The sequence below is a fragment of the Carcharhinus amblyrhynchos genome, chromosome 9 (assembly GCF_965287045.1).
Source record: "Carcharhinus amblyrhynchos chromosome 9, sCarAmb.v2.hapA, whole genome shotgun sequence".
In the NCBI taxonomy this organism is placed as follows: domain Eukaryota; kingdom Metazoa; phylum Chordata; class Chondrichthyes; order Carcharhiniformes; family Carcharhinidae; genus Carcharhinus; species Carcharhinus amblyrhynchos.
In genome coordinates, this window is record NC_137332.1 from 101,727,354 (window position 1) to 102,015,711 (window position 288,358).

At 47.2% G+C, this 288,358-nt stretch overlaps 2 protein-coding genes and 1 long non-coding RNA gene across 9 annotated transcripts; 2 read left to right on the forward strand and 1 right to left on the reverse strand.

The window, feature by feature from the left end:
* The first annotated feature begins 27,391 nt into the window (after positions 1-27,391).
* Positions 27,392-50,476, forward strand: LOC145348504 (zinc-binding protein A33-like). The gene is made up of 6 exons (XM_080196692.1): positions 27,392-27,814; positions 31,430-31,525; positions 39,484-39,717; positions 41,948-41,970; positions 43,150-43,268; positions 49,998-50,476. Exons 1-6 carry the CDS (start codon positions 27,392-27,394, stop codon positions 50,474-50,476), a joined length of 1,374 nt encoding a protein of 457 aa, XP_080052818.1.
* Positions 50,477-64,274: 13,798 nt separating this feature from the next.
* Positions 64,275-206,642, reverse strand: LOC145348149 (ral guanine nucleotide dissociation stimulator-like). 7 transcript variants are annotated; one of them, XM_080196317.1, is made up of 19 exons: positions 206,622-206,642; positions 204,142-205,130; positions 115,218-115,325; positions 109,112-109,305; positions 106,776-106,850; positions 101,101-101,297; positions 95,328-95,449; positions 85,397-85,612; positions 84,272-84,375; positions 82,845-82,929; positions 78,937-79,005; positions 77,529-77,615; positions 76,019-76,051; positions 75,746-75,867; positions 73,503-73,595; positions 72,772-72,934; positions 71,380-71,622; positions 69,071-69,185; positions 64,275-67,236 (listed from the first exon to the last, which is right to left on the reverse strand). In XM_080196317.1, the coding sequence occupies exons 2-19, from the start codon at positions 204,256-204,258 to the stop codon at positions 67,067-67,069; spliced, it is 2,313 nt and encodes a 770-aa protein (XP_080052443.1). In that variant the 5' UTR covers positions 204,259-205,130; positions 206,622-206,642; the 3' UTR covers positions 64,275-67,066. The 7 variants fall into 7 exon arrangements, with proteins under 7 accessions (XP_080052443.1, XP_080052444.1, XP_080052441.1 ...); XM_080196318.1 differs by lacking the exon at positions 206,622-206,642 and adding an exon at positions 206,316-206,334; XM_080196315.1 differs by lacking the exon at positions 206,622-206,642 and adding an exon at positions 206,215-206,305.
* A 69,319-nt stretch (positions 206,643-275,961) lies between these two features.
* Positions 275,962-284,428, forward strand: LOC145347541 (uncharacterized). Its single transcript, XR_013887823.1, has 3 exons — positions 275,962-276,003; positions 279,119-279,156; positions 284,392-284,428. It is a non-coding gene; the product is annotated as an uncharacterized LOC145347541 (long non-coding RNA).
* Positions 284,429-288,358: the final 3,930 nt, after the last annotated feature.

Consider the following 288,358-nt stretch of genomic DNA (forward strand, 5'->3'; position numbering starts at 1 on the left):
GGAAACTGGAGCACCCGGAGGAAACCCGCACAGACAGAGGGAGAACATGCAGACTCCACACAGACAGGGATCCAAGCCGGGAATCGAACCTGGGTCTCTTGCACTATGAGACAGCAGTGCTTACCACTGTGCCACCGTGCCGCTCCATGTTCCTGAGTGAAGGAAGGAAAGCCAATTGCCTGTTGGTGTGGCGCGATTATTTACCAGGTTCACGAGGATGATATATCGGTTTATCAGTCATGATGGAAATGAAATAGGGTCTTGTTGAGAGACGGATCCATGCCTTTCTGATCACTTTCTTCGAGATTTCAGCTATAAGTGTTACATACTGCTCTGAACTGGTGAAGTCCAAATGCATTGTATTTTCTGGAATTACCTGCGGAATTAAAGTTTCACGGGTCATTATTGAGAACTATTGACCGTCAAGAGACATATAGCTGTTCACAACCACACAGAGCATTTCCTTCAAGGAATAAAAGTGACACACAGCCTAATAAAGTAGGGCCTTAGAAAGTGACGTGTCGAACCTATCTCAAAGGAGGAGGGAGAGACAGAGAGACAGAGAGAGGGTGTCAGGAAGGAATAGGGAAGAAACTCTTCAGGCCCAAGTTGCCTGGGTAGAAATGTCAATTTCTAGGGGACAAAGGTTTGCAATAAAAGGGGGAAAGTTTACAGGAGATGGATGGTGTGTGCCTGGAATGTGTTGGCGGTAGAAGCAGATAAAACAGCAACATTCAAGAGGCATCTTGACATGAACAGGCAGGGAATAGGGGGATATGGACCACACAGGGGCAAATCACCTGATGTAGGAGCAGCGCTCTGAAAGCTCATGATTCCAAACAAACCTATTGGACTTTAACCTGGTGTTGTGAGACTTCTTACTGTGCCCACCCCAATTCAATGCCGGCACCTCCACATCATTAATAGAATCTGTTTTTCCTTATAATTCTGAGGACAGAAATATCAAGGAAATATAAAGAGGGCCACTCTATTAGAATGAGCAGTTACATCTTTATTCCATTCCCCACACTCTATCAAGGGGAGATTTGATCTTCTTAACACAATACCCCTAACCGACTTACACCAATGATATCAGAGTGGTCACGCGTGACTATAATCAGTGTTAGGAAAATATTCTCAATTAGGTGAAACCACAAGGCCACCAGGCAACCAGATATTTGCTGAAGAGATCTGCTATTGAATCCTGCCACTTGGCTAAATGGTGAATGAGTGTTAACAAAGAACAAAGAAAAGTACAGCACAGAACAGGCAACATCCTTGTAAATCTCCTCTCCAAAGAATGTGGAAGCCATAGGAAGGGTGCAGAGGAGATTTACAAGGATGTTGCCTGGATTGGGTGGCATGCCTTATGAGGCTAGGTTGAGCGAGCTCGGCCTTTTCTCCTTGGAGAGACGAAGGATGAAGGGTGACCTGATAGAGGTGTATCAGACGTTGAGAGGTATTGATCGAGTGGATACTCAGAGGCTATTTCCCAGGGTTGAAATGGTTGCCACAAGAGGACACAGGTTTGGGTACACTGAGGGCGAATTTAGCATGGTCAATGCACTCAACCAGCATGTTTTTGGAGTGTAGGAGGAAACTGGACCATCCAGAAAAAAAAACATGCAGACACAGGGAGAACATACAAACTCCATACCGTGGCTTGAGGCCAGAATTGAACCCAGGTCCCTAGCACTCCAAGGCAGCAGCGCTAACCACTATGCCACCGTGCCATGTTTTGTGTTCCTTCAAAGATAGGATCCCAAACATCACTCCCTGAAATGTTGGGTGTGTCGATTATGTAGCTTCCAGTGGGCATACCAACAAATGGTGTAAGGATAGAGGAGGTCAGTCAGCCACTCATTCTGAATGACAAGCAGATCAATGATGGACGGTAGGATTTGATTTGATTTGATTTCTTACTGTCAGATGTATTAACATACAGTGAAAAGTATTGTTTCTTGTGCACTACACAGACAAAGCGTACCGTTCATAGAGAAGGAAACGAGAGAGTGCAGAGGAGAGAGCTAAGGGCATTGACGAGTTAATGTAAGAACAAAGGCAACCTTTTCTCTTAAAATAGCTCACAGTTTGTTTTGTTTAATCAGTTTTGAAAGTTGTGTACTTAATCAGATAAAAACAAGATTCTGCAAAGAATTCTGCTGCTAAAAAGGATGGAGTTGAGAGGGCTGGATGCGTAGTCTGAGCTCACCATTTTGTGAATATGAAGATTAAGTGGTGATGTGCTTAAGGTGTTGAAAGGGTGGTACGGTGGCACAGTGGTTAGCACTGCCACCTCACAGCTCCAGGGACCCCGGTTCAATTCCAGCCTCAGGTCACCGTCTGTGTGGAGTTTGCACGTTCTCCCTGTGTCTGTTTGAGTTTCCTCTGGGTGCTCTGGTTTCCTCCCACAGTCCAAAGATGTGTGGGTTAGGTTGATTGGCTATGCTAAGTTAACCCTAGTGTCCAAGGTATTAGCTGGGTAAGTATGAGGGATTATGGGAATAGGTTCTGGGTGGGATTGTGTTCGGTGCAGTCTCGATGGGCTGAATGGTGATCTTCTGCATTGTAAGGATTCTATAACTCGATGAAATGATTAACAGGCTTTACAGAGGGATATTTGTCTTCAAGTTCGGAACAATAAGGGGGGAAAGAAGTTGATAATGTGAGCTAGGCCACTCAGGGGTGATGTAGGGTCTCTGGATTATGAGTCCAATCACAATGCCACTGCCAAGTTCATGGAATTATAGAATCCCTACCATACAGAAGGAATCCATTCAGCCAAATCTAGAACTCTCCCTCCCAAAATATTGTGGAGGCTGGAGGTCAATTGTGAAATGAGCTTGAATGGGTTAGATGGAATTCAAGGCACAGATCAGCCGTGGTACTAATTGGCTGTTGGAACAAGCTGGAGGGGCTGAATGGACCTCTTCCTTTCCCTCTGTAATTCTAGCCAACACTCTCAGCAATTGAGTTTACCTGTGCAAAGATGACTTGGGTGAAGTTGTTCATCGGGTTCAGTTTGACTGAATATTTCTGCGATACTATTATACCAAGTGATTCCCCGCTTGGTCTCGTAATGTAGATGGTGATGTCAACACTTGTGAAGGCGTCAAATGCTTGGACAGTGATGGTCTCATTCATGCCCACGTGAAGAACATTGGGAGCGGTGATCAAGTACCTGAGGAAACACACAAGGCTTGGACTTCAGGAAGTCTGCATTTCAGTGCACCTGCCAGGTCCTAACTCCAGCCCCACCTATCTCCAAATTGTCTGATTGGCAGCGCGGTCGCTCAACAGTTAGCACTGTTGTCTCACTGTGCCAGGAAGCCGGGTTCAAAATCGGCCTCGGGTCACTGTCTGTGTGCACATTCTCTCTGTGTCTGCGTGGGTTTCCTCCAGGCACTCTGGTTTTTCCCACGTACCAAAAATGTATGGGTTATGTACATTGACCATGCTAAAATGACCCTTAGTGTCAGGAGAATGAACAGGGTTATGTGCCTGGTGGGATTGTTGTCAGTGCAAGCTCAATGGGCTGAATGGTCTCATTTTGCACTGTAGAACAAAGAACAAAGAACAACACAGCATGGGAAACAGGCCCTTCGGCCCAACGAGCCCGCACAGCCATCTTAACAATGTGTTTTTCCTCTTCCACCCTTGACCCATGTCTATGCTTATGGTACCCCCATTGGAAACCAGGTTAAGGGGAGGATAATTTAGGGACAATTTGTTACACCAGTCAGCCTAAGAGCACATCTTTGGGGTGTGGGAGGAAACCGGAGCACCCGGAGGAAACCCACGCAACCACAGGGAGAATGCGCAAACTCCCACAGACACAGGCCCAAATCCATGTATCTGCACAGCAAACAGTGATAGTCACTGAGCTGTTGTGGTGCCCATCTGCTGGTCCAGGCTACTCTCGAAACATCCAAGAGCAGCCCACGCACGACCCATCGTGTGCATGCCCCTCGTTAGACAACAAGGTGGACCGACACACCTGTGGAGTAAAAGAGAAAAACATCAACACATGTAACAATTGATTTCCAGGAACATCCTGAGGCTCTGATACTTATTTAAAACAGTCTCCCATAACCCTCCATCCCTATTTCGCTCATGTGTCTATCTAAGTAAACCTTAAACAAGTCCAGCGTGCCTGCCTCCACCACCTTACTTGGTAGTGCATTCCATACCCCCACGACCCTCTGAGTGAAAAACCTCCCTCTTGCATCCAAATTATACCTCTCCCCCCTCACCTTAAGCCCGTGGCCCCTCGTGATATTTGTCTCCAATCTAGGAAGAAGCCTGCCTCTGTTTACTCTATCTATACCCTTCACTATCTTATACACCTCTATTAAATCCCCCCTTAATCTCCGTCTTTCTAAGGAAAACAGCCCCAATTTACCCAATCTTTCTTCATAACTCAGTCCTTCCATACCAGGCAGCATCCTGGTAAACCTCCTCTGCACTCTCTCCAGGGTCTCCACGTCCTTCCGGTAGTAAGGTGACCAGAACTGGACGCAGTACTCCAAATGCGGTCTAACCAACATTCTGTACGACTGCAGCATTAGACGCCAGCTCTTGCACTCTATACTCCTTCCTATAAAGGCTAGCATAACATAAGCTTTCTTCGCAACCTTCTCCATCTGTGTTGCCACCTTCAAAGACTTGTGCACTTGCACTCCCAGGTCCCTCTGCATTTCTATACTCTTAACAGGTCTACCCTTTATCATGTAACTCCCCTCTACATTATTTCTTCCAAAATGCATCACCTCGCATTTATTAGGATTAAATTCCATCTGCCATCTATCTGCCCAATATACCAGCCTATCTATATCCTGCTGTGTTGCCTGACACTCCTCCTCACTGCCTGCCAATCCTGCCATCCTTGTGTCATCTGCAAACTTGCTGATCACACCACGTACGCCCTCTTCCAAGTTATTTATATATACTACGAGTAGAAGAGGTCCCAGTACTGAGCCCTGCGGCACACCACTGGTGACAGACCTCCAGCTAGAAAAGGACCCTTCCACTACTACTCTCTGTCTCCTGTTGCCTAGCCAGTTTTCAATCCATCTAGATACCTGTCCCTGTACCCCATGAGCCTTAACTTTTTCAACCAACCTACCATGAGGGACTTTGTCAAACGCCTTACTGAAATCCATATAGACGACATCAATGGCTCGTCCTTCGTCAACCGTTTTTGTCACCTCCTCAAAAAATTCTTCCAGATTCATAAGGCAAGACCTCCCCTTAACAAAGCCATGCTGCGTATCCTTAATCAGATCCAAATGCGTATACATCCTATCCCTAAGAAATTTTTCCAACAACTTTCCTACCACTGACGTCAAACTCACCAGTCTATAATTACCAGGGTTATCCCTACTACCCTTTTTAAACAGCGGTACCACATTCGCTATCCTCCAGTCCTCTGAGACCTCACCTGTGTCCAAAGAAGAGACAAAGATTTGCGTCAGAGGCCCAGCAATTTCATCTTTCACCTCCCTAAGCAGCCTGGGATAAATGCCATCAGGCCCTGGAGCTTTACCAGTTTTTATGCTGCCTAAAAACCCTAACACTTCCTCCCTCGAAATGGATATTTCCTTCAACTGGTCTATAGCTCCCTCCAAGACAGTACAAGACACCAAGCTCCTCTCCTTCGTGAATACTGACTGCAGTACTGCAAAGTATTCATTCAGGATCTCCCCCATTCCCTCAGACTCTAAGCATAGTTCCCCTCCTCTCTCCCTAAGAGGACCGATTTTCCCTCTAGCCACCCTTTTGTTCCTGATATAAGAGTAAAATGCCTTTGGATTTTCCTTAATCCTATCCGCCAAAGCCATTTCATGCCCCCTTTTCGCCCTTCTAACTCCCCTTTTGAGCTCCCTCCTATTCTCTCTATATTCCTCCAGTGCTCTCTCCGTTCCCAGTTGCTTAGACCTAACATAGGCCTCCCTCTTCTTCCTGGCCAAGTCCTCAATATCCCCTGTAATCCATGGCTCTCTAATCCTGCCTTTCCCATCCTTCCTCTTAACCGGCACATGTCTTTCCTGCAACCTTTTCAGTTTTCCCTTGAAAGCCTCCCACTTTCCGAACGATAACTTACCCTCAAACAACCTCTCCCAATCAGTATCCATCAGCTCTTGCCTAATCCGGCTATAGCTCGCCTTCCCCCAGTTTAGCACCCTCCCCTTCGGACGGCACTCATATTTTTCCATTATTATCCTAAAGTAGACAGACTTGTGGTCACTGTTAGCTTCATGTTCACCCACTGCAACCTCAACCACCTGACCCGGCTCATTACCCAAAACTAAACCCAGTATAGCCCCCTCCCTAGTCGGGCTAGTTATGTACTGCTCTAGGGACCCTTCCAACACACATTTTACAAATTCCTCCCCATCCGTACCCCCAGCTCTAGGCACCTTCCAATCCACTCCAGGAAGATTAAAATCTCCCACTATCCTTTCTGCACCTATCCAAAATGTCTCTACATATACCCTCTTCAACTGACCTCGGGCTGTTGGGTGGTCTATAGTACACCCCTAGCATAGTAACCGCTCCCTTCCTATTCCTCAACTCCACCCACAGCGACTCAATCCCTCACTCCTCCATATTATCCTCCCTCTGCACTGCTGTGATGTGCTCCTTTACTAACAACGCCACCCCACCACCTCTCTTCAACCCTGCTCTGTCACGCCTAAAACACTTATACCCAGGAACATTCAGCTGCCAGTCCTGCCTTTCCTTTAACCACGTCTCCGTTACTGCCACCACATCTAAATTCCTCACGAATATTAAGGCCTTAAGCTCATCCGTTTTACCTGTTACACTCCTTGCATTAAAACAGATGCAATCCAAACCTCCAGGCCCACTCGGATCCTCCTTCCCCCGGATAATTTTCCTCTCAACCAAACCTACCCGGTCCCCCAACTCGCTCCCAATCCCAGTGCCTACTGAGCTATCAGTCTCATCCCCACCACCGCACCCCCCCCCCCCATATTAGTTTAAACCCTGCCGAAACACTCCAACTAACCTCCCAGCTAAGATGTTTGTCCCCCTCCCATTCAAATGTTCCCCACCCCTCCTGTACAGGTGCCCTTCTCTCACAAATACTTCCCAGTGGTCTACAAAAGTAAAGCCCTCTGCCTTGCACTGTAGGAGTTCAATGACTCATCAGATCCTGAAGGAAGCAACTGGAAGGAACCAAACCCAATCCCTATTGGCCCTCTCAGCCGGATACCAAAAAATGCCATGACACAATTTTGGTCATTTACACATCCCCAATTTCAGCCGCTGTGCTATTGGTAGCACAATGGGTAGTATCCTTGCCTCTAAACCAGAAGTTGCTGCTTCAAGTCCCACCTCAGCTCTTGATGACCAAGGAAGGTGCATTCATAATGTGGCCAAACACATTGAGTGTATCAACCTGCAAAATCCTTTGAATCATTGTGGCACAGTTGTTAGCACTGCTGCCCCATAGTGCCAGGGCCCCGGGTTCAATTCTGGCCTCGGGTCACTGTCTCTGTGGAGTTTGCACATTCTTCTGGTGTCTGCATGGGTTTTCTCTGGGTGCTTTTGTTTTCTTCCACACTCTTAAAAATGTAGGTTGATTGGCTAAATTGCCTCTAAGATGTCTAACTTAGGGGGATGAGCAGGCAAATACTTGAGGTTGCGGGGATAAGACCTGGGTAAGATGACCTGTTGGTGAGTGAGTGCAGACTCGATGGACCAAATGGCCTCCTTCTGTACTACAGAGGTTCTAATCTCAAAGCCATTTTGACTAAAACATGCAAGAGTTCATTCCATGTCACAAAACCATTGACTCATACACCACAGATGGAGGCCTTTTGGCCCATCTTTCCCTGGCCATCCCTTTGGAATAAATGTTCCTTTTCAAGTATATATCCAATTCCCTTCTGAAAGTTATCATTGAATCTGCTTCTGTCTCCCTTTCAGACAGAGGGTCTGAACACCTCAATGGGTGAGATTCCCTAGCTTCCCAGTCGCGTGTTTCCTGCCAGCGGAAGGTGGTATGTTGTTTGCCAGTGGCAGAATTCTCCAGCCCCGCCGCTGTCAATAGGAATTCCATTGATGTCATCCCACACTGGCGGGAAATCCCGGGTGTGTGTGCTCTGCTGGCGGGACTGGAGAATCCTGCCGGTGTGCACAGCCGAAGAATTCCAGCCAATATGTTCAAATCATTCACATCGCCCACTCCTTTCCTTTGACCGGTATAGTGGATATGAAGTTACCTACCCTCTAGGTATACAAGTGCAGTCGTTTTTGCAAAAAAGGGCATTGTTTTAAATTCATTCACAGGACATAGCTGGGCCAATATTTATTGCCCATCCCTAATTGCCCTTGAACTGAGGGTCTTGCTTGGTCAGTTCAGAGGGCAGTTAAGAGTCAACCACATTGCCGTGGCTCTGGATTCACACGTAGATCAGACTGAGAAACGAGGGCAGATTTCCATCCCTAAAAAGACATTAGTGAACCAGATGGGGTTTTTTTTGACAATCGGCAATGGTTTCATGGTCACCCTTAGTTCTTAATTTGAGTTTATTTAGTGAATTCAGATTACACCATCTGTCGTGATGGGATTCGAACCAGATCCCAAGAATATTTCCCTAGGTCTCTGGATTACTCGTCCAGTGAAAATATCACAAGGCCACCGCCAAGGTTATGGAATCTTGGCATGCCCACAGTACAGAAGGAGGCCATTCTGCCAATCAAGTCTGTACTGATCACAATCCCACCTAGGCTGTATTCCCACAACCCCACATATTCAGCCTGCTAATCCCCCTGTCACTAGGGTCAATTTAACATGGTCAATCTACCTAACCCGCACATCTTTGGACTGTGAGAGGAAACTGGAGCACCTGAAGGGAACCTACGCAGATACGAGGAGAAAGTACAAACTCTGCGCAGACAGTGACCTGAGGCTGGAATTGAACCTGGGTCCCTATCGCTGTGAGTCAGCAGTGCTAACCACTGTGCCACAGTGCTGCCCCAGTTCAGATCTGATTTTTTTACACAGCAGTATCCCAACAATTGTAATGTGATAAGGACCAAATAATCTGTTTTTTTGTGATTGTTTGTAATGTTGGCCAGGGCTCCTGTTAGAATTCACTTGCTTATCTTCAAAATAGCGATGAGGCGTTGTTTTTTTAATATCCATGTTTGAGGGCAGCAGCTCCAAAAAACATAGTAACAGAGGGAGACTTGAGAGTACATAAGAGTATTCGATCCCTCAGCACTACCCCATCATCCCATTGGCTTCCATGTTAGAAAATATGATGGAGAGGCACTTAATGAAGTGGGCAAAAAAAAATACTCCCAATGATGCCAAAACTGAGAGTCTACACTCTTGCGAAAGATTGAATTGGCGGGAGTACCTTGCTCTAGAAGAGAGAAGGTCGGAGGTGGGCGGAGGTGGGGGATGGTGTGGGTAAGGGCACAGGGTGGCGTTGAGGCCTTCACGATTATGAAAGGGGTTGATAAGTTATCCATTGAGGTGGCATGGCCATTTGTGAGGTAAGATCCAAAATGCAAGAAAGTGTGACCACAAATTCAATCGGGAATTTGGTCTGGAATTCACTGCTGTAAATGCTGGCAGAGGCAGTTTCAGTTCGGCCATTCGCAAGGGAATGAGACTGTTACTTGGAAAAGGCCCAATGTGCTGGGTCACAGGAAGAACAGAACTGAATAAAATACTCGTTCGGAGAGCCAGTGCAGACTTGATGGGCCAAAATGGCCTCAATCTGTGCTGTATGATTAATTCAAAACTCATTTGTTCGTCCACACCTCGGAACTCAACTCCGAAGAACTCCGGGAAGCTTCGTAAACACGTGTAGGAGGAAGGAATGGAACGGTGTGCTGACAGAGTGAGCTGAAGGGGAGTGAGAGGAGGCTGGCACAGAGCATAGATGGCCAGAATAGACCAGCTGGGTCGAATGGCCTGCTTCTCTGCCATACATTCCATATAGCATTCTTCCAGTTGCGTTTTCTCCCTATTAAATGGAGCGATCAGTGAGGAAACTGAGTGTCACTTTCCTTCTCCTAAATGATGATGTTTAAAATGTTTAAACAAATGACTCCATGAGTGGAAGGCCGACTTGCTGTGGGGAAAACACCATCCCTTCACCCTTTCCCTGCTGTGAAGCAGATTGAGTGGCCTGGGCAGCACCGTGGCTGGCACTGCTGCCTCACAGCTCCAGGGACTTGGGTTCGAATCCCGGCTCAGGTCACTGCCCATATGCAGATTGCACATTCTCCCCATATCTGTGTGGGTTTCCTCCGGGTGCTCCGGTTTCCTCCCACAGTGCGCAGATTAGTTTGATTGGTCATGCTAAATTCCCCCTGGGGGTCCCGGGATGCGTAGGTTAGAGGGGTTAGCCGGGTAAATGTGTGGGGTTGTGGGGATAGGGCCTGGGGTGGGATTCGATGGGCCAGATGGCCTCCTGCACTCTAGACTTTCTATGTTACTCTGAGAATGGAGGCTGTCTGACCACATCACAAAAGAGGCGTCAGACCGCATTGCAACAGAGGACTGACTTAGCTCGAGTGACAAAAGGGAGATACTCACGAAGGTTTCTGCTCAGTCAGGGGCAGATTCAAACAGGCAAGGAACAATATCACCAGCGGCTCCATGGCTGAACAGTCGTCCGGTTTTAATGGAAGTGAGCCCCACACACTGACTGTGGGCTTTGCACGGTCAATATTGACGGCCAATTACTCATTAACTGGAGGCCAGTCTCGCTGGTCATCGGCCTTTTCAACTGTATTGTCGCTGCAGATCCTGATGATTTTGGCACTTGCTTATTTGGAGACTGGGATGTTTTGTGTTTGTTGCTGTACAGTAAAGCGCATAGTGGGGGGGCGGGGGGGGGGGGCGGGGGGGCGGTGGTGCGGGGTCAGTTTAACCTCATTCACCAGGCCAGATTAAGGATAACATCGGACATCTAGGAACCCTTTGGAATTCTTAAAAATCCATTCATGGGACATGGACATTGCTGGCTGGCCAGCATTTTACTGTCCATCTCTTGGAGGATATTTGAGTCAACCACATTGCTGTGGCTCTGGAGTCATACGTAGGCCAGACCAGGTAAGGATGGTAGATTTCCTTTGCTAAAGGACATCAGTGAACCAGATGGGATTTTGCGACAATCGACAATGCTTTCATGGTCATCAGTAGATTCTTAATTCCAGATTTTTTTTTATTGAATTCAAATTCTACCATCTGTCGTGATGGGATTCGAACCCTGATCCCAAGAAGTTTAGCTAAGTTTTTGGATGAATAGTCTGGCAATAATACCACAAGGTCATCACGTCCCCTGGAGATCACCTCTCCAGGGATGACCAGCAGCTTATATACCCTGTGCCTATATTGCAAAATGCCCCAAGGCTCTACATCAACACAAGTCTACAGGAGGACTATCAGACTAAAACTTGGTGCCAAGCCACAAGGGTCAAGTTTTTAAGTTTATTTATTAATCCTCCTGTCCTCTAACCTATCTCCCTTTCTGTTCTTCCTCCCCCTCCTCTCTGGACAATGTGAAACATCATTCAAATTATTTCTGGTCTCTTTGGTTTTGAATTTTATTTACTGGTGTCACAAGTAGGCTTACATTAACACTGCAGTGAAGTTACTGTGAAAATCCTCTAGTCACCCCACCACAGTCTGGATACACTGAGTGAGAATTTAGCATGGCCAATCCGCCTAACCGGCATGCCCCTTAGATTATAGGAGGAAACAGGAGCACCTGGAGGAAACCCACGCAGACACGGGGAGAATGTGCAGACTCTGCACAGATGGTGATCCAAGCCAGGAATTGAATCGGGGTCCCTGGCGCTGTAAGGCCACCCCTGTACCTAAAGAAAATGATTGATCTGTTAATATCTAATAATTCTCCCACTGAAAGCAGGGAATCGCGCTGAGGATCGAGTTCATTGCTGAATGTAGCACAGAGCATACAAACGTAGGCCTACATTGTAGTCAGAATGGTCTGTCACTGTGGGTATTATTGGTATTCATTAATGGCAAAATGGTTACAACAGACTGATAGGTGTATGTTCACTGATTCAGTAACGTCAAAGCCAGGCTAGTCCAGTGATAATACCATAAACTGATTCCCCTGACCCAGACAGGATCTCACTGCAGCAGGTTGGAGAGAACCTCCAACAATGTGTCACTCTAGAACGATGGGGGATTGAGCTCTGCTGCAATGAAAGCACCACCAACTCAACCAACACTGACTATAGGATAAACTCACAGTCTAACAGGGTCCCGTCCTTTACAAACAGAATATGTTCACCATTTTTCAATGAATTAAAAGTTTGGAGCAGTCATTTTCTGGTTCATTTCCCATGGTAACATGTTTACCGATCAGAGTTGACCTGGTTGGTTTGAATTTCAGCAAAGCTTGGCAGTTAACTGCTGCTGGTGTATTCTCTATGGCAATGTCTCTGCCAATCCATGAAGTTACTGTGAAAATTCCCTAGTCACCACACTCTGTTTGGGTTCACTGAGGGAGAATTTAACATGGTCAATGCAGCTAACCAGTACGTCTATCGGACTGTGGGAGGAAGTCGGAGGAAACCCATGCAGACATGGGGAGAGCGTGCAGACTCTGTACAGACAGTCAGCCAAGCTGGGAATCGAACCCGGGTCCCTGGTGGTGTGAGGGCTAACCATAAATGTAGCTGCCTCCCCAGCGAGGAACTGAACCCCGATTTCCCGCATGATAGGCAGGGATACTAACAACTAACCTACCGAGAAGAAAAAATGTGTGGGCCAATTAACAACTCTGCAAACAGCACTGTGGCGCATGCCAACCCCAGCTCTGGAAAATCCCTGGAATATCTGGAAAAGCCTCCATTCCCTGCTTGGTTAATATGCAACAAGGTCTTGCCGAATGAGGGATAACAAACCACTGGAAACAAGTTTGTTTTGGCATTCAGATTGTCAGATAAGCCAGAAGGAGTCACGTGATTTCCCTCCTCTGAACATATCCACAGATCGATACCAACCCAGGCCTGGTTTGTCATGTTTCATAATAAGTATGTCAAATTGTGATGTGAGGAGAGGGGGAAGATCAGATGAGGATTATAAGTGGCACAGTGGTTAGCACTGCTGCCTCACAATATCAGGGACCCGGGTTCGAATCCAGCCTTGGGTGACTGTCTGTACAGAGTTTGCACGTTCTCCCTTTGTCTGCATGGTTTTCCTCCAGGTGCTCCAGTTTTGGCCAAAGGGCCTGTTCCTGTGCCAGTTAGATACATTGGCCATGCTGAATTCTCCCTCAGTGTACCCGAACAGGCGCCAGAGTGTGGCAACTAAGGGATTTTCACAGAAACTTCTTTGCAGTGTTAACGGAAGCCTACTGTGACACTGATACATAAACTCAAACTTAACACTAGTTAGCACTGCTGCCTCACAGCATCTGGAAGCTGGGTTTGATTCAGCCTTGGGTCACTGTCTGTTCATACATTCTCCCATGTCTGTTTCAGTTTCCTCCGGGTGCTCCAGTTCACTCCCACAGTCCAAAGGTGTGCAGGCTCAGTGGATTGCCCATGCTAAATTGCCCCTTTGTGTCCCAGGATGTGTGGGCTAGGGGGATTAGTGACATTAATAACGTCTTAAAATTTATTTATGAGTGTCACAAGTAAGGTTTACATTAACAATACAATGAGGTTACTGTGAAATTCCCCTAGTCGCCACATTCTGGTGCCTGTTCGGGTCAATGGACCTAACAAAGAACAAAGAACAAAGAACAACCCAGCACGGGAAACAGGCCCTTCGGCCCAACAAGCCCACGCCACCGCATCACCCTACACTTATTCTACCCTGCATGTCTACGAATGGAACCCTATTCAGTCAGATTCAGGGAAGAAATAGTGTCAATTTGGTAAAAATCGATTAGCCTAAGAGCACGACTTTAGATTGTGGGAGGAAACCGGAGCACCCTGAGGAAACCCACGCAGACATGGGGAGAATATGCAAACTGCTCATAGACAGTAACCAAAGCCAGGAATTGAACCCAGCACTGTGAGGCAGGTAGAATGCCCCGTAAGAGAGCCAGTGCAGACTCGATGGGCTGAATGGCCTCCTTCTGCCCTGTATGAATTCTATGATGGTAACGTAGTGGTAAGGTTAGTGGACTAGTAATCCCAAGGTCTAGGCTAATCCTTTGGGTGGCATGGGCTCAAACCCTATATTGTCAACTGGCGTTGTTCTAGAGTATGAAGTTAGCTTTAGTACTGATGACCATTGGTTGTTGTAAAGAACCATCTAATTCACTAACCACAGGGGAGGTGGTGGCATGACATTATTGGCTCTGGATTCATAATACAGAGAGCCAGGGTGATGGAGTGAGGATGCAGGTTCAAATCCCACCGCGGCAGGTGGTAAAATTTGAATTCAATAAAAATCTGGGATTAAGAATCTACTGATGACCATGAAACCATTGCTGATTGTTGTAAAACTCCATCTGGTTCACTAATATCCTTCAGAGAAGGAAATCTGCCTGTCCTTACAAGGCCTGGCCTACATGTGACTCCAGAGCCACAGCAATGGGGTTGACCCGAAATTGAGATGTTCAATTCAGGGGGTAATTAGGGAGGGCGGCAAATGCTGACCTTGCCAGCGATGCCCACATTCTACAAAAGAGTCAAGAAGAAAAAACAAAGGCAGCGTTGGAAATGGTAAGCTCAGGCTGCTGAGCTGTGTAATGGCGGAAAGACCATCTTAAGAGTTGATAGAGAAGGGAAAGATGGTTTGACATTATTCCCAGGGTGGAAGAGCCAATTATTGGGGGCATAAGTTTAAGGTACGAGGGGCAAAGTTTAAGGGAGATGTACGAGGCAAGTTGTTTACACAGAGGGGGGTGAGTGCCTGGAACTCGCTGTCGGGGAGATAGTGGTAGCAGATAAGATAGTGACATTTAAGGGCAAATACATGAATAGGACGGGAATAGAGGGATATGGTCCCCAGAAGGGTTTTAGTTCAGTTCAGGGCAGCATGGTCGGTGCAGGTTTGGAGGGCCAAAGGTCTGTTCCTGTGCTGTAATTTACTTTGTTCTTTGTTCTATTTCTGTGAATCATGCTTTTCACACCGAGATGTAGACTTTGTGATACTGTAAAAGAACCGAGGAAGACCAGTGTGGGCTTTATTTGCACATTATCACCAATGCACAGAAGCATCACCTAGGGTTGTTATGTGACGAGTAACATTTATGTCACACAAGTGCTAAGGAATGAACATCTCCAAGAATCGAGAGTTAAAGCACCTTGCCTTGAGATTCAATCGTATTTCAATCACTGAGTTCTCTAACTTCAACATCTAGGGGTGGGATGGTGTTACCATTGACAAGAAACGGAACTGAACCAGCCATATAAATAACAGTGGCTACAAGAGCAGGTCAGAGGCTAGATATTCTACAGAGAGTAACTCACCTCCTGACTCCCCAAAGCCTGCCCACCATCTGCAAGGCACAAGTCAGGAGTGTGATGGGCTACTCTCCACTTGCCTGGATGCATGAAGCTCAAATAACACTTAAGAAGATTGACACCGCCTTGAATAAAACAGCCAAAGGAAGGCGATGGCCTAGTGGTACTATTGCGAGGCTAATCCAGAAACTCAGCTAATATTCTGGGGACCCATGTTCAAATCCCACAATGGCAGATGGTGGAATTTGAATTCAATTAAAAAATATCTCGCAAGTGCGAGGTGGCCCACTTTGGTAGGAATAATGGTAGGAAGGATTATAACTTACGTGGAGAAAAACTGCAGTAGGCAATGGTGCAGAGGGACCTCGGGGTCCTTGTGCATGAGTCGCAAAAACCCAGCTTGCAGGTGCAGCAGGTGGTCAGGAAGGCAAATGGGATGCTGGCCTTCATAGCGAGGGGGATTGAATATAAAAGTAGGGAGGTCTTGCTGCGGCTGTATAGGGCATTGGTGAGGCCGCAGCTGGAGTACTGTGTGCAGTTTTGGGCGCCGTACTTACGCAAGGATATTTTGGCCTTGGAGGGAGTGCGGAGGAGGTTTACTAGGCTGATGCCGGAGTTGAGGGGGTTGAGCTATGAGGAGAGGCTGAATAAACTAGGCTTGTACTCGTTAGAGTTTAGAAGAATGAGGGGAGATCTCATTGAGACGTATAAGATGATGAATGGGATGGATAGGATAGAGGTGGAGAGACTCTTCCCGCTCAGAAAGGACAGTAGGACTAGGGGGCACAGCCTCAAGATAAAGGGGAGGCGGTTTAGAATGGAGTTGAGGAAGAACTTCTTCACTCAAAGGGTGGTGAATCTCTGGAATTCTCTGCCCGTTGAAGTGGTGGAGGCTGCCTCGCTAAATATTTTTAAGAAGCGGGTTGATGGGTTTTTGATAAGAGAGGGGATTAAGGGTTATGGGGAACTGAGCCATGACAGATCAGCCATGATCTTATTGAATGGCGGGGCAGGCTCGAGGGGCCAGATGGCCTACTCCTGCTCCTATTTCTTATGTTCTTATGTTCTTATCTGGAATTAAGAATTTACTGATGACTATGAAACCATTGCCTATTTTCAGGAAAAACCCATCTGGTTCACAAATGTCCTTTAGGGAAAGAAATCTACTGCCATAATCTGGTCTGGCCTACATGTTTATTTATTAGTCACAAGTAAGGCTTATATTAACATTTCAATGAAGTTACTGTGAAATTCCTCTAGTTGCCATACTCTGTTGCCTGTTCGGGTCAATGCACCTAACCAGCATGTCTTTCAAACTCTGGGAGGGAAACCGGAGCACACGGAGGAAGCCCATGCAGACATGGGGAGAATGTGCTGACACTACACAGGTAGAGACACAAGCCAGGAATCCAACCCGGGTCCCTGGCACTGGGAGGCAGCAGTGCTAACTACTGTGCCACTGTCCTGCCCACGTGAGTCCGGAGCTACAGCAATGTGGTTGACTCTCAACTGCAGTCCAAGGACAACTAGGGAAGGACAATAAGTGCTAGGCAGCCAGCGATGCCCATGTCCCATAAATAAAAAGAAACCCGCTTGAGGCACACTGCCTCCCAGCTAAAACATTCACTCCCTCCACCACTGATGCCCAGTTTCAGCAAGATGCACCATGTACATGATGCGCTGCAGCAATTTACTAGAACTTTCTAAATGTGTGACCTCTGCCACCTAACAGCAACAGACACATGGGGAGATCATTACTTGCAGCGCTCCCCTCTGAGTCATGCAGCATTCTGAGTGGGACGTGTGCTGCCGTTCAGTCAAGGCCTCTGATTTCAAATGCTGGAGCTCCCTCCCCTCAGGATGGGTGCACCGACAGAGGGACCGCAGTGATTCACAAAGGTGCCCTATCACCGACTCCTCAAAGGCCAGTAGGGGGCGTGTAATAAATGGCAGCCGCTGAAGCTTTGTGAATGAGTCAAATACAAACTACAACATTGCCCAAAATCTGGACTTGTGGTACCACAGATGGCCACTGGGTGTCAGTCAGCTGCTTTGTTGCATCTTGTCAGGAAAGCAACTAAAACAACAACTTGCATTTATAAAGCGCCTTCAAAAATGCCCCAGCATCCCTCCCAGAAGAGTGAGCAAATTGAAATTAACACGATGTCAAGAAAGAGGGAATGGGAATGATGAAGGGGTGGGGGTGGGAGGGTGGTTAGGCCATTGGGAAGGGTAACTATGGACTAACACAAAGCACAAGGTCACATGGAGGGTCTGAAAAGAGGAGGCTGGGATAGCTGGAGAAACAGAGGGAGGGAATTCCAGAGCTGAAGACAGAATTGTCCAGGAATTTTGATTTGATTTGATTTATTGTTATAAGAACATAAGAAATAGGAGCAGGAGTAGGCCATCTAGCCCCTCGAGCCTGCCCCGCCATTCAATAAGATCATGGCTGATCTGTCGTGGCTCAGTTCCACATTCCCGCTCTCTCCCCATAACCCTTAATCCCCTCTCTTATCAAAAACCCATCAACCCACGTCTTAAAAATATTTAGCGAGGCAGCCTCCACCACTTCAACGGGCAGAGAATTCCAGAGATTCACCACCCTTTGAGTGAAGAAGTTCCTCCTCAACTCCGTTCTAAACTGCCCCCCCTTTATCTTGAGGCTGTGCCCCCTAGTCCTACTGTCTTTTTTGAGCGGGAAGAGTCTCTCCACCTCTATCCTATCCATCCCATTCATCATCTTATACGTCTCAATGAGATCTCCCCTCATTCTTCTAAACTCTAACGAGTACAAGCCTAGTTTATTCAGCCTCTCCTCATAGCTCAACCCCCTCAAGTCTGGTATCAGCCTAGTAAACCTCCTCTGCACTCCCTCCAAGGCCAAAATATCTTTGCGCAGGTGCGGCTCCCAAAACTGCACACAGTACTCCAGCTGCGGCCTCACCAATGCCCTATACAGCTGCAGCAAGACCTCCCTACTTTTATATTCAATCCCCCTCGCTATGAAGGCCAGCATCCCATTCGCCTTCCTGACCACCTGCTGCACCTGCAAGCTGGGTTTTTGCGACTCATGCACAAGGACCCCGAGGTCCCTCTGCACCGTCGCCTGCTGCAGTTTTTCGCCCCGTAAGTAATAGTCCTTCCTACCATTATTCCTACCAAAGTGGACCACCTCACACTTGCCAACATTAAATTCCATTTGCCATTTCCTGGCCCATTCGCCCAGCCTATCTAGATCCTTCTGCAGACTCTCCACACCCTCCGCACAATTTGCCGTTCCCCCAATCTTGGTGTCATCAGCAAATTTCAACACCCTACACTCAGTTCCCTCCTCCAGATCATCTATATAAATGGTAAAAAGCTGAGGCCCCAGCACCGACCCCTGGGGCACTCCACTAGTCACCAACCGCCAATCCGAATAGCACCCATTGACCCCCACTCTCTGCCTCCTATTTGACAACCAATCCTCTATCCACGCTAACACCCTACCCCCAACTCCATGTCCCTCGACCTTCTGCAATAACCTCTTGCGAGGTACTTTGTCAAATGCCTTCTGAAAATCCAGAAAGACCACATCCACCGGCTCTCCTCTATCCACCGCCCTAGACACATCCTCATAGAACTCCAGTAAATTTGTCAGACACGACTTCCCTTTAATGAAACCGTGCTGCGTCTGCTCTATCAAGCAATTCCCTTCAAGATGCCTCGCTATTTCCTCCTTAATGATGGATTCTAACATTTTACCTACCACAGACGTTAAACTAACTGGCCTATAATTCCCCGCCTTTTGCCTGGCACCCTTCTTAAACAACGGCGTAACATTAGCCGTTTTCCAATCTTCCGGCACTTCCCCAGAATCCAGCGACGTCTGGTGAGAAGTATACACACTATACAGCCAAAGCATACTTTTCATAGAGTGCATAGGGTAGAAGGAACGGAGAGTGTGCAGAATGTACAATCATAGCCAGTGTATAGAGAAAGATCAACTTAATATGAGGTAGGTCCACTCAAACGTCTGATGGCAGCAGGGAAGAAGCTGGTCTTGAATCGGTTGGTAAGGACCTTTGTATATTTTTCCCAAGGAAAGAAGGTGAAAGAGAAAATGCCCGGGGTGTGTGGAATCCTTTATTATGCTCGCTGCTTTTCCGAAACAGCGGGAAGTGTGGACAGAGTCAATGGATGGGAGGCTGGTTTGTGTGATGGACTGGGCTTTGTTCACAACCCTGTGTAGTTTCTTGTGGTCTTGGGCACAGCAGGAGCCATACCAAGCTGTGATACAATCAGAAAGAATGCTTTCTATGGTATATCTGTAAAAATTGGTGAGAAACATGGTAGGCATGCCAAATTTCCTTAGCCTCCTGAGAAAATAGAAGTGTTGGAATGCCACAGGAACACAGAATTCCAGGAGGAGTGTGGCTGAGCTTAGAGAGACAGGGTGGGCCAAATCCACAGTGAGTCTTTAACACGAATATGAGAACTTTAGATTTAAGTCTTTGCCAGACTAAGTGCCAATGTAGCTCAGGGATCACAGGGGGTGAAAGGTTAGGGTTGGGATGAAGAAGGAATAGTGGCCATACTAACAATTATACTCACAGAAAGAGTTAAAAGATTCAATCTAATGGGGGAAAAAAATCATACGCACTATTATCTGCAAGGAAACATTCAAGGACCTAAAAATTCTCAGTCAGAAAATCTGGAGGATGCCAACCCTGACAGACTATAAAACAATGAGTGCCAGTCCAGGCAACTTAATGGCCTACCAAAAACATAGGGAGGTAACTACACAGTATATTGTTTATCTATTGAACACTCCTAGTCTACGAAAATTATTAAATCAGACATCTGGGCAGCACAGTGGCACAGTGGTTAGCACTGCTGCCTCACAGCGCCAGGGACCCAGGTTCAATTCCGGTCTCAGGTCACTGCCTGTGTGGAGTCTGCACGTTCTCCCCGAGCCTGCGTGAGTTTCCTCCCGATGCTCCAATTTTGTCCCACACTCCAAAGATGTGCAGGTTAGGTTGATTGGCTTTGCTAAATAAACCCCAGTGTCAGGGGATTAACAGGGTAAATATGTGGGATGATAGGAAGAGGGCCTAGGTGGGGTTGTGGTAAGTGCAGACTCGATGGGTCGAATGGCCTCCTTCTGCATTATAGGAATTCTATGATTCTATCTGGATGTGGGGGGATGGAGAAGAATAATTAATATCTCCAAACCTAGAAACAAGCTGGACGTTAAGGACAATGCGTAATAATGACAAATTAGATCCATGAGCCTATTCAAACCTTTACACTGATTGGATATTATAAATAAGTAGATGTACATGTATTGTGATTGGTTTTTATCATTTGTATCCTATGCATAATGTAATCCTAATCAATAGTTGTCAGTGGACATAGCTAACTTTGATACAAAGGTATCCTTGTGATTGGTGCATGTTAATTACTTATAATCAAATCTGGAATTATATGTGTCTGTGTAAACATGTATTCAGGGATGTGGCTCACCACTAGCTGGTGTGCTAGGACCCTTAGAGTCATAGAGTCATAGAGGTTTATAACATGAAACAGGCCCTTCAGCCCAACTTGTCCATGCCGCCCTTATTTTTTTAAAACCCCTAGGCTAATCCGAAGTGCCTGCATTTGGCCCATATCCCTCTATACCCATCATATCCACGTAACTATCTAAATGCTTTTTAAAAGATAAAATTGTACCGACCTCTAGTACTACCTCTGGCAGCTTGTTCCAGACACTCACCACCCTCTGTGTGAAAAACTTGCCCCTCTGGACAGTTTTGTATCTCTCTCCTATCACCTTAAATGTTTGCCCTCTAGTTTTAGACTCCCCTATCTTTGGGAAAATATATTGACTATCTAGCTGATCCCCGCCCCTCATTATTTTATAGACCTCTATAAGGTCGTCTCTCAGCCTCCGACGCTCCAGAGAAAAAAAATCCCAGTCTATTCAGCCTTTCCGTGTAACTCAATCCCTCAAGTCCAGGTAGCATCCTAGTAAATCTTTTCTGCACTCTGATAATATTCTTTCTATAATGGGGTGAACAGAATTGCAGACAGTATTCCAAGTGCAGCCTTACCAATGTCTTGTACAACTTCAACAAGACGTCCCAAGGTATCCAATGACAGCTTGCTGGATCTGGTAATACATAACTTCTAAAGTCTGAAACTTGGCTTGGCTACTTGAGACAAACTAAAAGGCTAATCACAAACTTCCCTTTATGTAGGGATGGGAGGTAGCGATCTGGTAATCTGGAGTTGCCTGGAAGTTAAGAAACAGCCAGTAATGTTTCAGACATGCTGAACACAAGAGGCGGGTCAGGATTGTAATGGGGCAGTCAAGTGTGGAGGTAACAAGAGCCTGGAGAGCGTATGAGCAGCAGATATGCAGAGGAGGGCAGGGGAGGGGATGGAGTCAGGTGGGAGCATAGATGTGGAAGTGGGCGATCTTGGTTATGGAGGGGGCATGTTATCAGAAGCTCAGCTTGGGGAGGTGGGGGGTCAAACAGCACGCCAAGGCCGCTGATAGTCTGGCTCTACGTCTGACAACAGCCAAGGAAGAGAACAGAATTGGTGGCAAGCGAACACAGTTTGTCACGGGAGTCAAAGAGAGGAGGAACACAGACAATAGGAGCAGGAGTGGGGGTGGCATAGTGGTTAGCACTGCTGCCTCAGAGCTTCAGAGACCCGGGTTCGATATCCGGCTTGGGGTCACTGTCTGTGTGGAGTTTGCACATTCTCCCCGTGCCTGCGCGGGTTTCCTCCGGGTGCTCCGGTTTCCTCCCACAGTCCAAAGATGTATGGGTTTGGTCAATTGGCCATGCTAAATTGCCCCTTAGTGCCCCAGGATGCATACGTTAGAAGGATTGGCAGAGTAAATATATGGGGATATGGCCTGGATGGGATTGTTGTCAGTGCAGACTCGATGGGCTGAATGGCCTCCTTCTGCACCGTAGGGATGCTATGAGGAGGCCATTCAGCCCTTCCAGCTTGCTCCACCATTCAATATGATCATGATTGAGCCTCTATCGTAACATCACACTCCAGCACTCTCCCCAAACCCTAGAGTCTAGAAACCTTCCTATTTCCTGCTTAAATATATTCAGTGACTTGGCCTCCACAACTTCACGTGATAGAGAATTCTACAGGTTCACCCCCCTCTGAGTGAAACCTCCTCATCTCAGTCCTAAATGGCCACCCCTGTATTCCGACACTGGAGTGCAAGGAGAGAAAACTAAGGCTCAAAACAGCCTTGGATGTCGGACACAAGCAGTCAGACAGCTAACTGACAGTGGAGAGCTCGAGAGAGGTCAAAGTGCAACTGTGGGAGAATATCAAAGCGACAGCACTGATCAGTAGGTAGCATTTCGCAACAGCTACTGCAGAGGCTCAACGGGGAAGATCACTGCCTCAGACTTTTCAACTACAGTGAACTGAGGGGAGGGGAATTGTATAGAACCCCCCTCACGGTGTAGAAGCAGCTCAGAGTAAATCTTGATACATTTAGAAGACTTAACTGCATCTATCTAACCAAGACTAATCTCCCTAACCTACACATCTTGGGACACTAAAGGTCAATTTTAGCATGGCCGATCCACCTAACCTGCACATCTTTGGACTGTGGGAGAAAGCCGGAGCACCCGGAGGAAACCCACGCAGTCACGGGGAGAATGTGCAAACTCCACACAGACAGTGACCCGAGCCAGGAATTGAACCCAGGAACCCTGGTGCTGCGAGGCTGCAGTGCTAACCACTGTGCCACTGTGAAGTGGTGACTTGTCATTAAACCAAGCTGTAAGACATTGGAAGTTTCAATCACTGGGTGCGACACTGTGGCACAGTGGTTGGCACTGCCACCTCACAGTGCCAGGGGCCTGGGTTCGATTCCTGGCGTGGGTTACTGTTTGTGTGGAGGTTGCACATTCTCCCTGTGTCTGTGTGGGTTTCCTCCGGGTGCTCCGGTTTCCTTCCACAGTCTGAAAGACATGCTGGTTAGATACACTGGCCATGCTAAATCCTTCCTCAATATCCCCGAATAGGCCAGAGTCTGGGGCAACTAGGGGAATTTCACAGTAACTTCACTGCAGTGTTAATGTGACTAATAAATAAATGTATAAGTCTGTGTAGCATTTAAAGGGACTGAGTTAATTGTTTCTGTACTTATGGCTAAAGCCAGTGGCTTGGGTGCCGCCCCTTTAAGTGATTCTGATATACATTAATGTTCTTTTTTACTCGCTCGGTGAGTCCCTCCCCTTGGGTCCGCTCTGCACCAGTCAAATCATTTTGCAGTAAATTCAAACCCAGGTGACAGAAACCTCCCTCTCGACACAACGCCCTCAGGGGTCAGAAAGCGAAATCAAGCGCTGCCGTTCCTTGTTAGCCTGAGACCCAGAGACGTCGCTGCTTTGAGTCATCACTGTAGTGAGTGCACTCATTCCTCCAGGGGTGAGATATCTTTGTGTTATGAGTATGTACAGTCGGAGCATTCATGTGTAGGCAATTTCTCATCAACCAGTGTAGTACTGATTTGTGTCTTCTGTGTATGTGTGTGCGTGTGTGTGTGTGTGTGTGTGTATTTTAGTCCGCTCATTCACTCTCTAATCGGCGCACGTTGGTTTATTTTCAAATGAAAGTTTGACACCGATACACCCACGACATTTCTCGGTCTCACTCACTCTTCTCTGACTAGCCCTAACTTCCTCGCCTCAGTGAGGTGGCACGATAGCACAGTGGTTAGCACTGCTGCCTCACAGTGCCAGGGACCCGGGTTCGATTCCCGGCTTGGGTCACTGTACGTGCGGAGCCTGCACATTCTCCCCGTGTCTGCATGGGTTTCCTCCGAGATCTCCGGATTCCTCCCATGTTCCAAAGATGTGCAGGTTAGGCAGACTGGCTGTGGTAAATTCTCCCTCAGTGTAGCACTGCCCCCTCACAGCGCCAGGGACCCGGGTTCGAATTCCGGCTGGGGTCACTGCCTGTGCGGAGTCTGCACATTCTCCCCGTGTCGGTGCGGGTTTCTTCTAGGTGCTCCAGTTTCCTCTCACGCTCCAAAGACATGGTGGTTAGGTGCGTTGGCCGTGCTAAATTCTCCCTCAGTGTACCCGAACAGGCACCGGAGTGTGACGACTAGGGAATTTTCACAGTAGCTTCATTGCAGTGTTAATGCAAGCCTACTTGTGACTCGTAAATAAATAAATAAAATGTTTGAGAGGCAACATCAACTGCACTGCTTCTGATTCTAACCCTTTCACCCTGCAGAGTGTAGAACCCAAGCTCCCCTGTTTCAAGCTTTCCTCCAATGACCTGGTAGCACAGTGGTTAGCACTGCTGCCTTGCAGCACCAAGAAGCCTGGTTCATATTCTGGCCTCAGGTCACTGTCTGTGTGGAGTTTGTACATTCTTCCCATGTCTGTGTGGGCTTCCTCCGGGTGCTCCCGTTTCCTCCCAAGCGCTGGTTAGGTTGATTAGCCATGCTAAATTGACCCTTAGCATCAGGGGTACAAAGAACAAAGAACAACCCAGCACGGGAAACAGGCCCTTCGGCCCAACGAGTCCGCGCCACCATTTTAACAAAGCATTTGCCTAAACCTACCTTGCCCCGTGTGTATGCGAGTGGTACCCCTATTGTAACCAGATTCAGGGGAGAATAGTGTAGGGTCAATTTGGTACACCAATCAGCCTAAGAGCATATCTTTGGGGGGTGGGAGGAAACCGGAGCACCCGGAGGAAACCCACGCAACCACAGGGAGAATGCGCAAACTCCCACAGACACTGGCCCAAATCCATGTATCTGCACAGCTAGCAGTGATAGTCACTGAGCTGTTGCGGCGCCCATCTGCTGGTCTAGGATTAAGCACACACAACGACACGAAGTACTAGGCTACTCTCAAAACCTCCAAGAGCAGCCCACGCACGACCCACCGTGTGCATGCCCCTCGTTTGACAACAAGGTGGACCGACACCTGTGGATTAAAAGAGACAAAACATTAACATATACTTTTACATTTCCAGCGTTGTCCCGAGCTCTGACCCTTTTTAAAACCGTATCCTATAACCTTCCATCCCTGTTTCACTCATGTGCCTATCTAAGTAAACCTTAAACAAGTCCAGCGTGCCTGCCTCCACCACCTTACTTGGTAGTGCATTCCCTACCCCCACGACCCTCTGTGTGAAAAATCTCCCTCTAGTATCCAAATTATACTTCTCCCCCCTCACCCTTAGCTCGTGACCCCTCGTGATATTTGTCTCCAATCTAGGAAAAAGCCTGCCACTGTTGACTTTATCTATACCCTTCATTATTTTATACACCTCTATCAGATCCCCCCTTAATCTCCATCTTTCTAGGGAGAAGAGCCCCAGTTTACCCAATCTTTCCTCATAACCCTGTCCTTCCATACCAGGCAGCATCCTGGTAAACCTCCTCTGCACTCTCTCCAGGGTCTCCACGTCCTTCCGGTAGTAAGGTGACCAGAACTGGACGCAGTACTCCAAATGCGGTCTAAGCAACATTCTGTACAACTGAAGCATTAGACGACAGCTCTTATACTCTGTACCCCTTCCTATAAAGGCTAGTATTCCGTAAGCTTTCTTCGCAACCTTCTCCACCTGGGTTGACACCTTCAGAGACTTGTGCACTTGCACTCCCAGGTCCCTCTGCATTTCTATACTCTTAATTGGTCTACCTTTTATCACGTAGCTCCTCCCTGCATTATTCCTTCCAAAATGCATCTCCTTGCATTTGTCAGGTATTAGAAGGGTAAATATGTGAGGTGACAGGGATAGGATCTGGGTGGGATTGTATACAGTGCAGGCTCGATGGGCCAAATGGCCTCCTTCTGCACAGAGGGATTCTACAGTAACCCACAGCCTTTCACACCAATCTCAACCCTACTAAGCATTCCCTTCCATGCTTCAACTTGACTTCTCTTCTGGGCTTTTCATCCCTCAGAACAGTGGGCCTTGACTCTGATAGATTGGCTTTTGGAAGTTGAGGGAATTATTGGATATGGAATGCGATTGGGTCGGTTTAAAATACTGGAGAGCCAGGATTTAAAGGAATGGTCCAATAGCCTCGAGGGGCTGAGTGGCTTCCTCCTATCCCTCCTCTCTGCTCATCTGCATCATGACCGGTGCAGACTTGGAGGGCCAGAGAGTCTGTTCCTGTGCCGGATCAAACCAAATTACTGGAATCTGAAACCAAAAGAGAAAATGCTGGAAAATCTCAGCAAGTCTGGCAGGAGAGAAAAGAGCTGATGTTTCGAGTCCAGATAACCCTTTCACAAAAGCTTTGACAAACGCGGTGGCACAGTGGTTAGCACTGCTGTCTCTCAGCGCCAGGGACCTGGGTTCAAATCCTGGCTTGGATCCTCGTCTACACGGAAACTATACGTTCTCCCCCTGCCTGCATGGGTTCCCGCTGGGTGCTCCAGTTTCCTCCCACAGTCTGAAAGATGTGCTGGTTAGGTGTGTTGGCCATGCTAAATTCTCCCTCTATGTACCTGAACAGGCGCTGGAGTGTGGCGACTTGGGGATTTTCACAGTAACTTCATTTCAGTGTTAATGTAAGCCTACTTGTGACACTAATAAATCAACTTTCCCTTTCATTTTCATCTGGACTCGAAACATCACCTCTTTTCTCTCCTTACAGATGCTGCCAGACCTGCTGAGATCTTCCAGCATTTTCTGTTTCTATTTTTTTTTGTTATTGTTTGTTGTTTGTTAATTACATTGAGATAATTCAGGGAATGGTTGTCACCTCTTTGATTTTGCTTCTGTCCTTTTCTCTATACTCTGCGTCCAAATGATGTTACAGTGAATGAAATGTTGGAATTTACACTTTCTGGTTTAAACTCTGCGCGACTCACATTCATGAATTCACTTGGTGCCTTGTGTGCTGCAAACAGGTCAAAGTCTGCCGAGCGCCAGGGTCACCATGTCCTCCTGGATCTTGGCCGAGGGCTTGACCAGCGAGGTGACCTGTCCCATCTGCCTCAACCTGTACCGGGACCCAGTGCGGCTGGAGTGCGAACACAACTTCTGCCGCTGCTGTATCGCCGACTTCTGGGGCGAGCTGGAGTCGGGCTTCAGCTGCCCCCAGTGCCAGGAGACCTTCCCCCAGCTCCGTTTCAAGAGCAACCGGCTGCTGGCCAACATTGTGGAGAGGGTGAGGCAGCTGCGGCTGGACACCCCCGCCCCCGGCGGGGAAGCCGGGCCGGTGCTGTGTCCCAGGCACGAGGAGAAGCTCAAGCTGTACTGCCAGGACGACCAGGAGGCGATCTGCGTGGTGTGTGGCGTCTCCAAGGAGCACAAAGATCACCAAATCGTCCCCATCCACGAGACAGTGCAGTTCTGCCAGGTAAGGAGCGTAGCTTTCATAGAATCCCTACAGCGTCGATGGGGGCCATTCGGCCCATCGAGTCTGCGCCGACCACAATCCCACCTAGGCCCTATCCCCATAACCCCACATCTTTACCCGGTTAATCCCCCTGACATTAAAGGACAATTTAGCACAGCCAATGCATCTAACCCACACGTCTTTGGAGTGTGGGAGGAAACCCACCCAGACATGGTGAGAATGTGCAAACTTCACACAGAAGTGACCCGGGGCTGGAATTGAACCCTGGTCTCTGGAGTGATGAGGCAGCAGTGCTAACCACCGTGCCATCCCTAAAGGAACGGTCGTGAATCACACGAGGATTTTATATCAATCAACAATGGCCTCCTGGTCATTATTAGACTTATAATAATATAAGTTTTATATTATTATATGTGTATACGTATATATTACTATATATATAGGGTTAACAAGCCCTATCCTCGTAACCTCATGCATTTATCCTGCTTGTCTCCCTGACACTAGGGTCAATTTACCATGGCCAATCCACATGTCTTTGGAGTATTGGAGGAAACCAGAGCACCCGGAGGAAACCCAACCAGACACAGGGAGAAAGTGCAGTCTACGCACAGATCCAAGCTGGGAATCGAACCCAGGTCTCTGGCGCTATGAGACAGCAGTGCTAACCATTGTGCCACACTGGTGTTGGGTGTCTCGGGTTTTGTCCCAGCTATCAATTTTGATCTGATTGATTTTGATTTGATTTATTACTGTCACATTTATTAGTATACAGTGGAAAGTTTTGTTTCTTGCGCAAAATATTCAAACAAAGCATACCACATATAGAGAAGGAAAGGAGAGGGTGCAGAATAAGACCATAACACATTGGAGCAGAATTAGGCCACTCGGCCCATTGAGTTTGCCCTGCCATTCAATCATGGTTGATACTTTTCTCATCCCCATTCTCCTGCCATTTCCCCATTACCCCTAATCCCCTTATTAATCAAGAACGTATCTATCTCTGTCTGAAAGACACTCAATGACCTGACCCCTATACCCTTCTGTGGCAAAGAATTCCACAGATTCACCACTCTATGGCTGAAGAAATTCCTCCTCTTCTTCGTTTTACAGGGTTGTCCCTTTAGCCTGATGTTGGGCCCTCTGGTTCTAGTTTTTCAGACTGGTGGAAACACCCTCTCTACGTGCACTCTATCAAGGCCTCGCAATATCCTGTAAGTTTCAATAATATCCCCCCCCTTATCCTTCTAAACTCCAACAAGTACAGACCCACAGTCTGCAATTGTTCCTCATACAACAAGCTCTTCATTCCAGGGATCACTCTTGTGAACCTCCTCTGGACCCTTTCCAAGGCCAGCACATCCTTCCTTTGATATGGGACCCAAAACTGCTCACAATACTCCAAATGGGGGCTGACCGAAGCCTTATACAGCCTCAGGAGTACATCCCTGTTCTTGTAATCTAGTGCTCTTGACATGAATGCTAACATTGAATGTAATGTTCATGTTATCTAGGGATAGATAAAGATCATCTTATTGAGAAGTAGGTCCATTCAAAAGTCTAATGGCAGGGAAGAAGCTGTTCTTGAGTTGGTTGGTACGTGACCTCAGGCTTTTGTATCTTTTTCCTGATGGAAAAAGATGGAAGAGAGAATGTCCGGGCCAGATGGACAGTGAGCGGTCATGAAAGGAAACCAGAAAGAGCATTCGCAGTGGCTACGTTCCAGAGTTCACACTGATAGTTTGAATGAGACCAAATAATGACAACTCTCACCAGCTGCACAGGAAACGCTTTAAACCACAATACCTGTAGTAAACTAGAGAGGGGGTGGGGGATAGGAGAGTGTGGTGGGGTGAGGGGGGGGGGTGGGGAGTACTCGGCATGATTTAGAAACAGACCTGCAGCTAGAGCAACATGAGCTGATCTTAAATCATTGTGAAAGCCAACACACAGTGATAACTGGAGACAAGACCACGCCCCCCCATAGGAACAGAGAATTTAGGAGCAGAAGTCAGCAAGTTAGCTCTTCGAGCCTGCTCCGCCGTTCAATCAGATCATGGCTGATCTCTTCCTGGTCTCAAATCCACCTCCCCACCTGTTCCCTGTATCCCTTTATCCCATTTTTAAAATCAGAAGTATCTCTATCTAAAGTAAAGTTTATTTATTAGTCACAAACAAAGTTTACATTAACATTGCAATGAAGTTATTGTGAAAATCCCCTCATCCATTCAGACTCCACTGTGCTACAGTTAAGAAAGCCCACCACTGCCTCTACTTTCTCAGTAGACTAAGGAAATTTGGTATGTCCATCTCGACTTTTACAGATGCACCATAGAGAGCATTCTTTCTGGTTATATCACAGTTTGGTATGGCTCCTGCTCTGCCCAAGACTGCAAGAAACTACAAAAGGTTGTGAATGTAGCCCAATCCATCATGAAAACAAGCCTCCCATCCATTGACTCTGTCTACACTTCCCGCTGCCTTGGCAAAGCAGACAGCATAATTTAGACCCCACTCACCCCGTACATCCTCTCTTCCACCTTCTTCCTTTGGGAAAAAGATACAAAAGTCTGAGGTCACATACCAACTGACTCAAGAACATCTTCTTCCCTGCTGCTGTCAGACCTTTGAATGGACTTACCTTGCATTAAGTTGATCTTTCTCTACACCCTAGCTATGACTGCAACACAACATTCTGCACTCTCTCGTTTCCTTCTCTATGAATGGTATGCTTTGTCTGTATAGGGTGCAAGAAACAGTACTTTTCACTGCATATTAATAATAAATCAAGTAGAATCATAGAATCCCTACAGTGCAGAAGGAGGCCATTCAGCCCATCAAGTCAGCACTCAACCACAATCCCACCCAGACCACATTCCCGTAATCCCAAGTGTTTACCCGAGCCAGTCCCCCTGACACTAAGGGTCAATTTATCACGGCCAATCCATCTAACCTGCACATCTTTGGACTGTGGGAGGAAACTGGAGCACCTGGAGGAAACCCAGACAGACATGGTGTACAGACTCCACACAGACTGTGACCTGAGGCTGGAATTGAACCCGGGTCACTGCCGCTGTGAGGCAGCAGTGTTAAGCACTGTGCCGCCCCATGGAGCAGCTAGTTCCGTAAATTTACCACCCTCTGCGAGAAGTAGTTCCTCCTTATCGCGGTTTTAAATCTACCGCTTCTATACCTGTGACTTCTTGTTCCAGAAACATTTGGTCTACATTTCCTTTATCGATCCCTCTCATCCCTCTAAAACCCAGTCCAAAGATGTGCAGGTTAGGTTGATTGGACACGCTAAAAATTGCCCCTTAGTGTTCTGAAATGCATAGGTTAGAGGGATTAGCGGGTAAATATGTAGAGATATGGGGGTAGGGCCTGGTCGGTACAGACTCGATCAGCCAAATGGCTTCTTTCTGCACTGCAGGGTTTCTATAATTCTATGAATATAAACCCAAACTGTTTAATCTCTCCTCATACTTCAACACCCATCATCCCCAGAAGCAATCTGGTGAACCTTCTCTGAACTGCCTCCTGTGCCTTCCTTAAATAAGGAGGCCAAAATTGAACCTGGTAAAAAAACAGGGCACCCATTGACTAGAATTTCTGTTCCAGGAGAAGCTGAAGGAATCTTCAGCTCAACTAGCGAAGCGAGTGGAAGCGTTAAGCGAGATCGAGGCCAGCCAGGAAAAGAAAGTTTTGGAACTCAAGGTAATTCTTCTGATTTCTTTTTGCATGTAGGGTACACTGGTTAGCTCTGCTGCCTCACAGTGTCAGGGACTCAGGTTCACGTTCCGGTTTGGGTCACTGTCTGTGTGGGGTTTGCACGTTCTCCCTGTGTCTGCATGGGTTTCCTCCGGGTGCTCCAGTTTCCTCCCACAGTGTGAAAGACTTGCTGGTTAGGGTGCATTGGCCGTGCTAAATTCTCCCTCAATGTACCCAGACATGAACCAGGGTGTGACAACTAGGGGATTTTCACAGTAACTTCATTGCAGTGTTAATGTCAGCCTACTTGTGGTGCTAATAAATAAACTTAAAACTTAACATTGCTACACACATGGCAAACCAGTCTGGTTGGACTGAGAGTGGACCAGTGTCAAGTTTTTTGTGCTTTTATCTTGCTGCAGGTTCACGGTGACAAAGCATTGTGGAGTCAGTATGGCACAGAATGTGGCCATTCAGCCCAGCAGGCCCATACTGTCCCTCTGTCAGTCCCATTCTCCCACTCTATCCCTGATTTCCTACCAGTTTATTTACTTCAAGTGTCCGTCTAATTTCCTTTTGGCATCATCTCCATTTCCATTTGCAGTGTACAAAATCCTCTTCCTCATGTTCCCCTCCGCCCACCAGCATCTTTTTCCCAAAACATTGGCCTGAATTTTCAGGAAGGTGAGCGCTCGGTCCCCATCATCCCCCACAGAGCGGACGAGGGATGTATCGTCCCAGCCAACTCCAACTGTCCCACCACCATTACACACTCAAATGAGCATTGACTGGCCACAAGCGAGACCTCAGCCTACACTTGAATTTGGATTTGGAGCCACATCTCCAAGATCATGTGGGGCGGCACGGTGTCCACAGTGGTTAGAGCTGCTGCCTCATAGTGCCAGGGAACAGGGTTCAATGCCCACATCGGGTCACTGTCTGTGTGGAGTTTGCACATTCTCCCCGTGTCTGCATGGATTTTCTCTGGGTGCTCCAGTTTCCCCCCATTGTTCAAAGATGCGCAGGTTAGATGCATTGGCTGCGCTAAATTCTCCCTCAGTGTAACTCAAACAGGCGCCGGAGTGTGACGGCTGGGGGATTTTCACAGTAGCTTCATTGCAGTGTTAACGCAAGCTTATTTGTGACAATAATAAATTATCTTTAAAAATGAACTTTAAACTGAAGGAGTTTGCACATTCTCCCCATCTCTTCATGGGTTTCTTCTGGGTGTTCTCGTTTCCTCCCACACTCCAAAGATGTGCGGGTTAGGTGGATTGGCCATGCTAAATTACGCCTCCGTTTCAGGGGGACCGGAGGATAAATATGTGGGGTTACGGGGATAGGGCCTGGGTGGGATTGTTGTTGGTGCAGACTCGATGGGCTGAATGACCTCCTTTTACACTGTAGGGATTCTATGTCTACCTGCTGTGTAAGCCACATACCCATTCTCACCCAAGGGCTATGCCCTTTCCAATGGAGCTGTTAGTTGATTGGAGAAGGAACTCTGACAGACACCTAGAGCAGAGATACTGAGTCCAGTTACATTGTCTCCTGTTGTCTCTTGTTGGGAGACTGACAACAAAGACCGAATATTGACCACAGAATTTATATATTCCAGGTCTCTGTCCAGCGTTGGGTTCGTGTCACAAGGAAAGCTCTGGCAGCACATTTGTCACGGGATGCTGGTTATTGGGACACATTCCCACCTTTCTGACTCCACAGTAATGATATACTGGTGGTGGTGGTGGTGCCAATAACTGGAGGCCTTCAGTGCCCACAGATGGAGAGAGGAAAGGGGATCTGAGACTGCAACTAGTCTCGAGGGACATCACCGGCCTAACATAGTGCAGAGGGCAGGCCAGATTTAACTCTCTCAGGTGGCTGGCAGTAGAAACGTCACTCAGTACGTCAGCGACCCTGTGCCCCACAAGGTCTGGTTCCGAATCTGTGTTGTACAGAGATAGGAAACAGAAGCAGAAGTAGGCCGTTCAGCCCCTTGAGCCTGCTTTGCCATTCAACAAGATCATCGCTGATCTGTTTGTGTTTCCCACTGATCTCAGTAACCTTTGACCGCCCCCCCTTGCCTGGCAAGAATCTATCTACCTCCACCTTAAAAATATTCAGTGACCCCGCCCCACCGCTTTCTGAGGCAAAAAGTTCCAAAATCACGCAACTTTCTGAGAGAGAAAAACATTCCCCTCATCTCTGTCCTAAAAGAGCGCCCCCTCACTTTAAAATGGTGCCCCCTAGTTCGGGGCTCACCCATAAGAGGAAACATCTTTCCCATGTCCACCTTGTCATAGAAACATAGAAACTAGAAGCAGGAGGAGGCCATTCTGCCCTTTGCGTTTGCCCCATCATTCATTTTGATCATGGGTAATCATCAAATTCAATATCCTGATCCCTGCTTCCCCCATATCCCTTGATCCCTTTAGCCCCAAGAGCTGTATCTCATCTTGAAATCAGACAACGTTTTGGTCTCAGCTACTTTCTGTGGCAGTGAATTCCAAACATTCATCACCCTCTAGGTGAAGAAATTTCTCCTCACCTCAATTCTAAAAGGTTTGTCACGATCAGTCGGGATCTTATATACTTAATCAAGTCACCGCCTCACTCTTCTAAACTCCAGTGGAAACAAGCCCAGTCTTTCCTACCTTTTCTGATAAGACAACTCACTCATCCCAGGTATCATGGCGCAATGGTTAGCACTGCTGCCTCACCATGCCAAGGACCTGGGTTCAATTCCAGCGCTGGGTTACTGTCTGTGCAGAGTCTGCATGTTCTCATTGTGTCTGCGTGCATTCCTTCTGAGTGCTCCAGTTTCCTTCCATAATCCCAAGAGATGCGGGTTCGATGGATTGGCCATGCTAAAGTGCCCCTGAGTGTCCCAAGGTGCGTAAATTAGCTGGATTAGCCTTGGTAAATGGATGGGGTTGTGAAGATAGGGTGGGGTAGAGGGCCTGGGTAAAATACTCTGTCAGAGTATTCGATGGGACAAATGGCCTCCTTCTGCACTGGAGGAACTCTATGATTTGATTTGATTTATTCTTGTTACATGTATTAGCACACTGTGAAAAGAATTATCGCTTGTGCACTATACAGGCAAAGTATACCATTCATACAGAAGGAAAGGAGAGAGTGCAGAATGTAATATTACAGTCATAGCTAGGGTACATAAGAACATAAGAAATAGGAGCAGGAGTAGGCCATCTAGCCCTTCGAGCCTGCCCCGCCATTCAATAAGATCATGGCTGATCTGTCGTGACTCAGTTCCACATTCCCGCCCTCTCCCCATAACCCTTAATCCCCTTGCCTATCAAAAACCTATCAACCCGCATCTTAAATATATTTAGCAAGGCAGCCTCCACCACTTCAACGGGCAGAGAATTCCAGAGATTCACCACCCTTTGAGTGAAGAAGTTCCTCCTCAACTCCGTTCTAAACCGCCCCCCCTTTATCTTGAGGCTGTGCCCTCTAGTCCTACTATCCTTTCTGAGCGGGAAGAGCCTCTCCACCTCTATCCTATCCATCCCATTCATCATCTTATATGTCTCAATGTGATCTCCCCTCATTCTTCTAAACTCTAATGAGTACAAGCCTAGTTTATTCAGCCTCTCCTCATAGTTCAACCCCCTCAACTCCGGTATCAGCCTAGTAAACCTCCTCTGCACTCCCTCCAAGGCCAAAGTATCCTTGCGTAAGTGCAGCGACCAAAACTGCACACAGTACTGCGGCCTCACCAGTGCCCTGTACAGTTGCAGCAAGACCTCCCTACTTTTATATTCAATCCCCCTCGCTATGAAGGCCAGCATCCCATTTGCCTTCCTGACCACCTGCTGCACCTGCAGGCTGGGTTTTTGCGACTCATGCACAAGGACCCCGAGGTCCCTCTGCACCGTCGCATGCTGCAGTTTTTCGCCATGTAAGTAATAGTCCTTCCTACCATTATTCCTACCAAAGTGGACAACTTCACACTTGCCAACATTAAATTCCATTTGCCAGTTTCTGGCCCATTCGCCCAGCCTATCTAGATCCTCCTGCAGACTCTCCACACCCTCCGCACAATTTGCCGTTCCACCAATCTTGGTGTCATCAGCAAATTTCGACACCATACACTCAGTTCCCTCCTCCAGATCAGCTATATAAATGGTAAATAGCTGAGGCCCCAGCACCGACCCCTGGGGCACTCCACTAGTCACCAATCGCCAATTCGAATAGCACCCATTGACCCCCACTCTCTGCCTCCTATTTGACAGCCAATCCCCTATCCACGCTAACACCCTACCCCCAACTCCATGCCCCCTGACCTTCTGCAATAACCTGTGAGGTACCTTATCAAATGCCTTCTGAAAATCAAGAAACACCACATCCACCGGCTCTCCTCTATCCACCGCCCTAGACACATCCTCATAGAACTCCAATAAATTCGTCAGACACGACTTCCCCTTAACGAAACCGTGCTGCGTCTGCTCTATCAAGCAATTCCCCTCAAGATGCCTCGCTATTTTCTCCTCGAGAAAGTGTAGAGAAAGATCAACTTAGTATGAGGTAGGTCCATTTAAAGATCTGGTGACAGCAGGGAAGAAGCTGTTCTTGAGTCAGTTGGTGTGTGATCCCAGACTTTTGTATCTTTTTCCCGACAGAAGAAGGTGGAAGAGAGAATGTTCAGGGTGCGTGGGGTCCTTGATTCTGCTGGCTGCTTTTCTGAAGCAGTGGGAAGTCTAGAACGAGTCAATGGATGGGAAGTTGGTTTGAGTGATGGACTGGGCTTCATTCACCACCCTTCGATCAATCAATCTGGTCAATCTCTGAACCACCTCCAATGCATTTACAGGAAACCAAATCTGCACACAGTATACGAGATGTGCTCTCACCAATGCCCTATATAACTTGTTTTATAATTCATTGATGGGATGTGGGCATTTATTGCCCATCCCCAGTTACCCTGGAAAAGGTGGTGGTGTGCAGTCTTTATGAACCACTCAGTGTGTAGGTACATCCACAGTGCTGTTAAGGAGGGAACTGACCAATTAAACAATCTCTATTACATTTGAAAATTTACCTGAGGTTCCTGAGCAACCAGCGGAAATCGTCAAGGCCTCCCCCCTCCTGCTTGCTAAACAGTCATCACTAAATAGGACAGAGGAAGTTAATAGAGGTGTTCAAAACCATTAAGGGTCTGGACAGTATGAATAATGAGAAACTGTCACGATAACAATGGGACAGAGATTACAGATAATTAACAACTGAGTCAGGCAAAGAGAATGTTCAAAACACCGAGTATAGCCCCCACCCTGCCACAGTGCTGTGTTTAACCCTGGGCACCACACCCCAGGAAGAACATAAGAACATAAGAACATAAGAAATAGGAGCAGGAGTAGGCCATCCAGCCCTTCGAGCCTGCCCCGCCATTCCATAAGATCATGGCTGATCTGTCGCTGCTCAGTTCCACTTTCCCGCCCTCTCCCCATAACCCTTAATCCCCTCTCCTATCAAAAACCCATCAACCCGCGTCTTAAAAATATTTAGCGAGGTAGCCTCCACCACTTCAACGGGCAGAGAATTCCAGAGATTTGAGTGAAGAAGTTCCTCCTCAACTCCGTTCTAAACCGCCCCCCTTTTATCTTGAGGCTGTGCCCCCTAGTCCTATTGTCTTTTTTGAGCGGGGAGAGTCTTTCCACCTCTATCCTACCCATCCCATTCATCATCTTAAAGCAATTAAAACACAACGGCATTACTATTATGCCCGAGGTAGGAGCACATAACTACTCTCTGGTTGTGCCCCAAGTTAGTTTCGTTGGCTAGATATCTTGTGGATGGTTCAGAATAATGCCTACAGCACAGGTTCAATTTCCATTCCGGCTGAGGTATTGACTTGGGACCAGCCTCCTCATCTTGACCCTGAGAATGGATGGTAATGGTAAAGCACCCCTGACAAAAATGGCTCAGGATAAAGCATTAGAGGACATTGAGCGAAGGGCATGCCTCAGGGAGAGCACGCATGATAACATAACCTCTTTGCTCTCACTCCCAGCAAAACTAAATCAGACAGACAGTTTAATGTGTATAGGAAGCTTAGTTCTTCATCATCACTGCAAGTTTACAATTGGAGGCTTAAAAAGAATCCCCACAACAATGCATCAACACAGACCCTAAACAGCACAACACTGCCTCCTTAATGTTTACCTGCACCACATTAAAGCAATCAATTTTACAACTTTATTCCCAAAGTAAGTGGTATCAGTTTGCACTGTAACCCTAATATTTAAAACAGTGGATGGTAATAGTATAATGCTAAAGCCACTACTTTGGTATAATTCAACAAGCATGCAAGGCAGAACAGTAGAAAACATTCAAAGAAAGAAAAAGATTTGAGTCACTTAGAACTTTTCATAACCACTGGATGTCTCAAAGTACTTTATAGCCAATGAAGTACTTTTTGAAGCATAGTCACTGTTGCAATGCAGGAAACACAGCAGCAGACAACTTGTGCACAAACAGCAATGTGATAATAAACATATGAGGAACAAGCATTTGTTCTTCAAAATGGTACCATCACCCATGGAATCTTTTGCACCCACTCAAGCGAGCATATGCAGCCTCATCAAAAAGACAGCATCTCTGGCAGAGCAACGTTCCCTTCTCTGCACTGGAGTGTCAGCCTTGATTTCTGTGCTCAAGCTCCGAGTAGTGGAGCTTGAACCTGATGACTCAGAGACTTGTGCCAGTGTTTAAGATTAATTTATAACACCTCTGTCAGAATAAACTGTCATGATGTGGATGTGCCAGCGTGGGACTGGGGTAAACACAATAAAAAGTCTGACAACACCAGGTTTTAGTCCAACCGATCTACCCGATAGCAAACCCACAAGCTCTCGAGGGGACCCCCTCCCCGCCAGGTGAATGGAGAGCTCCGGCCCCGGACAGAGCACACAAAGCACAGACAGTCTAGAGATCACTGATCAGAATGTGAATCCCCACACCCAACCTACTGTTCAAGTCCCAAAGTGGCCGACAATGTGCGTGGAAGGAGCACCGACCACAGGCCAAAGAGATGCGCACCGCCTCCAGACAGCACAGCGAGCGAGGCCCCGCAAACCCAGGCAAGCCACAGGGGCCACAGACAGCGCGACACGAACCCAAGATCCCCGCCGAGACCGTCCTCACGTGTGTAGAACCTGGCCACCAATCTCCGCCCAGCGGCCCCGCGCCGCCGCGCGCCATGAAGGCCGCCCCGGAGAAGGCTCAGGCCTTGAAGAGGCATGGACGAGATTGGCACTGGGGATCAGGGGGGATTCAATGCTGGTCTTTGGTGACTGTGCGGAGTTTGGATGGTCTTCATGTGTCTGTGTGGGTTTCCTCTGGGTGCTCCGGTTTCCACCCACACCCCAAAGATGTGCAGGTTAGGCGGATTGGCTAAATTGCCCCTGAGTGTCTGTCCCAAGCTGTCTAGGTTCAGGGGATTGGCCATGGTGAAATGTACAGGATTACAGAAATCGGGTGGAGAGGGCCTGGATGAGATGCTCTGTCAGAGAGTTAGTGCAGACTGGATGGGTTGAATGGAATTGCGCTGCAGGGATTCTATAATTCCATGAAATGTTTGAGAAGGGAAATATTTACAGGGCTTTGTATAAAGAACAATGGAGTGGGGCAAATTGGATAGCACATAAAAAGGGCCAGTATGGGCACAATGGGCTGAAGAGCCTCCTTTTGTGGTGAAACAGAAGCAGATATCAGTTGAAAACAGAACGGGTCCATTAAGGTCAGAGAATTCTCAATTCCTACAAGGTGCAGCCACTGGGATTGGTGGTCAGAGAGCGTCTAACTCAAGGGGAGATTCAGACAGGGGTGCGGTGGCAGGGGTGGGGAGGGTGCAGGGGTGGCAGTGGTGAACTGGGAAGGCAAGAGGGGGGAGAAAAACAGTGACTTGTGACCCATTGTCACCTTGCCATCTTCTAAAACAGGACAAGACTGAGGGTATAAAGAGGCGCGTCATCTCGGAGTTCGAGGTACTGCACACTTTTCTTCAGGAGGAGCAGGAAGCGGTCATGGGGAGGCTCCGAGACGAGGAACAGAGACTCCTGCAAGAGATGGAAGAGAACCTCAGGAAGCTACACGAGGAGAAGTCCGCCCTGGAAACAATGATCACCAACATCCAGCAAAGAATGAGCGAGGAAGATCCGGTTTGCTTACTCCAGGTGAGATTGACCGAAGTGCCGTAGTCCGGTATTCCGGAATAGGAGGGAAGCCTCGGGCCGAAGGGTGGAGTCATTTGTACAACAACAACTTGTCCCTGATGTCATTAAATTGAATAAAGAATAAAGAACAGTATGGCACAGGAACAGGCCGTTCTGCCCTCCAAGCCTGTGCTGATCATGATACCTGCCTAAACTAAAACCGTATCACTCACACAGTCCATATCCTTCCATTCCCGTCCTATTCATGTATTCATCAAGATGCCCCTTAAGTGCTGCTATCGTACCTACTCCTACCACCTCCCCAGGCAGCATGTTCCAGACATTCACCACCCTCTGTGTAAAAAAACGTGCCTCGCACAAAAAGGCTGACATTAACACTGCAATGAAGTTACTGTGAAAATCCCCTAGTCGCCACACTCCGGCGCCTGTTCAGGTACACTGAGGGAGAATTTAGCGTGGCCAATGCACCTAACCAGCACGTCTTCGGACTGTGGGAGGAAAACCAGAGCACCTGGAGGAAACCCAGGCAGACACGGGGAGAATGTGCAGATTCCGCACAGACAGTGACCCGAGCCAGGAATTGAACCCAGGTCCTAACCACTGCTTCACCGTGCTACCTGTGTTATTTAATTCCATCAATATTGGGGTGCATCATGTGTTGATAGATCGCTTAAACTACAGTTATACCCACATTTCTACTGGGGAAGTTTCGGGTGGATGTTGGGAGACATTTCTTGCACGGAAAGTGGGGGACATAGAGATAGTGGGGAAGAATTATGTTGGAAGGATGTATCTGAGGGCTGTGTTAGGGGCCTGCACTGAAGCTACTTAAAGAGGTAGACTTTAAACAGTGTCCCAAAATGTTCTCCATCCATCTATGATTGAATATGAAGACCTAGTGCAACATTGCACCAATACCCTGTATCATTGGGACAAAACTTACTCTTGTACTCTAATTCCTAGGCATTAAAAACCAACACAACATTTGCCTTCCCATTTATTGGCTGCACTAATATGTGGTGAAATGGTGGTGCAGTGGCTAGCACAGCTGTCTCACAGCGCCAGGGAGCCGGGTTCGATTTCAGCCTTAACTGATAGAACCAAAGAATGCCTAGAGTGCAGAGGGAGGCCACTGGGTCTGCACCCACTCTCCAAAAGAGCATCTTACCCAGACCCACCCCATTTTCTACCCCCATAGCCCACACATTTACCTATCCTATACACCTTGGGACACAAAAAGGCAATTTAACCAGGCTATTACAGCTAACCCACGAGTCTTTGGACTGTGGGAGGAAACTGGCACACCCGAAGGAAACCCGCACAATCAGGGGGGAACGTATAGAGTCCACAGTCAAGGCTGGAATCAAACCCAGGTCCCTGCCGCTGTGAGGCAGCAGTGCTAACCACCGTGCCATCATGCCAGCACGTTAGTGTAACAAATGGGAAGGCAAATGTTATGTTGGTTTTTAATACCCAGGGGTTAGAGTACAAGAGTAAGTCTTGTTCTATTGACACAGGGAATTGGTGAAGAAACTGGAAATCCAGGACAGGTACAGCATGGCGTTAGATACAGAGTAAAGCTCCCTCTGCACTGTCCCCATCAAACACTCCCAGGACAGGTACAGCACGGGGTTAGATACAGAGTAAAGCTCTCTCTACCCTGTCCCCATCAAACACTCCCAGGACAGGTACAGCACGGTGTTAGATACAGAGTAAAGCTCCCTCTACACTGTCTCCATCGAACACTTCCAGGACAGGTACAGCACAGGGTTAGATATAGAGTAAAGCTCCCTCTACACTGTTCCCATCAAACACTCCCAGGACAGGTACAGCACGGTGTTAGATACAGAGTAAAGCTCCCTCTGCACTGTCCCATCAAACACTCCCAGGACAGGTACAGCACGGTGTTAGATACAGAGTAAAGCTCCCTCTACACTGTTCCCATCAAACACTCCCGAGAATAGGTACAGCACGGGGTTAGATGGAGAGATAATGTTTTGTTCATCGTTTCCCATTGGGGATCTCCCCCATCCCTGGATTGTTTCCTCTCCCTCAGCATCCACTGTCACTTGTTGCTGCAGCAAAATGGCTGTTGCGTTTGTCTAAACACGAGAGTTTCTGAACTTGAAACTTGTAATTTAGTGAATGAAGCATCTCTGACATGTTGGAATGTGGCACTGTCATTTATTATAATGAGTTTTGTTATATTTCCTTTATCCCGATCTCACAGGATGTCAAAGACCTAACCGAAAGGTAAGATTGAAAGATTCACACCTTCAAATTGCTTTTCAATTTCCTTTTATGCACACGCATAGTTATGAACAATCACATGTATTGAAATACACATGCATCCACACACACTGACACACACACTGTCACACAAGAACATACTCTCACACATACACACAAAATCTACATGCACACACACACAAACACTGACATGCATGCACATGCACATGCGTGCACACACACATGCATGCACACACACACATGCACACAGACACACATGCACCAGCACGTGCACATGCATACATATGTGCCAACACTCTCATACACACGCGCCAACGTTCACACACACAAGCACAGACACACGCACAGGCACTCACACATGTGCACACACACACATGCATAAACGCAATCGCACGTACACGGACACACACATGCACACTCACACACGCATGTGCACTCGCACAAACACATACATACAAAATCTCTTGTTGCATAAGTGTAGTGTAGTGAAATCCCTCACCTTAGGACTGGGTCAGACACCATCGGGGAACCTCAGGAGTTGGGACATTTCCATAGCCGGGAACAGCAATGGATTCTCATTCTACTCCCCTGACACCCCTCCTTGCCTGAGCCTAAATCCAGGCAATTAGAGATATGGCAGCAGGATGCCAACCAGCCCAGGATTCAAAGCTGAGCTGAAGGAAGGTGCTTGTTGCCCTGTTATTGACCATCAGCGGAGCCCTATGTGCTCAGGTCAAGATAATTAATCCCTTCCTGGAGAGGTTGGCGTGTGGTCACGTGTCTTGTCCTGGTGAAGGTCTCGGGCCTACAAGAGGCTTCAATGGAATTCACAGAAGTCAGAGTAGCTTTCGCTGTAAATCTTGCCCCCAATGTTGCCGCAAAACATGAGGGAGGAGAGAGGGAGGGTCCACGCATAATTGGAGTTTGAAGACAATTCTAAATCAATTCTAAATGCATCAGAGCCAGCATCACAGTCGGCACAGAGTAGCAGTCAGGCTTCGGGCCTTTCCAGGCCCCAAGAATCCTGCAGCTGGCGGTCACTGAATCCAAAAGTGTCCACTGAAATCTGATGAGGGAATGGGCTGAGGGATGACGTAGGAGGGGTGGAGGGGGGAGGGAATGAGTGGGCTACAAACAGCAAAACAAAATAACCAGAGTCCCGCCCTCCGTACCTCACGGCAGGTTGAAACAAGGCATGGCGAATTGCCAGGTGGTGCCGGTCAGCCGGTTGAATATTGGCGCCTTCCAGGGACCCTTGCAGTACGCGGCATGGAAAAAGATGAGGAAGCTGATCAGTCCAGGTGAGGAATACCGCGGAGATCCGCAAACTCTGAGCGCTGCACCTCTCCGGGGTGGCACACAGGCTAGAAAATAAACAGGAATAAGAGGTGGTATAGAGTCCTTCCCAAACTTAAAACATTCTGAAACACTTTACAGCCAACTGTGTACGGTCCTGAAGTGTGGTCATTACCGCATTGGAGGATACACAGCAAGATCCCTCAAATTGTAATGAGCTACAAATGTCATTTAATGGTGCCAGTTGGGCGATGCACTTCAGTCAGGATGCCCTGGTTAACGTCCCCTGCTCTCCCTTGGCATAGTGCCAAGGGAATCTCTGACTTCCAACTGAGATAGGAGACAACTCCTTCATCCAACATCTCCTCTGGGAGACCCTCGTCACAACGGCGCCCCCTCACAGATTGAGGGCTCAAGCCCCCCGGGAGCGGGAATTCGAACCTGCCACTTTACACAAATTTTTTGTTTAAATCCATGGTTGACAAGCCCACAACCGCATTGAGGAAGTAACGCAACACCATCAGCGATGCTCATCTCCAAGATGGGATACGAAACTGTTTCTCTCCCAATGTGGACACCACAAATCTTGTGGCAAGCTGGTTGTTTTTTACTATTCCGCACTTGAGGCAGCATGGCAGCACTGTGGTTAGCACTGCTACCTCACAGCGCTGGGGACCCAGGTTCAGTTCCGGCCTCAGGTCACTGTTTGTGTGGAATTTGCACATTCTACCCATATCTGCGTGGGTTTCCTCCAGGTGCTCCGGTTTCCTTCCACAGTCCAAAAGATGGGCGGGTTAGGTTGATTGGCCATGCTAAATTGTCCCTAGTGTCAGGGATTAGCAGGATAAATTGTAGGGTGCGGAAATGGGGCCTGGATGGGATTCTGGTTGGTACAGACTTGATGGGCCAAATAGCCTCCTTCTTTATTGTATGGATTCTATGATTCATGGGACATGGGCATCGGTAGCTGGCCAGCATATATTGCCATCTCTCGTTATCCATGGTATGGTGGTGGTGATACAACTGACTGGTTTGCTCGGACATTTCAGAGGGTCGGTTGAGAGTCAACCACATTGCTGTGGTTCTGAGTCACATGTAGGCCAGACCAGGTAAGGACAGCAGATTTCCTTCCCTGAAGGGACATTAGTGAATCAGATAGGTTTCTCCGCCAACCGGCAAGGGTTTCTTAATCACCAGCAGATTCTTAATTCCAGATTTTCTTAAATTGAACTGAAATTCTGCCATTTGCTGTGCTGGGAGTCAGATCTGGGAAATCCGCAATATTAGCCGAGTTTCTGGATTAATAGTCCAACAATAATACCAATAGGCCATCAGCTCCCCTGGTGCAGGATGATGCACTTTGGAACAAGAATTAAGATGGGGAAATAGTCAATGAATAGCAGGACACCGGGAAGCTCAGAGGGACAGAGGGATCTTGGGGGAATTATTCACAGATTCCTGAAGGCAACAAAGCAGGGGATTAGAATGGTTGAGAAGGCATATGGGACACTTATTTTCATCAGTTGTGGCATAGAATATAAGAGCAAGGAGGTTATGATGGAGTTGTACAGAATGTTGGTGAGGCCACAACTGGAATACTGTCCATAGTTCTGGTCATCACCCAATAGGATGGATGTGAATCCACGAGAGGGGGTACAGAGGTTCGCCAGAATGTTGACTGAGATGGAGCATTTGAGCTATAAGGAGAGAGTGGATAAGCTTGGATTGTCTTCTCCAGAGCAGAGAAGGCTAAGGGGGGGACATTATTGAGGTGTATAAGATTATGACAGGGGTAAATAGAAAGTTCTCCTTGATTGAGGGGTCAATCATGAGGGGGGCATAGTTTTAGGTTAAGGGGCAGTAGCGGCTTTGAGACAAAGCTTTTTCACTCAGAGTGTTGTAGGAATCTCAAATGCACTGCTTGGGAAGGCAGTGGAGGCAGGAAACCTTACAACCTTTAAAACATATTTGGACAAACACTTGAAATATCACAACATTCAAGTGATTTGACACATTAGCGAAGGCACCATATCAATGCAAAATCATCCTTTATTTAGCAATTGGATTTTACACTTCCTGCATCATCCAGGGTCATTGAATCCCGACAGTGTAGAAGAGGCCATTCAGCCCATCAAGTCTGCACCAGCTGTCTGACACAGAATTTTACCTAGGCCCTCCCCTGGACCCTAACCCTTTAATCCCACATATTACTCATGGGTAAACCCCCGAACCTACACATCTTTGGACATTAAGGGTCAATTTAGCATGGCCCATCCACCTAACCTGCCCGTCTTTGGACACTAAGTGGCAATTTAGCATGGCCAACACATCTAACCTGCACATCGTTCGACTGTGAAAGGAAACCAGAGCATCTGGAAGAAACACAAACAGGAGAATGTGCAAGCTCCACATAGACAGTGACCTAAGGCCGGAAGAGAGCTTGAGTCCCTGTCGCGCTGTCATGCAGCAATGCTAACCACTGTGCCACCATGCCACTCTTCAGCCCCAATCATTGAAATGTACCAAAAGCAAACATGGGTCCAGCCTTTATTCCTGGACGTACACCTGAGCTGGAATTCTATCACCTCGCCTGTCGCAGAATGGGAAGGGACAATGGGAATGGACAATGGAAATGTCCATTGACCTTGGGCAGAAATTTCCAGTCTCGCCTGAGCAGGGCTGTAAAATCCCGCCCCATGTCTGTTCCCTCCAGTCCAAGTCACACCCCCCCCCCCCCCCCCCACCCCCAGCCCCTAACCTCACCACTTTTACCCTCAGTCTCCACTTCCTGTTTGCTCACCAGCTGCTGCTTTGCCATTCATCTGTAAGGGCAGGTGCGCGTGTTTACATGAGAGCAGCCTTGGATAGAGAGTTCGCGGTCTGCCTGCAGCGCTGCGCTGTGCCTGTGACATGGGGCTTTCCTACGCCCACCTCTCCCAAGGTGTTGACTCATTGCACAGAGTGTGGTCGCGCATGGGCTAATATCGCTCTTAAGTCTCGGCCTGGAGGCGTGACAGATGGCGAGAGATAAAGTCGTCACTGAGAGAAGCAGAGAGATGGTCAGTGTGAGTTTCGACAGTGCAAGTGCTTTGACTGGCTGTTTGCTTTTCTGCAGCCACACTATTGCTCTGGAAACCACACAGCGTGTCCGGTACACAATGTGAAATCATCCACTTTTAGACATGAGCAAGGCAAAAATACAATCATTTGTTAAAATAGAAATTAAGCACATTTATCAAGCCTTCTATGTGCTAAAGCGATTTGCAGGCAATTAAGTATTTTTGAGTGTGGCACCATGGTTAGCACTGCTGCCTCACAGCGCCAGGGTTCTGGGTTCAATTCCCGGCTTGGGTCACTGTCTGTGTGGAGTGTGTACGTTCAGGTACACTGAGGGAGAATTTAGCATGGCCAGAGCACCTAACCAGCATATCTTTCAGTCTGTGGGAGGAAGCTGGAGCACCCAAAGGAAACCCACGCAGGCACGGGAGGAACATGCAGACCCTGCACAGACAGTGAGCCGAGGCCAGGAATCAAACCCAGCTCCATTGGCGCTGTGAGGCAGCAATGAAGGTGCCTGCATCCCCTGAAAACAGGCCACGGTTCCCTGACTAGTTAATTGACTGAACGCGTGGCAGATCTCTTCAGAAACAGAGTCGGCTCAATGCACTGTATCCCACAGGAGGCCATTCGCCCCATCATGTCTGTGCCGGCTGTATGGAAGAGCTACCCAATAAGTCCTGCTCCCTTCCACCCCTTCTCCTCGCCCCCGCCCCACCCACACTGTGACTTTTCCCTGAGCATTCTCTAAGTGATGCCCTTTATAAGGTGTCGAGTCTTGAATCAGTCTGCTTTCTCATCAGGAGCTGACTGTGCAGCGGGGCGGAGCAGTTAGGGGAGGTGGAACAAAAGGAAATGCAGTACAGTTCACTGTTACAGTCTGTGGTTAACCACTGCTTCTGTACCTTGCCTTGATAGCCTGGCTTGGGTTTAATTCAGTCTGCCTTTCCCCCTCTCTCCTCCAACCCACAGTCTCGGGTGCTGTAGGTATCGAGTCGCTGGTGCAGAGGTTGTCGCGAGTGAAAGCATTGTCTGACTGGCCACAAACCACTGACACCACCCGCTCCCTACTCCCCCGCCAGCCTGGGCAAATAGGTCAATCTGAGTTAAAATCATAAAACTGTTCTAGCCTGGCCAAGCAAAAACTTCGAGAGTCAGCATCGGGTAGCGTTTCTGTCTCTGGAGTCACAAGGTTCCTATTTCAGGACTCACTTCCAGGGAGTTGAGCGAAACACTCGATTGAAACTGTGCTGTGCTGTCCTTCCGCTAAATGGTTACGAGCTTCACTGTTTCGAAGAAAAGTGGTGGTGCGGGGGGCGGGGGGAAGGGGAAGTTATCCCAGTTGCTCTGGTGAGTATTTGTTCCTCGTTCAGAGAGCTGCAGAGGCTGTGTTGCCAGGTATGGTCAAGGCTGAGATAGGCAGATTTTTAATCTTGGGTTATGGGGGTAAAGCAGGAAAGCGTTCAGGATTATCAGATCATTCCTGATATCACTCAGTGGTGGAGCGCACTCGATGGGCCAAATGGCCCTACTTCTGCCCCTAAGTCTTAATCAGCTTCACATACAGTAGGTGAAACACAGATTATCACATTGTGGGAGCTTGCTCTGAGTAAATTGTCTGCTAGCACTCCTGTATTACAGAGGTATTTGATTGACCGTAAAGCACTTTGTTCTTCAGTGTGGTTGCTGCAGGCGCTGTATAAATGCAAATAGAATCATAGAATCCCTACAGTGCAGAAAGAGGCCATTCAGCCCATCGAGCCTGCATCGACCACAATCCCACCCAGTCCCCATTCCCATTTCTCCACATACTTACCCTGCTAACATCCTCCCACTAAGGGGCAATTTGACACGACCAATCCACCTAACCCACACATCTTTAGAGTGAGGGAAAAAACCAGAGCACGCAGAGGAAACCCACACAGACACGGGGAGAACGTGCAAGCTCCACACAGTTACCAGAAGCCAAAATTGAACCCAGGCCCCTGGCGCTGTGAGGCAGCAGCACTAACCACTGTGCCTCTCTTTCTCAAAATGTAATGAAGAGCTCACAATGTGGGAAAGTGAATCAAACTATAACTCATAACCCATAGCATCACAGAAACCTTACAGCACTGAAGGAGGCCATTTGGCCCATTGAATTTGCACTGACAACAGTCCCACTTAGGCCTTATCCCATAACCCTGCTAATATTTACCCTGCTAATCCCTTTAAGTAGGCATCCTGGGACACTGGACGGCAATTTAGGATGGCCAATCCATCTAACTTGCACATCTTTCAGACTGTGGGAGGAAGCTGGAGCACACGGAGGTAGTCCACGCAAACACGGGAGAATATGCAAACTCCACACAGACAGTGACCCAAGCTGGGAATTGAACTCGGTCCCTGGAGCTGCGAGACAGCAGTGCTAACCATCTTTCAACACCAGGGAAATTTCACGTGGCCTGTCTACCTAACTTGCACATCGTTGGACTGTGATGAAACTGTAGCACCCAGAGGGAACCCAAGCAGACTTGGGAAGAATGGCAGATTCCACACAGACAGTGACCCAAGACCAGAATCGAATCCGTTCCCTGGTGCTGTGGGGCAGCAGTGCTATGCACTGTGCCACTATGCTGCCAAATAACATGGCCCCCTGTAAGAATTCTGCAATTCATTTGACAAAATCTTCATGAAATATTTCCCTCTCTCCTCAAACAACTTGTTTGCAATGATTACGCAGTCAGCTTACCCACTGAACTGTCCGGTAGATATCTCCTGATCTGCCGGTGTTTGTGATGTAATTAAATAAGTACGTACACACAAACATCAATCAAGATAAGAGTAGGCCACTCGGCCCCTTGTCTGCTCTGACTCTGGCCTCAACTCCATGTTCCCATCTACCCCCAATAACCTTTAACCCCCTTGAGCCCAGAATCTATCCACCGCGGCCTTAACAATAGTCAGTGATGTTGCCTCCACTGCTGTGGGAATGAGATTTCCAAAAGTCCATGACCCTCTGAGAGAAAACATTTCTTTTCATCTCCGGGGTGGATATGGTTCTACAGTCGGGCCCAGCTGTCTTATAGTGCCAGGGACCTGGGTACAATCCCTGATTCGATCATGGTCTTGGATGACTGTGTGGAGTTTGCACGTTCTCCCCATGTCTGCGTGGGTTTCCTCCGAGTGCTCCAATTTCCTTCCACACTCCAAAGATGTGCAGGTTATGTCGATTGGCCATGCCGAAATTCCCCTTAGTGTCCCAAGATGTGCAAATTAGGTGGATTGACCATGGTAAATTGCCCCTTAGTGTCCCAAGATGTGCAAATTAGGTGGATTGGCCATGGTAAATTGCCCCTTAGTGTCCCAAGATTTGCAAATTAGGTGGATTGGCCATGGTAAATTGCCCCTTAGTGTCCCAAGATGTGCAAATTAGGTGGATTGGCCATGGTAAATTGTTCCTTAGTGTCCCAAGATGTGCAAATTATTGGCTATGGCAAATACGCAAGCTTACGGAGATAGGGCAGATGGGGAAAGGTGTCAGGGCAGGCTTGATGGACCGACTGGCCTCTTTCTGCACCATAATGATTCTTAAATGGAAGGCCCTTTATTGTTAAAATGTGCAAATTTGGTGAATAGTGATTGTGACTCAACCAGTAATCAAATTCTTTTTCCTTTCCCCGCTTCTGACCTTCCAGTGCCGGCTCCACTGACCCTTGACCCCAGTTCAGCCAACCCCTACCTGGTCCTCTCCGAGGACTTGACCGCCGTCAAGTACTCCTACACCTCGCAGCAGCTCCCCGAGAACCTGGAGCGCTTTGACTTCTGCGCCTGCGTGCTGGGCTCGCTGGGATTCTCGTCGGGGAGGCACTACTGGGAGGTGGACGTGGGCAGCCGGCCGGACTGGGACGTGGGCGTGGCGGCCGAGTCCATCGACCGGGAGGGTTGGGTCATTCTCACCCCGGAGAACGGCTTCTGGACCTTCGGGCACGTGGAGCATTCGCGGATTGGGGTCTACCTGGATCATGAAGGAGGGCAGGTCTCCTTCTACAATGCCGACGATATGAGCCACCTCCACACCTTCGCGGACACCTTCTCTGAGAAGCTATTCCCCTTCTTCTACCCCAGCGCTGACACCAACACCCAACCTCTCAAAATCTGCCACCAATTCATTTAAGAGATCCGAAACTGGGAATACTGCAGGGACTGACTCATCCCCTGACTCCCCAAAGCCTGTCCACAAGGCCCAAGTCAGGAGTGTCGTAGAATAATCCACACTTGCCTGGATGGGTGCAGCTCCGACAACACTCAAGAAGCTCAACGCCATCGAGGGCAAAGCAGCCCTGCTTGACTGGCACCACATCTACAGATAAGCACCCCCTCCACCACCGACGCTCAGTAGCAGCAGGTTGTACCATCTACAAGATGCACTGCAGCAATTCGCCAAAGATCCCGAGACAGCACATCCCAAACTCATGACCACTTCCATCTAGAAGGACAAGGGCAGCAGATACATGGGATACCGCCACCTGCAAGTTCCCCTCCAAGACACTCACTCACTTGGAAACATGTCGGCCGTTCCTTCGCAGTCACTGGGTCAAAATCTTGGAACTCCCTCCCTAAGAGCACTGTGGGTGCGCCTACATCAAAGGGACTGCAGCGGTTCGAGAAGGCAGCTCACCACCGCCTTCTCGAGGGCAATTAAGAATGGACAATAAATGCTGGCCCAGCCAACGATGCCCACATCCCGTGAATAAAAAAAACTCGGCTATGAGCTTTGCAAAACCGGCTCATCACCCAAATGGAATGAATGAATTGCATGAAATTGTGTGGTAGATACAAACTAAAATCGCCAAGAAATTTAATCCGTGCCTGTCTCTGTTTAACTATCAGTAGTGGTGTAATATATGTTATCCCACAGACAACCTCTCTAGCACTGGTGATAAACTGTTTTGTTTGGATTCTCATTCCTTCAGGTTTTAATTGTTGTTGGAGATTTTAAAAAGGTCAATTTTGAAATGTAAAGATGCTTTTTCTATCCATGTCTATTTTTCCTCTCTCTCTTGATCCAATCTTTCTTTCCTCCCCTTTATTTCTTTTTGCATCTCAATTCTAATTTACACTTCCCAGGCCGTAACGCTATCAGTTGCACAATCCTGCAATCTGCTCATTTACGGAGATGCACACTCAGTTGCCGTTTACTCAGGTCCCGGTTGCCCAGTTTTCCTTCACTGAACCATCATCCACAGGCCCTTTCAGAAACTTGTGACACAAAGTACCCCAGAGCTGAAACCTAACTAACGACTATTATAGAGGCAAAATGCTGAGGATGCTGGAATCTGAAACAAAGACAGAAAATGCTGGAGAATCTCAGCACGTCTGACAGCATCTGTGGAGAAAGAATAGAATTAATGTTTCAAGTCGGGATGACCCTTCTTCAGAGCAGAAGAGAAGAAAAATAGGACAAGATTTAAACTAAGAAGCTGGGACTGGGGGGGTGGGGGGGCTGTAATTGGACAAAGGGAATGTAAATGGTGATGATAAAGGCTGAGAAAGGTGCTAAAAGCATCCATTAAATGATTGCAATGCATAACTGGTGAAACAGAGGTACAAATTGTTCAGGGACAAACTTGAGGAATCTGGCGGTCGCCCTGGGGGGTTGGGAAGGGGTTAGAGACAAGATAGGGTGGCACGGTGGCACAGTGGTTAGCACTGCTGCTTCACAGTGCCACACAACACCAGGTTAAAGTCCACCAGGTTTATTTGGTAGCACAAGCCACTGGCTTTCAGAGAACTACCCCTTTATCAGGTAAGCAGCCTACCCACCTGATGAAGGAGCAGCACTCCGAAAGCTAGTGGCTTGTGCTACCAAATAAACCTATTGGATTTTAACCTGGTGTTGTAAGACTTCTTACTATATTTACCCCAGTCCAACGCAGGCATCTCCACATCACAGTGCCAGGGACAGGGGTTCGATTCTGGCCTCGGGTCAGTGTCTATATGGAGTTTGTACATTCTCCCCGTATCTGTGTGGGCTTCCTCCGGGTGCTCCGGTTTCCCCCCATAGTCCAAAGCTGTGCGGGTTAGGTGGATTGGCCACACTAGATTGCCCGTTAGTGTTAGGGGGACAGGCAGGGTAAATGTGTGGGGTTTAGAGGGTTAGGGCCTGGATGGGACTTATCGGTGTAGGATCGATGGGCTGAATGGCCTCCTTCTGCACTTCAGGGATTCTATGATTCTAAGATTCGAAAAGTGAAAAAACAATAAACAAAAAAGTGATAAAAATGAATGAATGGGATCAAAAGAAGAAACAAAACAAAATAAATGGAAATGGGGTGAAGGAGGAGAGGAGAGTTCAAGCTCTGAGCTTGTGGAATGCTATTGTATGCTCCATTCGCTCTTTCCCATATTCTCCTAACACGACTGGCCAATTAAACCCTGGTCAATGGTCTATATCGCAGCGGACAGTGTATGCGTTATATTGAATAGTTTTTGTCCTTTAATGATTTCTATTGAAAGGGCATCTCTCTGACCTTGACTGTCTTTTCATCACCCTCTAACGTTCTTCTTTGTTATATATCATTCATATATCTCTCTCCTGCTCAACATTTTAGCAAATGCTTCAATCAATTGATGTTCCTAATTAACATTAACGAGTTAATACCTGCTTAGGTTATGGTAATTGTGACACTACTGTGCCTTTAAGAAGTGTATTTTTAATTATGTTTTCTGTAGTTTGTAAGCAACCCTGTTTCTTTTTTGTTATGGGCCCAAGCTGTCTGAGCCAGTGTCCTTTTACTGTTGCTGGTGTCACATAATAGGCCTTTTGTTTATTTTCAATCTGGGCCTAATGCAGTGTCCTGGAGTTTTGCGGATTTTACGACCCTTTTGAATTGTTGGGGGAAGATTGCTTTTGGGCAGTTTTTGTCATGGAGAAATCCAAACTTGTTACTTTCAGTTTTAGTTAGAAGCTGTTAGGACTGCAGACTTCAAGTAGTATTTCTTGTCTCTCCTTGGGAATGGAAACTTAGCTCTTGGTGGCTGGCTAGCTCGTAACCAGAGGCAAGGTGTGCCTCTATCTTTTGAAGTGTGCCGCAAGTGCCAGGGTTGGAAAACCTCAGCCTTTTCAACTCACCATCCAAAGGACTAATTCGCAGCAGGTGTTGCAAAGCTGCAAAGTCCAGCATCATGGGAGCATACTTACTTTCTGAACTAAATCAAAAGAATGTTGGTAAGAATGTTGTGTTGGGACGATATTCATAGCTGTTAAGGTTTATACAATATCATGTGTTTTTTTCTTGATTGTAATTGGTAGAAGTTATTGCTAATTGTCTTATTATGTGTTAACTGTATTCTGAAATAAACTTTGTTAAAATCTCCCTAGTGGGTCATTTGAATCATAACTGGAGTGAAAGATCTTATGCTTACCCATGCCAAAATTCAAAGTGCAAAAGACTTACGATCTAGGCTGACTTCGTAAAACACCTTGGAGTTTCTGGATCTGGATTATAAGATAATGAAACATGTAGCACAATGGAAATCTTCCTGGAACACCAATCCAGAGGCCTGAACTGCTGGAGATTCTCAAGACACATGAGTTCACCTCCCACTGAGGCTTTTAAATTCGGTCAAATAAAAAGTTTATTGTCTGTAACATTGTTTGTGAATTATTGGGGTGTTGCAAAATCCCATCTGCTGCACTAATTATCCTTTGGGAAGGGTTTTGGGTATCCTTGGCCACTCTGGGCTATATGTGGCTTCTCCCCAAAATCCCTACAGTGCAGAAAGAGCACATTTGGTCCATTGAACCTGTACCCACAGTCCCACCCAGAAGCAGAGCACTGGGGCTATAACAACACTGGGTGGAATGTGTAGTTCAGAGGAATTAGCAGGTAAATGTGTAGGGATATGGGGGTAGGGTCTGAGCAGGATTGTGGTCGGTGCAGACTTGATGGGCCAGACGTCTCTTTCTGCACAGTAGGGGTTCTATGATTCGAACAGGTGCTAAAGTGTGGTGACTAGGGGATTTTCATAGTAACTTCATTGCTGTGTTAGTGAAGCCTACTTGTGACACTAGTAAATAAACTTTAAACTTTAAAATAATACAGTGCCAATCAAAGCATAAACTATGGGGGAGAAAGGCTGACATGTATTTTTACGAGGGCACCTACTCAGAAAAAAACACTTGTGAACCAAATGGCAACCTTCAAAAAGCTTCCAATTTGTTTTGAGGGAAGCCTCACTATAACGTCTGCGGTGGTGTAGTCTGCTCAGGTTACATGCCTCTTACTAGTCCTAAATAGCTGTACTGGACCCACGTTGACTAACTACCTCTTGTGTTAGCCTGCTTTGAATTTTTTAAAATTTAATTCATTCTTGGATCATAAAATCCCTACAGTGCAGAAAGAAGCCATTTAGCCCATCGAGCCTGTGCTGACAACAATCCAACCCAGGCCCTATTCCCCATACCTCCATGTATTTAGCCCCCCTGACACTAAGGGGCAATTTTAGCATGGCCCATCAACCTAACCCGCACATCTTTGGACTGTGGGAGGAAACCAGAGCACCCGGAGGAAACCCACACAGATACGGGAGAATGTGCAAACTCCACACAGACACTGACCCAAGGAAAGAATTGGACCCAGGTCCCTGGGGCTGTGAAGCAGCAGTGCTAACCACTGTGCTACTGTGCTGCCCAGTTCAGGTACACTAAGGGGGAATTTAGCACAGCCAATGCATCTAACCAGTACATCTTTCGGACTGTGGGAGGAAATCGGAGCACCCGGAGGAAACCCACATGGACATGGGGAGAACATACAAACTCCATACAGACTGTGACCCAAGCCAGGAATCGAACCCAGGCACTGTGAGGCAGCAGTGCCTACTGTTCTGTCGCTGTGCCAAGGGTTAAAAGAAAAACCATTAGTGCAGACTGTGGTGCAGGGAGCACCCAGAAAGGATAAGGTGTGAGGGAAGAGAGGGGGCTTAGAAGGGAAAGTCATTGTCACAAAGATTATGCAAAGGAGGCAAGTTGGAACTAGGGTATTGAGGATAAAACGGATGAGACAGCGAGAAATTTGGTGCTGACCCGGAAGGTGTTCATGTTCCTGCCATTGGTTGCACATGTGAAGCATTCAGGGCTTTTCCAGTGAGCTGAGATCTTAATAAAAGCAAATTACTGCAGATGCTGGAATGTGAAACCAAAAGAGAAAAAGCTGGAAAATCTCAGCAGGTCTGGCAGCAATTGTAAGAAGAGAAAAGAGCTGATGTTTCGAGTCCAGATGACCTTTTGTCAAAGCTAAAACGTGTAGAAAGTGGAAGATATTTATTCTACAGGGTGAGGGAATGAAAGATGAGCTCTAACCTTTAGGCTGGGATCTTAACCCTGTCAGGAGAACTGTTGGATAAATCAGAAGCAGACGATATTAGGCAAAGGGTGGCAAAACGGCATAATTGTTAGCACTGCTGCCTCGTGGTGCCAGGGACTTGGGTTCAATTCCAGCTTCGGGTCAGTGCCTGTGTGGAATTTGCACATTCTCTCCGTGTCTGTGTGGGTTTCCTCCGGGTGCTCCAGTTTCCTCCCACAGTCCAAAGGTGTGCAAGTTAGGTGGATTGGCCATGATAAATTGCACCTTAGTGTTAGTGGGATTAGCAGGATAATATGTTGGGTTATAGGAATAGGGCCTGGGTGGGATTGTTGTCGGGGCAGACTCGATGGGCCAAATGGCCTCCTTCTGCACTGTAGGAATTCTATGATTCTAAGGGGGTGTGGCTGGGGGGGGAGGTTGGTGGTGTTGCCCTGGAGGGAAGGGTTAGTCTCTCAGCACCATCTAGTGAGTGGGTCAGAAAGATGCTTAGTGGAGAACAGGAAATGATTCTGATGGCTGGTCAGCTGTGCGGAGAGAGAAGTGGGATGCAGTTGCTAGAGTCAGGGTCACGTGTTATGACAGGGTGACCACAAGGCAACATGTACAGCCAGAGATGGAGTTGTAGCCCGAGGAGACCATCAGGCCCTTTCAGAAACTGATCACTGCAACTCGCCATGGCTCCTTCAACAGCTCTTGGCAAACCCCGTGAGTTCCACCAGCTAGGAGGGCAGCAGATACATATAAACAACCACTTACAATTCTCCCTCCAAGCCACTCGCCATCCTGACTTGGAAATATATCGCCTGTCCCTTCACTGTCACTGGGTCGAAATCCGGGTACATCCTCCTTGGCAAACATTGCAGGTGTACCTACACCACAGGGGCTGCATCATTTCAAGAGGGCACTTCACCACTACCACCTTCTAAAAGGGCAATAAGGGATGGGCAATACATAATGGGACTCATCATCGGTGTCCACATCCCGAGAATGGGGTCGATTCAGGTCACACAACACATTCTGACTGGTTTTATGCTCCAATTAAAGCAATGGATTGGGGTCGCATAGTTGCACAGTGGTTATCACGGCTGCCTCACAGCCGCCAGGGACCCAGTTTCAATTTCAGCCTCCAGTCACTGTCTGTGTGGAGTTTGCACGTTCTCCCCGTTTCTGCGTGGGTTTCCTCCAGGTGCTCCAGTTTCCTCCTACACTCCAAAGATGTGCGGGTTAGGCTGATACGCCATGCTAAATTAACCCTAATGTCAGTGGGATTAGAAGGGTAAATATGTGGGGTTACAGGAATGGGCCTGGGTAGGATTGTGGTGGGTGCTGACTCGATGGGCTGAATGGTCTCCTTCTGCCCTAGTACAAAATCAACAAAACTAACTTCTAAATCTAATCCAACCTGTTCCCACTGGTAGGTTTCGAATCGGAGTGATAATGTTAGGTTCCTGGATATTTCTTGGTTAGTTCCCTGTCTTTCAGTCATGGGGCTGTTAATTTGCTACAGTTGAGTTGCAAAGGCATTGGCCCACCCTCAGACTTCACTCCCCAGATGGGCTGAATGGCCTGATTCCGTTCTTATATCTTATGGCCTTGTGGATGCATCACTACTGATTGTGGTCTTTGGTGAGAACTGAGATAAGTGGCTGAATGTGACTCAGTTGATTCCCCTTGATTAGAAAGCAGTGTGTGAGTCTTCCTCCAAACCTAGGCTGGCATGCCCAGGCTGGCACTGAGGAACAGTGGCATCAGTGGAGGTGTGGTAAGAGACTTGTGAAACCCCAATGCTCCATCAGGATGAAAATCCAGTGTCCTGGCCAATATTCAATCCTCAAGTTAACACATCAAACCCAAATGATCTGGCCACTATTGTAATGATGCTTGTTATGCGTAAATTGGCTTCTACGCTCGCTGCAACACAACAGTGCTAATCACTCAAACTCTCAAAGAACAAAGAAAATTACAGCACAGGAACAGGCCATTCAGCCCTCCAAATCTGCATCCACCATGCTGTCCAACTTAAATAAAACCCCCTACCAATTCCGGGGATCATACCCCTCTATTCCCATCCTACTCATGTACTTGTGAAGACTCGCCTTAAAAGTCACTATCGTATCTGCTTCCATTACCTCCCCTGGTAGTGACTTCCAGGCACCCGCCACCTTTTGTGTAAAAAACTTGCCTTGTATATCTCCTTTAAACTTTGTCCTTTGCACCTTAAACCTATGCTCCCTCATAATTGACTCTTCCAATCTGGGAAAAAGATCCACTCTGTCCCTGCCCCTCATAATCTTGTAGACTTCTAGCAGGTCACTCCTCAACCTCTGTCCCTCCAATGAAAACAAACCAAGTTTCTCCAACCTCTCCTCATGCCTAATGCCCTCCATACCAGGCAACATCCTGGTAAATCTTTTCTGTACCCTCTCCAAAGCCTCCACATCCTTCTGTTGTGTGGCGACCAGAATTGAACATGATATTCCAAGTGCGGCCTAACTAAGGTTCTATAAAGCTGCAACATGACATGCTAATTTTTAAACTCAATGCAGTATGCCTTCTTGGCTACCTTCTGCACCTGCATCGCCACTTCCAGTGACCTGTGTCCTGTACACCCAGACGATCTGCCTATCAATATTCTTAAGGGTTCTGCCATCTACTATGGACTTTCCACTGCATGAGAGCTTGGAAAGCCTGGAGAGAGATGAACTAGTTTTCGTGGAAGTTCAATCTGAACATCTCTGACGCAGGATTCTGTGCTCTACGGGCTGTTCCCAAGGATGGGGACTCTGTGCTCTATGGGCTGTTCCCAAGGATGGGGATTCTGTGTTCTATGGGCTATTCCCAAAGTTGGGGAGTCTGTGCTGTATGGGTATTCCCAGGGACGGGGACTCTGTGCCCCACGGGCTGTTCCCAGGGATGCACACCAAGATAAACATCTGATGTTGCTGGAGGGTCATCAACTTGGGGAAAGAGGCGCTGTAGTCTGCCTGAAACCCATTGGTCCTCCAGTACAAGGAGTTGATCCCGGCTGAGTGTTGCAGACTGACACATTCCAAAGCCCAGGACTATGTGCTGAAGGACGCACTAAAGCTTGGGGCAATTGCCGTGGAAGCGCAGTGGGGAAGGTCGCTGCCTAGGACCTATCAACCACCATGAACTGAGGGAAGCAGAACCTGCTCGGACCAAATGACTCACTGAATGCACACAAGTGAATATTTCACCCATCTCAATTGTGCAGAAGCAGCTCAGAATGAAACTTGATTAATATAGACAGCTTAAATACCTTTGCAACATTTGTAGTGACAATTTTGAAATGTCTTCAATGTTTCTTTAACTGGATTGAAGAACTTCAGAGAGTGCAACATGGTGTATGTAGAGAACCGGAATATGATTGCACTATGTGTGATGACCTTGGGTGTGGAATGATGGCACAGTGGTTAGCACTGCTGCCTTACACTGCCAGGGACCCGGTTTGATTCCTGGCTTGAGTTACTGTCTGTGTGGAGTCTGCACATTCTCCCTGTGTGTGCGTGAGTTTCCTCCGGGTGTTCTGATTTCCTCTCACAGTTGGAAAGACGTGCTGGTTAGGTGCTTTGGCCATGCTAAATTCTCCCTCAGTGTACCCGAACAAATGCCAGAATGTAGCAACTAGGGGATTTCCACAGTAACTTCACTGCAGTGTTAACGGAAGCCTACTTGTGGCACGAATACATAAACTTTATTTTGGAACATTTGCAATGTTCAAAATGTACCAACCAACTCAAGAACAGCTTCTTCCCTGCTGCCATCAGACTTCTGAATGGACCTATCTTGCATTAAGTTGATCTTTCTCTACACCCTAGCTATGACTGTAACACTACATTCTGCACTCTCGGCTTTCCTTCTCCTCTGTGCTCTGTGAATGGTAGGCTTTGTCTGTATAGCGCACTAGAAACAATAATTTTCACTTCATTCAATACATGCGGCAATAATAAATCAACTCGAAGCAAGTATATTTTTGTATCAGAGAAAAGATGAATCTGCTCCAGGCAGATTGAGGTCTGGAGTGAATCATTGATTGTGTCTTTATTTTTCATCGGTTCTGTGGTGGGTGATGATTAATCTGAACAAATGTCTGTCAGGTACGCAGATTGCAGGTATTTGCTCCCATTCACCTCAATGTCTAGAACAAGGGCTTGAAGGAACATTACTTTTGAGGTCAGGAGATTATGGTTCAAGATCAAATGGCTGGCTCTGCTGCCTCACAGTGCTGGGGACCTGTGTTTGATTCCCGGCTCAGGTCACTGTCTGTGTGGAGTTTGCACATTCTCCCCGTGTCTGTGAGGGTTTCGTCCGAGTGCACTGGTTTCCTCCCACAGTCCAAAGATGTGCAGGTTAGGTGCATTGACCCGAACAGGAGTGTAGTGACTAGGAGAATATCACTATAACTTCATTGCAGTGTTGATGTAAGCCTTATTTGTAACGAATAAATTTTACTTCTACTCTTCTAAGATTCAGTCCACAGGCATGAGCACGTTATCGCTGCTGACCCTCCGAGTGCAGTGCTGAGGAAGTGCCACACTATCAAAGGGTAAGTACTGAGGGAGTGCTGCACTGTCAGAGGGTCAGTACTGAGGGAGTGCTGCACTGTCACAGGGTCAGTACTGAGGGAGTGCTGCACTGTCAGAGGGTCAGTACTGAGGGAGTGCTGCACTGTCAGAGGGTCAGTACTGAGGGAGTGCTGCACTGTCAGAGGGTCAGTACTGAGGGAGTGCTGCACTGTCAGAGGGTCAGTACTGAGGGAGTGCTGCACAGTCAGAGGGTCAGTACTGAGGGAGTGCTGCACTGTCAGAGGGTCAGTACTGAGGGAGTGCTGCACTGTCAGAGGGTCAGTACTGAGGGAGTGCCGCACTGTCAGAGGGTCAGTACTGAGGGAGTGCCGCACTGTTAGAGGGTCAGTACTGAGGGAGTGCTGCACTGTCAGAGGGTCAGTACTGAGGGAGTGCCGCACTGTTAGAGGGTCAGTACTGAGGGAGTGCTGCACTGTCAGAGGGTCAGTACTGAGGGAGTGCCGCACTGTCAGAGGGTCAGTACTGAGGGGGTGCAGAACTGTTACACAAGGAATATTGAGGAAATATTTCTTTGTTTGAGAGGCAGTATTTAAGGAATGCTACAATATCAGAAGTCAGTATTCAGGGAGTGCCACACTGTCATAAAAATCCTTCTCGTATCCTTACATTGCGGATGAAGGCCGTTCAGCCCATTGAGTCTGCATTGACTCTCTCTCAGAGTATTTTACCCAGGCCCTCTCCTGCATCCTATCACCATAACCCCACCCATTTACCACGGCGAGCCTATGCATCTTGGGACACTAAGGAGAAATTTCCATGGCCAACCCACTAACACGCATATTTTTGGACTGTGGGAGGAAACCGGAGCACCTGGAGGAAACCCACACAGACATGGGGAGAATGTGCAAACCCTGCGCCGACAGTGACACAAACCGGGAATCAAACCCAGGTTCTTAGTGCTGTGAGGCAGCAGTTCTATGCACTGTGCCACCACGCCATCCCAAAGTCAGGAGATGGTTCAGTTCACTTTCTGGTAACCCTCCAGGATGTTGACTGTGTCGGGGGTGAGGTATGGAGCGACGGTAAATGCCGTTGAAGGACGTTGCCTGACACAACACCATTAATGCCTGACACAGCACCATTAATTTATATAACACCTTTAATGTATTGAAACGTGCCGACGTGCTTTACAAGAGTAATATAAAACAAAGCCACGGAGAGGTATCAGGTCAGACGAACAAAAGCCTGGGTGGAAGAGCTGTGGCAAGGAACATCGTTGAGAGGGGGAAAGCGAGGGAGGAGGGCTGAGAGACGGTAGAGACATTATTTTTCAGGCAACTGAAGGCACGGTCCCCAGTTAGGAAGAGAATATAATTTGCAATGAACTGGGGAAGAGGGGTGGGGAACCAGAGTTAAGAGGACTTGCAGATTCCTTTGGAGGTTGTGGGTTGGCGCTAGTTTTTGAAGGGATTTGAAAACAAGAATGAAAATCTTGAAAATTAGGTCGTTGTTTGAGCAGGAGCGAAGGTAAGCCAGTGAGTGCAGGGCTGAAGATTTGCTTCAAGTTAAGACGGGGACAGTTGAGTTTTCGATGACACTGAAGGACTGAATTTTACGTTGGTGGAGGGGGTGGGTGGGGTTATTGCTCTGTGGTAACAGCTGTTGACGGCCCTATTGAGCAGAGGGTGTGACCTCTGACCCTCAATGGGAAGCAGAGGGGAAGGTCCCGCCCTCGAGAGCTGCTGGCCTCCCTGATTGGCCAGCCGCTCTAGAATTGCCAACAGTGCCACGTCACATTAATGGATGCTGCTGGAACTGCAGGCAGGCCCTTGGGAAGAAGAACAGCAATGGAGTTTGGATGTCCTGCACCTTTTTTGGATAGGGAAGGGGTGGGGGAGGGGTGCGAGTAAGCGAGGGTTCAGGGAAATGGCTTTTATCAGGGAGGGAGGCCGTCTGGGTGACCTCTCAATACATGGTGCTCAGGCCTCCTTGGCCCCCATGAGGTAAGGCTCCTTCCCAAGAGTCCAAAGATGTGTGGATTAGATTTATTGGCCATGCTAAATTGCCCTTTAATGTCAGCGAGATGAGTTGGGTAAATATGTGGGCAAACAGGGATAGGACTTGGGTGGGATTGCTGTCAGTGCAGGCTCGATGGGCCGAATGACCTTCTTCTGCACTGTAGGGTTTCTAGGATTCTATTCTAGGTGTGGATCAATAATGGGTGAGGGGGGGGGTGGGATTGGAGGTTCGGGGAAGGAAACTGACATTCATTCTGCACCCCCCCCATCCCCCTCGTCACACCCAATACAATGTACCCAGCTCCGCATAGATGTATAAATAATGAGTGGAGTTTGTGTGAGGAAAACCGCAGCAGAAGAAAGTTCCAATCTCTGCCAACGAACAAAATGGAAGATTCCACCCCAGGAACAATTTAATTCAGGAACATCACAACCCGGAGTCAAATCCGGCCGCTGGAGTTATTGAAACCCTGGATTAAAATGATTCCGCGGATGACCAGGCAATTGCCGGATAGTTGTTGGAAAAGCAGAACTTTTTCCCGCATGTCTTTTGGATGTTGAGAGGTTGTTTTACCCCTTGTGGGAAAGTGTAGGACCGCACGGCATCATCTTAGAGTAAGGGTGTGGCCCACAGAAGACAGAGATGAGGAGGAATTTCTTCTCTCTGAGGGTGGTGAATGTGTGGCATCCTTTAGTGTTAGAGGGCTGTGAAGGCTGGGTCTGTAAGTGTGTTAAAGACCGAGATTTTTAATCAGTAAGGGGATCGAAGGTCATGGGGATGAGGCGGGAAAGTGGAGTTGAGGGTTATCACAGAAGAGCAGTCGTGGTCTCTTTAAATGGCGGAGCAGACTCGATGGCCCGAATGGCCTACATCTTTGGGAGTTCTGTCCCTCACGGCCATACTCGGCCTGTACCTGACTCCAGGCTCACAGCAATGTGGTTAGCCCTCGACCCCCTTCTGAAATGGCCTCCAACAAGCCACTCAGCTCCATCTAAGGAGCCACTGAGGCTGAACAAGTCTCTTCATCCGGCCAAAGGGGGTTCAAGGTGGCGGAGGCCCGCCAACACCTTCTCAAGAGTATTCAGGGGTTGTAAAAGCTGAGCTTGCCACACCTTGGATGTTCCAAGAAAATAGGATCAAGAGAATAGAATACAAAAGCAAGAATGTACTGCTGAGGTTTGAAGGTTCTGGTCAGACCACATTTGGAATATTGCGAGCAATTTTGGGCCCTGTATCTCAGGAAGGATGTCCTAGACTCGGAGAGGGTCCAGAGGAGGTTCACGAGAATGATACTGGGAATGAAAGGCTTGATGTATGAGGAGTGTTTGAGGACTCTGGGTCTGGACTTGGTGGAGTTCAGAAGGATGAGGGGGGAGGATCTCATTGAAACTTACAGAATACTGAAAAGCCTGGATAGAGTGGACCTGGGGAAGATGCTCCCATTAGTAAGGGAGACTAAAGTCCAAGGGCCCAGCCTCAGAGTACTAAAGGACAACCTTTTAGAACCGAGATGAGGAGTTTCTTCAGTCAGAGGGTGGTCTGTAGAATTCATTGCCACAGAATGCTGTGGAGGCCAGGTCGTTGGAGTGTATTTAAGTCAGAGATAGATAGGTGCTTGATTGGTAAGGGTATCAAAGGTGACAGGGAAAAGGTTGGAGAATGGGGTTGAGAAACTTGACAGCCATGATTGAATAGCGGAGCAGAATAGATGGGCTGAATGGCCTAATTCTGCTCTTATGTCTTATGGTTTAAGAGGCCTGAATGGCCTGTTCAAGCTCCATCACGACCCACAAAGGTCTACCCTGAGCATCAGTAGGCGACAGCGAAATCCACACAATTCCACCCTGCTTCATTTTGGGCTTTTTACACAAACAAAAAAGAAATAAAATTATATAAATACAATGCTGCACAGGCTCTGGTCACCAGGCTCTTCAGAAATGGCCCCAGTCAGAACATGACAAGGGAACGCTGATGGCAATGAATTCATACTGCAAAACAGGTGGGACTGGGAGGGAGGGCAGGGGGTTTTGGGGTTGGGGGGGGGGGGTGGTTATTTTAGTTTAACCGGCCTGGTGAGGATCTTACCGGATAGGTAGAAAGCCGGTTTTAGGTTCCGCCCAGTTCTGGCTTCAAGAGAGAGTCAAACCTGGGTCATGTTTATACCCAGCATGGCACGCCCATGACACAAAGGTTACCCACCCATGCCCCCGCAGCCCACCACCTCCCTCCTCATAACTATTAAAGTGCCTGCGGGCATCTCCGTTCTCGGCTGTTTTCCCAAATTCCAGGAAGTCTGTAATCCCGCCCCTGGCCTCTCCGTTCCAATCGCGAACAATCAGTTGGATAGGGAGTTGGCTCCCGAGAGGGCGAGAGAGTCCGCCAGGGGCCTTGCCAGGGAACGCCCTCAGCTCCTCTGGAGACCATCGCCGGCAAAGGAAAAATAAAAAATATACAAATTTCTTCAGAAAAAGCAACAGCGTAAATTCTGATGAACCTTGTCCACAATTCTCCCCAGTATTCCCAACAAATTTCTGTATCTCAGGTGTTGTCCGGTTTGATCCATCGAGGCCTTCCAGAGCTGGTTGGAGCATCGATGGGATGGGAGTCCATTATTGACCCCTTTAATCTCATTTCAGTTTAATGTTTTAAGTTTCCTTTCCACTTCATTTTTTTATTGTTTCGGGCAGCTCCCCCCTCTCCTTTTTTTCTGTGGGGGCTGCCCTTCCTGCTTTGTCTCTCAGGATGTACAATTGCTTTACCAAAAAGAACGGTGTCGTTTGGCCTGAGGATTTCCTTGCAGCCGGGCTCTGGAGTGGGGGGGGAAGAACAGGCGTCGTGACGGTGGGGAGAGGTAGGTTGCTGTCGGCCACCCTCCAAATGGCCGCAGCGAGGGAGCAGCAATCGTTGCCGACAGCAGAGGGCGCTCCTGAGGTCCTGGCGACGTCCTTGTCCGCTTAGTGTTATCACAGGCCCACTTGCGCAGTAGGCCTCAAGTCTGTGTAGTGTTAATCCAGGCCCGTCACTGGAGGAGTGGAAGGGGAGGCTGCGTTTTTAAGTCGGATCAGCATCCCTGGAGTGGGGAGGGGTTTGCAGAATTGCTCTCTCCCTCCTTTCCCCATCACTCTCAAGGGTCAAACAGTATCCTTCATGTCGTTCGCGATAATGTTTAGAGGTTTGGGAGTAACGCTATGAGATGTCGATGTGTAGGTGAGCCGGCCAGCAGAGACAGCTGTGGGCGAGGTGGAAAGGGAAGGCACTTTTTAAAGTTTTGTTGCTGGTGATGGATTTGAATTTGGCTTTGTTGGTTCTCGGGACAACGGTCCGTGACCCCTTGTCATTCCTGCGTCCGTGAGGAAGAGCCGGGGCCTATCGGTCAGACCGCGAGCCGTAAAACATTCAGCTGGTCCGATCACTGAGTTGTTCCCCCTTCCCCCACCCTCCCAGCAAAGAGCAGCGAGGCAGCTCACCTCCGACCTGTGAACCCCGACCCCGAAGAGCTGACCCCTGGACGAACCCTTGCTTGGCACTGTGCCGTCAGGGGCAGTTCCCTTTGCTGCCGCTGCAATGGTAAACCCTCCACGGCAGCTCCGGGGTGCCCCGTCGGGAATTCGAACTGACAACGCGGTGGGAGAGGTTCAGGGTGGGCGTTGCGGAGAAGGGAACTGTTGCCTCGGTGGTGGAGGAGGAGGGGGGTGTTCGGGAGAATGCTTGTAATGGGAGCTGACGGGCAGAAGGGTGGTCTGATCTTGACTGGGTACGTGACTGTCCAAAGTTCCCCGCCTGCCCGCCCAGGGAAGGGGAATGCCAAGCTGGGGAGGGGCAGGAAAGAGTGCAAATAACTTTGGCCGATGTCGCAGTGAATGGCCAAGCCCATTCGCAGGGCATTGCTTACCAACTGGTCAAACATTTTGGCCAGCTGATGGAAGCCTAAAAAAGAAGTATTGCAGTCGGCTCTGGCCCTTTGTAGAGTGGTGGGAAAGAAGAGGGTTTGCAGGGTGAGGCGGTGGCGGATTTGTCCTTTCTGCCATTCCGGATTAAGCAGGGAAAGCTTTCGTGTTGCAGGAGAGCGCTTTTCAGATCCCCCAGCGTTGCGTAGGGAAAGGCCACAGCCCCACCATGGCCGCCTGTAGAGACAGAGATGCACTCGGGCAAAGTCAGTACATATCCTCGTGTTGTCACTCCCACCGCTGTAGATTCCTCTGCACCCACACGGCCCCGAATACTGCGATCAAATCTCCGACAGGAAGGCCGTAGATTCTCACTGAAGTCAAAGAACTCTCTCTTCACTTCAGAGAGGTCCGTCCATGCGCACTCAACTTCCAAGGAACCTCTGACAGCCTCCACAGACAGGCTTCCTCCAGAGAAAAGTTCGGCCATTTCTTAGGGTGTGTGTTGAACTGAATTCACCTTCGTCCAAACCCCGAGTCACATCCGCACACCGGTTCCAGGATAGGGGGGGCCTGACCCCTGAACTTTCAGATCTCTGTCTCTCCTCTGATTGGGGGACCGCAAAGTCCGATATCGAAGACTCGATCCGATGCTTAGTGAACCAGCTTCCGTGGGAAATAAGGGTGACCCGCAAGCCAGCCAACCTCATTTCTCTCACCTGTCGTAAAATAAGGAGGAAAGGGCCCTGGGATTTAGTGCTTCTGTCTGGTTTCGATCGGAGAATGCCCCAGCGCCCTCCGTAACCAGGGCAACCCACGTTCATTAGCCGCACAGCCCACTCTGCTGAAGCCTCGGTGGGCCGCCCCCTCCCGGGGCTATTGTAACGGGGCAATCCCACTTCGACTGTCAGGAGTCTTCGGTTTCCTTCCCCCCCCGAAAGGGCCTTTAAAACAAGGCCTTGGCAATCTTCATCCCCTTGGACTTGATCTTCGGGAAGGGCGAGCCGTGCTCTATCCGCAGCTTGGGTGAAGGGTAGCCCTTCTTGCGCAGGATGAAGTCAATGCTGGTGGAGCTCATGGCGTAGAAGACATTGGCATTGTGTGGGATGGTGAACTCTGTAAAAGGGGGTGGGGGAGAGAATATGGAATACTGGCATTAGCTCAACATGCCAAGTCTCTATTATAAAATCCTCGTGCCCTCTTTTTCAAAGCCCATTGCGGTCTCATAGAATCCCCTCAGTGCAGAAGGAGGCCATTTGGCCCATTGATTCTGTCCTGGCTACAATCCCATCCAGGCTCTATCCCTGAAACCCCACCCATTTACCCTGCCAATCTCCCTAACACTAAGGGGCAATTTAGCACGGCCAATCAACCTAACCTGCACATCTTTGGAGCGTGGGAAGAAACCGGAGTACCCGGGGGAAACCCACGCAGACATGGGGAGAACGTGCAGACTCCACACTGACAAGTTACCTGAGGCCAGATTTGAACCAGGATTCCTGGCATTGGGAGACAGCAGTGCTGAGCAATTTGCCACCATGCCACCCATCTCCATGATCTCTTGCCATCCTCGGGCTTCCTGCGTTCTCTGCCTATTCCGGCTCCCTGGCCGTCCCACATCTTAATGACTCCACCATTGCTATCCAAGCCTTACTTCTGGAATTCCCTCCCTAAAACACTCTCCTTCCCTCTCCTCCTTTAAGACACAACGTAGAACCCATCTCTTTGATCAAGCTTTTGGTCATGTGACCCAACATCAGCTCATGCTCTGTGTCAAATGTCATCCATGAACCTTATAGGCATGATATAACTGCGATTGGCATGGGATCACATGGGACATGTGGTTGACATGGAATTGACATGTTATTGCACATTAATAACCAAGCCCAGTCAATTCACTGACACTGATGTCAAATAAACCACTTGAGAAACAGCATCTTAGAGGAGATAAGGGAAGGAGAGAGATAGTTGGCTTGAGTTCAGACTGACAAGCAGGAGAAAAGTTCGAGGGGATGGATTCAGAAGATGGATGAAGCTACCTCACTTGTAGGATTTGGGTGGCACAGTGCCACAGTGGTTAGCACTGCTGTCTCACACTGCCAGGGACCCAGGTTCGATTCCGGCTTGGATCACTGTATGGAGTTTGCATGTGCTCCCCGTGTCTGCCTGGGTTTCCTCTGGGTGCTCCAGTTTCCTCCCACACTCCAGAGATGTGCAGGTTGGGTGGATTGGTGATGCTAAATTACCCCATATTGTCAGGGGGACTAACTAGGGTAAATGCATGAGGTTATGGGGATAGGATCTGGGTGGGATTGTGGTCGGTGCAGACTCGATGGGCTGAATGGCCTCCTTCTGCACTGTAGGATTTTGCGAGTCTCTGATATAGAAGCTAGAGTTGGCCATTTTGCCCTTTGCGCCTGCTCCGCCGCTCAAAGAGATCATGGCTGACCGTTGACTTCAATTCCTCCTTCGAGTCGACATCTCTTAATTCCATCAGTATCCAAACATTTAGCAAACCCAACCCTGAACAAGCCCAATGACTGAGCATCCAGAGCATTTAGAGGAGAGAATTCCCAAGCCTTCAGCTGAAGGAGTTTAGAATCATAAAATCCCTACAGTGCAGAAGGAGGCCATTCGGCCCATCAAGCCTGCACTGACAACAATCCCCACCCAGGTCCTATCCCTACAACCACACATATTTACCCAGTTAATCCCCCTGACACTAAGATGCAATGGACAATCCTCCTATGTTACTTTTACTAGGAGCCCTAAATCCTTCTATCCAGCAATCATAAACATCTCACCACACCAGCTCCCACCACCCCCCCGCCGCCACCACCCCCCCACTCCCCTTCCCCCCCCCACTCCCCTTCCCCTAAGCTCTGAACTCTCCAGCCTGGAGAACCATCCCTCTGCCAATGACCCTGTCGAGCCCATCGTGACCCTTTACCTTTGTCCTCCGTGATGAGCTGCACCAGTTCGTAAGATGGAGCAGCGTTGGCATCTTGGTTGTGCTTCTCCAGGGCTTTCCCGATGACCGCAGGGGTCTTGTCCTGGCTGGAGACCTGTGGAAAGAGGGTGGAGTGTGATTCATTCATACTGGACTGGAGTTAAAGCAAGAGACAAAGAAGATAGGAGCAGGAGAAGGCCATTCGGCCCTTCGAGCCTGCTCCACCATTCATTTTGATCATAGTAAGAAGTCTCACAACACCAGGTTAAAGTCCAACAGGACGTTAGAATCACGAGCTTTTGGAGCGCTGCTCCTTCATCAGGTAACAGATTCACCATAAAAATCATCCTTTCTGATGTTTCACTTGACGAAGGAGCAGCACTGTGAAAGCTCGTGATTCCAAATAAACCTGTTGGACTTTAACCTGGTGTTGTGAGACTTCTCACTGTGTTTACCCCAGTCCAACACCGGCATCTCCACATCATTTTGATCACTGCTGATTATCATAAACCATGATGAAAGTGAATGGTGGAGCAGGCTCGAACAACTTCTTTCCTGCTGCCGTCAGACTTTTGGATGGACCTCCCCTACATTAAGCTGATCTTTCTCTACACCCTAGCTTATGGCTGTAACACAGCATTCTGCAGCCTCTCCTTTCCTGCTCCCCTATGTACTTCATGAACGGTATGCTCTGTCTGTATAGCACTCAAGTAACAACACTTTCTATTGTATGCCAATTGTGAGAAGAATACATCAGATCAAAACCCTGCTCCGCAATGTCCAATAGTGATCTCTTGTAGACGTTAACTGGGGTGGGCTTCGGTGGTGGTGGAGATCTTTAATCTGGTAAAACATGCAACTTTGGTTTAGCTGCACATTTCACCAAACCACCCCGCTTTAATCCCAATGAAAATTCCGATTGAAATCCCTATAGAAGGGAGATTGGATGTGAGATGTAGTGGAGGTGGGATAATCCAGCCTGATGTTCATTATCATTCACTCTCACCCATAATTAAAATGAATCCCTTATTTGCATGTGCGTGGAACTTCATGGGCAGGATTTCCATGTCATGCCAGCAGCAGAACAACTGGAAAATTGGCATCGGAAGGTGGCATTCTCTGCCCCAGCCCAATTTGATAGTGGCAGGTTTGGTAGTGAGGGTATGTGGGTATGGGGGGATATGCACGACCCTAAGTGGTTGGTGCTGTATCAAGACAATTAAAGGGCCTATTAAAACCAATATTAAAACCGTCTGCTATTTCCCACAACACTGATGAAGACGTTAATACCACCCAGGGTAACGATATCCCCACTCCATCAGCAACCCCATCCCACTACCTAAAACATTCAACCTCTCCTCCTCAGTGACAGCAATGCACGCCACACCCTGGATGGGCAGACTAACAAGTCTCACAACGCCAAATTAAAATCCAATAGATTTATTTGGAATCACGAGCTTTCAGAGCACTGCTCCTTCATCTGAAGGAGTAGCACTCTGAAAGCTCGTGATTCCAAATAAACCTGTTGGACTTTAACCTAGTGTTTTAAGATTTCTTACTGAGCCCACCCCAGTCCAACACTGGCATCTCCACATCACACTCAAGGTGCACTGCAGCAATTCACCAAGGCTCCTTAGGCAGCATCTTCCAAACTCACAACTGCTAACATCTGGAAAGACAAAGGCAGCAGATACCTGGGAGCACCAACACCCGGACAGTCACCACTGAGTCACTCACCATTCTGACTTGGAAATATCTCGCTGTTCCTTCACTGTTGCTGGTTCAAAATCCTGGAATGTCCTCCCTAACTGCACCCTGGGTGAACTTACACCTCTGGGGCCACAATGGTTCAAGAAGGCAGCTCACTCACCACCTTCTGTTGTTGGTGCAGGCTTGATGGGCCGACAGTGGCACAGTGGTTGGCACTGCTGCCCCACAGCGCTGGGGACCTGGGTTCGACTGGGTCACTGTCTGTGTGGAGTCTGCATGTTCTCCCCGTGTCTGGGTGGGTTTCCTCCGGGTGCTCCGATTTCCTCCCACAGTCCAGAAGACTTGCTGGTTGGGTGCATTGGCCATGCTAAATTGCCCCTTAGTGTACTCAGACAGGTGGCAGAGTGTGGCGACTGGGGGATTTTCACAGTAGCTTCATTGCAGTGTTAACGACACTAGTAAATAAAGTTAAACTTAAACTGCACTATGGGGATTCTATGCTTCTCAAGGGCGTTTGGGGATGGGCAATAGAGGCTAACCTTACAATACCACGAGAGTGAATTTGAACGAAATTTGCCCCCTGGGCTGCAGCCGCTTACCAAGATGCTCTTGTACAAGTTTCCATTGGCGACGTCGAGCCGGACCCGGATGATCCGGCAGTCGGACTGCGGAGAGCCGATGGGTGCCGACGGGGGAACATATGTGGCGCCGCAGGACGCGGAGCGCCTGTGCCCTTTGACGAAGCTGGTGGTGGGGGACAAAGTGGAGGGGGAAGGAGGGCAAGTCGGGCTGGAGTCAATCCCAGCAGAGTCCAGGGAGGAGACCGAGGGGAATTTGGTGTGCTGCAAAAGAGAGAGAGAGAGAGATTGGTATCACATTAAACCACTTCATCTGGCTCAGTGGAAACATCTGGATGTCAATAAGACCGGAAAAGAAATTGAACATTTATTTCCCCGCTGCTGTTTTAAAATGGATTTTCGCTGCACTAAACGATGGCTGCTACATGTCACATGATTCACCATCTTTTTTTTAAAACATCTTTTCGTAGGATGGGGGTGTGACTGGGCCAGCATTTATTGTCCATCCCCAGTTGCCCTTGAACTGCATGGCTTGCTAGGCCATAGAGGTTATTTACCAATCAATCACATTACTGTGGATCTGGAATCACATATAGGCCAGACCGGCTGAGGGCAGCAGATTGTCTTGTTGGAAGGTCACCAGTGAACCAGATGTGTTTCTGCGCCAGTTTTAGAGTCATCACTGGACTTTTAATGAATGCAGATTTCACCATCTGCGGTGCTGAGACTTGAACCCGGGTCCCCGGAGCATTGTGCTAGGTCTCCGGTTTACTAGTCTAGTGGCAAAAACATTATGCCTTCAGCCCTCCGAGGTGGCTAGCAACTTCCAACAGGTTTAATGGATTAGCAGTGCTCAGGGCCTCATCAAAAATGAAGCATCCCCCCTAAACGCCCCCACCCCGTTCGACAACTTTCTCTCCCACAAGACCACAAGATAGGGGCAGAATTAGGCCGTTCGGTCCCTCGAGTCTGCTCCACCATTCAATCATGGCTGATAAGTTTCTCAACCCCATTCTCCCACCTTTTCCCGATAGCCTTCGATTCCCTTACTGATCAAGAACCTGTCTATCTCTGTCTCAAAGGCACTCAACGACCTGGCCTCCACAGCCTCGTGTGGCAAAGAGTTCCACAGATTCATCACTCTCTGGCTCAAGAAATTCCCCCACATCTCGACTCTAAAGGGTTGTCTTTTTACTCTAAGGCTGAGTCCTCGGATCCTAGACTCTCCTACTAACGGACTACGTGACTTCCCCGCGTCCCAACTTCACACCCTGAGTCATTGAGAAATGGAATCACACGGGAAAAAGTGTCAGGAAGCACTGCGACTTCCCAAGAGTGTGAAACATGCCATTAAAATGCAGCATCTTTCTTTTCTCAAAGTGTTCTGGAGAGGGAAGGCGTGGTGACCATTACCCGGGCAACCTTGCACAGCAACGCATTAATCGGCTTGAACGAGTGGTCCTTGAGCCCAGCAAATTCAGAAGCGCAGTCCAGATCCGGGGTCGGTGAGCCAGGTACATCCCAGGGTGCTAAGCCGCCAGGAGTCATTGTGGGACTGCTCTGGTCAGAGGGAGGGCTGAAACAACAAGAGGCCTTGCATTAGAGATTCAGCATTTACGACCATTCTATTGCTGAGTTTTTAAAAAAAGACATGGTGTCGAAACGGTTCGTCTTGGGTTCATCAGGACAGATTTGCAAGAATACCAAATCTATTGGGAAAATGAATTTATGCTGCACGAAGCAGTGTCCAAGCATTGTGCCTTCTCCAACTGAACAAAGACTTGGGGAACAGCCATTATCCGACGCATTCCTCATGCCAATCAGCGTTGACCTGCCCGGTTTGAATCTAAACCAAACCTTGCCAGTTAACTGTCCCCTGGTGCATTTGTCAGGCCACTTCGCAAGCACGCAATGATTCACACCGCATGGGAAGAGAGTGACGATTGTTGGGCAAATAGATTCTGAATGGGAGAGGGGTAACCATGGAGATGGCACCAGTTGATGGTAACTGACAGTTAATGACGGGCATTGTTTGAAACTTAAAACCAGACTGCTTGACCCCGCGACATTGCCCTGAGGAATGGGTCAGTGAACGTCCGTCGGCTCGGATCCAAAACTGTGCCAACAATGTCGAGAAAACTTACTCATTGCAGTGCGTGATGACGAGTGTCGGCCGAGGTTTTGATGGAGTGCTGGGCATTTCAGCAGGTGGCTCAACCTCGCAAGACAACTTGTAGCTGCAAAAGACACAACTGAAATCAATAAATACGACGCTCAGGCCGAATCTTTCTGCCTGGCTTGAAGTCCCGCCTCCAGGACTGGATTTGACATCCAACTCCACTCTGGTGAGACTGGGGGCGGGGCATTGCTGGCGGCAACCAATGAAGACTCTGCTACCGGGGCCATCGTCCAATAAGGGACATTGTCCCTCCCCTCACCGCCCTCCATCAGCACCAGTTGTGTCACTGCTACAAATGAACATCACTGAGGCCACGAAGGCCAGACAGGACATTCAGTTTAGAGTTTATTTATTAGTGTCACAAGTCGGCTTACATTAACACTGCAATGAAGTTATTGTGAAAATCCCTGAGTCGCCACACTCTGGCGTCTGTTCGGGTACACTGAGGAGAATTTAGCATGGCCAATGCACCTAACCTGCACATCTTTGGACTGTGGGAGGAAACCAGGGGCACCCAGGGGAAACCCACGCAGACACGGGGAGAATGTGCAGACTCCACACAGTGACCCAAGCTGGGAATCGAAGCGGGTACCTGCCACTGCGAGGTAGCAGTGCTAACCACTGTGCCATTGTGTCGTCAGGGAGAACTATCGAGGGCAGGCATGAGCTCGGTTTCGAAAGCTCTCTTCCGAAGCATGGTGTCTCTGACAGCGCAGCGCAACCCCAGTCTGTGTACAGGGCTTTTCAGAGAGGATGATGCCACCCCACCCCTCTCCCTGGGTCTCAGGATCAACACGAGTCCATGGTCCTTTGACACAAAAGTGAAAATTCTACTGTCTGAGCTGACAGCTGGAGTGGGTGGGAGGTTTCATTGCACTGTTAACGTAAGCCGACTTGTGAGACCAATAAATATAAACATAAAACAGTACGTATACCCCAGCTAACGTCATGTGGAAAACAGATTTCCAGCAGGGTTGTCAGGTTGCTGTTTGTGGGATCTTACTGTGCGCAGGTTGGCTAGCACGCTTCCTACATTATAACAGTGAGCGCACACACACACACACACATGGGGTTGGCGAAGTACTCTGGGACACGCTGAGGCCAGTGAAAGGCGCTATACAAATGCAAGCGTAACCACTTTTGGGAGAGAGCAATATTTCTACAAAACTCTCTCTCCTTCGGGAAGGTAAGTAAGAGGGGTGTGGGGTGGGGTGAGGTGATTGATGGCACAGGTACTGAGGGGCTGGTGGGTTTCCTCTGGGCGCTCCGGTTTCCTCCCAGTCTGAATGACACGCTGGTTAGGTATATGGGCCATGCTAAGTTCTCCCTCAGTGTACCTGAACAGGCGCTGGAGTGTGGCGACTCGGGGATTTTCACAGTAACTTCATTGCACTGTTAACGTCAGGGCTGAAAACAGCCAAAATACCTCTGCATTACTTTTGCGGAGGCTGGTTAGGGGTGGGGTTAGACTGGGGGAGGGATGGCAGTTGATAGGGGAACCCCCTCACAAGTAATGGGTAGCTGCTTAGGCTTTACAATGTGTCTTGGCATCAGCCCATGGTGTCTGCCCTCTGGCTTAAAATAAAAGTCGTACGTTTCCCACTTAACCGAGCTGGCTCGCGGATTCTGAATTTTAGACTATGGTGACACGGTGGGGATCGCGGATTCTGCTACCATCATTCTAAAATTAATCCAGCCCCGCCGTGTGAAAAGGTGCAGCAATCCGGACAGGAAGAGAAATCGCACGGGACCTGAAAACAAGGGAGAAGAGAGGGCTGGAATACCCGGTCCCCACCTCGATCCCCGCCGTGTTACCATAGTCGAAAATTCATTTATTAGTGTCGCGAGTAGGCTTACATTAACACTGCAATGAAGCTACTGTGAAAAATCCTCTAGGCGTTACACTCTGGCACCTGTTCCGATACACAGGGAGAATTTGGCGCCTAACCAGCATGTCTTTCGGAGTGCGGGAAGAAACCGGAGTACCCTGAGGAAACTCACGCAGATGCAGGGGGAGAACGTGCAGACTCCACGCAGACATTGCTCCAGGCTGGCAATCGAACCTGGGTCTCTGGCACTGTGAGGCAGCAGCGCTAACCACTGCGCCACCGTGCCACCCCTAAGGGCAGGCTGGGCTGAAACGGCCCCCGTGCTGGACAAGGCGGCTGCCAAAGCCCCCTTGTTGGCGATGGCGCGTGACTGTCTCACCTGTCGGCCTCACTGAGCGTCTCCAGTCCGTAGAACCAATGCAGGAAGTCCTGTTGCTTCTCGAAGCTGTAATTCTTGCAGGCTTTCTGGAGGAGTTTAATCTGGGCGATGATTTCAAATTCCTGTCGTGTGCCCCGTGAAACAACAACCCCCCACCCCCGACAAAAAAAATAATGATTGAACAGAAAAAAAAACAGAATAACAACGCACCAAGTCGGTGAACAGAAAAGAGCAATGAAGGAAATAAATCAAATTTGCCGCAGCAACCTTTACCTTTCTCCGCTTCTCAAAGTTAATTAAGTCATTCTGGAAGAAACAGAGGAGAAGAGAGAAAAAAAAAATGGTCACAGTTTGAAGCATTCTCCCCTTTCCATCTCCTTCGGAGACAACTGAAAGGCTCCCTTCCTCTTGCTCCCTGGAATTGTACCTTCAGGGAGGAGCTGAGCCCATTCTTCATCCAGACAGATGTGTGGAAGCAAAATGGCTTTCCAAGCAAAGCAAAATATCAGTGATGGTAATGCAATCGAGGGGAGATAGAACAAAGAAAATTGTAGCACAGGAACAGGCCCTTCAGCCCTCCAAGCCTGCACTTACTATGCTGCACGACTGAACTAAAACCCCCTACCCTTCCAGAGACCCTATCCCTCTATTCTCATCCTATTCATGTATTTGTCCAGAAGCCCCTTAAAAGTCATATCATATCTGCTTCCATTACCTAACTGGCAGCGAGTTCCAGGCACTCACCACCTTCTAAGTAAAAAAAACTTGCTTCGCACGTCTCCTTTAAACTTTGCCCCTCACACCTTAAACTTATACCCTTTAGTAATTGACTTTTCCACCCTTGGAAAAAGCTTCTGACTATCCACTCTGTTCATGCCCCTCATAATCTTGTAGATTTCTATCAGGTCTCCCCTCAACCTCTGTTGTTCCAGTGAGAACAAACCAAGTTTCTCCAACCTCCCATCATAGCTAATACCCTCCGTACCAGGCAATATCCTGGTAAATCTTTTCTGTACCCTCTCCAAAGCCTCCACATCCTTCTGGTAACGTGGCGACCAGAATTGAACACTATGTTCCAAGTGTGGCCTAACTAAGGTTCTAAAATGATTAGATTACCTCTTGTTGGAGATTGTCATCATCTAGCACATTAACTAGACATTCTTAGAATCACTGAATTCTTACAGTGCAGAAGGAGGCCATTCAGCCCACTGTATCTGCACCAATAACAATCCCACTATTTACCCTGCTAATCCCCCTGACACTAAGGGACAATCTAGCATGGTCAATCAACCTGAGCTACACAACTATGGAGTGTGGGAGGAAACCCACACAGACATGGGGAGAATGTGCAAACTCCACACAGACAGTGACCCGAGGGCAGAATCGAACCTGGGTCCCCGGTGCTGCGAGGCAGCAGTGCTAACCATTGTGCCACTGTGCTGCCAGGCATGACCATGAAAACAATGGAATTTCTAGAGGAACAATGATCCAGATCTAGTTCTTCTTCTACCATCCTGGTCATCAGAGAATGCAATAATAATGGAGTTTTGTCTCATCAAACCTATCAATTTCCTACAAAGTAGTCGACAACAGAGGGAGGCACAAGGTGAGGAACGGTTCCCGTGTTGGAAGGCTTTTACAACCGCAGACATGGCATCAGCTGCATCCACCCAAGCGTTGCATCACTCTCTCCACACTCTAACCCGATCACATCTCAAATTATCCACAAGCATAATTTCAAAGTGGGAACGTTCTGAAAGTGATCGCTTAAGTGCACACTCACCTCAACATAGTCCTTCACCGCTGTGTCCAGCATAACCAAGTCGGTTAGGAATGTCCCAAGGTACGGCACTGTGCCCTGAACAACATTCTGTTGAGATTGAAAGACGGTTAGATACGCTCCATGTTTTTCACAGAGAAATCAGAAGCAGGAGTAGGCCATTTGGCCCTTCAAGCCTGCTCCGCCATTCATTACAATCATAGCTGATCATCAAATTTCAATGTCCTGGTCCTGATCCCGCCTCCCCCACCCCCCACCCCCCATATCCCTCAGTCCCTTTAACCCTCAGAGCGATATCGAATTCCTTCTTGAAATCACACAAGGTTTTGGCCTCAAATACCTTCAGCCGGAAATTGAAGCTAATGTTCTGGGGACATGAGTTCGAATCCCACCACAGCAGATGGTGGAATTTGAATTCAATTAAAAAAAACTGGAATTAAGAATCTACTGATGACCATGAAACGATTGTCGATTGTCAGAAAAACCCATCTGGTTCACTAATATCCTTGAGGAAAGGAAATCTGCCATCCTTACATGGTCTCGTCTACCTCTGACTCCAGAGCCACAGCGATGTGGTTGATTCTCAACTGCCCTCTGAAACGGCCTAGCAAGCCACTCAGTTGTATCAGCGGTTCAAGAAGCCTTTGTCTCAAGGACAACTAGGGATGGGCAATGAATTTTGGCCAACCAGCGACGCCTGTGTCCCATGAATGAAACTTTAAAAAAGCCTTTACAGAGAACAGTACAGCACAGGAAAGGCCCTTCAGCCCATCAAGTACAGCACAGGACAGGCCCTTCAGCCCATCAAGCCTGTGCCGGCACATGACGCCTTTCTAAACAGAACATCTTTTGCCTCTATGCACTCCTATCCATCTATTCCCTATCTATTCATGTATCTGTCAAGATACCTTTTAAATGTTGCTATTGTACCTACTTTGGCCACCTCCTCTGGCAGCGCATTCCAGGCACTTACCACCCTCTGTGTAAAAAACTTGATTCCCACAAGTCCTTTAAACTTTCCCCCTTTTACCTTAGATCTCCGTGCCCTATTAATGACAATTCTACCCTGGGGAAAAGCCACCATCCATTCTACTCATGCCCCTCATAACTTTGTTAGCTTCTCTCAGGTCGCCCCTTTAGTGCACAGTGCTTCCTGACATCACCCCTGAACAACTGAGCTGTAATTTGAACGTTGCGTCTTCTTGTTCTGGACTCTCCCCACTAGGGGGAACAGTTTCTCTCTCTATCCCATTGAGTCCTTTAAGCCAGAGTCATGTTATAGATAACCATTGTAAAAGCTACTGGAGATTCAGGGCCACTCTTACCATGGCTGTAATACAATGCCTTTCCGCTACCCCCACCCCCCCCACAGCAACCCACCCTCTTCAAACAAGATTAAACCCATACTTACAGGAACTTTGTGGTCCTTGGGCTTTTTCGGATGTTTCTTGTCCAGCGTGGCAAACTTTGAAGTTCCTTCCTACGAATTCAGAAAGAACAGGATTCAGAGGTTTTATTTCGGAACCACAGAGCCCGGGGAAGCGTCACACTCGGCCGTGGGGGTGGCACGGTGGTTAGTGCTGCTGCCTCACAGCGCGAGGGACCCGGGTTCAATTCCTGGCTTGGGTCACTGTCGGTGTGGAGTTTGCACATGCTCCCCGTGCCCGCGTGGGTTTCCTCCGGGTGCTCCGGTTTCCTCCCACACTTCAAAGATGTGCAGGTTAGGCGGATTGGCCATGCTAAATTTATCCAAACGTCAGGGGACTGGCAGGGTAAACATGTGGGGCTACGGGAATAGGGTCTGGGTGGGGCTTGATGGGCCGAGTGGCCTCCTTCTGCACTATGGGGATTCTGTGGCAAAGTCCCGGTGACTGGGATGCTAAGAAAGACATTAGCTATCCCCCCCTCCCCCTGGGCATCGGGGGTGTGCCCCTCGCCATTGGAGAAACGGAAGAACACCCCTGAGCCCGACCACACAACTCTATTCCCACGTGTCTCTCCCCTCCCTACCTCTCAACAGCATGGCTTCCTGAGCCAACCTCCCATCGTTCACCCTTCGCAAACTAAAGCCTGTCAAAACCTCTGCTGTCTGAATCTTAACTCAATCCAAGTCCCGGCCAACCACCAACTCTGATCTGGTGAGAAACACTGGCTCCTGAGTTAAGCAGCGCTTTGACTTAAAAAAAAACTGTCATCCTTGTTTTCAAATCCCTCTGCGTACTCACTCCACCCCCAACTCTGCAATCTCCTCTAGTCCTGCAACCCTCCGAGATACCCACTCTCCTCTCATTCCAGCCACTGATTTCAACCATTCCACCACTGCTGGCCATGTCTTCAGTTGCTTGGGACACAGGCTCTAAAATTCCCTCTTTAAATCTCTCAGTGTTAACTCATCTCTTTGCCCCTTTAAGAATCTGACCAGTTTCCATTGATCACAAACCGTTCCGAATCAGCCATGGGCAGCACGATGCTGTGGTTAGCACTGCTGCCTCGCAGCTCTGCAGACCTGGATTTGATTCCCGGTTTGGGTGAATGTCTGCGCGGACTCTGCACGTTCTCCCCATGTCTGAGTGGGTTTCCTCAGGGTGCTCCGGTTTCCTTCCACAGGCCGAAAGAATGCTGGTTAGGTGGATTGGCTGTGCTAAATTCTCCCTCACTAAACCCTAACAGGCGCCGGAATGTGGCGACCAGGGGATTTGCACAGTAACTTCATTGCAGTGTTAATATAAGCCTACTTGTGACACTAATAAATAAATATGGTGGCTGCCAAAGCAGATGAGGGATAAGGAATCCTGTGGTGAGTAAGACCATAAGACATAGGAGCAGAATTAGGCCACTCGGCCCATCAATTTTTTTCTCATCCCCATTCCCCTTTTCCCCATAACCCCTGATCTCCTTATTAATCAAGAACCTTAAACACAATGTAGCTGACACTCTGACTCCTCAAAGTCTGTCCACCACCTCGAAGGCACAAATCAGGAGTGTGAGGGAACATTCCCCACTTGTATGGATGTCTGCAGCTCAGGAAGCTCCAGACCATCCAGAACAAAGTCCTGCTTACTGCTACCCCTTCCACAAACATTCATTCCCTCCACCACCGATGCACAGTGGCAGTGCGTCTACCATCTACAAGATGCACTGCAGTAACTCACCAAGGTTCATCAGCAGCACCTCTAAACCCACAACAACTGCCATTTAGAAGGGCAAGACCAGCAGATTCCTGGGAACATCACGACCTGAAAGCTCCCCTCCAAGTCTTGCCCCATCCTGCCTTGTTTTCCGGTGGCCTGGCATTGGCTGTCAGTGGAATCTTCCAGTGCTGCAAACATGAATGGGATTTTCTGGGGCTTGCAACCTTTGCTACCGGGGACCCCATCAGGGGCTGGGGGAGGTTACCATCGGCAGGAATGGAAAATTCCACAGGCAGAAAGGGATGGAAAATTCAGCCCAGTCTGTTTTGTGAAATTTACCTGGCTTAGTCATTACTAATTATAAATATAATCGTAGAAATTATAGCCTATTATAGTCATAGAATCCCCACAGTGCAGAAGAGACAATTCAAACCATCTAATCTGCACCAACTCTCTGATGGCGTATCTTACCCAGGCCCTCTACCACACCCTATCCCTGTAATCCATATATTTACCAAGGCTAATCAATCTAACCTAAGACACTATGGAGCAACTTACCATGGCTAATCCATCTAACCTAGACAGTAAGGGACAATTTACCATGGCTAATCCATCTAACCAAGACACTAAGAGGTAATTTACCATGGCTAATCCATCTAACCAAGACGGTAAGGGACAATTTACCATGGCTAATCCATCTAACCTAGACAGTAAGGGACAATTTACCATGGCTAATCCATCTAACCAAGACACTAAGAGGTAATTTACCATGGCTAATCCATCTAACCAAGACACTGAGGGGTAATTTACCATGGCTAATCCATCTAACCAAGACAGAGGGGTAATTTACCATGGCTAATCCATCTAACCAAGACACTGAGGGGTAATTTACCATAGCTAATCCATCTAACCTAGACAGTAAGGGACAATTTACCATGGCTAATCCATCTAACCTAAACACAATAGGGCAACTTTCCATTGCTAATACATCTAACCTAAATAATACAGGGTAATTTATCATGGCTAATCCATCTAACCTAGACACTAAGAGGTAATTTATCATGGCTAATCCATCTAACCTGGACAGTAAGGGACAATTTACCACAGCTAATCCATCTAACCAAGACACTGAGGGGTCCATCTAACCTCGACACTAAGGGGCAATTTACCATGGCTCATCGATCTAACCTGGACACTATAGGGCAACTTTCCATGGCTAATCCATCTAACCTAAACACTAAGGAGCAATTTACCATGGCTAATCCATCCATCCTAAATAATACAGGGCAACTTTCCATGGCTAATCCATCTAACCTAGACACTAAGGAGCAATTTAACATGGCTAATCCATCTAACCTGGACACTGAGGAGCAATTTACCATGGCTAATCCATCTAACCTAGACACTGAGTGGTAATTTAGCATGGCCAATTTTTTTTTAAACTTTATTCCAATCCAATCAAGTCAAATTAAACCCAATTCAGAGTCCCAACAAGTTGGGACATTCCCGATCCAAGCTGACAAGACAGGGCTCTCACCTCCTGTCTTGGGCTTGACCTACATGATCCAAGCTGATTGGAGTAGGTGTAGCTCCTCCTCCAGGGCTTGATCTTATTTGCATCTTAGCCAAATGGCCGAGATGCCACTTTAAAAAATTGCTTCAAATGAAGCTGAAATGTAACCCAATGACTTCAACCAAGTGCAGCATGTCGATACTACACTTGATCTTAGCCAAAAGGCATGGCCAATTTGCCTAATCTGCACATTTCTGGATTCTGGGAGGAAACTGGAGCACCTGAGGAAGCCCACACAGACACAGGGAGAATGTGTAAACTTCATACTGATGGTGACCCGAGGCTGGAATTGAACCTGGTTCCCTGGCACTGTGGGGCAGCAGTGCTAACCACTGTGCCATTGTACTGCCTCTTGCGTAGTCTCTGCAGTGCAATCGGTTAGCATATTTGGCTGTTGACTGAAAAGATGGTGGTTCGATCTCACCCAGAGGCGAAGTGTATATAATGAAATATATAATTATGTAACTATAGTTTCATAATGACTATAATAATCGTATAATGACTGCATATTATGTCTGGCAATACTTAATATTTGAAATTTTTACAATGAATCTTCACATGTGTTATTACTGAACAGAGTAATGTGCCAATTAAAGCTAAAATCAGGGCTCTTACTTTAATCAGCAGCTCCCGGCTCTGGGAATAATTGTTCTTCTCAGAAAAGATTTCCGACAGCTCATTGTAGCTTCGAAAGACATCCCTGGAAATGAAGGCAATGCAAAAAAAAAATTAGCTCACCGAGCCCTGAGAGTGAGGACTCAGATCGCGTTACAGAATCTATCAGAGAAAAGTAGGCTGCTTGAATCTACTGTGACACTGCCTGACTGGGGCATGCCTCTTAGGAAATCTTAGCTGTGTAGCGCCAGTCAGATACTGCAGGAGCATACCCTATCCAAGCCTGTATCTGGGAATAGGGAAAGCTCCTCCAGCACTGAGATTCTGGGCAGCATGGTGGCACAGTGGTTAGCACTGCTGCCTCACAGCGCCAGGGACCAGGGTTCGATTCCGGCCTCTGTCTCTGTAGAGTTTGCACGTTTATCCCATTCTCTGTGCAGGTTTCCTCTGGGTGCTCCCGTTTCCTCCCAAACTCAAAGATGCACAGGTTAGGTGGATTGACTTTGCTAAATTGCCCCTTAGTGTCCCAAGGTGTGTAGGTTAGTGGGATTGGTGGGGTAAATATGTGGAGTTACGGGGATAAGCGGAGGATGGGCCTGATAAGGTGCTCTGTCAGAGAGTTGGTGCAGACTAAATGGGCCGAATGGCCTCCTTCTGCGCTGTAGGGATTCTATGACTTCACACTGCACGTCCGAATGTGGGAGCATTTCTTGAACATCAATTCCAATTTCTGGGAATGTATCAGGAATGCCACAACAATGTCACTGATCCCAACTCCACATTGTACCCGAGAATCTGGGAGTGCTGCAGGAATATTAGATTACTGATCCTGATTTCACATGATTCCGAGGAATCTGGGGTCCTGATTCCGGGAGATATGGGAGCTACTTTCCAATGCTGAGGTACTGATCGGAATTCTGTACCATCTGAGGGAATCCGGGAGCATTACTCCAATATTGAGACACTGATAACCTCCCCTCCACATTATCCCTGGGATTTCAGCTCCATTACTGAAATACCGATCACAATTCCGCACTACACTTGGGAATCCGGGAGCACTGATCCAATATTGAGGGTGGAAATCATCCAGCCCTCCGCACAAAGTGGGATCTTCCAGTCCTGCTGAAATCGACCCCCCATTACCGCGGGTTCCCCTATGATGGCACAGGCAAGGAATGTTGATTGCCATCGACTTCAGCGAGACTGGACGATCCCACAAAAGTGGATGATAAGCCACCTCCGACATAGAAAAACCCACAGCGGGAAGCCTGGAGAATTCTGCTTGAGGAGCAGGGTTTTTCCCACCCCTCAGCCATTGAGACCCCTCACCACCACCACCATCCCACACACTGTTCCTGAGATTCCCAGGAACGTGGCTCCAATACCGAGGCACTCATTCCCCCTCCCCCTGCCCCTCCACACAATACCTGGGAATCTCCTCCCACGTTTTCTTCAGTCTGTGGACGGAATTGGACTGGAGGGCAGAAATGATGGCGTAGAGCGAGGAAAAGTTCTTCAAAGCTCTGCATTCCTGGAAGCAAAGAGAGTCAGAGTAACAGAGGAAGGCTGAGATGGCTACTCCTCCAATAAGATTTCCATTTGACCGACATGCAAGCAAGTTTGAACGGTGCGGACTGTTGCACCTACGTGCAGACTAGAATGTACCTCCAACCTAAACCTACCTGAGGGCAACTTAAACGTGGGCTAGAATTCTCTGACCCGGTCCGCAGCTGGGATTCTCCAACCCGGTCCGCAGCTGGGATTCTCCAGTCCCGCTGCAGTGAATGAAGATTTGGCTGAGCGCCAAATTCTCCATCCTCGCAAGCAACAGTGGCAGGACATACAACATTGGATATGTCTGGCAAGTGTTTAATCCCAACCTCCCAACGGCACGGTGCTCCAGGAAACCGAGGCAAGGAACAATGGAATAGGCAAGCGACACTGCGAGCCAGCACCATTCCATCGGGAAGTGCAAGCGCGGACTCCGGGGAAAATCCCAGTGGTCGGGATATTTTGCCCGATTTTTGGGTGCCCTCAATGGCAAGAAGAATGCATGCACCTGGAAGCTCGTCCATTGGTGGCATGGGGGGGGGGGTCACAGTGGTTAGCACTGCGGCCTCAAGGCGCCAGGGACCCAGGTTCAGTTCTGGCCTTGGGTGACCATGCAAACTCCACACATTCTCCCTGTGTCTGCATGGGTTTCCTCCAGGTGCTCCGGTTTCCTCTCACAGTCCAAAGTTGTGCAGGTTCGGTGGACTGGCCGTGCTAAATTACTCTTTAGTGTCCCAAAATGTGTAGGCTGGGTGGATTAGCGAGGGTAAACGCATTGAGTGGGATTGTGGTCGGTGCAGACTCAATGGGCCAAATGGCGTCCTTCTGCTCCTATCTTCTACGTTTCGATGGGTGCGGACATGGAAACTCCTGCCCGTTGAATTTAAATTCCACCAGCTGCTGGAGTGGGATTTAATCCCAGGAGCCTCTGGATTGCTGGTTCACCGCGAGCCCCCCCCTGCCCACCCTGGTGATTCCAACGTCCCCCCCGCCGCACCTACCTCCGCAACCCGGATCCACTTCTCCAGGATCCTTGCCCGCTGCTGTGGCCGCAGCTTGGTGTTGCTCAGGCAGGAGCTGATGACGCAGTTGGTCAGCTTGTTGAACTGTCGGACGGTGGCCCAGATGGTGGGGGCCAGGTTCTCCTTCCCTTTCTTGTCCCGCTGCGACCAGATGGACCCCAGGCAGTGATAAGGGACCACTTTCATGAACAGCTCCTGGGAGGAAAACAAGGAGACAGGGGCTTTTATTGCCCTCTGGGAAAAAAAAAATCGCTTTGCAGAACCATAGAATCCCTACACCACAGGAGGAGGCCATTCAGCCCTTCAAGCAGGCACCAGCAACAATCACATCCTATCCTATGAACCCACGTACTTACCCTGCTATCCCCCTTGCACTATGGGGCAATTTAGCATGGTCAATCCGCCTAAGCTACATATCTTTGGAGTGTCAATCATAGAATTCGTTCAGCACAGAAGGAGGCCATTCAGCCCATCAAACCTCCATTGATAACAATCCCACTTAGCTCCTAACCCCTGCTAGTCCCCCTGACACTAAGGATCAATGTTGCATGGCCAATCCACCTAACCAACATATCTTTGGACTGTGGGGGGAAACCGGAGGAAACCCACACAGACACGGGGAGAACGTGCAAACTCCACGCAGACAGTGACCGACCCAAGACAGGAATCGACCCTGGGTCCCTGGCGCTGTGAGGTAGCGGTGCTAACCACTGTGCCACCGTGCCGCCCATTTGCCAGCTGCAAGGTGTTCGGGTACATCCTGAGGGACTGAGAGGTAAATGTTTAGTCCTTCTATTTTAAAAGCTTAGTCAGAGCACTGAACAAAAGCAGCCCCGGTTAGTCTGGCAGGAAACCAGGGGTCACATCGGCGGGACTGGGATATCCCACCACCTGCCTGAAAATCCTGCCCAGAGAGATCGACAGCACAGCAAGTGGCCCTTCGGCCCATTATGTCTGCACCAGCCATTAAGCATCTATCTATTCTATCCCCATTTTCCAGCCCCTGCTCCATCGCTCTGAATGCTACAGTATTTCACGTGTTCGTCTAAATGCTTCGTAAGTGTTGTGAGGATATCAGTGGGCAACACAGTGGCACAGTGATTAGCATGTCTGCCTCACAGCGCCAGGGATCTGGGTCCAATTTCGGCCTTGGGTCACTATGTGGAGCTTGTGTGTTCTCTGTCGCTGTGGGTTTCCTCCCACAGAGTAAAGATGTGCAGGTTAGATGGATCGGCCATGCTAAATTGCCCCTTAGTGTAGGTTAGGGGGATTAGCGTAATAAACACAGGGGGTCACGGAGATAGAGCCTGGGGGATAGGCTCTGCCAGAGAGTCGGTGCAGACTGAACGGGGCAAATGGCCTCCTTCTGCGCTGTAGGGATTGCACGAACCTGCCAAACAATGCATTCACTGAGGTTAAATTTGGATGATGTATAAAATGGGCATCTGATTCCTCACTCCTTCCGCACCTCCTCCCCATCCCTGCTCCCGCTGGATGGCTCAGGCTAACATCGAGGCTTCCGACTGCAGTGAATACATCTCGTTTGACCCATATTTGTTTTAAAGGCCTGTTCAGTTGTGTTTGGACAGTAAACACAGTTTAAACAAGGTTTCAGTGGCTGCTGACTGACATCTCTGCAAATACACACTCCACCCTCGAGCAGTTGTTGAGCTGTATTGTTTTACACTGTGATTCACTTCACCCTCCAGGCAGCTAGACTCCAGCAACATCCAGCTGGAGGTTTCTATCATCACCTACTAGTGATCATTCTCATCAACTTCCTCCCCCATCACACCTCATTCCCATTCCATTAACAGGGCAGCTATTTATATCTATTGTGTAAGACTGAACTGCACAGAACTCTTGGACTGGACTGGACTGGATGGGGCTCTCGTTCTGGACCGGATGGGGCTCTCGCTCTGGACCGGATGGGGCTCTCGTTCTGGACCGGATGGGGCTCTCGCTCTGGACCGGATGGGCCTCTCGCTCTGGACCGGATGGGGCTCTCGCTCTGGACCGGACGGGTCTCTCGCTCTGGACCGGACGGGGCTCTCGCTCTGGACCGGACGGGCCTCTCGCTCTGGACCGGACGGGCCTCTCGCTCTGGACCGGACGGGCCTCTCGCTCTGGACCGGACGGGCCTCTCGCTCTGGACCGGACGGGGCTCTCGCTCTGGACCGGACGGGCCTCTCGCTCTGGGCCGGACGGGCCTCTCGCTCTGGACCGGACGGGCCTCTCGCTCTGGACCGGACGGGGCTCTCGCTCTGGACCGGACGGGGCTCTCGCTCTGGGCCGGATGGGGCTCTCGCTCTGGACCGGATGGGGCTCTCGTTCTGGACCGGATGGGGCTCTCGCTCTGGACCGGATGGGCCTCTCGCTCTGGACCGGATGGGGCTCTCGCTCTGGACCGGACGGGTCTCTCGCTCTGGACCGGACGGGGCTCTCGCTCTGGACCGGACGGGCCTCTCGCTCTGGACCGGACGGGCCTCTCGCTCTGGACCGGACGGGCCTCTCGCTCTGGACCGGACGGGCCTCTCGCTCTGGACCGGACGGGCCTCTCGCTCTGGACCGGACGGGCCTCTCGCTCTGGACCGGACGGGGCTCTCGCTCTGGACCGGACGGGCCTCTCGCTCTGGACCGGACGGGGCTCTCGCTCTGGACCGGACGGGCCTCTCGCTCTGGACCGGACGGGCCTCTCGCTCTGGACCGGACGGGCCTCTCGCTGGGGACCGGATGGGGCTCTCGCTCTGGACCGGACGGGGCTCTCGCTCTGGAGCGGATGGGGCTCTCGTTCTGGACCGGATGGGCCTCTCGCTCTGGACCGGACAGGGCTCTCGCTCTGGACCGGACGGGGCTCTCGCTCTGGACCAGACGGGGCTCTCGCTCTGGACCGGACGGGGCTCTCGCTCTGGACCGGATGGGGCTCTCGCTCTGGACCGGACGGGGCTCTCGCTCTGGACCGGACGGGGCCCTCACTCTGGACCGGACGGGGCTCTCGCTCTGGACCGGATGGGGCTCTCGCTCTGGGCCGGATGGGGCTCTCGCTCTGGACCGGATGGGGCCCTCGCTCTGGACTAGATGGAGCTCTCACTCGGGACTGGTCTGGATAGGGCTTTTGAACAGGAAGTCAAAGGGTGACCTGATCCTGACAATGATAACTTGATTTAGGAGGATAGATTTAGGAGGCTAGACATAGAGGATGAACGCAAAATATTGCGGATGCTGGAAATTTGAAACAAAAAACAGAACATGCTGGAAAATCTCAGCAGGTCTGACAGCATAAATGGAGAGAAAATAGAGCCAACACTTTGAGTCAGGATGTCCCTTTGTCAGACATAGAGGAGGTGTTTCCACTTGTGGTGGTGGGTGAGGGGGAGCGAGTGTTGGGGTTTCAGAATTTGAGAGGCAATAAATAAGATATTCTGATTGGAGGAGATGTTACCATGGAGAATGTGGCAAGGAACAGTTAACTGCCTAGCTTTGTTCAAATGCAAACCAAGCAGGCCATTGGCCAAGTCATTAACTGAGGGAATGGCTGCCTCCACCAATCAAAGCCCATTTCCCATCCAATCTCTCTCCCCTCATCCTGTAAGAATTGTTGTTTCCCTGGTACTGTTGGCAATTTCTTGCAATGCTGTCCTGTTGTGCCCAAGATTTTTTTTTAATTCTTTCATGGGGTGTGGGCTTCACTAACTGGGCCAACATTTATTGCCAATCCCTAAGTGCCCTTGGGGAAGCAGTTAAGAGTCAACCACATTGCTGTGGATCTGGAATGACTTGTAGACCCAGAGCAGGTCAGGATGGCGGATTGCCTCCTCCAGCCATTGAACGATGGGCAGAGATTTCATGATTTCATTAGGCTTTTAATTCCAAACTTTTACGGAATTCCATTTTCACCATCTGCCACGGTGGGATTCGAACCCAGGTCCCCAAAACATTACTCTGGGGCTTTGGATTACTAGTCCAGTGACAATACCGCTAGGCCACTGCCTAGTGAAAAGCTTTGATCGCGTTTCCCTCTTTTCAGCAATGCTCAGGCTTTGTGCTACCAAATTACTATATATAAGATAGGGAGTAATAAATCCAATAAGAAATTCAGGGGAGGCTTCTTTACCCAGAGACTGGAGCGAGTTGCCAAAGGTAGTAGTAGAGGCGAGTACAATTTTGTCTTTTAAAAAGCATTTGGATAGTTACATGGGTAAGATGGGTATAGAGGAATATGGGCCAGAAGTGGGGAATTAGGATTATCTTAGTGGTTAAAAACTGGACAGCATGAGCAAGTTGGGCCAAAGGGCCTGTTTCCATGCTGTGAACCTCTATCATTCTCTGTGATGAGAATGTTGTACTCGCTACCAGAGAAGTGGTATCAATTGAAGTGAATAGAATAGATGCATAAAAGGGAAAATTAAATAAAAATATGAGGGAGAAAGCAACAGAAGGAGATGTAGATGGGTTTGGATAAGGAGGAGCAGCAGGAGGCTCACACCACTCCATAGAATCCTTACAGTGTGGAAGGAGGCTGTTCAGTCATTGAATCTGCACCAAGTCTCCAACTGAGAATCTTACCCAGGCCCACCCCTTGCCCTATCTTCTGTGAATTTAGCATGGCTAATCCACCTAGCCTACGTATCTTTGGACACTAAGGGGCAATTTAGCATGGCCATAACCTGCACATGTTTGGACACTAATTTCACATGGCCAATCCACTGAACCTGCTCATCTTTGGACTGTGGGAGGAAAGTAGACCATCCAGAGGAAACCCACGCAGACATGGGGAGAATGTGCAGACTCCGCACAGACAGTGACCCGAGGCCGGAATTGAACCCAGGTCCCTGGCGCTGTGAGGCAGCAGTGCTAACCACTGTGCCACTCGGTGGAACATCAACACCAGAACAGCTGGGCTAAATGCCCTGTAAATATTTTGTGACTCACTTTACCAGATTACCAAACCCAGGCATTGATAACACAGACCACCCTACTGTATATAGAGCTATGGTAATAATGGATTCGAGAGGCCGTGGTGCTGTCTTTACACCGAGTGTTCACACCAGCAAGCCGAGAGCTCAAAGACAATTCCCGCAGTCCGTGTCTCAACCAAAGACCCCGAAGAAAGGGACTGGAGTAATTTTATCCGGAAATAAAGGAAAAAAAATACTGTGGATGCTGGAAATCTGAAATAAGGAGCAGAACATGCCAGAATAACTCAGCAGGTCTGGCAGTGTCCGTGGAGAGAGAAACAGAGGGCCCCCCACAAACGCAGCCTGGTTTCCAGCAGTGGAGGCAATTTGGCATCGGCTGCCGACGCTATCTTCCAGTCCCGCTGAAGTCTGTGACATTTTGTGCGGCTCGTCCGTCCCGCCGTCTACAAAACCCACTGCGGGAGGTGGGGAGTTTATTTATTATGTATTCGTGTCATAAGTAGGCGTACATTAACACTGCAATGAAGTTACTTTGAAAATCCCCTTGTCGCCACAGTCCGGGTACACTGAGCGAGACCACCTTCGGCAGGGCCAGAAGGTCCCACCTGTGGGAAGGACCGGAGAAGTCCTGGCAGAGTCGGCATTTTGAAGTCCGTATGGTTTTTATTTTAACTTCACTCTAACCGGTCTGGGCCAGGGTGGAAGGCAGGTGTGGAAAAGTGTTGTCAGCATTCTTTCCCCCACAGGAGGATTTGTCAAAATCCTTTAATCACATTGTGGCCTTTTGAAACGATGCACATTCTCTCTGTGAAAGTAAATATTCCGACGTCTTTGACCTGTTCCCACAATGTGAGATTCCCCTGCAGCCAAATAGATGGAAAGTGGCAGGAGCATTGTATGTAAATCCCAGTGTGCACTGTATCACAAAGACATTTCTCATCAACCTCAAAGACCTAAAGAGCTTTTCATGATATCTGGAGCACTCAACAGCTAATTATTTCTGATGGAAGGTCACAGGCCTGAAACATTAACTCTGTTTTCTCTCTCTTATAGGAAACATGGGTCGGCCATTCGGCCCCTCAAGCCTGCTCTGCCTGCTGCTCAGTAAGATCTCGCTGGTCTGTTGGTATTTCGAGTTCCATAGTCGCTGCAATAAGCTTTAATTCCCCTGCCTAACACGAATCTACCTAGCCCATCGCAGAGTCACAGAGTTGTTACAGCACTGATGAAAGCCATTCGCTCCATCAAGACTGCACCAGCTGCCCTGCACTCAACCCTGGTACACCTAGATAACATAAGAACATAAGAACATAAGAAATAGGAGCAGGAGTAGGCCATCTAGCCCTTCGAGCCTGCCCCGCCATTCAATAAGATCATGGCTGATCTGTCGTGGCTCAGTTCCACATTCCCGCCCTCTCCCCATAACCCTTAATCCCCTCTCTTACCAAAAACCCATCAACCCGCGTCTTAAAAATATTTAGCGAGGTAGCCTCCACCACTTCAACGGGTAGAGAATTCCAGAGATTCACCACCCTTTGAGTGAAGAAGTTCCTCCTCAACTCCGTTCTAAACCGCCCCCCTTTTATCTTGAGGCTGTGCCCCCTAGTCCTACTGTCTTTTTTGAGCGGGAAGAGTCTCTCCACCTCTATCCTATCCATCCCATTCATCATCTTATACGTCTCAATGAGATCTCCCCTCATTCTTCTAAACTCTAACGAGTACAAGCCCAGTTTGTTCAGCCTCTCCTCATAGCTCAACCCCCTCAACTCCGGTATCAGCCTAGTAAACCTCCTCTGCACTCCCTCCAAGGCCAAAATATCTTTGCGCAGGTGCGGCGCCCAAAACTGCACACAGTACTCCAGCTGCGGCCTCACCAATGCCCTATACAGCTGCAGCAAGACCTCCCTACTTTTATATTCAATCCCCCTCGCTATGAAGGCCAGCATCCCATTCGCCTTCCTGACCACCTGCTGCACCTGCAAGCTGGGTTTTTGCGACTCTGCACCGTCGCCTGCTGCAGTTTTTCGCCCCGTAAGTAATAGTCCTTCCTACCATTCTTCCTACTAAAGTGGACCACCTCACACTTGCCAACATTAAATTCCATTTGCCATTTCCTGGCCCATTCGCCCAGCCTATCTAGATCCTTCTGCAGACTCTCCACACCCTCCGCACAATTTGCCGTTCCCCCAATCTTGGTGTCATCAGCAAATTTCGACACCCTACACTCGGTTCCCTCCTCCAGATCATCTATATAAATGGTAAAAAGCTGAGGCCCCAGCACCGACCCCTGGGGCACTCCACTAGTCACCATCCGCCAATCCGAATAGCACCCGTTGACCCCCACTCTCTGCCTCCTATTTGACAACCAATCCTCTATCCACGCTAACACCCTACCCCCAACTCCATGTCCCTCGACCTTCTGCAATAACCTCGTGAGGTACTTTGTCAAACGCCTTCTGAAAATCTAGAAAGACCACATCCACCGGCTCTCCTCTATCCACCGCCCTAGACACATCCTCATAGAACTCCAGTAAATTTGTCAGACACGACTTCCCTTTAATGAAACCGCGCTGCGTCTGCTCTATCAAGCAATTCCCAACACCATCATTCCTACCCAACTCAGCTCCAAACTCCATTGCCTGGGCCTTGGCACCTCCCTCTGCAATTGTATCCTGAACTTCGTAACCCAGAGACCATGACTAGTAAGGACAGGCAACAACACCCCCTCCACAATCATCCTCAACACTGGTGTCCCACAAGGCTGTGTCCTCAGCCCCTTACTATGCTCCCTTATACACCTATGACTGTGTGGCCTAATTCCCCTGTGACTCAATTTTCAAGTTTGCTGATGACACCACCGTAGTGGGTCGAATCTCAAACAATGGCAAGACACAGTACAGGAAAAAGACGTGGAATCTGGTGAACTGACGCGGCAACAAAAATCTCTCCCTCGATGTCAACAAAACGAAGGAGATTGTCATCGACTTCAGGAAGTGTAGTGGGGGACATGACCCTGTCTACGTCAACAGGGACAAAGTGGAAAAGTTCAACAGCTTCAAGTGTTTAGGTGTCCAAATCACCAACAACCTGTTCTAGTCCCTCCAAGCTGATGCTACAGTTAAGAAAGCCCACCAATGCCTCCACTTCCTCAGAAGACCAAGAAAATTTGGCATGTCCATTACAACTCTCACCAACTTTTATAGATCCACCATAGAAAGCATTTTTTCTGATTGTATCTCAGCTTGGTATAACACCTGCTCTGTCCAAAACTGCAAGAAACTCCAAAGGGTCATGAACTAAGTCAGTCCATCACTCAAACCAGCTTCCACCCACTGACTCCATTACTGCTGCCTCCGAAAAACAGCCAGCATAATTAACAACCCCACACACCTCAGGCATTCTCTTGTTCACCTTCTTCCATCAGGAAAAACATACAGAAGTCCGAGGTCACGTACCGACCGACTCAAGAACAGCTTCTTCCCTCCTGCCATCAGACTTTTGAATGGACCTACCTCGCATTAAATTGATCTTTTATACATTTCTTCTCTTTCTCTAGGTCTGACTGTGACACTACATTCTGCACTCTCTCCTTTCTTTCCCTATGTGTGGTATGCTTGTCTGTATGTGTGCAAGAAACAATACTTTTCACTGCATACTAATATATGTGACAATAATCAAATCAAATCACAAGCAGCTGAAGATAGTTGGAGTTAGATGACCGCAAAAGCTAACGGATTTTATAAAGAAAATACAACACACTGATTGAAGATCTTAACCAGTGTGATCTACAAGTGGCTACAGGCCCTTAGCAATGTAGCCAATCCTCCCAGTGTCTGCATGGGTTTCCTCTGGGTGCTCTGGTTTCATCTCACAATCCAAGGTAGTGCAGGTTAGGTGGAATGGCTATGCTAAATTGCCCCTCTGTCCCAAGATGTGTAGATTGGGAGATTAGTGGATAAATACATGGTTACGGGGATAGAGCCTGGGTAAGGTGCTCTGTTGGAGAGTCGGTGCAGACTCAATGGGCTGAATGGCCTCCTTCTGCACTGTCGGGGTTCTATAATTCTGACCAGCGTTGAGAATCAGTCTTTTGCTATCAAATCAGTACAATAGAAAAATTACCACATGGTCTGTGTGAAGGCCACTCAATGTTATCTGCCCAAGGGCAATTCCAGGCAGTCAGACACGATGGGCTGAACAGCCTTCGTCAGTAGCAATCCACTGATTCTATCAGTAAATGTGAGCAATGCCCACCTCACAGGAATGAATTTTAAAATAATCTCCCCAAACCGTCCAGTTCTCACAAAATGTCTTCAAGCTGAAACACTCTCTCTACCTCTGCTCTCTCCCACTCCCTACTTCTTTGTCTCCCCCCTGTCTCTCTCTCCCCTCCTCTGTCTCTCTCTGTCTCAGTAAGAAGGCTCACAACACCAGCTTAAAGTCCAACCAGTTTAATTGGTAGCACAAGCCACAATCTTTCAGAGCGCTGCTCCTTCATTAGGTGAGTGGGAGTCGTGTTCACAAACAGGGCATGAACATGACTCCCACTCGCTTGATGAAGGAGCAGCGCTCTGAAAGCTTGTGGCTGTTGGACTTTAACCTGATGTTGTGAGACTTCTTATTGTGCTTACCCCAGTCCAACGCCAGCAACTCCACATCTCTCTGTCTCCCCCTCCCTCTCTGTCTCCCCCTCCCTCTCTGTCTCCCCCTCCCTCTCTGTCTCTCTTTGTCTCCCCCTCCCTCTCTGTCTTCCTCTCTCTCTCTGTCTCCCCTTCCCTCTCTGTCTCCCCCTCCCTCTCTGTCTTCTCTTCCCTCTCTGTCTCTCTTTGTCTCCCCTTCCATTTCTGTCTCTCTCTCTCTGTCTCCCCTTCCCTCTCTGCCTCCCTCTCCCTCACTGCCTCACTCTCTGCCTCTCCCTCTCTCTCCATTTGCCGGCATTTACTGTTCACTGCCAGATCGGTGTGCCAGAGAGACTAGCGAAGGGTGCTCACCGCATCGATCATGGTAAGCTGCGAGGCCGCCACATCCGCCATGAAGGTCAGGATATCAGCTGCTTCCGGCTTGATCCCATTCTCCTCACTCCGGCTCAGCTCATCACACTCCGGGTCTTGACCTGTCAATCAGAAACATCACTGGGACACAGATAAACACCAAAACAACACACACAGCGCACAGAGGGAGAATCAAAGGCACCAGGTACAGGCAGTGTATACAGAAGGAACTGTTTCACTGAACTGGGGGAAGAGGGCTGAGGCCCTGGATTTTCCAACTTTTCCAGATGCACCACAGAAAGCGTCCTTTCTGGATGTATCACAGTTTGGTATGGCTCCTGCTCCAACCATGACAGCAAGAAACTACAAAGGGTCATGAAAGTATCCCAGTCCATTACACAAACAAGCCTCCCATCCATTAACTCCATCTACATTTCCCACTGCCTCAGAGAAGCAGCCAGCATAATCGCAAACCCCACGCACCCCAGACATACTCTCTGCCACTTTCTCCCATCGGGCAAAAAATATAAAAGTCTGAGGGCACATACCGACTCACTCAGAAACAGCTTCTTCCTGGCTGCCATCAGACTTTTGAATGGATCTACCTTGCATGAAGTTGATCTTTCTCTATATTCTAGCTATGACTGTAACACTATGGGTGAGATTCTCTGGCCTCCCAGCCACGTGTTTGTTGCCAGTAGGAGGTGACGTGTTGTTTGCCAGCGGTGGGATTCCCACTGACGTCACCCCACACAGGTGGGAAACCTGTGGGTGGGGGACCAGAGAATCCCACTGGCATGAGGTGGTCCACTTTGGTAGGAAGAATGGTAGGAAGGACTATTACTTACAGGGCGAAAAACTGCAGCAGGCGACGGTGCAGAGGGACCTCGGGGTCCTTGTGCATGAGTCGCAAAAACCCAGCTTGCAGGTGCAGCAGGTGGTCAGGAAGGCTAATGGGATGCTGGCCTTCATAGCGAGGGGGATTGAATATAAAAGTAGGGAGGTCTTGCTGCAGCTGTATAGGGCATTGGTGAGGCCGCAGCTGGAGTACTGTGTGCAGTTTTGGGCGCCGCACCTGCGCAAAGATATTTTGGCCTTGGAGGGAGTGCAGAGGAGGTTTAGTAGGCTGATACCGGAGTTGAGGGGGTTGAGCTATGAGGAGAGGCTGAATAAACTGGGCTTGTACTCGTTAGAGTTTAGAAGAATGAGAGGAGATCTCATTGAGACGTATAAGATGATGAATGGGATGGATAGGATAGAGGTGGAAAGACTCTTCCCGCTCAAAAAAGACAATAGGACTAGGGGGCACAGCCTCAAGATAAAAGGGGGGCGGTTTAGAACGGAGTTGAGGAGGAACTTCTTCACTCAAAGGGTGGTGAATCTCTGGAATTCTCTGCCCGTTGAAGTGGTGGAGGCTGCCTCGCTAAATATTTTTAAGACGCGGGTTGATGGGTTTTTGATAAGAGAGGGGATTAAGGGTTATGGGGAGAGGGCGGGAAAGTGGAACTGAGCAGCGACAGATCAGCCATGATCTTATTGAATGGTGGGGCAGGCTCGAAGGGCTGGATGGCCTACTCCTGCTCCTATTTCTTATGTTCTTATGTTCTTATGAATGGCTGAAGAATTCCAGCCTACATTCTGCACTCCCTCTTTTCTTTCTCCCCTATGTATTCAGTGAACGGTATGCTTTGTCTGTATAGTGCACAAGAAACAACACTTTTCGTTATATCCCAATACACGTGACAATAATAAATCAAATCAAATCCTCGAGGGTCTAAAGAAGAACACCAAACTTTTCAGGTGTGAAGTCTGGAAACACTTCTTCACATCACAGAAGTTTGGAACTCACATCTGAGTGCCGGGTCACTTTAACTTTTGTTCAGGGAAATGGGGCAGAGGCTGGCCTTATAGCATTACGGCACAGAGCAGCCACTCTCTTGTCAAGTGGTATAACAGGTTTCAGAGGGTAAATAGCCTCCTCTGCTTGCTATGTGCCCACGCTCTGATTTAACAGTGTTACTACCAAGGGCAATTTGGATCGATACTTGAAGGGGACAAGATTGCCAAGCTTTGAGGGGTGAGACTAAGGAGATAACTCTCTCAAAGAGCTGGCACACATATGATGGGCCTAGTGGCCTCCTTCTGCGTCTGTATTATTCTGATTTTATTCAAAAATCATAGACATAACTGGGAGCACACAACACGGAAACACCACTGAACACACACACACACACACACACACACACACACACACACACACACTCAAATATACAAACACACACACACAATGTGCACACACACATAACAGATACACACACAGACTGACATTCACACAGATACACACACACACACTCTCACAGACATAGACACAGACACACACACACATACATACACACTCAAAGACATACTCACAGACATACATGCTCACACATGCACTTGCCGCACACACACACACACACATACGACACAGACATATACACACACACAGACATACAAGCTCATACATGCACTTGCGCGCGCGCACACACACACACACACACACACACACACACACACACACACACACACACACACACACTGAGACATTAAAATGCAGGGTGGGGTGGTCACATTGGGAAAAATGATTGGGAAGCACTGCTCTAAAGGGCACCTGCACAGCTTCTCCAGTCTCCCTACACAGCTAAACCTCATGGAACTATTGAAGTAGATCTCCTCTCTCTCCAAAGCCTGAATATCCCTAGAACCACAGAATCCCTACAGTGAAGAAGAGACCATTCAGCCCACTGAGTCTGCACCAACTCTCTAAAAGAGCATCTTAACCAGGCCCACCCCCGCTTCAGAGTCTAATCCCACACATTTCCCATGGCTAATCCATCTAACCTACACATCTTGGGGCATTTAGCATCTACCTAATCACATCTTTGGAGTGCGAGAGGAAACTGGAGCACCCAGAAGAAAACCACACAGACATGGGGAGAACATGCAAACTCCACACAGTCATCCAAGACCAAAATCAAACCCGGGTCCTTGATGCTGTAAGTGGACACTTTGGCTGAATTCTCCAACGTCATACATCTTCCCACCACTATCAGCGAGAACGGGGAATGTGGAGCGCAGCTAAATTTACAGCAGCGGGACTGGAGAATCCCAGTCCCGGAGGAGGGCAGAGAATCCCAGCCCCGGAGGGGGGCGGAGAATCCCAGCCCCGGAGGAGGGGCAGAGAATCCCAGCCCCGGAGGAGGGCGGAGAATCCCAGCCCCGGAGGAGGGGCAGAGAATCCCAGCCCCGGAGGAGGGGCAGAGAATCCCACCCCGGAGGAGGGGCAGAGAATCCCAGCCCCGGAGGAGGGGCAGAGAATCCCACCCCGGAGGAGGGGCAGAGAATCCCACCCCGGAGGAGGGGCAGAGAATCCCACCCCGGAGGAGGGGCAGAGAATCCCAGCCCTGGAGGGGGGCAGAGAATCCCACCCCGGAGGAGGGGCAGAGAATCCCACCCCGGAGGAGGGGCAGAGAATCCCAGCCCTGGAGGAGGGGCAGAGAATCCCACTCCGGAGGAGGGGCAGAGAATCCCAGCCCCGGAGGGGGGGCAGAGAATCCCAGCCCCGGAGGGGGGCAGAGAATCCCAGCCCCGGAGGGGGGCAGAGAATCCCAGCCCCGGAGGAGGGGCAGAGAATCCCAGCCCCGGAGGAGGGGCAGAGAATCCCAGCCCGGGAGGAGGGCGGAGAATCCCAGCCCCGGAGGAGGGGCAGAGAATCCCAGCCCCGGAGGGGGGGCATAAAATCCCAGCCCTGGAGGGGGTCGGAGAATCCCAGCCCCGGAGGGGGTTGGAGAATCCCAGCCCCGGAGGGGGTCGGAGAATCCCAGCCCCGGAGGAGGGGCGGAGAATCCCAGTCAGCAATCCAGCTGAGTTCTAACCATTGGCTTATTACATTTTAGCATATATTCCTTACTTCTGTAGTCTATGGCTTTATTTAGAACACCAAAGATCCAATTTGCTTCTAACAGCTTTTGTCAACTTGTCCTGCCAGAGATATCAAATAGAAGCAGGAGTAGGCCATTGAGCCTGCTTCGCTATTGAATAAGATCATGGTTTGTGTTTCGGGTTACACGTTTCCCATCAAACCACGATAACCTTTGATCTCCTTGCGCATCAAGAATCTTATCTAACTCCATATTAAAAATATTCAGTGACCCCGTCGCCACCGCTTTCTGAGGCAGAGAGTTCCAAAGCCCCACAGCTTTCTGAGAGAAAACACATTCTCCTCATCTCTGTCCTAAAAGGGTGACCCCAATTTCAAAACAATGCCCCCGAGTTCCAGACTCACTCATAAGAGGAAACATCCTTCACCTTGTCAAAACCATTCAAGATTTGATACTTCAAGTCAAGTCGCTCTCTCACTCTCCTAAGCTCCATGGAAACAAGCCCAAACTGTGCAACCTTTCCCCATAAAACAACTCGCTCATTCCAGGTATCAATCTAGGAAATCTCCTCTGAGCCCTCTCCAACACATTTATACCCTTCCTTAAATAAGGAGCCCAATGCTCCATATAGTATTTGACTGGCCTCACCAATGCCCTGTGTTACTGAAACATGACATATTTATTTTCATTGAATCATAGTGAATCATAGAAGCCCTGCAGTGCAGAGGAGGCCATCAAGTCTACAACAAACAATCCCACCCAGGCTTACCATATCCCCACAACCCCATGCATTTACTCTAGATAGTCCCCCAAAAATTAGGGGCAATTTAACATGGCTAATCCACCTAACTAAACCCACACACCTTTGGACTATGGGAAGAAACCGGAGCACCCAAAGGAAACCCATGCAGACATACAAACATACAAACTCCTCACAGACAGTGACATAATACGGGAATCGAATGCAGGTCCCTGGTCCTGTGAGGCAGCAGTCCTAACCACTGTGCCACCGTGCCACCAGCTTTACGTTGAAGTCCTCTCGTGATAAAGAATAGCATTACACTAGTCTTCATAATTACATGCCGTATCTGCATACTAACATTTTGTGACTCATGCAAAGTATCTTTAGAGTGGTAATCCCACAGTGCTGTTAGGGGGGGTAATCCCACAGTGCTGTTAGGGGGGGTAATCCCACAGTGCTGTTGGGGGTGGGGTAATCCCACAGTGTTGCGGGGGGGGGGGTAATCCCACAGTGCTGTTGGGGGTGGGTAATCCCACAGTGCTGTTGGGGGTGGGGTAATCCCACAGTGCTGTTGGGGGGGGGTAATCCCACAGTGCTGTTGGGGGTGGGGTAATCCCACAGTGCTGTTGGGGGGGTAATCCCACAGTGCTCTTGGGGGGGGTAATCCCACAGTGCTGTTGGGGGGGGGGTAATCCCACAGTGCTGTTAGGGGGGTAATCCCACAGTGCTGTTAGGGGGGGTAATCCCACAGTGCTGTTAGGGGGGTAATTCCACAGTGCTGTTAACAGGGGTAAACCCACAGTGCTGTTGGGGGGGTAATCCCACAGTGCTGTCGGGGGGGGTAATCCCACAGTGCTGTCGGGGGGGGTAATCCCACAGTGCTGTTAGGGGGGGTTAATCCCACATTATTGTTAGGAGGAATCCCACAAGATTTCATCCAGTGCTCATGAAGGGAAGTCCAATATAGTTGTAAATCAGAGCTGTGAATGGTTTAGATGGGAACCTGGCTGCGGGTGGCATTCCTACTGCCCTGGTTTCTCTGGGCGATGAAATATACGGCTTTGGGTTGCAGCGTGTGGAGGAGCAGAGGGGAAAGTAAAACAGGACGTACCGTTTCCGGGCACTTTGCCATCGCAGCCGGACAGCTTCTCATTCTGGGAGAGGAGATCGTCGACTCGACGTTCCAGATCCGAGCCCTGGCATTCCTGCTTTATGTAAAGTGTCAGGCGGTTCAGGCAGGCTTGATTCAGCCCCTGGAAATCTTCGGAATACTGCTCCAACCAGGTGGAAAACACGGAGGAGGCAGCGCTGGAATGCAAAGACAGAGCAGTCAGGAGAAAACTCACATTAGGCCCAGCACTCGAAGTGCGCAGTCTCGACGCAAAGGACTGTGCCAATAGTGAAGAATTACATTTATCCCAGTGAATGAAGCATTACACGTCACAGCGGAAGGGTGGATTTAAGTCTAAGTTCAAATGTATTTATTATTATCACAAGTAGGCTTACATTGACACTGCAATGAAGTTACTGTGAAAATCCCCTAGTCGCCACACTCCGGCACGTGTTCGAGTACACTGAGGGAGAATTTAGCACAGCCAATGCACCTAACCAGCATGTCTTTCGGACTGTAGGAGGAAACCCATGCAGTCACAGGGAGAATGTACAAACTCTGCACGGACAATAACCCAAGATGGGAATCGAACTCGGGTCCCTGGAGCTTTGAGGCAGCAGTGCTAACCGCTGTGCCACGTGCCCTAGGTTAGACGGTTGGCTGTAAGTTCTGTTAAGCACATCGTGGCTTTAAGAAAAAAAAAGACATCCAAAAGCTCTTCATAATCAATTTTCTTAGTATTTAGTTTGTGGGATGTGAGCATCACTGGCTAGGCCCGTATTTATTGCTCATCCCTAAATGCCTCTTGACAAGGTGATGATGAGCTGCCTTCTTTAACTGCTGCAATCCCCATGGTGTAGGTACACCCACGATGCTGTTAGGGAAGGAGTTCCAGGATTAAGTTAAGTCCTAATGATGGAGAGTCACTGCTGCAAAGTAGGAACCTGCAGCAGCCAATTTGTGGGCAGTAAGCTCCCGCAAACAACAATGAAGTAAGTGACAAGGTGATGTGTTTTTGTGATGTGGATTGAGGTGTTACATTCCAGGGAGCCAGATGCTGAAAGATAGTGGCGCTCAAAACATCTACTTACAAAGCAAAATGTTACAAGTGTGTGATAAAAATAAACTGCTGTGGATGCTGGAATCTGAATCCAAAAAGAGAAAATGCTGGAAAGTCTCAGCATCTGTAAAGAGAGAAAAAAGCTGATGTTTCGGGTCAAGATGACCGTTTGTCAAAGCAAAAAAAGCACAGAAAGTGGGAGATATTTATCCTGTTGGGTGAGGGAATGAAAGGTGAGTCACAGCCACAGAAACCAGGAGAAAGGCTGCTAATGGCAGTCCGTAGAGAGAACAGAAGGTGTGAATGGCCAAACGGCACAGAAGCTGAAATCAGACGGTAAACTGTGACAGATGAAGATGTGGGGGGAGGGGAGAGATGGGTGGGAGAGAGGTAAAGTTGAGAAAAAGAGGGAAAAGAGAAACAAAGGGAGCAAAAAGGTAGGAAAAGTAAGGGAATAAGATAGGAGGAAGGGGAGAAGAGAAATAAAGAAAGATACTTTCAATGCCGTTTAGTTTTGACAAAGGTTCATCTGGAGCGAAACGTCAGCTCCTTTCTCTCCTTCCAGAGGCTGCCAGACCTGCTGAGATTTTCCAACATTTTCCCTTTTGTTACAAGCATTCTAACTCCAGTTTCCTATTTTGGCTACAGCCAATTAAACTAACTCAAATGAACTTAGGGACAAATTAAGGGGACAGCCTCTTAAAGTAGTAAGAGGCTACTACTGGCTGAAACAAAAATCAAACCACAAAGGAAGCTTAAAACATGAAAGCAACAAGGCATTTAGGAGTCAAGAAGGCAACCCACTCCCCAGGTGCCCACTGGGCATGAAGACCTCGATGGTGGCAGGGGACGCTGCGTGCTTTCTCTCCAGGGACACCCAGCTGTGGATGTAGCCACGGTAAGGAGCAGGCAGTGGGGTCGGACGACCCCCTTGGTCATCTGCTGCCTGGAGATATTGATGGCAAGTCTGGCCTGGCCCGAGAGCAAGGTGGCAGAGTGCTTAGCACTACGGCCTCACAGCGCTAGGGACCCAGGTTCGACTCCGTCACTGTTTGTGTGGAAAGTAAGCTCCCACAAACAACAATGAAGTAAGTGACAAAGTGATGTGTTTTTGTGATGTGGATTGAGGTGTTACATTCTAGGAAGCCAGACGCTGAAGGATAGTGGCGCTCAAAACATTTATTTACAAAGCAAAATGTTACAAGCGTGCGATAAAAACAAATTGCTGCAGATGCTGGAATCTGAAACCAAAAAGAGAAAATCGTATGTTCTCGCCGTGTCTGTGTGGGTTTCCTCCGGGTGCTCCAGTTTCCTCCCACACTCCAAAAATGTGTGCTTAGGTGCATTGGCCATGCTAAATTGTCCCTTAGTGTCCAAAGATGTGTAGCTTAGGGTGACTAGGGGGTAAATATGTGGAGTTTGGGGAATAGGGCCTGGATAAGATCCTCTGTTGGAAAGTCAGTGCAGATTTGATGGGTCAAATGGCCTCCTTCTGCACTGTAGGGATCTCAAACAAAATTGTATTAAAAAGTTTTTTAAGAAACCGAAAACTGGGTGCAGTTTACATAGGCTGCACCTTAGTCCTTAATCACCCAATAAACTTTCACCCCCCTCGTTCATCACAACTCTCTGACTTAAAAACGTTCACAGGCTTCCACTGCTTTTTGGGGAAGAGTTCCAGATAGTCACAACATTCTAAGGGAACAGATTTCTCCTCATCTCCATCTTAAATGAGTGATCCCCTTATTTTTAAACAGCCCTTAATTCTAGATTCTCTGACTAAAGGAAACATCCTCCCCACATCCACCCTCAGGATCTTAAATCAAGTCCTCTCTTACTCTTCTAAACTCTAGTGGATAAAACCTAACCTCTCCAACCTTGCTCAGTCCGTCACTCAAACCAACCTCCAATCCATTGACTCTGTCTACAATTCCCACTGTCTCAGCAAAGCAGCCGGCATAATTCAGGACCCCACGCACCCCAGACATTCTCTCTTCCACCTTCTTCCGTCGGGAGAGATACAAGAGTCTGAGATCACTACCTACCAGCTCAAGAAGAACAGCTTCTTCCCTGTTGCCATCAGACATACCTTGCATTAAGTTGATTTTTCTCAATACCCTCGCTATGACTGTAGTGTTAAATTAAAAGCGGAGGCGTTTAGAGTAGATAAGAGTAGTGGGCGAGAATAGGATTGGGAGAGGTTTAAATGTCAACAAAGATTGACAAAGAAACTGATAAAGAAAGGTAGGAGAAACTATGAAGCTGGGCTAGCGCTTAATATAAAAAAGGATAGCAAGAGTTTTTATAAATATATAAAAAGGAAGAGGCTGGCTAGGGTGAACGTTGGTCCCTTAGAGGATGAGAAGGGGGACTGAGTGGTAGGGGATGGGGATATGGCTGAGGTCTTGAATAACTTTTTTGTTTCGGTCTTCACGGAGGAGGACGTGAATAATTTGCCGGGTGTTAGAGATGGAAAGGTGGTAGGACTGGAGGGTCTTAATGACATTACTGTTACTAGAGAGGCGGTGCTCGACAGACTGGAGGGGCTGATTGTGGACAAGTCGCCAGGACCGGATGGAATGCATCCGAGGGTTCTGAAAGAAATGGCGGAGATGATAGTGGATGCCTTGGTGGTTATTTTCCAGACATCACTGGATTCCGGGGAAGTGCCGGAAGATTGGAAAACAGCTAATGTTACGCCGTTGTTTAAGAAGGGTGCCAGGCAAAAGGCGGGGAATTATACGCCGGTTAGTTTAACGTCTGTTGTAGGTAAAATGTTAGAATCCGTCATCAAGGAGGAAATAGCAAGGCATCTTGAGGGGAATTGCTTGATAGAGCAGACGCAGCATGGTTTCGTTAAGGGGAAGTCATGTCTGACAAATTTACTGGAGTTCTATGAGGATGTGTCTAGGGCGGTGGATAGAGGAGAGCCGGTGGATGTGGTCTTTCTTGATTTTCAGAAGGCGTTTGACAAGGTACCTCACAAGAGGTTATTGCAGAAGGTCAGGGGACATGGAGTTGGGGGTAGGGTGTTAGCGTGGATAGAGGATTGGCTGTCAAATAGGAGACAGAGAGTGGGGGTCAATGGGTGCTATTCGGATTGGCGGTTGGTGACTAGTGGAGTGCCCCAGGGGTCGGTGCTGGGGCCTCAGCTATTTACCATTTATATAGATGATCTGGAGGAGGGAACCGAGTGTATGGTGTCGAAATTTGCTGATGACACCAAGATTGGTGGAACAGCAAATTGTGCGGAGGGTGTGGAGAGTCTGCAGAAGGATCTAGATAGGTTGGGCGAATGGGCCAGGAACTGGCAAATGGAATTTAATGTTGGCAAGTGCGAGGTGGTCCACTTTGGTAGGAATAATGGTAGGAAGGATTATTACTTACGTGGCGAAAAACTGCAGCAGGCGACGGTGCAGAGGGACCTCGGGGTCCTTGTGCATGAGTCGCAAAAACCCAGCTTGCAGGTGCAGCAGGTGGTCAGGAAGGCGAATGGGATGCTGGCCTTCATAGCGAGGGGGATTGAATATAAAAGTAGGGAGGTCTTGCTGCGGCTGTATAGGGCATTGGTGAGGCCGCAGCTGGAGTACTGTGTGCAGTTTTGGGCACCGTACTTACGCAAGGATATTTTGGCCTTGGAGGGAGTGCAGAGGAGGTTTACTAGGCTGATGCCGGAGTTGAGGGGATTGAGCTATGAGGAGAGGCTGAATAAACTAGGCTTGCACTCGTTAGAGTTTAGAAGAATGAGGGGAGATCTCATTGAGACATATAAGATGAAGAATGGGATGGATAGGATAGAGGTGGAGAGACTCTTCCCGCTCAGAAAGGACAGTAGGACTAAGGGGCACAGCCTCAAGATAAAGGGGAGGGCGGTTTAGAACGGAGTTGAGGAGGAACTCCTTCACTCAAAGGGTGGTGAATCTCTGGAATTCTCTGCCCGTTGAAGTGGTGGAGGCTACCTCGCTAAATATTTTTAAGACGCGGGTTGATGGGTTTTTGATAAGAGAGGGGATTAAGGGTTATGGGGAGAGGGCGGGAATGTGGAACTGAGCCACGACAGATCAGCCATGATCTTATTGAATGGCGGGGCAGGCTCGAAGGGCTAGATGGCCTACTCCTGCTCCTATTTCTTATGTTCTTATGTACTACATTCTGCACTCTCTCTGTTCCTTCTCTATGTACCGTATGTTTTGTCTGTATAGCATGCAAGAAACAACACTTTTCACTGCATATTGATACATGTGACAATAATAAATCAAATCAAATCACAAGACAAACTGCCTATTCCTGTTATTAGTCGAGTAAACATTCTCTGAACTGCTTCCACTGCAGTTATATCTTTTCTTAGATAAGAAGACAAATACCAGACATGATTTTGCAGATGTGGTCTCACCAATGTCCTGTACAACTGTAACATTTGTAACCACTTCCTCTCACAATTAAGAATAACCTTCTATTAGCTTTCTTCATATTTGTGTATCTGTATACCAGCCTTTTATGATTCCATCACAGGCTTTCTTTTTAGTGGTTATAAACTGGAAGAATTCTCATTGGTTAGGTGATAACGCATCCCCCAATAAACAGAACAGGCAATAGCTTGTGCAAGAAAGCTTACTGTCGAAGACGATCCCAGTCGTTTAGTGAGCAGGAATCTGACCTCTCCCCTATTTCTTGCTTGAGGTGCTCCAACCTGCAACAACACAAGTCAGGATGTATCAACCTAATTAGCAACTGGTCACCAATACCAATAGCAACTCACATTTATACAGCACCTTGAGACATCCAATACAGTGGCAGTGGTTAGCACTGCTGCCTCACAGCGCCAGGGATTTGGGTTCAATTCCCGGCACCATCTCTGTGGAGTCTGTATGTTCTCCCCGTGTCTGCATGGGTTTCCTCTGGGTGCTCTGGTTTCCTCCCACAGTCCAAAACATGTGCTGGTTAGGTGCATTGGCCATGCTAAATTCTCCCTCATTGTGCCCAAACAGGTGCTGGAGCGTGACAGCTAGTGGGCTTTCATAGTAACTTCATTGCAGTGTTAAGGTAAACCTATTTGCAACACTAATAAATAATCCTTAAACTTTAAGATAATGTACAGTGCCACTCATATGGCTTAACCAAGGATCTAACTGAGATTCCACCAGGCAAGTGGAGAGTACTCCATCACCCTTATGGCTTGCAGAGGGTGGACAGTCTTTGACTGCGTTTGAATTATGAATGAGAAATGAACTTCAATCTAATGTTCAGCATGTGGCTATTTATTTATTAGTGTCACAAGTAGGCTTACATTAACACTGCAATGAAACTACTGTGAAAATCCCCAAAGTGTCATCACACTTTGGTGCCTGTTTGGGTACACTGAGGGAGAATTTAGTATGGCCAATGCACCTAACCAGCACGTCTTTTGGACTGTGGAAGGAAACCGGAGCACCCGGAGGAAGGCCAGGGGAGAACGTGCAAACTCCACACAGACGGTGACCCAAGCTGGGAATCAAACCCGGGTCCCTGGTGCTGTGAGCCAGCAGTGCTAATTGCTGTGCTACCGTGCCACTATCAATGCCTGGATAAATATTACTGGCTGCACAATCGCTGGCACTGAGGTGGGACGCTACTAAAAGCAACATGAGCAAGCCAAATACAATGTTGCTGCTTGTAGTTCAAAGCCACTGAGATGAACGCTATGTTGTTGATACAACTGCTATGTCATCTCTTTGTTTTCTTGGTCATGTTGTTGGGATTGAGATACCAATGTAACCAATGCAGATGGAATGTCAGTGGTAGGAGTGGAATGGAATGGTTCACAAATGGTACCGATGTAACATCAACGATGGTGAGCCAATGGCAGGGATAAGATTAAACGCCAATAACCTTGAAGTAACAATAATGGTGTCGACACAACATAAACTGCATTAATTTTCAGGGCAATGCAATCATTAATTGGCAAAAGAAATACTCGGTGTGAGATCAGGAAGCTACGACGCAATGGGCGGGATCTTCTGGCCACGGGCGCCGCAAGATCGGAGAATCCTGTCCGAGGTCAATGGATCTTTGTATGGTTTGCCACCGCTGCCGCCCCTGCCCCCCCGTGTCCCTGCCCGCCCTCCCGCATTCCACACGCCCCACTCATCCCCTACCCCACCTCCCCCCTCCCCAGGTGTGATGGGAAAATTCCACCCAACAGGTTCTTCTGAACACAGAATTGTTACGGAGCAGAAGGAGGTCATTTGACTCTTCGACTGTCCAAACAAGCATCACCATTCCCTTGCCTTTTCCCCATTTCCCCGCGCATTATTTCTATTCAAATAATCATCAAAGGGGCAGCACAGTGGTTAGCACTGCTGCCTCAGAGTGTCAGGGACTCGGGTTCGATTCCCGGCTTGGGTCACTTGTCTGTGTGGAGTTTGCACATTCTCCCCGTCCCTGGCGCTGTGAGGCAGCAGTGCTAACTACTGTGCCACAGTGCCACCCACTGCTGCCTCGCAGTGCCAGGGACTCGGGATCAATTCCAGAGTTGGGTCACTGTCTGTGAGGAGTTTGCAGGTTCTCCCGGTGTCTGTGTGGGTTTCCTCTGGGTGCTCCAGTTTCCTCCCACAGTCCAAAGATGTGCGGGTTAGATTGACTGGCCATGCTAAATTGACCCCTAGTGTCACAGGGAGTAACAAGGTAAATACATGTAGTTACAGTGGTAGGCCTGGGTGGGATCGTTGTCAGTGCAGGCTCGATGGGCCGAATGGCCTCATTCTGCACTGTAGGGATGTATGAGTCTATGAATAGCAAGCTGCTGATGCTGGTGGGATCTTGCTGTGTGAAAGTTGGTTACCATATTTCCTACATTGCAACAGTGGACTACACTTCAAAAATACCACATTGGACGTCAGGCACTTTGGGATGTCCTGATCGTTTAAATGCGAGTCTTATTCTCTAGCTTATGAGTTCCCGATAGTCGCCTACCTGTCAAGCAGCAGTTCCAGGACCTCCTGGGTGGTGGTGAAGGCTCGGTAGGTAGCGAGGAAGACCGAGACGTAGGAGGGATCACCACAATCGAAGGCCTCGAGGAGGTGCTGCACGATCTTCTCGAGCGTTCCCACCTTGATGGAACGGGTCTTAACGGTTTCGCACGTGGTGCCAACCAGTTCGTTCTCCATCTGCAGGGCACAAATCATTACGTTGAGAGGCTAACTCGGACAGGGCGTGAACAGATAGGCAAGGGTGAACACTGAGGGGGCAACATGCTACTGTCGAAGCGATGGCAAGGGGCCTTCGGGACACCCACACTGTGCAGGACTGAGAGTATACCACATGTTGATGGAGGTGCTATATTTCAGACGTGACAACCCCAGTGCTGTGGGCTGTGCGGCTGTGATCAAGTCAGCACGACAAGTGCTCTAATAAAAGCAAATTACTGCGGATGCTGGAATCTGAAACCAAAAGAGAAATTGCCTGAAAATCTCAGCAGATCCGGCAGCATCTGTAAGGAGGGAAAAGAGCTGATGTTTCAAGTCCAGATGACCCTTTGTCAAACAGTTATCTGGACTAGAAACATCGTGACAACTGTTCTCTCCACCAGGGCCCAACTGATGAGATGGAAGACTGGAGGCCTGTGAAGGCCCGGCTGAACGGCGATGAGTGGTCATAGAAGATAGGAGCAGGAGGAGGCCACTTGGCCCTTTGAATCTACTCCACCATTCATCACAATCATGGCTGATCATCCAACTCAATAGCCTAATCCTGCTTTCTCCCCATAACCTTTAATCCCATTCGCCCCAAATGCCATCTCTTGAATACATTCAATGGGCAGAGCAGTGGCATTCTCTGCTATTCCTATAAGGGGCGGCACGGTGATTAGCACTGCTGCCTCAGAGTGCCAGGAACCCGAGTTCGATTCCCGGTTTCGGTCACTGTGTGGAGTTTGCACATTCTCCTCGTGTCTGTGTGGGTTTCCTCCGGGTGCTCCGGTTTCCTCCCACAGCCCAAAGATGTGCGGGATAGATGGATTGGCCATGCTAAATTGACTCTTAGTGTCAGGGAATTAGCTAGGGTAAATGCACGGAGTTATGGGGATGGGGCCTGGGTGGGATTGTTGTTGGTGTAGATTCAATGGGCCAAATGGTCTCCTTCTGCACAGTAGGATTCGATGATTCTAAATGGAGTTTAATCCTGAAAAGTGTGAGGTGATGCATTTTTGGATGACTAACAAGGTAAGGAAATACATAATGAATGATGGGATGGGGGCAGGATTAAACAGTTTGGGCATAAACTTACCGGAGTTTATAAGGATGAGAGGTGATCTGATTGGGGGATATAAAATTCTAAAAGGGATTGATAAAGCAAATGTAGATCAAATGTTTCCTCTCTTGGGGAAATTCAGAACAAGAAGCCATAGGTTCAGGTTGAGAGGCAGTAGATTTAAAACTGAGTTGAGGGGGAAATACTTCTCGCAGAGAGTGGTGAACTTGTGGAACTCGCTGCCCCCATAGCGCGATGGAGTCTGAATCGTTAAATGGCTTCAAGAAGGAGATAGATATATTTCTAATTTAAAAAATGGGTTAAAGGGATACGGGGAACCAGGTGGGGAGGTGGATTTGAAACCAGGGGGAGTTCAGCCATGATCTGACTGAATGGCAGAGCAGACTCGAATTCAGCAGACCTGAATTTGCCTATTTTTGCTCCTAATTCCTATGACGTACAGAGGGCCAGAGGGATCTGGAGTGGAACTTCAAAGATCCCTGAAGGCAGCAGGACAGGTGGATAAGGTGGTTCAGAAGGCAAAAGCAAAACACTGCGGAATGTGGAATCTGAAACAAAAAAGAGAACGCACTGGAAAATCTCAGCAGGTCTGACAGCATCCCTGGGGAGGGAACAGAGCTAACGTTTCAAGCCGGGATGACCCTTCATCAGAGTTCTATTTAAAATGGCTGCCCCGCAGTCAAAAATCATCCGTGGAACCACAGAAGCTGTTGAGTACAGAAGGAGGCCATTTGGCCCATCAAGGTTGCAAGAGCATCTTACCCAGCACCTGCCCCCAGATCCCTGACACTGTGAGGCAGCAGTATTAAGCAATGATTTTCATTTGATTTGATTTATTTCTGTCATGTGTCTTAGTATATAATGAAAAGTATTGTTTCTCGTACACCATATGGACAAAGCATACCGTTCATAGAGAAGGAAAGGAGAGAGTGCAGAATGTAGCATTATAGTCATAGCTGGGATATAGAGGAAGATCAACTTAGTGCCAGGTAGGTCCATTCAAAAATCCAGTGCAGCAGGGAAGGAGCTGTTCTTTGGCCACCATGCCACCCTTATCGACCTGAGTCTTGGAAAGAAAGACTTGCACTTATATCAATCCGCGCCAGATGTAAGAGCATCACAGAATCCCTATAGTGCAGAAGGAGGCCGTTCGGCCCATCGAGTTTGCACTGACCACAATCCCACCCAGGCCCTATTGCCATAACCTCATGCATTTACCCTAGCTCGTCCCTCTGACACTGAGGGGCAATTTAGCTTGGCCAAGCCACTGAACCCGCACATCTCCTCGGGGTTAAACTCTGCTGGCTTCTATCCTCAGTCACACCAATTCCCTTTTTCCACCTCCCCATGTTTACTGGCCTATGTTGGCTCTTCATGAAGCAAATCCTTGGTGAAGCAAATTAGATTAAAAAAATCTAACTGTCAAATCTCACCACTACTTGACCTCTCCCTATCTCTATCCACCTCCATTCACACAACCCTCCAAGATATGCGCACCACCACCCTGCTACACAACCCTCCCGCTGCACCCCACCTCCCTCCCTTCCACCCAACCCCCCCCCAACCCCTCCGCCCACCTCCCACCCTGATGAGTGCATCTCCAGCAATACTTGGGAAGCTTGACACCATCCAGGACAAAGAGGCTGCTTGATTGGCAGCCCTTCCACAAAGGGATTGGCATCCTTCTACCACCGACACAAAGTGGCAGTTCTGTGTCCCAGCCTTAAGGTGCAGGAACTCACCAAGGGTCCTTAGATAGCACCTTCCATACCTACGAACACCGCCATCTAGACGGACAAGTGCAGTAGATACCAAGGAACTCCACTACCTGGAGGTTCCCCTCCAAGTCACTCAACATCCTGACTTGGAAATATATCGGCATTCCTTCGCTGTAACTAGGCCAAAATCCAGGAACTCCCACCCTACCAGCACTGTGAATGTGCCTACACCTCAGGGACTGCAGTGATTCAAGACGGCAGCTCACCTTCATCTTCTCAAGACTCAATTAGGGGTGGGCAATAAATGCTGGCCGAGCCAACAATGGCCACATCTCAAAAAATTATTTTTTAAAAATCCTTTTTGTGGCCTAAGGTGCTGCTTTCAAGGCTTACATTAACACTGCAATGAGGTTACTGTGAAAATCTGCGAGTTGCCACATTCTGACTCCTGTTCGGGTACACTGAGGGAGAATTTAGCATGGCCAATACATCTAACCTGCACGTCTTTTGAACTGAGGGAGGAAACCAGAGCAAAACCACGCAGATACACGGGGACATGCAGACTCTGCGTAGACAGTGACCCAAGCCAGGAATTGAACACATTTCCCTAGCACTGTGAGACAGCAAGGTACTAGTGAGGCTAAATTTAGAATACTTTAATGGTCCCCTTATCTAAGGAAAGGTATATTATCACTGGAGGCAGCACAGAGGAGGTTTACAAGGATGATCCTGGGTACGGAGGGACACCCATATGAGGACAGATTAAACAGCTTCTGTCCGAACTCCTCGGAGTTCAGAAGAATGAGAGATGAAATGATTAAAACATGTAAGATTCTTAGTGGATTAGACCTGGTAAATATTGGGAGGACGTTTCCACTCATGGGAGAGTGTAGGACCAAGAGGCATAGTCGCAGAATAAGGAGATGCTCATTTAAGACGGATTTGAGGAAGAATTTATTTTCTCAAAGACTGGCGAATCTTTGGAATTTTTTTATCCCAGGAAGCTGCGGAGACCGAGTCCTTTAACATTTTCAAGGCTGAGTTTGATAGGTTTTTAATCAGTAGGGGAATTATGTATTATGGAGACAAGGTAGGAACGTGGGCTTAGCGAGTGTTAGATTAGCCATGATGTTATGAAGGGGTGGCACAGCGGTTAGCACTGCTGTCTTACAGCATCAGGGACCCGGGTTCAATGCTGGCCTCGGGTGACTGTCTATGCACATTCTCCCCACGTCTGTGTGGGTTATCTCCAGGTGCTCCGGTTTCCTCCCACAGTCTGAAGATGTGCAGGATAGGTAGATTGGCCATGCTAAAGTAGCAGGGTAAATACATGGAGTTACAGGGATAGGGTCAGGGTGGGACTGTTGTTGGTGCAGGCTTGATGGGCAGAATGGTCTTCTTCTGCACTGTAAGAATTCTATTCTATTTAGCAGCAGAGCGGGCTCAGAGGGCTGAATGGTCTCCCCTTGTCCTTGTTGTTTAGTCTTTTCTTTTCACTGCATCTTCTCTCAGAACAACTGCAGCTTCTCTGATCCAACTGCAGTTCCTCATCCCTCAGACCCGTCTAGCGAATTTTTTCCGCTGCCCCCTTCATGCCTCCCTGAAATGTGGTGCCAAGAACCAAGCACAATATCGCAGCAAAGATCGAACCAATGTTTCCTCAAGGCTATTCACAACTTAAAGAAAAGCAAAAACTTTGGATACTGGAAATCTGAAATAAGAAATAGAAGTGCACGTCGTCCTTTAGCTGTCATCTAACCAATGCTCTGCACAGTTTCAATATCACCCCCTTGCTTGTTTACTCAATGCCAAGACTGATAAAAGTAAGTGTCCCATACACCTTCTTAACTATCCTATTCACTTAGTCTGCTGCTTTCAGGGATCAGTGAATAAGATCCCGCTGAGCTTCCCAATGCCCTGACATTGATTAAATACTGCCTTGTATTTGAGGATATGTCAGAGTGATGAGACAAATTGAGGGGGGGGGGGTGGTGTAGAGCTGTGCAAAGCAGAACCACCAACACAAATCGTGAAAGTCGCGAATGTAGCCCAATCCATCAGGCAAACCAGCCTCCCATCCATTGACTCTGTCTACACTTCCCGCTGCCTCGAAAAAGCAGCCAGCATAATGAAGGACCCCATGCAGCCCGGACATTCTCTCTTCCACTTTCTTTCCTCGGGAAAAAGATACAAAAGTCTGAGGTCAAGTACCAAGAGCAGCTTCTTCCCTGCTGCTGTCAGACTTTTGAATGGATCTACCTCGCATTAAGTTAATCTTTCTCTACATCCTAGCTTTGACTGTAACACTACATTGTGCGCGCCTTTCTTTCTCTATGAACAGTATGTTTTGTTTGTATAGTGCGCAAGAAACAATACTTTTCACTGTGTGTTAATATATGTGACAATAATAAATCATATCAAAACCAGCTGGGCCAATTATTTTGCTGCTGCAGGTATTTCCAATGCAGCCTGATTGTGAAGGCCTCAGAGCCCTTTATTTCTGCCAAAGTGGGGGGGATGGCCTATGGCATTATCGCTCGACTATTAATCCGGAAACTCAGCTCATGATCTGGGGAGCCTGGTTCGAATCCTGTCATAGCAGATGGTGGAATTCAATTTCAAGAAGTAATCTGGAATTAAAAGTTTAATGATGACCATTGTCGCAAAAACCCACCAGGTTCACTAACGTCTCTTCGGGGAAGGAAATCTGCCGACCTTACCCAGTCTGGCCTACATGTGACTCCAGAGAGCAACTAGGAATGGGCAATAAATGCTGGCCAGCCAATAATAAATCAAATCCTTCTCCCCATGTACTCTATGAACAGTATGTATGTCCCATGAATGAATAAAACAAAAATTGATCGGCTGACCTTGCCCCCAGGGGTGAAATTTGGTTTGCCTAATGGGGGCACCAAGGTGCCAGCTCCATTCTGATTCTGGTTAATCTGTTTCACCGAACGGAGGTTACGGTGTCTCTGTTTCACACTGCCCTTGCCCAAAGGCAGACTGTTGACCTGTGTGGGCCGCAGGTGTCAACATCCTGTCCCCCCACCCCCCGCGGCTTCCCAAAGGTGAAACCTAACAGTCCTTACCCCCAGCCATTGCTGCCCTTTGCTCGCGGCCTGCTGGAGTTGCACTTGCCGCTGCGTCACCGAATAAACGGCCCCATCCACGGTCTCCTCGGTGAGGCACTGTGGGGACTGGGAGAGAAAAAAAAAAGAGATAAGTTACTCAATCACCAACAACAACATATTATAAAGCATCTTCAATCTAACGCCATACCCCCAGGGTGCTCCGCGGAAACATTGTTTTAAAAATACATGATACTGTACCACGTGGGGAGATACTTGATCAGCGGACCAGAAAGAGGTAGATTTGTAATTTGGAGATGTCTTAAAAGAGAGGTTGAGATGGAGAGGTTTTGGGAGGGAATTCCAGCGACTGGGGGCCCAGGTCGCTGAAGGCATGACCACCTAAGAAGCAGCGACTAAAACCAAGTATGACCATGAGGCCAAGATTGGAGGAGTGGAGGCACCTCTTTGGGGTTTTAGAAACTTAGAAAATAGGAGAAGGATCTGGGACATTCCGCCCTTCGAGCCTGCTCCGTTACTCAATATGATCATGGCTGATCCTCTATCGCAACTCTCCCCGTGCCCCTTGACACCTTTAGAGTCTAGAAATCTATCTATTTCCTTCTTAGACATATCCAGCGACTTGGCATCCCCAGCCTCACGTGGTAAAGAATTCCATAGGTTCCACAAGAAATTTCTCCTTATCTCAGACATAAATGGCCTACTCCTCTCCTCAGACTCTGGCCCTTTGTTCTAGATACCCTTGGCCAGAAGGAAGAACGTCCCTGCATCCAGTCTGCCTTTTCCTGTCAGAATTTTCCTCACAGCACCAGGGACCTGGGCTTGAGTCCCAGAGACGGTTACTCTCTGTGTGGAGTCTGCACATTCTCCTGTGACTGTGTGAGTTTCCTCCGGGTGTTCCGGTTTTCTCCCACAGTCTGAAAGACGTACTAGTTAGATGCACTGGCCATGCTAAATTCTCCCTCAGTGTACCCAAACAGGTGACAGAGAATAGCGACTCGGGGATTTTCACAGTAACTTCATTGTGGCGTTAATATAAGTCTGATGAGGATTCACCTAGACTTGTAAGATTTCTATTCTCTACCCACAGAAGCTGAGATTTTCCAGTATTTTCTGTTTTTGTTCAATATAAGCCTTCTCGTGACCCTAATAAATAAAAACTTCATACATCTCAGTGACATCCCCCCTTATTCTTCTAAACTCTAGTGGATGCAAGCCCAGTTGACCCAATCTGTCCTCATACAACAACCCTTTCATCCCAGTGATCAGTCTGATGAGCCTTCATTGCACTCCCTCTGAGGCAAGTATATCCTTTCTGAGAAAAGGAGAGCAAAACTACACACAATACTCCAGGCATGGTCTCACCGAGGCCCCATACAGCTGCAATGAGACATCCTTGCTCCTATACTCAAATCCCCTTGCAATGAGCACCAACACACCATTTGCCTTCCTAACTGTCTGCTATACCTGCATGCTTGCTTTCAGTGATTGGTGTACAAGGATGCTCAGGTACCTTTGGGAAATGTTGATGTACAATCTATCACCAATTAAATAATACTCTACCGTCTGCTTTTCCGACCAAAGTGGATGGCTTCACACCTCACAACGTTTAAAAAGTCTTCAGATGAGCTCTTGAAATGCCCTAGCATACAGGCCTATGCACCAAATACTGGAAAAATGGGATTAGAATGGATAGGTACTTGATGGCTGGAGTAGACACGATGGGCTGAAGGGCCTCTTTCTGTGCTGTGTGACTCTATGGCTCTTGTCCATAAGATATAGGAGCAAAATTAGGCCATTCAGCCCAGAGTCTGATCCATCATTCAATTGCATCTGATAAATTTCTCAACCCTATTTTCTCGCCTTTTTCCCATAACCTCGTATCAATCAGGAACCTATCAAAGCCTGCCTTACATTCAATGACCTTGCCTCTACAGCCTTCTGTGACAATGAATTATACAGATTCACCACCCTCTGGCTGAAGAACTTCCTCTTCATCTCAGTTTTAAAGGGTCGTCCCTTTACTTTGAGGTTGATCCCTTGGATCCTGGTCTCTCCTACGAATGGAAACATCTTCCCCATGCCCACTCTATCCAGGCCTTTCAGTATTCTGTAAGTTTCAATGGGGACCCCTCTCCCCTCCCTCCCCCAAACCTCATCCTTCTAAACTCCATCGAGTCCAGACCCAGAGTCCTCAAACTCTCCTCATACGTCAAGTCTTTCATTCCCGGGATTTTCGTGAACCTCCTCTGGACCCACTCCAAGGGCAGCGTATCCTTCCTTAGGTACAGGGCCCAAGATTGTTCACAATATTTCAAATGTGGCCTGAACAGAGCCCCATAAAGCCTCAGCAGTAATCCCCGCTTTCGCGATCTATACAGCACCTGCCAAGTATTTGCCCACTCGCCCAATTTGTCCGAATACTCCCAAAGCCTCCTCACCATCCACATTCCCATTTTGTTTTACACCAACAGGGTTGGAGGAGATTACAGAGGGATGAGATGACGGAGGGATTTGAAAACAAGGATGAGAATTTTAAAATCAAGGTGTTGCTTTTCCGGGAATCGATGCAGGCCAATTCACAATGAGGAGGGGGCCAGGGAAGGATGGGGGGTGGGGAGGGGGGAAACGGGATTTGGCGTGGGCTCCGATGTGGACAGCAGGGTTTTGGACAATCATGTTTGTGGAGGACGGAACGTGGGGCACCAGCCGAGAGTGTGTAGTCAATAAAGAGACTCAGTGATGGCATGAACTTGAGGTCAGAGGTTCAGAACAGGGTTGGATGTTCAGATGTGATGCCCACCCTCACCCCCACCCCACACACACACACACACACACACATATATAAATATACAAATGGATATTAAAACACACATATGAAATGTAGGTCCCGTCTTGTGAACGCAGTGTGTGTTATAAGCACATGGTATCTCCATTCGCTCCAAATGATGGTGATTTTTAAGGGGTGTCTTGACAAATACATGCATAGGATGGGAATAGAGGGATATGGTTCCCAGAAGGGTAGGGGGTTTTAGTTCAGATGGGCAGCATGGTCGGTGCAGGCTTGGAGGGCCAAAGGGCCTGTTATTGTGTTGTAATTTTCTTTGTTCTTTGTTCTCCCACACTCTATCATGGAAGAGTACAGTACAGAGGAGACCACTCAGCCCATCACAACAATATGGCCATCAAGAGTCAATGGGAGCACATATCCAAAAGGATTGTCCCATCATGCTGACAGGGCAGCATCGGAATTCCCATTCTTTCCTTTCTGAGTACTTCCTCTGCTCGAACAAATCTTGGAATGATACGGGACAGAGGTAAGCTATTCGGCCTATTGTATCTGTATTAACTCTCCCAGTAAGCACCACAACTTAGCTCCCCTGCCTACTCCCTGTACTCCTGCACATTGTTTCTATTCAAATAATCATTTAATAACCTCTAGAATGTCTCGCTTGAACCTGCCTCCACCACACTTGCAAGCAGAAACATATAAGATTCTGAAGGGAATAGATAAGATAGAAGCAGGGAAGTTGTTTCCACTGGCTGGTGAAACTCGAACTAAGAGGCATAGCTTCAAAATAAGGGGAAGCAGATTTAGGACTGAGGTTGAGAAGGAACTTCTTCATCCAAAGGGTTGTGAATCTGTGGAATTCCCTGTCCAGTGAAGCAGTTGAGGCTACCTCATTAAGTGTTTTTAAGGCAAGGATAGATACATTTTTGAACAGCAAAGGAATTAAGGGTTATGGTGAATGGGCGGTAAGTGGAACTGAGTCCACGAAGAGATAAGCCATGATCTTATTGAATGGCGGAGCAGGCCTAAGGGGCCAGATGACCTACTCCTGGTTCTTAAGTTCTTATGCTCAGTGCATTCCAACTCGTTTGAAAAAGTTTCTTTTTTCCACAGTACATTTGCTTCTTTTGCAAATCACTTTAAATCTATGTCCTCTTGTTCTCAAGCTTTTTACGGGCTGGAACAGTTTCTCTCTGTCTATTCTGTCCAGCCATCTCATGATTTTGACCATCTCTATCAAATCTCCTCCCAGCCTTCTTCTCTCCAAGAAAACATTCCCAATCTCTCTAATCGATCCTCATAACTGAAAATTCTCATCCGATGAATCATTCTTCTAATCCTCTTCTATACTCTCGCCAATGCGGTCACAATCTTCCTACAGTGTGGCATCCAGAATTGTAAACAACATTCTAGCTAAGATCTAGCTAGTGTCTTATATAAATTCAGCACAACCTGCTTGCTCTTGTACTCTCTGCCCCTACTAACAAACCCCAAAACACTGTGTGTTTTATTAACTGCTCTTTCCCACCTGCCCTGCCACCTTCAATGATCTAAGCACACATCTCCTGAGCACCTTTAAGAATTTTACCCCTTATTTTATATTACCTCTCCACGTTCTTCTTACGGAAATGTATCACCTCACACTTCTCCACATTGAATTTCATCTGCCAACTGCCTGCCCACTCCACCAACTTGTTTACGTCTTTCTGAAGCTCTAAACTGTCCTCCTCACAGTTTACAATACTTCCAAGTTTTGTGTCATCCACAAACTTCGAAATTCTCCCCTGCGTACCAAGATCCAGATCATTCATATATATATATGTATATCAGGAAAAGAAAGGGTCTCACTACCGACCCTTGCTGAACACTATTACAAAGAGGTGGCACGGTGGCACAGTGGTTAGCACTGCTGCCTCACAGCACCAGGGACCTGGGTTCAATTCCCGGCTTGGGTCACTGTCTGTGTGGAATTCGCATGTTCTCCCCGTGTTTGTGTGGGTTTCATCCGGGTGCTCCAGTTTCCTCCTGCAGTCTGAAAGACATGCTGGTTAGGTGCATTGACCCAAACAGGCGCCAGAATGTGGCAAGTAGGGGAATTTCACAAGAACGTCATTGCAATGTTAATGCAAGCATTACTTGTGACTAATAAATTAACTTTAACCTTCTTCCTGCCTCAAAAATATCCATTAACTATTACTCTCTGCTTGTTATTATTCAGCCAATTTCATATCCAGATTGCTCCTATCCCCTTTATTCCAAGAGCTATGATTTTTCTTGCAAGTCTGCTGTGGGACACTGTATTGAATGTCTTCTGAAAGTCCAAATACACCACATCAGTTGTGTTACCCTTATTAACGCTCTCTGTTACCTCCTAAGAGTGAGTTAAATTAGCCCCACTCTCCCTGCTGTTACCCCTTGAACCACATTTCTTCTTTATTCCTCTCCAAGTATTTATGCCAGTTTGAAATTGCTTAATCTGTGTTTTATCACAGTACAAGATATGTTCACAATGTGTTTGTGTCAATTATATCATAGAGTTTGTGGTGTGTATGTTATGGTATTTGAATGCCAGATGTTGCCATAGTGTTTACAGTGTGTGGTTAGGTAATTAGCACGATGGCTACAATGTGGTGCAGCATGATCCCAGTGGCCTGGGTAGTTCAGGGAGGGTTACGTTCTTGATTTGCCCCACACCTGATGTCTCTCAAACCATATAACTACCTCTCTCTCTCACACTTGCCCTAACAGAGAGAGAGATATCTATGGTCCTTCATGGCTAAACCACTATGCCCATCATGTTGGGTGGCACAGTGGTTAGTATTGCTGTCTCATAGTGCCAGGGCCCCGGGTTCAATTCCGGCCTCAGGTGACAACCTGCGTGGAGTCTGCAAGTTCTCCCCATGTCTGCGTGGGTTTCTTCCAGGTGTTCCGGTTTCCTCCCACACTCCTAAGATGTGCGGGTCAGGTTGATTGGCCATGAGAAATTGACCCTGGTATCAGGGGGATTAACAGAGTAAAAGGGATAGGGCTTGTGTGGGATTGGGATCAGTATAGACTTGAATAGCTGAATGGCCTTTTTCTTTACTGTAGGGAATCTATGATTCTACGAGTGTCTCTTATTAGCTCTATGTTTTTTGTCCTCATTGTCTGCCTTTTGATGTAACATGATTTGCTGTTATTATTCACAGATCAAAGGAAGAATTAGCATATTTGAGTAAACTGCTGTTTGCCGTAGTCAGGTGAGAACAATGAAGTACAATACTTCATTTTTGGAGTGGATCATCAACTCAGCGATAAAGATAAATGATTATACTAAATTGTGTTTTATGATTTTATTGTGTGTTCATGCTGGATTGTATAATGCAAACTTGTTCAAGGTCAAAGATATGATCCTGCGGTTGTTATGCTGATGTCACATCAAAAATAACAAAACAAAAGAGAAAGAAAACAGTCTAACATGAGTGCCCTGGCTATATTCCAGTGGAGCCAGATTATATTGCAGTGTCTATACCAAGTGTGTCTGTATTATACTGTCACATTTATTCTGCTTAGACAACTCACATTGTCGCATTGAAGGTACGCCATCCCACTTCCATCATAGTGTTCAGTGTGTGCTCAGTGTGTACGTGTCTGTATATGAGTGAGTGTGTGTGCATATCCGTGCATGCGTGGGTGTGCACACGCACGTGTGCATCTGTGCCTGCGTTACTTTTTAGCATTGACAGTGTATCCCTAGATTACACTGTAGTGTTCTGCTGTGAGTATCTAGTTTGCAAAGCAGTGTTACCAGTGTATACACCCAAGAAAAACCAGAGCATTCACAATGTGAACCTGGATGAGATTGTGTATGTACCCAGTTACACTGTCATGTTCATGGTGCGTCTGGATTATATCTTAATTTAGCACGCACACTGTCATAACTATCAGACTGCATATCCAACAGCTAGTCCTGACATTTCCTCCGAATAAGCACTGGGGAGTCTGAAGCCATTGATTTTGGACCCCCCCCCTTTGGAAACCCCATTTAGCAGGCATCTCCCCACACCCCCCCTCCCCACTTCTCAATTCCCACAATGTGTTTTATGGCAGCAGACAGTTTGCCATTGGCCAGCAGTCATACCTTCTGGTCCCGCAGCTGCCAATAGGGTTTTCCACTGGTTCGCACCTTTGCTGCCAAGGATCATAGAATTCCTCCAGTGCAGAAGGAGGTCTTAGAGCTCCTCTATATCCCACTGCAAGGAGATCACCATCAACGGGACTGGAAGATCCCACCATTGGGAGTGGAAATCCCAGCCAATGGCCAGTCTGTTTGCAACCTTAATTTTTTTTAAGTGCCCAGAGATGAGCTTCCAATCTCATACTTGCACCTTCCTCCACCTCAGTAACATCATCCAGCTTTGACCCAGGACTCAGCTCATCTGCTGCTAAAACCCACATCCATGCTTTCATTATCCCCAGACCTGGCTATTCCAATGCACTCCTCCCACATCCCACCCACCGTAAACTAGATATCATTGCAAACTCCACTCTCTGTACCCTCACACACATCCAGTCATGCTCCCCTTTTGTCCCAGTGCTCACTGGCCCACATCAGCTCCCAGTTGGGCAATGCCTCGATTTCAATATTCTCATCTGCCTTTTCAAATCCCTGCATGGACTGACCCTATCACTGCAATTTCTTCTAGCCTTACGACAAGGAGGCAGCACGGTGTCTTAGCAGTTAGCACTGCTGCGCCTCAGTGGCAGGGACCCAAGTTCAATTTCGGCTTGAGTCATTGTCTGTGTGGATTTTGCATGTTCTCCTCGTGTGCGTGTGGGTTTCCTCCCACAGTCCAAAGATGCGCAGGTTAAGCAGATTGGCCGCACTAAGTTCACTCTTAGTGCCGTGTTGGGTGGCGGTCAGGGCGGGGGCGGTGGGGGCGGTGGTTGGTGGTGGTGGTTGTTCTGTTAGCAGGATAAATACATGATGTTACGGAGTTAGGGCCTGGGTGGAATTATGTCCGTGCAGACTCAATAGGCCAAAAAGCCTCGTTATGTACTGTAGGGATTCTGTGGTTCTAACCCATGGAGATATCTGTGCCTACCATACACCCTTCCACGTGCAGAGATACCTGTGATCCATCCACCTCTCCCTATTCTATCCTCCCAAGTATCTCTAATCTTTAACCTTTCCACCACCCAGCCTAGGCCCTCAGCTGTGCAATTCCCTCTCTTTCCCTCTCCTCTTTACTGCCTTTAAGACATTCTTTCACATCTACCTCTTTGACCAAGCTTGTGGTCATCTGACCCAGTATCTCCATATCTGGCTTGGTGTTGTATTTCTCCTGTGAAGACCCTTGGGGCATGTCTCCGCTGTGAAATACACTATTTTTCTGTCAGATTCTGATATATTCCCATTTTTTGGGGAAGATTCCACCTTATATTGCCTCTCACTATTCCCTCTGCCAAAATGCAACAGAATCCTAAGTGAAGAAGAGGCCCTCCGGCCCATCGAATTTGCACCGACACATGGAATGCCCTGGCTTGCCCACCATTTCATTGTTCTTCACATTAAGTCCCAGCTGCTACTGTATGCCCTTGTTACATGATAGAGTTCACAGTGTCTGGGTATGTGTGTGTATATTATATATGAGTTACATTATGGTATTCATGGTTTGTATGCCTAGGTCAATTCATAGTAGCACACATTGTTTGTGTTACATCAGAGTGTTCCCAGTATATCTATGTACTAGGTCACATTGTAGAGTTCATTGTGTGTGTGTGTACTGGGTCACATTTAGAGTTCAGTGTGTGTGTGTCTACTGAGTTACATTGTTCAGTTCAGAGTGTGTGTGTACTGGGTTACATTGTCAAGTTTAGAGTGTGTTTACTGGGTTACATTGCAGCATTCAGAATGTGTGTACTGGGTTACATTGTTGAGTCCAGAGTGGGTGTGTACTGGGTTACATTGTAGAGTTCAGTGTGTGTGTACTGGGTTACATTGTAGCATTCAGACCATGTATACTGGGTTACATTGTAGCATTCAGTGTGTGTGTACTGGGTTACATTGTAAAGTTCAGTATGTGTGCACTGAGTTACATTGTAAAGTTCAGTGTGTGTGCACTGAGTTACATTGTAAAGTTCAGTGTGTGTGCACTGAGTTACATTGTAAAGTTGTGTGTGTGCACTGAGTTACATTGTAAAGTTGTGTGTGTGCACTGAGTTACATTGTAAAGTTCAGTGTGTGTGCACTGAGTTACATTGTAAAGTTCAGTGTGTGTGCACTGAGTTACATTGTAAAGTTCAGTGTGTGTGCACTGAGTTACATTGTAAAGTTCAGTGTGTGCGCACTGGGTTACTGCTATAAACAAGCAAATAAATGATGCATGTAGAAATGGAATGGCCATAATTATGGGGGATGTCAATCTGCATATTGATCGGTTGACCCAAGTCAGACGCGGTGGGCTTGAGGAAGAGTTCTTGGAATGCTGTAGGGATAGTTTCCTTGAACAGTGTGTGACGGAACCAATGAGGGAGCGAGCTATCTTAGATCTGGTGTTGCATAACGAGGCAGGAAGGATTAGGGATCTTGCTGTGAGGGCTCCTCTTGGGACGAGCGATCGTTGTATGGTTGAGTTTTTGATGCAGATGGAAGATGAGAAAGTAGGGTCCCGAACCTGTGTCCTCTGTTTGAACAGAGGGGAGTATGATAGGATGAGAGAGGAATTGGCAAATGTAGATTGGGGGCGCAGATTGGTCGGTAGGATGACTGAGGAACAGTGGAGGATCTTTAAGGAGATCTTTGTCGGTGCTCAGCAGAAATTTATTCCAATGGTAAAGAAGGAATGTAGGAGAAGGGATAACCAGCCATGGTTATCAAAGGAAATAAAGGAGAGTATTAAATTAAAAGCTGATGTGTTTAGAGTGGCTAAAAGTAGTGGGCGAGTAGAAGATTGGGAGTGGTTTAAAAATCAAGAAAGAATGACTAAGAAGTTGATAAAGAAAGGAAGGATAGACTATGAAGCTAAACTAGCACTAAATATAAAAAAGGACAGTAAGAGTTTTTACAAATATATAAAGAGGAGGAGGCTGGCTACAGTGAATGTTGGACCCTTAGAGGATGAGAGGGGGGATTTAGTGGTGGGAGATGAGGAAATGGCTGAGGCCTTAAATAAGTTTTTTGCCTCAATCTTCACGGAGGAGGACACAAATAGTTTGCCGGATATTAAAGATAGAAAGATGGTAGGAGTTGAGGGCATGAATGAGATTACTGTCACTAGAGAGGTAGTGCTTGATCGACTAGCGGGACTGATGGTGGACAAGTCCCCAGGACCAGATGGAATGCATCCCAGGGTTCTGAAGGAAATAGCAGAGGTGATAGTAGATGCCTTAGTGATTATTTACCAAACTTCGCTGGATTCCAGAGAACTGCCGGAAGATTGGAAAACGGCTAATGTTACGCCGCTGTTCAAAAAAGGTAGCAGGCAAAAAGTAGGGAATTACAGGCCGGTTAGTTTAACGTCTGTTGTTGGAAAAATGCTTGAATCCGTCATCAAAGAAGAAATAGTGAGGCATCTAGAAAAGAATGGTTTGATAGAGCAGACGCAGCATGGATTCGTTCAGGGGAAGTCGTGTTTGACAAATTTATTGGATTTCTATGAGGATGTGATTAGTGCGGTAGACAGAGGGGAACCGGTGGATGTGGTGTTTCTCGATTTTCAAAAGGCGTTTGAAAAGGTGCTGCACAAAAGGTTGCTTCAGAAGGTTAGGGGGCATGGGGTTGGGGGTAAGGTGTTAGTGTGGATAGAGGATTGGCTGTCTGATAGGAGGCAGAGAGTTAGTATCAACGGGTGCTATTATGATTGGCGGTTGGTGACTAGTGGAGTGCCGCAGGGATCGGTGCTGGGGCCTCAGCTATTTACCATTTATATAGATGATCTGGAGGAGGGGGCTGAGTGTAGGGTAACGAAATTTGCTGATGACACAAAGATAAGTGGAAAAGCAAATTGTGCGGAGGGTGTGGAAAGTCTGCAGAGGGATCTGAATAGACTGAGCGAGTGGGCGAGGACCTGGCAGATGGAGTACAATGTTAGCAAATGTGAGGTTATCCACTTTGGCAGAAACAATAGTAGGAGGGATTACTATTTAAAGGGTGAAAAGCTGCAGCATGCTACGGTGCAGAGGGACCTGGGGGTCCTTGTGCACGAGTTGCAAAAACCCAGTCTGCAGGTGCAGCAGGTGATCAAGAAGGCGAATGGGATGCTGGCCTTTATAGCGAGGGGGATGGAATATAAAAGCAGGGAGGTCTTGCTGCAAATGTACAGGGCACTGGTGAGGCCGCAGCTGGAGTACTGTGTGCAGTTTTGGTCGCCGCACTTGTGCAAGGATATATTGGCCTTGGAGGGAGCGCAGAGGAGGTTCACTAGGCTGATACCAGAGATGAGGGGGTTAGACTATGAAGAGAGACTAAATAGACTGGGTCTGTACTCGTTGGAGTTTAGAAGGATGAGGGGGGGTCTTATAGAGACGTATAAGATAATGAAGGGGATGGATAGGGTAGAGGTAGAGAGATTCTTCCTACTCAGAAAGGACAGCAGGACTAGAGGGCATAGCCTCAAGATAAGGGGGGGAGCAGTTTAGAACGGAGTTGAGGAGGAACTTCTTCACTCAAAGGGTGGTGAATCTCTGGAATTCTCTGCCCGTTTAAGTGGTGGAGGCTACCTCGCTAAATATATTTAAGACACGGGCAGATAGGTTTTTGACAGACAAGGGAATTAAGGGTTGTGGGGAGAAAGCGGGAAAGTGGAACTGAGCTACTTCAGATCAGCCATGATCTTATTGAATGGCAGGGCAGGCTCGAAGGGCTAGATGGCCTACTCCTGCTCCTATTTCTTATGTTCTTATGTTACATTGTCAAGTTCAGTGCATGTATACTGGGTCACATTGTAGCATTCAGTGTGTGCGCACTGGGTTACATCGTAAAGTTCAGTGTGTGTGTACTGGGTCACATTGTCGAGTTCAGAGTGTGTGTACTGAGTTATATTGTAGCATTCAGAGCGTCTATACTGGGTTACAGTGTCAAGTTCACAGCATATTTACTGGGTTACATTGTCGAGTTCAGACCATGTGTAGTGGGTTACATTGTAGCATTCAGAACGTGTGTACTGGGTTACATTGTAGCATTCAGTGTGTGTGTACTGGGTTACAATGTAGTATTCAGTGTGTGTGCACTGGGTTACAATTGTAGAGTTCAGAACATGTGTACTGGGTTATATTGTAGTATTTACAGTTTGTGTCTGAGTTTGTAATCCGAGTCACCACAGTGCTTGCGGTGTAGGTATCCAGGTTACATTGTTATGTACATAGCATGTACTCAGTTACACTGAAACGTTTACTGTGTTGCTGGGTTATATTGTATTGCTTTTTGCACAGTGCTCACCATATGCATACCTTGTGTGCAAGCAGGTTATATTGTAATGTTACCAATGTGTTGAGGCTGGGATTGTAAGGCTGTGTTACATTATAGGGTTAAATCCCCACTGTGCAGTTTCAGGTCCAACTGTACCTGGGCTAAGTTGTCCTTTAAATGTCCTACAATGCAAATCATACTACATATATACACACATGCATAACATTCCAGGTTACTCACTCACTCTGGTCAAATCTCGTAATGAGAGTTCGGATTAACTGATAGAGATAATGCAGCAGGTAGTAAATTCATTCACCTTGTAAATACAAGAGGTACATACCTGGGATAAAGGACAGTACCATTGTGTCTTCATCTCCAGCAGAGATATGGTGAGCGATCCTCCCTCGCTCCCCAGTTGTGACACCAAGGAAGTCTGCCTCGATCTGGTGGACTGTGTCCCCCCTCCCATCCACCTTCACCCCACAATCCAAATCAGTCAGACACACATCCGCATCCGCATCCACACCCAGTCCAAGGTGTAAAGCTATCAGTCCTTCCGAGCTGGACTCACTGCCGATGGTAAAATCCTGCTGCTACCAACACTTCCCTTCCCTCCTCCAGCAGTATCTGTCCTCTTCAGTGCAACACATAAAAATACCACACATTCGCAAGGAGTTGATTCACCCAAACTTAGGGAGTGTGAGATCGAGCCAATGGGAGTGGGAGGGAGGGACTGATCAAATTCTCTCAGGCTGCTCACAGACACAACATGTCTCAACAGAATCTTTCTCTTAGTTACGCCCTCTCTCCATTTCTCATTTGTTTCTTCTCTATTCTCTCTCTCTCACGTACTCCCTCCGTTTCTTTCTTATTCTCGCCCTTACTTACTCCAGCTCTCTATTACTCTCTTATTCTCTACCCTGTGCCTTGTCTCCATTTCCCTAACTCTCTCTCTTACTGAGCCCCTTTCTCTATTTATTTCCCATTCTCTCTCCCTTACCTCCTCTCTCTACCTCTGTCCTATTTTCTCTCTCTCTTCATTACTCCCTCTCTATTTCTCTTTCCTTCTCTACTTATTCCTCTATTTATCTCCCATTCTCTCTCTTACTTGCTCCCTATTTCTATCTTATTTTCTCTCTCTTTTGAAGTTGCTCCTCTCTCTCTCTCCCATTCCCTATCTACATTTCTCTCTTTTCTCTCTCTCTCTTCATTTCACTCTTTCTCCATCTCTCTATCTTAATTTTTTCCTCTATACCTCTCTCATTCTCTCTCTTATTTCCTTTCAATTTCACTGCCATTCCCTCTCTCTCAATTTCTCCCTTTATTTCTCCATCATTCTCTCGCTCTTTCCTTCCCCTTTCTGTTCTTACCCCTGTAAAACTTTTTCAAAGTTCTCCTTTGACTTGCTTTCTCTATCTCTCTCTTTCTCTCTCTCTCTGCCACTCCTCCACCACCCCCCACACCCCCCGCCCTCTCCATCTTGACAGACACACATTCTGTCTCTCGCAGTCTCCGTCAAGCTATCTGGCTCATTTTGAAACACATGCTTAAGGTATTACTTCTTTCATGAGTGACATATTTTCTGACTTACTGGGCTACCCTGCTTAACTCCTTCCTTTCTGGGCTCCCCAGTGACGGTGTGAGGAATTTAAATGAGTGGGGTGTTGCATCTTCAATGCATGAGCAATGTTTAAACTGGGATGAGTTACATTGTAAAAGGCATGTCTGGAAGTGAAAGCCCCTCCTCCCCCCATAGCGGCACACCTGCCCACAACATCCCGCACCCGCACCCCCACCCTGTCCTCCAGGGCTGAGGGTGGTTGGAGCCAGGCGGTGAGGCAAATAACACAGTACAGGAATGAGATAGAGAATCTGGTGAGCGGGTGCGATGACAATCTCCCTCAATGACAAGACAAGGGAGATAATCATCAACTTCAGGAAGTGCATTGGAGGGCATTCCCCTGCCTACTTCAATGGGAATGAAGTAAAAATGGTCGGGAGCTTCAAATTTTTAGGTGTGCAGATCACCAACAACCTGTTCTGGGTCCCCCAGGCCAACGCTATAGTTAAGAAAACCCACAAACGCCTCTTCATTCTCAGGAGACTGGAAATCTGGCATGTCTGCCAACTCTTACCAATTTCTACAGATGCACCATAGAAGGCAATCTTTCTGGTTGTATCACAGCTTGGTATGACTCCTGGTCTGACCAAGACCACAAGGAACTACAAAGAGTCATGAATGAAGCCCAGTCCATCACCAGCCTCCCATCCATTGACTCTGTCTACGCTTACCGCTGCCTTGGCAAAGCAGCCAGCACAATCAAGGAACCCATGCACTCTGGACATTCACTCTTCCACTTTCTATCAGGAAAAAGAGACAAAAGTCTGAGATCACATACCAACTGACTCTAAAACAACTTCTTCCCTGCTGCCATCAGACTTTTGAATGGATCTACCTCACATTGAGTTGACCTTTCTCTACAGCCTAGCTATAAATGTAGCATTACATTCTGTACTCTCTCCTTTCCTTCTCTATGTATGGTATGTTTTGTCTGTACAGTGCGCAATAAACAATACTTTTCACTGTGTGCTATCACATGTGACAATAATAAATCAAATCAAATTGAAAATCAAGAGACGGATCTTCAGCCATCATGGTAGGAGTTTTCACCTCCTGATTGGGCTGCAGGGAGGAGTTCCATAGTCAGGAGATCAGTCAGAGGTCAGAGCATCAGACGTCTCCCAGTAAGAGACTTGAGCAGGACATCAGGGTGTGGAAAACACCCAGGAAACATTCACTTGCATGTTACACCTGGGGATTGGGGATGGGGCCTGCACACTGTCACTCTGCAAATTCTTCCCGTTTACTCCTCCCTATTTACATAACCCCATCCAGCCACGGGACGCCTCCTGAGGTAGCTGCGCTCCTCTTGAATATCCCCGATTTTAATCCCACTGCCCACTGACCTTCAGATGCCTGAACCCTAAGCTCTGGAATTCTCCCCATTTTAAACTCTCTGCCCCACTAACCTCTCTCTCCTCTTTTCAGGCAATCCTTAAAACCTACAACTCATTGTCCTAATATCGCTTTAAACTGGGGGGTGGGGGGAAGGGGCAACCTCTGAGTGTGACCCGTGAGATATTCCATTGACCGTTGCACATTCTGCTGATATCCGTCCGCGTAGCTTTTTACTACCAGTATGACTGAAGTGGTCTGCACGTAAAGCAAGGGTCAATAAAGCAAGGCAGATGCTGATTGCTCAGTGGCACAGTGGTTAGCACTGCTGCCTCACAGCTCCAGGGACACGGGTTCGATTCCCAGCTTGGGTCACCGCCTGTGCGGAGTCTGCACATTCTCCCTGTGTCTGAGTGGGTTTCCTCTGGGTGCTCTGCTTTCTTGCTACAGTCCGAAAGATGTGCTGGCTAGGTGCATAAGTCATACTAAATTGACCCTAGCGTCGGGGAATTAGGAGGGTAAATATAAGGGGTTACAGGAATAGGGCCTGGGTGGGATTGTGGTCGGTGCAGACTCGATGGGCCAAATGGTCTCCTTCTGCACGGTAGGGATTCTGATTCTCTCAGTGTACTGGAGTGTGGTGACAAGGAGATTTTCACAGTAACTTCATTGCAATGTTAATATAAGCCTACTTGCGACACTAACAAGTAAATAAGATTGCTCACAATATTGTCTGTGGGAGCTGTACGCTCCTTCTGTGTCCAAAGTGTAAATGCTAATTTTGTTTTTACCATTTGAAGTTGATGACATCTCTATTGCTGTATAAATGGTTAAGCATTTTCTATAGCTTGTTCCATTTTGTAACGAGTTATGTTTTAAATGTATTCAATCTTATTCACGGGGTTAGTGGTTAGCGAACAAGCCCGATTTCAATCTTGCAGCCCACTGGAGATGAAGAGGCCCACTCACTAGCCTAAGTTGTCCATCACTACCTTGGGCCATAAGATGTAGGAGCAGAAGTCGGCTACTTGGCCCATTGAGTCTGCTCCGCCATTCAATAAGACCATGGCTAATCTGGTGTGATAATCCACTTTCCTGCCTTATCCCCATAATCCTTGATTCTCATCATCGGTAACCTCACATCTCCTCCTGTGTGACCAGATGCCAGATTTTGTTTGAAAATGCTCCTTGAAACTCGTTGGGACATTCCACTACCTCACCAACCCTGTGGTTGCTGTCTCCTGTCTGAATTACAGACATGAGATTGGGCTGACAGGTGAGGGGTGGTGAGAAATGGGTTGGAAGGGTTGGGGTGGGGGGTGCTATGGGTCTCTCTGCAGTGCATTTGAACTGCAGATGGAGGAGGAGGGAAGTTAGGAAGGGGTTGTCTTGAGGGTGAGGGGAGCGGGCAGCATTGGCTAAGCAGGCCTTTTGTTACACCAGGCCCAAGCCCACTCCAAGTGCCGCGAGTGACAGCAAACCTTGTGCCCGCTGCTCCTTTCGCTCACCATCGGAGGGATAAACAATGAGGAATAACCAATTGGAGGGGTCAGTAAAGGGGGACTGTTTTATCTGACGCTTGGGATTTGACTGGCACGGTGGCACAGTGGGTTAGCACTGCTGCCCCACAGTGTCAGAGACCCGGGTTCAATTCCAGCCTCGGATGACTGTCTGTGTGGAATTTGTACATTCTCTCCGGTTTTCTCTGGGGGCTCCGGTTTCCTCCCACACTCCAACGATGTATACGTTAGGTGGATTGGCCATGCTAAGTTGCCACTTACTGTCAGGGGGATTAGCAGGTTAAATGCATGGGATTATGGGAATAGGGTCTGGTGGGATTGTGGTCGGTGGGCTGAATGGCCTCCTTTTGACTATAGGATTCTATGATTCATAGGAGTTTGTACGTTCTCCCTGTGTCTGCAGGGGTTTCCTCTGGATGCTCCAGTTTCCTTCCACAATCCAAAAGAGTGCAGGTTAGGTTGATTGGCCATGCTAATTTGCCTCTTATTGTCCCAGGATACGTGAGTTAAGAGGATTATTGGGATATATACATGGGGTTATGGGGATCGGGTCTGGGTGGGATGTTTTTTGGGAGAGTCTATAGACTATATGGACTGAATGGCCTCCTTCTGCACTGTAGTGATTCTATGAGATGGGAAGTGAGGCCCAGGGACCAGCAGTAGGCAGTGTGAAGCCCCCGTTCCCCCAAACCATGTCCGTGGGCAGGAAATGCAGCATTAGTCACATCCAGCCTGGTGACAGGATAACGAAAGGTGCACAGGGTGTAGGTCATGTGCTCCTGGTGTTTGTCAGTGAGTATAGCCATGAGTAACAGCATTCTCGCCTGAGTCAGAATGTCATGAGTAAAAATTCCAGTAATTCCAGCTAACTCTCTGGTATTGGAGAATGCTGCACTGGTAGAGATGCTGTCTTTCAGATGGAGATGCTGAACCTCGGCCCCGTCTACCCTCTCAGAGATGGATGGGAAAGATCCCACGGCCACAGATTCAAAGTAGAGCCAAGAGGCTTCCCCCTCGGCCAACACTTGTCCCCTAAGCTGCAAACATTGCTAAACAGGAAAAGACTGATTAATTGGTCCTCATCACATTGCCAGCTGTGGGATCTTCCTGTGCGTGATGTGGCCTCCATGCTCCCCAGAACAGTTACTGAACTTCTAAAGAGGTTGGTAGAGGGTATGGAAGACACCTTGGGGTTGTGTAAAGTGCTATATAAATGCACAGCACTGTGGGGCTACTCAGTTGCCCCATGTTATGACAGGGTTAAGGGGACCGGATGATGGTTGACCAACTCCGGTGATAAGAGGCCAGCCAGCTGCTTCTAACAGGGTCAAAGGTCATGGAAGGCACAGGTACCCCCTCCCCATGCCATTCCTCCTCCCCACACACCTCAATTGGAATTCGGAGTCAGCCGGGGGTTGGTGGGGGTAGAGGACAGTCATGGGATGGGAAACGGACAAGGTGGAAAGGAGAGAAGGCAGAATGAGTATGGGGTTCACTGGGTAGAGGGAGGGGTGGGTGGAGTGCAGAGATAGTAGTGAAGGATCCATCAGTGTTGTAAAGCAACTGGGCTGTTTTTGTGAGTGGGTCAGAGTGGGGGAGCACGGGCTAACATGTGCCAGCTCATGGCCAGAATTGTTTGCCACCCCCCACAACTGTCCCTGGCAGGAGGAGGGTGGAAATTGCATGGAGAAGAATTCTGGGGCCCCCCTGCCAATCCTGATGCAATTTCACAGGGGCAGACAAGACCGTGGACTGGAAATCAGCCCGTGCCCCTATTAAGGTCATTAACAGGACAAAAGTTGGCCTTAATAAGGGCATGGGTGGGCTTCCCACTTCAGGGCTTTTTCCCACCGAGCGTCCATTTTCTTCAGTTGGCAAGCAGGATGCCAAATAGAAAATCTGGATTTTCTCGATCTCAGGCAGGAAGGGGTCCTCAACCTGAAGGACCGAGGAGCTCTGCCCCTCCCCTGACACCAAGGTCACACCTCCCTCCGACAACCCAAGGTATCCCCTACCCTGCTGGAATTCAACTGACATCATCTCACATGCATCTCCTGTACAGTGGTGCCCATCATCATAGCAACAGAACCCACAGCAAGCACAAACGTGTACATGTATGTACATGGGAAAGTAGGAAGCCACCCTACCACTTGGTGACAGGTTAGCTGAGTAGGTGCCTCAACAAATAACTCTTTACATCCTGTGATGTAACAGCCAAAGGATGTGATTGCCTTTGGGTTTATTAAGCAGAGGCCACAGTCAACAAACAACAGAGGGAATCCCCCACTGCATCCAGCTGATCAATCTGCCAGCAAAACCCTTCATGCCAGGAGGCACCCATTCACCCTCTGCATCTCCAAAGATCCTTGAGGACAGCAGGAAAGGTAGATAAGATGGTTAAAAATGCAAATGGAATACTTGCCTGTATTAATATAAGCACAGGGAGGTCATGATAAAGCTTGTTAGGTCACAGATAGGGTACTGTGTGCAGATCTGGCTACGTCTCCACCAGAAGGGTGTGATTAAATGAGAAAGGGTGCAGAGGAGATTCACCAGGGTGTTGCTGGCGCTGGAGCTTTACATAGAATCTCTATCGCGCAGAAGGAGGCCATTTGACCTATTGTATCAGAATGGACTCTCCAACACAGCATCCCACCCAGGCTCTATTCCCGTAACCTCACGTATTTACCCCACTAATCCCTCTTACCGAGACATCTTTGGACACTAATAGAGAATTTATCATGACCAGTCCACCTAACGTGCACATCTCTGGACCTTTGGAAGAAACCAAAGCACCCAGAGGAAACTCGCACATACACAGGGGAGAACGTGGAAACTTCATACAGACAGTCACCCGGGGCTGGAACTGAACCCGGGTCCCTGGTGCTGTGAGGCAGCAGTGCTAACCACTGTGTCACAGAGCCGCCCCCATGTATGGCCCTACCAATGTCTTGTACAATTTCAACAAGATGTTCTAACTCCTGCATTCAATGTTCTGACCAATGAAACCAAGCATGCTGAATGCCTTCTTCACCACCCTTGGAGCAAAGAATTGTGAATGGGGAACTCATTGAGGTGTACAAAATTATGAGGGACGTAGATGGGAAGAAACTTTCCCCTTAGTATCGGGGTCTATAATCAAGGGTAGGAGTATAGGTTTAAGGTAATGGGCAGCAGATTAAGAAGGGATTTGAGGAAAAAGGTAGGGAAACTGAAACTCCCTGCATGAAAGGGTGGCAGAGGTGGGAATCCTCTCAGGATTCAGAGGGGCACTTGAAATGCATAAAAGGCTATGGAGCAAGGACTGGAAAATGGGATTAGAATAGATAGGTGCTTGATGGCTAACCTGGACTTGATGGGCCGAAGGGCCTCTCCTGTCTCTGTGCTGTAAGCGTAGAGCGGAGGCAGATGCTGGTTCTGGTCATTATATACTGACCCTGTAAACCTACAGTCCTGCACAGGAAAGGGAGGAAGAATTGATGTGGAACTTGACGGTGCTTTGGGAGGGGGGGAAGTTGAGGGGGGGAGGGGGGAGGCGGGGGGCGGTGTAGGGCTAGCTATGACATCGGAAATTCAGCAACCAAAGGCAATGTTTTCTTACAAGCGTAGAAAATAGGAGCAAGAGGAGGCCATTCAGCCCTTCAAACCTGCTTCACCCTTCATTATGATTGTATCTGATCATCCAACTCAAAAGCCTAATCCCACTTTCCCCTCAAATCCTTTGATCATTTTTCCCCTGAGAGTTATATCTAACTGCCGCTTAAAAACATACTTCACAGTTTTCAATGAGATCACCTCTCATTTTTTTAAACTCTCAAGAATACAGGCACTGTTTGCCCAATCTCTCTTCAGAAGACAGTCCCACCATCCCCGGAACAAGTCCAGGAGATCTAATTGAAACTTACAGAATACTGAAAGGCCTAGATAGAGTGGACGTAGAGAGGATATTTCCATGGGTGGGAGAGACTAGAACTTGGGGCGCAACCTCAGGATGAAGGGACGCTCCTTTCAAACTGAGATGTTGAGGAATTTCTTCAGCCGGAGAGTGGTGAATCTGTGGAACTCATTGCCACAGAGGGCTGTGGAGACCAGATCATTGAGACACAGGTATATGGGTTCTTGATTGTTAAGGGGATGAAGGCTAACAGGGAGAAGGCAGGAGAATGGGGTTGAGAATAATATGAGCCACGATTGAATGGCGAAGCAGACTCAATGAGCCAAATGCCCTAATCCCATATCTTACGCTCCTTATAATACTCCAGGTGTGGTCTAACCAAGCTCTTTTACAATTGAAGCAATACCTCACTACTCCTGTACTCAAATCCGATAAAGGCTAATATTCCATTAGCCTTCTAATAGCTTGCTACACCCGAATGCTAGCCTTCTGTGGCTTATAGACGAGGACACCCAGGTGTCCTTTCGTGTACATCTGCATTTCCTAATCTTACTATTTAAGAAACGCTCATCTGCTCCTTTGAAAAATCCAGGAAAATGACATAGCTTGCCTCTGACTGTGCCTGAATTGCAGTTGAGACATTCAACTTGCCAGATGAGTTCTGGGAATGAGTTTAACGGATGACAGAACTGTGGATCCATTCCCCTTGCTGAGTGCTGTCGAAACTTGCAGCGCTGGGCGGCACAGTGTTTAGCATTGCTGCCTCACAGCGCCAAGGACCTGGGTTTGATTCCTGGCTTGGTCACTGAGTAGTGTACATTCTCCACGTGTCTGCGTGGGTTTCCTCTGGGTGCTCCGGTTTCCTCCCACAGTCTGAAAGACGTGCTGTTTAGGTGGATTGGCCACGCTAAATTCTGCTTCAGCGTACCCGAACAGGTGCTGGGGTGTGGTGACTAGGGGATTTTCACAGTAACTTCACTGTAGTGTTAATGTCAGACCACTGGTGACACTAATAAATAAACTTACTAAAAAGCTGACGGAGGCCATTCAGCCCATCGTAAGTTGATCAGCCCTTTCAAAGGACAATCCACTTAGTCTGATCCCGAATCCCCTTCCCACTGCAGAAGGTTTCCTTTCAAATAGTTATCCAATTGCTGATTGACTGTATTGTTTTCCAACCTGCTTTCACCACACTATCAGCTATAATTCGCAATAATTCGCTGCATCTCTCTTTTGGTTCGTTCCTCGGAAATAGGTGCTGTTGGCCAGGCCACCACTTTTATTGCCCATTCCTAATTGCCCCTTGAGTTGATGCTGGTGAGCCACCATCTTGAACCGCTGCTGTCCTTGTGGTGTAGGTACACCCACAGTGCTGTCAGGGAGGGAGTTCCAGGATTTTGATCCAGTGACAGGGAAGGAAGGGCCGAGATATTTCCAAGTCAGGATGGTGTGCGACTTGGAGGGGAACTTCCAGGGGGTGGTGTTCCCAGGTATCTGCTGCCCTTGTCCTTCGAGATGCTAATGGTCATGGGTTTGGATGTGCTGTCCAAGGAACCTTGGTGAATTCCTGCAGTGCATCTTATAGATGGTACGGGGCAGCATGAACAAGTTGGGTCAAAGGGCCTGTTCCCACGTAAATCTCTTTGACTCTACACACGGATGCCACTGTATAATAAAGAAATGATTCTCACCTCCTCTCTGGTTATTTTTCCAATCGCTTTAACACTGTATCATCGGTTTACTGACACTTCTGCCACTGCAAACATTGTTTACTCGATTAAAATCCATCTACAGTTTTAAACACCACCATTAAATCACCCCTTAGCCTTCTCTGCTCGAAGGAGAGCAATCCCAGCTTCTCCCATCGGTCCACATTAACTTAAGGTCCTCATCCTTTCTCCGTAAGTGAAATGAGCAAAATTACCTGCATTTATATAGCACCTTTCCCAAAGAACAAAGAAAATTACATTAAGAATGGGCCCTTTGGCCCTCCAAGCCTTCACCAACCACGCTGCCTGACTAAACTAAAACCCCCTACCCTTCCGGGGACCATATCCCTCTATTCCCTTCCTATTCATGTATTTGTCAAGACACCCCTAAGAAGTCACTACCATACCCGCTTCCATTATTTCCCCTGGCAACGAGTTCCAGGCACCCACCTCTCTTTGTGTGCAAGATCTGCCTTGTACATCTTCTTTGAACCTTGCCTCTCACACCTTAAACCTGTGCCCCGCATTAATTGAACTTGCTTTGTGGCCAATGAATTATTTTGCGAAATGTTGTCGCCGCTGTAGGAATCACTGAAGCCAATTAGCAAACAGTAAACAGCAATGGATTAGGAAGAAAATAATCTGTTTTAACACTGTCAACTGAGGGAGAATATTAGTCAGTGCAGGCAATTTTGGATCTACCTCGCATTAAGTTGATCTTTCTCTACACCCTAGCTATGACTGTAACACTATATTCTGCAGTCCTTTTTTTCTCCCCTATGTATGGTATTTTTTGTATTAGTGTCACAAGTAGGCTTACATTAACACTGCAATGAAGTTACTGTGAAATTTCCCCAGTCGCCACACTCTGGCGCCTGTTCCGGCACACTGAGGGAGAATTTAGCACAGTCAATGCACGTAACCAGCATGTCATTTGTACTGTGGGAGGAAACCGGAGCACCCGGAGGAAAGACACGGGGAGAATGTGCAGACTCTGCAAAAACAGTCATCCAAGCTGGGAATCGAACCCAGGTCCCTGGCGCTGTGAGACAGCTGTGCAACCATGCCACCTTGTGTAGCGCGTAAGAAACAGTACTTTTCATACATTACAATAATAAATCAAATCAAAAATTTCATTGTCAACTCCTCTTCCACTTGTGCCTCATGACCTTTTGCATCCGGGTGAGAGACAGACTCATTTTAACGTCTCATCTGAAAGAAGGCACATCCAACAGTGCTGCACTCCCTCAGCACTGACTCTCTGACAGTGCAGCACTCCCTCAGCACTGACCCTCTGACGGTGCAGCACTCCCTCAGAACTGACCCTCTGACAGTGCAGCACTCCCTCAGCACTGACCCTCTGACGGTGCAGCACTCCCTCAGTACTGACCCTCTGACGGTGCAGCACTCCCTCAGCACTGACCCTCTGACGGTGCAGCACTCCCTCAGTACTGACCCTCTGACGGTGCAGCATTCCCTCAGTACTGACCCTCTGACGGTGCTGCACTTCCTCAACACTGACCCTCTGACGGTGCAGCACTCTCTCAGCACTGACCCTCTGACAGTGCAGCACTCCCTCAGCACTGACCCACTGACAGCGCAGCACTCCCTCAGTACTGACCCCCTGACAGTGCAGCACTCCCTCAGTACTGACCCTCTGACAGTGCAGCACTCCCTCAGTACTGACCCTCTGACAGTGCAGCACACCCACAGTACTGACCCTCTGACAGTGCAGCACACCCTCAGTACTGACCCTCTGACAGTGCAGCACTCCCTCAGTACTGACCCTCTGACAGTGCAGCACTCCCTCAGTACTGACCCTCTGACAGTGCAACACTCCCTCAGTAAAGCACTGGTCGTATTGGACATATTTTGTGCTGAAATCTCTGAATTGAGGGCTTTAGCTTTCGGGCTCAGAGATCAACTCGACTGAGGCATGGCTGACTCCACAGAGGAAACGCCCACCTCCCCCAACCTACCAAGTCCAAGTCGCAGTACCACCGTGTCCTCATCCCAGCGTACCCTCTCAAGCCCCTGCGGATTCCCAGCAAGCCACAGATGCGGAGGTCAACCTCGTCTTCATCCATTGGCGCCAGACTAATGACCAGTGCTGGCCCAAGTATGTCCCTCGTGTGTCACAACACTGCAAACTGGCATCCATCCGGGGTCAAACAGGGGTCACCCTGACGTCTCCACTGACCTGTTACTGCATAAGTGAAGCGAAGAGGCCCCAGCAATGTTTAACTGAGTAAAGCTCACTGCAGTCGCAACTAGGAAGGAACAAATCCCCAGCGACAGGCCTCTGAGAAGGGGAACCTTTCTTTTCACGCCAGGTTTAAGGGTTTGGGCTTTTTGTCCACACCGGGCCATCTGAGGGAAGAGAGGAATTGTGCTTCGAGGCCCATATTGATGGAAAGGGTTCAGTCAGGCAGCTTTGTGAAGCCTGATCCCAGGCCGTGGAATTCACAGGCGATCTCTGTACATACTCGCTGCAGGGCTGAGTGAAAAAGCAGTCAGGCAGGTCGGCACTAGCAGAACACGACAAACAGGAACTGGTTCACGGCAGGAGGGAAGGAAGTCGCTCTTCGATTTTAGCAAGGTTATTGAGGCATGCTATTTCAGGGCCCAGCAGCACCTGTGGGACCAAATCTAGACCAGGCCTGATGGCCTCACTCCGTGCGGTGAGCTGGAGTCACGATTTTCTGTGTGGTGCCAAATGGTAGAACTGGGATTTTCCAGGCAGGGAAAAGAGGGCTTGTGAACTTCTCTTCAGGGTTCTGTTCAGTGCAGAATCCAGTGATGGCATTCCAATGCTGTGCTGAGGGAGTGCTGCACTGTCAGAGGGTCAGTACTGAGGGAGTGCCGCACTGTCAGAGGGTCAGTACTGAGGGAGTGCTGCACCGTCAGAGGGTCAGTGCTGAGGGAGTGCTGCACCGTCAGAGGGTCAGTGCTGAGGGAGTGCTGCACTGTCAGAGGGTCAGTGCTGAGGGAGTGCTGCACTGTCAGAGGGTCAGTACTGAGGGAGTGCCGCACTGTCAGAGGGTCAGTACTGAGGGAGTGCTGCACTGTCACTCTTTGACCTGGACTTCCATTCTTTTTGACAAACTAAATAAACTAAATTAAGTTAACTATGGGACCTGGATTTGCCCCACCAGAAGAACTGGATTCTCTCTGTCAAACCAACCAAACCCTTCAATCATAGTTGCATGGATTTCCTCTGGATATTCCGGTTTCCTCCCATTGTGCAAAGATGAGCAGGTTAGGGGCATTTTGCTATGCTAAATTGCCCTTTAGTGTCCCAGGATAAGGAGGTCAGAGGAATTAGTGGGTAAGTATGTGGGGTTGCGGGGATAGGGTCTGAGTGGGATTGCTATTGGTGCAGACTCAGTGGGCCAAATGGCCTCTTCCTGCACAGTAGAGATTGTTGGTTTCTATGTTGTCTGATACTGGCTGTGATTTTTCACACATTCTATTGACAATTAATTAGTTGCTGTGTTTATGTGATGCATTATAACTTAAAAGGAAGGCTGTCAATTATTCATGGTTCAAGATGAAGCAATTGGTTCATTTTAATTATTCATTGAGTTTCTTTGACTGATGATTATAAATGACCTCAACCTTGCGAATTAAAGGAGTTTACCAGAACTGCAAAAATGTTCATGCTCATGAGTGCCTCAGGAACACGAAGGAAATAGTTTTGGATGATGGGGTGAGTGGTCACTTGCCCGTCTGAGACAACAGGCCATCAGCCCAGAATCCAGGCTGAAACTCCAGATTCAGGAGAGTATTATAGAAGCAATGCTGCACTGTACAGGATACAGTATTGAAGGACTACTGCACTGTCAGAGGGTCAGTGCTGAGGGAGTGCCGCACTGTCAGAGGATCAGTGCTGAGGGAGTGACGCACTGTCAGAGGGTCAGTGCTGAGGGAGTGCCGCACTGTCAGAGGGTCAGTGCTGAGGGAGTGCCGCACTGTCAGAGGGTCAGTGCTGAGGGAGTGCCGCACTGTCAGAGGGTCAGTGCTGAGGGAGTGCCGCACTGTCAGAGGGTCAGTGCTGAGGGAGTGCCGCACTGTCAGAGGGTCAGTGCTGAGGGAGTGCCGCACTGTTGGGAGAATAGAAAGTATATTCATGCATCGAGAACTCCCTCAGTACTGACCCTCTGACAGCGCAGCATCCCCTCAGTACTGACCCTCTGAAAATGCAGCACTCCTTCAGCACTGACCCTCTGACAGTGCAGCACTCCCTCAGTACTGACCCTCTGAAAATGCAGCACTCCTTCAGCACTGACCCTCTGACAGTGCGGCATTCCCTCAGCACTGACCCTCTGACAGTGCAGCACTCCCTCAGTACTGACCCTCTGACAGTGCGGCACTCCCTCAGTACTGACCCTCTGACAGTGCAGCACTCCCTCAGTACTGACTCTCTGACAGTGCGGCGCTCCCTCAGTACTGACCCTCTGACAGTGCAGCATTCCCTCAGTACTGACCCTCTGACAGTGCGGCACTCCCTCAGTACTGACCCTCTGACAGTGCTGCACTCCCTCAGCACTGACCCTCTGCCAGTGCAGCGCTCCCTCAGTACTGACCCTCTGACAGTGCAGCACTCCCTCAGCACTGACCTTCTGACAGTGCAGCACTCCCTCAGCACTGACCCTCTGACAGTGCGGCGCTCCCTCAGCACTGACCCTCTGACAGTGCAGCATTCCCTCAGTACTGACCCTCTGACAGTGCAGCACTCCCTCAGTACTGACCCTCTGACAGTGCAGCACCCCCTCAGTACTGACCCTCTGACAGTCCAGCACTCCCTCAGTACTGACCCTCTGACAGTCCGGCACTCCCTCAGTACTGACCCTCTGACAGTGCGGCACTCCCTCAGTACTGACCCTCTGACAGTGCTGCACTCCCTCAGCACTGACCCTCTGCCAGTGCAGCGCTCCCTCAGTACTGACCCTCTGACAGTGCAGCACTCCCTCAGCACTGACCTTCTGACAGTGCAGCACTCCCTCAGCACTGACCCTCTGACAGTGCGGCGCTCCCTCAGCACTGACCCTCTGACAGTGCAGCATTCCCTCAGTACTGACCCTCTGACAGTGCAGCACTCCCTCAGTACTGACCCTCTGACAGTGCAGCACCCCCTCAGTACTGACCCTCTGACAGTCCAGCACTCCCTCAGTACTGACCCTCTGACAGTGCAGCACTCCCTCAGTACTGACCCTCTGACAGTGCAGCACCCCCTCAGTACTGATCCTCTGACAGTCCAGCACTCCCTCAGTACTGACCCTCTGACAGTCCAGCACTCCCTCAGTACTGACCCTCTGACAGTGCAGCACTCCCTCAGTACTGAAATGTAGACGTATCAAATGCAAATGAGAGAACTTTTTTTTAAAAAGTGCAATTTTATGTTTTTGGCAGAAGAGCTAAAGACAACAGGAAGAAACTATGTAAACTCAGTGAGTCGGTTGTGTTCTGAAATGTGTAGCCTGACGGGGGCGATGGTAACAGATTCAGTGATAACCTCAAAAACAAGCTCCATAAATACTTGAAGGGGAAATACTTGACGTTGTGGTGAAAGATTTAGAGTGGGATTATCTGGATAGTTCTTTCAAAGGACTAGCAGGAGCATGATGAGCTGAATAGTCTCCTTTTGTGCTGTAACAGTCTCCAGTGTTCTTCCCACAATCAGGAACATCGGGAAAAGAAAATGAGAAGGGCAGGAGTTGACAGGAGCCAGCGGTGAGCAGCAGCACAAGCAGCAAGCTCTCACGTGTGAGAACGATGGGTAATAATAAGAGCTCCTCTGACACTGGCTCCAGGAACGGGTATTTTGCAAAGATCAGAGAGCACCATTTTGCAATTGTGCTAATTAGGAAGCCCATCCTGTGTGAACAGTTAAACAGGAAGACACAAATTCACACGAGGAATGAAAACTTCAGCATGTTATTGTCTCCAGGTATCCATTATTCTATATATAAACCATCTGAACCCCTCGATTAGATTCCAGTCTGTAACTCACTCCCAGGTATCCATTATTCTATATATAAACCATCTGAACCCTCGATTAGATTCCAGTCTGTAACTAGCTCCCAGGTATCCATTATTCTATATATAAACCATCTGAACCCTCGATTAGATTCCAGTCTGTAACTCACTCCCAGATATCCATTATTCTATATATAAACCATCTGAACCCCTCGGTGAGATTCCAGTCTGTAACTCACTCCCAGATATCCATTATTCTATATATAAACCATCTGAACCCCTCGATTAGATTCCAGTCTGTAACTCACTCCCAGATACCCATTATTCTATATATAAACCATCTGAACCCCTCGGTGAGATTCCAGTCTGTAACTCACTCCCAGATATCCATTATTCTATATATAAACCACCAAAACCCCTCGATTAGATTCCAGTCTGTAACTCACTCCCAGATATTCATTATTCTGTATATAAACCATCTGAACCCCTTGATTAGATTCCAGTTTCTAACTCACTCCCAGGTATCCATTATTCTATATATAAACCATCTGAACCCTCGATTAGACTCCAGTCTGTAACTCATTCCCAGATATTCACTATTTCTCTGTATAAACCACCTGAACCTCTGGATTAGATTCCGGCCCGTATCTCATTCCCAGATATCCATATAAACCACATTAAGAATCTCCCAGTGATTTTTTTCATGTTTATTTATTAGTCACAAGTAAGGCTTACATTAACACTGCAGTGAAGTTACTGTGAAAATCCCCAAGTCGCCACACTTCAATGCTTGTTTGGGTACACTGAGGGATAATTCAGCATGGCCAATGCACCTGATCAGCACATCTTTCAGACTGTGGGAGGAAACCAGAGCATTCAGAGGAAACCCACACAGACATAGGGAGAACGTGCAAACTTCATACAGATAGTGACCCAAGCCAGGATTCGAACCCGGGTCCCTGGTGCTGTGAGGCAGCAGTGCTAACCACTGTACCACCTATCTGCCCTTGAACTTCACCTTTTCACTGTATAGATCAATGACTTATTTGCAACAATAGTGCTGAATATACAAGCTTGCTGACAGTGCTCAGTTAGCTAGCAAATAAGTAGTGTCAATGTGCAAGGAAAGATGTGAAGTTGATGCAATTAACTGAGAGGGCAAAACGGTGTCAAATAGTTTTTTTTAAACTCGTTCACAGGATGTGGGTATCGCTGGCTAGACCAGCATTTTGTTGTTCATCCCTCTATTTCAGAGAGTATTTGAGAGTGAACCACATTGCTGTGGCTCTGGAGTCACATGTAGGCCAGACCAGGTAAGGATGGCCGATTTCCTTCCCTAAAGGGCCGTAGTGAAGCAGATGGGTTTTTCCGACAATGGTTTCACAGTCATCAGTAAATTCTTAAATCCAGATTTTTCTTGTTGAATTCAAGTTTCACATCTGTTGCGGTGGGATTCGAACTTGGTTCTCTGGAGCATTACCCTGGGTTTCTGGATTACTAATCCAGTGACAATACCACTAGGCCACTGCCTAGTGACCAACATGGCGCAGGCAGAGATCATGCGTATTGGGAAAGATAGGTTGCAAAATGCTAAGAGGTCAGTAAATGGGGAGAGATTCGAGCTCCTTGCACAGAAATCACATCAAGCTAATGGACAGGTAGTGAGAAAGTAATTGAAAAGGTTTTGTCCTTTATTTCAAGGGGCTGAGGATCACGAAGGAGTATATGTTCTGTTGCAATTATAGAGGGACCTTGTCAGAGCCTGAGTGGAATAACTACTTTGAATTCTCGACCCTGCACCTCAGGGAGCATGTTTTTTTTGTTTGTTTGTGGGAGTGGGCATCGCTGGCTAGGCCAGGATTTGTTGCCCTTGAGAAGGGGTGGGGCATCTGTCATCTTGAATTGTTGCAGTCCATGTGGTGTAGGTATACCCACAGTGCAGGATGGATTTGCTGAAAATGGGGTTCGTATAGAATAGAATTCTTACAGTGCAAAAGGAGGCCATTCGGCCCATTGTTTCGGCACAGACTCACTGACACAGTATTATACCCAGGCCCTCTTCCCCCGCCATATCCCCGTAACCCCACACATTCACCGTGGCTAATCCATCGAACCTACGCATCTTTGGACACAAAGGGGCAATTTAGCATGGCCAATCTGCCTCACGTGCACATCTTCTGTCTGTGGGAGGAAAGCCACACAGACACAGGGAGAACTTGCAAACTCCACACAGACTGTCACCCGAGGGTGGAATTGAATGTGGGTCCTTGGCACTGTGAGGCAGCAATGCTAACCACTGTGCCACCGCGCCATGCCAAAACAAAGGCTTGATGGCCTTGGCATGCACAGTGGACTGAAGGGCCTCTTTGCTGTAACGGAAAGCTCTGTGACGACTCGATGTCTCTATGAGAATAACACTAGCAGATGCTGTGCATATTCAGCAGAGTGACAGCCAGGCTAAAAGGGTTAAAATACAAGGTCGGATTGCATTCACTGAGCTGGTATTCCCTCGAAAATAGAAGATCACAGGGCAATTTAGTTGAGATGATTACAATGATTAAAGAACTTGATAGGATTGATACAGAGGAACTATTTCCTCTCATGGGGAAGTCTGGAACTAGGGTGGAATACCTTACAATGAGAGTTAGACTGTCAGAAAACACTCCACCTTAAGAGCAGTGGAAGTGGGAATCTGGAATACTGTCCCCCAAAAAGCTGTCAAGGTCAACTGAAAATTTCAGAACTGAGATTTATTTGTTGTGTTGCAATATGAACTGAAACGGAACAAAGGGGTTAAGATACAGATCAGCCCTGTTCTGTTTATTATTCTTCCGTCATGGGATTTGAGCATTGCAGACTGGACCAGTATATGTTTCCCATTGCTTGTTGCTCTGGAGAAGGGTGGGGGGGGGTGAGCTGTCTTCTCAAAATCACTGCAGTCCAGCTGATGTAGGCACATCCACAGTGCTGTTAGGGAGGGAGTTCCAGGATTTTGACCCAGCGACAGCGAAGGAATGGCCGATATATTTCCAAGTCAGGATGGCGGGTGACCTGGAGGGGAGTGTCCGGATGGTGCTGTTCCCTTGACCTGCTAAATGGTAGTGGCTGAGGGTTTGGAAGGTGCTGTTGGAGGAACCTTGGTGACTTGTTGCAGTGCATCTTGTAGAATGTACATACTGCTTCCACTGTGCTGGAAGGATTGAATATTTGGAGGGGGTACAAACCAAGCAGGGCTGCTTTGTCCTGGATGGTGTTGAGCTTCTTGAGCGTAGTTGGAGCTGCGCCCATCCTGGCAAGTGGGGAGTATTCCATCACACGGCTCACTTGTGCCTTGTAGGTGGTGAACAGGCTTCTGGGAGTCAGCAGATGAGTTACTCGCTGCAGGATTCCCAGCCTCTGACTTGCTCTGAGAGTATTGATATTGCTGGTGCAGTTCAGTTTCTGGTCAGTAGTAGCTCTCGCAATGTTGGGGCATTCAGTGATGTTAATACCACTGAACTTCAAGGGATGATGGTTAGATTCTCTCTTGTTGGAGACGGTCATTGCCTGGCGCTTGCATGGTGAGGATGTTAGTTGCCACTTGTAAGCCGAAGCGAATGTTGTCCTGTGTTTTCTGGGTCTTGCTGTATGCAATCAGGTTCTGCTTCAGAGCTGCATCAACGCTGAACATTGTGTAATCTTCAGCCAACGTCCCCATTTCTGACGTTATAATGGAAGGAAGGTCAGTGATGAAGCAATTGAACATGGTTGGGCCTAGGACTCTACCCTGAGGAACTCCTGCAGCGATGTCTTGGGACTGAGATGATTGACCTCCAACCACCACAATCTTTGTGCCAGCTATGACTCCAACCAGCGGAACCTTTTCATCCTGATTCCCATCGACTCCAGCTTTGCTCGGATGGATCAAAGGGCTCGTGGGGCTGAATGGCTGCCTCTTGTCTCAACGCTCCTATTTTGTGTGTTTATCTTTGTGGATGTGATTTTCTGGCTCCTCCTACAGTGTGGGATCTTCCGATCCTGCGGAAGGGGACCACGCCCTCTCTCGTGGACAGTCACCGATGGGACAGGCGAGTCAAGCAAAGCAGCCTAGACATCGGCAGGGCTGGAAGATCCTGCCGACAGCCAATGGCGGACCACCTCTGCCACTGGAAAACAAGCCGTGGGAGTGGGAAAATTCCACCCTATGTTTAATCTATTGAAATCATTGTTGTGTCAGTGATGTACATTTGCCAGAGAAAACTCATCTTCCAGCAGTGACTGATTCATCCCTTTCATAATACCACAGAGTTACATCAGAGAGGCAAGGGATGTGTGTTCAGAACTGGCACTATTGCAGAAACACACTAAGTGAGGTTTTCAGTCAGAACCAACAATACCAATAAGAAACCTATTTAAACATTGGGGACTAGTGTCCCTCTTTCAACATTCAAATATAGGAATTAGAGTCATAGAGGTTTACAGTATGGAAACAGGCCTTTTGATCCAACTTGTCCATGTTGCCCTTTTTTTTTAAAAACCTTATGCCAATCCCAATTGCCCACGTTTGGCCCATATCCCTCTATACCCAATGTACCCATGGAACTATCTAAATGCTTTTTAAAAGATAAAATTGTACCTGTCTCTACTACTACCTCTGGCAGCTTGTTCCAGACACTCACTACCCTCTGTGTGAAAAAAATTGCCCCTCTGGGCACTTCTGTATCTCTCCCCTCTCACCTTAAACCTATGCCCTCCAGTTTTAGACGCCCCTACCTTTGGGAAAAGATATTGACCATCTAGCTAATCTATCCCCTCATTATTTTAAAGAGCTCTATAAGATCGCCCCTCAGCCTCCCACGCTCTAGAGAAAAAAGTCCCAGTCTATCCAGTCTCTCCTTATCGCTCAATCCATCAAGTCCCGGTAACATCCTAGTAATTAGGAAAAAGAGAAGGCCATTTGACCCCCTCCGAGCCTGCTTCGCCATTCGATTAAGGTGGTGACTTACCTGATTCTGGCCTCTACCCTCATGCTCACTACCCCCATATCCTTTGACTCCCTTGTCAATCAAAAATCCATCCAACTCAACCTTAAAGAAATTCACTCTGACAAAGACTTATCCAGACTCAAAATGTTGCCTCTGTACTCTCTCCACAGATGTGGTCAGACCTGCAGAGATTTTCCAGCATTTTTCTATTTTTGTTTCAGGTTCTAGCAGTACTTTGCTTTTGTCTTAAAAGATATTCAATTCTCTCGCCTCCATTACTCTCTGGGCAGAAAGATACTCAACCTCAGACAGAAAACATTTCTCCCCATTTTTGGACTGTGGAAAAGCTCTAATTTTAAAACTGTGTTCCTTGTTTCTCATCTCTCCCACACTAACGCACTTGCATCCAAACACGTGAATTAGAAACAGGAGTAGGCCACTTGGCCCTTCCGAACCTGCTCTACCGTTCAATAAGATCATGACTGATCTGATTGTAACCTCAGCGCCACATTCCTGTAACCTTTCACACTCACATGTGAACCAGGAATCTATCTAGCTCTTCCTTAAAAATATTCAAAGATTTCACTGCCATTTGAGATGGGGGCAGTGGTGGGGGGGGAATTTTCTCATCGTGCCAGCCACTGGAATCGTAGCGGTAGACCTTGCAAAGTTCTGTTGACTTTGGGTACGCGTTTCTAGTTTTGGGGCCAGCATGGCTGAAAAATCTCATTCTGGGAGTCCTAAAAACTCATGACCCACTGAGAGCAAAAATTTCTCCTCATTTCCATCATAAATGACCCATTATTTTTAAACACTGAGCCCCCCCCACCCCCAGCTGTAGATCCTCCAACAAGAGAAAGCATCCTCTCTACATCCACCCTGTCAAAACGCCTCAGGAACATAAACGTTTCAATCAAGTTACCTCTTAGTCTTCCAAACTCTTGTGAATACAAGCCTAATCTCTCCGACCTTTCCTCTTAAGGCAGCCTGCCCACTCCTGGTCATTGTCTCGTAAACCTTCTCTGTACTACTTCTAATATATTTACATTTTTCCTTAAATAAGGAGAACAATATTGTACACAGTGTTCCAGATGTGGTCTCACTGGAGCATAACCTCCCTACTCTTGCCATCAATTCCTCTCACAATAAATGATAAGATTCTACGAGCCTTCCAAACTACTTGCCTCACCTGTATACCAGCTTTTTGTGATTCAAGCACTAGGACACCCAGCTAGGGCGGTGTGGGCAGTGGGAAGGTGGTCTGTTGGAGGTTCGGTGAAGACTCGATGGGCCGAATAGTCGTCTTCTGCACTTTAGGGATTCCACGATTCTATGCCCCCTTTATAATAAGCACCAACGTTCCATTTGCCTTCCTGATTACTTGCTGTAACTGCATCCTAACCTCTTCAGTGATTCATGTATCTGAACACCCAGGTCCCTCTGCAATCTCACTCCGTTTATACAAATACTACTTTGCTGTTCTTTCTGCCAAAGTGGATAAGTTCACTACGTCATTTCCGTCATTAGATAAAAGGGTGAAGGTTTGCATTAGGTATGCAATACACAGGAATGTGCTTATGAGCACGGATTACGCATCAATGTGTAATCCTCACCAACCAGATGGTTCAATCCCACTGGCCACTGGTTATTTTTAAAAATCACATATTTTAAGCTGATTACAATCCTGAAGAACTCGAAACTCATTGAATTTGGAATAGAATCACAATCTGAATGGGAACTGAATAATTCTCTGTTCCACAAGCCAGCTTGAATAACAGACGTCTCTAGAATCCCTAGTGCAGGAGGAAGCCATTCAGCCCATTGATTCTGCATCAACTCTCTAAAAGAGCACTTTATGCAGGCCCACCCTGCACTACCTCGCCTATTCCCCTAACCCCATGCATTTACCACGGCCAATCCAGCCTAATCTGCACATCTATGGGCACTAAAGGGCATTTAGCACGGCCAATCAACCTAACCCTCACATCTTTGGACTGCTGGAGGAAATCGGAGCACCCGGTGGAAACCCACGCAGACACAGGGACAATGTGCAAACTCCACACAGACTGTCACTCAAGTCTGGAATCAAATCTGGGTCCCTGGCGCTGTGAGATGGCAGTGCTAACCACTGCTCCACACTGCCACCCACCATGACACCCTCTAACTCAAAGCAAAAATATAAAAGAGCACAGGAAGATAGAAATAGAACGTAATTATCTGCAATGATGTAGGACAAAATTGTGTCTAATTAAAGGATATTTGAGGGTTGCAACCATTCCTGTCCTGGTTTAATGCAAAAGGCTGCCCCTGCATTCACAAGAGTATAGGAACCGGAGAAATCTGAGTAGGAGTTTGCCATTTACCCCCTCGAGCCTGCTCTGCCATTCAATAAGATCATGGCTGATCTAATTGTGGCCTTAGTTCCGCTGCCTGCCTGGTTCCCATAACCTTCAATTCCCACGTAGGGGAGGTGGTGGTGAAGTGAACTAGAAATCCAGAGACCCAGGGTAATGCTCTGGGGATAGGGTTCGAATCCCATCACTGCAGGTAGTGAAATCTGAATTCGGTAAACATCTGGAATTAAAAGACTAACAATGACCGTGAGAAGTCTCACAATACCAGGTTAATGTCCAACAGGCTTATTTGGTATCACAAGCTTTCAGAGCGCTGCTCCCTCATCAGGTGAGTCCATCTCATTGACCAGAGGCCATCTCGACAGTCATTTGACATAAAAATGGAACTGATGACCAGAAACAGCAACCAGACCCACTCACCTGATGAAGGAGCAGTGCTCCAAAAGCGCGTGATGCCAAATAAATCTGTTGGACTTTAACCTAGTGTTGAGAGCCCACCCCAATCCAACACTGGCATCTGCATTGATTGGGCATCATCGCAGTGGCACTGAAGCACAGTGGTTAGTACTGCTGCTTCATAGCTCCAGGGACCTGGGTTCGATTTCCGGCTAGGGTCACTGTGGAGTTTGCACATTCTCCTCGTGTCTGCATGGGTTTTCTCCAGGTGTTCCGGTCTCCTCCCACAGTCCAAAGATATGTGGGTTAGTTTGATTGGCTATGCTAAAATTGCCCCTTAGTGTCCTGAGATGAGTAGGTTAGAGGGATTAGTGGGTAAATACGTAGGGATATGGGGATAGGGCCTGGATGGGATTGTGGTCAGTGCAGACACGATGGGCCAAATGGCCTCTTTCTGCACTGTAGGGTTTCTATGATTCTTTGATCTCCACATTATGATGACAGTGAAACCATTGTAAAATCCTATCTGATCCACGAACGACCTTAAGGGATGGAAATCTGCCATCCTTAGCTGGTCTGGCCTACATGTGATCCGCAGCAATGTGGCTGATTCTTAAAGTGCCCCCTGAAATAGCCCAGCAAGTCACTCAGTTCAAAGACAATAAGGAGTCAGCAATGAATGGTGGCCCAGTCACTGACACTCACAACTCACGAATGAAGTTTTGAAAAAGAACTCTGTGCAATTCAACCTGGCATGTGTTCAATGTTCCAGCCTCTGCTGGGGTTAAGACTGCCAGAGAAGAAATTCCTCCTTATCTCTGTTTTAAATGGGTGTTGCCTTATTCTGAAACTAGCCTCTGGGTCTAGATTTCGTGAGGCAGAAGTTCCTCCGGCACAGTAGCACAGTGATAAGCACTGCTGCCTCACAGTGCCAGGGGTCCAACTTCAATTCCGGCCTCGGGTCACTGTCTGTGTGGAGCTTGCACGCTTTCCCCGTGTTTGCGTGGGTTTCCTCCGGGTGCTCCGGTTTCCTCCCACAGTCCAAAGATGGGCGGGTTAGGTGGATTGGCTTATTTGCTAAATTTGGCCATGCTAAATTGACCCCAGTATCAGGGGGATTAGCAGGGTATTTAATCAGTGGGGTTACGGGAATAGGGCCTGGGTGGGATTGTGGTCAGTACAGACTCGGTGAGCCGAATGGCCTCCTTTTGCACTGTAAGGGTTCTATGATTCTATCCACCTCGTCAAGCTCCTCAGGATCTTTCTCAATTAAATCCTGTGGGAAGAGGAACCATCACCAGGCTAATATCCCAGAGATTGCTAGCAGTGGGCAAGATATTTCTTGTTCGAATCCCACTACGCCAGGTAGAGAAATTCAAAATATTTCTTAAATAAGGGGACCACAATCTGAGCCATTGATTATCATATTGTGGGAGCTTGCTGCATGCATATCAATTGCTGCAATTCTTACATTTCAACAACAGCTAAATTTTAAAAGTACTTCATCGAGTGTAAAGCGCTTTGGGAAGACCTGAAGCTTAACAGAGGTACAAGTCTTAGTTTCTTTCTGGAACATAAAAACTGCTGGATGAAAGAAAGTTCATCTCGTTGACCAGTGACCACCTTGGCAGTCATACGACACAAGAATGGAACTGATGACTGAACACAGTGATCAGTGAGTCTCAAACAGCCCTGGACATGAAGTGAAGAAAACTCCATTGAAGAAGGGTGGAAAACTGGAGGAGGAGGTCGTTCAGCCCTTCAAAGCTGTTCTGCCATTCAGTATAATCATGGCTGATCCTCTATGTCATGGACCATCACTCTCCCCATACCCTTTGTCATATCCAGAGTCCAGAAATATGGCAGGAATTTCCATGCTGTTCACGCCGGTGGGGTTCTCACGTCCCGCTGCAGTGAACGGAGATTTGGTTAAGCGCCAAATTCTCCATCCTCGCTTGCAGTGATGGCGGGGCGTGAATGGCTGGAAAAGTTCAGCCAATATCTATTCCCATCTTAGGTTCAAATTCAGCTGCTCCTCCCAAATACATCCTACTCACCACAGAATGTCTCCAATTACACAGGCCCAGGAGCCTGTAATCTTAGCACATAGAAGCTAGAAGCAGCAATAGGCCATTTTGCCCTTTGGGCCTGCTCTGCCATTCACCTTGATCATGGCTGATCATCAAAATTGATTTGATTTATGATTGTCACATGTATGAGCATACACCGAGAAGTATTGTTTCTCGCACGCTGTACAAAGCGTACCAGTCATGGAGAAGGAAACAAGAGAGTTCAGAATGTACCGTTACAGTCATAACTAGGGTGTACAGACAGATCAACTTAGTGCCAGTAGGTCCATTCAAAAGTCTGATGGCAGCAGGAAGGAAGCTGCTCTTGAGTTGGTTGGTGCGTGACCTCAGACTTTTGTATATTTTTCTTGACAGAAGAAGGTGGAAGAGAGAACGTCTGGGGTGAATGGGGTCCTTAATTATGCTGGCTGCTTTGCCGAGGCAGCAGAAAGTGTTGACAGAGTCAATGGATGGGAAGCTGGTTTGCATTACAGATTGGGCTACGTTCACAATCCATTGCAGTTTCTTGCAGTCTTGGGCAAAGCAGGAGCATACCAATCTGTAAAAATTGGTGAGAGTTGTAGCTGAGATGCCAAACTTCCTTGCTTGCAGCGATAGCAGGGTGTGGATGGCTGGATATCCTGATCCCGCCTTCCCCCCATATCCCTTAATCTTTTTAGCCCCAACAGCTATATCTAATTTCTTCTTGAAATCAGACAACGTTTTGGCCTCAGCTACGTTCTGTGGTGGGGAAGTAAATTTTCAATTCTCTCGAATTTACATTTGCATAAATCAATACTCACAGTTTCCATCCTCCTCAAGAAAGCCTATTCTGTAGGCTGAGCACTTGTTCAGGAAATATCATTTTCCACAGGATTTGCTTCAATTGCTGGATGCAAGGGCTGCATTGTGTGTCTATCTCGTGTTAATAAAGTTCAACTGATTATCCGGGCAACTCTTAACAATGTCCATTCAAATGCGGTGGATTCAAACACTCAAAGAACTCCTTTGAACAGTGGCTCCACATCTTCCTAATATCTCTCGGTATTACTGTAAATCAATTGTTATTTGGAGACTGGTAACGACCATTACCGACCTACACACGAACGTACAGAATAGGATCAGAAGTAGGCCGTTCGGCCCCTCGGGTCTGCTCCGCCATTCTATAAGATTTTGGCTGATCTGTTTGTGTTTCAAGTTCCACATTGTCATTGTTTCTCCCAGATGACCTTTGATCCCCTTACCTAATATGAGTCTATCTCCCTCTACCTCCAAAATAGTCACTGACCCCTGCCTCCACCATCTTCTGTGATTCCAAAATTGCACAACCCTTTAAGACAAAAATCTCCTTCATCTCTATCCTAAAAGGGTGACCCCTAATTTTAAAATAGTGCCCCTTACTTCTGGGCTCACCCACAAGAGGAAACATCCTTCCCACATCCACCTTGTCAATACTACACGGGATTTATACTTCAATCAAGTCACCCCCTCACTCTCCTAAACTCCAGTGGAAACAAGCCCAGTCGGTCCAACCTCTCCTCATGATTTTCACGGTAACTACATTGCAGTGTTAATGTAAGCCTACTTGTGACACTAATAAATAAACTTCAAATCATGAGTTAACCCTCTCATTTCCAGGTATCAATTTAGTCAACCTCCTCTGAACCAGCTCCAACATATTGGCAGACACAGCAATCAGCTTGTACAACAGCAAGAATGACCCCCCTCCCACCTCACGACTGTAATATTATAAATGAGCAGTAATCAGGTAAATTGCCCAGAAAAGAACCTACACTTCTGTGAATTTGCACCCATCTTAACAGGGCCCCAACTTAAACAGCTTAGCCAAACCCAGCAACTCCCTCAATTCTGGCCTTGGGTGACTGTGTGGAATTCTCCCCATCTCTGCATGGGTTTCCTCTGGGTGCTCCAGTTTCCTCCCATAGTCCAAAAATGTGCAGGTTAGGTGAATTGATCATAATAAATTGCCCCCCTAGTGTCCAAAGATGTGCAGGTCAGGTGGATTGGACATGGTAAATTGACCGCCACTTTCTCAAGGAGCAATTAGGGAGTTCTTTCTGGGTACCAACTAATTATACAAAATCAAATTAACTCAGGCACAAATTAAAAACGGACAGCTCCCCATAAGGAGGGGAACAGCCCAATCCAAAAAGCAAATCACAAAGGAAACTTAAAACATCAAATTAAAATGGGATTGTCAAGGTTTATACTATACCCCAGTGCCTGCGGTGCCCATGGACACTGCATACTCCCATTCTAGGGACACCTGGCCGCAAACATAGCCTCGGTAGAGGGGCAGACAGTCAGGATGGAGGACTGATTAGGTAGTTCTTTTAACAGCCCAACAAATAAAACAAACTCAAATTAACTTAGGGACAAATTAAGAGGGGCAGTCCCCCAAAAAGGAAGGGGGGACGGCCCAAACAGAAACCAAAGTCCAAAGGAAACTTAAAACATTGAATCAAAATGCGATTATCAGGGTCTACAACACACACCAGCCCCTGTGGTGCCCAGCAGGCATGGAAGGCGTCGACTGCGCCCTTGGACACCGCGTGCTCCCTCTCCAGGGACACCTGGCCGCGAACGTAGCCGCGGTAGAGGGGGCAGGCAGTCGGGATGGACAGCCCCGTCGATCGCCCGCTGCCTGGACCTATCGATGGCGCGTCTTGCCAGGCCCAGGAGCAGGTTCACGAGGAGGTCAGTGTCCCGATATGCCCCTCTCCGCACCAGGTGCCCGTAGGCTCAGAGCGTGGGAAGGAGCAATTAGGGATGGGCAATGAATACTGGACTGGTCAACAACATGCACATCCCATAAATTAATTTAAAAAAAACCACAAAGCAGGGAGGGGAGTGGGACTTAAATACAACCTTTCTTCAAAGATCTAGCACGGACCTGCTGGGTCAAGTGGCCTATTTGTGTGCTGCAGGTTAATATGATTCTAATCACTTCCCCCCTCCGCAGCACCTCTCCTCTTTTCCTGATAGTTTCTGATCCCAAGAGTTCCTGAATGTCCTCCTGAAACGAAAAGCAGCAACAGCAGATGTTGTTTTCAGCTGAATCCACTCAGCCACAGCTCAGTATTAATCCCAGTAATTATGTTGAGTGCAATAATTGTTCTTTTTAATTAGTTGCGGTTAGGAGGGGACTGGCTGCTCAATTAAGTTGGAGACACATTGCCCCAGAGCTCCAAAGCAGATTGTTCCTTATTATGCAAATAAAATCTACTTCATTGATTGCATTTTAATTATGAATGAGAAATGAACATCAATCTAATGTTTACACGTGGCTACTTATTTATTTATTAGTGTCACAAGTAGGTTTACATTAACACTGCAATGAAGTTACTGTGAAGATTTTAGGCATCCAGATCACCAACAGCCTGTCCTGATCCCCCCCCCACCACAACCCCCCCAATGTCAACACTATAGTTAAGAAAGCCCACCAACGCCTCAACGTTCTCAGAAGGCTAAGGAAATTTGGTATGTCCATGACAACTCTCACCAACTTTTACAGATGCACCATAGAAAGCATTCTTTCTGGTTGTATCACCGCTTGGTATGGCTCCTGCTCTGCCCAAGACTGCAAGAAATAACAAAGGGTCATGCACGAAGACCAGTCCATCATGCAAACCAGCCTTCCATCCACTGATTCTGTTTACACTTCCCGCTGCCTCAACGAAGCAGAGAACATAATCAAGGATCCCACGCTTCCCCGACATTCTCTCTTCCACCTTCTCCTGTCAGGAGAAAGATATAAAAGTCTGAGGTCACGTACCAACTGACACAAGAACAGCTTCCTCCCTGCTGCTGTTGGGCTTTTGAACGGACTTACCTTGCATTAAGTTGATCTTTCTCTACATCCTAGCTGTGACTGTAACACTACATTCTGCAGTCTCTCCTTTCCTTCTCTATGAACGGTATGATTGTCTGTGTAGCGCGCAAGAAACAATCCTTTTCACCGTGTGATAATGCATGTGACAATAATAAATCAAATCAAATCAAAATCTCCTATTGCCCACACTTCGGCGCCTCTTCAGGTACATTTAATCAGCACATCTTTTGCACTGTGGCAGGAAACCGGAGCACCCAGAGGAAACCCATGCAGACACAGGGGAACGTGCAGACTCCGCATGGACAGTCACCCAAGCTGGGAATCGAATCTGTGTCTCTGGTGCAGTGAGGCAGCAGTACTAACCACCATGCCACTGTGCCACTCCCTAGACCACACTTTTGGAATGCTAAGAGTCCTGGTTTCCGTATTGTGGTGACAGCCCTCAGCCCACCCAGGAGCAGACTGGAAGGCACGAGAAGGAGGGTGGCATTGGGAAACTAAAATCAGTGATGCAGTGAGGGGGGCCATACCTGTCGTCTCCCTTCACTACTGGGATTTAACAAGCAAAGATGGAAATGTCTAGAGATCCTTCCACCCGCAGTCAATTAATGGCCACAGACATTCCTCTTCCTCCTGCCACTGGTATTCTACCCATAGCAGGAATACCCACATCATGTGCCATTGCCATTGTGTAAACCCTGGTGACCTTCACTGAGTGCAGGCTGACAGAATACTCCCACTTGCCTGGATGGGTGCAGCTCTGACAACAATCAAGAAGCTCGACACTATTCAGGACGAAGCAGCCCAACTGATTGGCACCATATCCAAAAACATTCACACCTTCCATCATCAACGCTCAGTAGCAGCAGCGTGCGCTACCTACAAGATGCACTGCCAGAACTCACCAAAGATCTGTGTCCAATGAACTCCATAGCACCAGCCACAACCCGCTCCACGCACGCTTGCCCCACTCACCCTCTTAACATGGTCTCACCCCCCTCCATCACCCCCACTTGCTGGGGTCCGATCTCTGTAACCCCCACATAAAATCATCCCTCCCCCCACTCTCCTCAAATCCCCAACACTCAGGTCATTCCCAGTTCCCTGCAGTGACGGCAGAACAGTCACACAGAATGCTTGATGAGGGGTCATGAGTGAAGAAAAAGCAGAAAGATTCACACTTCTGCAGCACCATTCACAACCCAGGGATTTCCCGAAGCATTTTCCAAGCCCTTGCATGCTTGTCTTCATTGGGCTGAGTTTAAAAATTGGCAAGTCATGTTGCAGCTTTATAGAACTTTAGTTAGTGTTCAATTCTGGTCGCCACACTACCAGAAGGATGTGGAGGCTTTGGAGAGGGTGCAGAAAAGATTTACCAGGATGTTGCCTGCTATGGAGGGCAGCAGCGATGAGGAGAGGTTGGACAAACTTAGTTTGTTCTCACTGGAACGATGGAGGTTGAGGGGAAACCTGATAGAAATCTACAAGGTTATGAGAGGCATGGACAGAGTGGATAGTCAGAAGCTTTCTCCCAGGGTGGAAGAGTCAATTACTAGGGGGCACAAGTTTAAGTGCAGGGGGGGCAAGGTTTAAAGGAAATCTCCGAGGTAGATTTTTTTTTTTACACAGAGAGTAGTGGGTGCCTGCAACTCGTTGCCGGGGGAGGTGATGGTAGCGGATACGATAGTGACTTTTAAGGGGCGTCTTGACAAATACATGAATAGGATGGGAATAGAGGGATATGGTCCCCGGAAGGATAGGGGATTTTAGTTAGTTCAGGCAACATGACTGGTGTAAGACTGGAGGGCCTGTTCCTGTGCTGTAATTTTCTTTGTTCAGTGCTCATTATTGGGTTGACTGCAGTTCCAGCAATGAACACTACTCCCAGTGGTGCTGCAGCGACTACAGAGCTTCTGGTCACGTGATTGAACAATTCATAGAATCCCTACAGTGCAGAGGCCATTCAGCCCATTAAGTCTGCCCTGTCAATGATCCCACCCAAGGCCTAGCCCCGTAGCCCCACATATTTACCCTGCTATTCTCTCTGACACTAAGGGAAAATTTAGCATACCCAATCCACCGTAACCCGCACATCTTTGGAGTGTGGGAGGAAACCGGAGCACCCAGAGGAAACCCACGCAGACACGGGGAGAACGTGCAGACTCCACACAGACAGTGACCCAAGCCGGGAACTGAACCTGGGTCCCTGGCACTGTGAGGCAGCAGTGCTAACCACTGTGCCACCGTGGTTGCGTCTTGAAGGTGGGACTTCCAGGTTTCGTACATATCAACAGCGAGTGCGCTTCCCAAGGAAGGAAGTCAAAGGGCTTGGAAAATGCTTTGGGATATCCTGGGGTTGTGAATGGCGCTGCAGGAGTGCGAGTCTTTCTGCTTTTGTTTTCACTCATTAGCTCTCATCAAGCATTCTGTGTGACTGTTAGGTAAACACCAAGCCAGGAGCTAAATGATCATCTCGGGACTGACTGTGAAGTGGGAGGAAAATCAAATTACACAGCAGGCGGCTTGAATTAGCTCACATTCATTTTCATCGACTTAAAAGGTGTCAAAGGGATCAGCTGGAAGTAGGGGTGGCAACTGAAGAGGGGGCGGCAAGTGAGTACGAGTGGTAAACACGACCGAGCCAGTCGCATTTTAATGAGGAGGCGTCTCACAGATCACGACAACAACAAAGCCTGACATTACATACCAGCATTGGCAGAGTAAAACGTTGCAAGAAGTCTCCCAACACCAGGTTACAGTCCAAAAGGTTTTTTTTGTAGCAAACCCACTAGCTTTCAGAACTGGCTGCCCCTTCGTCAGGTGGGTGGGAGTTCTGATGTTGGACTTTAACCTGGTGTTGTGAGACTTCTTACTGTATTTATCCCAAACCAACACCGGCATCTCCACAGCATGACAGTAAAATGTTCCCAGGTCCTTGAAACCAGACAATTATTTGCTGAAGGAGGACCATAGAGGTCTAGGAGGTAAATCTCAAGGAGCAAAGCAAAGGAGGAGAAAGGCGGGAGGGAACATTTTCTTTATTCATTTGTGGGACATGGGTGTCGCTGGCTGGCCAGCATTTATCGCCCATTCTTAGTTGCCTGAGGGCAGCTAAGAGACAACCATATTGCTGTAGCTCTGGAGTCACATGCAGGCCAGACCGGGTAAGGACGGAAGATTTTCTTCCCCAAAAGAAAATTAGTGGACCAGACGGTTTTTCCAATAATCATCAAATCCCTACAGAGGGATGGTATTCGGACCATCGAGTCAGTATCAACCACAATCCCACCCAGGCCCTATTCCCATCATCCCACATATTTACCTTGCTGATCCCCCTGTTACTAGGGGCAATTTAGCACAGCCTATCAACCTAACCTGCACATCTTTGGAGTGTGAGAGGGAATAACAGCACCCAGAGGAAACCCATGCAGACACAGGGAGAATGTGCAAACTCCACACAGACAGTGACCCGAGGCCGGAATGGAACCAGTCCCTGGCGCTGTGAGGCAGCAATGCTGTGCTACCATACCGCCCAAGATTTCATGGTCTTCAGGAGATTCTTAATTCTGGAATTTTTTTTTTTATATTGAATTTAAATTCCACCATCTGCTGTGGCAGGATTTGAACTCGGGTCCTCAGAACATTATCCGAGTTTCTAGATTAATAGTCTGGCAATAATACCATTAGGCCATCGTCTTCCGTACAGCTTATGGGCCCAGCTGGCTGAAGGGACCAAAATGGGGGATTAAAATGCAGGCCTGGAGGAGGTGACAGAGACAGGGAGGGACAAGGCCATGAAGTGGGGCTTGATAACAAAAATGAGGAGCGTTGTTGTTTAACCGGGAGACATCATAGGTCAGCGAGCCAGAGGTGGCGGGCGAATGGAACTCAGTGTGGATTTGGACTCAGGCAGTAGATTTTAAAGTTTATTTATCAGTGTCACAAGCAGGCTTACATTTTGATTTGATTTGATTTATTATTGTCACATGTATTAACGCACAGTGAAAAGTATTGTTTCCTGCACGCTGTACAGACAGAGCATATAGTTCATATAGAAGGACAGGAGACAGTGCAGAATGTAATGTTACAGTCATAGCTCGGGTGTAGAGAAAGATCAAATTAATGCGAGGTAAGTCCATTCAAAAGTCTGACAACAGCAGGGAAGAAGTTGTTCTTGAGTCGGTTGGTCCGTGACCTCAGACTTTTACATCTTTTCCCCAACGGAAGACAGAATGTCTGGGGTACATGGGGACCTTAATTATGCTGGCACTTTGCCGAGGCAGCAGGAAGTGTAGACAGTGTCAATGGATGGGAGGCTGGTTTGCCTGATGGCAATGACGATTGCAGTTAACACTGCAATGACGTTAATGTGAAAATCCTCTAGTTGCCACACTCCGGCACCTATTTGGGTACACTCGGGGCAATTCAGCATGGCCAATGCACCTAACCAGCACAGCTTTCGGACTATGGGAGGAAACAGGAGCCCATGGAGGATATCCACGCAAACACAGGGAGAACATGAAAATTCTGCCCAGATTGTGACCCACACTGCGAATCGTACCCGGGTACCTGGTGCTGCCCTGGCAGTGCTAATCACTGTGCCACCAACCAGGTGAGGAAGAGGGAGGGTCCCCCGGAAGCCATCAAATCTGCAGTTGACAAAATCCAGGCTGGAGACTTGGGAGTGAGGTTTGCACTTTATGGCAAGGCCCAAGGGAACAAAGGAGTGAAGTCCAAAGGCCTTAAAATAATCTTTTCTCATGTGGGCCCACATAAGATTTTGTCTGGTAATGTTCCCGTGAAGCACGTCCTTTGAGACGTTTCATTGGGTGGAATTCTCCCATATTCCCGCTGGCGGGAATTCTGCAGCAGACCAAGAGTGAGTTTCCAGCGGGATCCTCTGCTGGTGCCTGCTGTGGCCAAACGGGAATCCTGCCAGATGCCGGTGTGAAACTGATTTGCGTTCCACTAACGGGAGCAGATGAAGGCCCCCAGCATAACCACCACCCCCTCCCTCCCCTCCTCCCTCACTAAAGGCCCACTCCCTATTTTTCACAATACCAGCAGGATAAACACACTGGCTCAGCAGAATACATCTGGAACAAAGTGGGGTGCAGATGTTGGACATGCCTGAACGATGCCTGGGGTTGCCTCTGGAGCGTGGGACGCGGGGTGACACTGGACCCCAAAATACCACATAAGTAGGTTTGGGGGAGTGGGGGAATGGGATGTAGTATCTGGAGGGGGAACCTTCCGGATTCAGCGCTATTGAAGATTCATCTTCCAGCTTGAGAGTGTTCCGAGAGATCCATTTTCCATCTTCGATTGTAGGTTAATGATTTTGGGCGCCTTTTCAAAATGGCGCTCAAATGAGAGGGCAGGGTCTTGGCAGCCTCGCTGTGCAATACGGTGTGAAAGCCCCCCCCCCCCCAGGTGCATAATTAATGAGCCTGGGCCAGACGATTTGCCTCCACAGCGAGAAGCACCACCCGTTCTGGTTCCCATCTCCACCATGGGACTGGACCCCAGATGGGAGAATTGTTAAAAGAGACAGGAAGGTGGATGGGGTGGTGCAGTTGCACTATGCTCACCTGAGCAGCAGAGGGCAGTATGGGAAGAGGCCAATCTACATGAACAAGGTCGACAACAGATATACAATCATAGAATCGTTACAGTACAGAGGAAGGTTATTTGTCCCATTGAGTCTGCACCAACCACAATCCCACCCAGGCCCTATCCCCATATATTTACCCTTCTCATCTAACTGGAACCAGAGGGCACAACCTCAGGCTAAAGGGACAGTCCTTTAAAACAGAGATGAGGAGGATTTTCTTCAGCCAGAGATTCTGTGGAACTCTCTGCCACAGAAGGCTGTGGAGGCCAAGTCATTGAGTGTCTTTAAGACAGAGAGATTTAGGTTCTTGATTAACAAGAGGACCAGAAGTTATGGAGAAAAGGCAGGAGAATGGGGACGAGAGAGAAAAAAACTAGCCATGATTGAATGGCGGAGCAGACTCGATGGGCCGACTGGCCTAATTCTGCTCCTGTGCCTTATGGTCTAATCCCCTGATACTAGGGTCAATTTAGTCTGGCCAGTAAACCTAACCTGGACATCTCTGGAGTGTGCGAGGAAACCGGAGCGCTCGGAGGAAACCAACACAGACATGGGGAGAACGTGCAAACTCCACATAGGCAGTCACCCGAGGTCGGAATTGAACCCGGGACCCTGGCGCTGTGAGGCAGCAGTGCTAACCACTGTGCCAACGTGCTGCCCAATGAGGAACCTCTGCAGCAGCAGGGCCACCTAGAGGAGGCGGCGAGTGTCGGCGCCCAGATTCACACATTCCCCAGATCATTATCATTTCCTTCCCATAACTGAAAAAAAGTACGAAAAGCGTCAGTCTCGCTGGCAGTCTGATTATTATGTTTCTATAACATGTCTTTGTTTTAGGAACACAAGCTGATCTGTTCACAGGCAACAAAAAAACTGAAAAGAAGTGTTATGTATTCAGATGACTGCCAGATTGTGGCAGCAGGTAAACTTGAAGCTATGGATTTAATAGGATCATAGATAGAATCATAGAAACCCTACAGTGCAGAAAGAGGCCATTTGGCCCATCGAGTCAGCACTGACCACAATCCCACCCAGGCCCTATCCCCATATCCCTACACATTTACCCACTAATCCCTCTAACCTACACGTAAGAACATAAGAAATAGGAGCAGGAGTAGGCCATCTAGCCCTTCGAGCCTGCCCCGCCATTCAATAAGATCATGGCTGATCTGTCGTGGCTCAGTTCCACATTCCCGCCGTCTCCCCATAACCCTTAATCCCCTCGCTTATCAAAAACCCATCAACCCGCATCTTAAAAATATTTAGCGAGGCAGCCTCCACCACTTCAACGGGCAGAGAATTCCAGAGATTCACCACCCTTTGAGTGAAGAAGTTCCTCCTCAACTCCGTTCTAAACCGCCCCCCCTTTATCTTGAGGCTGTGCCCCCGAGTCCTACTGTCCTTTCTGAGCGGGAAGAGTCTCTCCACCTCTATCCTATCCATCCCATTCATCATCTCAGGACACTATTTTTTTTTAGCATGGCTAATCAAACTAACCCGCACATCTTTGGGACTATGGTAGGAAACCAGAGCACCCGGAGGAAACCCATGCAGACACAAGGAGATTGTGCAAACTCCACACAGACAGTGACCCAAGCCGGGAATTGAACCTGTCGCTAGAGCTGTGAATTAGCAATGCTAACCACTGTGCTACTGTGCCACCCCTAAAGATCCTATCAGAAATCTTTTTGATGTAAGCGCATGGTAGCATAAAACAAACATTAGTGAATCGGCAATCAGACATACTTTTAAAAAGTTCACTCTTGCGATGTGGGTGTCACTGGCTCGGCCAACATTTATTGCCCAACACTAACTGCCACTTGATAAGGTGGTGATGGCGCTGCCTTCTTGAACCATTGCAGCCCCTGTGGTCTATGTACATCCACAATGCTGTTAAGATTCCAGGACTTTGACCCAGTGACAGTGAAAGGACAGTGATGTATTTCCAAGTCAGGATGCCGAGGGGCTTGGAGGAGAACTTCCAGGTGGTGGTGTTCCCAGGAATCTGCGGCTCTTGTCTTTCTAGATGGTAGCGGCCATGGGTTTGGAAGCTTCTGCCTAAGGAGGCTTGTTGATTTTCTGCAGAACATCTTGTAGATGGTATACACTGCTACCACGATGCGTTGGTGGTGGAGCTAGTTAATGTTTATGGATGTGGTGCCAATAAAGCAGGGCTGCTTTGTTCTGGACAGTGTCAAGCTTCTTGAATGTTGTCAGAGCTGCATTCAGCCTGGGCAAGTGGAGTGTATTCCATCACACTCCTGACTTGTAGACGGTGGACAGTCTTTGTGGAGGCACGAGGTAAGTTACTCGCCGCAGGATTCCCAGCCTCTGACCTACTCTTGTAGCCACTGCATTGAGATAGCTACCCAGATCAGTTCCTGATGGATGGTAAGACCCAAGATGTTGACAGTAAAGACGGTAAGGAATATGAGGTAGGCGGAGTAATGTGTGCAGATAGATTCAATAGTGATTTACAACGAGTGGCTGATAAACACAGTCTGTAGAGAGGAGTCCACACAAGTGAGTGGGAACAGCAGTAGCGGGGAGTGGAGGAAGGAGTCGGGGGTTGAGGATGGGGGTGTGGGAAGGAGGCCATGCAAAATTCTGAACAGAATAGGGTCCATTCAGAGTGATGGTTGTCTGGATCTATTTGTTGCTGTTCTTCAGATAGAACAGTGCGTACAGCAATACTATCTGAGTCTCAGACGCACTAACATGAGCAGAAAACATCTTACACACCATGCACGTGCACCTGGCTCGAGTATGTTTACTGAACAGTCGGTTTACCACCATTCTGTAGCCCAGGAAGTAACGCCCTCGCGATGATCAAACAGAAAATCTCTCACGCGCTCTTGCGCTTCCTCTCACCGTTTCACTGCCAAACCCACAAAGAAAGAAGCTTGAAGCTTGCGTTCACAGGCCATGTAAAAATGAGCGTTGGGATGGGGCGCACCACTTGCTGTGCCCGCTATTCACGGCCCATTCACCCAGCAGAAACGCAGCTCTCCATGTCTGGATTCCCCGGTGCCCAGCAAGAGGCCGGAGATGGCAGAACATTCCATTCAATTAATGCGTGTCACGTGGGCATTGCTGGGAAAGCCTGCCTTATTACCCATCCCAAGCCTCCCTCGAGCAGTGGCGAGCTGCCTTTGTGACCACGATCTCGCTGGGGCCATTTCAGAGCGACAAGTTCAGAATCGATCTGTGGATTTGGGGTCAACTAGGCCTCCAGTCCGATGAGTAAACCAGATGGATTTTTATGCCAATCTAATCATTTCCAGTACGTTTTGTCTGTATAGCGCGCAAGAAATAATACTTTTCACAGTAGGTTAATACATGTGACAATAATAAATCAAATCAAATTTCATAGTCAACTGATAGTGTTAGTTGCAAATTTGTTCAGTGAACAGTACTTCTCAGTTGCCCCAGTGGGATTTTATCTCAGCTCTCTAGATCAGCAGCCCAGGCCTCTGTGTTACTGGTCCTGCTCCCCTCTGAGGCAACACCTCAATAAACAACATTGCCATTCAAACTCCTTTGAAAAGGGTTTACTTTTGCTCAAACAACGACAACATTCAAATCAAGATGAAGGAGGTTTACATTGGCTCAATTATTACAATGAGGACACAGATTGACGTCTTTACATCGGAAAACAAGGCTGAACCGAACACCCCACCCCCCCCCAAGTTCCCAGTGAAGATTCCGTCAGGAAGGGCAAACGGAAACACATTTCTGCAGGAGGTGGTCGGCAGCAGGCATTCAGCGCAGCTGGCACTTGGCTGACCCAGGCGCCAGCCCGCGGTGTTGGGGTGAACATAAGACATAGGAGCAGAATTAAACCACTCAGCCCATCGAGTCTGCTCTGCATTCAGTCATGGCTGCTATTTTTCTCATCCCCCATTCTCCTGCCTTTTCCCCATAATCCCCGATCCCCTTATTAATCAAGAACCTATCTTTCGCTGTCTTAAAGACACTCAATGACCTGGCCTCCCCGGCCTTCTGCGGCAAAGAATTCCACAGATTCACCACTCGCTGCCGCTGCGGAAAGCCGGGCCTAAAATCCAGGCTGTCTCTAAAGGAGGTCAGCACTGTTCGAGGTGCCAGCACTCCTGGGCCCTGTCGTCCCACCTTGGATGGGCAGGAAAGATCCCGTGACTGCTATGCGCAATGAGGAAGAAGAAAATTCGACACCAGCACCTCGCTCAATGTTTATCCCTCAGCAAACATCGCCAAAGCAAATTGTCTGAGTTTGCGAAAGGTACTTATCGAAAGGTAAACACTACCTTTAGTTCAAGAGTCTACACAAAGAACATTAGCCTAGCTGTTTTGTGATGAGGAGGATCCCACATCCGAAAGGGGCACGCAGGCACCAATATTTTTGGATTGCCAAGTTTAAAGAAGACTTGCCTTGCTTTAGAGTAGATTTATTGAAACAAATAGCCACCTTGCCTTTTTTTGTCCACACACTTCTGCCCTGGTTTTCCCAAGGTGCTGACTCATCCTGGGGTGCGGGTGTACACATACCAGCCACCCCCTCCTCTGGCGTCGTCCTCACTCAAGCGGCCATCCCTCAAGTAGGACTGCAGCATGTACAAAGATCATTCAGGCCTGCCCAACACTGCTCGAACTGCCAGGCAGGCACGCTGCAGACCTGCCGGCAGCAATCACTGTGTGCAGCCCTGTGCAGAAGCACGAACACCGTCTGCCTCTCTGCTGCTACCTACAACACAGCTTCTATATATAGAGCATCCAAAGCAATCCGAGGTCACAGTATTCCTGTGTTTGACGTAGAGTAAATCAAACACTCCCAGGTTATGTAAAGCGCAACTCAATGGAAAGTAAAACTCCCTCTACACTGTCCTAATAAACACTCCCAGGATAAGAACAGCTAAACACTAGATACAGAGTAAAGCTCCCACTACACCATCTCATCAACACTCCCAGGACAGCTACGGCACAGGGTTAGATACAGAGTAAAGCTCCCTCTAGACTATCCCCATCAAACATTCCCAGGACAGCTACAGCACGGGGTTAGATACAGAGTAAAGCTCCCTCTGCACTGTCCCTATCACACACTCCCAGGACAGGTACAGCACAGGGTTAGATACAGAGTAAGGATCCCTCTAAACAGTCCCCATCAAACACTCCCAGGACAGATACAGTTCATAGTTAGACACAGAGTAAATCTCCCCCTGAATTGTCCCTATCAAAAACTCCTAGGTCAGAGGCTGAGAATTCTGCGGTGAGTAACTCACCTCCTGACTCCCCAGATCCTGTTCACCATCTACAAGGCACAAGTCAGAAATACTCTCCACTTGCCTGGATGGGTGCAGCTGCAACAACACTCAAGAAGCTCGACACAATCCAGGGCAAAGCAACCCACTTGATTGACACCCATTCCACAAACATTCAATCCCTCCATGCACAGCGGTAGCTCTGTGTACCATCTACAAGATGCATTGCTGAAACTTACCAAGGCTCCTAAGCAGCACCTACCAAACCCACAACCATTACCATCAGGGAGGGCAAAGGCATTAGATTCCTGGGAACACCACCATCTAAAGGTCCACTCCAAGTCACTCAGCATCCTGCCTTGGAAGTATATCACTATTCCTTCATTGTTGCTGGGTCAAAATACTGGAGCACCCTCTCTAACAGTGGGTGTACCTGCATCTCAAGGTCTGTAGCGGTTCAAGATGGCAGCTCACCACCACCTACTGAAAGGCATCAAGGAATTAAATGCTGGCCTAGCCAGTGATGAATGAAAAATTAAAAAAAAGGGACCACAAGGCAAGGTGCTCCTTCAGAGAGTCGGTGCAGACTTGATGGGCTGAATGGCCTCCTTCTGCAGTGTAGGAATTCTATGGTTGTCTCTCTAATGGATCACAAAACCCTGTCCTCTCAAACAAACATGGAAGTCTGGAGAAGAGGAGTTATCCTAGCCAATGATTAACCTTCCGACACCTAAAACAGGCAATCTGTTCAATGTCTCATCATATTTTTAAAATACTTAATCTTTCATGCGATGAGGGTATCGCTAACAAGGCCAGCACTCCTTGCCCATCCCTAAGCGTTCTCAAACTGAGTGGCTTGCGAGGCCATTTCAGTGGGGCAGTTAAGAGTCGGCCATGCTTCCATGGATCTGGAGTCACATGTAGGTCAGACCAGGTAAGGATGGCAGATTTCCTTCCCTGAATGTCATTATAGTGAACCAGATGGATTTTTTAAAATTGTTCTTTAGGGGATATGGACATCACTGGCTAGGCCAGCACCCATTGAAAAGATAGTGGTGAGCTGCCTTCTTGAACCACTGCAATCTCCGTGGTAAAAGTGAAGTCAGGTAAAGTTTATTTATTCGTCACAAGTAGGCTTACATTAACACTGCAATGAAGCGAAAATCGCCACACTCCAGCGCCCATTCGGGTATGCTGAGGGAGAATTTAGCATGGCCGATGCACCTAACCAGTACGTGTTTCGGACTGTGGAAGGAAACAGGAGCACTCGGAGGAAACCCACACAGACACGGGGAGAACATGCAAACTCCACACAGGCAGTGACCCAAGCCGGGAATCGAATCCGGATCTCAGGACTGTGAGACAGCAGTGCTAACAACTGTGTCACCGTGGTATAGGTATACCCACGGTGCTGTTAGGAAGGGAGTTACAGAATTTTGACCCAATGTTAGAATACCAGTTCAGAAACCCCAAGATGCATTCTGAAGTCAGGCTAGGCTCCAATAATTTGCTATTTTGGCATTAAGGTGAAGATATAATATTTTATCCCAGACACGCTTCTACTGATACAGGGGAAGCTTTTATCAAAACTAGTTTTATTTAATAACACAATAACAAGTGAATTAGCTTAACTTTTAATACTTGAGCAATACTTAATTAAGAAACAATACTTTTCTTAACTGCTAACCTTTCACTACAAGATCCAATTCAAGCAATGTTCTTATGGGCTTAAGCCCCTTCTTTGAAATTAGTCAGCAAAACACAGTCTTCCTTGCTTGTCTCAGGTTAATAATCCTAGAGCTTTCAGAGAGACCTTTTTAGAGAGAAGAGAGAGAGCCACTTTTTCCTTCTGGCAGTCCAGGAAGCAACTGCTTGTATCAAAAAAAATGAAACAGAAACAGTTTTTCTTCCCTGCAAGCTTAGCTCCTTCCATTAAGTGCATGGGGTGGCACAGTTGCACAGTGGTTAGCACTGCTGTCTCACAGCACCAGGGACCCAGGTTCAATTCTGGTCTTGGGTCACTGTCTGTGTGGAGTTTGCACACTTTCCCCTTATCTGTGTGAGTTTCCTTCGGGTGCTCTGGTTTCCTCCCACACTCCAAAGATGCATGTGTTAGGTTGATTGGCTATGCTCAATGGACCCTAGTGTCATGGGTATTAACAGGGTAAATGTGTGGAGTTACGGGAATAGGGTCCAGGTGGATTTGTGGTCAGCATAGACTTGATGAGCTGAATGGCCTCCTTCTGTACTGTAGGGATTCTTTGACTCTGTCCTTGTCAATCGACTTAATCAAAGCTCCACCTTGAAACTCCAGGGGAAACATAAGTAAAAATGAACGCAATAGCTCAGCTTAAAACAAACAGGTACTTATCCTGTTCTTCCTGCTACTAACTTAAAAGATTCTTAGGCAAATCAGCACCTTGCAAAACAGGTCTCAAATCTAAATATGCCCCTTAAAAAAAAACATGATGAACAAAGATCTCTTAAAGGCACAGTATCATCACAGAGACAGTGAAGGAAGTGACTAAGGATCATTCTAACTCAGGATGATGAATGGCTTGGAGGGGAGCTTCCAGATGGTGGTGTTCTCAGGTATGTGTTGTCTTTGTCCTAGGTAGTTATAGTCATGAATGGTGATGGTGCTCTTCAAATTACCTTGGTAAGTTCCTACAGTACATCTTGAAGATGGCACACACAGCTGCCATTGTGCACCAATGGTGAAGGGAGTGAATGTTTGTGGATGAGTAGCAATCAAGCAAGGCTGCTTTGTCCTGGATTTGATTTGCTTTATTATTATCAAATGTATTAGTATACAATGAAAAGGATTGTTTCTTGCACACTATACAGACAAAGCATACCTTACATAGAGAAGATGTGGAGATGCTGCCATTGGACTGGGGTGAGCACAGTAAGAAGTCTCACAATCCCAGGTTAAAGTCCAACAGGTTTATTTGGAATCACGAGCTTTCGGAGCACTGCTACTTCATCAAGTTTCTACAAAGATGCAATAAAGCAGACAAGATCCCGAAAGGACTACAGATGACATGTGGTGAAAGAGCAGTGCTCCAAAAGCTTGAGATTCCAAATAAACCTGTTGGACTTTAATCTGGTGTTGTGGCGCGTAGAGAAGGAAAGAAGAGAATGCAGAATGTTGTGTTACCGTCACAGCTAGGGTGTAGAGAAAGATCAGCTTAATGCAAAAGTCTGATGGCAGCAGAGGAGAAGCTGTTTTTGAGTTGGTTGGTACATGACCTCAGACTTCTGTGTCTTTTTCCTGATGGAAGAAGGTGGAAGCGGGTTTGTCCGGGGTGCATAGGGTCCTTGATTACGTTTGGTGCTTTTCCGAGGCAGCGGGAAGTGTAGACAGTGTTAGTGGATGGAATTCATTCACAGATGGTGTCCATTCACGGATGGTGTTGAGCTTCCCGAGTGTTTTTGGAGCTGCACTCACCCAGGGAAGTGGAGAGTGTTTTGCCATACTCCTGACTTGTACCTTGTAGATGGCGGACAGTCTCTGGGGAGTCAGGAAGTGAATTACTCCCAGCAGGATTCCTTGTAGCCACAGTGTTTATATGGCAAGTCAAATTCAGTTTCTGGTCAATGGTAACCTCCAGAATGTTGATACGATAATCTATGATGGTCACTAACTTTCCAGTCCAGGTTTTATTAATTGAATTTAAATTCCACCAGTTACCATGGTGGAATTTGAACCCGTGTGTCCCCAAAACTTTAGTTTTTGTTTAGTTTAGTTATTTATTAGTGTCACAAGTAGGCCTACGTTAATACTGCAATGAAGCCACAATGAAAATCCCCTAGTTGCCACACTTCAGCACCTGTTCAAGGTACACGGAGGGAGAATTTAGCATGGCCAATGCACCTAACTAGCACGTTTTTCAGACTGTGGGAGGAAACCAGAGCACCCACAGGAAACCCATGCAAACACGGGGAAGAGCATGCAGACTCTGCACTGAGAGTGACCCAAGCCAGGAATCGAACCTGGGTCCCTGGCACCGTGGAGGCAGCAGTGCTAACCACTGTGCCACAAACTAGTTCAAAAGCAGCTTCTTCCCTGCCGCCATCAAATGTTTGAATGGACCTAACTCACATTAAGTCGATCTTCCTCTATACCCTAACTATTAGCCTGGGCCTCTCGGGAATTCTAGTGCGTTGATGTGGCCTCCAGCCACCATGCCAAGTTGTGGATTCTTGCTCTGCACATTCAGACTGACGTATCTGCAACATTGCCTCTGACACTGCACTTGAACTAGTATTTGATTGGTTGGGAATAGCTCTGGGACATGCTGTGACAGGTATTGTACAGAGACAGTCCCTCCTTTTTTTCAATTGACATCTATTTTTTTGTTGGGCCTATTCTGGACTGCAGAGAAACAAAGAGGGAGACAGCAAAGATTTATAATATAGTACAATGAAAATCCTGGAATATGTTGCTCACAAGTCAAAATAGAAAATCCTGGAAAATCTCAGCAGATTTTGCCAGCGTCTGTAAGGAGAGAATAGGAGGGGAAATGGTGGCACAGTGGTTAGCAACTGCTGCCTCACAGCGCCAGAGACCCGGGTTCGATTCTCAGCTTGGGTTACTGTCCGTGTAGAGTCTGCATGTCCTCCCCGTGTAGAGTCTGCATGTCCTCCCCGTGTCTGTGTGAGTTTCCTCTGGGTGCTCTGGTGTCTTCCCAGACGTCTGGAAGACGTGCTGGTTAGGTGCACTGGCCATGCTAAATTCGCCCTCGGAGTGTGGCGACGAGGGGATTTTCATAGTAACCTCATTACGGTGTTAGTGTAAGTCTACTCGTGACTAAGAAAGCAATTAAATAATACAAAAATGAACTGACATCGAGTCCAAATGACCCTTTATCAAAGCAAAAAGACACAGAAAGTGGGAGATATTTTTACTGTAGAGCGAGGGAATGAAAGATGAGTCATAGCCACAAACACAAGGGGAAAGGCTGCTAACGGCAGCCCGTAGAGAGAATAGAAGGTGTGAATGGCCAGAAGCTGAAATCAGAGGGTAAACTGTGACAGCTGAGGATGTGGGAGGAAGAGGAAAGAGGGGGTGGGGGGAAGAGAAGTAAAACGGAATTATTGACAGATACTTGGACAGACTTCCCCACTTTATTATGCATCCTGCCTGCATCCAAACTAATCCAGTTGGATTACTTAGTCACGACGAAGTCACCAGCATCTGTCTATTTTTTAACAGGCAGAGACTGAGAAAAGGAACGGGGTGCCGAGGTGATTCAATCGTTAGAGAGAAACAGTAAACTATCCCGAGCCTAGCAGGTCAGGCAGCCCGTGTGACTTTGATCAGCGTTTGGATTCATTGTGCGGAGCTCTGACCTCGGCTGCAAGGCTTCTCTCACTGGCTTCAGGAACAATGTGATGGAGAGTGCAGAGAGAGAGGGAGAGAGAGACAGAGCCTAGAGAGAGAGAGAGAGAGAGAGAGAGAGAGAGAGAGAGACAGAGCGTATAGAGAGAGAAAGACAGACAGAGTGTATAGAGAGAGAAAGAGAGAGGGAGAGAGAGAGACAATACATGAGAGAGAGGGAGAGAGAGACAGAGACAGAGCGTGAGAGAGAGTGTGAGAGAGAAATGTCATGCATTTCAAACAGTGCCCTCAGTGACTCAAGATGTGGAGATGTCGGTGTTGGGTTGGGGTGGGCACAGTAAGAAGTTTCACCTGATGAAGGAGCAGTGTTCTGAAAGCTCATGATCCCAAATAAACCTGTTGAACTTTACCCTGGTGCTGAGAGACTTCTTACTGTGACTCAGTGTGAAAGATCCTGTCGTCCAGCCCAAAGGGGGCTGTTAGATAGTCAACATCTTTTCCCAAAGGGAGGGGAGTCTAAAATTGGAGTTCATAGGTTAGAACTGAGAGGGGAAAGACACAAAAGGGTTCAGATGGGCAATTTTTTCCACACAGAGTGGTGAGTGTCTGGAACAAGCTGCCAGAGGTAGTAGTAGAGGCGGGTACAATTTTGTCTTTTAAAAAGCATTTAGACAGTTACGTGGGTAAGATGGGGATAGAGGGATATGGGCCAAATGCGGGCAATTGGGATTAGCTTAGTGGTTAAAAAAAAAGAGGCAGCATGAACAAGTTGAACTGAAGGGCCTGTTTCCATGCTGTAATCCTCCAGGACTGAGGGTTCAGTTCTGGCCCAGAGACTTGAGCACCAAACATGGATAAGATGCAAAGATCCTTTAGTTTTGTACGAAATATCTGTACCTGAGTCCCTCCGTATATCAGAACGCCATCAGTGCTCTCAAGTGACAACTTTGTGAAAAGCATTTGCTGTTGTAAGATAGGAAACGTGGAAGGCAATTTGTGCACAGCAAGATCCCACAAGCACCAATGTTGGAATGAGCAGTTCATTCGTGTTTTTAAAAATTTTGAGGTTGGAGTATAAATATTGGGTGGGACACTGTGTGTGTGCGTGTGCGCGTGAGTGAGTGACTGTGTGTGTGTGTGTGTGTGTGTGTGTGTGTGTGTGTGTGTGTGTGTGTGTGTGTGTGTGTGTGTATGGTGTGTGTGAGAGAGAGAGCGGGAGGGGGGACAATAACTCACTTTCTTTTCTTTGAGGCAGTGACATGGCATATTCCGTCTGAAAGGGTAGTCGGGCCTCAGTTTAACTTCTTGTCTGAACTTCTAAGATTGCAGCACTTCCTTATTAATGTCCCTAACATTGCAGCAGTCCCTCAGTACTACTGACCCTCTGACAGTGCAGCACTCCCTCAGCACTGACCCTCTGACAGTGCAGCACTCCCTCAGCACTGACCCTCTGACAGTGCAGCACTCCCTCAGCACTGACCCTCTGACAGTGCGGCACTCCCTCAGCACTGACCCTCTGACAGAGCAGCACTCCCTCAGTACTGACCCTCTGACAGTGCAGCATTCCCTCAGTACTGACCCTCTGACAGTGCAGCATTCCCTCAGTACTGACCCTCTGACAGTGCAGCATTCCCTCAGTACTGACCCTCTGACAGTGCAGCACTCCCTCAGCACTGACCCTCTGACAGTGCAGCACTCCCTCAGCACTGACCCTCTGACAGTGCAGCATTCCCTCAGCACTGACCCTCTGACAGAGCAGCACTCCCTCAGTACTGACCCTCTGACAGTGCAGCATTCCCTCAGTACTGACCCTCTGACAGTGCAGCATTCCCTCAGTACTGACCTTCTGACAGTGCAGCACTCCCTCAGCACTGACCCTCTGACAGAGCAGCACTCCCTCAGTACTCACCCTCTGACAGTGCAGCATTCCCTCAGTACTGACCCTCTGACAGTGCAGCATTCCCTCAGTACTGACCTTCTGACAGTGCAGCACTCCCTCAGCACTGACCCTCTGACAGTGCAGCACTCCCTCAGTACTGATCCTCTGACAGTGCAGCACTCCCTCAGCACTGACCCTCTGACAGTGCAGCACTCCCTCAGCACTGACCCTCTGACAGAGCAGCACTCCCTCAGTACTGACCTTCTGACAGTGCAGCACTCCCTCAGTACTGACCCTCTGACAGTGCAGCACTCCCTCAGCACTGACCCTCTGACAGAGCAGCACTCCCTCAGTACTGACCCTCTGACAGTGCAGCATTCCCTCAGTACTGACCTTCTGACAGTGCAGCACTCCCTCAGCACTGACCCTCTGACAGAGCAGCACTCCCTCAGTACTCACCCTCTGACAGTGCAGCATTCCCTCAGTACTGACCCTCTGACAGTGCAGCATTCCCTCAGTACTGACCTTCTGACAGTGCAGCACTCCCTCAGCACTGACCCTCTGACAGTGCAGCATTCCCTCAGTACTGACCTTCTGACAGTGCAGCACTCCCTCAGCACTGACCCTCTGACAGTGCAGCACTCCCTCTGTACTGATCCTCTGACAGTGCAGCACTCCCTCAGCACTGACCCTCTGACAGTGCAGCACTCCCTCAGTACTGATCCTCTGACAGTGCAGCACTCCCTCAGTACTGACCCTCTGACAGAGCAGCACTCCCTCAGTACTGACCTTCTGACAGTGCAGCACTCCCTCAGTACTGACCCTCTGACAGAGCAGCACTCCCTCAGTACTGACCTTCTGACAGTGCAGCACTCCCTCAGTACTGACCCTCTGACAGTGCAGCACTCCCTCAGTACTGACCCTCTGACAGTGCAGCACTCCCTCAGTACTGACCTTCTGACAGTGCAGCACTCCCTCAGTACTGACCCTCTGACAGTGCGGCACTCCCTCAGTACTGACCTTCTGACAGTGCAGCACTCCCTCAGTACTGACCCTCTGACAGTGCAGCACTCCCTCAGTACTGACCCTCTGACCGTGCAGCACTCCCTCAGTACTGACCCTCTGACAGTGCAGCACTCCCTCAGTACTGACCCTCTGACAGTGCAACATTCCCTCAGTACAGCACTCGGAGTTTCAGCCCAGATTTATTGTACTGGTGAGGGGTTCAAACCCATGACCTTTGAAGTTGGAGGTTCCACCTTGAAGGCGCTGATCCTTTCCCCCCTCCAGACCCAACGGCCAGACAGCACTCAAAGTCAAAGCTAACACACAAGGACAAACAGCGTGGGAAGCAGCATTTACACAAAAAGGTGGACAATAGAAGCAGGAGGCGGCCATTCGGCCTTCGAGCCTGCTCTACTATTCATTCCAATCATGGCTGAGCATCCACTCAAGAGCCTGATCCTGTCTTCCCCCCCATATCCTTTGATTTTCAGGAGTCGGGGATACATCTTCCTTCTCAGGTCCCATGTTCTGATGGTACCGGCAACCACGCACCTCCACATTAATGTTGTCTCGCCACATGGACCACCGGTGTCGACGGTACATTCATCCAGTGTGGGAAGATCTTTGGGACAGAGCTTTCTTTGTGAAACCGGAGTGGTGCAGTGGTTAGCACTGCTGCCTAACGGCGCCAGGGCCCCGGGTTCAAATCCGGCCTGGGGTCACTGTCTGTGTGGAGACTGCATGTTCTCCCCATGTCTGCGCGGATTTCCTCCAGGTGCTCCAGTTTCCTCCCACAGTCCAAAGGTATGCGGGTTAGGTTGATTGGCCATGCTAAATTGACCGTCGTCATGATGTGGAGATGCCGGCGTTGGACTGGGGTAAACACAGTAAGAAATCTCACAACACCAGGTTAAAGTCCAACAGGTTTATTCGGTAGCAAAAGCCACTAGCTTTCAGAGCACTGCCCCTTCTGTCAGGGGGATTAGCAGGGTAAATATGTGGGGACATGGGAATAGGGCCTGGGTAGGATTATGGTCGGTATAGGCTCGATGGGCCAAATGGCCTCCTTCTGTACTGTCGGGATGCTATGATTTTGCAGCCAGTCCCACTCAATGGTCAAATCCAGCGTTGGGATTAACAAAGGGAAAGCGTTACCGTGGAGACGGTGGAAATATGTGATTGTCATCACTGCCCTGCCGCGCGGGGCCCCATGTGGAATTGCATTGTTGAGCAAATCAGTTCACGCAGACCCCAGTAATCCTATCATGTGATTACAATAGTCTGCAGTCGACTGATCTGGCTCTGTCCCGCTCCCTTTCCTGCTGCAGCTTTACCCAGTAAGAAGCCTCACAACGCCAGGTTAAAGTCCAACCAGTTTGTTTGATAGCAAACCCACAAGCTTTCGGGGTTTGCCCCTTCCTCAGGAAGGGGCAAACCCCGAAAGCTTGTGGGTTTACTATCAAATAAACCTGTTAAACTTTAACCTGGCGTTGTGAGACTTCTTACTGTGTCCAACGCCGGCACCTCCACAAAACAGCTTTACCCAGGACCAGGGAGATTTGATCCTTTGTTTGGCAGACAGTTACCAGCAAGACTAGGGAGGGTTGAGTCTTTTTTAAAAATCAGTCAGTTCAGCTTTCTCCAGAGGCTCCACGCGTGCATTTGTTACAAGAGGATTTCAACATATGAGTAAAGGTGTCTTACTGCAATTAAACAGAGTTTCAGTGAGATTGCGCCTCTGGAATATTTTATGTGCTGATTTTGGCTCCCATCCACCACCGCCCTCACATCACACCCAACCTCGGCCCCTGCACCTGCCGAGGGGGTTTTCCCGTAGGCAGAGGCTGCTGGCGGGATCTTCTGGTCCCAGTTAATTTACATTCATCGCCAGTGTCGCCATCGGGGGCCCTGCGGCAGGGATCAACTTCAGCGGGGCTGGAATATCCCACCAGCAGGAAGGGCTGGGGAATTCTGACCTTAGTTCCCATCACAGTGGTTAATACTGCTGCTTCACAGTGCTAGAAACCTGGGTTCGATTCCTGGCTTGGGTCGCTGTATCTGTGGAGTTTGTACATTCTCCCCATGTCCACCTGGGTTTCCTCCAGGTGCTCCAGTTTCCTCCTACAGTCCAAAGGTGTGCAGGTTAGGCAGAGTGGCCATGCTAAATTGCCCCCGAGTGTCAGGGGAACTCGCTAGGGTCAATGCATGGATTTTGTGGATAGGGCCTGAGTGGGATTGTGGTCAGTACAGACTCAATGGACCGAATGGCCTCCTTCTGCACTGTCGGATTCTCTGATTCTCCCATCTCAAAAAATATGTATCAATTTATTTTGCTTCATTCAATACTCGGTATTTCCTTTCACAGACCAACAATGCAGACAATGTGAGTGGAGATAGCATTAAGCATAGGTTAAAGAGATGTGTAGTGAGACTTGATTAGCTGTAAAGACTCACAATCTGATCAGTATTCTGTAAACTGAGGGTGTGCCTTTACATGCCCTGTTTGTGATCAGAACTCCCCACTCACCTGACGAAGGAGCAGCACTCCAAAAGCTAGTGGTGTTTGCCAGCAAATAAACCTGTTGGACTTTAACCTGGTGTTGTGAGACCTCTTACTGTGTTTACCCCAGTCCAACGCTGGCATCTCCACATGGTGAGTGTAGCATCAGGGGACATAGTCCCAGATTAAGGGCAGGCCGTTCAGGACCAAGATGAAGAGGAATTTCTTCACTCCAAAAGATGGTGAGCTTTTCAACCACGGTGGTTCAAGAAGGTAGCTCACCAACACCTTCTGAAGGGCAATTAGGGATAGGCAATAAAAATGCTGCCCTAACCAGTGACATCCAAGTAGCATGGTAGAACAAAAATAATAGTAATCAACACGATCTCTCAAGCCTGATCTGCCATTCAACACAAGCATCACTATATATTTAAGTGATTGCATGGTTGCTTTAACAGCCATTCACATGGACTGATGGTAATTGGAGTGTTTCACAGCTTTGTGTCTTTGTTTCATTTTCTGTAACATAAAGAGAACATCTCTTTTGATAAACTGTTGTCTGTACTTTGAATCTACCTGCGCAAACCACATCTTTTTTCCCCTTGTCGAAACCCACAATCCCTAACAGCGTTAGGACATTACAATCATGGCTGAGATTCTACTGCTACAACATAAGCCTGCACCATCCCCATGTCTCTAAATTGCTTCAGCATCCAAAAAATCTACTGATCTCCCTCTTGAGTCTGCTCAATAAGTGGCCACTCGCGGCTCCCTGGGGTAGAAAATTCCACATTGATTCTCTGAGAGAAGAGATTTCTCCTCATCTCATTTGGAAACATCCAATCTCCCAATCTTGAGAGTTTTGACCCGCGTGTCATTCTTCATTCCGCAGACCGGGTGGCGACCATTCTCTCAGCGATGTTTCTGTCAAGCCCCTAACAAGTTTGTGATGTTTCAGTGAGATTTCCTCTCATTCTTCCAGATTCCAGAAGGAATAGACCTTTCTACTCAATCTGTCCTCATCGGACAGTCTGGTCAGCTCAGGAATTAGTCCTACAGATCTTTGTTGTACCTTCTCGAAGTGAGGTTGCCAGCAAACTTTTCTTAACTGTACAGCCTCTTCTTTTAAAGAAGAATTTGCCTAAAATAAATGGCTGATGGTACAGAACTCGAGTGTTGCTGAATAAAGACATTTTGTCAAAGCTTTTCATCTTGCACTCAACAGGACAATCACAAGAATACCAACTGTCGACAGAAACAACAATTTGTACTGTATCGGGCAGAGCTGACTGCTTGGCAAGTGGATTGTGATTGCCAGAGGTGTTGCCATGGAGAATGCACCAGTTAATGGTGACTGACAGGTGCATGGTGTTGCCATGGAGAACACCATGAAGGTTTAACTAGAGTACAATAGAAACACACATAGAAAATAGAAGCAGGAGTTGACATTTGGCCCTTCGAGCCTGCTCCATCATTCATTATGATCATGGTTGATCATCAAATTCAATATCCTAATCCTGCCTTCCCCATATCCTTGATCCCTTCAGCCCCAAGAGCTATATGTGCATTTTGGCATGAACTACTTTGTGATGGTGAATTCCACACAGTCACCACTCTCTGGGCGAAGAAATTTCACCTCACTTCAGTCCAAAAAGGTTTATCCCTTATTCTCTAACTTTGACTCCTAGTTCTGGCCTCCTCCACTATTGGGAACATTCTTTCTGAATCTACCCTGTATAATCTTGTTAGAACTTTATAAGTTTCTATAAGATCCCGTCTCAGTTTTCTAAACTCCAATGAATACAATTCTAACTGATTTAGTCTCTCCTCATATGACACACCTGCCTTCCCAGGAATTAGCCTGGTAAACCTTTGCTGCACTCCCTCGAGAGCAAGGACATCCTTCCTCAGATAAAGAAACCAAAATTGCATGCAATACTCCAGATGTAGCCTCATCAACACCCTACGTAATTGCAGCAAAACATCCCTATACTCAAATCCTCTCACTATGAAGACCAACATACCATTTGTCTTCTCTATGTCTGCTGTCCGGCGTGCTTATTTTCAGTGACTGATGCACAAGGCCACCAAGACCTTGTTGAGTATCCACCTCTCTCAATTTACACCCATTCAAGTAATAATCTGTCTTCCTATTATTGCTACCAAAGTGGATAACCTCACATTTATCCACATTATACTGCATCTGCCATTCATATGTCCACTCACTCAGCCTGTCCAAATTACACTGAAGTATCTCTGCATCCTCCTCACAGCTCACCTTCCCACCTAACTGTCTATAATCTGCAAATTTGGAGAAATTACATTTAGTTCCCTCATCCAAACCGTTAATATATAATGTGAACAGTTAGGGTCCTCGCACAGATCCCTGTGTTACCTCATTAGTCAATGCCTGCCAATCATAAAAAGATCAATTTATTCAAATACTTTGCTTCCTGTCTGCTAACCAGCTTTCTATCCATTTCAAGGCACTACCCGTGATCCCATGCAGTTTAACATTACATAGAGATCTGCTACGTCAAAAGCTTCTGAAAGTCTGAACAAACCACAGCACCAGTCCTCCCTGGTCAACTCTACTACTTACATCCTCAAAAAATTACAGTAGATTTGTCAAGCATGATTTCCCTTCTGTAAATCCATGCTGACTTTATACCACTCCTTCCCAAATGCTGTGCTATGAAATCTTATGATAATAGACTGTAGCAACTTCCCCAGTAAAGATAACGTTAAGCTCGCTGGTCTATAATTCCCCTGTTTTCTTTCTACCTCCCTTTTTGAAAAGAAGGCTTACATTAGCTACACCCCAATGTGCAGTATCAGTCCAGAGTTCAAAGAATTTTGAAATAAGGCCACTTTAAGTACTCTGGGATGAAAATTATCAGGCTCCGGAAATTTATTTGCCTTCAATTCCATTAATTTCCTCAAAACCATTTCTCTACTAATATTGATTTCCCTCAGTTCCTCACTAAAACTTCCCTTTCTCAGTACTTCTGGTACATTGTTTTCACAAAGGAAGACATGAATAATGTACAAACTTAGTCCCTCAGCCATTTCTTTGTTCCCCATTATAAATTTCCCTGTTTCTGACTACAAAGGGCCTCATTTTCTTTTGTTGATCTTTTTTCTTTTTATATACCCACAGGATCTGTTACAGAACATTTTTAAGTTCCTCGCCATCAATCCCTTCGTCTGCCTTTGCTGAATTTTTAACATCTCTCAATCCTCAGGTCTATTGCTTTCTTTTGCCAATTTTTACGCTTCTTCTTTGAATACAATATTATCTCTAATTTCCCTTATAAGGCAGGGCTTGGCAACAGTTGTCTTTCCACTCTTGCGCAAAATAGGAATTACCAACTTTTAGAGTTCACATACTCATATGAATACTCGCCATTGCCTGTCCACTTTCAGTAATGTTCTCCAGTCCATCATAGCCAATTGTGTTTCTTGTTGAACGAAACATTTGTAACTATAAAGTGCTGTGTAAGCTTGTATCCCCATGAGAAAAAGACAACTCCAACTTTTCTGGGCTTCATTTGCTTTCGGCTTTTATCACGTCCCTGTGATCCACCCGGAAAAGGTTAATAAGATACTGAGAAGCCTCTTGTGGCACCAAAGCCAGAGGTTGCAGGCTAGAAGGGCAAGAGCAGCAGACGCACAGGAACATCCACCACCTCCAAGCCGCTCACCACCCCGGCTTGTCACTGGGTCAAAACGCTGGAACTGTTGCAGCCAGCATTTTATTACCTATTCCTAATTGCCCTTGGGCTGAGCGGCACCTAAGAGTCAACCACACTGCTGTGGATCTGGAGTCAAGTGCCATCCAGACCCACTGGTAAACCTCGTCCCCTGGAGGACATGAGTGAATCAAATGGGTTTTTACAACAATGGTTTCATTAGACCATTGATATTTATCCAATTCATCTGCCCCGGCGGGATTTGAACCTGGGTCCCCACAGCATTACAGCGGGTCCCTGGATCACTAGTCCAGCGCCAATACCACAACCCCATGCGGCTCTCAATGACAACGTGATAAAACTTGGGGATGCTCAAGAGGCCCGAAGTGGAGGAGCATGGATATGTCAGAGGGATCTGAGGCCCAATAAGCTGACAGAGATAGGGAGGGGTGAGGCCGAGAATGGGGTTCAAAATCAATGATGATACATCGTTTGGTTGGAAGCCAATAAATGTCAGTCAGCACAGGGGTGATGGGTGAATGGTAAGACATGAGGCAGCAGTGGTTTGCCTGATCTTAGGTTAAAGGAGGGTTTAAAATGGGAGGCTGGCCAGCAGAGCACTGAGCATGGATGTCACACAACCTCGGGGCAGAAATAGGCCGCTCAGCGCCTGGGGCCTGCTCTGCCATTCAGTAAGATTGGGGCCGATCTGACTGGAACCTCAACCCCACATTCCGGCCTACCTCTCAATTTCACCCGTTTTAATCAATATATCCAGCGCTGCCTTAAAAATATTCAAAGACTCTGCTTCCACTGCCTTTTGAGGAAGAGGATCCCAGAGACTCATCACAGAAAGAAATTCTCGCCACCTCTGTATTAAATGGGAGACCCATGAATTTTTAAACCGTGAACCCTAGTTCTAGATTTTCCCACCAGAGGAAACAACATCTCCGTGTCAGTACTCCTCCATCAAGTCACCTCTAACTCTTCCAAACTCTAATGGATACAAATCAAATCTCTCCAAAAACCACACATAATCAACCCATCCATTCCTGGTATTAGTCGAGTAAACCTTCTCTGAACTGCTTCAAATGCATTTATCAGAGAAGTATCACAGAATCCCTACAGTGCAGAAAGAGGCCATTTGGCCCACTGAGCCTGCACCAACAACAATCCCACCCGGGCTCTATCCCCAAAACCCTGCGTTTACCCTGCTAATCCTTCTGAGACTAATGTTCAATTTATCACAGCCTATCAAACTAACCTGCACAACATTGCAATGTGGGAGGAAACCGAAGAACCTGGAGGAAACCCACACAGACACAGGGAGAAAGTGCAAACTCCACACAGACAGTCGCCCGAGGCCAGAATCGAACCCAGGTCCCTGGCACTGTGAGGCACCAGTGCTAACCACACTGCCACCATGCTGCCCTTTCCTTAAATGAGAGCAACATTGCACACAATATTCCAGATGTGGTCTCACCAAACGCCCTGCACAACTGAAGCGTAACCTCCTTTGTTTTGTAACCAATTCCCCCCACAATAAATGATAACACTCTACTGGCTTTCCTAATTACTTGCTGTACCCGTACACTAGTTTTCTTTACGATTCATACACTAGGACACTCAGATCCCTCTGGCACCTCACAGCTCTGCAATCTCTCGCCACTGAGATAATAAGCTTGTAAAATGGACAACTGCACATTCGTCTTGAGGTAGCAGAGGGATGAGTGAGGATTTCAGCAGCCGATGAGGTGTACAACAGCAGAGTCCAGCTACGTTACAGAGGTTGAAATGATTGGTCTTTGGGTTGGATCAGTCGTGCGGGCAGTCCACGCCACTCCCAACATCTCTGCCTTCAACCCCCAACCCTCCGACCACCTTGGGTGAGCAAGTCCCACTGTATTCAGTTGCAGTCGGTGATTCCTCACCGACAGTGTCACTAACAAGGGTTCAGGGCGGTACGGTAGCACAGTGGTTAGCACTGCTGCCTCACAGCAGCAGGGACCCGGGTTCGATCCCTGGCTTGGATCACTGTCTGTGCGGAGTCTGCACATTCTCCCCGTGTCTGCATGGGTTTGGTCCCAATGCTCCGGTTCCCTCTTGCAGCCCGAAAGAAGTGCTGGTTAGGTGCGTTGGCTGTGCTAAATTATCATACCCAAGTATAGGTCGCCAGAGTGTGGCGACTAGGGAATTTTCACAGTAATTTCATTGCAGTGTTAGTATAAGCTCATTTGTGACACTAATAAATAAAATTTTAAATTTCCGATTTGCTGTGCAGTGTCGCTGTTGACATCTGAAGCCAATCAGTGGGGGCAGGGTAATCTCACAGGGCCCACTCGGGCGCCAGTAATGTGGAGTTACTGGAGACGTGACACATGAGGGAGGATAATCTGCAGGCTGGTTCCACAGATCTTATAAATAGACAATTAGATAGTTGATATAGCAGCGTGGTCACGTCAAATTACATGTTTATGCTGCAAACTCAATCTAGGGATTTGCATCAGTTTAGTAAGGCAGCAAATACAGCCTATCCCGCAGACGCCCTGAGGGCACTCCAAGTTAATGGTGTGATGTTACAAAGCAGTCTTGTTGGATGAAGAGAGCCCTTCACTCTCTGCCCAGCATCTGACTCACACACACACACACGCACACACATATATATATATGCACACTCTCTCTCTCTCTCTCTCTCTCTCTCTCTCTCTCACACACACACACACACACACACACACACACACACACACACACACACACACACACACACACACACACACACACACACACACACGTGTGCACACAAAAGCGTTTGATCGAGATCGTGCATCATCAAAAGGACCCTTGATGACTGCACATGAGGCGGTGGCCTAGTGGTATAATCACTAGCCTATTAATCCAGAAACTCAGTTAATGTTCTGGGGACCCAGGTTCGAATCCCACCAAGGCATATTCAGGAATTTGAATTTCATAAAAAATATCTGGAATTAAGAATTTACTGATGACCATTGCCGATTCCCATCAGGGAAGGAAATCTACCATCCTTAACTGGTCTGGCCTACTTGTGACACCAGACCCACAGCAGTGTGAGTAATGCTCAACTGCCTTCTGAATGGCCGAGCAAGCCACTCAGTTCAAAGACAACTAGGGATAAATGTTGGTCCAGCCAGTAACACCGATGACCCATGAACGAATGTAAATAAAAACCTGCGCTTGTTTGCCATCTCATAGAATCATACAGCCCAGAAGAGGCCCTTCAGCCCATCGAGTCTGCACTGACATATTAGAAACACCTGAACTCCTTCCTAATCCCATCAGTCAGCTCTTGGCCCGTAGCCCTGAATGTTATGATGTGCTCATCCAGGTACTTTTTCAAGGATGTGAGGCAACCTGCCTTTACCACCCTCCCAGGGAGCACATTCCAGACTGTCACCAACGTCTGAGTGAAAAGGTTTTCCTCATATCCTCCCGAAAGCTCCTGTTCCTCATGTTGAGCCTACGTCCCCTTGCGACTGACCCTTTCAATTAAGGGGAACAGCTGCTCCTTATCCACTGTGTCCATGTCCCTCATAATGTTGTTCATCTTGATCAGGTCGCCCCTCAGTCTTCTCTGCTCCAATGAAACAACGCAAGCCTATCCAACTCCTCTTCATAACTCAAATGTTCCATCCTAGGCAGCATCCTGGTGAACCTCCTCTGCACTGGACTGAACACCACTGGAGTGGTATTATCGCTAGCCTATTAATCCAGAAACTCAGCTAATGTTCTGGGGACCCAAGTTCGAATCCCGCCAAGGCATGTGCTGGAACTTGAATTTGATAAATTCCAGTGCAATCATACCTTTCTGGTAATGTGGTGGCCACGACTGCACTCAGTGCTCTAGCTGTGACCTCACCAAAGTTTTATACAATCTAAGAGGACTTCCCAGCTTTTGTAATCTATGGTCTTGATTGATAAAGGTGAGTCTCCCAAATGCCTTTCCCACCACAATAATTACATGACTTCAGAGATCTTTGGACAAATATGCCAAAGTCCCTTTCTTCCACAGAACTTCTATCATTCATTGAATACTTTCTAGTCAACTTACTCCTTCCAAAGTGTATAACCTCACAGTTTCAGAGTTAAATTCCATCTGCCACTTATCTTCTCGCTGCCCAAGACTCTCCACCTCACTGTTAACCACCCGACCAATCTTTGTGTCATCCACTAATCTTACCTCCCACGTAGACATTTATGCCATTTATACAAATGAAGAATAGGGGGCCCAGCATGGATCCTTGTGCTCCGCCAATGACACTGGCTTCCAGTCACTAAGGCTGTCATTACCCTCTGTCTCCTACAGCTGAGGCAACTTTGAATCCACTTTATCAAATTACCCTAGATCCCATTTGCATTTACTTTCTCTACAAGTCTCTCTTGTGGGACCTTGTCAAATGCTTTGCTGAAATCCATATAGACTACATCGACTGCACTACCCTTGTCTACAACCTGGTCACCTCCACAAAAAAATTGTTAGGCATGACCTCCCTCTGATGAGGCCATGCTGACTATCCCTGATCAAGCTTTGCCTCTCCAAGCGGAGATAGATGTTCTCCTTCAGAAGTTTCTCCAATAGTTTCCTTACCATTTCTGTGAGACTGACTGGCCTGTAGTTCCCTGGTTTGTGTCTAGAACGCGATGAGAGCCAACTTCAGAGGAGCGAGCGTCAAAAAAGGTTTGGCACCAAGCCATTTAAAGAGATAGGCTCTCAGGAGTTTCTTAATTGAGGCCAGGGAATCGGATGGATGTAGGGAAGGAATTCTGGAGTTTGGAGCTCGGGCGCCTGACGCGAGCACCAATGCTGGAGTACAGGAAATCAGAAATACGCAAAATGATAGAGGCGCCAAGATATAAGAGGGTTGCAGGACTGTAGGATGTTATAATTCTAGACAGGGGTCCAAGGCAGAGACAATAACTGTACTGGCACGTTAAACCTAATTCTCTGCCTCCATCCTGTTTAGAGAGAAGGATTTCTGGTGGAAAGGAAGGACCAAATGCCAAAAAGGATCATTGTGTAATGGAAGAGTTTCTTTCACCGTAATTAAACTGTCAGGGGAATGAACAGATGATAACCGTGGAGTCTGTAATGATTCCCACCTCTTCCCGTTTACATTTAGCCTTTTCCCAAATGACGGTGGGGGAAGGTTAGCCTTTCCTGCCCTACGCAATTCAAAGGTACCTTCCAAATCTAAGATTTCTACACCACTAACACCGAAGGGGATAAGGGAAGCAGACGCATGCAAATACTAACACCTGCAAGTTCCCTCTCGAAGTTTCCATTCTGACTTCGATATCTATTGGCTGTTCCTCTACTGTTGCTCTGTCCTGAAACTCCCTCGCTAACAGTGCCGTGGGTGCACCTATACCACACGGACTGCAGAGTTTCAAGAAGGTGACAGAGTGGGTAGGAAATGCTGGCTGAGCCAGCATCAACATCTATCTATAGGGAAAGAATAAGGGTGGCACGATGGAACAGTGTTTAGCACTGCTGCCTCACAGCACCAGGGGCCTAAGTTTGATTCCCGGCTTACGTCACTGTCTGTGTGGAGTTTGCACATTCTCCCCATGTCTGCGTGGGTTTCCTCCGGGTGCTCCAGTTTCCTCCCACAGTCTGAAAGTTGTGCTGGTTAGGTGCATTGACCCAAACAGATGCCGGAATGAGGTGACTGGGGAAATACTTAATTGCAGTGTTAATGTAAGTCTTACTTGTGACTAATACACTTTACTTTATAAGTAACCTGCTAATTCCCCTGACTCTAAGGGGCAATTTAACATGGTCCATCAACCTAACCAGTACATCTTTGCCTCCTCACTGCCTGGAAGTATGGTAGAGACTGGTTCACTGGACGTATTCAAGAGGGTGTTAGATGATCATTGGGATAGAAACAATGTGCAGATTACAAATATATGGCCCTCTGTTAGGGTCTGGGCACCAAATTGGTCCCGATTACAAGGTTTGGATTTCACAGGATTAGATTCAGAAATATTCTGAGAGTTGGTTCAGGCACATTGTGGATGGAATTTTATGGCTTCACACCAACCCACTCCCAAAGAATCCCTACAGTGCAGAAAAAGATAGCCAATGACTTTGTGGTATTATCGCTAGACTATTAATGCAGAAACTCAATTAATGTTCTGGGGACCCGGGTTCGAATCTTGCCACAGCAGATGGTGGAATTTGAATTCAATAAAAAAAATCCTGAATTAAGAATCTACTGATGACCATAAGACCATTGGCGATTGTTGGAAAAAGCCAGCAGGTTCACTAACGTCCTTTAGAGAGGGAAATCTGCTGTCCCTACCCGGTCTGGCCTACATGTGACTCCAGAGCCATATCAATGTGGTTAACTCTCAACTATCCTCCACAGGCAACTAGCGATGGACAATTAAATGCTGGCCAGCCAGTGACACCCATGTTCCATGAATGAATAAAAAAAAAGCAGAGGCCATTCGGCCCATTGAGTTTGCACTGACTCTCCAAAAGACCATCTTACCCAGGTCTGACCCTGTCCGCAACCACTGGCATTTAGCATGGCCAATCCACCGAAACTGCACACCTTTAGACTGTAGGAGGAAACCGGAGCATCCAGAGCAAATCCAAACAGACACGGGGAGAACGTACGGGCTCCACACAGTCACCCAGGGCTGGAATTGAATGCAGGTTCCCTAGTTCTGAGAGACAACAATGTTAACCACTGTGCCATTCTGGTGGACTCTTCACTGGACCAGCATGGTTTGAAAAGTGACTCGCTCTGATTTTTTTCAGGAATTAAGCCGTGTGCCGGTTTGTGAGCTCCCAGACCCATCCGGTTCTGGGTTTGACACTGTAAAGAGGTCCGCAATGAACTGAAAGCTCCCTGGCCAACACACACGAGAGAATAGGGAGTGAAAGAGGCAATTGTCCTTTAATTAAGCTGAAACGTGTGACAAATCGCTCGGTGGCACAGTGGTTAGTGCTGCTGCCTCACAGCGCTAGGGACCAGGGTTCAATTCCCGGCTTTGGATCACTCTCTGTGCAGAGTCTGCACATTCTCCTCGTGTCTGCGTGGGTTTCCTCTGGGTGCTCCAGTTTCCTCCCACAGTCCAAAAGACGGGCTGGATAGGTGCACTGGCTGTGCTAAATTCTCCTTCAGTGTACCCGAACAGGAGTGTGGCAACTAGGGGATTTCCACAGTAACTTCATTGTGGTGTTAATGTGAGCCTAATTGTGACACAAATAAATAAACTTTAAACTTAAACCAGACTCTCCTCTCCAGAATCTGTCAGAGAGCAAACATTTCACTGAAACCAAAAGGCCAGGTCTGCTTCCAAAAGGAGGACCTGCATTCATATAGTGCCGTTCACAACCAGCGGAAATGCCAAGCTGCTGTGGAAACAGTGAAGTGTTGCAAAACTCCCACTCACCTGACGAAGGAACAGCCAGTTCTGAAAGCTAGTGGCATTTGCTACAAATAAACCTGTTGGACTTTAACCTGACTTCTTAATGTGTTTGCCCCAGTCCAATGCTGGCATCTTCACATCGGAAATGCAGCAGCCAGCTATCAGCGTGATCATGAACAGATTTAGATAGTGTTGGTTGAGAGATAGATATTGGCTGGGGCAAATGAGGGGGCAAACTCGCCTGCTGTTTCCCAGAGTAGTGCTGCAACATCTCCCTTTTTCATGTTCATTCACGGGATGGCTGCCTGGGCCAATATTTATTACCCATCCCTAATCACACTTCAACTGAGTGGCTTGCTTGGCCACTTCTTTAAGCTTTAACATTTATTTTATGTGTGTCACAAGTAGGCTCACATTAACACCACAATGAAGCTACTGTGAAAATCCCCCGGTCGCCATATTCCGGCGCCTGTTCGGGTACACCGAGGGAAAATTTAGTATGGCCAATGCACCTAATCAGACTGTGGGAGGAAACCGGAGCGCCCGGAGGAAACCCACGGGGAGAACATGCAGGTCCACACAGGCAGTGACCCAATCTGGGAATCGAACCCAGGTCTCTGGAGCTGTGAGGCAGCACTGCTAACCACTGTTGAAAGTCAACCACATTGCTGTGGCTTTGAAGTCACACGTAGCCCTGACCAGGTAAAAATGGCAGATTTCCTTCCCTAAATTATAATCGTGAACCAAATGGATTCTTATGATAATGGTTTGTGGTCATTATTAGACTTTCTCATTTCAAATTTTTACTGAATTCGTATTTTGCCGCCATGGAGCCCGGATTCGAAATCCAGTCCAGAGATTACTCTGGATTTCCGGTCCAGTGATAATACCATTCCACCGCTGCCTCCCCGCAGATGGGGCCTCGATTTATTATCTACATCGAAAGACGGCGCCTCTGACACTGCAGTGTTCCTGCAGCACTGCACTGGGAACATCAGCCGAGCTAAAGTGCTCACATCTCTGAGGAAGGAATTTGAACGCAGGACGTAGAATCCCCACCACACAGAAGGAGGCCATTCGGCCCATCGAGTCTGCACTGCCAACAATCTCACCCAGGCCCCACCTGCATAACGCCACATACTTTCACCTCTAATTTATGCATCCCGTGACACTTAGGGACGATTTATCACGGCCAGTCAAACTAGCCCACACATCTTTGGAGTGTGGGAGGAAACCAGAGTACCTGGAGGAAACCCACACAGACACGAGGAGAACGTACAAACTCCACACAGACAGTGAGCCAAGCCGAGAATCGGGACATCCAGCCTCGGAAGGTGAGAGCACAAGACGCCATGATATGGCTAACTGCCGAAGGCATGCTGCGTTGCCGGAGGTACAGTCCTGGGTATGAAACTGCAGAGCAAAGTCCTGAGTGTGTGATTTCGCGGCTCCCTCGGGCAACCCCAGTCACAAATTGAGCACCTGACCCTTCATGGATTCGGGGTTTGTTGAGACATTGCTGTGCTCTGTTTATTCCAAGGCTCGGTCACTGTTTGCAAACTCTATTTTGGAACAAGGTTCCTCTGTTTACAGCAACAGACTGTGTTTACAGTTCACAGCTTTTCAGATTAGACCGGTTTCGGAACAGCTGAGAACAGCCCAGCACGGTTCAGACTCTGGGCTAAGACCCTCTCTCTCAGCTTTCACTCTGGAGTGACCCCGTTTCCACTGCTTCACCAAATCTTTTATTCATTCGTGGGTCATTGACATCACTGGCTGGCCAGCATTTACTGCCCATCTCTAGTTGTCATTGGAGGGCAGTTGAGAGTCAACCACATCGCTGCGAGTCTGGAGTCACATGTAGACCAGACTGGGTAAGGATGGCAGATTTCCCTCCCTAAAGGACATGAGTGAACCAGATGGGTACAATTGACAATGGTTTCACGGTCATCAGTAGATTCCAGATATTTTTATTGAATTCAAATTCCACCATCTGCCATGGCGGGATTTGAACCCGGGTCCTCAGAGTGTTAGCTGAGTTTTTGGATTAAGAGTCTAGCGATAATTCCACTAGGCCATCGCCTCCCGTGCCGCATTCCGCGCCACTCCCTGTTCCTGGGCTGATTTCCTTTGAGTAAACAATCCTCAAAATCCACAAAAATAAACAGCCAGAACCAGAGGTTGGCAAACAGCCATATGAAGTGGCTCAGGTTCATAGAATCATAGAAACCCTACAGTGCAGAAAGAGGCCATATGGCCCATCGAATTTCCACCAACCACAATCCCACCCAGGCCCTACCCCAATATCCCTACACATTTACCTGCTAATCCCTCTAACCTACACATCTCAGGATACTCAGTCAATTTTAGCATGGCCAATCAACGTAACCCACACATCTTTGGACTGTGAGAGGAAACTGGAGCACCCAGAGGAAATCCTTGCAGACACGGGGAGAATGTGCAAACTCCACTCAGACAGTGACCCAAGCCTGGAATCGAACCCAGGTCCCTGGAACTGTGAAGCAGCAATGCTAACCACTGCGCTACCGTGCCGTCCGGTTAAACATCATCCCTCCTCAAACACTTACCACAACTCTCTCCCCCTCCCCAAATTCTGCCTGACCCTTATCAGCAAGGAAAGTGGTTGAGTTCTCCATACCTCCCAGTTCAGCTCCACTCCACACTACACTTTTCTCCTTCGATTAACTCCTTCCACTCGACTATTCTGACTCCCATCTCCCTCCTAAGTATATACTTCAGATCATCCACACTACTCTGACCCCCCACCCTTCACTTGGTTGTATCACAGCTTGTAAGGCTCCTGCTCTGACTGCAAGAAACTACAAAAGATTGTGAATGTAGCCCAATCCATCACGCAAACCAGCCTCCTATCCACTGACTCTGTCTACACTTCCCACTGCCTCAGCAAAGCAACCAGCATAATTAAGGACCCCACGCACCCCAGACATTCTCTCTTCCACCTTCTTCCATTGGGAAAAAGATACAAAAGTCTGAGGTCATGTACCAACTCAAGAACAGCTTCTTCCCTGCTGCTGTCAGACTTTTGAATGGATCTACCTTGCATTAAGTTGATCTTTTGCTACACTCTAGCTATGACTGTAACACTGCATTCTGCACTCTCTCCTTTCCTTCTCTATGAACGGTATGTTTGTCTGTATAGTATACAAGAAACAATACTTTCCACTGTATGCCAATAAATGTGACAATAATAAATCAAATCACCCAAGATTTGTCCTCTCCAGACCCCTCCCCCCACAACTCTGCTGCTGTGTTCTCTGACCTATGTTGAGTGCCAGGGTGGGATACTTTGGCCCTTCCTGCTGCTGGGACCTTCCGGTTCCAGCAAAGGTGACCCTCTCATCTGCTTCCCCAACCATCCCCCCTTGCAGGACTCACAAACCCAACAAAATGCAATGAACGTCAACAAGACTGGAAGATTCCATCAGTGGCCAGTGATGTGTCAAAGGTGTGCAGGTTAAGTGGATCGGCCATGCTAAATTGTCCCTTAGCTTCTTAAGACGTGTAGGTTAGGGGGAAATTAGTGAAGTAAGTATGTGGAGTTATGGGTATAAAACTGGGTTAAGGTGTTCTTTCAAAGAGTCTGCGCAGACATGATGGGCCAAATGGCCTCCTTCTGCACTATAGTGATTCTATGATTTTGCCACCCACTGGAATATAAGTAGATGTGATGGTGACAGAGGAGGAGGTGGGAGGGGAGAAGGAGTAAAAATTCTGTCAACAATCTAACAACACCTCAATTTTAAAAATTCCCATCCCACTTCTATGTCACCCCTCCCTATCTCTGAACACTCTCTGGCAGCCCCACAACCCTCGGAGATATCTGCACCCGCCTCCCCTTCCCTTCCACACCATCTCCCGGGCTGTTTGAGCAACTCTGAATTGAGTCGCTCCACCATTGCTGGTCACATGTTGCCTTGGTGGGACCCAGACTCTGGAATTCCTTCCTTAAACCACACCCCCGTGTCTCAACTTCTCTCTCTCATCGAATAACGAAACAGAGTATTCAGCCCATAGAGTCGGTGTGGCTGTTTTAACGTAGAGAATCGCAGCAGGAGTAGACCATTCAGCCCATCGAGTGTGCTCCTCAAACTAACCTGATCATTCTTCATCCTTAATCACAACGCCACACTCCCACGTTCTACCCTTGATGTCTAGAAATCTATCTATTTCATTCCTAAATACATCCACAGGTTCACCCCCACTCTGAGTGAAGAAATTTCTCTTCCACTAAATCCTAAATGGTCTACCCTGTATCCTGAGACTGTGAGTTTCTAGAATCCCTACAGTGCAGAAGGCGGCCATTCAGCCCATCGTGACTGCACTGACAACAATTGCACCCAGACCTATAGCCCCATGAATTTGCCCTGTTAATCCCCCTGACACTAAGGCAATTTATCATGGCAAATCAAGCCAACCTTCTTGGACTTAGTTTAGACCCCGCCTCCATTCAAAGAATTTAAACAACATCCCTGCATCCAGCCCTGTCATAATTTTATGTTTCAGTGAGATCCCCTCTCGTCCTCCTAAATGCCAGTGAACTCAGGGCCAGTCGATCCAATCTCTCCTCACATGACAATCCTGCCAGCCCAGGAATCAGTCTGGTGAAGCTTTGCTGTGTTCCCTCTATGGCAACTATATCCTTTATTCGATAAGGTGACCAAAACTGCACACAATACCAGAGCCTTTACCTCACCAAGGCCCTGTATAACTGCAGTAAGATATCCTTACTCCTGTACTCACGTCCTCTTGCAATGAAAAATAAGAAAAGTTGAAAAGTAAACCTAGATAGTCCCACTCTCCTGTGCTTTCCCCTGTAACTTCTCTTTCTCCTTGTGAAGTCTCTACCTAATTCCCATTTGAAATCTTCAAAGACATGTTGAAGTTTAAAGTTTCTTTATTAGTTTCACAAGTATTAACACTGCAATGAAGTTACTGTGAAAATCCCCTAGTCGCCACACTCTGGCGCCTGTTCGGGTACACTGGGGAGAATCTAGCATGGTCAATGCAGCTAACCAGTACCCAGAGGACACGGGGAGACACAGGGAGAATGTATGGACTCCACACAGTGAGCCAAGCTGGGAATCAAACCTGGCTCGCTGGCGCTGTGAGGCAGCTGTGCCAACCACTGTGCCGCCCAAACAACATCAGGACTCATAGTTTCAACCACTAAGCCAATCCCAATTGCCCGCACTTGGCTCATATGCCTCTATACCCATTTTACCCATGTAACTGTCTAAAAGCTTTTTAAAAAGACAAAATTGTACCCGCCTCTATTTCTGCCTCTTGCAGCTCATTCCAGATACTCAGTAAAAAACAGTAAACACAATCCTCCTGGCTGAATAGCAATGGACATCTCCCAGGTGAAATTAGGGCCACTTGTTTGAGGTGGAAGTAATGGTGTTTTGGGGGCCGGGGGTGTGGGGGGGGGGGTTGCTGAGCTAGAAGTCATGGAATAGGTGAGGGGGGCGGGTGATGGGCCAAGGGGAAGAGGGAAGGCTCGGGGTCTCGTAACAACACTTGGCAGGGGAGGGATGGGAATGGGAGATAATCAGTGAGGGGAGGCAAGGCACTAGAGACTCTGGCCAAGTGGGGACACCAGTGAGGAGCTCAAGAGCAGCACTTAGGGCAAATCAGCCTTGACAAGAGCGGGAGGAAATCAGATGGTTAAAAACAAATTTCACTCCTGCAGCTGCAACGCCTATGCAAATAGTCCAAGGGGAAGTTGGGTCCTGATCTTTTCCAGGGTTCAGACGCGCAAGTCTCTATACAAGCTGTTATGACACCCGATATAATAATGGGCACTTTGTGTCTGCTCAAAGGACATCCTGTTTACCATTGTTAACTGACCCAAAGGTCAGGGACACTGCCGGGGGTTTGGGGGGGGGGTAGCGCGGAGGAGAAAAAACTGTCGGGATGTGAGCCAGTTGGAAAATTGGAAGTGAACCAAGGGAAATGTGAGCCGAAAGCTCAGGTCAGGAGAGGGAACACGGCACGGAGAACAATATGGAAACAGGATAGCTGCTCCATCCATCAGGCTCGGTGCTTATCCGAGCACTGCTCCATCTGCCAACGGAAACAGCATATCTTGCAAATGTTTCTTTTTTATTTTTCATTCACAGGATGTGGGTGCCACTGGTTATTTGCCATCCCTAAGTGCCCCATTGAGAAAGGAGTGGTGGTGGACCATGTGGTGTAGGCGCACCCACATTGCCGTTAGGGAGGGAGTTTCAGGATTTTTGACCCAGCCACAATGAAGCAACAGCCAAAGTATTTCCCGGTCGGGATGCCAAGTCTTGGAGGGGAATCTCCAGGTGGTAGTGTCACCATTAGTCTGCTGCCCTTGTCCTTTGAGGTGACAGGTTTGGAAGGAGCCTTGGTGAGTTGCTGCAGTGCATCTTGTGAGGACGCTTTGGGAGGGGGGGTCGGGGGGGGGGAAAGCTACTCTTTGCAGAATTCCCAGCCTCAGACCTACCCTTGCAGCCATTGAATTTTGGATAGCTTGTCCAGTTCAGTTTCTGGTCAATGCTAACTCCCAGGATAGTGATACAAGTGGGGAATTGAGTGATGAAAATTGCAAATTTGAGTGCCGAGGGGAAGATGGTTAGATTCTGTCTGATCGGAGGTGATAATTGTCTGGCGCTTGTCGCTACTTCCCAATTCACCAAGGGCAAAACTGCCCACGCCACAGGAGATGATCATAGAATCCCTACACTGCAGAAGAGGCCATTCGTCCCACTCAGTATGTGCTGACTCTCCCACAAAGCATCTTACCCAAGCCCTCTCCCCCACCCTATCCCCTTAACCCAACATATTTGCCATGGCTATTCCATCTAACCTACACATCTTTAGACACTACAGGGTTTTTTTTAGCATGGCCAATTCACCTCACCTGCACATCTTTGGACTGTAGGAGGAAATCAGAGCACCCGGAGGAAACCCACGCAGACATGGTGGGGGGAGGTGTGTTCAAAACAATGAAAAGTTTCCAAAGAGTTAGGGAAGAAAAAGTGATTGCCGTGACAAGAGGCTCAGTAACCATAGGATGTAGATTTCAAATAGTTAACAACAGAAGCAAAGGGGGGTGTGGACGGGGTGGGGAGAAAAAGATTACTTTTTTAAACAAATTCCTTTGTTGGAATGCAGTGCCTGAAAAGCCAGTGAAGCCTGATTCAACAATACTTTCCTGATAGGAAATTGGATAAACACTGGAAGGCAGAATTTAGCAGGTGTACAGGGAATGAAGAGCAGGGGATTGGGGTGAATTGGATAATTGTTTCAAAGAGGCAGCACATGCCATGATGGGCCGAACGTCCCCTCAAACTTCCCCTTCTTATTCCAAAATGCTATTCTATAAAAGGTGCCCATTTTGCAATCTTGGTGAGGTCAATAGATGGATCAAGGCTGATTGGCATTGGCTGTACATGCAGGGAAACAGGTTGTCCATTCACCAAAGCCCATTTAATGGATGCATTTGAGGTCACAGAGCAGAAAGTGGAAGCAAGGCCTACAAAAACAGGCTTTGGAATCACAGAATCCCTACAGTGCAGAAGGAGGCCATTCAGCCCATTGAGTCTGCACAGACCACAGTCCCACCCAGGCCCTATTCCCGCAACCCCACATATTTATCCTGCTAATCCCCTTGACACTTGGGTCAATTTAGCATGGTCAATCAACCTAACCAGCACATCACTGGACTGAGAGAAGAAACTGAAGCGCCCGGGAAAAACCCACGCAGATACGGGGAGAACGTGAAAACTCCACACAGATAGTGACCTGAGGCTGGAATTGAACCTGGGTCCCTGGTACTGTGAGGTAGCAGTGCTAAGAACTGTACTGTACTCTTCTTTATTCCTTAAATCCAGTGGTCAACGAGTGGGCCTCCAGCTCCAATTAAATTGTGCCTCCATTAGTTTTCCTCCGGTACTTTATTGGGGACAATCTGAAGGTGCTGCACCTGTCCTGGGAGTGTTTGATGGGGAGAATGTAGAGGGAGCTTTACTCTGTATCTAACCCATGCTGTACCTGCCCTGGGAGTGTTTGATGGGGACAGTGCAGAGGAGTTTTACTCTGTATCTAACCCATGCTGTACCTGTCCTGGGAGTGTTTGATGGGGACAGTGTAGAGGAGTTTTACTTTGTATCTAACGCTACAGTTTACCTTTGCTGGGAGTGTTTGATGAGGACAGTGCAGAGAGAGCTTCAATCTGTATCTAATCCCGCGCTGTATCTGTCCTGGGAGTGTTTAATAGGACAATGTAGAAGGAGCTTTACTCTGTATCTAACCTCATGCTATACCTGCCCCAGGAGTGTTTGATGGGACAGTGTAGAGGGAGCTTTACTCTGTATCTAACTCCGTGCTGTAACTGTCCTGGGAGTGTTTGATGGAGACAGTGTAAAGGGAACTTTACTCTTTATCTAACCCCATTGTTAACTCTCTCTCTCTCTCTCTCCCCTCAGATGCTGTCAGACCTGTTGAGTATTTCCAGCATTTTCTGTTTTTACCCAACCTGGAAGTCACAATGAATAAGAATAGAGAAACAATCCATTCGACACCGGTGATATCCCTCACACAATACAATGGGAACTAAAACATCCTCCCAGAAAATAAACAAGGATATGATTCGGAGATGCTGCAAAGGTTCAACAGGTTGGGTTGGGTTGAAGCCACTTGTTGCTGCAAGGAGCAATCTATGGATTAGAGTTGTGGTCAATGCAGGAACCATCATACTTGCTGCCTCCGTCTTCCAAGGGTGCAGCTTTGTGCTGGGATTTATCTCTGTGAGAGAGGGGTCTTTCCTTCTGGCACTTTGCTTAAGTGATATATTTTACAGAGACAGTACCGAGCACTGTGGAACAGTCTCTGACTCCAAGAGACATTGCAGCTGAACTAATCAACTTCACAAGGCATGCAGATTTTTGGAGATTTAGCTTCTGCTAATTGTACCCCTCAATGAATCTTGAACCCCGTTAAGGGCACAACAGGTTATGAGTGTTGTTTGTCTATCACAGAGGTTTCGAGGGACATGGGCCAAACACGGGCAAATGGGACTGGTTCATTTTGGGAAATCTGGTCGACATGGGCAAGTTAGGATGCAGGGCTGTTTCCATGCTGTATATCGTTGCAACTCAGGAGTTATACCGGTTCCAGCTCCTCGCACCATTTATAAGCTGTTCGCTTGTATCAGCTCTGCAATACTTTCTGTATGAAGTCATGTATTGGGTAGACAGGGAGGGTGGTGGTGTGGATTTGATGTGGAGAACTGTCCCTTGACACGAACCCCCTGAAGAGAATCCACATCCTGGATGTCTTTGTACAATATTATCCTCCTTATTAAAGGAAAGATGCATGAGAAGCAGTTCAGGGAAGGTTTACTAGTCTAATACTAGGAATGGCCTCGTTGTTTTATGAGCAAAAGTTGGAGAAATTAGGTTTGTATGTACTAGCTATAAACCTAATCCAAACTGGGGTGGCACAGTGGTTAGCACTGCTGCCTCACAGTGCCAGGGACCCAGGTTCGATTCCCGGCTTGGGTCACTGTCTGTGTGGAGTCTGTACATTCTCCCCATGTCTGCGTGTGTTCCCTCCCGGTGCTCTGGTTTCCTCCCACAGTCCAAAGGTGTGCAAATGCATTGACCATGCTAAATTGCTCCTTAGTGTCCCCGGATGCGTAGGTTAGAGGGATTAGCGGGATGAATACATGGGATAGGGCCCGAGTGGGATTGTTGTAAGCGCAGACACGATGGGCCAAATGGCCCTCTTCTGCACTGTAGGGGTTTCTATGATTCTAGAGTTTAAAAGGGTAATAGACAAGTTGATCGAATCCATTAAGATACTAAGAGACGTTGACAGCACTGATTAGCGCTTACCTCAAAGCGCCCAGGTTCAATTCCAGCTGTGAGCCACAGTGTGAAGTTTGCACTTTCTCTTCGAGTCTGCGTGGGTTTCCTCCAGGTACTCCGGTTTCCTCCCACAGTCCGAAGATGTGCGGGTTAGGTGGATTGGCCATGCTAAATTTTCCCTTAGCATTAGGGGGAATAGCAGGGTAGATATGTGGGGTTATAGGGATAGCATCTGGCTGGGATTGTTGTTGGTGGCGACTCAATGGGCTGAATGGCCTCCTTTTGCATCATAGGGACTGTATGACAGGGTGGATGTTTCCTTTTGTCGGAGAGTCTTGAATAAGGTGTTACTGTTTAAAAATAAGGTGAAGATGAGGAGATCTTTCTCCGTCAGGAGCTGGTGAGTCTTTGGAACTTCCTTCCTCAAAAGACAGTGGAAGCAGAGTGGTTAAATATTTTTAAGGCAGAGCGAGATAGATTCTTGAAATAACGAGGGGGTGAAAGGTTATCAGGGAGTCAGCAGGAATGTGGGGTTGAGGTTACAATCAGATCAGCCCTGGACTTACAGAATGGCGGAGCAGGCTCGAGGGGCCACATAACCTAACCCCTGTTCCAGGTCTCCATCTAATTAAATACAGCTCACAATCTGCTGAAGAGAAATAGAACCGAGGGAACGATTTTGCTAAGGATACCAAATGGGGAAATTCCCTTCTTGTTAAACATTTTAAGAACATAAGAACTAGGAACAGGAGTAGGCCATCTGGCCCCTCGAGCCTGCTCCGCCATTCAATAAGATCATGGCAGATCTTTTCGTGGACTCAGTCCACTTGCCCACCCGCTCACCATAACCCTTAATTCCTTTACTGTTCAAAAATTTATCTATCCTTGCCTTAAAAACATTCAATGAGGTAGCCTCAACTGTTTCACTGGGCAAGGAATTCTACAGATTCACAATCCTTTATATAAAGTTCTTCCTCAACTCAGTCCTAAATCTGCTTCCCCTCATTTTGAGGTTATGCCCCCTAGTTCTAGTTTCACCTGTCAGTAGAAACTACTTTCTTGCTTCTATCTTATCTATTCTTTTCATAATCTTATATGTTTCTATAAGATCTCCCCTCATTCTTCTGAGTTCCAATGAGTAGAGCCCCTGTCTACTCGATCTCTCCTCTTAAGCCAACCTTCTCAGCTCCGGAATCAACCTAGTGAATTTCCTCTGCACCCCCTCCAGTGCCAGTATATTCTCTCTCAAGTAAGGAGACCAAAATTGTACACAGTACTCCAGATGCGGTCTCACCAGCACCTTATACAGCTGCAACACAACCTTGCTGTTTTTAAACTCCATCCCTCCAGCAATGAAGGCCAAAATTCCAATTTCCTTCTTAATTACTTGCTCTACTTGCAAACCAACTCCTTGAAATTCTTGCACAAGGACACCCAGGTCCCTCTGCGCAGTTTTTACTGCAATTTTTTACCACTCAAATAATAGTGCATTTTGCGTTATTCCGACCAAAATAGATGACCTCACATTTACCAATATTGTACTCTATCTGCCAGACACTCGCCCACTCTGGCAAAGGGACGTAGACTATCTATATCCCTTTGCAGACTTTCAGCATCCTCTGCACACTTTGCTCTGCCACTCAGCTTCGTGTCATCAATGAATTTTGACACACTACATTTGGTCCCCAATTTCAAATTATCTATGTAAATCGTAAACAATTGCGTCCCAACACTGATCCCTGAGTCACAGCACTAGTCACCAATGGCCAACCAGAAAAACACCCATTTACTCCCACTCTTTGCTTTCTGTTAGTTAACCAATCCTCTATCCATGCCAATACATTACCTGTAACACTGTGCACCTTTATCTTACGTAGCAGTCTTTGGTGCGGCACCTTGTCAAATGCCTTCTGCAAATCCAGATACACCACATCCACAGGTTCCCCACTGTCTGCTGCACATGTAATGTTCTCAAAGAATTCCACCAAATTAGTCAAACATGACCTTCCCTTCGTGAACCCATGCTGCATCTTACCACTGGGACAATTTATATCCAGATATCTTGCTATTTCTTCCTTGATGATAGATTCAAGCATTTTCTCTACGACAGAAGTTAAGCTAACTGGCCTATAGTTACCTGCTTTTTGTCTACCTCCTTTTTTAAACAGTGGCATCACATTTGCTGTTTCCAATCTGCGGGAACCCCCTAGAGTCCAGCGAACTTTGGTAAATCACCACTAGTGCATTTGCGCTTTCTCCTGTCCTCTCTTTCAGTGCCCTAGGATGCATTCCATCAGGACGGGAGACTTGTCTACCTTTAGCCCCACTAACTTGCCCAACATTACCTCTTTTGTGATAATAATAGTTTCTAGGTCCTCATCTGCTATAGCCTTCCTGTCATCAATTTTCGGCATGTTATTTGTGTCTTCCACCGTAAAGATGGACACAAAATGCCCGTTCAATGCCTCAACCATTGTCTCATTTCCAGTTATGACATGGAGATGCCGATGTTAGACTGAGGTAAAACACAAAGAAATCCCACAACACCAGTTTAAAGTCCAAACAGGTTTATTTGTAGCAAACGCCACAAGTTTTCGGGGCAGCCTGTCCCTTCGTCAGGTGGCTGGTCACTTGACGAAGGGACAGGCTGTCCCGAAAGTTTGCGGCGTTTGCTACAAATAAACCTGTTTGGACTTTAAACTGGCGTTGTGGGGTTTCTTTGTCATTTCCAGTCACCAGGAAAGCGCACTTGCAAATCCGTGATTTGCATACACTTATTTGAATAAATGCTATGTCGATCTGGAAACTGACATCAAGATGTTATCGTATAGAATGAGGCAGTACAGAAGGAGGCCATTCAGCCCATTGTCTCTCTGTTGGCCCTTGGAAAGACATACCCACTGAGCCTCCACTTCCCCATTTTTTTCCCCTTCAGCCCTGCAAATTTTCCCTGAGTGTTTGGGCCATTACCACTGATTCATTTGCCCCAGGTCTTTCAGGCAGCACCTTCCAAATTCACTGTATTAAACCATTCTGCTGATTTTCATAAAATCATAGAATCCCTACATGCAGAAGCAGGCCATTCAGCCCACTGAGCCTGCACTGACCACAGTCCCACCCAGGCCTGACTCCGTAACCCCACATATTTATCCTCCTAATCCCCCTGCCACTAGAGTCAATTTAGCATGGCCAATCAACCTTACCCGCACCTCTTTAGGAGGAAGCGGGACCACCCGGAAGAAACCCTTGCAGACACGGGGTGAACGTGCAAATTTCACACAAGGCCGGAACTGAACCGGGGGGCCCTGGTGCTGTGAGGCACTGTAGGGATTCTATGATACTTCATCAGCCACCTTGTCACCTTTCACTTAACTTATCTCTGTCTCTTTACAGCCACTTTATGTCCCACTTATAGCTTACATTCCCATCTAGCATCGCATCATCATCAAAATTAGATACACTACGCTCTGTCTCGATGTCTGACAAAAAAGGCCCCTCCCTCAACAGCTTCTGTTCCAAGCTTAAAGGACGATTGCAGATTCATTACAGCACAGAAAGAGGCCATTCAGTCCATCATGTCTGAGCCAGCTATCCCCAAATGAGATTCTTCACTTTTATTAGTGTCTTGAGTAGACTCACATTAACATTTCAACGAAGACACTGAAAATCCCTTAATCGGCACACTCTGGCACTTGTTCGGGTACACGGGAGGAGAATTTAGCATGGTCAATGCACTTAACCAACATGTCTTTTGGACCGTGGGAGGAAACCGGAGCAGTCAGAGGAAACCCATGCAGACATGGGGAGAATGTGCAAACAACGCGCAGCTGGGAATCAAGCCGGGAATTGAACCCGGGTCCCTGGCACTGTGAGGCAGCAATGCTAACCACTGTATGAAGAATTCACTGGGTGCCATTCCCCTGCATTCTCCCCATAAACCTACACATGCTGCCTTTCTGGGTCACGATCCCATTCCCTCAATTGAACCTGCCCCCTGGCGGACTCCCAGGCAATGGATTGTAGATCTTAACTATCCGAACGTAAAGGATTCTGGGGATAGTGGGCGTGAAAGGCATTGAAGTGTCTGCACAGCCCTGATTGTACTGAATGGCAAGCAGGCTCAATGGGCTGAAGGGCTTACTCCTGTTATTATCCTCCTATCTGCCAATGACCCCAAACCTTTGACTGTATCAGCTGACTAAAGCATGAAGAGTTGAGGTAGGGTAGGGTGGATTTGGGGTAGGGTAGGGTGGAGTTGAGGGGGGGATTCTGAATTTGAAAAGCGCTGGCATCGCAATGGCCTGCTGAACCTTCTTGTGCAGAGTATTATTACCATCACCACTTGGGCAAAGACATTCGGTGCCCTTTCACACCACACGCGTTTCAGAGAGGTGATCCAAACCAAACCTGAGGCAAATAGCCGGAACGGGCCCATCAACCGCACAAAGTGCCCAGACCGTGAAAGAGAACATCATCACCTACCAGAGGGGTGTCCACATCCGGGTCTCTGGCTCTGTAACCGCTCAGTATGACGTTAGCGTCTCCCGAAAGTTCCAGCTTCACTCCGTCCAGGATGTGGCGAACTGTGCGAGGAAGCATCACCGTTCTGGCCTCCGGGAAGCATCTGTGACAGGGAGGGCTCGGCTGGGCGACCTTTGGGGGCCTTCTCGTTCGGCTGGGCTCAGAGGCAGCCAGCGTCGGGGACCACGTGGCGGGGCACTGGGGGCGAGATGCGACGTGAGCAAGCTGGTCTCAGGAGGCGGGCCCCCAGCGAGGTGCGAACCTCGCCAAGGTGAGGATCTTCACGGAAAAGGGAAGACCCACCCTCCTCGACTTTGCCAAGTTCCCACCCTGTACGTCGCCCCTCCGGGACTCTGGAAAGCTCTGCCCGAAAAGTGGGTGAGGTGGGAAGGCCAAGTCCTGTTCCGCAGCACCTGTCCCCTGCCCCCTCCACTCTCCAGCCACCCCAGACGGGGACACCCGGCAAGAGGTGGCGCGCCTTCAGGGGAAAGGACAGCCTTGTCTTCGGGAGGGGGAAGTCAGAGATGGGGCGCCCACCAGCTGGGGAGTATCTGCACACCTGACCATGCTGTTGCCCGGGTTCTCCCTGCACAGGACAGGCCCTTACACCCTCACCTTTGTTTTATTTTTCGCGGGGGTGGTGAGATTTATCTGTTTTGGTTTGGTCCGGCTAAGGATGAGGGTGGCAAGCACAGCTGCAGGTCAAAAGCAGCAGCGCAGCGCAGGAACTGGTCAACCCTGCCCAGGTTGCCGGGTCCTCATGGCAACGGCAGGCACCTCCCCGGCAACGCGATTAAGGAGAGCGAGGAGAGTGGTCAGAGGGCCCGAGCTTTCAGCGCGTGGAGGCGCCCAATTGTCCAACAGCAGTGCACACGGTCCGTCCTCGAGGCGTCAGAACTCGAGAGTCTTTATCCGCAGTGGCCTGGAGTCAAAGCCGGACTTTCCCTGCACTTTGCGGAGTCACATGTGGAGAGAAAAAGGAAGACAGAACAGTTCGTTAGCCGCCTGCCGTTAAAATAAAAAAAAAATCACTCACTCACAAGGGACACAAAATCAAACATCCTCTCTCAAAAAAAAATACTCCCACCCCCCTCCCCCTCCCTCTCCCAGCCCTTACAATCCGCAGTCTCTCCCAGGGGCAGGCGGGTCATTAAACAAGCAGCAGAACTGGGCACAGATCGATTCCAATCAGTGATCAATCACTGCCGGACAGCAACCAACGTTTGGCCATCGAGAAAGAAAACGCAGAAAGCTGTTTCGCTTTCAAAGCCCGTGACAATGAGTGAAACAAAACATAAGTCGGCAGGGGAGGCAAGGGCAGCTTTAACATTAAAAGTAAAAGGGGTGTTTCGCAGGGTTGGGAGGGAGTTAAGTTGTCCCGCCGGGGTCGAGTGCACCAGGCACTGGGTGAACGCAGCACTGGTTCCAGTGTCGTGGGAATTCAGTTAGATTAATCATACAAGCCCTGATGGAGAATCACAGCTGTCAGCACACTTACACTCACACTCGCACACAGGCAGGCAGGCACACACACACAGACACATGCACACAGACACACATACATAGACAAGCGCACACACACACACACTCACAGAGACACACACTGACACCAACACAGACACATGCACACACCCTAGCTATGACTATAATACCAGATTCTGTACTCTCCTTTCCTTCTCTATGATGGTACGCTTTGTCTGCAGATCGCGCAAGAAACAATATTTTTCACTGTGTACCAATACACGTGACAATAATAAATCAAACTCACACACAAAGGCACACACTTGCACAGACACACACGCACACTCACACAGAGACACACACATAGAAATGTACACACACACATTCTTACACAGAAACACACACAGGCAGATACACAAACACAGGCAAATACACACACAAAAACAGGCACATTCTCAAATGCACACAAACATACAAATGCACATATAAACATGCCTCACAGACACACACATCACAAAGCCACATTTTCTAACACATATAATGCTGGTGTGCAACTGCCTTTCTCATACTCACTGAGGAAGTAGGGGAATGAATACCTGGTGTTAACTGCCCCGTCTGAGTTCTGAGGCACCCCCCCCGTCCACACACACACATTCAGCTGGGCAAGTGCCCACCGGGAAGCCCAGAGACAGGGAGAGAGGTTTGGTGCAGCGAAGCCAGAGACAAATCACCAAGGGACTGCTCAGAGTCGAGTAAATGAAAGCTGAAAAAGTGGGTGGGGAGACAGAGAAAGGCAACTCCCCTTTCGGATCTCTGCTGACGGGTGAAATGTTTCAGAGGTCTCAGTCTGTCAGCTTGTTGAAGCTGCTGCAGGACAGGGACTGCATTAAGTGGGGCAAAATCATGCTGCATTTTGTATCACCACCTCCCAGCCATTTCACTCCTTAGCTTGGCAAGCTTTTCACCAATGCACCACCAACCTTGTTCCCTGCTCGCTTCCTGTGCAGTCCCCACGGTCTGAGCTGGCCCTCATGCCAGCCCCCTCTCCTCTCACCCACCGCCACCCCCTCGCACTCTGGCTGCCTTTCAATCACTCTACCCCGCTCCAGCTCCATGTATTGAGGGCTGCCCTCCACCTCTCCTTCACTCCGTCCGTCCTTCCTGCTGAGAGACCGGGAAACCGCGCCAGCTCCTGCCAAAACCCGGACCGGATCGTGCACCATATCGGACGGAGGCTTTTGATTTCATAGAATCGCAGTATGCCTACAGGGCAGAAGAAGTCCATTCGACCCATCAAGTCTGCACCGACCACAATTCCACCCATCGCTATAATCCCACATATTTACCTTGTTAATCCCCTGACACTACGGAGAATTTAGCATGGCCAATAAACCGAACCTGCGCATCTTTGCACTTTGGGAGGAAACTGGAGCACTCGGAGGGAACCCATGCAGACACGGGGAGAACATGCAAACTCCAGACAGACAGGGACTCGCGGCCAGAATTGACCCAGGGTGCCTGGCTCTGTAAGCCAGCAGTGCTAACTACAGTGCTGGCCCCTAATTGATGGCATTTATTATTGTCACATGTATTGGGATACAGTGAAAAGTATTGTTTCTTGCCCACCCTGCAAACAAAGCATATCTTTGATAGGGTACATAGGGTGGCAGAGTGGTTAGCACTGCTGCCTCCACAGCATCAGGGACCCGGGTTCAATTCCTGGTTTGGGTCACTGTCTATGTGGAGTTTGCACCAGTTTCCACCCGCAGACCAAATGAAGTGTCATTTAGGTGCGTTGGCTGTGCTAAATTCTCCCTCAGTGTACCCAAGCAGGCGCCAAAGTGTGGCGACTAGTGGATTTTCACAGTAGCTTCATTGCACTGCTGATGTCAGCTTACTTGTGACACTGTATTTAAACTTAACATAGGGAAAAAGGAAAGCAGAATGTGGTGTTACAGTCATAACTAGGATGTAGAGAAAGATCAACTTAATGCGAGGTAGGTCCATTCAAAAGTCTGGCACCAGGGAACAAACAAAGAACACACAGGAATAGGCCCTTTGGCCCTCCAAGCCTGCACCGATCATATGTTCCTAACTAGACCATCCATTTGTACCCCTCTATTCCCAGTCTGTTTATATGGCTAACTAGATAAGTCTTAAATGATTCTCACGTACCTGCATCAACCACCTTGCTTGATAGTGCATTCCAGGACGCTACCAACCTCCGTGTAAAATATGTCCTCTGCGTATCTGTATTAAACCTTGCCCCCCACCCCCCCACCACCCCCCCCTTACTTTGAACTTGTGACCCCTTGTGTTTGTCATTTCTGACCTGGGAAAAAGCTTCCAACTGTTCACCCTATCTATGCCCTTCATAATATAAACTTCTACTAGGTCGCCCCTCAACCTCTGCCTTTCCAGGGAGAACAACCCTAGTTTATTCAATCTCACCTCATAGCTAAGACTCTCCATACCAGGCAACATCCTGGTAAACCTTTTCTGCACTCTCTCCAAAGCCTCCAAGTCCTTCTGGTAGCGTGGCGACCAGAACTGGACGCAATATTCCAAATGTGGCCTAAGCAATGTTCCATATAACTGCAACATCATACACCAACTTTTATACTATATGCCCATCCAATAAAAGCAAGCATGCCATATGCCTTCTTAGCAAGAAGCTGTTCTTGAGTCGGTTGACTCAAGAACTGACTTGAGTTACTGTGTGGAGTTTGCACGTTCTCCTCCCGTCTGTGTGGGTTTCCTCTGGGTGTTCCAGTTTCCACCCATAGACCGAATGAAGTGTCGGTTAGGTGATCTCAGTAGAAGGTGGAAGAGACTATGTCCGGGGTGCATGGCACCCAGGAATGGGGCGGGGCTGCTGGGTGCACTTGCAAAGATGAAACAGACCACTTTGCACAAGCAACTTATATTTATACAACTAGAGGTCACAGACACAAAATGATGGGTGAAAGTGATTATTTTTTTCGCCCTGAGAGTATTTGGAACCTGGATCATGCTTCCTGAGAGCTTGGTGGAGGCAGGTTCCATTGAGGTACTGGAAAGGGAATTAGATTGCTTTCTGAAAAAAAGAATGTGCAAGGTTAAGGGGACAAGGCGGGGGAATGGCATGAGGTAGAATGCTCTTTCAGAGAGCCAGTGGGGGAGTCCAGATCTAGGGCTCAGAGTTTGAGGATAAGGGATAAACCTTTTGGGACTGACGTGAGGAGAAATGTCTTCACCCAGAGGGTAGTGAATGCATGGAATTCACTACCACAGAGAGTATTTGAGGCCAAAACGTTGTCTGATTTCAAGCTGAAATTAGATGTTGATCTTGTAAAGGGAACAAGCAAAATGGAGGGAACAGGATATTGAATTTGGTGATCAGCCATGTTCAAAATGAGCAGACTCGAAGGGCCGAATGGCCTATGTCTACTTTATTTTTTATGTTTTAGTGTAGAAACAATGGGCTGAATGGCCTCCTTCTGCACTGTAAAGATTTTGTGATGAGGCAAACTTAGTAATGGTGTGGATGTGGAGTCAAAAACTCATCTTGGGGTCAAATATGAATGTCCTCCCCCATCTACGTGGGTTTCCTCCGGATACTCCGGTTTCATCCCACAGTCCGAAAGATATGCTGGTCAGATGCATTGACCATGCTAAATTCACCCTCAGTGTATCCAAATAGGTTCTGGAGGGTGGCGACTGGGGAATTTTCATAGTAACTTCATTGCAGTGTTAATGTAGTGATGGATAAATAAATTTTAAACAGTATTGTGAGCAAATGGGTTTTGTCTGAAATCGTTATTAGGAGAAAAGACATAGAGCGAGAGTGGGGCAGCACAATGAGAGGCCATTCAGCCCATCATTGCTCTTCCAATGACTACACGGCTTAGTCTGATTGTCCCCTGATCCCAGCAATGTTTTTATTATTACTAATTCTATCCATATTGAGGGTCACTCTTAAATCCGTATGCATGATCCTCCAGACCATTCTAATCGCAGGGAGCTATCATTGATTAGAATTAGACATTTCTCTGCATGAATCTTTGGCCAATCACCACAAAGCACTCTCCCCTCCGATCACCGGATCGTCCTGTCAACAGAAACAATTCCCCTTCATTTACTCCATCTAAACTGTGGACGAAGTGAAAACACCTCCATCGAATCTCATCTCAGCTTCCTCTGCTCTGAGGACAACAAGCACAGCTGCTCCAGTGTAGAGTGGATAGTGTACCTGTGGAACTCGTTGCTGCAGGAAGCTGTGGAGTCCAGGTCACTGAGAGTCTTTGAGACAGAGATAGATAGATTACTGATTAATAAGGGAATCAGGGGTTATGGGGAAAAGGCAGGAGAATGGGGATGAGAAAAATATCAGCCATGATTGAATGGTGAGCAGACTCGATGGGCCGAGTGGTCTAATTCAGCTTCTCTCTCTTATGTATTAACCTCATCTTTGGGATGATAATGTCCCTTCTGCACATATTATCCAAAACCCTTCCAAACATGGAGTGGCACGGTGGCACAGTGGTTAGCACTGCTGCCTCACAGCATCAGGGACCCGGGTTCAATCCTGGTCCCGGGTGACTGTTTATGTGGAGTTTTCTCCCCGTGTCTGCTTCAGTTTCCTTTGGGTACTCCAGTTTCCTCCCACAGTACAAAGATGTGTGGGTTAGATAGATTGGCCGTGCTAAGTTGATCCTTAGTTTCAGGGGGATTAGCAGGGTAAATACTTTGGGTTATGGGGATAGGATCTGGGTGGGATTGTTGTCAGTGCAGGTTGAATGGCCTCCTTCTGTGCTGTAGGGATTCTATGAATACCAACTGCTGTGATTATACCTTGCAAATCTAAAAAAGTAAATGGCTCAACAGTTAACTTCAGTTCAACCCAAATATGATCTGCTGGGATGGCTGGAGACAAATTATCTGTGTCTCTTTAAAGTTTATTTATCAGTGTCACAAGTAGTCTTACATTAACACTGCAATAAAGTTACTGTGAAGTTCCCCAAGTCGCCACACTGCGGCGCTTGTTCGGGTACACTGAGGGAGAATTTTCTCACTAATGCACCTGACCAGCCATTGCTTGAATTTTCCCCAGTTCCTGCCTCTCCCAGTTTGGGGATTGAGAAATGGAGAGTGGCAGGGGGCAGTGGAAAATGGGACTGGCATTGACATTTGGTCAGGAAGTTGAGCAAGGCCGTATTACAGGCTACACGTCATCTCTTGCCTGCACGGTTTGACCTTTGGAGACAGCATGTCCAGATGAGAATTGCTGACATTCTGTGAACCGTAACAATGGGACAGGGTTTATTCCTGGCCCAGTGACGAGTAATGCAGGAAACTGAAGTTCGTAGCAGGAATGAAGAGCATGTGGGCAACATTGCCACCTGCTGGTGGACTGTGAGAAATTACTAATGGGTTAGAGAAATTTCAAATAACCAGGGATTTAAGTTACTAATAAAATGCTAACAGTTAATGAAATGATAGATCAGATTTACAAGCCAACGGGGGAACAGTTTACATAAAGACACATATAAGCACAGTAAGAGCACCTGTTTCTAACACATATATTTTGCGGTCTTATCAATAGGGGGATCAAGGGTTATGGGGAGAATGTAGGAGAATGAGAATGAGAACCATATCCACCAGGATTGGATGGCAGAGCAGATCTGATGGGCTGAATGGCCTAATTCTGCTTTTATGTCTTATGGTCTTATGGTGTAAGAGATTTAACTAAATATGAGATCTGAACAAGTATTTCTGATTTAAACATTTATTTTGGATCTTTGAAAATATATTTCAGCTGTATATTCAAGAAATCTGTACACTTTGGCCAAAAGCAGGTTGCTGCAAAGCCTAATGAGGTAAGAGGCATATTGAGACGAACCATATTCTTTAGGACAATGAAACTACAGAATGTGTAATTCTTATCACAGCAGTTAATAGCAGTAAGGTTGTCTCAGCCATTATGAATAGGAGAGTTCATATTGTGCAGGTAAAGCAGGTCTCCTCAGAGTCCCTTATAAATAAGTTTATAAATAAGATGGTTTCAGAGTTCCTTATGAATAGGGCTGCTCACATAATCTGCATAAACTAGGCCTTTTCAGACATTTGAGTTGATTTTGATTTGATTTGATTTATTCTTGTTACATAAGAACATAAGAACATAAGAAATAGGAGCAGGAGTAGGCCATCCAGCCCTTCGAGCCTGCCCCGCCATTCAATAAGATCATGGCTGATCTGTCGTGGCTCAGTTCCACATTCCCGCCCTCTCCCCATAACCCTTAATCCCCTCTCTTATCAAAAACCTATCAACCCATGTCTTAAAAATATTTAGCGAGGCAGCCTCCACCACTTCAACAGGCAGAGAATTCCAGAGATTCACCACCCTTTGAGTGACGAAGTTCCTCCTCAACTCCATTCTAAACCACCCCCCCTTTATCTTGAGGCTGTGCCCCCTAGTCCTACTGTCCTTTCTGAGCGGGAAGAGTCTCTCCACCTCTATCCTATCCATCCCATTCATCATCTTATATGTCTCAATGAGATCTCCCCTCATTCTTCTAAACTCTAACGAGTACATGCCCAGTTTATTCATCCTCTCCTCATAGCTCAACTTCCTCAACTCCGGTATCAGCCTAGTAAACCTCCTCCGCACTCCCTCCAAGGCCAAAATATCCTTGCGTAAGTGCAGCGACCAAAACTGCACACAGTACTCCAGCTGCGGCCTCACCAATGCAGCTACAGCTATACAGCTGCAGCAAGACCTCCCTACTTTTATATTCAATCCCCCTCGCTATGAAGGCCAGCATCCCATTATCCTTCCTGACCACCTGCTGTACCTGCAGGCTGGGTTTCTGCGACTCATGCACAAGGACCCCGAGGTCCCTCTGCACCGTCGCCTGCTGCAGTTTTTCTCCACGTAAGTAATAATCCTTCCTACCATTCTTCCTACCAAAGTGGACCAGCTCGCACTTGCCAACATTAAATTCCATTTGCCAGTTCCTGTATTACATACAGTGAAAAGTATTGTTTCTTGCATGCTATGCAGACAAAGCATACCATTCATAGAGAAGGAAGTGAGAGAGTGCAGAATATAGCTGGGGTGTAGAGAAAGATCAATTTAATAATGCAAGGTAAGCCCATTCAAAAGTCTGACAGCAGCAGAGAAGAAAATGTTCTTGAGTCGGTTGGTACGTGACCTCAGACTTCTGTATCTTTTTCCCGATGGAAAAAGATGGAAAAGAGAGTTTCCGGAGTATGTGGGGTTGTTAATTATGCTGGCTGCTTCGCCGGGGCAGTGGGAAGTGTAGACAGAATAAATAGAAGGGAGGCTGGTTTGAGTGATGGATTGGGTTACATTCACAACCTTCTGTAGTTCCTTGCGGTCTTGGACAGAGCAGGAGCCATATCAAGCTGTGATACAGCCAGAACGAAAGCTTTCTATGGTGCATCTGTAAAAGTTGGTGAGAGTCGTAGCTGACATGTCAAATTTCCTTCGTCTCCTGAGAAAGTAAAAGCGTCGGTGGGCTTTCTTAACTACAGTGTTGACATGGGGGTGGGGGAGAGATCCAGGACAGGTTGTTGGTGATCTGGCCACCTAAAAACTTGGAACTCTCAACCCTTTCTACTTTGTCCCCTTTGAACACCTTCTCCGCATGAGAATATGCATCTGTCCGGCTTGGCTATTGATGCAAGCAAGGATTGGTGGGAGCCTTAACTTTGACCTTTGTAGCCAAGCATCAGGAGTTGTTCAACAACACAGGGAGGAAGCATCCGGATTCTATAGACCAATGAAACCCCATGAGGTCAAAGGGTAAAATGCAATTTGGCTAAAGTATATGACAGGTATAAACTGTGATTGATTTGAATCAAAAGTGATTGATTCATAACTAATGGAGGTTGGGAAATGTAAGCTTGAGAAATGTATAATTGACCTCTCTGATGCATTGTAACCTCAGAGAGGTGTTTGAATACTCAAGGCCTTCTCTTGTACTAAGGCACTGGACTGCCCAATACTCATTCTCCCATCGATCGTTGGTTAATAAAGATCAAGGCCATAATTGAACTCGGGTCTCTGGTGCTGTAAGGCAACAGTGCTGACCGTTGTGCCACCGTAACACCCCAGATTGGGGAGAACTCCCCGGGTTATTCTTTGAAACAGTTGTTTGGGATCTTTGGCATCCAACTGAGGGTGCCCAGTAGGCCTCCGAGTTAGTCTCACACCTAAAAGACAGCACCTCCAACACTAGAGTTTCTAGCAAGCCAAAGGATCAATTCTGGTTCAATGAAGAGTGCAGGAGAATGAGCCAGGAACAGCACCAGGTCTATATGAAAATGAGGTTTCAACCTGAACCACCTTGTGGTGGCACAGTGGTTAGCACTGCTTCCTCACATCTCAAGCGACATGGGTTCGATTCCCAGCTTGAGCCACTGCCTGTGTGGAGTTTGCACGTTCTCTGCGTGGGTTTCCTCCGGGTGATCCGGTTTCCTCCCACTGTTCAAAGATGTGCAGTTTTGGTGCATTGACCATGCTAAATTGACCCTTAGTTTCCCGGGATGTGTAGGTTAGAGGGATTAGCCGAGTAAATATGTGGGGTTACGGAGATTGGGGTTGGGTGGGATTGTTGTCGGTGCAGACTCGATGGGCTGAATGGCCTCTTTCTGCACTGTAGGGATTCTATGAACCCAGTGAGGCAACAACAAAGGATGCCTTCAAAAAACAAACTGAGGAAGCAGCACGCAATAGACATAGCTAAGCAATCTCACAGCCAGCAGATCAGCTTAAACTCTGCAGTCCTACCACACCCAAGCATGTATGCTGTTAGACAATTGAACAACAAACTGGAGGAGGAGGTTCCACAACTATCTCCTTCCTCAGTAATGGGAGTGTCCAGCACATCAGTGCAAAAGATAAAGTTGAAGAATTCGCATCTTCAACCAGAAATGTTAAGTGGATGACCCATCACAGCCTCCTCAGGAGGTCTCCCAGCACCGAAGATGCCAGTCCTGAAACAATTCCATTCACTCACCATAGAAAGCATTCTTTCTGGTTGTATCACAGCTTGGTATGGCTCCTGCTCAGCCCAAGACTGCAAGGAACTATAATGGGTCGTGAACGTAGCCCAATCCATCACACAAACTATCCATTGACTCTGTCTACACTTCCTGCTGCATTGGAAAAGCAGCCAGCATAATTAAGAACCTCACGCACACCGGACATTCTCTCTTCCACCTTCATCCTTCAGGAAAAAGATACAAAAGTCTGAGGTCATGTACCAGCTGACTCAAGAACAGCTTCCTCCCTGCTGCTGTCAGACTTTTGAATGGACCTACCCTGCATTAAGTTGATCTTTCGCTACATCCTAGCTATGATTGGACCATTACGTTCAGTGCTCTCTCTTTTCCTTCTTTATGAACAGGATGCTTTGTCTGTATAATGTGTAAGAAATAATACTTTTCACTGTATACTAGTATGTGTGACAAATTAAATCAAGTCCAATCAAATCAAATCAAATCAAAATCTCTGTGATATCACAAAATGGCTAAAGACACTGGGTACAGGGCAATGGGGGTGGGGAGGGATAAGGGGGTGCCTGAATTTTGGCAGTAAGACTAGGGCTGGAATTCTCCAACCTCACATGCCCTATTTCTGCTGTCAGTAAGAGCAGATAATTTAGTGCTCAGCCAAATCTCCATTCACTACAGCGGAACTGGTGAGGTTCTGGTTAAGATATTCTTTCAGAGAGTGCAGACTTGCAGGGCCAAAAGGCTTCCTTCTGCACAGTAGGAATTCTATAGATTCAGCATTTCTTATTTTAACTCAACTCACTGAGTGAGACGTGCGTGGAACCTGGTAGATTGCTGACTTTCCAATTTTGTGCAGCATTTCTTGTTGATTTCAATGGAGAGTAAAATCAGACGGCTGTAGAACTGAAATTGTATCCAATCCTGTCAGTTTTCTGGCTGAAGTTCACCTTTCTCTCCTCCCATCCCCAACCCTCCCACCCTGCATGACTTTAAATGTTGATAGACTTACCCGGTGCAATATTCAGTAGCAGCAGGGGCAGCACGGTGACAGAGTGTTGCCTCACGGCACCAGGGACCCAGGTTCAATTCCAGTCTCGGGTGACCGTCTGTGTGGAGTCTGCACATTCTCCCCGTGTCTGCGTGGGTTTCCTCCGGGTGCTCCGGTTTCCTCCCACATTCCAAAGACGTGCAGGTTAGGTTGATTGGCCATGTTAAATTGCTCCTTGGTGTCTAGGATGTGAATGTTGGATGGATTGGGTGCGGGGTTATGGGTGTAGAGCGGGGGGGTTTGAGCCGAGGTAGAGGGGTCCTTCGGAGGGTCAATGGGCCGAATGGCCTCTTCTGCTTTGCGGGAATTCTGTGATTCTAGCAAAACAAAAACAAAAGCTGGGGAGAAAATAGACTCAGCAGGTCCATCAGCATCTGTGGAGAGAGAAAACGGGATGAAGGTGTGTGACCTTTTAATGGGACTTTCTGATGAATGGACCTGTAACATTAACTCTCTTTCTCTCTCCACAGATGTCGCCTGACCTGCTGGGTTGCTCCAGTATTTCCTGCTTTTATTTCGGATTTTTAGCTTGTGTTCCATTTGATTTAGGGTCAGAAGAAGGTGTGGGGCCTTTGAAACATATTGCATTAATTCAGCTTAACCATACATTACCCAGACCAGTGGAAGATGGACTATGATCTCTTTAAGTTGCCTTTGAAAAGCCTTCTGTAACTTAACTCCATTTAAAGAGATATCTTCGTATTTTTAGAATACCGAGCGACACATGGAAGACACTAGTAACATTCCAAAAATACTAAATAATTGTACCCAAACGGGTGCTGGAGTGTGGTGGCAATGGGATTTTCACAGTAACTTCATTGCAGTGTTAATGTAAGCCTAGTCGTAACACTAATAAATAAACTCACTTAATCCGCCAAGGATCTTAAATTCCAGAAATGTTCCAGAGGATTGGGAAACAATGTAGCATCCTTCTTCAAAAAGGCAGGGAGACAAAAACAGGTAACTATATCCCATTTAACTTAAAATCTGTCTTTGGAAAATGTTATCTGTTATAAAGGATGTAATAGCAGAGAAATTAGGAATGCATAATATGATCAAGCGGCATCAGCACAGCTTTGGGAAGGGGAGATCGTCCCTGACAAATTTATTAGAGTTCTCTGAGATGGTAATGAGCTGGATAGATAAAGGGGATCCAGTAGATGTAGTATACTTGGATTTCCAAAAAGTATTCAATAACATATCGTGACAAAAGTCTACTTAATAAGATAAGAGCCCATGGTGTTGAAGATAGTGTGAAACTTTTCTGTGGATCTGTAAAGCATGGTGGCACAGTGGTTAGCACTGCTGCCTCACAGAGCCAGGGATCCAGGTTCAGATCCCAGCTTGGGTGACTGTCTGTTCAGAGTCTGCACATGCTCCCAGTGTTTGCGTGGGTTCACTATGGGTGATCCGATTTCCTCCCACAGTCCAAAAGACACGCTGGTAAGGTGCATTGGCCATGCTAAGTTCTGCCTCAGTGTACCCGAAACGGTGCCAGATTGTGGCGATAAGGACATTTTTACTGTAACTTCATTGCAGTGTTAATGTAAACTTGCTTGTGACACTAATAAATAAACTTCAAAATTTAAAAAGGGTTGGTTAACTGATAGAGGATGGAGAGGAATAAGAAGGGCATTTTCAGGATGGCAGCCTGTAACTATAGGGATCAGTGTTGGGACTGAATTATTTACAATATATATTAATGATTTGGATGAGGGAAGTGAATGTACTGTTCCAAGTATGTGGATGGCACAAAAATAGGCTGAAAAGCAAGTGGTGAGGATGATACAAAGAGACTACAGATGGATATAGACAGGTTAAGTGAGAGGGCACACAAACTTGGCAGAAGGAATATAAAGTAGGAATATGTGAAGTTTTGCACTTTGATTGGAAAGTGAAGGAGCTGAATAGTATTTAACTAGAGAGAGACTTCAGAAAGTGGCAGCACTGAGGGGTCTGGGGATCTTAGTGCATAAATCACAAAAAGCTAGCATGCAAGTTCAGCAGACAATTGGGAAGTCAAATGAAATGTTGGCCTTTAATTTAAAGGGAATGGAGTAAAAAAATGTGGAAATCTTGCTAAAACTATACCAGGCACTAATTAGACCACAGCCGCAATACTGTGAACAGTTTTGATCCCCTTATCTAAGGAACGATATACTGACATTGGAGGCAGTCCAGTGAAAGTTCATTAGGTTGATCCGAGGGATTTTCATATGAGGAGAGGTTAAGTAGGCTGGCCCTGTACTCACTGGAGTTTAGAAGAATGAGAGGCGACCTTATTGAGACATATCGGATTCTCAGGGGGTTTTGCCAGGGTAGTTACTGAGAGGTTGTTGCCTCAGGCATAATCTCAGAGTAAGGGGTGACCCACTGAAGACAGGGATGAGGAGGAATTTCTTCATTAAGAGGGTAGTGAATGTGTGGAATTCTTTATCACAGAGGGTGGTAGAGGCTGGGTCCTTAGTATTTTCAAGGCTGAGACAGACAGATTTTTAATCGGTAAGGGGGTCGAGGGTTATGGGGATAAGGTGGGAAAGTGGAGTTGAGGATCATCACATTAAATCAGCCACGATCTCACTGAATGGTGGGGCAGACTCGATGGGCCAAATGGCCTACTGGTGCTTATGTTCTTTGTGTCACACCCGAGTCACAGCGTGATCCGCTCCAGGTCTTGGGTGCAGCCATCAGCCATGACCCTGTGAAACAAAGTAACTGTGTGTTTGAAGGAAGTCGCAGGGTTGAACTTAAGGTTCCTCCTGAGCATCCTGTTTACAAAATTAACTAGAAAGATTAAAAAAAACTCCGACTGAGGAAGGGCGGGGCAGGGGGGTGGGGGGAGGCGGGCGGAGGTGAGGGAGGGGAGGTGACAGAGACAATTGGAAACCCAGTGCAGTTAGCGGGGCAGCGCACAACAGCACACTCACCCACCCACTCACACAAACACACACACACTGACAGACACACACACACTGACAGACAGACAGACACACACACACTGATAGACAGACAAACACACACACACACTGACAGACAGACACACACACACACACACACAGACAGATAAACACACACACACTGACAGACACACACACACTGATAGACAGACAAACACACACACACACTGACAGACAAACACACACACACACTGACAGACAAACACACACACACACTGACAGACACACACACACACAAACACACACTGACAGACAGACACACACACACTGATAGACAGACAAACACACACACACACAAACACACTGACAGACACACACACACTGATAGACAGACATACACACACAAACACACACTGACAGACACACACACACTGACAGATACACACACACACACAAACACACACTGACAGACAGACAGACACACACACTGATAGACAGACAAACACACACGCACACACACACTGACAGACAAACACACACACTGATAGACAGACATACACACACGCACACACTGACAGATACACACTTACACACACACACGCACACTGATAGATACACACACTCACACACACTGACAGATACACACACACACACATGCACACTAACAGATACACACACACACACTGACACACACACACACACACACACACACTGGCAGACACATACAAACCAATATACATCCACACATATACCCATACCTGCACATACACTCACACACACACACATACACACACAAGCAGACATATACACCCACACACATACCATTCACCCCACGCTCCCTCAAACACACACAAACACATCTGATGCACAGACACACACAATCCCACAGACAGACAGACACACACACACATCTGATGCACAAACACACACAATCCCACAGACAGACAGACAGACACACACACACACCTGATACACAGACACACACACTCCCACGACAGACACACGCACACACACACACAGTCCTCTACTTAAAAGCAACTCATCATGAAGGCAAAAGAAAGGTTTACGTTTGTACGGTCCTCTTTGCAATCATCATTTAGTAGTCAAAGTAATGTTTGACATGTTGTCAGGGAAGGCGATGGCCTGGTGGAATTATCGCTAGATTATTAATCCAGAAACTCAGCTAATGTTCTGAGGACTCGAATCCTGCCATGGCAGATGATGGAATTTGAATTCAATAAAAAATATCTGGAATTAAGAATCTACTGATGACCGTGAAACCATTGTTCGAAAAACCCATCTGGTTTACTATTGTCCTATAGGGAGGGAAATCTGCAGTCCTGACATGATCTGGCCTACATGTGACTCTAGAGCAAGCCTCAACTGCCCTCTGAAATGGCCTAGCAAGCCACCCAGTTGTACGAATCGTTACTAAGTCTCTAAATGAAACTGGATGGACCACTTGCCATTAACCTAGGCACCGGAAAAGACAGCAGCAAAACAAACAACCCTACTGACCCTGCAACGTCCCCCTTACAACATCTGGGGGCTAGTGCCAAAATTGGGAGAGCTATCCCACAGACTAGTCATGCAACAGCCTGACATAGTCAGCCACACCGTATCATAACTTACAGATAACACCCCAGACACCCCTTCCATCTAGAAGGACAAGGACAGCAGATAAATGGGAACACCACCACCTGCAAGTTACCCTCCAAGTCACTCATCATTGTGACTTGGAAACATATCGCCGTTCCTTTGCAGTCGCTGGCTCAAAATCTTGGAATTCCCTCCCTGGACTTCCCTGGAATTGTGGGTGAACCCACAGAACATGAACTGTGGCGATTGAAGGTGGCAGCTCACCACCGCCTTCTCAAGGGCAACTAGGGGTGGGCAATAAATGCTGGCCAGCCAGTGACACTCATGTCCCACAAATGAATTAAAATAAAGTACTGCTGTGCAGGACATATATCAACCAGTTATGAGCGGAACATCACAGCAAAGTGATCATCTCTGAATAGCCTTTACCTTCTGTGTTTCGGTTATCAGGCTATAAGGAGATAATAATGGCTGTTATCATTTAATGGGGACCTCACTGAGATTGTCTGGTGGACTGGTTGGTGAATCTGGTTGGTGGGGTGCAAGGGGAGTACTTTTTTAATTCATACACTGGCATCACTGACTGGGCCAGCATTTATTGCCCATTCCCAATTGCCCTTGAACTGAGTTTCAGAGGGGCAGTTAAGAGTCAACCACATTGCTGTGGATCTGGAGTCACATGTAGGCCAGACCAGGTAAGGACGGCAGGTTGAGTTCCCGAAAAGGACGTTAGTGAACCAGATGAGTTTTTAACCACAATCGACAATGGTTTCATGGTGATCATTGGAGTTTTAATTCTGGATTTTTTTTTAAATTAATTTCAAATTTCACCATCCGCCGTGGTGGGATTCGATCCCGGGTCCACAGAGCATTACCATGGAACCCCAAATTGCTAGTCCAGTGCCAATACCACAAGAGCACCATCTCCCCTGAAATAGTAACATATATGATTTGGGGGGGGGGAGCTGGGGGAGGGGGCAGCGTAGGGATGGTATCTGTGGAAGGAGCTCGAAATCAGAAGGAAAAAGGCTTTCCCCCACCCCACATCTCCCAGCCCCACCCCAGACCCCCCCACAACACCTCCACCCCCGCACCCCCCCCTGCAAAACCCTCCCCCCCCCACCCACCCAACCCAGCCCTACCCTGGCGAAGGGATGAATATTAGCCAGCACACGAGAGATAGCTCCCTTAAACTTATGACCTGGAATCGTTTACACCGGCACCCCCCGCCCCACCGCACCCCCCACCCCACTCCCCCAAGCAAGTCTGTGTATCTTTGCTTTAACCATGGAGGGATTTGAATAGACTGTTGGGTCCTCAGAGGCCACGGAGGGACTTGAGAGTGAGCGGATCGAACTGGGGTCGCTGGCGCAGTGAGGTAGCAGTGCCAACCAGTGTGCCACCGTGCCACCCTATTCAGGTGAAGAGAGGGAACTGATTACAAAATGGGCTAACACGGTGGGGCGGGAGGGGACGGGGGCATCCGGAGGCAAATTTGAGTGGTCAGAACAGTCCAAAGATGTGCGGGTTAGGTCAATTGTCCATGCTAAAATTGCCCCTTAGTGTCCTAAGATGCGTAGGTTAGAGGGATTAGCAGGTAAATGCGTCGGGATATGGGGGTAGGGCCTGGGTGGGATTGTGGTCAATGCAGACTCAATGGGCCGAAGGGCCTCTTTCTGCTCTGTAGGGTTTCTATGGTTTCTATGGGATGGAGGTGGGTCACATGGATAAGACAGGTTCAGTGAGGGGTTGAGGGGATGACAGAAGGAAACTGAAGAAAAATGTGAATTAAGAGCTTGGGGCAGCAGTATTAGGACAAGTTTGACCAGTGGGCCAGTGGAAAGCAGTGAGGGAGGGGGAAAGCGAGGCAGAGGTAGCTAATAGGATCATCTCAATCTTAGTGACAAAAAAGTCCATGAGCATTATACTCAAATAGCCAGGATGTACCTGAACAGGACCCGGAACGTGACAACTAGTGATTTTCACAGCAACTTGTTAATGTAAGTGTTAATGTCAGCCAACTTGTGACACTAATAAATAAATGTAAACTTATCAGGAGTGAGGGCGGAGAGGGCAGGGGAGAGGGTTTGAGGGTCTGCTGTAGAGAAATGAAAGTCTGAGGGTGGGAGGGATGAGGGTACGATTATCTTTCTCGTGTATTTCAATCTTCAAGCTGTGGAGCATTTGGAATCATAAAACCCCTATAGTGTAGAAGGAGGCCGTTCGGCCCATTAAACCTGCGCCAAAAACAATCCCACCCAGGCTCTATCCCTTGTACTCCACAAATTGACCCCACTAATCCCTCTAACCTACACATCCTAGGACACTAAAGGGCAATATAGCAGGGTCAATCAACCTACCCTGCTCATCTTTTGACCGTGGAAGGAAACCGGATCACCCGGAGGAAACCTATGCAGACACAAGGAGAATGTGCAAACTCTGTACATACTCAAGGGAATTGAACCCGGGTGCCTGGAGCTGGGAGGCAGCGGTGCTAACCACTGCCCCACCATGCCGCCCACCTAATTTAATCTTAAAAAGGCCGGAAACCCTCAGTAAAGTAATCAAAGGACCAAAACCCAAATAAACCACATCACAGTGGCCGACCATGTCAACACAGTGAAGCGCATGGACAAAGGGGTTTAGTGCAGAAGAAAGCGAGAGCTGAGAGGCAGCTGGTAGGCTTAAAATAATAAATCTTTTTGAAAATGCTGATGCAGTATGCAGACTGTAATAGCAGGTGGCAGTACTGAGCGGGCAGTGGGCTCTCTATGAAGGGAAAATGGCCAAGCATTACAAGCTGTGAGTTGACAATGAACTCATGGGTAGCATAATTATAGAGAGCTTCACCGGAGGCACATTTGGTTAACAACGAAACCAAAACAAAGGGCCAGGACAAAAGCCTGCGAGGGACTGAAAAGGAAAAGATAGAAAGTAAGATGGGAAAATGTAACTATGAAGCTGAAGATCAAGGAACAGGAGATAAAAGTAATGGATGTAAACACATGTTAGCAAGACAAAATAAGTGACAGACTTTTGCAAGTTCATTCCTCAGTGCAATGCCTTGACCAGGGTCAGGCTGCCTGGTTTAAATTTTAATTGTTGCTTGGCAGTTAACTGTTATCATATTCAACTGGTGCATTTGCCATGCCTGTACCTGCACCAATCAGAGTCCACTTGCCAAACCAACTAGGAAATATTGAGTCGCTGAAAGACAAAACAGTTAAAATGCAAGTAATGAATCTCGGGATGACAAGGAAAAGTTGAGTCATTGCAAGAGAAAGTCGAATTGCAGTAGGATTGCGATCAATTGGGCCAAGGGGCTGATGAATGGCAGGTGGTGTTTAATTTAGACAAATGAGAGGTGATGCGTTTTGATAGCTTGAACCTGGGCAGGACTTACTCAATTAATGGTAGGGCGTTGGGGAGAGTTACAGAACAAAGAGATCTAGGAGTACATGTTCATAGCTCCTTGAAAGTGGAGTCACAGGTGGACAGGGTGGTGAAGAAGGCACTTAACATGCTTGGTTTCATCAGTCAGAACATTGAATACAGGAGTTGGAACATCTTGTTGAAGTTGTATAAGACATTGGTAAGGCCACACTTGGAATACTGTGTATAGTTTTGGTCACCCTATTATAGAAAGGATATTATTAAACTAGAAAGAGTGCAGCAAAGATTTACTAGGATGCTACTGGGACTGATGGATTGAGTTATAAGGAGTGGCTGGAAAGACTGGGACTTTTTTCTCTGGAGCGTAGGAGGTTGAGGAGTGATCTTATAGATGTCTATAAAATAATGAGGGGCATACATCAGCTTGATAATCAATATCTTTTCCCAAAGGTAGGGGAGTCTAAAACTAGAGGGCATAGGTTTAAGGTGAGAGAGGAGAGATACAAAAGTGTCCAGAGGGGTAATTTTTTTCACACAGAGGATGGTGAGTGTCTGGAACAAGCTGCCACAGGTAATAGTAGAGGTGGGTACAATTTTGTCTTTTAAAAAGCATTTGGACAGTTACATGGGTAAGATGGGTGTAGAGGTATATGGGCCAAATGCGGGCAATTGGGATTAACTTAGGAGTTTTAAAAAAAAGGCAACATGGACAAGTTGGGCCAAAGGGCCTGTTTCCATTCTGTAAACCTCTTTGATTCTAAATTCTCATCCAGGAGTTTGAAGGGACCCAGAAATAATGGTCAGGAGTGAACTTACAAAGTGTGAGCTTGAACGGCAGCACAGAGGAATTACTGTCCTCAACTTCCTCATTGGTGAAGATGCTAGTATCCCCGCCTGCTACGCAGGAGACCAGGGTTCAATTCCCTGCCAGGGAGCTGCCAAGTTCCAGGACAGTGTGGTGGTAGTGTCTGTTCTGATTTAATTCCAGCATTGGTTGCTGATCCAACCTAGAGCACATCGCCAAGCCCTGCATTCTCAAGGGCTCACAACAGGCATCGCTTCAAACCAGCCAGTAGTCACATCTTTGTGGATGGCAGGACTGATGTATGAGGAGAGATTAGGATTGTTAGGAAAACAATCCAGGTTAGGATTGTTTTCACTGGAGTTCAGATGAATGAGGGGGGATCTCATAAAGACTTATGAAATTCTAACAGGACTAGACAGGGTAGTTGCAGGAAGGATGTTCCCGATAGTGGGGGAAGTCCAGAACCAGGGGTTACAGTCTGAGGATTCAGGATAGACCATTTAGGATGGAGATGAGGAGAGATTTCTTCACCCAAAGAGTGGTGAGTCTGTGGAATTCATTACCACAGGAAGTAGTTGATGCCAAAAATTGAATGTATTCAAGAGGCAGCTGGATATGGGGTGAATGGGATCAAAGTTTATGGGGAGAAAGCAGGATTATGCTATTGAGTTGGACAATCAGCCATGGTTGTAATGAATGGCGGAACAAGTTTGAAGGGCCAAATGGCCTCCTCCTGCTCCTATTTTCTACGTTCCTCTTTTTCTGAGGAATAAACTGATTGGATAAAAGCAGGTTACTGCAGCTGCTGAAATCTGAAATAAAAACAGAAAATGCTGGGAAATCTCAGCAGGACTGTCAGCATCTGGGGAGAGAGAGGAGAGCCAACGTTTCAACTCTGAATGATCCTTTATCATCTAAACTGATCAGAGTATAGAACCTACTCTCACCTATGACAGGTGAGTTTGCCAATGAAAGTCCAGAGATCACCTCAGGAGATTTCAGCCTGAGGCCTAAACCTGATCATAGAGGTTTACAACATGGAAACAGGCCCTTTGGCCCAAGTTGTCCATACCATCCTTTTTAAGCTAGCCCCAGTTGCCCGTGTTTGGCCCATATCCCTCGGGACCCACCCTACCCGAGTAACTGTCTAAATGTTTTTTAAAAGACAAAATTGCACCCGCCCCTACTACTGCCTCTGGCAGATTGTTCCAGACACTCACCACCCTCTGTGTGAAAAAATTGTCCATCCAGATTCTTTTGTATCTCTCCCCTCTCACCTTAAACCTCTGCCCTCTAGTTTTAGATTCCCCTACGTTTAGGAAAAGATGTTGACTATCTTACTGATCTATGCCCCTCATTATTTTACAGATGATATTTGGGCTTCCCGCAAACCTATGAAATCCTCCTGTCTGCCTCACAGTTGAAGCTGGGTGGGAAAGGGCTCTCAAGTGGCCAATTAATGGCCTCAACTGGGGTAAGGTGGGCCTTGGTGGGCTTGGAGCATTGCAGCGTAAAACCTCTGGAAGATCGGAGTGGGCGGGAACCTGGTGGAAAGGCCACTCATACAAACAGGCGCCAGAGTGTGACGACTGGGGGAATTTCACAGTAACTTCATTGCAGTGTTAGTGTAAGCCTACTTATGACTAATAAATAAACATTAACTTTATGCCATCGGGAACATCTATGGTCTTTTTACCTTTAGTCACCTTGTGCCAAAACCAAACTGCCCACCATTCACACACACACACACACGCACACAATCTACAGTTTGTGGGTAACTGCAGTGCTCACGCCCGCTCGGCACCAGATTTGTAAATTACTCTCAATCTCTTCCATTCTGCAAATAAGAGACTCGACCTGTCCAAAACAAAAACTCGTATTAACCCAGCCCTGCTCAGCCAAGTGTTCCACCTCCCATGGTTGAAGGAGAGACTCTGGAATCTACTGGGCCGTTCATATACCTTGGCAGCCATCTCTCCCACTATTGATGGGGAGATCCAACACTGGATCTCAGCCAGCTCAGCCTTGTACAGACTATGGCAGCGGGTGTTTGACAACAATGGCCTCCGCAAGTCAACAGAAGTCCCAGTTTACACCTAGTGTCGTCACCTCACTCATACTGCAGCGAGGACTTGAATATTTATCAGTGACACCCAAGAGCACTAGACAAATTCCAAGACTATTGCTGTGCTGCACTCTCTGGATTCAATGACAAAGACTGCAAAAAAACTAGAAAAGGTTGTGAATGTAGCCCAATCCATCACACAAACCAGTCTCCCATCCATTAACTCTGTCTACACTTCCTGCTACCTTGGAAAAGCAGCCAGCATAATCAAGAACCCCATGCACCCCAGACATTCTCTCTTCCACCTTCTTCCATCGGAAAAAGATACAAAAATCTGAGGTCATGTCCCAACTCAAGAACAGCTTCTTCTCTGCTGCTGTCAGACTTTTGAATGGACTTACCTCGCTCTAAGTTGCTCTTTCTCTATACTCTTGCTATAACTGTAACACTATATTCTGCACCCTCTCCTTTCCTCCTCTATAAATGGTATACTCTGTTTGCATAGCACACAAAAAACAATACTTTTCACTGTATGCTAATACATGTGACAATAATAAATCAAATCAAATCAAATCAAATAATCTGCACATCTTGGGACATTAAGGGGCAATTTAGCACAGCCAATCCACCTAACGTACAAATCTTTAGACTTTGTATCCAACAAAACTCCTATAACATCAATGAGCATAGACTGAATACTGACTTCCTGCCCTATGTGTCCAGAGTGCTGAGATATAACCTGTTGAATCACATGAAAAATCACAATCAAATAATGTCATTGTCAAATCAAAGGACAGCAGCCAATAACTGTCTGCATCACCCACTGTCCATGTACACACAGTTTCAATGATATTTCACTGTTACATTCTCTCAGTATCACACACTGTTCTCTCACTCACATAAATTTGAACCATAGCAAATATTCACTATGTTAAAATCTCCTGACCCTCTCAGGCACTAGGAGGGGCAAAACTTCATCTGCTGGTGCCCCTGTCACACTGCCGTCTGTCACCCCCTTCTCTCTAACAGCATTGCTTGTCCCCTAGTCTCACTGCCCTCTGTCACCCTCCCTCTGTCTATCACCATCTGCTGGTGCACCTGATTCACTGCCCTCTGTCACCCCTTTCTCTATTACCAATTCTGAGTGCCATGTCTCTCACCAACTTTCACAGATACAGCATAGAAAGCATTCTTTCTGGTTGTATCACAGCTTGGTATGGCTCCTGCTCTGCCCAAGACCGCAAGGAACTACAAAGGGTGTTGAACGAAGCCCAGTCCATTGCACAAACCAGCTTCCCATCCATTAACTCTGTCTACAATTCCCACTGCCTTGGCAAAGCAGCCAGCATAATTAAGGACCCCACGCACCCCAGACATTCTCTCTTCCACCTTCTTCCAGCGGGAAAAAGATACAAAAGTCTGAGGTCACGGACCAACCAACTCAAGAACAGCTTCTTCCCTGCTGCCATCAAACTTTTGATTGGACCTACCTTGCACTAAGTTGATCTTTCTCTACACCCGAGCTACGACTTTAACACTACATTCTGAATTCTCTCCTTTCTTTCACTATGTACGGTGTGCTTTGTCTGTATAGCACGCAAGAAACAATACTTTTCTCTGTAAACGAATGCGTGTGACAATAATAACTTTAAATCAAACCAAAGTCTCACTGCCCTGTGTTAGCCTGCTCTCTATCTCCATCTCCTGGTGATCTGCCTCATTGCCTTTAGCTACCGCTCTCCCTACCACCATCTGCTGGTGCCCCTGTCACATTACCTTCAGTCACCCCTCTCTATCACCATCACCATCTCAGATCACTGAAGGCAGCAGAGCAGAATAGGATAGTTAAGAAGGCATATGGGAGACTTGTTTTTATCAGTTATGGCATAGAGTATAAGGGCAAAGAGATTATGCTGGAGTCCCATGGGATTCAAGGCAATTTGGCAAATTGGATCCAAAATTGTCTTTGTGGCCAGACGCAGAGGATGATGGGGGTTAAAGGTTGTTTTTGTGACTGGGATCTTGTGCCCTGTGGGGTACCACAGGGATCGGTGCTCGATCCCTTGCTGTTTGTAGTATACATTAGTGACCTAGATGTGAAAGTATGAGGTATGGTCAGTAAGATCACAGATGACACAATAATCAGTGGTGTGGTAAATAGTGAAGTAGAAAGCCTTAGCCGAGAGAGTGATATAGACGGGCTGGTCAGATGGGCACAGCAGTGGCAAATGGAATTTAACCCTGAAAAGTGTGAGGTGATGCATTTTGTGAGGACAAACAAGACAAGGGAATATACAATGAACGGTAGGACGCTCGGATCAGATGGACCTTGAGAAGCATGTCCAGGTCCCTGAAGGCAGCAGGACAAGTAGATAAGATGGTTAAGAAGGCATATGTGATCTTTGCCTGTGTTAGCAGAGACAGGGAATATAAGAGCAGGGAGGTTACGATGGAGATGTATAAAACACCCCTTAGGCTACAACGCGAGTGCTGTGTGAGGTTCTGGTTGCCGCACTATAGGAAAGAAGTGATTGCACTAGAAAGGGTGCAGAGGAGAATAACCTGGATCTTACCTGGACTTGAACATTTCAACTATGAAGAGAGGCTGGTTGGGCTGAAGCTGTTCTCCTCAGAGCAGAGAAGGCTGGGGGTGGGGACCTGTTTGAGGTGTTTAGAATTATGAGGGACATAGATAGGGTAGATAGGGAAAAACTTTTTCCCTTAGTTGAAGGGTCAATAATCAGAGGGCTTAGATTGAAGGTAAGGGGCAGGAGATTGTGAGGGGATTTGAGGAAAGGCTTCTTCACCTAGAAGATGGTGGGTATCTGGAACTCACTACCTGAGTCGAGGCAGGAATCCTCATAACATTTAAGCACAGGAAGAAGTCTCACAACACCAGGTTAAAGTCCAACAGGTTTATCTGGAATCACAAGCTTTCAGAGCACTGCCCTTTCATCAAGGAGTGGAGCAGCACTCCAAAAGCTCGTGATTCCAAATAAACCTGTTGGACTTGAACCTGGTGTTGTGAGTCTTCCTATTGCGTTTACCCTGGTCCAACGCCGGTATCGCCACATCATGGCTACCAACATTTAAGAAGCATTTTAGCTGTGCACTTGAAATGCCATTGCAAGTGCTGTAAAATGGGATTAGAACAGATTGGTGCTGGATGGCTGGCACAGGCGTGATGAGCCAAAGGGGCTCTGGCCTCATTTTCTGCTGTAAACTCTGTGACAATCATTGTGACATCCTTCTCTCCCAGAGGGAGCTGCTTCAGTATCGCTGGAGTTCTTTCTCTAGCACTAGCTGGGTAATCTTCCAGCTTCATTATAAATATTAATAAGCTTCAAATTCCCAATGGTAGCTCCCATCCCGGCGCGGTGGACCATATGGTCTCTTGGCCTCCAACCAGATTCTCTCATCCAGACCCTGGCAGATTAAGCATCAGATTTTAACCTTTTTGCTATATTCAGGAACTGTAATCCATATCACCATTTATTTCTCTCTCACATTCCCGTCTCAAAATTCATCAACTTGGAATCACATGGGCCTTGTATCTAGGTAAAGATGTTGATCAGTGCTGAATGACCCAGTGACACAGTGGATACTGTGTTGAATTGAACTCGGGTCCCCAGCACTGTGACACAGTATCCACTGTGCTGGGGACCCGAGTTCAATTCTGCCCTTGGGTGACTCTGGAGTTTGCACATTCTTCCTATGTCAGTGTGGCATTGCTCCAGATGTTCCAGCTTTCTTCCACAGTCCAAAGATGTGCTGGTAAAATGGATGGGCCACCCTACATTGTCTCTTAGTGTCCAAAAATATGTAGGTTAGTTGGATTAGCCATGGTAAATGAACAAGGTTATGGGTTTGGGTGGGGATTGGGTCTGAATGCTCTTCCAGAGAGTTGGTGCAGACTCCATCAGCCATATGGCCTCATTCTGCACCATAGGGATACTCTGATTCTTGATCCTGGACATAAATGGGCAGTTTGCAACATAACTCAGGGAGACGGTATTCACACACTCCAAAGATTGATTGGCCAGATTGCCTCCTTCTGCACTGTGATTCTGTGAGTGTGATTGGGCACGATCTTACCACCCATTCACACCATGCTCCTGCTGCAGTGAAGAGGGAGAATTTGGCAACAAGCCAAATTTCCATTCACTGCAGTTGGATGGGGAAATCCCGCTGGCGTGAATGGTTGGGTAATTCCGGCCATTGACTCTTTAACTTCCTTCAGAAATGACCAAGTAAGGTCAGGTCAAGGACAATTAGGGACGGGGAACAAATTCTGACACTGTCAGTTCTCCCGAATGAATGAAGAGAAGGTCAACAACATTCTCAACCCTATTCTGGGATTTTGGAGACTGACAGTCCATCCACTGTGAGCATATGTGCAACTGCCAACGTCTTAAAATCTAGAATAGTAAACCTTAACGCGCCTTTGATCTTTGTCAAACCACCTTCCAAGTAGATCAAAGTGACCCCATCGTTTCAACTCATGTTAACCACACCATTGCACAATATAACATTCTCGTCAACCTCGTCAGTGTAACATTGTCCTGCTGTTCAGTTGATTCTCAGCCAAGTGTACCTATTTTCTTAAGGCAAGAGATGGTATCAGAAGTGCTGAGGATCAATCCTAAATTCTGGGAATGGGATTTGGTAGGGATTGGGGGTACCTGAGTGTTGCTTCTTGATCTTGCACCCCCTCCCCCTTCCCCAGGACTTGGGCTGATGATGCAAGGTTGTGAGATTGCTCCTCCCCTCCACCTCCCTCCCTCGGTGCTCCAACCTGTAAAGTCACTTTGCAAGAACGCAAGCAGATTAATTCATCTTAACCCACGAATTCAAGGCAGGGGAGGCTGAACAGAGAAGATGGACAGGTCTTTGGGCGGAAAGTGAGGCGACAGCAATTGTCAAGGTATCAACAACTATGGGGGCCATTGTGTAGAGGTGTGTGTGTCTGTGTGTGTGTCTGTGTGAGCATGTGTGTGTGTGTGTGTGTGTGTGTGTATGTGTGTGTGTGCATGCGCATGTGTATGTGTGTGTGGGTGTGTGTGTGTGTGTGTGTGTGTATGTGTGTTTGTGGGTGGGTGTGTATTGGGGAGAGGGTGGGATGGGATAGCAATTGAGCATCAATCAATTTGTTAAGTTGTTCCCCCTGAACATTGGCAAGTTGAAACTGCTCTCAAGTTGACTTCAGTTGACCCACTCTTTATGGACCCAGAAGACAGTCCATTGGAAGCAACAGGCAATGTCTTAAAGGGAATTAGTGAACCCATCTGGTGAAGTAATGTCCTTTAGAATCTTAGAATCATAGGGAAAGAAATCTGCTGTCCTTACCTGGTCTGGCCTACATGTGACTACAGAGCCATGGCAATGTGGTTGCCTCTCAGCTGCCCTCGGGCAACTCGGAATGGGCAATAAATGCTGGCCAGCCGGAGACACCCATGTCCCACCAATGAATAGAAAAAAACAGGATAACACGACTCATTGGAGACCATCTGGTTTAAGGCCACAGAGATCATCTTGGGGGAGCTTTAACCTATGGCCCCAGAGTCAAAATCTGGAGGCTAGAACACAGGCTTATTGGAAATCTTCCTTTTCATTTTAACAGTAAAAGGTTGGACGTTTCTGCAGCTATCTGTCCAATAAAACCCCGTTCCTTTAGCATTTTGTAGGACATGCAGATTCTCACAGAAGGGAAACCACTATACACTATTAACCTAAAAACAAACAGACACGTACGCAAAAAAGTCTGATCAGGGTTTCAGATAAGAAATCTTGACAGACCAAAATAAGCGCTTGAGAAACCCACTGTGCAGCTGCAGAAATTTCCATGATCTTCTCAACACTGTTGCCAGCATTTAAAACAAATTATCTTTCAAATGAGCCCCTGCCAATGTTTTTCTAGAGTCCCGGAATCCCGACAGTGCAGAAGGAGGCCAGTCAGCCCATCAAGTCTACAACAACCACAATCCCACCCAGGCCCCTTTCCCAGAACCCCGCATATTTACCCTGCTAATCTCCTGGCACTACGGTCAATTCAGCACGGACAATCCACCTAACCCGCACGTCTTTAGGACTGCGGGAGGAAATCGGAGCACCCAAAGAAAACCCACATAAACACAGAGGGAACGTGCAAATTCCACACAGACATGACCCAAGCTAGGAATTGAACCCAAGTCCCTGGCTCTGTGAAGCAGCAGTGCTAACCATTGCGTCACCGTGCCACCATTTTGAAAAATGGATTATCACGGTGTTGTGCTGTTTTGAGTAGGTTGTCACAAAATGATTCTATGATTTCTATGATTTATGAAAATCCAGCGGTGAAATAAGAGGAGGCCATTCTTCCCATTGTACCAATGTTAGCTCTTTGGAAGAATCTGGTCTTCTCCCTTTAATCTTCCGATGTGTCTGTTTTTTCTCCAGCCATTTATTCAATTTCCCATTGACTGTTACTCTTCAACCTTCTTCCATCAACTTCTCAGATGGTGCATTCCGGATTCTACACAGTAGGGTTACATCGAAAATAACCCTCTCTCTTTTTGTCAATTATTGGAAATCTCTGTCTTTAGATTACCCACCCTCCCTCCACCAGAAGATGTCCCTTCTTAATTACACTATCAGAATCCTTCAATATTTTGAACCTTGCTGTTTGCTTGTGACTGTTGTATTGAGGTAATGTTCTATTTGTTATTTGATTCTCTCACTGGGTATGGGTATCGCTGGCCAGGCTGGGATCTGCTGTCCATCCCTAATAGTCCTTGAGCAAGTGGCGGTGTGCTGCCTTCTTGAACTGCTGCTGTTGCAGATCATGTGGTGTAGGTATACCCCCAGCGCTCTTAGGGAGAGAACCTTTATGAGTGTTATTGAAGCGTATGATGAACTTGCTGTGGCAGTGACAATAATACGTGGCTGTGAGACCGTGCATTAACAACAGGCTGGTATACATCCATGTGTAAGTATCTATTTTCTGCCAACCTTGTATATCTTGGGTTAGTGAGTATCTGAACTTGGTGGGTCTGTGTGAATATATTTGTATAGCGCTGGTGCGTGGCTACATCTTGTGTCTGTGTGATTGTGTGATGCTGAGGTTATGTATTCTGCCTTTGGTTACTAGACAAGATCATAGAATTTCTACAGTGAAGAAGGAGGCCATTCGGCCCATCGAGTCCGCACTGACCACAATCTCACCCAGGCCCTATTCCTGCAACCCCAAATATTTACCCTGCTAATCCTCCTGACACTAGGGGTCAATTTAGCTTGGCCAATCAACCTAACCTGCACATCTTTGGACTGTGGGAGGAAACCGGAGCACCCAGAGAAAACCCATGCAGACACAGAGAGAACATGCAGACAGTGACCCAAGACTGGAATCGAACCCGGGTCTCTGGCACTGTGAGGCAGCAGTGCTGACCACTGTGCCACTGATCTGCCCTTCCTGGCGATGAAGCTTCCTGAAGTTGGAAGTACTGGGTGAGATTCTCTGGCGGGAGGTGGCATGTTGTTTGGTAACGATGCAATTCTCTGGTCCCGCCACTTCAGTGGGAATTCCCTATGACATCACCGCACACCAACCGGAAACCCGTGGGAGAGGACACACTGCCGGCGGGACTGGAGAATTCCACCAGCGTCAACGGCCAAGAAACTGTGGCCAATATAGCAGCAGAGATAAAGGATTGGTTAACAGGCAGCAAGCAGAAGCTGGGCACAGATTTAAAGTGATCGTCAAAAAGGAGCGAATGTGACGTGAGAAGAACCTTTTTCACAGCGAGTGGTTCGGGTCTGGAATGCGCTGCCTGGAAGTGTGGTGGAGGCAGGTTCATTCAAGGCAATCAAGAGGGCATTAGATGATTACTTGAAAAGAAACAACGTGCAGGGGTTATGGAGAAAGACGGAGGGATAGTCATGATGCTTGTTTGGAGAGGTGGTACAGGCAAGATGGGCCAAATGGCCAAGAAACGGGGCATATTGAATTTGCACTGCATAGAATGGAGAGGATGAGGGGGGACTGCTGCAAGCATCAAAACTGGGGCCTCAGCTATTTACAATCTACATTTATGAGTTAGATGAAGAGACAGAGAGTAGACATGTTTGCTGATGTTACAAAGGTAAGTGGGAAGGTGAGTTATGGGGGTCACACAGTAAGGCTGCAAAGAGGGATCAACAGATTAGGTGAGTGGACAATGGGATGGAAGACGGAGCGTGATATATGTATTGTGATTTAGGTGGCACAGCATTCAGCCCTGCTGCCTCACAGCTCCACAGACCAGGGTTCAATTCCCAGCTTCAGTCGCTGTCTGTGTGGAGTTTGTACGTTCTCCCCGTGTCTGTTTCTTCCCGCGTGGGTTTCCTCTGGGTGCTCTGGTTTCCTCCTACAGTCCAAAGATGTGTGGATTAGGTGTATTGACCATGCTAAATTGGTCCTTAATTTCCAGGGATACGTAGGTTAGAGAGATTAGCAGGGTAAATACTGGCTTCCAGGGATCGGGCCTGGGTGGGATTGTTGTCGGTACAGACTCAATGGGCCAAATTGCCTCCTTCTGCACTGAAGGGTTCCTATGGTTTCTATAGTGTAGAGAATTGTGAAATTATTCACTTTGGATGTAAGTGTAGAGAAATATTTTTTGAAAAGTGTGAAACGTATGTTGAGGTCGAAAAATATATGAATGTGCGCATACAAGGAACACAGAAAGCAGGCACGCAGATGCAGCAAGCAATTCGGAAAGCAAATAGAATATTGGTCTTCGTGGCAAAGGGATTGGAGCATAGGGATAAATAAGTTTTGTTACAGTTTGACAGGGATTTTGGTAAGACCATTTCTGGAATGGGGTTACATTGCTCCTTATTGCCAGGGAGAGTGGCGAGGGTAAATAAGTGGGGATACGAGGATAGGGTTGGATGGGATTGTGGTCAGTGCAGGCTCGATGGTCCGAATTGCTTCCTTTTGCACTGTAGGGAGTGTATGAATATTGTGTGGTTTCAGGTTTAAGGAAGCAAGGGTCATCGAGACTCGAAACGTTGGTTCTACTCTCTCCCCATAGATGCTGACAGACTTGCTGAGATTTTCCAACGTTTTCTGTGTTTGTTGAAGAAAGGATATACTTGCATCAGAGGTGGCACAGCGGAGGTTCACTAAATTGGTCTCTGGGATGAGAGGGTTGTTCTGTGATGGGAAGCTGAGAAAATCAGGCTCATAATCTCAGGAGTTTAGAAGAAGAGAGGTGATTTTATTGAAGAATACAAGGTTCCACAGGGGTTTTGATAGGATGGGCACTAAGAGATTGTCTCCATTGGTTGGGGAATGTAAAATATGGGGGTATAGTGTCATGATAAGGGACAGATCATAGGATCCCTATAGTAAAGAAGAAGGCCATTCAACCCATCGAGCCTGCACTGACAACAATCCCACCCTATCCCTGTAACCCCACACATTTACCCTGTTAATTCCTCCAAAACTAGGGTCAATTTAGCATGGCCAATCAACCTAACCTACACATCTTTGGACTGTGGGAGGAAACCCATGCAGACAAAGTGCAAACTCCGCACAAACAGTGACCCAAGCTGGGAATTGAACCCGGCTCCCTGGTGCTGTGAGGCAGCAGTGCTAACCACTGTGCCACCGTGCCACCCCTGTTTCTGCAAGATCCTTTAGGACTGAAGACAAACATCTTCATTCAAACGGCTGTGAGAATTTGGAGATCCCGACCCCAGAGGGTTGTGAGTGCTCTATCATTGAACATGTTTAAGGCTGTGAAGACAGATATGTGGCCTCTCAGGGAATTAAGCTTTGTGAGGGACAGAAAGGAAAGTGGAATTGAAGCTGAGGTCAGCCCTGATCGTGTTGAGTGGTGGAGCAGGCTCTCTCGGTGAGAATGTCTCTCTGAGTGTGTCTCTCAGTGAGAGTGTTTCTCTGTGAGTGTGTCTCTCTGTGAGAGTGTCTCTCTGACTGTACCTCTCTGTGAGTGTATCTCTCCGTGTGTGTGTCTCTCTGTGGGAGTGTCTCCTTGTGAGTGTGTCTCAGTGAGTGTGTCTCTCTGAGATTGTCACTTGGTGAAAGCGTCTCTCTGTGAGTGTGTCTGTGTGCGTTTGTATGTGTGTGTGTGTGTGCGTGTGTGTGTGTGTGTGTGTGTGTGCGTGTGTGTGTCTTGGTGAGTGTATCTCTCTGTGACTGTGTCCCTGAGATTGTGTCTCTTGGAGAGCGTGTCTCTCTGTGATTGTGTCTCTCTGTGAGAGTGTCTCTTTGTGAGTGTGTCTCTCAGTCAGAGTGTCTCTCTGAGAGTGTATCTCTTGGTGAGAGTGTCTCTCTGTGAGAGTGTCTCTGAGAGTATATCTCTTGGTGACAGTGTCTCCCTGGAAGTGTGCCTCTCAGTGAGAGTGTCTCTCAGTGGGAGTGTCTCTCTGAGGGTGTGTCTCTCAGTGAGATTGTCTGTCTGTGAGTGTGTCTCTCAGCAAGAGTATCTCTCTGAAAGTGTGTCTTTCCGTGAGATTGTCTCTCTGTGAGTGTGTCTCTCAGTAAGAGTGTCTCTCTGAAAGAGTGTCTCCCTGAGGGTGTGTCTCTCGATGAGAGTGTCTCTCAGTGAGTGTCTCTCTGAGAGTGTGTCTCTTGGTGAGTGTGTGTCTCAGTGAGCGTATCTCCCGGTGAGTCTAACTCTCTGAATACTCTGGTGTCTCTCTGAGAATGTGTCTCTCAGTGAGAGTATCTCTCAGTGAGAGTATCTCTCTGTGAGTGTATCTCTCGGTAAGAGTGTGTCTCTGAGCGTGTCTCCCTGAGGGTGTGTCTCTCAGTGACAGTGTCTCTCTGCGAAGTGTGTCTCTCGGTGAGTGTGTCTCTCATGAGTATGCCTCTCTGAGTACCCTGGTGTCTCGGTGAATGTGTCTGTGTTGTATAACTTCTGTGTGAGTATCTCTGTGTGGTATCTGTCAGTGTTGCCTCTGTGCGCTGTGATGGTGTACCTGTGCTGAGTGTCACTGTGTGTGCTTCAGTGTGTGTCTGTGATTTGTACCTCTCTGTTAAGTTGGTCATAAGAGCATAGAAACAAAGAGGAGGAATTGGCCATTCAGCCCCTCGAGCCTGCTCCACCAGATCCTGGTTGATCTGAGATTAACCTCAAATCTGCAGCCCGACTTTATCCCGGTAACCCACCATCCCTTTGCTGGCCAGGAATTTATCCATCTCTGCTTTAAAAATATTCTAAGAGAGTTCGAAAGACTCATGACCCTCATAGACTCCTGACAGTGCAGACGGAGGCCGTTTGGCCCATCGAATTTGCACCGTGGGCGTTCCATGACTTGAGCCTGTGAATTCATCTGTGTGAACGTGTCTATCAGTGCATCAATTTTTCTTCAATGATTTACCTCTCCGTGGACATTTGTACCACACTATGTGCACATATATCTGTGTGAGCATCTATGTCATTGTGTGTGTCATTGTCAGCATAATCAAGGACCCCACTCACCCCGGACATTGTCTCTTCCACCTTCTTCCGTTGGGAAAAAGGCACAAAAGTCGGAGGTCACACACCAACCGACTCAAGAACAGCTTCTTCCCTGCTGCCATCAGACTTTTGAATGGACCTATGTATATTAAGTTGATCTTTCTCTACACGCTTGCTGTGACTGTAAGACTACATGCTGCAGTCTCTCCTTTCCTTCCCTATGAACAGTATGCTTTGTCTGTATAGTGCGCAAGAAACAATACTTTTCGCTGTACACTGATATATGTGACAATAATAAGTCAAATCAAAGCACGTGTGTGTGTGTGTGTGTGTGTGTTAGTATCTTCCTCTCTGTAAGAATGTCTGTGTCCTTTTGATGACATTTTTCAGCCCCTACTCATCCTAAAAGCGAGCTATCTGGGGTTGTGGTTGAAGATAGGAGCAATTTCTTTTCGATTGCTAAAAGTAAAGTTACATTTTGCTCTGAACAAGCCATCTGGATAGACAATCATGTGGGGAATGGGGTTTTGCACTTGTCTTTAGCTGGCTCGCTTCAGCAGATTAAAATAGAGCCTGTTGTCAGCCGCTCAAAACCGCTTGCGATGATAAACGGACGGGTTTATTTGTAGAAGCGGCGAGCAAGGTGACAGGGAAGTTGCCACACTGTAAAGTACAGAGTCTGGGTGGGTGCACAGGCCAGAGATCAGTACAACCTTGGAAAAAAAGATAAAATGATGTACCTACAAGTGAGCTCGGTGTATCAATTACCAGAGTTCATACAAACTAGCTCACATCCCCTGGTAACGCAGTCAACGCATGTGTGTTTCTTAATGAACAATTTGTTCCATTTATGTGAAATGAAATAAATAAATTTATGTCACGTAAATGTGTGGCACAGTGGTTAGCACAGTAATTTCATTGCAGTGTAATGTTAGTGTTACTTGTGACGAATAAATAAACTTTAACTTTTACTTTAGCACTGCTGCCTCACAGTGGCAGCAATCCAAGTTCAATTCCTCCGGTCACTGTGTGGAATTTGATGTGGGGTTGATGGCGTTGGACTGGGGTGGGCACAGCGAGAAGTCTCACAGCACCAGGTTAAAGTCCAACAGGTTTATTTGGAATCACGAGCTTTCGGAGTGTTGCTCCTTCACCAAGTTTCTACAAAGATGCAATAAAGCAGACAAGATCCCGAAAGGACTACAGGTGACGAACACTCACCTGATGAAGGAGCAGTACTCCGAAAGCTCGTGATTCTAAATAAACTCTGTTAGACTTTAACCTGGTATTGTGAGACTATTTATTGTGTGGAGTTTGCACTTGTTTCATTCGTCTATGTGAGTTTCCTCCAGTTTCCTCGCACAGTCTGAAAGATGTACTTGTTAGGTGCATCAGCCATGCTAATTTCTCCCTCGGTGTGCCTGACCAGCTACCATAATGTAGCGACTGGGGGATTTTCACAACAACTTCATTGCAGTGTTGATATAAGCCTACTTGTGACAATTAACTTGAAACTTTAACACTTAACATTTCCAAGTCAGGATGACGTGTGGCTTGGAGGGGAACTTCCCCTCCAAGTGTTGGTGGTGTTCCCACGTATTTGCTGCCCTTGTCCTTATAGATGGTCAAAACGTCGTGGGTTTGGAGAATGCTGTCAAAGGAGCCTTGGTGAGTTCCTGCAGTGCAACTTGTGGATGGTACACACGCTGCCGCTGTGTTTTGCTGCTGAATGAATCAGTTGTTTGTAGAAGGGGTAGCAATCAAGTGGGCTGCTTACTCCTGAATTGGCTAAGCTTCTTGAGTGTTGTTGGAGCTGCAGTCATCCAGGAGTATTCCATCACATTCCTGACTTGTGCCTTGTAGATGGTGGACAGTCTGTGGGGGATCAAGGGGAAAGTTATTCGGCACAGGATTCCTAGTCTTTGATGTGTTCTTGTAGCCACAGTATGTATATGGCTGGTCCAGTGCAGCTTCTGGTCAATGGTAAACCCCCCCAGGATGCTGATAGTTTAACATCTCTAATGCAGTGAAGAATGCAATGATCTTTGTCACTAGTGAGGTATTCAGTGGCACAAACATCAATTGTTCCTTATCCCAATGTAGAGATCAGCTGCTTTGTTATAAACTGCCTGGGATTTTGGCCAGAATTATGGACAGAGGAAAGCTTTACATTTGGTGAAAAGCATCATGAGCAATAACCTCTGTTTTGTTCCAAAATAAGTTTATTTATTAGTGTCACAAGTAAGCTTACATTGATGGTGCAATTAAGTTACTGTGAAAATCGCCTAGTTACCACAGTCCAGCACCTGTTCAAGTACACCAAGGGAGAATTTAGCATGGCCAATGCTCCTAACCAGCGTGTCTTTCAGACTGTGGGAGGAAACCCACATAGACAATGTACATACTCCACACATACAGTCACCTGAGTCAGGAATCGCACTCGGGTCCATGGCGCAGTGAGGCAGCAGTGCTAACCACTGTGCCACTGTACCAAATGCAAAAGAGGGTCTTTATTTATGAAGTATAGTATTTTCTGGAATAGTGTATATTTTAATTTGACATTATTTTTTGGTTCCAAACCTTTATGTGTTATTCCACTGTGGCACAGTGGTCAGCACTGCTGCCTCACACAGCGCCAGGGACCCTGGTTGGATTCCTGACTTGGGTCACTGTCTGTGTGGAGTTTGCACATTCTCCCCGTGTCTGCGTGGGTTTCCTCTGGGTGCTCCAGTTTCCTCTTACACTCCAAAGATGTGTGGGTTAGGCGGATTGGTCATGCTAAATTGCTCCTAGTGTTAGGGAGATTAGCTAGGGTAAATATATGAAGTTATGGGGATAGGGCCTGGGTGGGATTGTGGTTGGTGCAGACTTGATGGGCTGAATGCTTCCTTCTGCATGTCGGATTCTATGAAAATAAAAAAAAATCCATTTGCCTACTTCTCATTGTGCCTGGTCCAAGTACGGGTGAGTACAGGCATCGGAGAGTGAGCTTCTTTTTATTTGTTCACCTGATATGGGTATTACTAGCTAGGCCAGCATTTATTGCCCACCTCTAATTGCCCCTTGATAACATAGTGGTGAGCCATCTTCTGGAAGGTTTGGAAGACGCTAGTAACGGAGCCTCGGGGAGTTGGTGCAGTGCATCTTGTCAGTGGTGGAGGGAGTGAATATTTGTAGAAGAGGAACCAATCAAAAAAGCTGCTTTGTCCTGGATGGTGTCGAGTGTTGTTGGAGTGTGTTGAGAATATTTCAACACACTCCTGACTTGTACTTTTTAGATTGTGGACAGGCTTTGGGGAGTCAGGAGGTGAGTAACTTGCTACCGGATTTCTACCTTTAACCTACTCTTGCAGCCACAGTATTTATATGGCTAGTGCAGTTCGATTTCTGGTCAATGGTAATCCTAGGGTGTTAATAGTGGGAGATTCAATGATGGAAATGACATTGAATGCCATGGCTATATGGTTACTTCCTCTCTTGTTGGAGGTGGTCATTGCCTGGCACTTGTGTAACGTAAATGATACTTGCTACTTGTCAGCCCAAGCTTGAATATTGCCCAGGGCTTGCTGTATTTGGACATAGGCTGCTTCAGTATCTGAGGAGTCAAAAATGGTGCTGAACATTGTGCAATCATCAGCGAATTTCTCCGTTATGATGGCAGGGAGGTCATTGATGAAGAAGTTGAAGCTGGTGGGGCCTAGGACACTCCTGCAGTGATACCCCAGGACCAGGATGATTGACCTGCAACGATTACAACCACCTTCCTTTGTGCTGAGTCTAACTCCAACCTGCGGTGACTTTCCCACTAGTTCCCATTGACTCTAATTTGGCTAGGGGTCCTTGATGTCACACTCGATCAAATGCTGCCTTAATGTCACGGGCAGTCACTCCCGCCTCACCTCCGAAGTTCAGCTCTTCTTTCCATGTTTGAACCAAGGCTGTGATTGTGGTCAGGAACTGAGTGCTTTTGGTAGAACCCAAACTGAGCCTGAATGAGCAGGTTATTGCCGAATAAGCCCTACTTGTTAGCATTGCGATGGTCCCTCCCTTTACTTTGCTGACAACTGCAAGGAGACTGATGGGGTAGGAATTGACCAGGTTAGATTTGTTGTTGCTACATTGGAACAGCTGGACTAGGGACACAGCAAGTTCTAACCCTCTCTGCTTGTCCAGGTTCATTATTTGCACTGCTGCATCATTTTTCACAGCATTCTGGGATTACAAACACTTCATTTTTCAAAGCCCTGTGGGCGGCACGGTGGCGCAGTGGTTAGCACTGCTGCCTTACTGCACCAGGGACCCGGTTTCAATTCCCGGTTTTATCTGTCCAGAGTTTGCATGTTCTCCCCGTGTCTGCGTGGGTTTCCTCCAGGTGCTCCAGTTTCGTCCCACAGTCCAAAGATGTGTGGGTTAGGTGCATTGGCCATGCTAAATTGCCCCTTTGTGTCCTGGGATGTGTAGGTTCGAGGGATTAGCAGAGTAAATGTATGGGGTTGCGGGAAGAGGGACTGGGGTGGGATTGTTATTGGTGTAGACTTAATGGGCCGAATGGCCTCCTTCTGCACTGTAGGGTTTCTATGATACTGCTTCTTGTGTTTTGCCCTATTTTGCACTGCCATCTTCAGTTTTTATCCTTCACATTGCAATGACCTTTCTGTTTGCTAATTTTGAGTGTTAACTTCATGTCTTATGTCCTTTATTTCTCCACTTCCTGCAGGAAAATGAACATAATTCCCATCCTCTGGATATTGGTTGCCTTCTGGGGTAAGTGGGCATTTCCTTATGCTGCAGATCTGTCTTGGGTAACTGTGCAGAAGTGGACAATGGTGAATGGGCAGTGGGAAAGTAAAGTGGTTTGTTGCACCCAGTCGCTGTCTCTTGTTTTACCTTGCTGTTGCTTGCTCCGCCATACATCACCTCACCCTGCACTCCCCTGCTGTTGCTGATCGATCAAACTCTTTGTGTAACACTCTGTGCCGGATGGGCAGAGATTTCCCCTTTATTCTGAGGACTGAAGCCATTGCAGTCAGGATCCCTCCTCCCACTCCCCCCTCCCTTCTGTCATTGATAACTCAGAGTGTCTACCAGAGCCGGCACCTTCTGGACAAGTAACAACTATAGATTTAGTATCCTGTTTCCTATCAAATAACTCCAACCTACAAGTTTCTTGAGGTTCAGGGAATCATAGAATCCCTACAGTGCAAAAGAGACCATTCGGCCCATCGAGTCTGCAACAATCACAATCCCAATCAGGCCCTACTCCCATAAGCCCACTTATTTACCCTGCCAATCCCCTGACACTAAGGGGCAATTTAGCATGGCCAATCAACCTAACCCACACAACTTTGGACTGTGGAAGGAAATTGGGGCGCCCACACGCAGACATGCGGAGAATGTGCAAACTCCACACAGACAGTGACCCAAGGTCGGAATTGAACCCGGTGTCTGGCACTGTGAGGCAAGAATGCTGACCACTGTGTCACTATGCCACCCAAACTGACTCTCTGACAGAGTACCTTACCCAGGCCCTATCCCCTGCTCTACCCTGTAATCCCAAAGTTTACTATGATTAATCCCATCTAACCTATACATTATGAGTGACTGAAGGACATTTAACATGGCCAATCCACCTAATCTGCACATCTTTGGACTGTGGGAGGAAACCGGAGCACCCGGAGGAAATCCACACAGACATGGGGAGAATGTGCAAACTCCACACAGACAGTGACCCAAGGTCGGAATCAAACCCGGGTCTTTGGCATTGTGAGGCAGCAGTGCTAACCACTGTGCCACCATGCTGCCCAAATAGCCTTATTCTGCCCTGCCTTAACTCATCTGTTCCAGAAACTATCATCCATGCTTTAGGCTTGACCATTCCAATGCACTCCTGACTTCGCTCTCTCTTTCTGTAAACCGGAGCTCCCGTCGAAACCAAGTCCTGTTTTCCCCTCACCGACTGGTGACATGGAAGCAATGTTGCTGGACAAGCTATCCATAGGGCCAAGCTCATGCTGTGAAAGACATGGATTCAAACCTCATCATGGAAGCTTGTTCCTTTAAATTCTGTGAACAATATATTTGGAATGAGTATCCGTGATGGTGGAAATCATATCTGTTATCATTTGACCCAAAAACTCACCCAGTTCATTAATGTTCTTCGGGGAAGGAAATCTGCCATCCTTACCTGGTCTGGCCTACATGTGACTCCAGAGCCACAGCAATGTAGTTATCTCTTCCTTGCTCTCCTAAACAGCTTAGCAAGTCACTCAGTTCAAGAGCAATTCACAATTTTTCTTTCCGTTCATGGAATGTGGGAATCACTGGCTGGGCCAACATTTATTGCCCATCCCTGACGGCATTTAAGAGTCAACAACATTGCTGTAGCTCTAGAGCCATATGTAGGCCAGACCAGGTAAGGGTGGCAGATTTTCTTCAGATTTTCAGATTAATCCCACCTAGGCCCTACCCCCATACCCTGACATATTATACCCACTAATCCCTCTAACCTACGCATCCCTGGATGCTAAGGGGCAATTTCTTAGCATGGCCAATCAACCTAACCCACCCATCTTTGGACTGTGGGAGGAAACCGGAGCACCCAGAGGAAACCCACGCAGACTCAAGGAGAATGTGCAAACTCCACACAGACAGTGACCTGAGCCAGGAATCGAACCCAGGGCCCTGGAGCTGTGAAGCAGCAGTGCTAACCACTGTAGTACCGTATCTCCAGAGCATTACCCTGGATTAGTAGGCCAGTGACACTGTGTCACTGCCTCCCCACATTATTAGGGGTGGGCGACAAATATTGGCTTTGCCTTTGATGCCCAAATCTCATTAAAGAATAAAGGGTGAGGAAAACAATCTCTGCTCCCTGACCTGTACAGGCTAAGCAAAGCCCCAATTTTAAGATTCTCAGCTCTGAAGTATAGTCATGCTGACTGGAAACATTACTTATCCCGTTTCTCTTTCCACACATGCTGCAGTCCTGCTGAGCATTTCCAGCATTTTCTTTTTTTCATTTGAGATTTCCAGCACCCACAGTGTTCTGTTTTGATGAAAATTCCTATCCTTGTTTTCAAATGCCTTTTTGGTGTGTCTGTGTAATCACTTCCAATCTTCAATCCTCGAGGATACAGGCACTTGGTTAATTCTGTATTTGACAGCACCCCTTTGATGGCTGTGCTTTTGCTGCCCAGGACATCTCTTTTCTCCTTTAACACCCTCCTTGAAACCTACCTGTTGCATCAAATATTTGGCCATTTGCCCAACTCTGGCCTTATGTTACTTGCTTTCTTTTATCCATGGCTGGACAGTTAAGAGTCAACAACATTGCTATGTATCTGAAATCACATGTAGGCCAGACCAGGTAAGGATGGTAGATTTTCTTGACTAAAAATACATTATGAGTTTTTATAATGACGTTCACTGTTAAACTTGTAATTCTAGATTTTTATTGAATTCAAATTTTACCGTCTGCAGTGGCTGGATTCGAACCTGGGACTCCAGATCATCACCCTGGGTCTCTTCATGACTAATTCAATAACAGTATTGGTGACATTGTTCATTAACAATGTCAGTAATAATACCATTATGTCACAGCTCCTGTGTGTCCAATGTTAAAAGGCGTATATATAAATACAGGTTGATATTATTGTCCATTGGTCGACATTTGCCAATTGGATTCTGTCCAAATGCATAACTAAATTGGACTACATAGAATGTACATCACAGAAAGAGGCAAAGGGATCCACACACTCCATTCATGTGGTTATGCCCCAGACAAACATTCAATCTTTTCTCTTCATGTCCTGTTTAATGCATCCTTCTCATGCTTTCTTCCTCATGTTTAACCAGCATTCATGATATTCAGCACAAGCATTCTAGGTGGTAGACAGTACCCCAATCCCATCACCCTCTGGATAAATTAGTTTCTCCTGAATTCCTTATTGAATGTATTATTGCCCATTTTATATTCATGGCTCCTAGTTTTGCACTTTTCCCTAAAAGTGCAAAAAATATTCATTCATCTATCCAGTAAACCTCTTCCATAATCCTGGAGGCATCTATTAGTTCAGCCTTGTCTTTTCCAAAGCTCAATGTTGGGACAGTGGTCACCATTGAGAGAATATGCTTAGTTTTCATTCTTCCTGCCAAAATAGATGATTTCACATTTGCCCACATTACATTCTATTTGCCAAATGTTTGCCCATTCACTTAGATTATCTATGTCCCTTTGTGGCCTCCTTATGTCCACTTCACAATTTACTTTCCCACCTATCTTTGCATTATCAAATTTAGCAACCATACCTTTTGTGCCTTCATCCAAGTTATTAACAAAACAGGTTGGGGCCACAGCACTGATCCCTGAGGCACACCACTTGGCACATCCTGCCAACCAGAAAAAGATCAACTCTCTGTGGATAGCTATCCAATCCACGCCAATAGGTTAGCCCTTGTTGTACGATGTGTGATGTCCAATGTTTTTTTGTTATCATAGTTAAAACTGCCATTCTCCTCTAATAGCCAGACAAAGTCACGGAGTGATTTAAAATGATTTATTGACACCTGTAGCTACGGGACTCTGATCCAATCTTTAAGACGAGTCAGAATGCAGAATTGAGAAATACACAAGCAATTATAGTTTCAAATTCAAGTACAAGTAATTAGCATGTACCAATCAAAATATAGGACTGATCTCTGTCTACTCACAGTTATGGATTAATGTTACATCATATGTAAAGTACAGATATTAAAGCCAATCACAATCACCTTATGTTTGCTTAATTATAATATCCAATCAGCCTGAGGCTTTTCATTGCATCAGTAGAGTATCATTCCAACTATCTTTAGACATCTCAGCTGTGTCTGAATGTTAGAACATAAATCATCCCAATATCTACTTTAATGGTCTCTCCCCAGACCAAGATTGCTTACCTTACCTGAAAGATAGTTGTTCTATGTAAAACAGCTAATAGTAAAGCTAGAATACTGCATAAATACAAAGATAAATGCAAAATATGTTGGATGCTAACATGGATATCTCTGACTAATAACTGTGTACAAGCTATTTTTTTGTTTTGTCTTTAGTGCTTTCACTGGCCATTTACCAATATGGGATAACTACTACTCTCTTCCACAATTACTAGTATTAGTATTCCCCCTATGTTTTCTACAACAACTTTTGATGTGGCACTCTAACAAATGCCTTCTGGAAATCCAAGAACAGCACATCCACTGGTTCCCCTTTATCCAGAGCACTTACCGTAATACAGTAACACTTTTCTCTCTTCTTTCCAGGAATTAACGCTGAAAAGTTCAGTGCTTTTCAAGAGTACCCCACAATTTTGGCAAAGGTAGGAGAAGATGTGTCCATCCCTTGTAACTTCACAGCCAACATCCAGAGCAAGATATGGTTTCGCACATGGTACAAGGATGGCAGAAATGGCACTGAGATTTCCAATGACACTGGAGAATACAGAGGGCGGATCAACAGGTCCAGAAAAGATATTTTGCGAGATGCCTCCATTGTAATAAGAGATGTCAGACTGAACGATTCCGGGCTCTATTACTGCAAAGTGCAATCTATGCCACTGGGTGAGGAATATGAAGCAGGGACATGGCTCACAGTGAGAGGTAAGTGACTCGAATCTGAGGTATCGGGTGATGACAGAGGGGGGAATTCAGCACCACGGTTCACTAATGGGATCTGTGATTGGTGCCACTGCCAGGCTGGGGAATGCCAAAGAAAGAAACTCACTCAGCTACAGAGAAGAGAATATTGAACCATCTGAAATAACTGATCACAGAATTGTTACGGTGCAGAAGGAATACCCGGAGGAAACCCACGCAGACTCGAGGGGAATGTGCAAACTCCACACAGACAGTGACCTGAGCCGGGAATCGAACCCAGGACCCTGGAGCTGTGAAGCAGCAGTGCTAACCACTGTAGTACCGTATCTCCAGGCATTACCCTGGATTAGTAGGCCAGCGACACTGTGTCGCTGCCTCCCCACATTATTAGGGATGGGCGACAAATATTGACTTTGCCTTTGATGCCCAAATCTCATTAAAGAATAAAGGGTGAGGAAAACAATCTCTGCTCCCTGACCTGTACAGGCTAAGCAAAGCCCCAATTTTAAGATTCTCAGCTCTGATGTAGAGTCATACTGACTGGAAACATTACTTACCCCCGTTTCTCTCTCCACACATGCTGCAGTCCTGCTGAGCATTTCCAGCATTTTTTTTAATTTCAGATTTCCAGCACCCACAGTGGTTTGCTTTGATGAAAATTCCTATCTTTGTTTTCAATGCCTTCTTGGTTTGTCTGTGTAATCACTTCCAATCTTCAAACCTCAAGGATACAGGCACTTGGTTAATTTTGATTTGACAGCACCCCTTTGGTGGCTGTGCTTTTGCTGCCCAGGACATCTCTTTTCTCCTTTAACACCCTCTTTGAAACCTGCCTATTGCATCAAATATTTGGCCATTTGCCCAACTCTGGCCTTATGTCACTTGTTTTCTTTTATCCATGGCTGGACAGTTAAGAGTCAACCACATTGCTATGTGTCTGAAATCACATGTAGCCAGACCAGGTAAGGATGGTAGATTTCCTTGACTAAAGATACATTATGAGTTTTTATAATGACGTTCACTGTTAAACTTGTAATTCTAGATTTTTATTGAATTCAAATTTTACCGACTGCAGTGGCTGGATTCGAACCTGGGACTCCAGATCATCACCCTGGGTCTCTTCATGACTAATTCAATAACAGTATTGGTGACATTGTTCATTAACAATGTCAGTAATAATACCATTATGTCACAGCTCCTGTGTGTCCAATGTTAAAAGGCGTATATATAAATACAGGTTGATATTATTGTCCATTGGTTGACATTTGCCAATTGGATTCTGCCCAAATGCATAACTAAATTGGACTACATAGAATGTACATCACAGAAAGAGACAAAGGGATCCACACACTCCATTCATGTGGTTATGCCCCAGACAAACATTCACTCTTTTCTCTTCATGTCCTGTTTAATGCATCCTTCTCATGCTTTCTTCCTCATGTTTAACCAGCATTCATGATATTCAGCACAAGCACTCTAGGTGGTAGACAGTACCCCAATCCCATCACCCTCTGGATAAATTAGTTTCTCCTGAATTCCCTATTGAATGTACTATTGCCCATTTTATATTCATGGATCCTAGTTTTGCACTTTTCCCTAAAAGTGCAAAAAATATTCATTCATCTATCCAGTAAACCTCTTCCATAATCCTGGAGGCATCTATTAGTTCAGCCTTGTCTTTTCCAAAGCTCAATGTTGGGACAGTGGTCACCATTGAGAGAATATGCTTAGTTTTCATTCTTCCTGCCAAAATAGATGATTTCACATTTGCCCACATTACATTCTATTTGCCAAATGTTTGCCCATTCACTTAGATTATCTATGTCCCTTTGTGGCCTCCTTATGTCCACTTCACAATTTACTTTCCTACCTATCTTTGCATTATCAAATTTAGCAACCATACCTTTTGTGCCTTCATCCAAGTTATTAACAAAATAGGTTGGGGCCACAGCACTGATCCCTGAGGCACACCACTTGGCACATCCTGCCAACCAGAAAAGGGTCAACTCTCTGTGAATAGCTATCCAATCCACGCCAATAGGTTAGCCCTTGTTGTACGATGTGTGATGTCCAATGTTTTTTTGTTATCATAGTTAAAACTGCCATTCTCCTCTAATAGCCAGACAAAGTCACGGAGTGATTTAAAATGATTTATTGACACCTGTAGCTACGGGACTCTGATCCAATCTTTAAGACGAGTCAGAATGCAGAATTGAGAAATACACAAGCAATTATAGTTTCAAATTCAAGTACAAGTAATTAGCATGTACCAATCAAAATATAGGACTGATCTCTGTCTACTCACAGTTATGGATTAATGTTACATCATATGTAAAGTACAGATATTAAAGCCAATCACAATCACCTTATGTTTGCTTAATTATAATATCCAATCAGCCTGAGGCTTTTCATTGCATCAGTAGAGTATCATTCCAACTACCTTTAGACATCTCAGCTGTGTCTGAATGTTAGGACATAAATCATCCCAATATCTACTTTAATGGTCTCTCCCCAGACCAAGATTGCTCACCTTACCTGAAAGATAGTTGTTCTATGTAAAACAGCTAATAGTAAAGCTAGAATACTGCATAAATACAAAGATAAATGCAAAATATGTTGGATGCTAACATGGTGTCTCTGACTAATAACTGTGTACAAGCTATTTTTTTGTTTTGTCTTTAGTGCTTTCACTGGCCATTTACCAATATGGAATAACTACTACTCTCTTCCACAATTACTAGTATTAGTATTCCCCCTATGTTTTCTACAATAACTTTTGATGTGGCACTCTAACAAATGCCTTCTGGAAATCCAAGAACAGCACATCCACTGGTTCCCCTTTATCCAGAGCACTTACCATAATACAGTAACACTTTTCTCTCTTCTTTCCAGGAATTAACACTGAAAAGTTCAGTGCTATTCAAGAGCACCCCACAATTTTGGCAAAGGTAGGAGAAGATGTGTCCATCCCTTGTAACTTCTCAGCCAACATCCAGAGCAAGATATGGTTTCGCACATGGTACAAGGATGGCAGAAATGGCACTGAGATTTCCAATGACACTGGAGAATACAGAGGGCGGATCAACAGGTCCAGAAAAGATATTTTGCGAGATGCCTCCATTGTAATAAGAGATGTCAGGCTGAACGATTCTGGGCTCTATTACTGCAAAGTGCAATCTATGCCACCTGGTGAGGAATATGAAGCAGAGACACGGCTCACAGTGAGAGGTAAGTGACTCGACAATCTGAGGTATCGGGTGAGTGACAGAGGGGGGAATTCAGCACCACGGTTCACTAATGGGATCTGTGATTGGTGCCACTGCCAGGCTGGGGAATGCCAAAGAAAGAAACTCACTCAGCTATAGAGAAGAGAATATTGAACCATCTGAAATAACTGATCACAGAATTGTTACGGTGCAGAAGGAATACCCGGAGGAAACCCACGCAGACAAGGACCAGAGGCTGGAATCGAACCCAGGTTCCTGACGCTGTGAGGCAGCAATGCTAACCACTGTACCACCGTGCTGCCTACATTAAGTCTACTCCTTGTCTCACAGATGCTGTCAGACCTGCTGAGATTTTCCAGCATTTTTTCCGTTTTTGTTCCCGAATACTGTATGCTTTATTAAATGCTTCCTCCACCAGTCCTATCACCTTCAATGATTTATGTATATATCTACTCAGGCCCCTCTCCTCCTGCACCCCTTTACGAATTGTACTGCTTATTTTATACTGTTCCTTGGTAGGGGTGGGTGGAAATTGAACAGGGAGGAGATACAGGCTTCTAACTCCTGTTGTCGCCCACATCCCACGCTCAGCGCTACTGAACTCATTGGAATTGAATAGGGGCGATGTGTCTATGGGGTGATTTGATGTGATTTATTATTGTCGCACGTATTAGCATTCAGTGAAAAGTATTGTTTCTTGCGCGCTATACAGACAAAATATACTACAGAGAAAGAAAGGAGAGAGTGCAGAATGTGATGTTACAGTCATAGCTAGGGTGTAGATAAAGATCAACTTAATGCAAGGTGGAATCAGTCAAAAGTCTGACAAAAGTAGGAAATGTACTGTTATTGGTGCGACAGCGCCTGTTCTATTCAAGTTCACCCCGTCCCCATTTGTGTTCAAATAGCGGAGGAAGCCACTTGTTAAAATAGCCCATACGTGAAGAACAGCCCTGCTGGTTAGTTGTATCGTTACACAACCAGGCTTGTGCTGAGAAAGACAAGTCTCGCTGCACGTTGGCGATTTTAGCCATTCTACTAGGGTACTTTTGAATTCCAAATCATATTTTTTGTTCAATTTCCAGAAAGAAAGGGAGAATTCCAAGTTATTCAGAACTTGCCGAATATCCAGGCTGTAGAAGGACAGACAGTGCTCATTCCCTGTACTCACACCGCTCCTGCCTCTGCTGGAAAAGGCAGTTTTCAGTGGTACAAGAATGCTCGAAATGGAACGGAAATTTCCAATAGAGCAGCAGGGTACAAAGGGCGGATCACCAGGGCTGAAGAAAAGGATGGAAGCAACGCTTCCATTCAAATAAGGAATTTGACATTGAACGATTCCGGGCTGTATTACTGCCGCGTCAAAATGAAGGGTCACGTCCCGGAATATGGAGCAGGAACGCATCTCACTGTAACGGGTAAGGGGATTCTCCCGCCTGCGATATCTGAAACTAGCGTAGTCCATTACTCTGGAGCTGGATAATTGTTAAACCCTGTCTTTCCCCCTTGTGGGAGTGGGTGGGTGAGATACTCTCTATTCCCCCTCTGGGACTGGGTGGGACAGTGGGTCAGACACTGTCCTTTCCCCCCTCTGGGACTGGGTGGGACAGTGGGTCAGACACTGTCCTTTGCTGGAGCAGACGAGTGAAGAAGCAGAGAGAAAGATAAGAAATTACCTGTTAAAAACCTGTTTAAATACGTTTAAAGCACTTTGTATTAAGAACTAACCTTGCAGAACTGTTTAAATCATTTAAAAGCATTTTTGCGGGCTTTTTGTATTTACCGCTTTAAGAATTCTGAGGGAGTGGTTAGAAGGGAGTTGTGGGGAGCAGGCTTTAAATCAGCGCCAGGTTTAAAAGGAGGCCTGGTGTAGACAGCGGGCAGCGGAGTGAGAGGGAAGCAGAGTGAGCTATTAGGGCTTAAGATCAAAAGGGCTGGGGAGAAAAAGGGCCAGGTAAGTTCGTGTGGAAATTTTCAATATTACTACAGTGAATAATGGAGGGGCATGTGATGTGTGGTTTCTGTATGATGTGGGAACTGGTGGACCCCAGGGTCCTTCCCAGTGACCACGTCTGCAGTAAGTGCAGTTTGCTGGAGGAGCTCCAGCTTAAGGTAGATGAGCTGGCCTCTGAGCTACAGACACTGAGGCTCATCAGGGGGAGAGAGGGTGCCATTGTCAATGGGGTGCAAGTAACATCCACCCCCCCTGGACTGGCTAACTCTAAGGGTCAGGAACAAGAGGGGGCTGCTGAGAGGAGGAAGGGGGGTGGGGAGAGGAGGCCTCAGCCTCTTAATCTGCATAACAGGTTTGAGGTTCTTGCTTCCAGTGTGGATGAGGACGAGGGAGGTGAGGTCGGTGAGCAAACTGCACACGGTACAGTGATGCAGCAGGACATAAGCAAAGAGAAGGTGAAAAGGAACGTAGTAGTAATTGGGGATAGTGGGGTGAAGGGTATTGACACTGTCCTTTGTCACAATGACAAAGTGCACAGAAGGGTGTGTTGTCTGCCTGGTGCTCGGGTCCGGGATGTCGCATCTGGGCTGCAGAGGAACCTGGAGTGGGAGGGTGAGAATCCGGTCGTTGTGGTACGTGTGGGTGCCAACGACGTAGGCAAAATGCGAAGTGAGGATCTGGGGAGGGAGTATGAAAAGCTGGGAATGGAATTAAAAAGTAAAACGGACAAGGTGGTTATCTCTGGGCTACTGCCTGAACCAAGTGCAGACGGGTGTAAGGTTGATAAGATTAAGGAAGTGAATGGGTGGCTCAGGGATTGGTGTGGGAGGAATGGGTTTGAATTTATGGGGCATTGGCATCAGTATTGGGGTAGGTGGGACCTGTTCGGGCAGGATGGGGTTGGTCTGAACCGTGTTGGGACCAGAGTCCTGGCGAATCATGTAAAGAGGACTGTAGACAGGGCTTTAAACTAATTAGGGGGGGAGAGGGTGCGAGGGTAGGTGACATTACGAGGCCTAAAGTTAAGGAGAGGGTACAGGTAAGGGTAGAGGCCGAGGATGTCCCAATAATAAAGGGAGTAGGGGGCGTGAGTATGGTTGGTGGCATTCTGGCAAATAGGGTCCAGGTGAAGGCTAGGATGAAGGCACTTTATCTGAATACACGAAGCATTCGGAATAAAGTGGATGAGCTGGTGGCGCAGATCAGCACAAATGGATATGATCTGGTGGCCATTACAGAGACATGGCTGCAAGGTGACAGGGACTGGGAGCTGAATGTCCAGGGGTATCAAGTGTTTAGGAAGGATAGGCGGGAGGAAAGAGGGGGGTGCGTAGCTCTGCTGATTAAGGATAGCATCAGGGTGGTAGCAAGGGATGATATTGGAGCCAAAGAGCAGAAAGTGGAATCGTTGTGGGTGGAGATTAGGAACAGCAAAGGGAGGAAGACGCTGGTGGGTGGGTGAAGGATCCTCTTGGAGAGAGTGATCATTGTATGGTGGAGTTTCTGTTGCAGATGGAGGAGGAGAAAGTGGGTTCCCGGACACGCGTCCTTTGTTTGAATAGAGGGGAGTACGGTAGGATGAGAGAAGAATTGGCGAATGTGGACTGGGGGAGCGCGTTGGAAGGTAGGTCTGCTGAGGAGCAGTGGAGGAGCTTTAAGGAGATCTTTCTTGGTGCTCAGCAGAAATTTATTCCGATGGTCAAAAAGGACCGTAGGAGGAGAGGTAATAAGCCGTGGATAACGAAGGAGGTGAAGGAAAGTGTTAAATTAAAAGCGGAGGCGTTTAGAGTAGCTAAGAGTGGTGGGCGAGAAGAGGATTGGGAGAGGTTTAAATGTCAACTAAGATTGACAAAAAATTTGATAAAGAAGGGTAGGAGAAACTATAAAGCTGGGCTAGCGCTTAATATAAAAAAGATAGCAAGAGTTTTTATAAATATATAAAAAGGAAGAGGCTGGCTAGGGTGAACGTTGGACCCTTAGAGGATGAGAGGGGGACTTAGTGGTAGGGGATGGGGAAATGGCTGACGTCTTGGATAACTTTTTTGTTTCGGTCTTCACGGAGGAGGACGTGAATAATTTGCCGGGTGTTATAGATGGAAAGGTGGTAGGACTGGAGGGTCTCAATGACATTACTGTTACTAGAGAGGCGGTGCTCGACAGACTGGAGGGACTGATTGTGGACAAGTCCCCAGGACCGGATGGAATGCATCCGAGGGTTCTGAAAGAAATGGCGGAGGTGATAGTGGATGCCTTGGTGGTTATTTTCCAAACGTCGCTGGATTCCGGGGAAGTGCTGGAAGATTGGAAAACGGCTAATGTTACGCCGTTGTTTAAGAAGGGTGCCAGGCAAAAGGCGGGGAATTATAGGCTGGTTAGTTTAACGTCTGTTGTAGGTAAAATGTTAGAATCCGTCATCAAGGAGGAAATAGCAAGGCATCTTGAGGGGAATTGTTTGATAGAGCAGACGCAGCACGGTTTTGTTAAGGGGAAGTCGTGTCTGACGAATTTACTGGAGTTCTATGAGGATGTGTCTAGGGTGGTGGATAGAGGAGAGCTGGTGGATGTGATCTTTCAGAAGGCGTTTGACAAGGTACCTCACAAGAGGTTATTGCAAAAGGTCAGGGGACATGGAGTTGGGGGTAGGGTGTTAACGTGGATAGAGGATTGGTTGTCAAATAGGAGGCAGAGAGTGGGGGTCAATGGGTGCTATTTGGATTGGCAGTTGGTGGCTAGTGGAGTGCCCCAGGAGTCGGTGCTGGGGCCTCAGCTATTTACCATTTATATAGATGATCTGGAGGAGGGAACCGAGTGTATGGTGTCGAAATTTGCTGCTGACACCAAGATTGGGGGAACGGCAAATTGCGCGGAGACTGTGGAGAGTCTACAGAAGGATCTAGATAGGCTGGGCGAATGGGCCAGGAAATGGCAAATGGAATTTAATGTTGGCAAGTGTGAGGTGGTCCACTTTGGTAGGAATAATGCTAGGAAGGATTATTACTTACGTGGCAAAAAACTGCAGCAGGCGATGGTGCAGAGGGACCTCGGGGTCCTTGTGCATGAGTCGCAAAAACCCAGTTTGCAGGTGCAGCAGGTGGTCAGGAAGGCGAATGGGATGCTGGCCTTCATAGCGAGGGGGATTGAATATAAAAGTAGCGAGGTCTTGCTGCAGCTATATAGGGCATTGGTGAGGCCGCAGCTGGAGTACTGTGTGCAGTTTTGGGCGCCGTACTTACGCAAGGATATTTTGGCCTTGGAGGGAGTGCAGAGGAGGTTTACTAGGCTGATGCCGGAGTTGAGAGGGTTGAGCTATGAGGAGAGGCTGAATAAACTAGGCTTGTACTCGTTAGAGTTTAGAAGAATGAGGGGAGATCTCATTGAGACGTATAAGATGATGAATGGGATGGATAGGATAGAGGTGGAGAGACTCTTCCCGCTCAGAAAGGACAGTAGGACTAGGGGGCACAGCCTCAAGATAAAGGGGGGGGGCCGTTTAGAACAGAGTTGAGGAGGAACTTCTTCACTCAAAGGGTGGTGAATCTCTGGAATTCTCTGCCCGTTGAAGTGGTGGAGGCTACCTCGATAAATATTTTTAAGACGCGGGTTGATGGGTTTTTGATAAGAGAGAGGATTAAGGGTTATGGGGAGAGGGCGGGAATGTGGAACTGAGCCACGACAGATCAGCCATGATCTTATTGAATGGCAGGGCAGGCTCGAAGGGCTAGATGGCCTACTCCTGCTCCTATTTCTTATGTTCTTATGTTCTTTCCCCCTCTGGGACTGGGTGGGACAGTGGGTCAGACACTGTTCTTTCCCCCTCTGGGACTGGGTGGGACAGTGAGTCAGACTGTCCTTCCCCCCTCTGGGATTCCACATGGTAGATTTCAGCTTCCTCTGCCATTTGTAAAAAAGTTGGGTTCAATGGCAAAACAACGGGAGAACCCTTATCAGCGCTTTGTGCAAGTTCTTTCACCACCATCCCGATTACCTGACATTCCGGTTTGTGGAGTCAGGATCATGTATCCTATCTCGGAGCCTGGCACTCGCTTGTACTTCAACTGGGAAGAGTATTCTGAAGTGAATAAAAGTGACAGGTCTAATAACTTATTAAATATACTAGTGAAGGATTGCAATTACAGTCTGTTAGACAGACTGGAATGCACCAGTGGGGAAGTCACAGTTAGAGTCATAGAGGTTTATAGCATGGAAACAGGCCTTTCGGCCCAACTTGTTCATGCTGCCCCCTTTTTAAGAAAACCCTAAACTAATCCCAATCCAGCATTTTTTCCGTTTTTGTTCCCGAATACTGTATGCTTTATTAAATGCTCCCTCCACCAGTCCTATCACCTTCAATGATTTATGTATATATCTACCCAGGCCCCTCTCCTCCTGCACCCCTTTACGAATTGTACTGCTTATTTTATACTGTTCCTTGGTAGGGGTGGGTGGAAATTGAACAGGGAGGAGATACGGGCTTCTAACTCCTGTTGTAGCCCACATCCCACGCTCAGCACTACTGAACTCATTGGAATTGAATAGGGGCGATGTGTCTAAGGGGTGATTTGATGTGATTTATTATTGTCGCACGTATTAGCATTCAGTGAAAAGTATTGTTTCTTGCGCGCTATACAGACAAAATATACTACAGAGAAGGAAAGGAGAGAGTGCAGAATGTGATGTTACAGTCATAGCTAGGGTGTAGATAAAGATCAACTTAATGCAAGGTGGAATCAGTCAAAAGTCTGACAAAAGTAGGAAATGTACTGTTATTGGTGCGACAGCGCCTGTTCTATTCAAGTTCACCCCGTCCCCATTTGTGTTCAAATAGCGGAGGAAGCCACTTGTTAAAATAGCCCATACGTGAAGAACAGCCCTGCTGGTTAGTTGTATCGTTACACAACCAGGCTTGTGCTGAGAAAGACAAGTCTCGCTGCACGTTGGCGATTTTAGCCATTCTACTAGGGTACTTTTGAATTCCAAATCATTTTTTTTGTTTAATTTCCAGAAAGAAAGGGAGAATTCCAAGTTATTCAGAACTTGCCGAATATCCAGGCTGTAGAAGGACAGACAGTGCTCATTCCCTGTACTCACACCGCTCCTGCCTCTGCTGGAAAAGGCAGTTTTCAGTGGTACAAGAATGCTCGAAATGGAACGGAAATTTCCAATAGAGCAGCAGGGTACAAAGGGCGGATCACCAGGACTGAAGAAAATGATGGACGTAACGCTTCCATTCAAATAAGGAATTTGACATTGAACGATTTCGGGCTGTATTACTGCCGCGTCAAAATGAAGGGTCACGTCCCGGAATATGGAGCAGGAACGCATCTCATTGTAACGGGTAAGGGGATTCTCCCGCCTGCGATATCTGAAACTAGCGTAGTCCATTTCACTGGAGCTGGATAATTGTTAAATTCTGTCTTTCCCCCTTGTGGGAGTGGGTGGGTGAGATACTCTCTATTCCCCCTCTGGGACTGGGTGGGACAGTGGGTCAGACACTGTCCTTTCCCCCTCTGGGACTGGGTGGGACAGTGGGTCAGACACTCCTTTCCCCCTCTGGGATTCCACATGGTAGATTTCAGCTTCCTCTGCCATTTGTAAAAAAGTTGGATTCAATGGCAAAACAACTGGAGAACCCTTATCAGCACTTTGTGCAAGTTCTTTCACCACCATCCCGATTATCTGACATTCCGGTTTGTGGAGTCAGGATCATGTATCCTACCTCGGAGCCTGGCACTCGCTTGTACTTCAACTGGGAAGAGTATTCTGAAGTGAATAAAAGTGTCAGGTCTAATAACTTATTAAATATACTAGTGAAGGATTGCAATTACAGTCTGTTAGGCAGACTGGAATGCACCAGTGGGGAAGTCACAGTAGAGTCATAGAGGTTTATAGCATGGAAACAGGCCTTTCGGCCCAACTTGTTCATGCTGCCCCCTTTTTAAGAAAACCCTAAACTAATCCCAATCCAGCATTTTTTCCGTTTTTGTTCCCGAATACTGTATGCTTTATTAAATGCTCCCTCCACCAGTCCTATCACCTTCAATGATTTATGTATATATCTACCCAGGCCCCTCTCCTCCTGCACCCCTTTTTAAAAAAAACCCTAAGCTAATCCCAATTGCCCGCATTTGGCCCATATCCCTCTATTCCCATCGTACCCATGTAACTATCTAAATGCTTTTTAAAATACAAAATTGTACCTGCCTCAACTACTACTTCTGGCAGCTTATTCCAGACATTCAGCACCCTCTGTGTGAAAAAAAATTGCCCCACTTTTGTATCTCTCCCCTCTCACCTTAAACCTATGCTCCCTAGTTTGAGTTTCCCCTACTTTTGGGAAAAGATATTGACTATCTAGCTGATCTGTGCCCCTCATTATTTTTTAGACCTTGAGAAGATCATCCCTCAGCCTCCTACACTCCAGAGGAAAAAATCCCAGACTATCCAGCCTCTCATATCTCAAACCATTAAGTCCCAGTAGCACCCTAGTAAATTTTTCTGCACTCTTTCTAGTTTAATAACATCCTTTCTATAATTGGGTGACCAGAATTGCACACAGTATTCCAAGCGTGGCCTTACCAATGCCTCGTACAACTTCAACAAGACGTCCCAACTCCTGCATTCAATGCTCTGACCGATGAAACCAAGCATACCGAATGCCTCCTTCACCAGTCTGTCAACCTGTGACTCCACTTTCAAGGAGCTATGAACATGTCCCCTAGATCTCTTTGTTCTATAACTGTCCCCTGTTGCTTCAGGCACTGTTTGGACCACATTTGGAGAATTGCACTCAGCTCGGGACAAGAGAGGAAGGATCTGTTGGCTGTGGAGGGTCACAATTCTGATTCCCCAGAATGAAATTTGGGTTTAATTCTAAGTTGCTGGAAGGGTTTGGCCTTTACATTGGGAGAAATTGTTTCTTCTGGTGAGACAGTCAACACCGGTGAGGCCTGACTCTGAAACTAGAGGTCTGAAATTGAACAGAGGGGAGTTATTTTCACAAAGGGGTGTGAAAATACCCCTTTTTTCACAAGAGTTATTTGCCAATAAAGTTGTTCAAGTGAGGAAAATGGAAACCTTTGAAACAGGGATTTGGTAGGTCACCCCAGGACAATGATAGGAAGGTACGTGGAATATCGACAGGTTGATGGAGTTAGGATTCAACTCCACCGTGGCCTAGTTGAATGATGATGTGTTTTTGGAGTGCTGAATGGAGCGGTCGTGTTCCCTCTGACACATTGCCCCCATCTGACTTGCTGTCCTCTCTCCACAGAGAAAACAAAACCCATGGCGGTTCTATTGTTAATCCTGTCAGTCAGCACAGTGGTGGAACTGGGTGTCTTTTTCAGCCTTGCAATCTACTGTTTGAGGTTACGCAGAGCGAGAGGTAAGGGCATGCACCTTTTGCTGATTTGCAAGTATTATGGTTGTGAAATATTGCCGTGGAATTGAATAATGGTTGAGGTATTCAGTTAACCGCTCTACTGGCATATGGGAGAATGACTGGAGTAATATATTAGGGTTACCACTTGATCAGGGACACAGTGGAGGTCAGTGAAAACCACACCCTAGTTTAAGGGTAATGTGATGATTTGACCGTGTGGACAATGCCTATAAAGTTAATAGTTTTGGAAATGTGCAGATGGGAAATCTATCTTCAGTTCTGAATGACAGCTAATTTCAGTTAGCTCATGATGTTGGTGATAGTTATAATTATCAATTCCTAGAAGAAAAATCGAATTGACAGCTTTTCAGGGGAAATTGTAAATGGATTAGAAAGATTACCTTTTCAAGCAGGTAAATGAAAGTACCTGCATCCTGAAACCATGTAACACACCTAACGAAATTATGGTAACACTACATAATTTGTGTGCAACAGGGTAGGAATTTGATCCAGACATATGACCATTTGAATTAGGAACAAAGATAGACCATTTGGTCTCTTCAGCCTAGTCCACCATTCAATAAGACCGTGGCCAATCTGGTTGTGGCCTCATTTTGCCTACCTCTTGATAACCTCTGAACCCTCCCACCCCCTCCTTTAATCAAGAATTTATCAACTTCTGCCTCAGAAGAAATGTTGATCTTGTTTCACTGCTGTCTGGGAAAGAGAGTTCCACAGATTTATGACTTTCTGAGAGAAAATAATTCTTCTTGCCTCTATCTTAATTGGGAGCCCTCTTATTTTTAAATGGTGTAAGCTAGTTCCAGTCTCTCTCACGAGGAGAAACAGCTTTTAAGTATCCACCCTGTTAAGTCCTGTTGGGATCTTCTATGATTCACTAAGATCGCAGCTCAATCTTTTAAACTCCACTGAATATAGGTGCACTGTTGCCTCACCATTTAAGGGACCTGGGTTTGGTTCCAGCCTGGGTCACTGTCTGTGTGAAGTTTGCACATTCACCCTGCGTCTGCATGAGTTTTCTCTGGGTGCTCCGGTTTCCTCTCACTGTCCAGAAGATGTGCAGGTTAGGTGCATTGGTCATGCTAACTTGCCCCTTAGTGTCCCAGGTATGTAGGTTGGAGCGATTAGCAGGGTAATATGTGGGGTTACAGGAATAAGGTCTGGGTGGGATTGTTGTCAGTGCAGACTCGATGGGCCAAAGGGCCTCCTTTTGTACTGTAGGGATTCTATAATTTATATCCTTAGAAAGGAGACTAATACTGTATATTCTATATGTGATTTCACCACCATCCTCTACAACTGTAGCAAAATAGTCCTACTTAAATATGTTGTTTCTCTTGCAGTAAATTACAACATTCCATTTAACATTGCAACATTAACACAGAATGGTCAGTATCGCCTGGCTGTCTGTTACAATATTCAGTCATTTTACCTCCTTATTCATTCATTAGATGTGTGCACCATTGGCAAGGCTGATATTTATTGCCCATCCCTAATTTAACCTTGAGACAACTGTGTGGCTTGTGATGTTATTTCAGAGGGCAGTAACGGCCGCTCTGATGGTAGTGGGCTATTGTTGATATTTGCTTACAAGGTCAGAGGGCAGTAATGATACAAGTGTATTATTGTGGGTCTGGAGTGATTACATTTCTATCCAGATCAGGTAAGGTAAGAAGATCTCCTCACTAAAGGGCATGAATGAACCAGATTGGTTTTATTGGGTAGTTTGAGACATATAAGATGATGAATGGGATGGATAGGGTAGAGGTGGAGAGACTCTTCCCGCTCAAAGGACAGTAGGACTAGGGGGCACAGCCTCAAGATAAAGGGGGGGCAGTTTAGAACGGAGTTGTGGAGGAACTTCTTCACTCAAAGGGTGTTGAATCTCTGGAATTCTCTGCCCGTTGAAGTGGTGGAGGCTGCCTCGCTAAATATTTTTAAGACGCAGGTTGATGGGTTTTTGATAAGCAAGGGGATTAAGGGTTATGGGGAGAGGGCGGGAATGTGGAACTGAGCCACGACAGATCAGCCATGACCTTATTGAATGGCGGGGCAGGCTTGAAGGGCTAGATGGCCTACTCCTGCTCCTATTTCTTATGATCTTATGTTTTGCAACACATGTTTCCACAAAATTAGCCTGGGTGTCTAGATTACTGATGTGGAGATGCCGGCATTGGACTGGGGTAAACACAGTAAGAAATCTGACAACACCAGGTTTAAGTCCAACGGATTTATTTGATAGTAAATTCGCAAGCTTTTGGGGTTCGCCCCCTTGTCAGGTGAACGGAGAGTAAACTGTCTGTGCTGTTATACGCTCTGTCTGAGGCCAGAACTCTCCATTCACCCGACGAAGGGGCAAACCCCGAAAGCTTGTGAGTTTACTATCAAATAAATCAGTTGGACCTAAACCTGGTGTTGTCAGACTTCTTACTGTCTCTAGATTACTGGTACAGCAACATGACAATGACACAGTGGTTAGCACTGGTGCCTCACAGTGCCAGGGTCCTAGGTTCAATTCTGGCTCCGGGGTCACTGTCTGTGTGGAGTTTGCACTTTCTTTCCGTGTCTGCATGGGTTTCCTCTGGGTGCTCCGGTCTCCTCTCCACTACAAAGATAAGCCCGTTAGGTTGATGGGCTGTGCTAAATTGACCCTAGTTTCGGGGGATTAGCAGGGTAAATGTGTGGGGTTCGGGAGTAAGGCCTGCGTGGGATTGTGGTTGGTACAGACACAATGGGCTGAATGGCCTCCTCCTGTATTGTAGGATTCTATGACTGTGCAACCAAATCCATATCCTAGACAAGCTCTAATCACTGGCTAGTGCATTGGCTGTCCGTCCATCCAGCCACCAATTTTAAATATTGTTCATATCAAAAAACAGTGCACTACATGCCGGAGAAGATCAGAATTGTAATTAGGACAAAATAATGTGTACCACTTAAATACATTTTCATTCACATTTGTCACAAGAACACAAAGGTCTAATATGATCAAGTCCGCGATTGGCAGATTATCTTTAATCACACAGAACACTGTGAATTTCTATTGCATTCCAGAAATGAAATAGAATCAGTAGCATGCAATCGATCCAGAGTAGACTGCAATAGATCAAGAGGTTTTAATTCTGCATCCAAGTCTCTAGATATTTGAAAACTTAGGAGGCTTTATCATATCAAAAAATGAAACATGATATTGGATAACAAATATTCTGTATTTTGGCCAAAAACAGATGTATCAGGCCTTTAACACATTTAACTGGTGCATCTCTAACTGAGCATTTTTTGGTGTCAAACAACCCCCACATGAAGAATATATATCCGAGTATCTACTCTGCTCACAACACGATGTTTCGGTCAGGAAATAATATGAAATCAGTTTCACCCTGCATACTAAGCCGTCAATTTCGGCCACAAACAAGAATTTGAAACAGCAAAATCATAGAATCCGTACAGTATAGTAGGAGGCCATTTGGCCCTTCAAGCCTGTACCGAGCACAATCCCACCCTGTCCTATTCCCAGAACCCCTCATATTTACCCCGCTAATCCCTCCGACACGAGGATCACTTTTGCATGGCCAATCAGCCTAACGCACACATCTTTTGGACTGTGGGACGAAACCAGAGCACCCAGAGGAAACCCACGCAGATACGGGGAGAATGTGGAAACTCTACACAGACAGTGACCCGAGGCTGGAATTGAACCTGGGTCCCTGACACTGTGAGGCAGCAGTGTTAACCACTACACCCATCATTAATATATCTCTTTTTGTTTCATTTTTAAAAATGAAGCAAGCAACATCAGATAACCCAACCGATTGTGAAATGCACCTGAAATTAATTGCATTAAAATAGATTTTTTTCCAAATGCATTAAGTGTCTGCTTCAAGCAGTTCAAAAAAATGGACTGATTTTGCCTCCTGCAGTAGCTGAAAAAAACAGCAGCATTTATTTAATTTTGGCTCAGGAACAGAGTAGCTTGATCATTGATTTAACTGTTGAGTTTTAAAAGCAAGCATTTGATGCCGATTCTAAAGTGGTTTAAAATGTTGAACCCCAGCTGAAGATATTTTGCATTGTGACTACCACTCCCTAACCAGCTCTACCCCAATTCCCATTTACTACGGTGTATGAGGGCTACATTTTTTTTCCCCTGTATGTTTTATGGTTAACAATGTAACGCTGTTTCAATTCTCCAAAGATGTGTGGGTTAGACTGATTGGCCACGTTAAATTTCCCCTTAGTGTCAGGGGGATTAGCAGAGTAAATATGTGGAGTTATGGGGATAGGGCCTGGGTGGGATTGTTGTTAGTGCAGGCTCAATGGGCCAAATGCCCTCCTTCTGCACTGTAGAGATTCTACATAACCAGATCAATAAAATCTTGCCATAGATTCAGATTAGACATTTGCAATAAACTTGATTGTTTGTTGCATCGGGGACTAAGGACTCGGTGCACTTAACCCTTCTTCTTTGCAACCCCCGTGAAAACTTGCAGCTGAAGCCACAGTTCCATCAAAAAACCTCTGCCTTGGAAACTCTTCTAGCTTCTCTGTTTCATTACCTCATCTCTTGTAATGAAAAATGTCGTATCGTCAACCTCAACTGCATCTGCCATTTCCAAAACCTTAACATAGAACATAGAACACTACAGCACAAGCAGGCCCTTTGGCCCACAAGTTGCGCCGATCATACCCCTACCTACCAGGCCTATCTATAACCCTCAAACCCATTAAATCCCATGTACTCATCCAGAAGTCTCTTAAAAGACCCCAGCAAGTTCACCTCCACCACCATCGATGGCAGCCGATTCCACTCACTCACCACCCTCTAAGTGGAAAAACTTACCCCTGACACCTCCTCTGCACCTACTCCCCAGCACCTTAAACCTGTGTCCTCTCGTAGCGACCATTTCAACCCTGGGAAATAGCCTCTGAGAATCCACCCGATCTATACCTCTCAACATCTTATTAACCTCTATCAGGTCACCTCTCATCCTTCATCTCTCCAGGGAGAAGAGACCTAGCTCCCTCAACCTATCCTCATAAGGTATGCCACCCAATCCAGGCAACATCCTTGTAAAACCTTCCCCATAAGTTGCCTCATCTCTTGTAGTGAAACATGGTGTATTGTCAACCTCAACTCCATCTGCCATTTCCAAACCTTCCCCATAAGTTGCCCACTCTAATGGCAGCCCATTATGGCATGGTTGGCCTAAACCATGGAGAGTGCGACCAGGTCTTTCTCGTGAACCTCCTCTGGAGAAGTTTCAGAGGAGGTTCACCAAAACGATTCCACGAATGAAAAGCTTAACATGTGAGGAGAGTTTGAGGACTCTGGGTCTGTAATTGATGGCGCTTAGAAGGATGTAGATGATCTGGAGGAGGGAACCGAGTGTATGGTGTCGAAATTTGCTGATGACACCAAGATTGGTGGAACGGCAAATTGTGTGGAGGGTGTGGAAAGTCTGCAGAAGGATCTAGATAGGCTGGGCGAATGGGCCAGGAACTAGCAAATGGAATTTAATGTTGGCAAGTGTAAAGTTGTCCACTTTGGTAGGAATAATGCTAGGAAGGACTATTACTTACGTGGTGAAAAACTGCAGCATGCTACGGTGCAGAGGGACCTGGGGGTCCTTGTGCATGAGTCGCAAAAACCCAGCCTGCAGGTGCAGCAGGTGGTCAGGAAGGCGAATGGGATGCTGGCCTTCATAGTGAGGGGGATTGAATATAAAAGTAGGGAGGTCTTGCTGCAACTGTACAGGGCACTGGTGAGGCCGCAGCTGGAGTACTGTGTGCAGTTTTGGGCGCCGCACTTGCGCAAGGATATTTTGGCCGTGGAGGGAGTGCAGAGGAGGTTTACTAGGCTGATACTGGAGTTGAGGGGGTTGAACTATGAGGAGAGGCTGAATAAACTAGGCTTGTACTTGTTAGAGTTTAGAAGAATGAGGGGAGATCTCATTGAGACGTATAAGATGATGAATGGGATGAATAGGATAGAGGTGGAGAGGCTCTTCCCGCTCAAAGGACAGTAGGACTAGGGGGCACAGCCTCAAGATAAAGGGGGAGGCGGTTTAGAACGGAGTTGAGGAGGAACTTCTTCACTCAAAGGGTGGTGAATCTCTGGAATTCTCTGCCTGTTGAAGTGGTGGAGGCTGCCTCGCTAAATATATTTAAGACGCGGGTAGATAGGTTTTTGATAGGCAAGGGGATTAAGGGTTATGGGGAGAAGGCGGGAAAGTGGAACTGAGCCACGACATATCAGCTATGATCTTATTGAATGGCGGGGCAGGCTCGAAGGGCTAGATGGCCTACTCCTGCTCCTATTTCTTATGTTCTTATGTTGTGTACGGAGGGAGGTGGGAATCTCATTGCAATTTACAGAGTGCTGAAAGGCCTGGATAGAGTGGACGTGAGAAAGCTTATTTCCATTCTGAGAAGAGACTAGGATCCGAGGACTCAGTCGCAGAATAATAATTGGTGGCACAGTGGTTAACGCTGCTACTTCACAGGACCAGGGACCCAGGTTCAATTCCAGCTTCAGGTCACTTTTGTGTGGAGTTTGTACTTTCTCCCAGTGTCTGTGTGGGTTTCTTCCTACACTCCAATATGTGCAGGTTAAGTTGATTGGCCATGCTAAATTGACCCTAGTTTCAGGGGATTAGCAGGGTAAATGTGTGGGGTTACGGGAATAGGGCCTGGGTGGGATTGTGGTCGGTGCAGACACAATGAGCTGAATGACCTCCTTCTGTATTGTAGGGGTATTCTAGGATTCTATGATAAAGAAACAACTCTTTATAACCAAGATGAGGATGAATTTCTTTCGACAGAGGGTGATGAATCTGTGGAATTCATTGTCACAGAAGGCTGTGGAGGCCAAGTCATTGAGTATATCTGAGGCAGAGATAGATAGGTCCTTGATTAATAAGGGGATCAAAGATTACGGGGAAACAGTGGGAGAATGGAGTTTGAGAAATCTATCAGCCGTGATCAAATGGAGGAATCAGACTCGATGGGCTGAATGGCCTAATTCTGCTCCTATATCTAATGGTCTTGTGATCTCCTACAGGTAGTGAGAGAGCGTGCAGGGCAGTGTTTATTGCTCTTGCTCCAGGATCAAATATGGCATGTCCCGGTTCCACATGAAGAAATCATCTAATGTGGCCTTCATCTTCCTGACAAATGAAGTATTATGCCCCCCACTTCCTGCGTCCCCATGAAAGTCTCTCAAAATTTCCCTTAGACCACCCCTTAATCGCCTTCTCTTTATATGGTGCATGCTTCTTGTACATATTGAATCATTTGGCACAACTGAAGTGAAGTCTCTATTTCTCCATGTTCTGGGATCATGCTGTGCTTTGACACATCAATCTTGAGTCTCATTTTAATGAAAGGTTTAAAATGGCAGAATAAAGAGAGTGATATAACAGAGGGAGTAGTGAGGGCCATACAGGAGGGCAGGGTGAGAGGGAGAAAGGGGTTTGTAGGAGTTGGACTACCATGCAGGGAGGTGTATGAGGAAGATTGGGGCAAGAGGGAGGCATTTAAGGGAGTGATGCACGACACAGAGCATGTGGGCATGAGGTGGAGGAAAGTGAGGGAAAATGGTTAGCACTGCTGCCTCATAGCACCAGCGACCCATGTTTGAGTCCTGGCTTGGGTCACGGTTTGCACATTCTCCCTGTATCTGTATGGGTTTCCTCTGGGTAGTCCGGTTTCCTCCTACAATCCAAAGATGCGCGGGGTAGGTGGATTGGCCATGCTAAGTTGCCCCTTTGTGTTGGGGGGTACTAGCTAGGATAAAATGCATGGGGTTATGTGGATAGGGCCTGGGTGGGATTGTGGTCAGTGCAGACTTGATGGGCCAAATGGCCTCCTTCTGCACTGTAGGGATTCTACTCTATAAATGGAAGGATGGGATTGATGGAGAGACTGGTATGAGGGCATGTGGTATGTAATACAATTTTCTTTTTTTTTTGTTTCCTTGTTCATTAGCTCTTCGACAGGCCAAAATGTGAGTAATTGTCAGCATGTATGCATCCATTGTTTGTACATTCACACCGATAACATTCAAAGAGATTGAAGAAGTTTTCAACCAAAGTTTGGAGCGGGGGGCAGGGGTTGGAATTCGCTGAATGAAATAGTAGTTGTGACCGAAACACTCACCACTTCCAAAAAAAGGCACTTGCATGCTTGGTTAGGTGGATTGGCCTTCCTAAATTGTCCCTTGGTGCCCCAAAGCAAAAGAGAAAATGCTGGAAAATCTCAGCAGGTCTGGTAACATCTGTAAGGAGAGAAAAGAGATGACGTTTCGAGTCCAGGTGACCCTTTGTCAAAGCTGGTCAGAGTTGGTCATCTGGACTCAAAACATCAGCTCTTTTCTCTCCTTATAAATGCTGCCAGACCCGCTGAGATTTTCCAGCATTTTCTCCTTTGGTTTCAGATTCCAGCATCTGCATTAATTTGTTTTTACCCTCGTGTGCCAAGTTGTGCAGGTAAAGTGGATTGGGAGTTAAGGAGTTCGGGTTGTAGTGGGGCGGGGGTAGGATGCAGAATCGGGGTTAAGGAGCTTGGATTGTGATGTGGGGGGGGGGGTTGCTGGGTAAGATGCAGAGTTGGTATCAATTCAATGGGCCGAATGGCCTCCTTCTGCACTGTAGGGATTCTATGCAGTTGAGATGGCACAACCTAAAGAGCTGCGGACCAGGAATGGAGAAGTCAGCTTTGGCTGGATAGCTTGTTTCTGCTAGCCAGAAACAAGATGGGCTGAATAGTCTGCTTCTGTGCCTTAAAGCTTTCAATGTATAGCATTTTATCAGAAAATGTGGTTGAGCTTTTTTTTGTTACTTTCTTCCCTTGCAGACAAAGCACAATTATTCCAGCGATCACTTGCATGGATGGTAAGTTATATAGGATTTTATGCCATGGACAAACATTTAAACTTCTATAGGGTCATTAGAACCAAAATAGTTCAATTTCAATGGTTTGCTTCAAATGTGTTGAAAAGGTTACAACTCAAAATCCTAATTACTGGTCATGCACTGCAGTTATCTTAACTCATTTAACTTTCCTTTTAAATTGAAGATTTTCACACTTGTGATGGTATACATGTCTTCTCCCTCTGTGGTGCGGCTTTTTTTTACAAGGCACCACTCTTCTCTTCTATGTAACTTTTTTTTATTCATTTGTGGGACATTAGCTGGCCAGCATTTGTTGCCCTTGGAGGGCAGTTGAGAGTCAACCACATTGCTGTAGCTCTAGAATCACATGTAGGCCAGACCAGGTAAGGGTGGCAGATTTCCTTCCCAAAGGACATTAGTGAACCAGACAGATTTTTCCGACAATCGGCAATGGTTTTAGGGTCATCGGTAGGTTCTTAATTCCAGATTTTTTTATTGAATGCAAATTTGACCATCTGCCATGGCAGGATTTGAACCCAGGGCCTCAGGACATTTGCTAAATTTCTGGATTAATTGTCTAACAATAATACCATTAGGCCACTGCCTCTGCATGTTATGGGGATAGGACCATGCCATGTGTATAATGACAATTGCATCTCTTAGTAGGCTCCCAGTTCACCACATACATCAGTGCACCTTGCAGGAGCTGTGCAGGGATGGCAAATTTGCAAACCCATGGAATCTGATACGTTCTTGGAGAAAGAGGAAAATTGCAGGGATGTGGGGGGGAATAGTGGGGCAGTGTTAGTAACTGAATGTCTGTGCAAAGGAACCAGGGCCGAGCAGCATCCTCCTATACTGTACTGCTCTGTGACCCTATCTTGTGCGTGACATGAATGAACATGAGGCACTCCGCTGTTTTGTTGTCTAAGAGACTCGAGGGTTGAAATGAGATACGATGGAGTCACAAATCATGCAGGTGAGTGTGAAATAGCATGGATGTTCTTGCTCCCTATTGGTTTCCCACTGTCCCATCCTCTCAACAGTTAAAAATGGGGTAGGCAAGGACTGATCTTTCAACAATTAAGGCCTTTAACTGGCAAATTACTCATAGAACCCCTACAGTACAGAAGGAGGCCATTCGAGCCTGCGCCAACAACAATCCCCCCTAACCCTACACATTTACCCTGCTAATCCCCCCCAAAACTAGGGTCAATTTACCGTGAACAGTCCATCTAACCTGCACACCTTTGGACTGTGGGAGGAAACTGAGCACCTGAAGAAAACCCATGCAGACACGAGGAAAATGTACAAACTCCACACAGACAGTGACCCAAGCCGGGAATCGAAGTATTGACCGCTTGAGAGTCATTTCTCACTTAGCCTCAATTTTCTGGTGGGTCGAATTCCTGTGGATGGGAGATACCAGAAAATAGTTAGGTTTAGGTCTCGTATGGAAAGGGGATTACCTCCATCAGAAGCTCCCTTTTAAGTTTGAGTACCTTACACTTATGGTCCAATAAATGCTTGACCTCCCTGTCCCCTGCCTCTCTGAATACTCCCATGACTTCCCTCCTCTTGGGATCCCCAAAACTTTCCTTCGTCTAGAATCCTGTAGCTACAGGGATTGCATGCAGTCCCAATCCTGAACACTGCATCCTGTGTTGCTGCAGGTTTAGAGATCTCTAAGGCAGGACTTCCACCCGAGTGAGGGTTTTGCAACACATGCTCATGAAGCTTTCTTCGTTGGCAGGATGGGAATCCCTGCCATGCAAAAAATTCTAGCCTTTATCTGCTGAAAGAATGCCTTGAAATGCAAAACATGCAATGAAACTTTATTCTTTATTTGCACCATAAGAAATAAGTTGCAGCCATGTCACCTATTACTGAGATATTTCCAAAGCACTGAGCAACTAATTCATAGAATTATAGAATCCCTACACTGCAGAAGGAGGCCAATCGGCCCATCGAGTCTACACTGACCACAATCCCACCCAGGCCCTATCCCAGTAACCCTGCCTATTTAACCTGCTTGTCCCCCTGACGCCAAGGGGCAATTTAGCATGGCCAATCAACCTAACCCGTACATCTTTGGAGTGATGGAGGAAACCGGAGCACCGAGAGGAAACCCACGCCGACCCAGGGAGAATGTGCAAACTTCAGACAGACAATAACCTAAGCCGGGAATTGAAGCCAGATCCCTGGCACTGGGAAGCAGCAGTGCTGAACACTGTGCCACTGTGAATCCACAACATCCACCATCTAGTGTCACAAACTACGAAAAAACCTGATTCACATTCACATCTACATCCACATGCCTCACATCCTTTAAGAAGTACCTGGATGAGTATTTGGCACGCCATGGGCCAAGTGCTGGCAAGTGGGATTAGGTGGGCAGATCAGGGTCTTTCATTGGTTGGTACAGACTCTGGGCCGAAGGGCCTCTTCTGCACTGTAATATTCTGTGATTCTGGATTGGTTAAACAGCACAATAGGTATAGTTGTGAGACATTGGACATTTAGCAACATTTCCAATAGACAACACTGATACTTGTAATGCTTTTTTCAAACATAGATTGCCATTACTATAAATGGTATAATCTTATACTGACCATGTGCAGTCCCAGAGGGGATTTATCTCATTGATTTTTTTTAAATTTGTTTTGCAGATAACATAACGTCATCTCAACTTGAGACAGAGCAAGATCCGGTAATCAATCTAATGAGAGAACAATTTTCATTATTTCAACTTCACATACCCAGTATAGGTTTGGAACAATAAGTCCACATTACCCTCTTTATGAAATCATAGATTAGACACAGATATAATTGAACTGTTGTTGAGAATGAATACCTATTCAGAACATGGGTCAGTTTTTATGACTAGATAACTGAGACTGACAGTAAACCTAAAACCAATGGTTGGTGTCTGCAGTTCACTGTGAAAACTGAGATTCTGTTGTCTGATATAACCCATTCACCTGAACAGCCTGCTGTCGCTGCCCTTGCCAAACTCTTGGCACTGAGAGACAGCCCCTCAAACCTGAACTACATACTAACTAATCCCCCTAAGGAGGCAGAATTAATTAGAGCTGGTGCGTACAGACGTGCGTGACTTATTAACAGAATGGAAATAACTGAGCAATAATCTATCTGGCTGTAGAAAAGAAATCAATCTCGCAAGTGCAAAGCCTCACTCATAAGAACATAAGAAATAGGAGCAGGAGTAGGCCATCTAGCCCTTCGAGCCTGCCCTGCCATTCAATAAGATCATGGCTGATCTGTCGTGTCTCAGTTCCACGTTCCCGCCCTCTCCCCATAACCCTTAATTCCCTTGCCTATCAAAAACCTATCAACCCGCGTCTTAAAAATATTTAGCGAGGCAGCCTCCACCACTTCAACGGGCAGAGAATTCCAGAGATTCACCACCCTTTGAGTGAAGAAGTTCCTCCTCAACTCCGTTCTAAACCACCCCCCCTTTATCTTGAGGCTGTGCCCTCTAGTCCTACTGTCCTTTCTGAGTGGGAAGAGTCTCTCCACCTGTATCCTATCCATCCCATTCATCATCTTATATGTCTCAATGAGATCTCCCCTCATTCTTCTAAACTCTAACGAGTACAAGCCTAGTTTATTCAGCCTCTCCTCATAGCTCAACCCCCTCAACTCCGGTATCAGCCTAGTAAACTTCCTCTGCACTCCCTCCAAGGCCAAAATACCCTTGCGTAAGTGCGGCGACCAAAACTGCACGTAGTACTCCAGCTGCGGCCTCACCAGTGCCCTATACAGCTACAGCAAGACCTCCCTACTTTCATATTCAATTCCCCTCGCTATGAAGGCCAGCATCCCATTCGCCTTCCTGACTACCTGCTGCACCTGCAGGCTGGGTTTTTGCGACTCATGCACAAGGACCCTGAGGTTCCTCTGCACCGTCGCATGCTGCAGTTTTTCGCCATGTAAGTAATAGTCCTTCGTACCATTATTCCTACCAAAGTGGACAACCTCACATTTGCCAACATTAAATTCCATTTGCCAGTTCCTGGCCCATTCGCCCAGCCTATCTAGATCCTTCTGCAGACTCTCCACACCCTCCGCACATTTTGCCGTTCCACCAATCTTGGTGTCATCAGCAAATTTCGACACCATACACTCGGTTCCCTCCTCCAGATCACTCTCTTAATCATAGAATCAACGGTGCAGAAGGAGGCCATTTGGCCCATTGGGTCTGCACCGACTGAGATATTTCCAATGCACTGGGCAACTAATTTGTAGAATCATAGAATCCCTACACTGCAGAGGAGGCAAATTGACCCATCAAGCCTGCACCAATAATAATCCTACCCAGCACCCATCCTCATAACCCCACATATTTACCCTTCTAGTCCCCCTGTCACTAAGGGGCAATTTATCATGGCCAATCAACCTAATCCACACAGTTTTAGAGTATGGGAGGAAACCAGAGCACCCAGAGGAAACCCACACAAACATGGGGAGACTGTGACCTGAGGCTGGAATCGAACCCGGGCCTCTGGTGCTGTGAGGCAGCAATGCTCACCATGAGTATCGGATTTGAAAATGTAGGTGTAGTATTCTATCTGTATTTCATTTTGTGTTGAGGATTTAAGTCTAATTTGTACTCTGTGGTCTGTGAATCGTGGTTTGCACGCTGAGATTCAACTTCATCGCAGATGGCAGTTTAAATCCACTATAGCCACTAACAGATATTCAGTTCTATTGTTGTCCGTTCTCTCGCAGCATAACATCAATCAGGAATCTTATATTGCCCACTTTGTACCGATTCTCAGTACGAAATGTTACCCTGCTGTGTGCCATTGAGGAGTCTTCAATCTGATGGATTGACAAGCCCCACTGTTCCCAGCCCTGTTCATAGATGACATTGGCCACCCACGAGTTGACACCTCTCTGTATCTAAAGCTGCATCGGAAGATGTTGGTACACTTGTAGTCCATGTAAAGGAACACATCTGCAAAATCCAGCCGTTATTGTTGATATCTATTCAGCTGATGTCAAATAGCCATAGCAAACCCGGCGATCATTCATAAATAGTCATAGAGGTTTACAGCATGGAAACAGGCCCTTTGGCCCAACTTGCCCTTGCTGCCATCTTTTTAAATCCCTAAGCTAGTCCCAATTGCCTGCCATGGTCCATATCCCTCTATACCCATCTTACCCACATAACTGTCTAAATGCTTTTTAAAAGGCAAAATTGTACCTATCTCTACTACTACCTCTAGCAGCTTGTTCCAGACACTCACCCCCTCTGTATGAAAAAATTGCCCCTCTGGACTCTTTTGTATCTTTCCCCTGTCACCTTAAACCTATGCCCTCTAGTTTTAAACTCCCCTACCTTTGGGAAAAGATATTGACTATCTAGCTGATCTGTGCCTCTCATTATTTTATAGACCTCCATAAGATCACCCCTCAGCCTCCTATGCTCCAGTGAAAAGAGTCCCAGTCTATTCAGCCTCTCCTTATAACTTAAACTGTTAAGACCCGGTAGCATCCTAGTAAATCTTTCCTGCAACTTTTTGAGTTTAATGTGAAAAAAAAGCCATTATATCCATAACAGACTCCACTGGCAAATGGTGGAAAGGATGTGATTAGTCTTGTTTAGATGTAGTTATGAGAACACACAGCACCTTGCAATAGCAAGCTGGTATTACCGCTCCTGCTTCAGTGAATGTTAAATCCACAGTCAGGAACAACTTAAAATGCTATTTTTCATTGATCCATATTAACTAAATTATACATTCCAAAGTCTGCTATTATGACATTTCTACTGGTTTTAGTCATATGCAGGAATTAATAGTCACCGTCAAATTAAATTTCTGCATATAATGGGAAATTGTCAAAATAGTGAGATTGGTTCATCTGGTGTGAGTGTGTTGGTTATGTCAGTGTAGTGAGGAGACTCCTGTAGTCCCAACCTGTTGGTGAATGTGAACATTGGCATCAAAGAAATTTTCTCACTACGTGTCATAAAGTGTCAAACATAATAGGAACATTTGCTTCATTTCCTGTCATCAGTAACAAGTTAAAGATAGTGAGATTAATTTCTCTGTCACATTTCAGTAAAATTATTTTCGGGACTCGTCCATCCAATACCGTTTCGGTGCCACAAACGAAAACAAAAAATGCTGGAAAATCTCAGCAGGTCTGACAGCATCTGTTGAGAGAAAAAAGCCAACGTTTCGAGTCTGGATGACTCTTAAAATGCTATTTTTTTAAGCAATCTGAAGATAGCTGCCAGTAGTTTGGAACAATGCTATTGTGCATATGTCTGAGAGTATATATGTGTTTGTGTATCTGTGGGTGTGTGTGAGAGAGAGATTTGATTTATTATTGTCACATGTATTAGCATACAGTGAAAAGTATTGTCTCTTGTGCGCTATACGGACAAAGCATACCATTCATAGAGAAGGAAACGAGAGAATGCAGAATGTAGTGTTACAGTCATAGCTAGGGTTAGATAAAGATCAACTTAATGCGAGGTTGGTCCATTCAAACATCTGACAGCAGCAGGGAAGAAGCTGTTCTTGAGTCGATTGGTATGTGACGTGAGACTTTTGTATCTTTTTCCTGACGGAACAAGGTGGAAGAGAGAATGTCTCGGGTGCATGGGGTCCTTAATTATGCTGGCTGCTTTTCTGAGACAGCGGGAAATGTAGACAGAATGTGTGTGGGTGTGTGTTATGATTTATCCCGTGGTAGGTCATTGAGGAATTCTTTCTTTAATATACTAGAATGTGTTGGTCTATATCAATAATTATCTCCTCGGATAAATATTTTACTTTATGACAAGTTAAAGATGGAACTCTACTTGAACTTGATCCCTTGCGTATGGTCCTGAAATATGTTTCACTTTTGTGTGATTGTATTACACTTCATTCAAGTATTTACTGATAAAGCTTTATTTGTTTCCCCCAGGATACAAACGAAGAACAATCGATCTACGCGCCTATGGAAAGGTACATTTAGCCAGCAACTTCTTAAGTTTAAAGTTAGCTTGCTGCTATCGCTATAAATTCAGTGTACTGTCATTAAATATGGCAGTACAATTACAACATTTAAATTTGGACAAGTACATGGTTAGGAAAGGTTGAGAGGGATAATGGTCTGTTTCCATTTAAAAGTTTATTTATTTATTAATGTTACAAATGGGCTTACATCAACACTGCAATGAAGTCACTGTGACAATCCCTATTCGCCATACTCCAGTGCCTGTTTGGGTACACTGAGGGAGAATTGAGCATGGCCAATGCACCTAACCAGCACGTCTTTCAGACTGTGGGACGAAACTAGAGCACCCGAGGAAACACATGGGGAGAATGTACAAACTCTGCACAGACAGTGACCCAAGCCGGGAACTGAACCCGAGTCCCTGGTGCTGTGAATCAGCAGTGCTAACTGCTGTGCCACTGTGCTGCCTTCTATATCTCTACGATGTTATGACTCTCAGGAGTGGTAATGCCAGCTTGGTATTGGAAGGTGCTGGGAGCCTGTGTAACTAACTACATCAAAACAAGACTAAACCATATCATTTTCAGTGAAAGTATGTTTTGGCTTTCAACTGGGACAAAGAGAATAGCTTATTTGTGAATGATGGCCATGTTTGAGATCATTATTTGATGTTCCACAGTGCATTTTGCAGTGAGAGAAACCAGTTACACTGCAATGTCCTTATTGTTTTGGGTGGTATTGAGCGAGTATGTGGCCTTCCGTGCATCTCCCTAACAACTGATCTTTGGGCTCAGAAGACACTAGCTCCCTGTCACACCACATTAAATCACACTGGGTGTTCCAGTGGGTATAGATGCAATACAGCATCATAGAATCCTACTATGCAGAATGAGGCCATTCAGCCCATCCAGCCTGCACCACAATCCAACCCAGGTCCCTGGCACAGTGAGGCAGCTGTGCTAACCACTGTGCTGCATGACATAACATCCATTCTATCACAATAATTTAAGGGTGGCTATCTCACTTGGTTGTCGTGCTGTGGATTCAAATCCGGAGGTGACAGGAGTGATACTTGTGATTTTGTGTCAGCCCCAGTGCAAAAACTCTTTTCTGTCAAGATGAAAGTACCAGTATATTCAGCTTCTCATACACATGAATCCCTAGCTGCTCTGAGAAACCTAATGAGATTCAATTAAGGCAGGATCTGGTCCTTGTCGGAGACATATTCACGCCTAAATTTGTGCTACGACTACAGCTTGTATTTGTGCATTGCTTTAAATATAATAAAAATCCCAGCATTGTTCACAGAAGTATTATGATACAAAAATATGACACCGAGTTTCTATCCTTCTGACATACTGCTGGGATAACAACACAACCGAACAGGACTGCAACACTGCGTGCGTCCTGTGTCTGTGGACAGATTTGGACTAATGATGTAACTCGAACATCCTAAAGGTGCGGATATTGGTGTGTCAGAGGGAATGACAAACATAGAGGGACTTGTGAGGTTGAGACAGTAAACTCGCTTCCTGGTCAACAAAATAATGAGACAAAACTGATCAGATGTAGTTAGCGAATGTTTCGAATCGCCCGTCATCCATGCTCAAGTGTGAGGTTAGCAAGTGTGAGGTTATCCACTTTGTCAGGAATAATAGTAGGAGGGATTACTATTTAAAGGGCAAAAAGTTGCAGCATGCTACGGTGCAGAGGGACCTGGGGATCCTTGTGCATGAGTCACAAAAACCCAGTCTGAAGGTGCAGCAGGTGATCAAGAAGGCGAATGGAATGTTGGCCTTTATAGCGAGGGGTTAGAATATAAAAGCAGGGAGGTCTTGCTGCAACAGTACAGGGCACTGGTGAGGCCGCAGCTGGAGTACTGTGTGCAGATTTGGTCGCCGCACTTGCGCAAGGATATTTTGGCCTTGGAGGGAGTGCAGAGGAGGTTCACGAGGCTGATACCGGAGATGAGGGGGTTGGACTATGAAGACAGACTAAATAGACTGGGTCTGTACTCGTTGGAGTTTAGAAGGATGAGGGGGGATCTTATAGAGACGTATAAGAGAATGAAGGGAATGGATAGGGTAGAGGTAGAGGTGGAGAGATTCTTCCCGCTCAGAAAGGACAGCAGGACGAGAAGGCACAGCCTCAAGATAAGGGGGGGCAGTTTAGAATGGAGTTGAGGAGGAACCTCTTCACTCAAAGGGTGGTGAATCTCTGGAATTCTCTGCCCGTTGATGTGGTGGAGGCTACCTCACTAAATATATTTAAGTCACGGGTAGATAGGTTTTTGGTAGGCAAGGGAATTAAGGGTTATGGGGAGAAAGCGGGAAAGTGGAACTGAGCCACTTCAGATCAGCCATGATCTTATTGAATGGCGGGGCAGGCTGGAAGGGCTAGATGGCCTACTCCTGCTCCTACTTCTTATGTTCTTATGTTCAATAGAATTATGGAATAGTTATTATGGCACAGAAGGAGACCATTCAGTTTTTCCAGGAAGGGTGGTGGCATTGGACAAGAGTGGGCAAGGTACCTTTTTTTTTATCTACACATGGTCGCTCCTCTTCTAGTAGGTCGAGTGGATGGAACTCCTGTGGTATTGGCCTCTCCAGCATTCCCTGTGATCACCCGATGGTCCTGCTGATTTAGTGGGGATGGATGGGGTTGCTGTTGATTAGGCCTCAGGAATGGCTATCTAGATTCCCTGGCACACTTACCATCCTAGGTATCGAGTGTTCAGCCCACTGTCAACCCAGCTTTACAAGAAAAATGTAGAAAACAAATATACTTTTCACATTAAATTCATTACAGTGTTAATGTAAGCCTACTTATACACTGGAATTTTACCAGCATGGCTGCCCCAATTCCAGGGACAGGCGAGGTTCGGGGACCTGGATTCTCCATTGGTCTTGGGCGATAGCGTACGAACCTCCAGTGGATGTCCCAGTAAAATTCCACACAGAGTTATAGAGGTTTACAGCATGCAACTTGTCCGTACTGCCCAATTTTTAACCACTAAGCTAGCCCTACTGTGACACTAATAAATAAACTTTTACAATTATTGCTTTTTTGCTCTGTTTATAACACATGACTTTATTTTCTCTTCCCCCTCCTTCCTGACAGCATAAAGACATTCAGCAATTCAACAAATAACCTGACTGGCAAGTAACTCAATAAGAATGAATTTAAATGTTTGACACAGCTAGTGACAGATTGTGCTCATTAGAAGTATTACAAGTATGCGTTTTGTATGCTAAGATTACAAGTATGCGTTTTGTATGCTAAGATTCCTGTTTACTATCAGCTGGTGGGAGACATTTGGAAAGAGATATTCTTTAAGTTCTCAAGTATCAGTGTTATGTTAAGGTTCTGCTTCAGTGTCAGCAAAATACATCAATCTGTGCTTTACGTAACCACAGGAGGCCAAAGGGTGCTTTGCAGCCGAGGAAGACCTGTTACAGTGTAAACATTGACACATTTAAAGCAACACTAATTTGTGCATGATCCCAACAAAAGCAGCGTGATACTGATATAATTTGATGATTTTGGTTGCAAACTCTGCTGCTCATATGAGGAGAGACTAGGCCGGTAATCATAGAATTATAGAATCCCTACAGTACAGAAGAAGGCCATTTGGCCCATCGAGTCTGTACCGACAACAATCCCGTCTAGGTCCTATTCCCATAACCACACACATTTACCCTGCTAACCCACGAACACTAAGGGGCAATTTAGCATGACCAATCAACCTAACCCACACATCTTTGGACTGTGGGAGGAAACCGGAGCACTCAGAAGCAACCCATGTAGATACGGGGAGAACGTGCAAACACCACATAGACAGTGACCGGAGGCCGGAATTGAACCTGGGACCCTGGCACAGTGAGGCTGCAGTGCTAACCACCGTGCCACCATGTTGGTGTTTAGAAGAGTGAGAGGGGACTTCATAGAAACTTAGATTCTAGCAGGATTAGACAGGGTAGATTCAGAAAGAATGTTTCCAATAGTGGGGGAGTCCAGAATGAGGGGCCATAGTTTGAGGATGATGGGTAAACCTTTTAGAACTGAGGTGAGGAGAAATTTCTTCACTCAGAGTGGTAAATTTGTGGAATGCACCACCACAGAAAGTAGTTGAGACCAAAACTTTGCGTGATTTCAAGAATCATAGAATCCTTGCAGTGCAGAAGGAGGCCATTCAGTCCATCAAATCTGCATTGACTACAATCCCACTAAGCCCCTCTTCCCATACCCTCACATATTTACCCTGCTAATCCCCCCGACACTAGGTTCATAAGAACATAAGAACATAAGAAATAGGAGCAGGAGTAGGCCATCTAGCCCTTCGAGCCTGCCCCGCCATTCAATAAGATCATGGCTGATCTGAAGTGGATCAGTTCCACATTCCCGCCCTCTCCCCATAACCCTTAATCCCCTCTCTTATCAAAAACCCATCAACCCGCGTCTTAAAAATATTTAGCGAGGCAGCCTCCACCACTTCAATGGGCAGAGAATTCCAGAGATTCACCACCCTTTGAGTGAAGAAGTTCCTCCTCAACTCCGTTCTAAACCGCTCCCCCTTTATCTTGAGGCTGTGCCCCCTAGTCCTCCTATCCTTTCTGAGCGGGAAGAGTCTCTCCACCTCTATCCTATCCATCCCATTCATCATCTTAGACATCTCAATGAGATCTCCCCTCATTCTTCTAAACTCTAACGAGTACAAGCCTAGTTTATTCAGCCTCTCCTCATAGCTCAACCCCCTCAACTCCGGCATCAGCCTAGTAAACCTCCTCTGCACTCCCTCCAAGGCCAAAATATCCTTGTGTAAGTACGGCGCCCAAAACTGCACACAGTACTCCAGCTGTGGCCTCACCAATGCCCTATACAGCCACAGCAAGACCTCCCTACTTTTATATTCAATCCCCCTCGCTATGAAGGCCAGCATCCCGTTCGCCTTCCTGACCACCTGCAAGCTGGGTTCAATTGAGCATGGCCAATCAACCTAACCCGCACATCTTTGGACTGTGGGAGGAAACTGGACAACCAGGAGGAAACCCACCCAGACACAGGGAGAAAGTGCAGACTCTGCACAGACAGTGACCCGAGGCCAGAATTGAACCTGGGTCCCTGGCGCTGTGAAGCAGCAGTGCCAACTACTGTGCCGCCCCAAAAATATTGTCATCTTAAAATTGCGATAAAGAAATTGAACCCCGGTGGATTACATGACAAGCAGGGATATTAATCACTGCACTAGCAATGAGAAAAAGTTAGATATAGCTCTTGAAGCTAAAGGGATCAAAGAATACTGGGGGAAAGCAGGATCTTGAATTTGATCATCGGCCATGATCAAAATGAATTGTGAAGCAGGCTCAAAGAGCCTCTTCCTATTTTCTATATTTCTTGTTTCTATGTTGCTGTTTCGAAATAGGTCCAAGCATTCTTTTACAACAATCATAGTCGGACCTCAGCTGAAGGATAACATCTCCAACCATGCACAGTGCAGTACTCTCCCCAGTCTGGATTTTGGGCTGAAGTGAGGCCAAAAGTTTCAAACACGGCGTTTAGAGAAAGTCACTCATTGAGTTACAGTGAATAGTAAAGTGTAGCAGTCCTGAGACAGTGTAGAAGGGAACTTATGATGCCACTTATATCTGCTGTCTTGATGTAAGTAGGGAGATGAGGCGAGATTATCCCCATTGCCCAGTCTAAGTGTGAAAGTAGTTTGAAGGGTCCTCAATTCAATCTCTAATGTGTCTGGCCCACAGCAGGGAACTACTCAAACAACTTTTTCATCGGCAATTTCCATAGAAACATATAAAAGTTACAGCAAAGAAGGAGACCATTTGGCCCATCTTGTCCATACCAGCCTGCAGACACTCTCATTCCCTTTCTAATCCCACCATCCTGCACCTAACCCATAATCCTGTAGTTTACAGCACTTAAGCTGCAGACCCATGCACTTTTCAAAATCTTTAGGATCTCTGCCTCCATCCCCAAAATGGGCAGAGAATTCCAGACACCAACCACCCTCTGCATAAAAAGTTCTTCCTCATGCCCCTGCTGCACCTACTACCACTTTTATTGAATCTATGCCTGCTGGTTCTAGAATTCTTTGATGTGGAGATGCCAGCATTGGACTGGGGTAAACACAATAAAACGTCTGACAACACCAGCTTTAAGTCCAACCAATTTATTTGATAGTAAACTCACTAGCTTTCGAGGTTTCCCTCTTCGTCAGGTGAATGGAGAGTTCTGGCATCAGACAGAGCATATAAAGCACAGACAGTTTACAGATTACTGATTAGAATGCGAATCTTTACACCTAACCTGCTGTTCAAGTCCTAAAGTGGCTGACATAAGTCCTAAATTGGATTTAGGACTAAATTGGATTTAGTCGCTCGACAATAATCCTAAAGTGCTCCTTCCACTCACATTGTCGGCCACTTTAGGACTTGAACCGCAGGTTAGGCGTAAAGATTCGCATTCTAATCAGTAATCTCTAAACTGTCTGTGTTGTTATATGCTCTGTCTGAGGCCAGAACTCTCCATTCACCTGACGAAGAGGGAAACCTCGAAAGCTAGTGAGTTTACTATCAAATAAATCGGTTGGACTTAAACCTGGTGTTGTCAGACTTTTTACTCTAGAATTCTTTGCCAAGGAAAAAAAAGTTCTCTCCACTCTGTCTCTACCCCTCAACTTCGTACCCCTCTATCAAGTCACTCCTCAGCCTTCTTTGTTCCAAGGAAAATAAGACAAACCTATCCAATTCTCCTCATAGCTACACTTTATTTAGCCCTGGCAATATTTTTATAAGCCACCCCACCCCCCACTTCTCCTCTGAGGAAATATCTATTCTGAGAAATGGCAATGTTACAATGGTGATTACAGAATCCATATAGTACAGCAGGAGGCCATTCGGCCCATTGAGTATGTACTGACCATAACCCCATCCAGGCCCTATTCCCATAACACTCATTTGCCCTGCTAATCCCCAACTCCGGTCAATTTAGCACGGCCAATCAACCTAACCCACTCATCTTTAGAGTCTGGGAGGAAACCCACGCAGACACGGGGAGAATGTGCAAACTCCACACAGACAGTCACCCAAGCTGGGAATCAAACTCGGACCCCTGACGCTGTGAGGCAGCAGTGCTAAACACTGTGGCACCGTGCCGCCTGCAGATGTTTGCTGCAGGTCTACATTAGGCCCATATTATCTCTGACACTGGATGCAAATGACAGAGTGCCCTTATTTATCCCTAGCATACAGTTGTTCCAGAGTTATAAAAATCTTATCTGTCTTTATGTGCAGTTTCTGGTGAATGCTGCTTGCAGAGGCTTGGGACAATTTAATAGATGTAGCTTGATCTACGGTGAACGCTAATTATGAGTGTATTAGACTGCTGCACTTGCTATTTGATGGCACAGTGGTTAGCACTGCTGCCTCACAACGCCAGGGACCCATGTTCAAATCCAGCCTTGGGTAACTGTCTGTGTGGAGTTTGCATGTTCTCCCTGTGTCTACGTGGGTTTCCTCTGGGTGCTCTGGTTTCCCACAGTCCAAAGATGTACAAGTTGACTGGCCGTGGTAAATTGTCCCTTAATGACCTAAGATGCGTAGGTTAGGGTAAGTAGCCCAATAAATATGAGGGGTTATGGGGATAGGGCCTGGGTATGAGTCGCTCGATGGGCCAGATGGCCTCCTTCTGCACTGCAGGGATTCTATGATGTTAACCCTTAAGCTTTCATGATGTAATCCAGCAATCGTTGGTTTCTAGTGAATCTCAGTTGGACTTTGTAGAAATAGGTGTCTGTCTGTTTTGTGTCTCTTTAACTCGACTGTTGATGCTCTTGTTTCCAAAGTGAAACGGAGCAGAGTCCTACTTTGAAAGTTCATTAGACAATTGTGCTTTCGTGCAGTGATGAGGAAACACTGCATTGCCAAATTCCCCAGCTGTGTCTGCTTATCCAGATGAACTGCATGAGTTCTTGATAAAATAGCAGGGAGTTAGTTATGTCAGCACTCTGTCTGGAGTCACTGAATGAAACACATCCATGTACACAAATATACAGAATTGACAAATTGGTAACTTAATTTTTTTCTGGAACCGAGTTGTTTCATGTCATTCTTACCAATAGTGCACTCAAGTTTAATAACTCTATTAGTATAATATAGGAGACACTGAGAGGCATGATTAGACGTTATAGAAGCAGAGACAGAAACAGTCCATTCCACTCCGCTGTTCTGCCGTTCAATGACTGAAATGTACCTTAAATAAATCTTTTCTATTGAATTATCTAACATCAAACATCAATCTATCGCTCTGAATATTGTGCTAAGCCTTATTGTATTAAACTTCACTGACATTTTCCTTTCCGTTACATTTTGCACTTGTAGATTCCCAAACTTGTCCGCTCATATCACAGACTGAGGTAAGCAGCAACATAAATTGAATTACGATATTTAGTTTCAATGCAATTTGAGGTAAAACGCTCAGAGTTGAGGAGAAACTAGTTCTACCAAAGGGTTGTGAATCTGGAATTTGCTACCCCAAAGTGCGGTAGATGCTGGGGCAGTGAGTAAATTTAAAATTAAACATTTTTAATTGGTAATGGGTTGAAGGGTTATGGGGAGAAGGCAGGAAAGTGGGGATGAGGAGCATATCAGCCATGATCGAATGGCAGAGTAGACTTAATGGGCTGAATGGCCTAACTCTGCCCCTATATCTTATGAATTTATGAACGGAGCACAATTTGGGGTGGCACGGTGTCACAGTGGTTAGCACTGCTACCTCACAGTGCCAGCGACTTGTGTTCAATACCAGCCTTGAGTCACTGTCTGTGTGGAGTTTGCACATTCTTCCCATGTCTGGGTGGGTTTCCTCTGGGTGCTCCGGTTTCCTCCCACAGTCCAAAGATGTTCAAATTAGGTTGATTGGCCATGTAAAATTGACTCTAGTGTCGAGGGATTAGCAGAGTAAATGTGAGATTTTGGGGGTAAGGTCTGGATGGAATTGTGGTCGGTGCAGGCTCAATGGGCCAAATGGCTTCCTCCTGCACTGTAGGGATTCGATGGTAACTGATAAATGGGTATATTTCAGAGAGAGATATTTTAATAATTAACTATGCAGATTGATTTCAACATATGTGTTTTTAAGACTGCAAAATGTTGTTAACAGGTACAAAGTGCAAGAAGGAACTTTAATTTATAACAGATCAGACTCCTCATAGTCTTCAGTGTCTCTGCAAAAACTTAGCCTGATCTTGTGTGAGTTCACACGAGACTTTAGAGTTTGATTGCATATTCTGCTTATTTATTTTATTCAAGTCTCACATTCCTAATCTCAATTTAAAATGACAGATCTCGTGCACAAATATCAACTAATCAAAAGCCCTCCCCATGCGGGGTTCCTGAAGCGTGCATCTTGTCTGGCCAATCTCAACTGATTGAATCTTTCTGTTTATACAGGTTACTGCATCAGACCCTATACAATATGCCATGATAAAGATGGATCTTTTAAAAAAAACACCTTCTTCGAATGAGATTGTGGAATGTAACAGTTCAGAGTGAGTCAATCCTTTCTCTTTACCTAACCTGTCACCTTTCCGAATGTGACTTTCTTCAGTTCCTCATAGCTTCCCAAAGACAAGAAAGAAATCTTTATTCCCCAGGTCTACAACACACTTACAAATACATTTTAAGGAGTTAGAATTAGAATAGAATCTTAGACTTAAAATCCCTACAGTACAGAAAGAGGCCATTCGGCCCATCAAATCTGCACCGACCACAATCTCACCCAGGCCCTACCCTCATATCCGCACATATTTACTCATTAATCCCTCTAACCTATGCATCACGGGACACTAAGGGGCAATTTTAACATGGCCAATCAACCTAACCAGCACATCTTTGGACTGTGGGAGGAAACCGGAGCACCCGGAAAAAACCCACGCAGACATGAGGAGAATGTGCAAACTCCACACAGATAGTGAACCAAACCAGGAATCGAGGTGAGCTCCTTTTTAAATACAATTTGAGAAAATCTGCTCGACACGCACTTTCTGTCAAAGTACTGCGTTTTCTGTAATGGTGGTTATACCCAAACCCAAGCACGTGCAGTATTTTTAATTTCTGTAACAGTTTGTATTCAGGAAATGATGTACAGGAGTTAGTTTATTTTCATTTAATTCATTCGTGGGGCGTGGGTGTCACTGGCTGGCCAACATTCATTGCCCATTCATAGTTGCCCTTGGAGGGCAGTTGCAAGTCAACCACATTGCTGTGGATCTTGAGTCACAGGTAAGAACAAACAAACAATAAAGAAAATTACAGCACAGGAACAGGCCCTTCTGCCCTCCAAGCCAGCACTGACTATGTTGCCCAACTGAACAAAAAACACGTATTTGTCAAGACGCCCCTTAAAAGTCACTATCATATCTGCTTCCACTACTTCCCCCGACAGCGAGTTCCAAGCACCCAACACACTCTGTAAAAAAAGAAACTTGCCTTGTACATCTCCTTTAAACTTGCCCTCGCACCTTAACCTGTGCCCCCTAGTAATTGACTCTTCCACCCTGGGAAGAAGCTTCTGACTATCCATGTCCCTTATAATCTTGTAGACTTCTATCAGTTCACTCCTCAACCTCCATCCAGTTCCAGTGAAAACAAACCAGCCAGACAGAGTAAGGATGTCAGATTTCCTTCCCTAAAGAACATTAGTGAACCAGATGGGTTTTTCTGACAATTGACAATGGTTTCACGGTCATCCGTAAATTCTTAATTACAGATTGATTTTTGTTTTTACTTGAATTCAGATCTACCACCTGCTGTGTTGGGATTCAAACCTGGGTCCCCAAAACATTAGCTCAGTTTTTGCATTAATAATCTAGTGACAATACCACCAGGCCATCGCTGGCCCAGATTGCTCATGAATAGCAATCCAATCTGATTTTTGCCAGATGCAAAAATAAAATGTGATTACATTCAGTTGGCAATGTGTTAGACCCATCATTAGTTGCGACAAAACACACCATCCAGATGTCCTCATCTTTGTCTTGTTTGTCTGTCCTGGTAGAAAAGTCAATTGGACCAATTCAGAAGAAACAAGTGGAATTCAATTAGCCCTTTAGCCTCACCATCTCCCCCCTCTCCGCCTCCCCCTTTAAGTCAATGCAACATAACTTGCTCAACATCCCCAGTTATTGCTGTGTCTCTTTTCGCTTCAGGAATTCATCGAATTAGGCAATTTGGATCTAGAATGAACTGAGTGGCAGGAAGCAGAGGGTCACGGGGTGTTTTTTGTATTGAAATACTGTGTCCAGTGGGGTCCTGCAGGGATCAGCGTTGAGGCCCTTGCTCTTTGCGGTTTATGTAAAGGAGGGTTGACCAGTAAGGTTGGGGGTGATATGGAAATTGACAGAGTGGTAAATAGTGAGGAGGATAGCCTTAGATTACAGGAGGATATAGAAGGGCTGGTCAGATGGCTTGAGTAGCGGTAAATGGAATTCAAGCTGGATAAGCGTGAGGTGATACACTTGGGCAGGACAAGTAAGATAAGAGAATACACAATGAACACCAGGAACCTGGGAAGTATTGTGTATGTACATGGTCCCTTAAGGTGGTAGGACAGATGGATAAAGTAGTTAAGAAGGCATATGGTATATATTTGCCTTTATTAGTCAAGGCATACAGTTTAAGAACAGGGAGGTTATGCTGGAGCTGCGTAAAGTGTTAGTCACAGCTAGAGTATTGCGTGCAGATCTGGAATGCACGTTATTGAAGGAATGTGATAGCACTTGAAAGGATGCAAAGGAAATTTACCAAGGTGTTGCCTGGGTTGGTGTGTTTTAGTTATGAAGGAAGATTGGATAGACCTATTTCTGTGAAGCAGAGGAGACTCAAGGGGGACATGATTGAGGTGTATAAAATTATGAGGGGCATAGATAGACAGGAAGAAACATCACAGAAACTCGGAGTAGGCCATTTGGCCCTTCAAGCCCGATCATGGCTGGTCCTCAAATTCAATACCCTAGTCCCGCTTTCTCCCCATATTTCTTTAGCCCCAAGGGCTATATCTTATCTCTTCTTCAAATCACATCACATTTTGGCCTCAACTACATTCTGTGGTAGTGAATTCCACAAATTCACCAGTCTAGGTGAAGAAATTTCTCCTCACTCAGTCCAAAAAGATTTAGTCCTTAATTTCAAATTATGATACGTAGTGCTGGAATTCCCCACTATCGGGAATATTCCTTCTGAATCTACCATGTCTAATCCTGTTAGAATTTTATAATTTCCTATGGCATCCCCTCTCACTCTTCTAAACTCCAATGAATGTAATCCTAACCAGCATAGTGTCTCCTCA

Coding starts and splice junctions, on each gene's coding strand:
- LOC145348504 (XM_080196692.1), top strand. CDS start 27,392: ATGTCCTCCTGGATCTTGGCCGAGGGCTTGACCAGCGAGGTGACCTGT. Junction 27,815..31,429: donor AGACAGTGCAGTTCTGCCAG/GTAAGGAGCGTA, acceptor TTTCTGTTCCAG/GAGAAGCTGAAGGAATCTTC. Junction 41,971..43,149: donor GTCAAAGACCTAACCGAAAG/GTAAGATTGAAA, acceptor ACCTCACGGCAG/GTTGAAACAAGGCATGGCGA.
- LOC145348149 (XM_080196314.1), bottom strand. CDS start 127,865: ATGGGAGGGGGGACACAGTCCACCAGATCGAGGCAGACTTCCTTGGTG. Junction 79,006..82,844: donor GCCGGGAGCTGCTGATTAAA/GTAAGAGCCCTG, acceptor CTGAATTCGTAG/GAAGGAACTTCAAAGTTTGC. Junction 76,052..77,528: donor CGGTGAAGGACTATGTTGAG/GTGAGTGTGCAC, acceptor TGTTTCTTCCAG/AATGACTTAATTAACTTTGA.